The following is a 288358-nucleotide window of genomic DNA, read 5'->3' on the forward strand; positions in this document are numbered from 1 at the left end:
GCTTCTTCCTGTAGTTTTGGAGGTTTCCCTTGCTGATCAGAGAGTCAGCCATACTGCAGTGCTCAGGCAAAAGGGACAGACAGACTGAATGCCTTGAACTGTGTGTCGAGCTTCTGGGAACAGTGTCTTAGCTCCCTAGGACCTCCCTGGGAAAAGTTCCAGGGCTTGGTCAGCAGAGGAGACACATGCTTTAAAGCAGGATTCTTTCCAAAACTACCTGGTTGTATGACTCCAGACAGGTGCTGTCCAAGAGAACTTCCTGTGATGATGGAAATGTTTTGCATCCACACTGTTCAACACAGTTGTGACTAGCTACATATGGCTACTGAGCACTTAAAATGTGGTAAGTGAGACTGAGGAACTAAAATTTCAATTTTGGTTAATTTAAATTTAAATAGCCACATGTTATGGGGAGAAAGGATGAAATATTCAACTTCCCCATTTGGAGAATTTGTGATATTCTCACAAGCGGAATGAGAGAACCAAATCAATAGGCCGAGCCCTCCATCTTGGGGTTTGCCCCTATGAAACATTCCTGCAAAGGACAGGTTAAGCCTACTTAAAATTAAGCCTATGAGTCAGCCCCGAGAACCTCTTATTGCTCAGATGTGGCCTCTCTCTTTAAGACGACATAGCAAGTGAACTCACTGCCCTCCCACTCTCTACGTGGGACATGACTCCCAGGGGTATAATTCTCACTGGGAACGTGGGACAGAAATCCCAGGATGAGACAGGACCCCACGTCAAAGGATTGAGAAAATCTTCTTGATCAAAAGGGGGAAGAGAGAAATGAGAAAAAATAAGTGTCAGTGGCTAAAAAATTTCATACAGAATCAAGAGGTTATCCTGGAGGTTATTCTTACGCATTATATAGATATCCTCTTTTTAGTTTATGGTGTATTGGAGTGGCTAGAGGGAAGTACCTGAAACTGCAGAACTGTGTTCCAGTAGCCTTGTTTCTTGAAGATGATTGTATAATGATATAGCTTTTACAATGTGACTGTGTGATTGTAAAAACCTTGTGTCTGGCGCTTTTTTTATCTAGGGTATGATCAGGTGAGTTAAAAAATATAGGATAAAAAATAAATAATAGGGGGGAAAAGTTTAAAATAAACTGTGTAGATGGAAATACTGGTGGTCAATGAGAGGGAGGGGCAAGGGGTATGGTATGTATGAGCTTTTTCTTTTTTATTTCTTTTTCTGGTGATGCAAATGTTCAAAAAAATTATCATGGTGATGAATGTACAACTATGTGATGATATTGTGAGCTACTGATTGCACACCACATATGGAGTGTCTGCATGTTAAAAATATTTGTATGCTTGCATGTTGTTTTAGTAATAAAAATATTTTAAAAAAATAAAAAATAAACAGCCACATGTGGCTTTTGGCTACCAAATTGGACAGCGTATCAGGACAAGCCCTCTCTCCTCTTTGGACTTTATTTGTAGAATGAAACTGTGAAATGAGAGTTGGATTAAGTGAGCTGATTTCTAATCTGAATTACATTTAAGGTGGCAGAACTCTCTCACTGGTGGGTGTCATCTACCTGCTCTTCTCATCTGCTGTCTCTCCCAGTGCACCACAATAGTGACCGTCAGCCAAATAAATATACAAATTTTTCCATCTGAATCATTTAAATTAATGCTAAATAATTTAAAGAGAAAGAAACAAAACAATATGAAAAGAGTTTCACTTAGGTTGATGGAAAAGTCCTGTAAATGGATGGTGCTGATGGTGGCGCAACACTGTGAACATAACGAACGCCAATGAATTACATATTTGAAAGTGGTTAAAATAAGACATATTATGTGGTATATATGTTATTACAATAAAAATTTTAAAAAAACGTAATAGAACTGTACAACACCAAGAGTGAACGCTAATGAAAACTATAGACTTTAATTAGTAATATAATAATACTGGTATATCAATTATAACAAATGTACCATATTGATGCAAAATCTTAACCATAGAGAAAACTCTGTGTATGTGGGGATGCACTGTATGGGAACTTTGTGCTTTCTGCTGAGTTTTCTGTAAACGTGCAAACTGCTCTAAAAATAAACTAAATAACAAAAACAAAACAATATAGCATGTACTTTCCCCGTGGTATATGTCAGGATCTGAAGTGTTCAAATTCAGGTAAGTATTTGCTTATCTGACACAAAATTTTAGCATATATGCTGGTTTTAAAACATGGCTATGAATTTTTTGATAGTCCCCTATTGAAAGGTGGAGTCCATGTCTCTCCCCTTAAATATGTGCAGGCTTATAGTATTTCTACCAACAGAGTATGACAGAAATGATGCGAGGTGATGTTCAGGCTATGGCTGTAAAAGGCCCTGTGTCTCTACCTCATTCCCTGGTGCTCTCACTTTTGGAGCACTGAATCTCCATAAATGAATTGTGACTATGCTGCAATCATAATGCAAAAGAGGTCACAAATAGATTGTTCCAGATGACAGTCATCCCATCCCAGGCCCAGACATATGAATGAAGAAGTGATCTTGGAAATGAATCCTCCATCCTCGATATTCCACCCTCCAGCCATTCAAATTATCTCAGTTGAGACCCAAGATATCATGGAATAGAGAGGAGCCAGTCTCATCCTTTCCAAATTTCTGAATCATGGAATTTTAGACTATAATAAAATAGTCATTTTATATTATCTTTTATGTTGATTTGCTCTGTAGCAATAAATAACAGAACAGGAGATAACTAGCTAGGACCCATCATGCATGATTTGGGTTCTCCAGAGGAGGCTCTCTCCATCAGTAAGGTCATAGAGCTGGATGCTTGGGTTTGCCCTCCAGCTCTGCTTTTTGGTGTTTCTCTGGGCTTGAAAAGATCATTTAACTTCTTTAGCCTTTTATACAAAAATGGGATTTTTGTTGTGACGGGATAATGATTATAAAGGCGTGAGCACCAATGGACCACACCGAGGCAGTGACTGAGCTAATGTAGTCAACTATGCAAGTCTCGGTACATGGCCATGGGCAAAGGTCTTCTATTAGGCAACTGCTAAGCAATCTTCATTTTGGAGGTTCATTATGTAAATTTAAAAGATTAAAAAAGCATTTTAGCCAGTAGCTTTGCTCAGGAATTAGTTATATTCTATATGATTTTGCCTTTCTGGTCCTGAAGCTGAGATAGTTCACCTGTTTAGAAGATAGTGAGGCAATAAGGAAGAGGCTTCAAGACTGGAACAGATCCAGGTGCTGTCCTGGGGTCCAGGATCCTAGCTGTGGCCCTGCCTCCTATATGATCTCACATTAGGCCACAGGGTCCAAAGCAATCATCTGAGTGCAGCCTCTTCCTCTGAGCTCACACCTGGACTGAGATGTCTATTAGAAATGACCCCCTATTTTTCTTTCATCACTGATCCTAGCATCTGTTACATCTTCCCAGTTGGAAGTTCTTCAAATCTGATTTCAGTGACTCCTCTCTCTCTTTCTCTCCTTACCCTCTCTCTTTCTCTCTTTTTCTCGAATACACATGCCTACACATCCTACATCTCTCATTCCAATTCAACCCCCATAGAAACCAGAACAGAGACTATCAATTTCTTACAATTCAAGTGGCCTTCTCTCTGTTCAGCACTGGTTCTTGGTTTTCCATTTCTCATCACATTGCATGGGTGTGGGGATGTCATGGGTGGCAGATAAAGAAGGAGCAAAAATGAGAAAGAGGTGTTTCCCAGAACTGAGCACAGTGAGTATAGCTTCTAAGATGCCCTGCAGAGAATGAGGACGCAACACCCACAGCACTGATGTCCTGTGGTCTCCTCCCACTCATCAAAGACTGAAATCAGCAGACTTCATCAGCAAGGAACATCCAATAGTGGAAGGAGGGAGGGAGTTTTATCTGTGGAATTCCTTCTTTTCAGTGGCCCAGAAAACTCAAGATGGGCAGCACCCTCTGTTTATTTTCCCAGATAGGTCTCTGGTATCTAACATGGCCTATCAATCAATGTTCCTCTCTGACTTCCCTGTCACCATGAGCTTGACGACTCTAGGAACCAGGGATAGGCTCTGGGTGAGACAGAGGAAGAGAGGTGGGAGGAATGTTCTCCAGCTCTGGAGCAGATAGTCAAGCGGTCATCTCTTCCAACAGCTTCAGGATGGAGGAAAGAAAGCAAGTACTAGGATCAGAAATTTAGGGGAAATTTGGGAAAACTCAGCTCTACCAGTTTGCCATTGAATTTCTCATCCAAATCCTTCACCCATCTCCCTCTCCTGGTATTTGCAGGGTGGACACAAGTTAAGGGTTAGAATGTGAGAGGAATGGAATAAGAAAGGAAAGGGCAGAAATTACTATTATGGCTTCATTCCCTTCCCAGCTTTTGAAACACTCTTTCCCTTATTTTTCTACTTATGAGGAGGTCTTGAAGAGTGGAAAAAGCATAGCCTCCGAGTCCCATTGACATGAGGCTTTGTCTCCATGACCTTGGGCATGTCATTTATGCCACGTTGTGATCCTCATCATCTCCATTTGTAAAATAAGAGTATCAATGCCTCCCTCTGAGAGTTGTAATGAGGATTAAAAAAGAGAACACAGATGTAGCACCATGGCAACATACCAGAGCAGTGCAGATGCTCTCTGAACATTTAGTTACCACTCCTCCCTCCCCTTTTCACCATCCACCTTCATGAGAGAAAACAGCCTCTTAAAAGAAAAACTACTAGAGAAAAAGCCACAGACAAAGAAGCAGGTTGCTGCAACACTGATTCAAGGCATGTAATCATCATAAAGTCAACCTTAATGGTTTATATTTATTTTGCACCTGTCCTTGAAATGTTCTAACGTTTTCAAGTGGATGAGCTCCATAATGTCCATAAACAGCCATGGGAGTCAAAAGAATGGGCACATGTTATATCCAACTCAGGTTGGGAAACTGCAACCTAGGAAGTTAAATGATTTGCCCATCACTGTTCAGGTAGAGCAGAAACCAAACTGAGGTTGGCATATTATCAGTTATATATTTATAATAATAAATATATATATATAAATAATATATATATGATAATAATATATATTATTATCAATAATATATTCTTCTGTCCCCAGAGAGAGAACTGGGCCATGTCCATTCTTTCTTACTCTCTTAGGCCACCCCACATGTGTGAACCAAGGATTCTACAGGCTTTAGAGAAAGTGTCTAATTCTCAAAACTACATACAGCTGGTGAGTCATAAGTTTGAGGAGAATGTGCCCCAAGGCAGAAGCTCTCCAGGGATGCATTTTTCATCCACCCAAGAACCATTTCTCTCTGGCCTAGGCATCAGACAACGGCATACATATGGAATGCCCAAATGCCTGTAAAAGGATTATTACTAAGTAAGAGTGGATGATGATAATTACTTACCCTCCATTAATGAGAAAGTCCCTGGAGCAAAAGCATCAAAGGCAATATTTTACTGAGTAAGCAATTCCCTTGGCTCTGGAATAAAATGACTCCTTGGTCTACATCTTGGGACCGTTCTCTTCTCTCTCATTCTGACTTAAGGAGTATACATTTTGACTTTGGACATCATCTTCTAATTCCCACCTTACTCCCCATCCCTGATCCAGTAATCATTATTATTAAGATTTCTCACCAGGACCATAGACATATTTTATAGCACCACTTTGATGGATTAATTCATGGTTACTCTCTTTCTTTACTCAAGCATAAATCAAAGGAAATGGGCTTAGAATAGAGATAAAAATCTCCTGGCCAGCTAAGAAGGGAAGACCATGGAAAATAAACATCCAAAGAGATATTAGTATTTATCTCCTCCTCAAAAAATACACTAAAAGGGAAAGGTAGGCAGAGCAGGGAGATATACCATAGTCACAGAAGAAGTCAAGAGGCTGGACTAGATTTTCTCCAAATCCTATGGCAGAAATTCTACAGGGTGCATACCCATGTCTCTTGGAAACAAACACTTTGGAATTCTTGGGAAACAACTTCTACTCTTTTATAGACTAAATCAGCAGACCTTGTGGCCAGTGAGGAAGGTCTCTGCTTACCTAGCAAAGTTTACCATAAGAGAACATCATCAGAATCTCATTGTGATTTATTTGGGTAAGAATCTTGGAATGTCCATGTATTGTAAAAAGAGCTCAGAGACTAGAATCAGGTTGCTGAAAAGGCTCTGCTCTATCATAGGCCCTTCAGATCATAGGCCCATTATGATCTGAAGGGCCTCTGAAAGTCAATTTCCTTATCCGCGAAAGCAAGCAGAGAAAGAATCCTTACCTAATGGGATTCATGGGAAGTTGGGAGGATCATTGATAAACGTCAGCACATAGTTCAGTGCCTGGGGCTTGATGTCTTCCATCATGTTATATAATTCCCATATTGTAGTGATAGAGGCAAGGGCAGGCCAAAAGCCCTTGCATCCCAGAACCCAAAAGAGTATCTGGACCTCTGGAGGCACAAATAAATATTTGTTGAATGAATCAATGATATAAGACTATATTTCTGTGGCTGTTATAGCTATAATGTTAGTAGACTGTCTTCAGCTAGCTGGGTAGATTGGAGACCTGAGAATGCTTTCCAGCTGTCAATCCATAAGGATCTCAGAGATCCAGAGATGTCCTTTTGGATTGGTTAATACTCAAGGTGTCCACACACACAAAAAAAAAAAACTTGAAAAAAAACTGGTAACTTTGCAAGACTAGACAGAAACAGGCCTCCATCAACCTGTTCCAGAGAAGCACTTGCATGCTGGAAGACTCTCCCTGGAAACAACCAGCCCAACACCATCCAATTAGTCAGAATAATTAGCAATAATGGTTGGCACGGGCAAACTTCTAATCTTAGTGTTTTAACACAACAAGCATTTAATTCCCATTCACTCCTTGTTCAACATGATTTGATACAGTTCTGCTCCAACAAATGATTTGGGGTCCAGTTGAGTTTCCATTTCACCATATGCTTTTCAAGGTTGCCACAGCAGAGGAAAGAGAAATGAAGGTGGTACATTGGCTCTTCACTTGACCCAAAAGTGGTGCAGTTCATTTCCCCTCACAGCTATTGGCCAGAAGTAATCACAGGGACCCAGTCCACAGCAAAGGGAGCACATGAACATTAAGTGAACACTAAATGTCCTCTCTACCACAGCCACCACTGTGGACTCAATGGATAGGCATTCTAGTGTCTCATCACTCTGAGAGCAGGAAGCTGGGGGAAAGTGGCAGGCAGCTACAAAGGGAGGCTTATAGACCAAACACTCAAACACAGGGTTCCTGGCTCTGGGACCATTTCTACCTTGTAATCACTTATCTTTTATCCTCTGATGCTGATGGAAAATAGCTTTCAGAGGGGATTGCTGAGGCTTTGTTGTAAGAATCTTCATGGTATCTTTGTTGCTGGTTCTCTTCCCAGCAACTCAGCTGAGAGTCAAAGATCACAGAAACCCTGGCACCCTCTCATCTCACTATCTCTCTGGAGAATGTGGACCCTCCCTCTCTAGAATGTATGAAGGCTGCCAGTCACAACGTACATACCTCTGCCAGCTTCAGTGCTGTCGGCAAGGATTGGGGGCCACTTCCAACAGGTTGACAACCTAAGAAGCCTTCACTGTGCAGAGGGGCTAGGTGAGAGTTCAATTCATCTTGGCAAGCCTGATTCTCTGAGAGAGATTAAAGCTAGCTTGAGGCTTTCAGCGGAAGGAAACACATGCATTTTGAAGCCCTACTGGCTCAAAAACTAGGTCTATATTTCAGGCTGCAGCTTTGCCAAATGTTTTTCCATTAGCATGAGGCTGCAAAAACTCTGAATCATTGGATCACTGGCTGTGGCCCAAACCACACTTCCCTTTACCTTCCCAATGCACTAACCATCCCCAACTCCCTGACTGCCCTCTGTCTCATTGACTTCTGAAAGCTCTAGCATTTTTCTGCATCTAATTTTTCTGCATTGAGAGTCCTATAAAAATTGAATCCAAGAAGAAGAAAAAGGAAGACCAGGATTATTACATTCCCTTCAGCTGCTGCTTGAATTTTTTTAAGTCCACCATTGGATTTCTTTGAGGTCCCCAGTACGTGCTGATTTGCATGGCTGGTTTGGCGGCTGGGGAAAGGAGGTAAGAAAAGCTTTCCACTAGATAAATAAAAACCTCTTTGTTAATTAAAAAGCCAATGACAAGGCCATGGCCCATGTCAGGCAGCCTACACAGAAGGTTTGATTCTTTTAGAACTGAAAACAAGGAAATAGAGAAACTCCCCCACCACACTGCATAACTTTGTTCTAGGACTGCTAAATTATTCCCTGCTACTATATCAGCTTCCAGAACCCTGTGAAACACACTGCAGTTAAAATAAAACTCAAACCCCAAAGCATGTGTGTATGTTGTCTGTGTGTATATATACATATATACATATATATATTTGGAGAGAGAGAGAGAATGTGAGGGTTATCTAAAACATTTAATCTCCCATTTTCTCTCTGAAAAAGAGCCTAAATCATTAATTTTCTATCCAGTCTTTTTGTGGTCTCTTATCCTGTCCTATACCAAACAGCCTAATCCAAACAAAAGATTTGAACAATCCTCCTACGATTGCTTGAGAGCACTGATTGGAAAAGAACTCAATGAATTCACTCAACATCCTAATATCCATAGTATCTTACCAATGGCTCCCTCTGGGTGTCTTCTAGCCCTGCTTTGCAGAGTCTCCTTATATTGCCAAAGGTAATACCAATGACCAAAGCACTTGGCCACACTCATAGCCCCCTTTCTTGCAGGATCATCCTCCCTGGGCTTCCAAATCAGACAGGCTAGGGTCAGAGTTCCAAGACCGCCCTTAGCAAACACTGCTCTTGGACAGTACACTGAACCTGTTTGAGCCTCAGTTTTCTCATCAGTACAATGCAGGTGCTTTTCTTACAAAAAAATCATGAGGGTTAAAGGGGATTGTGTGTAAAGTACCTAAAACATACTAGGTATGTGTAGTAGATTGAATTATGCACCTCAACTAACACGTGTTCTTAATCTGCATTCCTGTGAGTATAAATCCATTTTAAATACAACCTTTGGAAGATGTTCTTTTCAGTTATAGTATGGCCAACAGAATTAGGATGGGCCTTCACCCAGATTAGTGGAGGCCTTATAAACAGAACCCAGAAGTCACAGAAGTAGAAGAGGGAGAGAGAGATTGTCATGTAACAGAAGGCAGAAATACAAGCCAAGGAACCCCAAGGATTGCTGGCAGCTAGCACCAGAACACAGTCTTCAGGGAGAAAACAAGCCTTGCCAAGCTCTTGATTTTGAACTTCTTCTAGTATCAAAACCATGAGCCAATAAATTCCTGTTCTTAAAGCCAAAACTAACTCGTGGTATTTGTGATAGCAGCTCTGGCAATCTAAGACAATATTTAATAAACACTATGTTAAAAAAAGCATCATACAATCAAATTGTTTTTATTATTGAAACCTCCTCCTGATCTTTCTTCACTTCCCTTAAGCAGAACCAATCTATCCCAGAGTGATTGTTAGATTCTGATGTCAATTTGGTCAAGTAATTATGCCCAGTTGTCCAGTCAGGCAAGCACTGGCCTGACTATTGCTGCAAAGATATTTTGTGGCTGCTTGATAAATGGAAGGCTGATAATATCTGAGATCAACTAAGATGTGTCTCCTACAATGAGATAATCCAATCAGTTGAAGGCTTTTAAGGGAGAAGCAAGACTCTTTCACTGCTTCTTCAGCCAGCAAGCCTCTCCTTAGTTCATCCAGAACTCTCACCAGAGCCACTAGCTTCGGATTTTAGACTCTTTATTCCCATGGTTGTGTGAGACACCTTTATAAATCTCATAGTTACAGATCTCTCCTGTTGATTCTTTTTCTCTAGAGAACCCTGACTAAAACAAGTAGTAATCGGGGAAACAATTAAGAGAAATAAGAGGCCACAGATGAACATCCATGGCAAGAGAAATCAAACTCACCCATATAAATAGGATTGAGTAATTATAAAAAGAAACAAAGTTAATGAATGGTCACATCTCTTCCCTTCGTCCTCTGATTCTAACATTTGCCCAACTTCTCTCCCTAAATTTCTTCCTACACCTATACTTCTCTATTTAATTATGCAGATGATAGGAATGATGAGAAACCCACAGCATAGTTTTTGTTTACACATAAAAGGGAAAGAATAATTATGAGAGAAAAGAATTATCTAGGGGGGAGAGAGAGAGAGAAAGAGGGAGGGAGAGAGAGAGAGAGATGGGGTGGTAGGGATGGAGGTTATGCCTGGATGCAGCAACATGTACTTCCACTCACCAAGGCCTACTTGGCTGTGGCCACTGCTGAGTGCCCAATCTTCCAGCAGAGACCCACATTTAATTCCTGATATGGTACCATTCCCTGAGGTGATCAGCCTGCTACCTTGTGGCAGGTTGACTACATTGGACCACTTCCATCATGAAAGGGGCAGTGATTTGCTCTAACTGGAATAGACACATACTCTAGATATGGTTTGCATTCTCTGTACACAATGTTTCCACAAAAACTACTACATGTGGATTTACAGAATACCTTTCCACCATCATGGTATTCCACACAGCATTGCTTCTGATCAAGGAACCCACTTTAAACCAAATGAAGTGTGGGAATGGGTACATGCTCATGGAATTCTCTGGTCCTACCATGTTCCCCATCATCCAGAGGCAGCTGGGTTGATAGAACGGTGGAATTGCCTTTTGAAGACCCAATTATGTTGCCAACTAGGTGGTAATACCTTGTAAGGCAATGTTCTCCAGAAGGTCGTGCATGCTCTAAATCAGTATCCACTCTATGGTGCTGTTTTTCCCATAGCCAGGATTCAAGGGGTGGAAATGGGAGCGGCACCATTCACTATCACCCCTAGTGATCCACTAGGAAAATTTTTGCTCCTTGTTCCTGAAACCTTAAGCTCTGCTAGTCTATAGATCTTAGTTTCAAAAGGAGGAATACTCCTACCAGGAGACACAGCAATGATTCCACTGAAGTTAAGACTACCACCTGGCCACTTTGGGCTTCTCATGCCACTGAGTCATCAGGCACAAAAGGGGATTATTGTTTGGTCTTGAGTGATTGATCCTGACTATCAAGGGGAAATAGGATTTCAGCTACATGATGGAGATAAAGAAGACTTTTCCTGGAATATAAGAGATCCCTTAGGGCATCACTTAGTACTACCACGCCCTCTGATTAAAGTCCCAATCCAGGCAGGACTACCAACGGCCCAGAAACTTCAGGGATGAAAGTCTGGGTCACCTCATTTGGCAAACCACCATGGCCAGCTAAAGTGCTTACTGAGGGTAAAGAGGACATCGAATGGGTAGTAGCAGAAGATAGTGATAAAGCTGTATTGTTCATGTTATAGAATTTAAGTCATAGGATATGAAGTTTAAGAATGAATGTTATCTAAGGATTTACAATATATTCTGGAGAGATGTAGTACATTCCCAGTTGTACACAGGACAGTTGAGTATTATTAGGCGAAACGTATGTCTGTTATTGTGTTCTATTTGAAAATTAAGCATGTTTCAAGGTGATGTGTATAGCTGTCAAGTTGACAAGGTGTGGACAATGATGGTTAGGTTCTGGTGTCATCCTGCTCAAGTAATTATGCCCAGTTGTCTGGTCAGGCTAGCACTGGCCTGACCATTGCTGCAAGGATATGTCGTGGCTGGCTGATATTAAATCTAATACACCAGAAGGCTGGTGTATTAAATCATCAGTCAGTTGATTGCATCTGTGGCTGATTACATGTGATAAACTAAAGCATGTCTCCCACAATGAGATAATCCCATCAGTTGATGGTTTTTAAGGAAGAAGAGAGATTCTTACTGTTTCTTCAGCCAGTGAGCCTCTCCTTAAGAGTTCATCCAGACCTTCATTGGAGCCACCAGCTTCACAGCCTGACCTACAGATTTTGGACTCTTCAATTACCACAATTGAGAGAAAACTTTGTAAATCTCATATTTATGTATCTCTCCTGTTGATTCTGTTTCTCTAGAGAACCCTGATTAACACACCTAGACAGGGAAATTAGCCACTTTCCAGGTAACCTAAGAGAGTACTGGGCAAACTGAACTTTTCCAGGAGATATGAATAGGGAAGAAAGGAATACAATTGCCTGATGCCACTTCAAGCTCAAATTAATGCTCTGACTTCCTGAGAATGCCTCCTCCCTCCTCCTCTTCCCTTCTCTTCTCCTCCTATCATCACAACAGCTAACATTGATTAGGAACTCATATATGGCCAGCCCTGTGCTAAGCACTTTGTTTCAGTGACTTCATCTGATCATCACAACAACTCTGCTGTTTTTAGGAGGCTCCTCCCAAGCCCTGTGATCCTGGTTGCCAGGATTCTTATTGTCTCTCATCTCAAATTCAGCCATCATCCTAGTGTAAATGTGTCTTATAGCATCAAAAACAGATCACAGAGCTTTTTAACTTTGATTGCTCTTTTATAGTATTACAGAAGGCAATCCCATGGATTGTTTGGCTATGGAGTGTCACCAATATGCAAATCCTTCTTGAACAACTCTCCCACTCCCACCCATGGAACGCTGTCTGACTTATTCCCAAGATTTCTCCATCTAGGCAGAAAATGTCGCACAGGAAGGTTGGCCTGAATACCCAAACTGCTTTCCCAAAACCCATATACTATTGCTTCCCCTTGCTATATCTGATGTTTCTCCAATGGCTGTCCTGAAGTTAACCTCGAGGTCTTCTTCTCCCCATATCTCCCCATTAGGGGAATGAGGCAAAGATTCAGCCAGCTGAGGGCTTATGTGAGGCTCAGAATATCTGAGTTTAAGGTTCATGGATTTTAAGCATGCATTCCTGAGTAAATGTTAGCACTCATGTCTGATCTTTCTAGTCTGATAAGCTGCCTGCACATTTTCCTAGAACTACAGGAAAGTAAACTGAGGCCTTGAGAGGTTATCTGATCTCAAGCCAGTCTCCTGTTTGGCCATTTGGTTGTCTAAAGCAAGCAGGATATATGACCCTATGTTCTCCCATTAAGTAGCCTGTGAGACTCCATCTCTCCCCTCCCACTCCACTAACATTTTCTCCCATGACACTGGCCTGGGGAACTTGACCACTGCATAAGCCCAATACTAGTGGAGACACTGAAGTTTTCGATCTTTGCTTCCATTCTGACTGGTCCATCTCTATCAAATTGCTTTTAAGGTTGAGGTCTACTGGCCCCTGAGAACTGTAAGTTAGAACTACCACACTTGTTAGAACTACCAAGTGTGGCAGAGAGAAAGCACTGGAGTAAGAGTCACACAGAGGGATTTGAATCCTGATTCTACCATCTAGTAGTGATTATGCCACTAATACTTAACCACACAGCTTCTACAACTAGAAAATGGAAACAATAATGTCATTCTCACGGGGAAGTTTCAAAGTCTGTCTAAACATCACCCATCAGAGATAGTAATAATTACATTTATTCAGGGTCTGCTAAGTTCTACATATTTCAATACGAGTAGTCAGATGAAGCTATTCAGAAGCAAATGACATCTTAGTCTGTTAGAACAGATGTAAAATGTATCTCGAAGGAAGTGCTAGTCTTGCCTTCGCAGCTTTTCATTTTAAGAAGTTATCAACAAAGAAGAGAGCATAAAAGAGGATGAGGTCCAGAAGATTAGGGCCTGGAATATGCTCATCCATTTAAGAAAAATTTACTGAGCCATTGATACTATTCTATAAGATAAAGGTCTAGCCAAATACCTGCCCTCTCGGAGGCTCCAAATTTATCCCAAGCTGCTTCTCATATGTGGCTCCCAACATCCTCCCAAGTTTGTACTTTGATCTGCAAAGCCTCTGGCACTCTCTGACCTCATCTTCTACCATTCCTCTCTCTGACAGTTCTGACACATTGTCTTTCTTGCTTGTTCTTGAAAACACCAAGACTTTAAAACCTTAGTTGTATGAGTCTGTTATTCCATTTCAAGATTCTTCAAATATTATACTGCCTACCAATCTTTTATTTTTTGGCTTTTATCTACCTTCCTCAAATAGGTTTATATCAGTGTTTCTAATCTCGCTTGAAAATACCTAAGCGGCAGAGATTGTGACTAGCAAGATTTGTTTGAGAGGATTTGATATTTACTTTAAAGAAATGATAATCGTGATGAGGTCTTTCTTGCCATTGCTGTACTCTTGGTGCCTAGGACAGTCCCTGTGTCATAGTGGGCAATCATTGTGGGATAACTGAATATGGGAAGTTACTAGGACAAGAATACAAAATTATGATGCCTTCCATATCTTTTTTTGTTGTTGTTTCTACTCTATGATTTACTCAAGTCACATCTAAATGTATTTTCCTTTAAGTGAATTATTTGAAGGTAAATATAAATAGGGCCAGGAACTTTTCACTGACTAGTGGTTCTAACCACACTGATTGGAATACAATATTACCTTCTTAAAAACCAGCATCTACCCCAGCTGTGCAGACTGCTCCAGATGGTTCTGCCTTCGAATTTCCTGATGCTGATGATGCTTTGGCCCCAGGAGAGGTCATCCCCTATCTGGTGGCTTTACTCCAATTTATGGATATTTTATGAAAAGCTACATCCTGTAGGCCTTCCAACATGTCCAGCAAAAATTTCTTGCACTAAAGGTAAGGAAATGAATAACAGTATTAAAGTCTCAGAGGGGTTATTAAATGCAGAGAGAAGACCAGCTGTTCACCATTCCTTCTGAATCTGTAACAAGAAGAAAAATTACTGAAATCACAACAGGCAAGATGGAAGTTGAACAGGTAGAAAAGATGCTTCAGATAAAGGATTATGGGGTCATGGAAGAAAAAAGTTGAAGAATGTCTTCCTCTGGAGAATTTGAAATTGAGTGTAGACATACATTGGTCTAGGTTGATTTAGTCATAGGTCACTTTGAAGATAGACTGTATACTATCCTCACTAACCCAAAATGATCTTGAATATTTCAAAGCTTCCATCAAAATTTAAGGATAATTTTGCACATGAAAATGAACTTTGTCTTTAATTATAATGAATGATCCATTTTGCTTCAGGGAGAGGAATAAAGGATAAGTAGGAGTGGAAACTCAACAATTATGGCAACTTAATATGTAACTATCAAAAACTGATTTTCTCACGTCAATTACATCTATAAGCAAATGACAAAAAAACTCCTTACTTGAAAAGACTCAAAATTCTCCAAAATATTAAAGATCTTTTACAGTTGACATCATAAATGCAATGCAAGTAATTTGGCACACCCAATGGTGCCTTGTACCCTAAATAAAGGGTGTTTTAGGGGAATAATTCTTTTAGTCAAATTTTTAGCAATGACAGACAGATCCATAACAATGTGGGGAAAAAAGTCCTGGTCTTTGAGGCCTGAGACTCATGTTCTCTCCCAGCATTGGCAAGTTGATACATTTTTCAGTATCTAAATTTTTTGTAATAGTAAGTCCATTCACTTTCTCAATCTTCATTTCTTTTCTGGTAACTGGACAATCGTGATATTGCTGTCTTCCTTTCAATGTGTTATAAGGATCAAATAAGATAGCATAGTCAAAACCATCATACATAGTAAAGTTTCAGTATTAGTATTATTTTTCCAAGGAAGCATTTTTCCCTCCTCCCTAAATACAAGCAACATTTTAGGTCTTAATATTTCTTCCCTTAGTGACTTATCCAAAAAATTAAAGAAGCTTACTTTCAGCAGGTTTGGCCTACCTCCCAACAAAGCCTAAATGATTAAACAGATTACTCTAGCTCCTACCATGAGTGAGAGCTCATGCCCCGTTGCTTGGCAGAACTATTTTGGAGCATGGTGAAAAAACTCAGAGGGGATACTATGTGTGTGTCATATGAAAATGGGTGTGTCTAGCCAGCTTTAAAGTCCTCATATCCTCAGCATGGCACAAATAAGCCAAGCCACTGGGCTTGAAGTAACCCCACAGTGGGACGACAGACAACCTTAACCAGAGTGGATCATTGCCATGACCAGAAGGGCCTCCCCAAAGTTCTGGTGCTCTTAAGACCAGGGAACCCCAGAATGTCAAATTTACTTTCCAACCACTCTAGAGGGTCAGGGCATCAGAGCTGCACTTATGCTGATTTAAAGAAAACAAGCGCAGTATTTCTTGCACACCTGAGATTTGGGGCTAATAGTCAGACCTCTAATCAACAGCATACCCAGGATTAAAGATCAGCCCTACACATGAACTGGGAATTTCCTAAAATAAACTGAAGAGGTAAAGTTATTTCTGGAAGTCTGAGGAGGTTTCAGGGAGACAGAATTCTGCAAGGAGAATGATCACAGAGAAAAGAAATCTCTCAGATCACAGAGCAAATGAGACATGAGCTAGGTATGAGGCAAAATAAACTAGGCACTGAGCTAGGGGGTACTGAGCTAGTGGCATATATTTGTCCTTTCTGGATGTAGCCATGAAGCAGTGAATTGTGAGCAAGTCTCATCCATAGTGTGACACTCTGTCTCTATCAAACCCTGGACATGGGGTTTTTGATTTTCCCCACCATTCTAGATCCTTACCCTGTGTTTTATGCTGCCCTCTCCTGCCGCCCTTTTTTATGCTGTCCTCCCTTCTACTGTAAAGGATCAGGATAGTCAAAGATGTAATTCATATTAAGGTGTTAAAGGAGAGTTATGTTTGAAAAAATCAAGAAAAGGATAAATAAATCCATCTGGAAATATTTCATCCATTAGAATATTGATAAGATATAATTTTGTTTCTTATCAATGAGCTCCAGAAGGAGCTACTTGTACAAACTATTCCTAGACCACTGTTTGTCAAAGTTGTCTGAAGACCCCCTCGTAAGAATGACTTGGGGCAAAAACAAATACAAAAAAATAAATTTAAATAAATTTAAAAATTAAAAAAAAGAAAAAATTAAAGGACAAATATAAAAATAAATATTAACAGAAAGAATGACTTGGGGCATTTGTTAAAATGTAGATATCTTGTTCCCACCTTATAAACACTTAATCACAGTCTCTGAGGTTGGAGCCCAGTAATCAACATAAACAAGCATCCCACAATAAAATGTGAGGACTCTTACCTACTTAAACAGTAAACACTCTCTCTTTTCTGACTTAATATCTTGACCATACCTTTATTTAGCACATATTATCCTGCATGATAACTGTTTGCATATCTTTGAATTTTGTCATGGATAAAGATGGTGAGAAAGGAAACAAGTGGGGAACTAGAAAGCCCTGATATAATAGCATCGATTATACCTCATAGGATGATTGGGAGAATTTAATGAGTTTAATACACCATACAAAGCAAATAGCACAGTGTTAATTCTCTTCCCCCTTCATTCCTTTACACTTCCCATGAACATACTAGCTATGAGTTCTTAAGGGCAGGGCAGGGAGTTTGTTCTAACTTGTTCATCCTTGCTGTGGAACTTACAGTAGAGTCTGGCACATAAATGGTGCTCAGTCATTATTTGCTGAATGGTTGAATTCATGAATGAGTTCATGGTGGTGACTACATGGCCACAACATTGGTGACTTGAATACGTTAGTTGCCCTGAAAATGGCTTTTGAATGAAAAAATAAATGACTCAAGATTATCAATGCATGATGTATGCTTCTTCCCTGCTTTGTCAATGTTGAGAGAGAAAGAGAGAGATATTAAATGAGTGCATGAGGGCAGGCCACGGTGGCTCAGCAGGTAAGAATGCTTGCCTGCCATGCCCAAGGACCCGGGTTTGATTCCCGGTGCCTGCCCATGTAAAAAAAAAAATTTTTAAATGAGTGCATGAACATATGTACAAACACATTTACACTTTAAGGAACTCATAATAGTTGTTTTAACGGGCCACTCATTGCTTTGTGGGTGAATGAAAGAAAACCAAAAATGTAGACGAATAGTTCACACATCAATTGGATTTTATGGGCTACAAGAAGTCAAAATAATGAATTTGAACCTTACTTGAGATTCAGTGGAATGGCTAGAAGCATTGCAAAGGATATAAACTGTTCAGGTAAATGACTCTGAAATTCCGTTCCACCATATCCAGTTCCACATTTTACCTAAAATCAACAAAATGGAGTAAGGAAAGCTCTGGAGACTGAGGGCAGGTGGCTGTTCCAGAAGCAGAAGTGGCCTCATTTCTTTCCTGTTTGAGTCCAAATGCTGTCATTTATAGAAAAAGGCAGCTGGTGAGGAGAGGATGCTGGATACAATGAAAAAGCCCAACATGTACATGTATATGAACAAAGAGACTGTGCCTAAATAAACTTAGAGTGGAAAAAAAAACATATGTCAGAGGAATGGAGAGTTGAATTAGGGCCTCAAAGAACTGGGGAGGAAATGGAAAGGACTTTAGGAAGGCTGTGAGGCAGAAGGGTAATGCCTCCATAGAATGAATGGAATCATTCAAAAGCCCAGATTGTCCTGCCTTGTCCCCTCCCACTCCATAAATTTATAGCTGGTAAAGATGTCCAAAGGCAAATAGTTGATGCCAAAAGCACTGTTCAATTCAGCTAGGTTAGTGAAAATACCAGACAACTTAATAAAGAACTTCGCCAAATTAGTTATATTAAATTCAGATAGGCAATGTCACCACATGATAGACTAGGTTTATCACTATTCTCATTAGTTTCCCAGGATCTGGATGGCATTGCTGGAGACAGGTATCCAGAAGCTAGTTAGGTTAGAGAACTTGCCCATAGTTCAATTAAGATAAAGGCCACCCATGAAAATTTGTGATATACGTTAGTGTTCTGGTTTGCTAGCTACCAGAATGCAACACACCAGAGATGGATTGGCTTTTAATAAAAGGGGATTTATTTAGTTAAAACTGTAAAGTTCTTCAGAGGAAAGGCAGCTAACTTTCAACTAAAGTTCTTTCTTATATGGGAGGGCACAGGGGCAATCTCTGCTGGCCTCCTTTCCAGGCCCATAGGTTCCAACAACTTTCCCCAGGGTGATTCTTTTCCACATCTCCAAAAGCCTGGGCTGAGCTGTGAGTGCTGAGATGAGGTATGCTGAGCTGCTTGGGCTGTGCTATGTTGAATTCTCTCATTTAAGCTTCCAGCCAATTAAATCAAACCTCATTCGTTGCAGCAGGCATGTCTCCTAGCTGACTGCAGATGTAATCAGCAAAAGATGAGCTTCACATACCATTGGCTCATGTCTATAGCAATAGAACTAGGCACCTTCACCTGGCCAAGTTGACACTTGAACCTAACTGCCACAGTTAGTGAGGTAGAGTGGTGTCAAATCGTAGGAGGGTCTATGGTATCAAATGGTAGGAGGGTCTATATGTCAGGCTGAATCACCCTTCTTTTGTTTCTTCTCTACTTGATTTTAACAGGGACTGGAAAAACACTGAGGTTCCTCATCCAATCAAAAGGCTATCTACTACCAGTAATTTCAGTTATATATGTGTATATTATATATCAGCTGATCCACTGTGTCAGGATAAATCTTTCTCTACCAACTGCCTTCAAACTTAACCACCATCCCCAAAAAGCACAATGAACATCAGTCAACTTCTGAACTTTGTGTCAAAATGGAACAGAGACAGAATACCAATCCTGTGGAAATTGTTGAGATGGGAGCATGAGAGTGCCCTTGGGAACCTGGAGTAGAAGTAGTAGTGAAGAATGTGGTCTGTGTTCACTTATATGTATAAGGAAAAATGGGACAGCCAATTCATTTCCCAAGAATAATTTATTTTCAAGGCCCAATCTCTCATGCCAATCTATTTTAGAGATATATGAAATGTTAATGTGAGTCACATTGTCTGGTATAAAAAGTGTCTAAGGAAAGTATCTGAATAAAATGTGGGTTCTGTAAAGAACATTGTACAGGGCTCTCAAAAATCAGCTTGAGGGGCGGGCCACGGTGGCTCAACAGGCAGAGGTCTTGTCTGCCATGCTGGAGAGACCCTGGTTCGATTCCCGGTGCCTTGCCATGCAAAAAAAAAAAAAAAAATCAACTTGTGGAGGGCTTATCCAAAGGATGTGGGAACCTACCTGAAGAAACTCCCAATGACCAAAGCTGAAAAAAAAATAAGTAATTATAGTATTGGGTCATAACCCAAAGAATAAAATAGATATACATGAGTCCAAACTGACATATATAAATGATTGAATAAATAAATGAGAGAAGACAAATCTTCCTAAGAGAAAAATTCCAAAACATAGATGTAGAAGGAATCATGGAAATAAGAAATCACCATTAGAACACTGCAGTAATAGGGGTGACAGGCTGGATTTATAGATGAATGGTAAAATTAGTAAATGAAACATTGAGAAGAAATAGGAAATTTACATAGCCTGAAAGGATCTCCCCCAAAATCTTTATTAATTACCATGGTGGTTTTAACATACATCCATAAATTCTCTAGTACTCCTCTCTCCAGGAGGTAAAGCTTAATTCCCTTCATTTGAGAGCTATTTGGACTTAGTGACTCACTTCTAACCAATACAGTATGGAAAGGGACAAACAGTAACCCGGCAGACCCCACTTTAACCAAGGTTAACATCTCCAGCAATAAGTCATGTTGATATCATGTAAACCCTAATATGATGCGATGAAAAGAGCATTTCACCTCTGTGATATTCTTCCCAAATATATACAACCTTAGTTTAATCATGAAAAACATCAGACAAACCCAAATTCAGGGACTGTCTACCAAGATACCTGGCTAGTACTCTTTAAAAGTGTCAAAGTGATGATAATCAAGGAAAGACTGAGAAGCACAAAGATTGGAAGACACTAAAAAAACATTATGACTAACTGGATCACGGTATCCTGGATTGGATTGTGGAACAGATAAGGGATATTAAGAGAAAAACTGATGAAATTCCAATGAAGTTAGTAATTTAGTTAATATTGCTGTACCAATGTTAATTTCCTAGTTTTAACAAGTATGCCACAGTTATATAAAATTTAAGCATTAGGAGAAGCTTAGAGAAGCATATAGAGGAACTGAATGTGCCATCCTTACAACTCCTGTGTGGCAAAAATATGAAATATAAAATAATAATAGGGCGGGCCACAGTGGCTCAGCAGGCAGAGTTCTCCTGCCACGCCAGAGACCCGGGTTTAATTCCCGGTGCCTGCCCATGCAAATAAATAAATAAATAAATAAATAAATAAATAAATAAATAAATAAATAAAATAATAATAAATCAGCATGTAGAAACTGTTGTAATCTCTGCCCTCATACTCCTAATCCAGCAAAGAAGAAAGGCACAGCACACAAAAAAACTGTAAGAGCAAAACCTACTCAGTAATACATGAGTGCATGAGTGTATTGCACTTAAGTCTTGTGCATACAGTGCCTAAGGTTATCCCCTCTATACCCCTATAAGGTGGCAAAGCTTCAGAAACCCCCTTAAAATATGAAGAAACTTCATAAAAAATTAGATGACTTGTTTAAACTCATACAACTGGCTATGGATGAGTGACCCCTAGAAACCAGGATTCTTAAATCTTTGACCTTTCAAGCTTCCAATATAACATGACACTTCTGAAAAAATATTTTATTAAATTCAAGTATAAATTATACATAGTAAAATTTATCCTTTTTTATTGTACCATTCTAAGAGTTTTGATAAGAATATTCAGTCATATAAAACCGCCACAGTCAAGATAAAGAATAGTCAGATTTCCAATTCTGGACAAGATGAAGTAACAATAGCAGATTTACTCTCTAACCTGAAACAACCAAGAAAATACAGACAAAATACATGAAACAACAGGTTTCAAGACAGTGGACATCAGGCAAAAAAGGATCAAGATCCCTGAGAAATGGGAACGAATGAGGTGAGCCCTAAAATTGCCCGTTTATTGAATTCAGAGTTTATAGGCTTTAGAACAGAGTAGAAAAAACCAGGTAGAGCCCAGGAGATTCCTGAGTTGAGGAGATGGAGCTGGGAGTCAAGAGACTAAGGAGGCTAGAGTTCATAGGGCAGAGTACTAGAGACGAGAGCTGCGCAAAGGAAACCTACCGAGGGTTCCCACAAAGACTCAGCACAGTATCAACACCTGTATGTGAGGAAACTAGCTGATGCCAGACAAAAAATCACCTGAAAGGATCAGAAGGAACAATACTGGAAGTTTACACAGTGCTGGGAATAATGTCTATTCCCTCCAGCCAGACTGGAAACCTCATAATTCACAGAGCATCTAGTAGAGCACTTGGAAGGGTCTTAACTCAGGAGCGGAGAATAATCAGACCTAGGATAAATGCTGCTCTGGTCCCACCCAACAAATTCAAAAAGCAAAACTTGAAAGGATCAAATTGCTTACAAATAACTTAGCCTACCATAACAATGCACAAGAATATTTATAGAAGTACAAAAATATTCAGCATCCAACATAATAAAATTCACAAACTTTAAAATGCAATCAAATATTATTTGCTTACAAAGAAACAGGAACATATGACCCATAAAGAGGGGAAAAAGTCAATGGACATCAACCCAGAGCTGACACAGATGTTTGAATTAATAAATTCACTAAAAAGTTGTTTTTACATTGTATTCCATATGTTCAAAAGCTTAAGTAAAGACATGGGTGATAAATAAACCTAAATCACATTTATATATATGGAAAGCTCAATATCTGAAATGAAAAATACAGAGTATGGGATAAATGGGAGACTGGATTTTACAAAAGAAAAGATTAGTAAACTTGAAGACAGAGTGATAGCAACTATCCAAATGAAATACAGAGTGAAATCATAATTTTTTAATAAATGAAAATGTGCCATGGGAAAAATCCAAATGGTAGTTATAGTACCTAAAGGAGAGGGCCAGGAGAGATAGGGAAAAAATCTGAAAAAAAAACAATGGTCAAAATTTTCACAAATTTGATGAAACTTTTAAATACAAAGAACCAGAATCTCACCAACATCAAGCACAAGAAACGTGAAAAAAAAAACACCCAACCAAACCAAAACCACTCATAATCAAATTGCTCAAAACCAATGACAAAGAGAAAAATATAAAAGCAAAAGGAGAAAAAAAATACATGTTTTGTGCAGGAGAAAAAAAGATGGGGATGACAGCAGGTTTCTCATCAGAAGCAATGTAATGAGAAGACCTTGGAGTAAAATCTTTAAAGTATTGAAAGAAAAACAATAATCCCTAAAAATTCTATATCTAGTGAAAAAAATCTTTCAAAAACAAAGTGAAATGATGGAAACCCATGCAAGAAATGTTAAAAGAAGTCCTTCAAGCAAAAGGAAAATTATGTCATATGGTAATATGGCTCTACAAAAAGGAATGAAAAGCACTGAAAATGGTAATGGCATGGGTAAACTTTTCTTTTAAAGATAACTGTCATTTTAAACAAAATAATACAAATGTAACATAGGGTTTATAATATATGCAAAAGTAAAATGTTGACAATGAAGGCAAAAAGCCCAGAAAAGGAGAAGTGGACATCCACTGCTAAAAAGGTTTTACTCAGAATCAGGATTTCTTAATGACAACCTACTGACATTTGGGATGGATATTTCTTTGTTCTGTGGGAGCTGTTCTATAGATCATAGAATGTTTAGCCCAATTTATGGCAACCAAAAAATGTCTCCAGGCATTACCAAATGTCTCCTGAGGCGGGGGCCAAAATTTCCCCCATTAACAACCACTCCTATAAGTGAAGGAGAATTATACTACTTGAAGGTAAACTGTGATAAGTTAGAGATGTATACCAAAAACCCTAGAGCAACCACTAAAATAAAGGAACAAAGCACTAATATAAGTCAAAAAAGGGGGGAAATGGGATAATAAAAATTACTCTATTAATTCAAAAGAAGACAGAAAAAAACAGGAAAGAGGGAGAAAAAACAAATAGAACAAAAAGAAAAATGGCAAGATGATAGACCTAACCTAACCATAGTAATTCTCAATTAAATATAAATGGTCAAAACACTACAATTACAGGCAAATATTTTTAGACAGGATAAACAATCAAGCCTCAACTATTTGCTGCCAACAAGACACATATTTTAAATAGAAAGACACAATAGGCTAAAAGGAAAAAGATGGAATGAGTAACTCCATATTAAAAGTAAAAAGAAAGCTGGGGAGAAGATGGCGGCTTAGTAAGATGCGCGGATCTTAGTTCCTCCTCCACAACAGCTACTAGGGGAGTAGAAACAATACAGAACAGCTCCCAGAGCCACGACAGAGATAAAAAAGACAACGTACCCCATCCTGGAACGGCTGACTGGCTGAGAGAACCCACTCCGGTGAGATCGCCGAGGGGCGCGGGCTTCCCTGGGCTGGGGTGGAAAGCGTCCGGAGTATCCTCCCTTCCTCCTTCCCGGGCCAGCTGGGACAATTGAACAGGCGGTCCTGTCAAGCCACGGAGGCTGGCGCCACCCCCACACATGGCCCCCCGGACCAACTGGGAGAATTGGATTGGAGATCCCCAAGCCGCGGAGAACGGTGACCGGGGTCCCTTCCAAACACGTGACTTCCCGGTCCGGCTGGGAACGGTGCACTCTCCCAGGCCGTGGCGGCAGGCGCCCTCCCGCCATGCTTGGCGCCCCGGGCCGACTAGGAGATTCGGCCGGGTGCTCTCCTGGGCTGCAGCGGCCAGCGAACCTCCCCGCGTTCGGATCCCCTGGCCAGCTGGCACTCTTCCAAGCCGCTTCGGATGGTGAACCTCCCCCAGGGCGAGAGTTTTCCAAAGTTAAAGGACCCACAGCACCTTTTCTGGTGGGACCCGCAGACAAACGTGTGCCACGAGCGCCACCTACTGGGCAGGATAAGAAAAACAGAATCCTGAGGTTTCACAGAAAAATCTTTCAACCTGTTGGGTCCAACACCCAGGGAAATCTGACTAAAAATGCCCAGACGCCAGCAGAAGATAACGGATCACGCTCAGAAAATTGAAAATATGGCCCAGTCAAAAGAACAAACCAATAGTTCAAATGAGATACAGGAGCTGAGACAACTAATGTTGAATATACAAACAGAAATGGAAAACCTCTTAAAAAATGAAATCAATAAATTGAGGGAGGACATGAAGAAGACATGGGCTGAACAAAAAGAAGAAATAGAAAAACTGAAAGAACAAATTACAGTGCTTATGGAAGTGAAGGATAAAGTAGAAAAGATGAAAAAAACAATGGATACATACAACGATAGATTTAAAGAGACTGAAGATAGAATTAGTGATTTGGAGGATGGAACATTTCAATTCCAAAAAGAAACAGAAACTATAGGGAAAAGAATGGAAAAATTTGAACAAGGGATCAGGGAACTGAAGGACAATTTGAACCGCACAAATATACGTGTTGTGGGTGTCCCAGAAGGAGAAGAGAAGGGAAAAGGAGGAGAAAAACTAATGGAAGAAATTATCACTGAAAATTTCCCAACTCTTATGAAAGACCTAAAATTACAGATCCAAGAACTGCAGTGCACCCCAAAGAGAATAGACCCAAATAGGCGTTCTCCAAGACATTACTAGTTAGAATGTCAGAGGTTAAAGAGAAAGAGAGGATCTTGAAAGCAGCGAGAGAGAAGCAATCCATCACATACAAGGGAAACCCAATAAGACTATGTGTAGATTTCTCAGCAGAAACCATGGAAGCTAGAAGACAGTGGGATGATATATTTAAGTTACTAAAAGAGAAAAACTGCCAACGAAGACTCCTATATCCAGCAAAATTGTCCTTCAAAAATGAGGGAGAAATTAAAACACTCTCAGACAAAAAATCACTGACAGAATTTGTGACCAAGAGATCAGCTTTGCAAGAAATACTAAAGGGAGCACTAAAGTCAGATACAAAAAGACAGAAGAGAGAGGTATGGAGAAGAGTGTAGAAAGAAGGAAAGTCAGATATGATATATATAATACAAAGGGCAAAATGGTAGAGGAAAATATTATCCAAACAGTTATAACACTAAATGTTAATGGACTGAATTCCCCAATCAAAAGACATAGATTGGCAGAATGGATTAAAAAACAGGATCCTTCTATATGCTGTCTACAGGAAACACATCTTAGACCCAAAGATAAACATAGGTTGAAAGTGAAAGGTTGGGAAAAGATATTTCATGCAAATAACAACCAGAAAAGAGCGGGAGTAGCTATACTAATATCCAACAAATTAGACTTAAAATGTAAAACAGTTAAAAGAGACAAAGAAGGATACTATCTACTAATAAAAGGAACAATTAAACAAGAAGACATCACAATCATAAATATTTATGCACTGAACCAGAATGCCCCAAAATACGTGAGGAATACACTGCAAACACTGAAAAGGGAAATAGACACATATACCATAATAGTTGGAGACTTCAATTCACCACTCTCATCAATGGACAGAACATCTAGACAGAGGATCAATAAAGAAATAGAGAATCTGAATATTACTATAAATGAGCTAGACTTAACAGACATTTATAGGACATTAAATCCCACAACAGCAGGATGCACCTTTTTCTCAACTGCTCATGGATCATTCTCAAAGGTAGACCATATGCTGGGTCACAAAGCAAGTCTTAACAAATTTAAAAAGATTGAAATCATACACAACACTTTCTCAGATCATAAAGGAATGAAGTTGGAAATCAATAATAGGCAGAGTGCCAGAAAATTCACAAATATGTGGAGGCTCAACAACACACTCTTAAACAACGAGTAGGTCAAAAAGAAATTGCAAGAGAAATTAGCAAATACCTCGAGGCGAATGAAAATGAAAACACAACATATCAAAACTTATGGGACGCAGCAAAGGCAGTGCTAAGAGGGAAATTTATTGCCCTAAATGCCTATATCAGAAAAGAAGAAAAGGTAAAAATGCAGGAATTAACTGTCCACTTGGAAGAACTGGAGAAAGAACAGCAAACTAATCCCAAAGCAAGCAAAAGGAAAGAAATAACAAAGATCAGAGCAGAAATAAATGAAATTGAGAACACAAAAACAATAGAGAAAATCAGTAAGACCAGAAGTTGGTTCTATGAGAAAATCAATAAGATTCATGGGCCCTTAGCAAGATTGACAAAAAGAAGAAGAGAGAGGATGCAAATAAATAAGATCAGAAATGGAAGAGGAGACATAACTACTGACCTCACAGAAATAAAGGAGGTAATAACAGGATACTATGAACAACTTTACGCTAATAAATACAACAATTTAGATGAAATGGACGGGTTCCTGGAAAGACATGAACAACCAACTTTGACTCAAGAAGACATAGATGAACTCAACAAACCAATCACAAGTAAAGAAATTGAATCAGTCATTCAAAAGCTTCCTAAAAAGAAAACTCCAGGACCAGACGGCTTCACATGTGAATTCTATCAAACATTCCAGAAAGAATTAGTACCAACTCTCCTCAATCTCTTCAAAAAAATCAAAGTGGAGGGAAAACTACCTAATTCATTCTATGACGCCAACATCAACCTCATATCAAAACCAGGCAAAGATATTACAAAAAAAGAAAACTACAGACCAATCTCTCTAATGAACATAGACGCAAAAATCCTCAATAAAATTCTAGCAAATCGTATCCAACAACACATTAAAAGAATTATACATCATGACCAAGTAGGATTCATCCCAGGTATGCAAGGATGGTTCAACATAAGAAAATCAATTAATGTAATACACCATATCAACAAATCAAAGCAGAAAAATCACATGATCATCTCAATTGATGCAGAGAAGGCATTTGACAAGATTCAACATCCTTTCCTGTTGAAAACACTTCAAAAGATAGGAATACAAGGGAACTTCCTTAAAATGATAGAGGGAATATATGAAAAACCCACAGCTAATATCATCCTCAATAGGGAAAAATTGAAAACTTTCCCCCTAAGATCAGGAACAAGACAAGGATGTCCACTATCACCACTATTATTCAACATTGTGTTGGAGGTTCTAGCCAGAGCAATTAGACAAGAAAAAGAAATACAAGGCATCAAAATTGGAAAAGAAGAAGTAAAACTATCACTATTTGCAGACGATATGATACTATACGTCGAAAACCCGGAAAAATCCACAACAAAACTACAAGAGCTAATAAATGAGTACAGCAAAGTAGCAGGTTACAAGATCAACATTCAAAAATCTGTAGCATTTCTATACACTAGTAATGAACAAGCTGAGGCGGAAATCAAGAAACAAATCCCATTTACAATTGCAACTAAACGAATAAAATACCTAGGAATAAATTTAACTAAAGAGACAAAAAACCTATATAAAGAAAACTACAAAAAACTGCTAAAAGAAATCACAGAAGACCTAAATAGATGGAAGGGCATACCTGTTCATGGATTGGAAGACTAAATATAGTTAAGATGTCAATCCTACCTAAATTGATCTACAGATTCAATGTAATACCAATCAAAATCCCAACAACTTATTTTTCAGAAATAGAAAAACCAATAAGCAAATTTATCTGGAAGGGCAGGGTGCCCCGAATTGCTAAAAACATCTTGAGGAAAAAAAATGAAGCTGGAGGTCTTGCGCTGCCAGACTTTAAGGCATATTATGAAGCCACAGTGGTCAAAACAGCATGGTATTGGCATAAATATAGATATATCGACCAACGGAATCGAATAGAGTGCTCAGATACAGACCCTCTCATCTATGGACATCTGATCTTTGATAAGGCAGTCAAGCCAACTCACCTGGGACAGAACAGTCTCTTCAATAAATCATGCCTAGAGAACTGGATATTCATATCCAAAAGAATGAAAGAAGACCTGTATCTCACACCCTATACAAAAGTTAACTCAAAATGGATCAAAGATCTAAACATTAGGTCTAAGACCATAAAACAGTTAGAGGAAAATGTAGGGAGATATCTTATGAAACTTACAATTGGAGGCGGTTTTATGGACCTTAAACCTAAAGCAAGAGCACTAAAGAAGGAAATAAATAAATGGGAGCTCCTCAAAATTAAACACTTTTGTGCATCAAAGAACTTCATCAAGAAAGTAGAAAGACAGCCTACACAATGGGAGACAATATTTGGAAATGACATATCAGATAAAGGTCTAGTATCCAGAATTTATAAAGAGATTGTTCAATTCAACAACAACAAAAAGACAGCCAACCCAATTACAAAATGGGAAAAAGACTTGAACAGACACCTCTCAGAAGAGGAAATACAAATGGCCAAAAGGCACATGAAGAGATGCTCAATGTCCCTGGCCATTAGAGAAATGCAAATCAAAACCACAATGAGATATCATCTCACACCCACCAGAATGGCCATTATCAACAAAACAGAAAATGACAAGTGTTGGAGAGGATGCGGAGAAAGAGGCACACTTATCCACTGTTGGTGGGAACGTCAAATGGTGCAACCACTGTGGAAGGCAGTTTGGCGGTTCCTCAAAAAACTGAATATAGAATTGCCATACGACCCAGCAATGGTATTGCTGGGTATCTACTCAAAGGACTTAAGGGCAAAGACACAAACGGACATTTGCACACCAATGTTTATAGCAGCGTTATTTACAATTGCAAAGAGATGGAAACAGCCAAAATGTCCATCAACAGACGAGTGGCTAAACAAACTGTGGTATATACATACGATGGAATATTATAGAGCTTTAAGACAGGATAAACTTATGAAGCATGTAATAACATGGATGGACCTAGAGAACATTATGCTGAGTGAGTCTAGCCAAAAAGTAAAGGACAAATACTGTATGGTCCCACTGATGTGAACCGACATTCGAGAATAAACTTGGAATATGTCATTGGTAACAGAGTCCAGCAGGAGTTAGAAACAGGGTAAGATAATGGGTGATTGGAGCTGAAGGGATACAGACTGTGCAACAGGACTAGATACAAAAACTCAAAAATGGACAGCACAATAATACCTAATTTTAAAGTAATCATGTTAAAACACTGAATGAAGCTGCATCTGAGCTATTGGTTTTTTGGGTTTTTTTTACTATTATTATTACTCTTATTTTTTTCTCTATATTAACATTCTATATCTTTTTCTGTTGTGTTGCTAGTTCTTCTAAACCGATGCAAATGTACTAAGAAACGATGATCATGCATCTATGTGATGATGTTAAGAATTACTGATTGCATATGTAGAATGGTATGATTTCTAAATGTTGGGTTAATTTCTTTTTTCTGTTAATTAATAAAAAAAAATTCTATATTGGAAAAAAAAATTTATGGGACTTCCATGGATAGTATCAAATATCCATATTAGAAATAAAGTCCTCAAATCAATGACTTTCACATTCATTTAAAGTAACTAGAAAAAGAAGAGGAAATTAAACCCAAGGTAAGCATAAGAAAGGAAGTAACAAAGAACAGAATAGAAATCAATGAAATGTAAAACAGAAAAACAATGAAACCGAAGCTGCTGCTTTGAGAAAGTGACTAAAATATATGAACTCTGAGGCAGACTGATCCAGAAAAATAGATGGAAAACACAATCACCTATATCAAAAGTGAGGAAGGTGACATTATTTGAGATTCTATTGATATCAAAAGGATAATAAAGGAATGTTACGGGCAACTTTATTCCAATGATTTTGACAAAATAGGTGAAATGCTCAAATTATTTGATAAAAATTCAGTGCAAAGGCCACTTCTGTGAGCATCAGGTTGAGGCAAATTGGCTCTCAATCACTCTCAGTGCCAGCTTCAATGCTGCTGTCACTGCAGCCTTATGACCAGTGTCTCCCACTGTCAGTTTTGGGACCTCCACTAAACACCATGTCACAACTGGCTCCCAAGACAGCTCGTTAAAGGTATCCACCGGCAGACCACCTGATCTCAGGCAGCTGGACTTTAGAGACTCTGGTGTGCTCCACCTTTAAATGTGTTTGTGTCCTTGACCTGGCTATTGTGCCAAGTTGTATTGGCTGCTTACATTGAACCTTCAAACTAGATTCCTGTGGGATCTGCTTTCAAGTGCTAAATTTACTTTTGATTTCAATCTGCTTCTGGTTTATTACAACAACTACATTTACTTGGCAATCGGCATAGTAGGCAGAATGCCAATTTCAATGCAAATTCCTTGCCGGGGTGCTATGGCTGATTTAAATTCTAAATTCTAAAAAAAGAAAAAAGAACAAAACCTTATGGGAAGCGAGAATTACTTGGTCTCTACTAGACATATTCTCACGGCTTATTTGGAATTTGTATGATTTAATTTTAATTGGCATTTATGTTTGGGGAAAAATACTGAGAAAAAGTTTAGAGAATACTCAAGGTATGGACAAATAGTTTAAAAACAACTTTAAAGCGAAAACGATGGGTTAAAAAAGGAAGACCACTAGAGGCCAATAAGGGCCTCATAAAACAAAACATAAGATTAGAGACTCCAGATGTTGGCTTGACCACTCTACCAGTTAAATCCTATCATTAAAAGATCTAGGAAGGACAAAATACTTTATTACTGCGAGCCGTAAGCAACATAGACAAAAGCAGAAATAAAGGGAAAGCTCTATCCAAAAGGATTGCATCTTAAAAAACAATTGCAAATCCCAAAGCATTTGCTCCAGAGAATGACCCAAATCCCTTGCTAGGTGATAATGACTATCTGGATGAGTCACAGAATTCGGATGCATAGGTAGTGAGACCCATGACTATTGTGAAAACTACTAAGTACAGTAATGACGGTGACTCGCAGTAACAGAGTAAAGAGCATTTACCAGAAAAAAGTCATACAAGTAAGGCAAAAATTCTCATAAAATTGAAAAACAACTGAAACACAGTAGCTATTAGATCTATATAGTCTAACATAGATCTGGAAGGACTTAATTTGCCACTAACAGGCAGCAAATTACTATAATTAGAAAACATATCTAATGATGCTAAACTAAATTAAATACTTAGAGATTCGGGAGAAAAACATCCTGAAGTAGAAAACTCACTGTTTGAATGGCTATCTAGGGCTTGGGTATTAAGGTGGCCCTTATCAAATTTAAGAACAGTAAATACAGGGACTTAGTCCTCTTCTGGATGCCACTAATATCATAATGAAGCTAGGGCTAATGACTGTGATTTATGACAAACATACTAATAGAAGCAAAGGTAACAGCCCAAAATAAGAAAAGTATACTAAGATCAGCATCAAGTCATGAAAGAATAGCCCTAGGTACAATTTCACAGGTGCTGAGACAATTGACAAAGTAACTGATGCAATTAAAACTGCTGAAGAATGAAGTCAGGATAAAAATTTTGCCTTCAGAGCATTGTCCAGGTTTGAAAAACTAAAGAGACCATCCATGTTGAATCCAGAATGGGAAAAACCTATACTAATAGGGAAAATGCAAAAATAAAATGGATACAAAATTTATGGGAACCCCATCAATAATAGAACACAGGATTTAGGAAGCCCAATAAGGTAAAAACACCATGTAGAAACAAAGGCAATGGCAGGCAGAACTTTAGACCACGTTATTACATAAACATTTAATGTAATAAGTCCTGGATCCCAGATCACAATGATTGAAAACCAGATGAACAAAGATGAAGAAAATAACAAAAAATTGTATTGAAGATCTGGGAATCAAAATTAGTATAAGAATTTGGGTTAATAGATATATTATAATAGAATAAAAGGAACCTATAAAAGCCAAATGCCTAACAGGGCCTGAATTAGAAATCTTATTGGAAATGGACAATATGGCACCATATATAAATAGAAATAAAGAATATATGACAGTTCCATTAGCAAAGGCTAAGTGAACTCGTGTTACCAGCTGTAGATAAAAATAAAATAAAAAATTTATGTAGATAAATTTAAATATAATTCAAAAGGAGGTTTCCAAGATATTACTACAAAGATACAAGGGCTGTTGGAAGAAGGCATGATAATCCTACCATCTCACTTCCATCCCATTTGGCCAGTTAAAAAAAAAATGGACGGATCTTATAGATTCACTGGAGATTTTAGAAATCTCAGTAAGGCTGCTCCTTCTAAGTAAGCTAGGATTGAGAAAGGACATAAGACAACTATATCTAAGGTAAAAATAAAGAAAGAAAAAGGAGAACAGAAAGATGACATAAAGCCATGGAGGAAATAAATAAATGGGTGCATGAACAGACAGGACACAAAGGATTACATGGTACAATTAAACAAAAGAGGAATTTGCTCATATAGACACACATTGCAAGAGACATTGTTTCACAAATGTGAGATTCATAAAAAAATTAAAGCATGGAAACAAAGAAAACACCATATCTGACAAACAAAAAACAAATACAGCATTTCAAATAATACAAATTAGTTATATAGGTCCAATACTATCAGCAGTAAATAAATCTTAATCTTGCAATATAGTAGACACATGGTCAGGAATTGTAATGCCTTTTCCATGTATATAAAAAAAAAAGGTACTTGTTGAAGAGTGCTTTGAAAACAATTGCTTTTTTCTTTCTTTGCTTTGTATATATGTTATATCATTTTTAAAATGTTTAAAAAGATAAGAAATCACTTCAAAAGTTCTTGAAACATGGGTAGCAAGTTCTGGAACTCTCTAATCATACAATCAGATGAAGGTAATTATCATTTTATAGGAAAATAAGTGAAAAATGGGCAAAGAATGAAGGAATATGCTGGAATTTTCATTTACCATACAATCCCAAAGCAAAAGAAAACACAGAAAGATGTGTGTGGACTATTAAAAGAGAAATTGAGAAAACTAACAAATAATGTAGGCCAAGAATTTGGTCTAAACAAGTTTGGAAGTCCATTAGAGTCTTGAATCCTAGGAAAAGGTTGAAATTACCTAGCCCTAAAGATATGATTAGAATACATCTACTGAAATTAAAATTAGAGGTAACACAGAAAGGGAGTTTCAGGAAAATGGCGGAATAAGATAGACGGAGTGCAGCCCTGCTCCAAGGAAGAGTTACAGAAGGGATGGAAGGGCAAATGAGATGGTGATTCCAGAATGTAAGTGACCTGGGAGAGTCTTCTGCACCCTGTTTGCAAAAGCTGAGGGACAGAGAAGCAGAGAACCAGAGACCATCCAGCTGGTGCAAATAGCCTAACACGGAAGCCCAGAGCACTCAGAAGTGCACAGATGGGGAGACCGGGACTAGGACGTAAGCCAAGCCAGGTTCCTTGAAGGTGCTACCCTCACCGATGCAGCCCCATGACCCATGACTCAACCCGCAACCCAGGCACTTGAACCTCTTCACCCCACCAAACACTCGCGGGCATACTCATCCCACATGCTCACCCCAAGTGTGGCCCAACCCATTGCTCCTGAACCCCTTCCCAGCACTACCTCCCCCTCCCTGCTCTCTGTGGATGTCGCCGGCACATAAAGTCTGCGGGAGCATACCTCCATACCCAGGCTACACCCCCTCCCCCCGAGCTCAAACAGTGGCAAAGCTCCACTCTGCTCACCCTGAGCTCTGCACACTGGGGCATCAGTTTATGGCACACCTAGACCTGTGCATGCACTCAGCCCCCCGGTGATGCCCCCACCTCTGGGAAAGGGCTGGCCTGCACAGCCAGGTCCAGTCTGTCCCCAGTCCACACAGGCATAATGCCACCATAGCTCTGCACATGCACACAAAAGGCCCTGTGCCCAAGAACAGCGCACACTAGGGGCACACCCCCCCTGACCCATACACTGCACAGCCACATCCTACCCTGCTGCTGGGCACCCACATTCACAGGCACCAGTGTGGCATCCCCAATCTGCACCTATATCTGTGCTGCAATGCATCACCACACTGTTGTGCCCTGCCCCATGCCCTGTATCCTGCTACACATCCATCCTACAAACACAAGACTTTAGACAACTTTAGATTTACTTCCAAAGTAAATCAATCAAGATTTTTACATGCCACAAAAACAACAGAAGATCACTAGGCATATCACAATGCAGACAGATATAGGCCAGCCTAATGCCCAAATTAAAACACCAGAGGAGACATTGGAACAACTAATCAAAGATGTTCACATAACTCTATTAAATAAAATAAATGAGATGGCTAATGACATAAAGGAGATCAAGAAGACACCAGAACAGTATAAAGAGGACATTGAAAGAATAAATAGAAAAACAGCAGATATCACAGAGATGAAAGATTCTGTGGACCAAGTAAAAAACATACTAGAGACACACAACAGCAGATTGGAAGAGGCAGAAGAAAGAAGAAGCTAACTGAAGGAAAGGACAACTGATTTTTGAACACTCAAAACAGCAAATGGCAAAAGAGATAGAAAAATTTGAATTGGATTTCAGGGAAATGATGAACAAAACAAAGTACACAAATAAAAAAATTATTGGTGTCCCAGAAGGAGGGGAGAAGAGTAAAGTGCTAGGAAGATTAGTTGAGAATATAATGAGGGAAAACTTCCCAACCCTTATAAAGGACATAAATACATGAATCAACAAAGCTTAACAAACTCCAAATAGAATAAATCCAAATAGGCCTTCCTCAAGACACATACTAATCAGTCTTTCAAATGTTGAAGAGAAGTAGAAAATTCTGAAAGAGGCAAGAGAAAAATAATCTATGACATATAAGGGAAACCACATAAGACTGAGTTCAGATTACTTGATTGGCACCATGGAGGCAAGAAGGCAGAGGTATGATATATTTAAGATCCTGAAAGAGAAAGACTTCCAGCCAAGAATTCTGCACCCAGGCAAACTTTCCTTCAAAACTGAGGGAGAGATTGAAATTTTCACCAACGAACAAATCCTGAAAGTATTCATCAACAAGAGACTGGCCCTACTAGAAATACTAAAAGGAGTTCTGTCAGTTGAAAAAAAAAAAGACAGGAAAGGGATGTTGGGAGGAGGGAACAGACTTGGACAGTACCAGTAAGGGTAACTTAAAGGATACAAAGAGAAAGAGGGAAAATAATATATAGATCTGACAAATAAAATCCAAAAGATAAGATGGTGGATTAAAAAAAAATGCCTTTTCAGTAATAACTTTGAATGTTAATGACTAAATATACCAATGAAAAGATATAAATTGGGACATAAAGGACTTGTACACAGAAGTCTACATAACATTGCTAAAATAAATCAAAGGAGATCTAAATAGGTGGACACACATTCCCAGTTCATGGATAAGAAGGTTAAATATAGTTAAGATGTCAGTTCTACCCAAATTGATCTATAGATTTAAGACAGTACCAATAAAAATTCCAACAATCTACTTTGAAGATTTGGAAAAGCTAACTACCAAGTTCATCTGGAAGGGAAAGAGACCCAAATAGCTAAAAGCATCCTAAAAAAGAACGAAGTGGGAGGATTAGCACTCCCTGACTTTAAAACCTATTACAAAGCCACCATGGTCAAAACAGCATGGTGCTGGCACAAAGATAGAAGTATTGACCAAAGGAATTGATCAAGAGTGCAGAAATAGAGCCAAATCTATGGTCAACTAATTTTTGACAAGGCCCCAAATCCACTGAACTGGGACAAAATAGTCTTTTCAATAAATGAGCATGGGAGAACTGGATATCAATAGCCAAAAGAATGAAAGAGGACCCTTACCTTACCTCCTATACAAGAATTAACTCAAAGTGGATCAAACACCTAAATATAAGCACTAGCACCATAAAGCTTCTAGAAGAAAATGTAGGGAAACATCTTCAAGACCTAGTAATAGGAGGTAGCTTCTTAAACTACATACCCAAAGTACAAGCAACAAAAGAAAAAATAGATAAATGGGAACTCCTCAAAATCAAATGCTTTTGCACCTCAAAAGACTTTGAAAAAAAGGTGAGGAGGTAGTCAACGCAATGGGAGAAAATATTTGGAAATCACATATCGGACAAAGGTTTGATTTCCTGTATACATAAAGAAATCATACAACTCAACAACAAAAGAACAAACAATCCAATTATAAAATGTGCTAAAAAATATGAATAGGCATTTTCCTGAAGAGCAAATACAGATGGCTCAAAAGCACATGAAGAATTGTTCATTTTCATTGGCTATAAGGGAAATGCAGATCAAGATTACAATGAGATACCACTTCACACCTATAAGAATGGCTGCTGTTAAACAAACAGGAAACTATAAATGTTGGAGAGGATGTGGAGAAATTGGGACACTTATGCACTGCTGGTGGGAATGTATAATGGTGCAGCCACTATGTTAGACAGTTTGGTAATTCCTTTGGAAACTAAATATTGAGTTGCCCTATGACCCAGCAATAGCACTACTTGGTATATATACACAGAAGAGCTGAAAGCAATGACACAAACAGACATTTGCACACTGATACTCACAGCAGTATTATTCACAATCGCCAAAAGATGGAAACAAACCAAATGCCCATCAAGAGATGAGTGGATCAACAAAACGTGGTATATACATACGATGGAACATTATGCAGCAGTAAGACAAAATGATGTCCTGAAGCACATGACAAGATGGAAGACCCTTGAGGTCATAATGCTGAGCGAAATTAGCTAGACACAAAAGGATAAATACTGTATGATTCCACTTTTATGACCAGCACAAAGGTATAATCAGAGAGGCTTATAATACAGAATATAGGAGACTTAGAGATACATAGAAGCTAGAGATGGGTGAACCGTTAGTTAATGAGGTTGAACTCAAATGTAAGGGAATAGATTGAAGTGAAGGTGGTTCTCTAGAGGGTCTATAAGTAATATTACCATATTGAAGGTGAACAAGATTGAAAGGGGTTGCATAGACTTATGTGTCCCACTGATTAGCACTAGAAATATAAGTTGGTTCTTGCAAGAACTACTTCAAAGTTACGATTCATGTACAAAGAGTGTTTAAATCCAGGGTACAGGGGGAAAACTGTTATTGCATGTTATGGGCTATGTTTAACAGAAAAATATCAGCCGTACCAAAGCAATAGCAGAGATAAATAATGGGAGGAGAAACGAGAGTTAAGAGGAGGTTTAGATTTCTTATTTGGTGAGGTTGTGTTTATGGGTTATCTTTCTCTTGGGAACAATGAAATTATCTAAAATTGAGAGGGTTGATGGGCTTTGGACTTTAGGCATTACACATGATGCCTGATGAATGCAGGTGGCTGAAGGATGCACTGATAGAAGTAGATTGGCAAATGATGGTGGATACATATGATCGAATATTGTGCTGCTACGAAAAGGAATGAAGAGCAGGCCATGGTGGCTCAGTAGCAGAACTCTTGCCACTGAGTTCAATTCCCAGTGCCTGCCCACGCGAAAAAAAGGAATGAAGTTGTAAGACACGCAATGATGTGAATGAACCAGTGGACATTTGGTAAGGCAAAATAAGTCAGAAACAAAAGAACAATTATTGTATGATCTCCTTTAGAAAATGCTTATAAGAAAACATGGGCCTAGATTGTAAGCTCTTGTAGCAGACATATTAGTCTGGAATAGTAATTATTATTTCTGGATTTTGAGAGGTTGTCTTATATATATATATATAATCTGGCATTTAGAGATAAGAATGAAGCTGATCAGGTTAGGGTTAAAGTAATTCAGAACACAGAGGTAAGGAAGACATTGTCTATAATTTAGAACCACACATACTCTGGCACCGTGGGATCAACAATCCCATCCTGACCAAACGGGGGGGGGGAAAAGCGCAACTAATAAAGTATCAGTGGCAGAGAGAGTTCAAATAGAGTTGAGAGACTACTCAGGAGGTTGCTCTTAGGCAAGCTTCAGTTATATCTTGCTACCGATCATAACCCGCCAACCTCCAACCAGGACCATTCCAGCCAATCTTAAAGAACACCCAAGGAAATATATAAGATTCCACAAAGGTTCAATGCACTAGAGTAAGTTTGCAGAAACCTACAACCTCCAGATGTGTCCCTGGTCCCGATGAGTCCTGAAACCTAGCCCAGCCTCTCCAGAACATCAGATAGTTCCATCTCCCTCCCCCATATTAGTGGCAGACCCTTCCAATATAAAAAATTTAGAATTGCCATGGCCCAAACACCCCTAAAGAGAGGGATGGAAAGATCAAAGGTGATTGTGGAGTTATACAGAAAAGATAGGATTTGACAAATGAAAATATCTCTTTTAGTCTCCAGTATCTTAGAGCAGCTAGAAGTAAAAGCCTAAAATTGTGGAATTGTAACCCATTCCAAACTCTGAAATCTTTCCTGCAACTAATTGTGGTATTGTGCTTTGAAATGTATTGCTTTCTTATGTATACATATATGTCATTTTCACACAAAAAATGTGAAAAAATGTCAATTGTGAAGATAAAAAATATTTATTCCCTCTAGTCTCCTATATTCTGCAGCAGCTAGATGGAAAAATCTGAGAGGATTGTATGATATAGCTCATGACAAACTCTGGGATCTGTCCTGTAAGTACTTGTTGAAGAGTGCTTTGAAAACTATTGCTTTTTCTTTCTTTGCTTTGTATATACATTATATTATACAATAAAAATAAAACTTTAAAAAAAGAGAGATAATACAGAAAGACAGACCAGAAAAGGAAGAGAGGGAAAAGTGTTAGTGTACAGATGTAACTGGAGATCAAAGAAGTTATAGCACCAGCCTTACACAAGCTTTACTGGCTAACCCTATGAAAGGACATGTAGCACAGGTTAATTAATATCATGCATATCTAGCTCGCACATGTGTCACGGGGGTACTGATTGAAGTCCTGGTTAGATTATTTATCTTTTCAATCTGCATCCTGATTGGAAGCCAAAGTCACTGTAAGCATGGAGGAGAAACCAGTAGCTAAATAGTTCCACTCTCTCCCCACTTCTACATCACCGCAATCACTCCAAACAGCTTTACTTCTATTGAATAAGAAGTTACACCCATACCTCCTACTGCACCAGCCCTACACCACAGTAACTTCAGCACTTTCGAAGAATGGAGAAAGGCAATGGAGCAAAGCATCAGTGCCCAGTGCTAACATGGGACCGCAAGGACTTTGATCATTCCACTATTGAAGGGACTAAGACTGACTTTCTTGAACAATTTCTCACTGAGCTAAATGCAGTTTTAGGTACTATTAAAAGCTTGAGCAAACAACACCCAAATTTGATATCCTAATTTGTTTCTGTGATCACATATTGTGCCAATGGGTTGTTGGTATTCTAAAACTGACAAAACTGCCAAGAGAGGCAGCCCAAAGGGTTTTAAGAAGGCTGCTGCCAGGGTTGCTTCCATTTAGGGAAACTAATAATACATATATGGTGAATTGCAGTTAACTGCTCTAAAGGGCTATATATCTTGTTGTTATTGTTTAGTGTTATGCTTATGTTTTTGGCAAGTAACAGGGCCAATAATATAGGAGACATAGGAGAAGGGTAACTGGTACTCTGGTAATGAAACTACAACCATGGTCACAGTTACCAAGGACCCAATTATACAAATTAAAGGAAAATTAATTTCTGACCGGTTCTACTGGTTAGCAGTAACAATAGCCTTCACGCCTTAGGATCCCTACATGAGTATATGAATGGATCAGAATTATAACATTTATTCTTTTATGCACTCATAGATTACATTAACAAAAATTTCCAGTAGAAATGTCATGATATCATTGAGATATTTAAGTAGATATGGAGATCATCACCATAAGCACATTAGAATCCATTACCAACCACATGGGCAAAGTACAAGTCGTACCATTGCTCCATCAGTACTAAGCAATGGAAAATTGCCAAACAATTCTAGGATGTGCTATGAATAGTTACTATAATCCTGTAGGCAGAAATATGGCAAGTCTTAGACATGTTCCCACATGACCCACAAAAATAGGAACAATTGTGAACGGTACTTAGAATTGTCAGCAATAGGTTTATACTATTTGGTTATGACACAATGGATATCTGAGGAAATTAGTGATCATGACTATGATAATGTTTGTAATGGTGATTATAATAATGAGGAAATGGCATTATACCCAGTATTCGCCCACATCCACCCATACCTATAACTCTCAACTGTGGCCACAATTGCTAAATTCTACAAAAGAATGGCCTAAAGTCACTCTCTCTAAGCCCAACTCTGCAAGTGAAATCATTGCCCTCCCCACTAGGTGGGACATGACATCCAGGGGTGAAAGTCTCCCTGGCGATGTGGGAGATGACTCTCAGGGATGAATCTGGCCCTGGCACCGTGGGATCAACAATTACATCCTGACCAAAATGGGGAAAAGAAGTGTAATTAATAAAGTATCAGTGGCAGAGAGAGTTCAAATGGAGTTGAGAGGCTACTCTGAAAGTTGTTCTTACGCAAGCTTCAGTTAAACGTTGCTACCTATCATAACCTGCCAACCCCCAACCAGGACCATTCCAGCCAATCCTAAAGAACACCTAGGGCAATATATAAGATTCCACAAGGGTTCGATGCACTAGAGTAACTTTCCAGAAACCTACAAACTCCAGATGGGTCCCTGAGCCAGATAAGTCCTGAAACCTAGAGGGCCTAGCCTCTCCAGAACATCAGATAGTCCCATACTACTTCATATTAGTGACAGCCCCTTCCAACATGAAAAAGTTAGAATGGCCATAGCCCAATCACCCCTAAAGAGAGGGATAGAAAGATCAAAGGTGATTGTGGAGTTATACAGAGAAGATAGGATTTAACAAATGAATATGACTGCTACATCATTAAATTGATATCTTTTTTAGTCTCTTAGAGACAGCTAGCAGTAAAAACCTAAAATTACAGAATTGTAACCCATGTCAAACTCTGAAATACGTTCTATAACTCATGGTGCTGTGCTTTGAAATTTATTGCTTTTTTGTCTATATGTTATTATTCACAAAAAAATTGAAAAAAAAATGTCGATTGTGGTGATAAAAAAAATATTTAAGCCTTCCAACCTCCTATATTCTGGAGTAGCTAGAAGGAAAAATCTGAGAAGATCGTATGGTGGCCCATGACAAACTCTGGGATCTGTCCTAACTACTTGTTGAAGGTCGCTTTGAAAACTATTGCTTTTTTATTTCTTTGCTTTGTATATATGTTATATGATACAATAAAAAAGTTAAAAAAAAAAAAAAAAAGAATGGTCTAAGTTTAATGTGAAATTACCTCCATCACAGACCAATGATATAATGAGAATAGTGGTGCCATGGAGTTATGATACCACAAATAATAATCATATAACTCTAAGGTCACAGAATGGTCAAATATGTTCCATTATGAATATATGACTGTACATGAAACTAAATTAGCCACACTGAAAGCTGAATTCTTGAAATCAGAAGTATTCTGGGAGCAGTTTGATAATGAGCTTGCTCATGCAGAATTAGATGGAGGACATAAGATATTTTCTTTACTGTTAATCTCACTTAATTTTGCATGTTATAAGAATTCTCTAAATTCAGATCAGAATTCAGACAGACCACACCCACCAGACTTTCACATTAAAAGATGATTTTAAAAAATTCTTTCCATTAATGCAGACAAATGCGAAACAGATACTTACACATTAAGAGATTATAAACTAAGCACAGGAAGAAGAGCATTCCACAGGAAATGTACCATGGGCAAAAACTGGCCATTAGGATATGAAATAATGACTGTATGTGAAACCACACACTGGGAAAAAGCAACAGCTAATCTCTCTGCAGGACCAGACTTGATAGGACCCTTCATACCATATTTGAACGACCATAAATATACAGTTATGCCATATAATAAGACTAACATAATATCACAATCCTGGTAAATCAAACAATTTATGAACAAATATACAATAAAAAGTCCAATTAGACCTGTAATCCAAATATTGGGATATACCACTCTTAAACACAACCATAGAGCATTGATCATTATAAGGAGGAGAGTTACTTAAAGACGTTGCAAAAATAATACAATGGATCATTTAGGAAAAAATTCAAAAATGATAAACAATAATACATGATATTCCTAATATAGCATACAATAAGTAGTATCATCAAACTAATTGAACAGAACTAGACAATGGGGAGAATGCTACTTTATATTATTGGGCATCTCATATTGAATAGTAGAACTTGGAGAACAAAAAAAATAATGCCTAATATAGCTAAAATAGTAATATCAAGATTGGTGACAGCCATAGAAAGCCCCATGTCTTTCAGGGGTGGGTTTACAAACTAGACTGTTGTTCTAGTTAGCTAGCTACCAGAATGCAATATACCAGAAACAAAATGGCTTTTAAAAAGGGGAATTTAATAAGTTGCTAGTTTATAGTTCTAAAGCTGAGAAAATGTCCCAATTAGAATAAGTCAATAGAAATGTTCAATCAAAGGTATCCAGGAAAAGATACCTTGGTTCAAGGAGGCCGATGAAGTTAGGGTTTCTCTCTCAAGTGAGAAGGCACATGGTGAATACAGTCACAGTTTCTCTCTTGGCTGGAAGGGCACATGGTGAGCATGGCATCACCTGCTAGCTTTCTCTCCTGGCTTCCTGTTTCATGAAGCTCCCCAGGAGGCGTTTTCTTTCTTCATCTCCAAGGCATTGGCTGATGGACTTTCTGTTTGTCATGGCTGGCATTCTTCTCTGCTCTCTCTGAATCTCTCATTTCCCAAAATGTTTCCTCTTTTATAGGACTACAGAAACTTATCAAGACCCACCCAAATGGGAGGAGACACATTTCCCCCTATCCAGCTTAACAACCACTCTTGATTAAATCACATCTCCAGGGAGATGAACTAATTACAGATTCAAACACACGTATTGAATAGGGATTATTCTGCCTTTACAAAATTAGATTTTGATCAAAACATGGCTTTTCTAGGGACAAACAGTCTTTCAAACCAGCACAACTGTTAAGGAAAAGAGTTTGAAAAATGCTATAGCTGAAAATTCCAAACTTTATTTGACCTGACAATTTTACACTCTCACCCAAAAGATACACATACATAGGCATGTGTGTTCAAAATGAGGATACATAGAACAAAATTAGATCACTGGAAGCGTGATATGATGTTATATTATAACCTTTATAGCCCTGTAAAAATTCTGCAAAAGGATCCATAGACTTTATGTCCTAATTTTGTTACAACAGGTGAGCCATGTAAGGTATATAGAGGAACAATAAAGAATAGGGACTATTATACAGAACAATACTCATGTGGTACACTGCAAGTTATCAGATACACCAATTATTTCAACTCCTAGAATTTGAGAGCCTAATTACTTACAAGAGATACCTCTCATAGTTGACCCTACCATAGTAGTATGTACCTTACAATTTAATGAAAGAGAATTTTTATAGCTAGTGTGAGAGCACCAACATGCAGTAAATACTTTCAAGAACTATACAGCCTATCATTTATGGATTTATTATTTAAGTAGAACTATAAAAGCAGGAAAACTTTGAAATTTCTATGGGGATTAGTAGAAGGATTGGTAGGAATTTTGATATCATAGTACCAAATGGAGGAAATGGATATAAAACTGGATGATTTTAAAAGAACACAAGAAAATTTCAATTTTGCCTGTGGCATGGTAGCTTTTTCACATTTAGGACTTAAAATAAAAAATTATTAAATTTTGGATCACATTCAAGAACACAGGAGAAAGGGAGAGCAATCATTGGGCACTTAAAAAACAGCAATAGGTCAGATGGATTTTAACACTCAAAATATTAGGAAAACTATCAACAAAATATAGCTAGAAAACCAGTGTCACACTGCAGCAGAAGCTAAAAAATATCTGGTATATTTTAAGACTAGCACTTTTAACTGGTAGATATTGGGCACCAGGTAGTGTCTATAATCTGACTAGATACAAATCATATGTGACTTATGATAATGGATGTAATTACTTAGGAGCATGTGAAATGCAAATATTAGCCTTAAAAGAAGAAGTACAAGGTTGTGTCAAATTTAAACAAATTACAAACATTATTAGTGATGAGAAAATTCATTATACCCAGTCCATAAAAGATAAAGGAACTCTGAAGTGGAACAATGAGGAATAAAATATTGCTAAGAAGGAATTCTAATTAATGTAAATAAAGCATTGGCAAAATATGATTAGGTGAAACAACACTTGGAGGAAGAGAAGAAATAGGTCCAATCCTTATTACAGAAAGCAGAAAAGAGTCATGAGATGTGTTTTCAAAAAATAATGGTTATGGTTACACTAAATACTGCCTATAAGGCAACTAGAAAAACTCTGCAGAATGCTATGAGCCCTGTTCTAGTTTGCTAGCTGCCGGAATGCAACACACCAGAGACGGATTGGCTTTTAATAAAAGGGGATTTATTTTGTTGGTTCTTCAGAGGAAAGGCAGCTAGCTTTCCACTGAGGTTCTTTCTTACGTGGAAGGCACAGGATGGTCTCTGCTGGTCTTCTCTCCAGGCCCCTGGGTTCCAACAACTTTCCCCGGGGTGATTTCTTTCTCCATCTCCAAGGGCCCGGGCTGAGCTGCAAGTGCTGAGATGAGGAATGCCAAGCTGCTAGACTGTGGTACATTGCGTTCTCTCATTTAAGCACAAGCCAATTAAGTTAAACGTCACTCATTACAGCAGACACGCCTCCTAGCCGACTGCGGATGTAATTAGCAACAGATGAGATTCACCTACCATTGGCTCATGTCCACAGCAACAGAACTAGGTGCTTTCACCTGGCCAAGTTGACAACTGAATCTAACTACCACAAGCCCTTTCATGACTATTAGTGGTATCAAAATGATATTTATTTGAGAAAAACTGCCAAGGTAACATATTTGCTTGGTTTGGAAAATTAAACTTTTAGAAATTTGGAAAATGGATATTTGAACATGTTAAAGAAATTATAGCAGCTTTTATATTGATTGTATTATGAATTATAGTGTTGAAAATGCTTATAAAAAGAGTATATGCAAAAATATTGTGATCCTATATCATAAAGTGGATTGTGAGTATTGAAATGATATTAATGACCACGAATCCCAGAAAACCTTGTAAACAAATTGAGAAAAAACCCAAAATACTGTAAACATGTTGACCACTAATAGAATGTAAAAAAAAATTTGAGAAAAACATGTCTTTTTAATCAATGACAACCAGACATTTGTACAAAGAAATGATATAGACTGGTTTGATGCCAGCCAGATGGGCACTTCTTAGAAAAACTCAATGTAGAAGTCACATAGGCAAACACCAGGTTAAGGCAGAATGATACCTGGTCACAGTGACTCCCATCTGTGCTGTGCTGTGCTGTGCTGTGCTGTGCTGTGAAGAAGCTTGCTGCCACTCTCACTGCAGCACTGTGACTGGTGCCTCCCACCATCAACTTTGAAACCCCCACCATATGCCACATCAGACTTGACTCCTGAGTCTACTTGTTCAAGGTATCCGCCTGTAGTCCAATACCTCTAAGGCTGATAAACTTTAAAGACTCTGGTGTCTTCCACCTTTAAATACATTGTGTGCCCTTGACCTGGCTATGTACACTGGTTGTATTGGCTGCTTACAATTAAGCAAGCAAATAAATTGCGTTAAACCTTCCAACTAGAGTCCTATGGGATCTGCTTTTAAGTGCTAAATTTACTTTTGATGTCAATCAGTTTTTGGTTTGTCACAACTACACTTACATGACAGAGTCATATCTGCTCTTCCATTTATATTTCCTTTGCTCCTTGCTCTGCCCACAGTAGGCAGCAGTGCTCATGGCTCTCCACCTGGTGCCTGCCCCAATGTGAGATGGTGAGATGAAAAGTATTGAAGGGTGTGCACCCTGGGCATTATGGATTATTCCAGAGGTATGATGCTGCTAAGATAGCACACCAACCATTAGTTGTCTACTGTAAGTTAGTAAGAGGATTAACACCAATCCAGAAGTCTGACCGTACTAAGAATGTACTAGAAAACAGCTGCTGAATCATGTCTCAGACCTAGCCATGATAAGAGATCAACAAATTCCAGCCAATACTCCACAGCATCTGCTGCTGGATAAACTTAGCACGGCTGTGGCAGTAGTTACCCATGTTGGTATTCTGACCCATGGAAACATTCTAAGAATCTGGGCAGAGTTGTCTGTAAATTAAAACCCTGATGAATTGAAATGTGACAGGAATGAAGGACCCACACCAGCTCATGATCTGCAGCCAGAAAGCCTTTCCAACTTACAGTAACCTCCACATCTTTGAACTCTCAGCATACTCATCAGACAATGCATCAGGCATTGCCTAGTGCCTGGTATTGTTGTCTGATATGATAAGTTGGCTCTTGCAGCGAAATGCAACTTCTCATAATCATTCATTCATACAAAAAATGCCATTAAGTACCTACCAGGGGCAAAGCACTTTCTTGCATATGGGATTATCAGAATAAGATAGGCACTACCCTCATGGAGGTGAAGTTCAGGAAGAGGAGATGGATATCAAAAAATTGATTACCTGGTGAGGGATCAAATCATAAATGAGGTATGCACTAAATGTTGAGTTGGCAATGAAAGCCTGTAGGAAGTCTTGGTGGAACCTGAGATGGTCTGAAGGATTGGAGAAAACATTCAGGATGAAGGGACATCTAAGTTGAGATCTGATGGGCAAAAAAAGAGTTATTTAAGGAAATCAGAGGAAGGCATTCCAGGCTGTGGGAAGGAGAGAGAAACACTTGAAGAATTAAAAGGAAGCCAGTGGGGTTGGAGCAGAAAGAGAGAGGAAGGCAGGTAAGGTAGGCAGAAGTCAGCTGACAAGGGTGTTGCAGGTTATGTTAAGGATAGGAGGTAATGGGAAGCCATTGAAGGTTTGTGGTTTAGCTTCCTTATTATAGTGCAAACTCCTTGGTTGAGGGATATTTTTTAATTAATACAAAATATCCTAGTCACCCAGAAAATTCTGCCAGCAACAAATAATCATAAGCCATTGTGCAGGGTCCTCTAGGATGGTAAACTGGGGTTAACTCTGTAAAAAGTACATTCTCAAAATGCCTGATTCCAATTTCTGATTTAATTTACTACAGTAAATTAAACTCCACAACATTTTTCTTGGTTGATTAAGTAGCTTGCAGGGAACTCTGCAAACTACTTAATCACCCTGCAAGCAACTTAATCACACACTGTCTAAAACTTAGAATGAGGGAATCACAGAACTGGAAAGGAAAGACCATCTAAGCCTACACATGAGAAGGGGCTTACCTGGAACCAGTTGGGGTAGAGAAAAGGGTCAGGGGCAGAACCTAGGCATGTCAAACCCTTACCCAAATTCTCATAAATCTAGAGCAGTCTTTACAAGTTGTGGTTAGATTTTGCTTTCTTTTTATTCATCACTCTACTAAAAGTCAAAGAAATCAAAGTTACTAAGAAGTTTGAGTTTGCAGTATTTCAGTTAATTTTGGTTATTTTAGGGGTGGATTAGGTAGAAGAATTGAAGTGGAATTGGGTGGGAGGAGGAGCATTAAGGAAGTGAAAACTGAATTTTTCTGAGTTCCTGTTGTGAGCCAGCATCATTCCAGATATTACAATCCCACTTGTTCCTCTCAGTAGCCCTATGAGATCAGTAATATTAGCCCAATCTTATAGATGAGGAAATATGAGCCTTGTAGTAACTTGTCAACACCACAAAGATTATAAGAGAAATATGGGATTCCAATGTAGGTAAGTATGGCTCCAAAGTAATGTCCTTGTTATATTGTGCAGACTACTGTTAAGTAAAGAGAAATGGTTTGCACGGGGTGTCAGGAAGGTACCCCTGTCCAAGAAAGGATTTTCCAAAAGACAAAAACAATTGGCCTCCAAGGGTTTTCCAAGAAAATGAAACAGTGGAACATACCCTATAGAATTGGAGATAAGGAACACCTGGTGCTATAACAGTTTTGTCCAGGAAAAAAAAACCTATCTGAATGGACAGATGAATATCTGCTCCCCACTTTGTAAGACTCCCCCATGCAAAATGGAAATTTAAAGTCAGCCAATCAAAATATTTCCTTGTTTCCTTCTGCGTTTGTCCTATATAAGCCTTCCCTTTCTATGTCCCAAGTGGAGCTCCTTACCACTGTTGGTTTGGCACTGCCCAAGGAACCATTTGTTGCCCAAATAAATTTTAACAAAACTTTTTAAATACCTCAGTTTATCTTTGACACTTCCAAGGGGTCCCACACACTGATTACTTAACATGGGGAACTTTGTCTGCTGACTGGTGTTGCTTTAAAATGCAGGACCCTCAAATGCTCACCACATTTCCAGAAAATACTGCTCTCCAAAGGGGTTGTCAGGACCCTGTTCCTAGAGGATGCAGCATAAAGTGAGACATGACAAAGACCCAGGAAATCCCAAAGCAATTTTTCCCTCTGAGAAGGTTGTTTGATCACACTGCAGCCTTCTGACCTGGCTGGGAGTTTATCTCCATCTTACCTAAAGGACCATTAAAAGTGAACCCTCTGTAGCACTCAGCTAACCTGCCATTCCTCCACATCTTCAGGAAATAATATGTCTTTCCATCTCTCTATCCTATTTCCCTTAACTCTGTCAGCTTCAGTTTCGCCCAAGAGGAACACAAATCACAAATCAAGCTGCAGAGCAGTACACAGAACTTAGAAGACATTTCTGGGGAGGAAAGTGGGAGGGACCAGGCATGTGTCATTCATAGAGAGAAAATGAATCATGACTCCTCTGTTTACTTGAAAATCTCTGATTTGCCACCCCCACTCCATCTTCCCATCCAAGAGAAAGGATTCCATTGAAGTGTTCCTTGGAGGGCTTAGAAAGGAACAAAATATTTGTTCTCTCCTTTATCTAGAGAATATTTCTCAAGATTTTTCCATTCATGCTTCAAGCAGAGAAGTTTCCACCTTCATTACTTCCCAAATGTTAAAGGCAGCACAGACCTGTAGCATTTCATATCAGAAACATAACTTAGCTTTGTAACTAAACTCAGAACCCAAAAACCTCAGTAGTCAAGGCAAAGCCTCCCTTCTTGGATCTTGGGATTCTTCTATTCCCTCCCACTTTGAGCTTCACAAGAGTTAGAAGATGAGGAGCACCAAGGCAGAAGTTTGAGCAAAAAGCAACAATTAAAGATGGATTCCTGAAAGCAAAAGGAAAAGAGAAGCAATGTGTGTCATAGAAAGAGTATTGGTTGGGGAGTGAGGACTTGTGGGATTTATTTGTATCTTTGATATCCACTACCTGGATGGCATTAGGCAAGATACCGCTTCCCTCTGGGCTTCAGATTCATCTCTGGTGAGATGGAAAAGTCTGACATGACCTTTAATGTAACTTCCAGGAATAACAGTCTGTTACACCTCTTGTTCTGTGAGCTGGAGAGATTGAAGGGAAAAGTAGAGAATGGGAGAGAAGGAGGGAGAATATAGGGAAGTACATGGGGCTTAAGAATACATAGAAAGTGATAAGGAAAACAAGTTTGAAAGATAGCACAAAGAATAACACCTGGAAAAGAAGGGCGATGAAGGACATCTAGAGAAATTGTATCGGAGTCAGAGAAATATATTGGGTTGGTTGAACTTACAAGTAGACAAGACCAGAGCCAACCTCAAAGGGGGTCCAGTGCTGGCAGAATAAAAGAGGATAGAAAGAAAGACATAGCTGCCTTCCTGTCCTTCCAGCTACTCTGGGCCCTAGAACTCCCATCTCTCTGGGAGGTGGTCAGGGACACTCAGCTATCTATGATGGAAATATCTGTTCAAGTCTTGTGGCTGCCTAAGACAAGCTTTCATCTCTCAATGTTAAGTATTATGATTTGAGTGAGGCATGAGTCCTGCTGAGACTTATGAACCAGTGATTAGAAAGAGCTTGCATTTAATGTGAAATTAAAATGACAAAACCGGGTGGATAGTGGGTGAGTAGGGAGGGAGAGAAAGAGAATGAATATAAATTATCCCTGCAGATAATAGTTGACAGCCTTCAAGGGTATTATGACTCCAAGTTCAAAGGGCAGGAAGGACAAGGAGACATGAACTCCCAAAGGTACAGAGTGGTTCTACTGATGGCCTTGGACCAGTCCATTACTGTCTCCTCTTCTGCCACAGGCTTGGCAGACTGGCTGTGACTTACTGCTGAAGGGAAGCCTGGCAGGATTTATGAGATGAGCTAGTGGGATGTTCTTGGCAAGCCAAAGCTATAAATGTAAAATGCTTTATCTCCTGTAGGGATGTTTTGAGAAATGGAAAGATGGGAAATGTCTACATAAAGTAGAACCCAGCCACTGGTCAAGGAGAGTTGGCCTCTTGCTGGAGCTACATCAAAGGCCCAGCTCTGTCTGTTCCCAGCAGCCTCCAAAGACCTTGCTCTTGGAGCTGAGCAATTTACATGGAGCAGGGAGGGGGAGTAAGAATACACTCTGCCAGTGGCTCTCTTGGAATTGTCAAGAGTAATATATGCCAGATCTGTTGGGGAAACTGTCATTGTCCCCAACTCCCAGTTTCCTTTTCTGGAAAATTCTTCACTATCCAGATAAGACACATGTGCTTTAACAGAGTCAAAGCCTGATGGGGATTTTTATCAGGATTACTGGACTGGAAGTCAGGAAATGTGACCTGCAGTATGCAGCTAAAAAGTAACAGGGCCTGAAGGAAGTCACATCTTTCTCGAAGCTCTTGTCCTCAGAAAAATGGAGGGGTCAAAGATGATGTAAAATAGTGTTCTTAGAGATCCTCTCTAGTGATCATGAAAAGGCAGAATTGGATTTTAGATTTCAGAAAAAACAAAAAGTCTCTTGAGCAAAAGAATTCTATTTAGAAGCAGATGAGAATACCACCTCTTCTCTAGGTCACTCTTTAACTGGCCACACTGACTCTGATGAATAGACCAGCTGGATGCAATAAGAAACATAAGCTAAACACTTAGGGTTGATTGAGGAGGTGATCTCACCCTCAATGACATCTTCTTAGAGTCTATAATAAGAGATATCCTGTTCTTAATTTTCTAAAGGATGTTGCATGTTCATCCCAGACATTTTGTTTCCCTTTTCTGTCCCATCCTCGGGGACACATCTTTGAAAATAAAGTGTCTAAAGCTAGGGATGCAGGAGCTCATATAGAAATCTTGTGTAAATTAGAGAAAGGCAACCCCATGCCATGGCAAACAGCTTAGGGAATGGAGGGCAAAATCTATCTCAGCCCTCTTTTGACTCCCTGGCTGGATGTCCCTGCAACCTTGTACAACTTGCACAACTCCAGGGTTGGGCTTGTAGCAGTCTCTCAAAATTCACATGTTAATAATAATGCTGTGCATCACAGGGCAAGTTGCCCAGGGAGCAGACTCAGAAATGAAGACATGCATTCAGGAGAACACTCAGGATCAATACCTAAGCAGGGAGGAAGGAAGCAGTATCAAGCAAAGGAGAAGTTGAACCATGATGTAATTGCTTCAAAGCCTCAGCCCATCCTATAAGGAGCTCTGCAACTAGGACAGCCCTTCAGTGAAGAGACGGCTGGATTTCTATACCCTGTATAGACAAGTCATTAGATGCTGGGGTCCTTGAGAATGAGTTATGATCTAGGGGAAAAGGCTCTGTTCAGGCAAGGACAAGTCCTGGAAAGAGATTCTGCTGCAAGCAGTCAGCCAGCAACACTGCCAGCATCTGGGAGAACACAAGCCTCAGCTGTGGTGGTTCTGGATGGCATAGCACAGAATTAACTATAGCATGTTAAGGACTTCCTAGTTTAGCAGGCATGTACTGGGCCAGATATCTAGAGTTTGCACTTTCAGATCTACTCTCTACCTTTCTCCACCCGGCCCTTTGCACCAGGTGGCTGACCTAAAACGATTGCATCAGCAGGGTCCTGTGGCCTCCTACTTCCACTTGGGTTTGGCCAATATAGCCCTGTAGAAGGTTAGGGGAAGGGACAAGAGCCAAGTCAGGGTACTTATTCCTCTGACTACCTCTCTGCAAGACCCCTTGGAGTGTTTGCCTCCCAGCAGCTGAAAGTCAACTGTTCCTATCCAAGCCCCACCCCCACAGACAGTTCTCCCCTTTCAGGTTCTGGTAACTCCTCCCACTCCTCACCCTTTAAGCCTAGGGATGATAGCAGCCCTCCTCCATTCCCACCCCTCCACATTACTAATGGTGGGCTAAAGTTATTTTGTTTCTCCAAACTCCGCCCATACCTTTATAAATAGTCTTTTGGTTAACTCTGTTAGATTTATCCTAGTTTGAATGTACTTTATCAAATTATCCTAATTTAGCTTCTCCCCTAAGGTCCTAGCTGATACTTTTGGAGATACACAATTTCACCTTTTTCTTTCTACCACCCTCTGAATCAGATATTTTAACCTTATCTTTAGACATAAGGAAACCAATGATCAGAAAAATTATGTGAATTACCCCAATTCCCATGTTAGTCCATCTTATTGTCCATCTCACTACAACACACTAGCATTTTTCTCACATCAATCTCCATTCCCATTACAGCTCTGAAAAAAACCAGGAGGAAGAGGAACAGCTGTAGTATTCAAGATCACAGAACATTCTAAAATTTAGCATGGAGATGAAGGGGGTGTAGGGGGGAAGGCACAGAAGAGTATATGTTCCATTCTAGTCATGGGAGTAGGGAAAAAGGAAAGATGATGGCTCACTTTCTGATTCTTGTCCTAACCAGCCTTCTAGAAAACTTAAACTTATTTTCCAAATTTCCTTTCTCAATTAGAAAATAAGATTTTTCAGAATCCAAATCTTCCCCAATCAGCTGTCTAACCCTGGAAAAATCACATGACTTTTACATCTTTGGTTTCTTCATCTGCATAAATAGGATGGGTTAACTATATGAATCCCAAGTTTCCATACATCCTGTGTTTCTATGACCTCCTTGTTCTTTTTGCTTCTCTTATCCTAAAAACAGACAATGGTCATGCAGATAAACCTTCATACTGACAATTGTTAGTCTCTTCCCTGGGAAAAAGAGGAAGGAGCTCATATGGTGCTGTGCACAAAGACTTACTTGTTAGTCTTAAAGGGCCTCTCTAAAGGTCTTGTTCAGCCTTTGCTTTTAACCAGGATAGTAGTTAAGCCCAAATGAGAAAGTGAAGGTACCATTTCATTTTGCATTGCTTCTGAAGACTCTGATTGGCAGATTCCTATACTTCTGTTACCATCTTCCATGGTGTTTCTGTTTTCCTGATCAAAACCTAATTGCACAAACTACCTTTATCCTGGTTCCTCCATATTGCCCTTCATTATTGACAAATTGTTTGTACCAGGGACCAGCTAAGAATGAGAAGATCTACTCTAATATTGTCACAGCTCCAAAGAGGTTTCACCTCAAGTCAGGAAAAACAAAATTCTTGTTTCTCCCTTTCTGTGTTCCTTTTCTTAGATTCTAGAGTAAGAATTGGGGATGCTGTGTTCTAGTGCTCATCCAGTCACTAGATTTGGGCAGTTCACTTCTTTTCTCTAGTCTCCATTTCAATATCAGTAAAATGAGTAATTGGACAGCATTGCACTTTCCAGTTCTCACTCTACATGAACCTATAAGGATGAAAAGGATTTGGATAGATTGATTTGTATAGATGGCATCTTAACTTGGGTTCTTCAGAAAACAGGATCCGAGGAAAGACTTAAGTGTAAGTGGGAGGTGCAATCTTAAGGGAGCATGAGTAAGGAGACAAGAAAGGATGAGAAACAAAGATGATGGTTTATCAAGTTTACCACAGCTTTACAAGCTTCAAAGAAGCACAGAGGGTCACCTCATCACAGTAGGCATCTCCATAAGAAAAAAACCCACTGAGACAAGAAAAAGAAGGAATTTATCTGCAGATACCCTTCTGCTTCCTCTCTTCCATGGTCAAAGTTCACCCCTTGGGGAGTTTTCTTTCCTGCTCTTCTGCATTAAATCAGTGACTTCAAAAGTTTCTGAAGAAGCCAGGTTCTCCAACCTGTATCCTCAGACATCCAATCTGGAAGAAATGGGAAGAATCAACGAGTTCGGCATTTAGTTGCTCTGCTTTCTACAGTCCAACTGTGTAAGATTACATGTAGCCTGGAGCCCTGGCAGAGGCAGGCAGCTCAGTGATTGGGATAGAGTGAAGCCGAGGGATAGTGAAGCTGAAGCCACATCTGGCATAGATGGATAAACACTGATAGAATGAAAGGGTATACCAGATTCATAGAGAGTTAGAGCTGGAGGAAATCTCAGGATGTTTCATTCAACAGTGTTTTCCAAAAAACTTGGATAAAGACATGGAAAAACTTTCCCTCCCCTCAAGGAAGGGAAATCTTCCCGGGAAGACAGATTTAGAAGCAGGGAACTGCATTACAATGATAGGTCACTGGGAATGGTTATATATTTTCCTCCCTCATTTTATTACTGGGAAATGAAGTCCAGACTTGGCCAAATTCACAAAGGGAAATCGTGGCAAAGCCAGGACTAGAAAACCCAGGCAATTCTTAATTTACTGCCCCATTCCCAAAGATGAAGAATGGTTTAGTGCTGGATATATTCTAAGACAAGAGTGGATTAAGGAATTGTGAAAAGATGTCAGAGTAGGAAGCTCCAAGAATCAGAACCACCACCAGAACAACTATTAAACAGGCAGGAATTGTCTGAATCAAATATCTTGAAACTCTGGGGTCCAGTAGAACACAGTACAGGATCCAGGGAACAATGGAAGGAAGAGGCTGATAAATTATGGTAAATACCAGTAAACTGCTATCTCTATGCAGCAATGGACATCACCTATCCCCCATAGCTATGGCAGTTCAGCCCCTGGCATAATAGTAGGTGCCAGAAAGGGAAATTTAAAAATCCAGTTCTCTGATATCCAGAGGGCACAGAATGCTTTTGATAGCTACTTCAGAACACTGGGAGCCCAGCTCTGAGGGCAGCTATTGTTCCAACCTACCCCAGACAAAAGCATCAGAGAAGACCTAAAGAAGCTAGGGTTCCTCAAAGCTGTAGAGGATAGATAAATGGGTTGTATCAGCTGGGCATGTGCCCAGTTAAGAAAGCACAGCTTTGGGGTGCTCTGGAAAAGCTCCTGGAGCCTTTCCTGACCCTCCTTCAAACCCTCTCCAGGGCAGTTTGAGCCTGTGGTTCCTGCTCTCTTTGAGGGTCTCTGGTCTTGTTCTGGTTGAGAAAGACTGACCTGGGAACCACCTCTCTGGCGTGCCCCATCTCCCAGAATTTGCCCTCCAGGCAAATACTGCTTGAGACAACAAAAGCAGTATAAGAAACAATAGAAGTGGGCAACCTGGGGAAAGGTTTACCTGTTCTAAGTCCTGCAGTGAAACACCCTGGAGAGGGAGAAGTTCTGTGTCCTGGAAAGGAGAAGGGAGCATTCAAACTCTTGTAAATATGAGAACACTTAAGGCCACTAGCAAGCACAAACCCAGGACAAGATACAAGCCCAGAAAAGACAGGGAGGATCCTGTACTTTGTATTAGCCTTGCCTGATAAGAGGGCTGAACTCCAATGGAGAGCACCAGCCAACGTGAAGCTAATTTGCAAAGGTGGTGAAAGATGTTTTTGCTTAGATTTGTTTGGTTTTGTTAGCTCCTGACACTCAAGAAATTCTTTCACCCATCCCCCATAGCTATGGCAGTTCAGCTCCTGGCATAAATAGCAGGTGCCAGAAAGGGAAATTAAAAAATCCCAGAGTTAGGATTTTAAAATATTAAAATGTACAGTGCAGCAAGTTTACAAGACAAACAAAGAAACAGGAAATGATGGCCCATTCAAAGGAAGAAGATAACAATCCAGAAAACATCAACAAATAGGACCAGACTATGGATATACCAGACAAAGTCCTTAAAAATGATTTCTGATATGCTCAAGGAGATGAAGGAAAATACAAAGAAAGAGCTCAGAGATATTAGGAAAATAATGAATGAACAATGAGAATCTCACTAAAGAAACAGACATTTTAAAAAGGAACCAAATAAAATTACTGGAGTTGAAGACTACAATAACAGAAATGAAAAATTTCCAAGAGGGTTTCAATGGCAGATAGGGGTTGGCTGAAGAAAGATCAATGAAGTCAAAGAAAAGACAATTGAAATGAATCAGGCTGTGGAGAAAAAAAGATTTAGAAAAAATGAAAATAGTCTAAAATATCTCTGAAACACCATCAAGTATACCAATATACTCAATATGGGAGTCCCAGAAGGAAAAGAAAGAAAGAAAAGGGCAGAGAAATATTCAAATAAATGACAGAAAAAAAAAAAAACAGATAAATGGGGCCTCATCAAAATTTTGCATATCAAAGAATTTTATCATTAAAATAAAACCACCACCTTCATCATGGGAAAAAAATTTTGGAAACCATATAACAAATAAGGGTTTAATATTCAGAAAAGGGTTTAATATTCAGAACATATAAAGAAATCCATCAAATGAACAAAAAGACAAATAGTCCAATCTAAAGATGGGCAAAAGAATTCGACTAGATATTTCTTCAAAGAAGATATACAAATGGCCAATAAGCCCATGAAAAGATTCTCCACATCATTAGCCATTAGGGAAATACAAATCAAAACCACAATGAGATATCATTTCACACCCCCAGATTGGCCACTTATATAAAAATTGAAAATTAATTTTTCAATTTATCCTCATCCTGTTGGAGAGGATGTGAAGAATGTAAAATGGTACAGCTGATGTGGAAGACAGTTTGGCACCTCCTCAGAAAGCTAAGTATAGAATTACCACATGATCTGGCAATCTCACTTCTAGGTATACACCCAAAACAATTGAAAGCTGGGACTCAAAGAGATATCTGCACAGGGACATTCATTGCAGCATTATTCACAATTGCCACAAGGTGTAAACAACGCCAGTATCCATCAACCGATGAATGGATAAACAAAGAAACAGGAAATGTTTCAGTAATAATACTCAGTGGAATATTATTCAGATTAAAAGAGAATGAATTTCTGATACAAGTAACAACATGTATGAATCTGAATACATCATGTTGAGTGAAATAATCTAGACACAAAAGGACAAATATTGTATGATCTCACTGATACGAAATAATTATAATAAGCAGACTCAGACTCAGAATATAGAAAATAGGTTACCAATGGATGGGTTAGGGATAGGGATTAGGGAGTTAAAGCTTAAAATGTACAGTTTCTATTTGAGATGATGGAAAGGTTTTTGGTAATAGATGGTGCTGATGGTAGCACAACACTGGGAATGTTATCAAAAGCACTGAATTATATAAATGAACGTGGTTAAAAGGGGAAATTGCAGGTTGTATTCATAACTAGAATAGAATTTTTTTAAAAAGATATAAAATATGAACTACAACAGGAAAAGAACAACAACAACAAAAGAGTAGAATAGAAAGGTACAGTAGCATCAGGGCCTGGCCAGAGCCACATTGCTCAACTCTGCACTAATTCGCCTGCAGATCAGAATCATGTGGGGGTGGGGGTGGGGGCAGAGAGGAAGGGAAGGGAAGTGTCAGGTAACTCTGAAGACAGCCCATTTGCTAAAAGGAGCCAAGAGGGACTGGTTTAATTGAAGTTAAAGATATTTTTAAGTAAAGTAAGAGCTTATCTGGGGGTTCAGCCAAGGGATTTCATTCTGCCTTTGAAAATGAGAAGAGTTGAACAGCATTGTATGCATGAGCTGATAAAAAGTCCTTTGAAGTGGACAGGGATCTTTTTTATAGCCTCAGAGTAACAGCCTAGGGTGAGGGAAGAAAGCTGTTCTCATTTACAAGAAAGGAGGGTGGTGAGCTATCTCCCTCCAATTCAATTTCTCCTGGTTTATCCATGAAGAGAGAGACTGGCCTACAGTCCTTGTCTATCTGAGAGATATCTGGCAGTCCTTCACAGGACATATTACAGACAAATGACCCAGGGAAAGGCCCTGGACTGCTGCTGGTGAATAGATCTTAAAAGGAAAGGCACAGAGCACAGACCACGAACCCCACAAACCACTTCCACCCCACATGCCGACAAGTCCACTAGATAGATCTTGGATTAATTCTTGAAAAGAACTAAGGATATTTATTTCAGACTTTTTTATCAGTAAATAATATTTGTATTATTATTAATAATTTGCATCAATAACATAATAACAATTATATTAATAATAACATAAAATTATCATTGTCTACATGCCAAGTGCTGTACATACAATAACTCATTTATTCCTCTTAACAACCCGAAGAAGTAGGAATTATTTCCATTCCATATTTGAGAAAAGTGAGGCTTATTTAGGTATAAGCAAGTTTAAGCAAGTTGTTCAAGGTTAGTAGATCACAAGCTAGAACCTATGATAAAGTTGTACTAAATGTTAAGGTGGCATGAGGTTACATATGGTTACAAATCTCATGAATATAGTCATGCTCCCATATTATCAGCAGTCAGTTTTTGTTTTGTTTTGTTTTGTTTTTTTGCATAGGTAGCACCTGGAAATGAACCCAGGTCTCCAGCATGGCAGGCGAGAACTCTGCCTGTTGAGCCACTGTGGCCCACCCAGCAGTCAGTTTTTATTGTTCTTGTTGTTGTTTTGGCTGTATAGAACAATTTGGTCTGATCTCCCAGTTTTCCTAATGAAAAATAGTTCAAAATATCTTTTTTGGACACAGAAACATTTTGCCAAAGGCTCAAGATTCAGTTTCCTCCGACTCCTGAGTTCTATACTGTCCTATGTTATTAAGGAGAAAGAGAAAACATGGAGAAAAGGAACAACAGTGATAAAAGAATATGCCCCCAAAAAGTGTGAGCTCAGTTCACTCTAACTGGAAAGACATTGACAATAGTCCTTTATTTCTATTTAAGGTAAAAATAGGGCATTGGGTCCAAATTATAGTACAGTTTAATTTAGTCTTCAATATAAGTTCTTTGCCAAGATCATGGGCATTCTAACTTCAAAACTTAGCCCATGTTCCTATAAATACATTGAAATCTTGATATCTGAAGCTATGAAATGGAAAAGTCAAAGTGAAGTAAATTAGAAGCTCAGACTTCTAGTACAGACTTAATATCAGTTATGTCAAATCCATTGGTCTGGCCTCTTAAAGATACTCTACCTCTCTAGACCTCAGTTTCATTCAGTAAAATGAGATTTGATTGAATTGATCTGTAAGATGTCTTTAATTGCTCTCATTCTGAATCTTTGATGCTGATCCTTGCCTTGCAAACCTCATAGAAGCTGGAGTGAGAATCAAAATGGGCAGAAAGTATGAGCACTAAGATGGGCTGTGAAAAGGAAAAGAAATGAAGTTTTTACTGTACCAGTGCAAGGGACCATATATCGTCAATTCAGCCACCCACCCCTCCCAACAGTCATGGATATCATAAAGACAAAGGGAACATTTTGAAATTCCTTGATAAAGAAATTTCTTCCATTCTCTTTGTTGATGGAGTCTTGATTTAGGAAGCCTACAAATGTTTCTCCTGCCTGCTAGATGGATGGGAGCTCAAAGCACACTAGACCCCTGAGCCACCCTCTCTGCAGGGTCTCTATATTTGATGCAATGTCTACTCTCCCACCCAAATAAGAACCCTTCTCTACTATGAAGTCTCCAAATAAAGGGCATTAGAAGGAAAAGATCTTGTGATGGAAATTCAGGGTTTTGTTTTTCTTGCTGTTGTTGTTATTGTTTTTGTTTTTTAAGTTCTGGGCAGGGCTCTGTTAATTGACCTCAGTTATGAAATAAATCGCTATCTTCGTTATTTTATTCTCTGAAGGAGACAACCCCAGGTTAGTATTTCAAAGAAGAATGAGTCACTGGATAAGTTTAAAACTACCTGCTAATTATTTCTTTAAAGAAAACCTTAACTCTGGTAGAAAGGAGTTATATGCAGCCTCAACTGCCCATTAAGATGAAAGCACCAAGTTACCTGGGCTGTTCCAGGAGGCCCAGAAATAACAAGGGTGCCCCTTGTCTTCGCTGAGCAGATTTCCCTGCAGAGGCACTTCCACAGACATTATCTCACTGACCCTGGATCCCTGGGAGAGGAGTAGCTGCAGCTTTTGGCTTCATTTTCCTGTTCTTTCTGCTTTGCCTTGATGTGAGGAGGCTAAGGAAAGACAAATCAGTATTAAGAAGGGATATGGATCTTTTAGTTGTTTATGGAGTCAACATGTAGAAAAATGCTTAGAATCCTAAACTGTCCAAACTAGGAACTATCAACCACTTTCTCCGTGGCTTCCAAACATGTCTGCATTCTATGTAAATAAAATCCTGTGAAGAATCCCAATACTTAAAATCAAAGGTCATTTATACCATAATTTCAGATTTTTAACATCTACTAAATGTCAAGTCCATTAGTGAGAAAAATGAGGGTCATTTGATGAATATAAAAAAATAAAAATTTGCAACCAGTCATGAGAAACTCAGTGATCATGAAAATGAGACATAGTTTGGTGGGCACCCTAAAATTTTTAAAAAGAACTAGTAAGTTTCCTCCCAGCCAATGCTTCCTAGGACCTTGAAGGGAGAAAATAGATTCACTAGCCCAAGAACTTAGGTACATTAGTAATATAAATTAATGAATCCAGCAGGGAAAAAGAATAAAAAGGAGCATTCCTTTCTGCTTTTCCTCCCTTGCCACTCCACTGAATTCAGCCTCTCTCTACAATAATGGAGGCTGCAGATCTACAACTGTCATTCAATTGTCTTTTTATAGGAAACTTCCATGTAGCTAGCATAACAGGGTAAGATATAGAGATGTTGACTGGTATCTGGTCTTTCATCCTTTTGCTGATGTGTTCCCCTCAAAATATTAATTTCTCCATTGCTCTTCAAGGAAGGGTACAGGTACTTGGGTTTGTAAATTTTGGGTAAGTTTAAAACTTTCTCATGCATTTCAAGGTGAAGTAGAAGAAAAAGAAAAAGAAGGAAGAAGAGGAAAGAAGATGGAGAAAGAGGCAAAGAAAACAGAGGAGAAGACAGAGAAGTGGAGGAAGGAGTGAGGGAAGATGTTCTAGTTTGCTAGCTGCTGGAATGCAATATACCAGAAACAGAATGGCTTTTAAAAAGGGAAATTTAATAAGTTGCTATTTTATAGTTCTAAGGCTGAGAAAATGTCCCAATTAAAACAAGTCTATAGAAATGTCCAATCAAAGGCATCCAGGGAAAGATATGTTGGTTCAAGAAGGCCGATGAAGTTCAGGGTTTCTTTCTCAAGTGGAAGAGCACATGACGAACACAGAGTTTCTCTCTCATCTGGAAAGGCACATGGTGAACCTGGTTAGGGTTCCTCTCTCATCTGGAAGGGTACATGGTGAACACAGTGTCATCTGCTAGCTTCTTCTCCTGGCTTCCTGTTTCATGAATCTCCCCGAGAGGCATTTTTCTTCTTCATCTCCAAAGATCGCTGGATGATGGACTCTGCTTCACGGTGCTACAGCACTCTCTGCTCTCTCCGAATCTCTCTCATTCTCCAAAATGTTTCTTCTTTTATAAGACTTCAGAAACTAATGAAGACCCACCCAAACAGGTGGAGACATGCCTCCAGCTAATCCATTTTAACAACTACTCTTGATTAAATCACATCTCCAGGGAGATGACCTAATTACAGTTTCAAACATACAATACTGAATAGGGATTAGAAGAAATGACTGCCTTTACAAAATGGGATTAGGTATAAAATATGGCTTTTCTAGGGTACATACATCATTTCAAACCAGCACAGAAGATAAAGAAGAAAAGGAAGACAGGGAAGAGGAGGAGGAAAGAGAAGAAGTTTTGAGATTTCTGGGTGTCACACCAAAGAAGTCTGGTTTTTAGAGGTACAGGCCAACTGAAATATTTCTAGACTGTCCACGAGGAGAAGGAAATGGAAGCTGCTATCAAGAAGGAAGAGGGGAGTTGTACAGTACAACTGTATGGTACAACATATGCATTGAATTTCCCATAACTGGGAGGACAAGGGAATAGCAATTCCAAGAGAATTAGGCTCTTTACTCAGAGGCTACATCCCGAAGAACTGATAGGGTCCCCAAATAATTTTTCAAGAGAATTTGCTCTGAGAGAAGATCTAATGGCCAAACTTGACCCCTGGAAAACTGATTTTCAATTGACCACTCAGGCCAATCCAGTGGGTATCTTCAGAATCAAACCTGAAAGACTGTTGACCAGAAGCATTTCCCATATTTCCTGGTGTAATCTAAAAGAAGTACAACATACAAAAGGAAAGGAGGTAAAAAAATAAAAAGGAACTTTTATCTACATTGGGAGCTGGGGCTCAAAATGGATTTTGTTGGACTTATAAGAATAAAGGCAATTCTCATTCCATACCTGAAGTGTTACAGAGCAATTCATACCTATTGCAACAGCACTCTCTGTCCTTTTCCCTTTGGCCTCTGCCTTCCTTCCACTAGGCATCATCTGTTCACTTTCAGGTTTTTCTTTCCCCAAATTATTTTGCTTCCTGACAAAGGACACCACTGACAGAGAGGTGGTTTATTTACAGTGGTGATCAACATAGTGCTGAGTAGCATATGAGTGGGTAGATAACTTTCAAAATGAAGTTGCCCTCTAAATTATATCTCACTCCCATAAGGGCATATTTTAATGGAAACTGCCCTCTTATCTGATTGGTAAAGCTGGCTCAGACTCTTTGGCCACTTTTATTTCTATGATACCAGTCTCCTCACTAAAACCAGCCTCCTCAAAGTAGAGGCTGCAGTTTCTGCCTGGGTTGCCCACCCTAGGAGCTTGGGTAATGCTGACTAACCCAATGAGGCAGGCAGTAGATAAGTAACTGAGACACAGGAGAAGCCCCTGTCCTCACATTCTTTCTTCCTTTCTTCTACATGTAAGTACTGGCCACTTGGGTACTAGCAAATCCATACATCTCAGAACTTCTGCATGGGAATCAATGACTTCAATTTTCTGCTAAAGGAGTAAAGTGCCAAAAGCTTAATCTCACATATGGTTCTCTTACACTTACTTCCTATCATTTCATGCATGTCTTGTTATGCCCCTAAAGAAAAAAGTACCTTTCCAGGGTTAGAATGCCTGAATTCCAGCTCTGTCAATTAACTGGATGTGTGGTCTCCATTTCCTTGTCTATATGATGAAGAAATGAGCTTCAGCTACCCATGGCATCACCCAACTCTTCCATGATCTGAGACCCTCAGCCATGTGCACAGCCATCGGGACAACCCATATTAAGACAGCCATTAACAGACCCTGGAGGGTGGCAAAGAGAAGGCAAAGAAAAGCCAAAGGAAACAAGTATGAAGTTCAACTGAGCTTCAAACAGGAAGAAGCTATCAGTTCTCAAAGATGAAAAGCATTCCACAGTGCTGAGGCAGTGCTGGGACAGAGTCCATGTCTTCTGAGAGTTCTGAGCCATGAGGAAGGGATCCTGAAAAGACAGGGAGCCCTCCATTTGGTCTTTCATCAAAACCTGGCCCAGCAGGAGCTGGGGACAAATGGGAAGTGCTTCCCCTTAGGGGACCTGGCTAAGAGAGCAAGCCTGCCAGATATCCTACTTTTAAAGGAAGGAATAAATGCAGGATGGGGTAAGGGATTAACGCTGACCTCTGAAATGAGACTTGAGATGCCTAGAAGCAAAGATCTTACCTTAACTTCTTGGTCTAGCAAAGCCAAAGAGTGAACACGTTCCAGATAGCAACAGTCTAGGCTAGCAATGGGGCTTAATAGCTAAGACTGAGCTGTGTTTTATAAATCAAGCTGAATAAGTGACCCTCTCATTAATTTTCTCCCCACCTCACCCTGCACATGTGCACACATGCACACATACACAAACACACAGCACTGCCACAATGGCTGACATAACTAACTCTAAAAATCCTTCCCTCTTCTTCTACCTGAAAACTCAGCTGGGGAATCCTGAAGGAGAATGCAAGAAAACAGATGTAGAATGTAAGCTGAGTTTCTCATGAATAAAAATAGATCCCACAACAGAAAAAGATATAGAATGTTAATATAGAGAAAAGAAATAAAAGTAATAATAATAGTAAAAAAAAAAAAAAAAAAAAAAACAAACAAAAAAAACCCTATAGCTCAGATGCAGCTTCATTCAGTGTTTTAACATGATTACTTTACACTTAGGTATTATTGTGCTGTCCATTTTTGAGTTTTTGTATCTAGTCCTGTTGCACAGTCTGTATCCCTTCAGCTCCAATTACCCATTATCTTACCCTGTTTCTAACTCCTTGCTGGAGTCTAGTTCCTCTAAACCGATGCAAATGTACTAAGAAACGATGATCATGCATCTATGTGATGATGTTAAGAATTACTGATTGCATATGTAGAATGGTATGATTTCTAAATGTTGGGTTAATTTCTTTTTTTTTCTGTTAATTAATAAAAAAAAATAGATTCCATACAAGAAGAGAAAGGTCAAGGAGAAAGAGATTTTTATGAGGACCAAAGAGAAGGGAATAAGTGTGTGGAGACTTTCATCTCATCAGGAGGGGCAGCCATTCCAAGCTATGGTGTGCCAGGTCTGGGCCAATATTTTTCGAACCCTTAGTGGTGTAGGTTCAGAGGGTATGGATTATGGATCCAGTTACTCCTGGGTGACTGATTCCCAAGGGTAATGAGAACCTGAAGTAAGGATGGCACATGTCACAGGCAAATAGAATCAGGATATTCTCTCCCTAAATCCTGGCTTGGTTGCAAAAGAATGAGGATCTCGAAGTTCTTTTCAAAAGAGCTATACCTACCATTTGAAAATCTTTCAGTTCAATGACATCCAAGACAAATTCACTTCAGTAGCAATGCATGTGGAAAATCATCTTTGTTCAAGTCACTGGGCTAGATGCTGGGGAGGGTAGAGGGAAAGCAGAAGTTGAGATGACTAAGACACTGAGACATGAGACCCTGTCCTCCACATAATGGGGAAGACAAATTCTTATACTGTGACCAAAACCTGGTCTGTGCTAAGTGTAATCTCATAAATATAAACAAAATGCAATAAGAACCCAGGCAGGAGTCATTAGTTCTAAACTGAGGGAACAGCGAAGGCTTTACACAGGAGGCTCCATCTGAATTGGGTCCTGACAACTAAGAAGGATTTTTATTTTCAGGGAAGGGGAAGATGTATTCTAAGCAGAGTAAACAGTAAGAACAAAGCTTTGGAAGCAGGAAAGTGACATTCTGTTCAAAGAATAAGTTGATGGTTCAGGATTTCAGTCTTTATTCAATGCAAAATCATGAAATGTCTTTGAACAAGAGTGGTAGAATTGGTTCTGCTCTTAGATAGAGCTTTCTGGCCAGAACATGAAGTAAGGATGAGAGAGTGGAGGGACTGAGGGAGAATATCTCTCGAAAGACACCCAGAGAAGAAATTAGCAGAACCTTAAAGACTTAAAAAGCATTGAGACAGACAAAGTCAAAGATTATTTCAAAGTTCCCTAGAATATGCCAATAAAAAACACAGAAGGGACCAGATTAGGAGAGTGAAGTACAGATAAAATTATTTGAGGGCAAGCTGAGTCTGTCACAGTTGGATATAGGTTCTGTAGTCCAGAATAAAAAGGGTCAAGAGGTGGGTCAGGAATCCATGTTGGACATCAGTGCAATGAAACTTACATAGAGGTTAGGTTCTGAAGACTGCACTTAAGGTAAATGTAAAGCAGAAGCAAAATGACCCCTAAGAATCTCTTAATAAAGTGCAACCTTTGAGGATAACATCCAGGGGCTCCATAGGTCCAGTAGGGTTAGTGATTCTAAAAGATGTGGAAGTGTCATCTGAGCACCAAAGGAAGTAGTGGGTTTGTGTTTCTGGGCCTGTAGTTGTTTTTTGTTTGTTGCTTGTTTTTGCTTTCCATTTTAAAAAAATTAGAAGTTAATTGTCTGTTGCCTGTTCACTGAGTAGAATGGGATCAGACCAACTGGGATCAGACCAATTGCATTATCTAAATTTTCTCAATTGTGCTCTCTCTCTCTCTCTTTCTCTTCCCCACCTCCTCTCCTTTTATTTCTTTTACTCCCTCACACAAACACACACATTCACCTATTCAACATTTAGTTGATGCAATTACACTGTCTAGAGCTGGGCATCACCATCCCTCTGTGCAGTGATCCATACTTGGAGCACTTGGTGTGAAATCCCCGTGCGGAGAGAAGAGATCAAAAGCTGTAGAAGCTGAAAAGAGCACCTTGGGGAGGGCCAAGAACTAACAGAAGGAGTTTGGTTAAAGGATGAGGAGACAGAGAAGAAGGAAAACTGGGGCACAGAAGATTTATAAATCAGGGATGGAGAGGACTTCAATAAAGACAGGCATTCTGTTCAAAGAATAAGTTGATGGTTTGGGATTTCAGTCTTTATTCAATGCAAAATCATGAAATGTCTTTGAACAAGAGTGGTAGAATTGGCTCTGCTCTTAGATAGAGCTCTCTGGCCAGAACATGAAGTAAGGATGAGAGAGTGGAGGGACTGAGAGAGAATATCTCTCGAAAGACACCCAGAGAAGAAATTACCAGAACCTTAAAGACTTAAAAAGCATTGAGACAGACAAAGTCAAAGATTATCACAAGGTTCCCTAGAATATGCCAAAATTCTGTAAGGAGAAAGAGGCCTGAGAAAAGGCTGATGATTTAGAAGATTGGAATGCTATCAAATATGCTAAAATATAAAGCCTGCATGATGATGAAAGTGGAAGCCAGATTATAAATGTAAGGATTTATGATGAAAGAAAATGGAGGTATTGCTATAGACTCATTCTCCCAAAGTTTGGCCATGAAGGAAAAGAGAAAAACTGAGGGACAGCCTGAAGCAAGAGAATAAGGAAATATTTTTAAGGATATGGACTTGTTTATTAAGTAAGAAAAGGGTCCAATTATTTAGTAAAAGTAATAACTAAGAGTTATTGAGCATTTACTGTGTTTACTAATGTAGATGAGCTTACCCCTTGAGATAAACACTACTATCCCCACTCTATAGATGAAGAAACTAAGGCTTCGAGATGTCAAGCAAATACCTCAAAATCATATAGCTGTTAAGTGGCAGAGCTAGAATTGGAAAATAATCACTCTAGCTATGGAGCTTCACTCTCCTGTGTAGAGTAGGGAAAGATTAGGTGTCACATCCCAGAGAAAAAGAAGAGTAAATGTTTTGGTCTTGGCTGGGGCTTTGCTATACTCTGCTCCACTCATTTCCATGATTTCAAACATCACTTCTATGTAGAATTATGACTTCCTCGTGAATGACTCACAAGTTAGCATCCCCTAGGCCCTTGTGCTCAGACATCACTAACTTCTTTCTACCACACAGAATACTAGGATATCTGAATTCATAGCGGGTAGAAGGCCAATAAGCCCAAGGAAGACAGAGGAGAAAATTTCCCCCAAGTAAACCTGAGATGAGCTGAGGTTCTAGGCTTTAGAGCTGTACAGGGAAAGAGGAGCAGTTAGGGTGCCCACTTTCCTTGTCTATAGCACAGTGTGAAATTACCAGTCAGAACTGAAAAACACACATGGCATGCAATAAACAATCACTGACAAATAGTGTGAAAGGAGTCATGGCCCTCTAGTTTGTGGTATTGCAATGTGATTAACATAGTTTGTGTTAAGTAGGTGCTGTAGGTTTACCACTATGCTAGGCAGTTGGATAGTTCAGTTCAGATGGGTAGACCGCAAAATGGAAGACAACAATGTAGTACAGGGGCTACACTTCAGAGGAGAGGGATACACTGAGGACTGAAATGGCCATGGTTACATTGATAGTGGGACATGGAACCCGATGTCAGAGTAGGATTGGTTTAAGGGAGGAGCCAAGGGGGCAAGGAATTCCAGAGAGGGCACAGGAGCATCAGAATGGAGCTGGTAAGAAAATAGCCACTTTCTGTAAACCTATAAATTCTCTAATAAAAGAAAAGAGACAAGCACAGAGAATGTTGGAGAAGGTGGATAGTATAATAGACTATCCAATCCCCACTCTAAGGGCATATTGGTATTGCAGGTCACAGTTTACAAAACAGTGATACTCATCTTCTCATTTCATTTCATTTTTACATCAATCCTTTGAACTTCATTTTTTTCAGACAAAGATAAAATCAAAAAGGATTTTGACTCTTCTAAAATCTCTGAACCAAGTGAGTGGCTAACCTGTCTCATAACCCAAAGTTCTTTCCTATGGTACTTATCTCGACCTTTGAAATGTGAGGAAAAATGGGTTTACCCCTGATTGCTCTTGTTCTCTCTCATATTTGTGATGTGTCAGCTCTTGTTTAGATTATAGTCATTCCTTCACCTTCCCTACACTCAAACACATGGTCATATATGAGCGAGGTAATCAACCTTTTTATACAGGTATAAGGGAAGTCACCTGAATTCAAATATTTGGACTGTGCAGGTAAGAGTGATTTGGAGGGGATATGAAGTTACCCCAGATAGTTACCTGGGTTGATATATGCTTTTTCTTTAGTCACAAGCTCTTGCCACAGGGGAATGACTAGGCAAACAATTTCAAGGTTTCCCAGGACCTAGTAACTGCACCCTCCTCTAGGTGACTCAGACATGAGATAGGGTCTAGCCAAAGCATCTAATTACACAGCCAGGTCAGGCTCTGGAATCAAAGGCCCACTCATTGCCTGGCTACTGCCCTCAGAGTGTCAAAGAAGACAGCCGCAGGCAAAGGGCTGGGGACCCATGTCGGAACCTCCTTCAACAGTCTTTGGTGCAAGGCAAGCCTACTCTCTGGACTGGGAAATATAATAAAGGGTTTTAATGGAGGTTTTATTATGGGCTGGGAGGATGACACTTGGTTATCCAATTGGCAACCTGATCTGAGAAACAAGCAGCTTTCTTTCATGTGGCAACTCTGACATGCTTAGATCATGCCGAAGGTGGGGGAGGCAGAGCTCTGATTTTTTGCAACTCAGCATAGCCTTTGTGGAAGATGCCCAGGCAGCTTCCAAGTCAGGTCTACAGGAGGGCGAGACTGATGCTGAGGAGGAAGACTTGGTCAAGGTCCTCAGGCCAGCCTGTGGAGCAGGCCACACCTCCTTCTGTCATCCAGATGTGGTAACCAGCACTGCTGGTAGGTCTAAGGGGTTCCTGCACCTGCCATGATGCTTGGAAGTACAGCTGGGGACTGCAGGTCCCAAGATCTTCTAGTTGCATATTTTTTTATCTTAAAAGAAAAAGTACATTAGGACAGCAGCAGCCAAATCATCTTGGAAACATGTTAAAAACACAGATACTTGGTTCATACTACAAGGACTTTGGTTCTGATAATCAACCAGATTTGGAAATGAATTTATTTAGATATATAGAGGAAGATGAAACAATATGTTTAAGAAAGAGCCATTAAATGTGTAGCATTGGGTGGAACAGTTATTGGAGAAAAACCCTGTTAATATTAAAATACATATAACAGCAATGTACATAAACCCTGTATTCATTCTAGCTGGTAAGGCTTTCAAGGGGACATGAGTTAACAATTCTGAAACTGTTGTACATGTATACTAGAATTGAATAAATAAGTAAATTGATAGTGAATGGTATGAGTAATGTTTCGCAGTGTTGTAGTGGAAGGTTACAGATAAGCAGAAGGGTTAGGCTAGAATTAACCATGTGGTATTGGATTAATTATGGATAGCAATATTGTGGTATTGGATTAGAATCATGGATATCAATATTATGAACTCAAGTTTAGTGCAATATAGAGACCAGTGTATATACATAAAATAACAATATATGTGCATAAACACAGGTGAGGATACAATTATACTTCCTAGCTCTGTCCACTGAGAAGGTCCAGAAATAAAGATACTCTTACAGCAATGAGCACACCTAGCACTCAGATCTTTATTTCTAATACCACTATCTGGTTAAAGGAACCAGGCTTCTTGGAGAAATGGCTGATTCTAGGGCTGGGTAGGGAAAGTAAAAGATGAGCCTGGAGTATCTTGTACATCCAGAAAGTCAGGAAGTTCTCAAAAAATAAAACAGTAGCAGTATGCCAAAATGCCATAGAAGCCAACTGAAAGAACTACCAATGGCCAAAGCTGGAATAAGCTGGGCAACAAAATAAATAATGTAGTATTGGATTCTAACCCAAGGTGTAAAATAAATATCCATGGATCCATACAGATATAAATAAATGACAGGATAAATAAATAAATAAGAAAGAGTTGGTAAATCTCCCATGCAGAAGAATTCTAAATAATTTATGCAGATACTCCCCTCTCAAGAAATGGAGCATTTGCTTAGTGACTTGCTTCCAAAGATTGCAGTCTGCAATTTATTTATTCAACATATACTGAACCTCTGCACATTTTCCAACACTATGCCAAGTTGTCTAATCTTGGCAATGGCTTGAGTTTGGGATCTCAAGTCAGACATCCTGGGTTCAACTGGCCCTACCACCTTCAGATGCATGATCTTGAGGCAGTAACAACTCGCCTCAGAGTCCTCATCTGTAAGATGGGAGAAACAATGAAACTTACAGAGTTTTCAAGGGGATTAAATAAAAAATACACATGAAGTGAGGCATATAGCAAGATATTTATTATCAATTATTATCCTTATCAGGTGGTGGTGATACAGAAGTGAATAAAGCTAACATAGCTGTATATCTGAGTAGAAAATGAAATCTAGTTAATTCCATCCAATGGCCACTAACTATTCCTCTAACCCAGTTGCACTTAGACACAAGAAGGAGACTGGCAGAGAAAATGCCAACCTACTATGAATAACATTGTTTATGAAAATTTCAATCACATACCAAAATGTCCTCTAATGCAAAATGTTAATAACAGGGTAAACTGTGTGTGTTGGGGGTGGGGAGTTAATATGGGAACTCTGTACTCTCTGCATGATTTTTCTGTAAACTATGCTCTAAAAAAAAATTACATCATTAAGAAAATAACACAAAAGAGTGTCCTTATACAGCATATTTTGTGGCCATCTTATCCCCCAGATCAAAATCAAGACATGCAATATAAATTAAATTCATTTAATTTTAATTATTTAAATTTAAAATTTAAAACATTATGAGTTTGTTATTTCATATTCATATTAAAATCTTACATTATAATGCTTAAAATCATTCAGTCAATTGCATTCAATAAAATACCCATATTGCTGACTATCCTGATAATTAAAGGAATTCCAGAGAGAATTCTCAAAGCCAGCACTGCTATAAAAAATCAATATGTATTTCCACTTTAAATAGGTGCTATTGAATAAAGTACTATTATCTTTTGTAGGTTAAAAGCCTCTTCCCGTTTGGTCCCCAAGTGACAGAAAGACTGTTCTTTGATTTCCAGCTCTTGCTAGCAAACTCACAATTCCTGATACTCAACCTTCCCCACCCCACCACCCAAAAAAGAAAACACTTTGCTTTAAGACTAACTCATTCTGTATAACCTGTGGATTGGCATCATTATGTGCCCTAAGAACACTCTCCCTACTTCTCTTCCAGGCAGAGTATAGATTCCTACCAAAGAAAAACGCAAACTTCACTGAAGGCCCCAGTCTTATAAATTTAGGTTATTTCTTTCGAAGGCAGATTCTTAAGGATCCAAACTATGCCTTCTTATAGGCTGTGCTGCCTCTGTAATAGTCCACCCTTCTCCTGGCCACAGGGTGGACAGTGGCTTGGTCAGCATCAATCACAGGACCACATCTCCCTGACCACAGTGACTGTTCTAGTTATGAATATGCAACTCAACTCAGGTTAAATTAGATCCACCACGGGAGTGTAGGTGGGGTGGGAATGATGGTGAGTGTGGAGTAGAGTGAGGGTGGGGGGTTCATTTGATGCTGGAAGAGATTGTCTTTGGAAGATATAGCAGGAGGGACATGAATCCTGGAAGAACTGAAAGTCATAAACCTGTCCCTTGGAGGAGAGAAGAAAGATCAATACAAGAAGAAAACTGGCATTAAGAAGTGAGCAGAAATGAAAGGAAAAAGAGATAATCTTGTTTGATCCCTGGATTTGGTGTTACCAAAACCCCTCCTATCCATGGACTTTCTGTTTCACCTTTCAAAATGTCCCCTAATTTTTTTAAATTTAAGCTAGTAGAGTTGGGTTCATTTTACCTCACAATAAAACCACCATTCATTTATTGGTGGTGGGGGGGCGGGTATTAAAAAAAGAAATGAATGAGTAGCCTTGATTAATATAACTCATTCATTCCTTTGATAAATAATAACTGTGGAATGTTCTGTGACAAGAATGGGTGTTATAACAGTAAATGTGAGAGATCCTATGTTTAAACAATGAATTATAATGAGTGAGTCTACCAAGAACTGAAAAAAAGTTCAGAGAGGCTGAAATGCAGATTATGAAATCTAATGTAGTTCAAAATGAGATGAGGGAGAAAGCAGGGGCCAGGTAATGCAGAAAATGGTAAGTCATATTAGAAATTTTAATTTACCCTGAGGTCAATGGTAGGGGTGAAGGTTAGGAAGGAGCTTGGGCACAGAAATGTCTCAAGTAAGAACAACATATTCAGATTTATGGTTAAGACAATTCCACCTTCAGTGTAGACAGTGTAAGGTCTCAGTGGTCCAGTAAAAGATACCAGTTGCCTGGCCTAGGATGAGAGCAGAGAGGTCCAGAGATATTTAGGAGATAAAAATGTAAGTCACAACACCCCAGGCTACTAAAGCCAGAGAATTAGAGGTCACCTCAAGACCACTTATCTAATTTTGTAGATAAATACACTGAAACTCCAGAGTATCTTCTGGTGCCGATAGAGTTTAACCAGAACCTGGGTCTCTTGACTTCCAGTGCAGCTTTCTTTCCTCCAATGCATATGCTTGCCTCTTTTTCTGCATCACATCACTCTTTGTCAAGAAATAATTGATACAATCCTGTTCCCTTCAGTTTCAACTCATGGACAGACATTTATAAAGAACTATAACAACAACAAAAAAAAACATGTCATATCTTGGTACAAGCAGATTATGGTACAGGGCAGTCCAGAGGGTCAAGGCCTGTAAACTAGATACTTCTATGGATGAGGAGAGGACCATCCAGAAGTATGTGAATCAAGTCCAAACTAGCAAGAAGAATTTGGTATCCAAAAGAAACAGGAATAGGAGAAGGGTCGTCCTTCATGGAAGCATGAGGGGTGAAGGTTGAAGACCAATTTGCAGGCTGGGTAATGGTGACCAGGAATTCAGGAGCAAGGAAGACTAAATAATACAGGTCAGCAGGCAGGGAATAGTGTGGGCTCAGCATCCCTCAAGGCTGGTGTTAGAATCAGGCTCCATAGCAGCAAAGAAAAGCATTAACACAATTCCAAAGGCATTTTAACACAAAGCAAATGGCAAAAACTGTAACCAAATGCTAGATATATGCTTATCAGGATGGAGACATGTTGTGCACTTGCTTGGATTCAAGACAGAAACTCACTTATCAGAACCAGGGCACAAGCTCCAAGTTAGGTGAGCAGAACAAGTTAGGTGGTGAAGTCTCTTGAAATCACTTCCATTTCAGGTGAATATTAGTTTTAAAGTCTGGGATAAGGCTGACCCTGAGAATGGGGCTTGGGGATCCCAGATATGGGGAGAGAAGGGGGCAAGGATTGAAAGCCAGACAAAACCTAATAACCTGCTTTAAAGGACTCTAGTAAATTAATCAAGACCAACCTTGAATGGTCACATCTCTATCTAATCAAAAGGTCACACCCACAATTGGGCACACCACATCTCAATAGAGATAATCTAATCAAGAGTTTCCACCCTACCGTATTGAATCAGGATTAAAAGAAACAGCTGCCCCCACAAGATTGCATCAGGATTAAAACATGGCTTTTCTGGGGTATATAATATTTTCAAACCGGCACAATAACTATTTCAAATAAAAAGCTTAAAAAAAAAATTAACCCAAAACCAATTTCAACGTATGATCCTATTTAGATCCTGATAAATCAAGGAAGATGTATTTGTGACACAACTGAGAATTTGAACACTGATGATATTAAGGGCTTAATTTTAATTTTTATGTAGTAATGGTATTGAGGGTTTTTTTTGAGCCCTTTTCTTTTTTTAGATACAGATGAAATATTTACAGGTGAAATGCTCTAATGTCTCAGATTTGCTTCAAATAATATATAGAGGGAGATGAAGGGATATAGAAGAAACGATAACTGATGGTCATGAATTGCTCAAGCCATGTGATGGGGTCTATGGGAGCTCATTATATTATTCTCTCGACTTTTGCATATGTTTGAAAAATTTTAGAATAAAAAAGTTAAAAATCATAAAACACACTTCTGTCCAAAAAATACATTGAACCCCATTTGAGAACTTTCATTAGATGCCTCTATTGTTTTTTACTGGCAGGTTCCTAACATGGAACTTAATATGCATATTGGTGGTATACAATCCTTATTATTATACCACATTTGGACAAATTCAAGCAACTTCTCCACAATTAATCACGAAAGAAATAGTCATATGGACAAACATAAAAAGCAAAATAGTCCATCTGAAATTTAAAAAAATCACCCACTCTTTTCTGATCACTATTTCTGGAGATACAAAAACAGTTGACCTGCTTATCACTTTTCCTCTCTGACTTGAGTGAATTTTCTCTAGTAGATCTTCTTTTATCAGTCTTTCTGGTCATTTCTACCCCCCCTTTACTTCAGTCTTGACCTCTAATTCACTGTTTTAAAAAAATGCAAGTGACGGTGAGCTTGTTCCAAAGAAGCTTGCTATTTCCTTCCTTGTATTTTTCTCATGTCCATCTCCCTAGAGAGATCCTGACACAAAAACTGATTAGCACACTTTCTTGTTCTGTAAACACTGACCTTCTGTTGTTGTTTTTTTTTTAATTCTCCTTAACAACAACCAGTGCAATAAAAATATTAGCCCCACTTGACAGATGAGGAATCTGAAGTTTAGAGGTTACCAGCTGAGGACTGCAAAGCTTGCACTCAATAAAGAGAAACAGAAAATTCTGTTAAAGAATAAATTGCCTCAGAACTAATGTTTCCTAACTTAATTACTGTAAAATTCATTTTGAGAGCCCTAAGCCATCATGTACAAAATGCACAGTGGACTTCCAGGAAGATGGCCAACTAGAATTGCTCGAGATTAGCCCTGCTCCACGGAAAAGATAAGAGAAGAGACAGGAGGGCAATTGAGGTGGCAACTCGGGAGTGCAGCTGACCTGGGCAAGCCTTCTACACTGCATGCAGCAGCCCTGGTTGCAGAGGCCAAGGAACTGAGAGGCAAAAGGCTGGAGCCTGGCACAGAGCCTGCTTGGGACTAGGAAGTAAGCCAGGCCACATTCCTTGAGCACGCTACCCTCACCAGCACAGCCCCATGACCAGCGACTCACCCCACACCTCACGCACCTGAACCCTGCCACCCACTCCCATTCCCCGGGTTCCAGGCACCCCCACACCACCAGGCCCCAGTGCACGTACCTGTCTCACACCCTCACCCCAAGTGCAGCCCAACCCACCTCTACTGCACCTCTCCCAAGCACTACCTCCCCATCATTGTTCCCTGCAGGCTGTTGCCGGCACATAAAGGTTGCAGGCACTAACCTCCATACCTAGGCTACCCCCGCCTACCCCACCCCCCACCCATAGTGTCGCACAGCCTCACGCCACCCTCCCTGAACTCAGAGCATCCATTTACGGCACTCCCAGACCCACACATGTGCATGGGCACCCAATCATGTCATTCAGCTCTGGGAACCGCATTTTACAGCAGTCCTAGAACTGCACATGCACACATCCCTCAGCCTCACTTCCCAGCTCTGAGAAAGCACTGAACTGTGCAGCCAGGTCACATCTGCCCCCAATTTACGAAGGTATAACGCCAACCTGCTGCCACAGCTCCACACATGTGCACAAAGGGCCCCGTGCCTTAAACCAGCACACCCGAGGGTTATACCCCCTCGACCAGTACACCCGCATAGCTACATCTTTCCTGGCCACGGGGCTCCCACGTTCACAACATCAGCTTAACATCCCCAACCTGCGTCCATACCTGCCCTGAAACAAATCACCGTACTGAGTGCTCCACCCCATGCCCTGCTACCTGCTATACAACCATCCTGCAAATGCAAGGCCTTAGACTATTGAAAAAAAATCAATTCCCAAAGGAAATCAATCAAGATATTTGCATGCAACAAAGGCAGCAGAAGATCATGAAGCAAATCACAATGCAAACAGATATAGCCCTGCCTAATGACCAAATTAAAACACCAGAGGAGACAGACATTGGAACAACTAATCAGAGATGTTCATACCACTCTACTTAATAAAATAAATGAGATACCAAATTATATAAAAATTAAGAAGACAGTAGAAGAGGAATTTCAAAGAATAAATAGAAAAATAGCGGAAGTCACAGAGATTAAAGACTCCGTTAGCCAAATAAAAAACACACCAGAGGCACACAACACCAGATTTGAAGAAACAGAAGAAAGAATAAGTAATATAGAGGACAGGATAAAAGATGCAAAACAGCAAATGGCAAAAAAAGATGGAAAAAATTGAATGGGAACTCAGGGAATTGATAGACAAAACAAAGCGCACAAATATAAGAATCATTGGTATCCCAAAAGAAGAGAGGTTTAAAGGGCTAGGAAGAATAGCTGAGAATATAATGGGGGAAAACTTCCCAATCCTCATAAAGGACATAAATATACAAGTCAAAGAGGCCCAAAGAACTCCAAAGCCCAAAGAATAAATCCAAATAGGCCTTTCCCAAGGCACATACTAATCAGTCTGTCAAATGATGAAGAGAAGCAGAAAATCCTGAATGTGGAAGAGAAAAACAATCTACTACACACAAGGGAAACCAAATAAGACTGAGTTCAGACTACTCAACTAGTACCCTGGAGGCAAGAAGGCAGTGGTATAATATATTCAAGATCCTGAAAGAGAAAGATTTCCAGCTAAGAGTTTTGTACCCAGCCAAATTGTCCTTCAAAATTGAGGGAGAGATTAAAGTTTTCACAGACAAAGTCCTGAAAGAATTTGTCAACAAGATACTAGTCCTACAAGAAATACTAAAAGGAGTTCTGCCAGCTGAAAAAAAAAAAAAAAAAGACAGTAGAGGGAGGTCTGAAGGAGGGCACAGAATTGAAGAGTGCCACTAAGGGTAATTTAAAGAATACAAAGAGAAAGAGGGGAAAGAATATATAGATCTGACAAACAAAATTAAAAAGATAAGATGGTGGAATCAAGAAACGCCTTTTCAGTAATAACTTTGAATGTTAACAGACTAAACTTACCAATTAAAAGATACAGATTCTCAGAATGGATTAAGAAGTATAATTAAGCTATATGTTGCTTACAAGATACTCATCTCAGACACAAGGATACAAATAGATTGAAAGTGAAAGGATGGAAAAAGATTTTCCATGCAAGCTGTAACCAAAAGAAAGTAGGAGTAGCTATACTAATATCAGACAAAATAGACTTTAAATGTAAAGACATCATCAGAGACAAAGAGGACACTATATACTAATTAAAGGGTCAATTCACCAAGTAGATGTATCAATCATAAATGTTTATGCTCCCAATCAAGGAGCAATAGATGTTTCAACAATAATAGTAGGAGACTTCAATATACCACTTTCCTCTATAGATAGAACAAGAAGACAGAAGACAACAAGGATATAGAGAAGTTAAACCTAACTCATTGCATGAAGCTAATATCATTTTTTTTAAATCACATGATCATACTGATTGATGATTAAAAAGCATTCAACAAAATTCTGCATCCTTTTCTGATAAGAACATTCCAAAAGAGAGGAATCAAAGTTAACTACTTCAATATGACAAAAAGAATATATGAAAAACCAATAGCCAGCATCATACTCAGGGAGAGAGACTGAAAGCCTTTTCACTAAGTTCAGGTACAAGACAAGGATGCCCACGGTCACCACTATTATTCAACATTGGGCTAGAAGTTCTAGCTAGAGCAATCAGGCAGGACAAAGAAACAAAAGGCATCCAAATTGGAAAGGAAGAGGTAAAATTCTCATTATTTGCAGATGATATGATACTAGCAAGATCTTGAGAAATCTACAGCAAAGTTACTTGAGCTAATAAACAAATTCAGCAAGGTGATGGGATGTAAAATTAATGTGCAAAAATCAGTAACATTTCTACACACAAGCAATGACCTACCTGAGGAGTCAGTTAAGGAGAAAACTCCATTCAACACAGCAACTAAAAGAATTAAATACTTAGGAATAAACTTAACTAGGGACATAAAGGATTTATATACAGAAAACTACATAACATTGCTAAAAGAAATCAAAGGAGACCTAAATAGGTGGAAAGACATTCTGTGTTCATGGATAGGAAGGCTAAATATAGTTAAGATGTCAATTCTACACAATTGATCTACAGATTCATCACAGTACCAATCACAATTCCAACAATCTAATTTGAAGATTTGAAAAAGCTAACTAAGAAACTCATCTGGAAGGAAAGAGACCCTGAATAGATAAAAGCATCTTAAAAATGAAGAATGAAGTGGGAGGATTAACACTCCCTGACTTAAAAACCTAATATAAAGCCACAGTGGTCAAAACAGTATGGTACTGGCACAAAGACAGAAGCATTAACCAATGGAATTGAATTGAGAGTGCAACTGATTTTTGACCAGGCTCCCAAATCCTCTGAACTGGGACAAAATAGTCTTTTCAATAATTGGGCATGGAAGAACTGGATATAAATAGTCAAGCGATTGAAATAGGACCCCTCTCTTATACCCTACACAAAAATTAACTCAAAGTGGATCAAATACCTAAATATAAGAACTAGCACCATAAAGCTTCTAGAAGAAAATGTAGGGAAGCAACTTCAAGACTTAGAAATAGGAGGTAGCTTCTTAAACTTTACACCCAAGCACACGCAACAAAAGAAAAAATAGATAAATAGGAACTCCTCAAAATCAAATGCTTCTGTAATTCAAAAGACTTTGCCAAAAACGTGAAAAGGCAGCCAACTCAATGGGAGAAAATATTTGGAAATCACATATTGGACAAAGGTTTGATTTCCTGTATATACAAAGAAATCACACAACTCAACAACAAAAGAATAAACAATCCAATTGTAAAATGGGCTAAAGATATGAATAGGCATTTTTTTAAGAGCAAATACAGAGCTCAAAAGCACATGAAGAGATGCTCATTTTCACTGGCTGTAAGGGAAATGCAAATCAAGACTACAATGAGATACCACCTCACACCTATGAGAATGGCTGCTATTAAACAAACAGGAAACTATGAATGTTGGAGAAGATGTGGAGAAATTGGGACACTTATACACTGCTGGTGGGAATGTATAATGGTACAGCCACTATGGAAGACTGTTTGGCGGTTCCTTAGGAAATACTGAGTTGCCCTATGACCCAGTAATAGCACTACCTGGTATATACCAAGAAGTGCTGAAAGCAATGACACAAACAGACATTTGCACACCCATGTTCATAGCCACATTATGCACAATCATCAAAAGATGGAAACAAACCAAATGCCCATTAACAGACAAGTGGATCAACAATATGTGGTATATACATTCGATGGAATATTATGCAGCAGTATGACAAAATGATGTCCTGAAGCACATGATGTCAAGATGGATGAGCCTTGAGGACATAATGCCGAGCGAAATCAGCCAGACACAAAAATACTGTATGATTCCATATTTACGACCAGCATAAAGGTATAATCAGGGCTTATTATACAGAATATAGGGGACTTAGAGATACATAGAAGCTAGAGATGGTTGAACCATTAGCTAATGAGGTTGAACTCCAATGTAAGGGAATAGATAGGAGCGAAGGTGATTCTCTAGTGGATCTAGAAGTAACATTACCATATTGAAGATGAACAAGATTGAAAGGGGTTGTATTGACCTATGTGTCCCAGTGACTCACACTAGAAATATGAATGAGTTCTTATAAGAATTTACTTCAAAGATATGATTCTTGTATAAAGAGTGTTGAAGTCCAGGGTACAGGGGGAAAACTGCTATTGCATGTTATGAGCTGTGTTCAAAAGGAAGCCATCAACAATACCACAGTAACAGCAGAGGTAAATAATTGGGGGTAGAGACAAGGGTTAAGAGGAGTTTAGATTTCCTGTTTGGTGAGGGTGTGTTTATTGGTTTTCTGTCTCTTGGGAACAATGAAATTATCTAAAATTGAGAATGTTGATGGACTGTGGACTTTGAGCCCTCTACATGATGCCCAATGAATGCAGGTGGCTGAAGAATGTACTGACAGAGAAGTAGATTAGCAAACGATGGTGTATACTTACGAACAAAGGTTGTGCTCCTACAAAAAGGAACAATGTTGTGAGGTATACAACGATGTGAATGAACATGTGTGACATTTGGTAAGACAAAATAAGCCAGAAACAAAATAACAACAATGGTATGGTCACCTTTAGAAAATGCTTTTAAGAAAACAGGGGCTTAGATCTAAGCTTTTAGAAAAGACACATTAAGTCCAGAGTGGTGATTATTATTTCTGGATTTTGAGAAGCTGTTTTATATATATAACCTGATATTTAGAGATAAGAATGAAGCCAAACAGGTTGGGGTTAAAGTAATTCAGAACATGGGGGTAAGGAAGACAGTGTCTATATTTTATTTTATTTTTTGTAAGCTTTTTATTTTGAAATATTTGCAAATGACAGGATAGTTACAAAAATAATACAAACTCCAGAGAATTCCAATATACCCTTATCCCTTTAGATACAGAGAGCCACCAATTTTAACATTTTGCCACATTTGCCCCCTCATTCTATTTATCCATCAGTTTATCAGTCCATTTATCCATCTATCCTCCTATCTAGCGATGAATTTTCTGGACACTTGTGTGTAGGCTGTATACATCATGTTCCTTGAACACTTAATACTGCCATGTACATTTCCTAAAAATAAGCACATATCAAGTTCAAGAAATTTAACATTTATATAAAGCTTACATAGACTAATAAGATTTTATGAGGATTTCATATTAGTTATGAGAGGAAGAGAGGCATCAAGTTGCAGTTACCTGAGATGACAAAGATTTCAGGAGCAAAGGTTGGAGGGGTAAGGTTCAGTTTTGGGCATTTGGGTTTGAGATACCTATTAAATTTCTCACTAGAGACACCACACTGATGACTGGATTTATGGATTGGAAGTTAGGTAAGAGGTGGTGCTAGAGTTACAGATCAGTGTCTATATTTTAGAACCACACATACTCTTTGAGACCAATGGAAGAAAGGTTTATCTGATCTGGAACTGAAATTTTCTGTAGTGAATAATCTAATTCAACCTATCTGTATAGTTCATTTGAACAACTGAAACACAGGAAGCACAGAATAAGAAAAAGGTCCTTTGATCTTGTATAGATTATTGTAATACCTGGAAACATCCTAGAGTATATTAAGCAGATAATCAAGAAGTATTACAAAGTTCCCTGAGGGAGGGGAGAAAGACTATGAAACTATTAAACCTTACCATCAGGGAATCTCCTGATGCTGTGTCAAACTCTAGGCATACCCAAATCAACAGGCCATGCCCACAATCAGTAGGCTTATTCTTGTGAAGCTTAGTAGGTAGAGGAGAGGCTTAAACTATGTATAGGCATACCTAAGAGTTACTTCTGGAGGACCTCTGTTGTTGCTCAGATGTGGCCTCAGTCTCTCTAAGCCCAACTCTGTAAGTGAAATCATTGCCCTCCCCTCTATGTGGAACATGACATCCAGGGGTGAAAGTCTCCCTGGCGATGTGGGAGATGACTCCCAGGGACAAATCCAGACCTGGCGCCGTGGGATCAACAATTACATCCTGACCAAAATGGGGAGAAGAAGTGTAATTAACAAAGTATCAGTGGCAGAGAGAGTTCAAATAGAGTCAAGAGGCTACTCTGGAGGTTGCTCTTATGCAAGCTTCAGTTATACCTTGCTACCTATCATAACCTGCCAACCCCCAACCAGGACCATTCCAGCCAATCCTAAAGAACACCTAGGGCAATATATAAGATTCCACAAAGGTTCCAGGCACTAGAGTAACTTTCCAGAAACCTACAACCTCCAGATGGGTCCCTGGTCCAGAGGAGTCCTGAAACCTAGCCCAGCCTCCCTAGAACATCAGATAGTTCCATTTCCCTACCTCATATTAGTGACAGATACTTCCAATATCAAAAATTTAGAATTGCCATAATCCAAACAACCCTAAAGAGAGAGATGGAAAGATCAAAGGTAATGGTGCAATTATATATATAGAAGATAGGACTTAACAAATGAATATGAATGCTGAGTCATTAAATTGATATCTCTTCTAGAACTCCAGTATTTTAGTGCAGCTAGAAGTAAAAACCTGAAGTTGTGAAATTGTAGCCCATGTCAAAGTTTGGAATATGTTCTACAACTAATTGTGGTGCTGTGCTTTGATATTTATAGCTTTTTTGTATATATGTTATTTTTTCACCAATAAAAAAAAGAAGGAAAAGTAGTCAATTGTGATGATAAAAATGTAGTTAAGCCCTCTAGCCTCCTATATTCTGGAGCAGCTAGAAGGAAAAATATGAGAGGCTCGTTTGGTAGCTCATGACAAAGTCTGGGATCTGTCTTGTAACCACTTGTTGAAGAGTGCTTTGAAAACTATTGCTTTTTTATTTCTTTGCTTTGTATATATGTTATACTATACAATAAAAAAAAGAAAGAAAGAAAAAGAAATGCACACTTGGATTTGGGATTTCTTACAGACTGGCTATCAGCACCTCACCTCCACATTACACTCTTACTCTTTTGTAGTAAGATGCAAGAATAAATAAAGAAGAAATCTTTCTACTCATTCTTGACACACACCAGCTCAGCTCACCAAGACCCAGCAGATAATCTCTCTTCTAGAACATCCTAATGCAATCCCAAAGGATTGTTGCAAAATGAGATTTTCTAACCAGAACTAACGTTGGAAGAATTAAAACTATTTTTTTCAGTTTAAAAATTAAAAGAGGGATATTTGTGTCTATGCACATAATTTTGTTGACAGCCAACTGCCAACAGAGCACCCCAAAATCCTCTATTGGCTATCCACAAGCTCCAAGATCCACTTCCCTTACAGGAAAACCATCCATTTGCTTTTCCTCGAGGTAGAGGCAGTCTTGGAGAGTCTCCCATTCTCTTTCCGTTTTCTGTTCTTGGTCCCTTCCTGCCTTTCCTCATGGGGTACTGAGCCTCCCTTCCCTTCCTCCATGACTAGTATAGCCTGCTGGACACCAGACCCAGGGAAAGGTGGACTGTGTGAGTTCTGCAGTGTGTCCTGACACTCCCAGGATGATGTCTAGCATCAGAGGGTCCCTGGATACCTGCCAGAGTGTCTCTCCACACTGCCTAAGAGCCAGCTGCCAAGGATGTCTCTCCTTAATCTGAAGCACCACCTTTTGAGGAGACACTGTACTTGGAAGGGATGTCAGGCAAAAACTTACCAACCAAACATCTTTTTAGGAACAGGGTTGTCCATGAAGCCCGTAGATGTCTGGGTGGACGGCAACTTCTGCAAGTCATCCTTTCCATGTTTTTATATCTGAGCAGAACTGCCTATGTCTCCAAAATCTCATTCTTTTGAAGAGCTCCAGTCCTCATAGGCAAACCTGTCTAAGGCATTGGAGAATAAATCCAAAGCTGTTTTTTTAGCTAATCTTAGCTATATTCTTCTCAAAGACTCCTTGCATAGGAAAGCAACCAGAGTAGAAGAAAGCCCATGTCTAATTTTTAAGATTCGAATGGGGGCTCACCACTTAGTAGCTCTGTGTTTCTTGGGAAAAACCTTTATTTTACTGAGCTTCAAGTTTCTCATCTGTTAATAAGTGCAGATACCTATTTCACTGGTTGTGGCAAGGAGTAAATTAATGAGTAAATAGTATCTAGTATGGTGCTTACACTCAATAATGACTAGACTCTTTCTCCCTTCTAGAACAGGAAACATAACTCCTACCTAACCACCCAGATGTAAGTGGTGCCATTAACATCCAGTTAAAGGTGGTGTCCATGTACCAAGGGCAGGGTGGCCTTGACTCCTGAAGATTACAGCCCCAAGTACATGTTTGTGTTTTATTCAATTAATGAAAACTCACATAGCTCAAAAGTGACTACATTGATTGTTATGACCTTGGATTTCTCCTTAGAGTTTATCCAGATCCCTTATCAAATAATCTTGAGTCATGCCACCTAGAGAAAGAAACAGTAAGACTATCTGTCCCTCTGAAGGACAAATCCAGGTTAGGCAATTGTTTTGGCTATTTCTATTTATTTATTTTTAGCTATAAAAATATGAAAAAACAAATAAATTTTAAATTACCTGTAATCCTTCCACTTGAAAACATTCCACAAGAAGTTTCTGGTTCTGGGTAAGATGGAGTGAGAACATTCTACCCTTCATCAAAATTAAAAACCTCTACTCTTTCAAAGATACTGTTAAGAGAATAAAAAGTCAATCCAGAGCTGATGGTCATTAATGCTGGGGATCAATATTTTTTTGCCTGAATTAAGAACAGGCTCTCCATAACAACAACAACCAGGACTTGCAAGGAGCTTACTCTGAGCCAGAAACAGGGCTAGGTATACACATGAATTATTCATGCAATCCTAAAAAATTTTTCTAGACAGATCTTACTACTAAAATCATGACATGGGAGGTGAAGGCAGGCCACACCTCCTTAGTCTGTGGCTAAGACTAGTTTTGAACCCAAGCTTCTGTGACACCAAAACAATGCTCATTCTACACCATCACACTTTCTCAGACCCTCCTAGAAACTGCCGAGGGAAAAAGAGGAATGATTGTTATACATGAGCTCTGCCTGGTGTTAGCTTACCACCTTTAAAATTAGAAAGAAATATGGTTGGTCATAAAAAAAAAAAAAAAAAAAAACAACTCTGACAATGAGCCCAAGGGAAGTTGTGGACTCTTCCATTAGGTGTCTTTAAAACAAAGAATTCAATAGCTTAGCTTCATCCTTCCTGAAGGCAGAGAAATGGATAAGATGACCCCTCCAAGTCTTTTTCAGGCCAAGAACAACATTAAATGTTGACCCCAACTAAATACCTATCTCTGTACTGACGGACTTGCTAAAGTCAGCTTTGCCTGCCCATAGGTGAAAACATCTGGAAGGCAGGTGTTTGATTTTGCAAGTGCCAAAGGACACACAAAGGCTGCACAGCTGAGGCAGCAGGAAAGGAAATGTATTACACTGATGTAACCCCCTTAAACTCTCCCCAAGCCCCCTTCAGCAGGAAAGCGTTTGAGGGTGGGAGGTGGTGGTGACTGGAGGGCCACCAGCTGTGAAACAGCTGCACAGGGGAGCGATGAAGACCAAGACAGGAAGTGAAACACAGAAGGGCAAGAGGTCTCAGGGAGCAATCTGAGGGAAGTGGAGGGGAATGGGGCTAAATCTTTCTGCCTGACTGCTGCTCTGGGGAGGTCCTGGTTAAACTCAGAGACCAAGGAACGTATGCTTCTATTTCTCCTAGGGGAGGGGAAAGAGCATTTTTCTTTCGTTAAAAAACAAAAAAGTCAGACAGGCAACATCTGTTTGTTCCTTCAATCCTTGCGCCTACCTGAAACCAGCCTGTGGGTACATATCCAAGAAGTGGGTCATCTTTTCATTTTCTTTAAAGCAATTCATGTCTCATTCCAAGACCCCAATCTATCAGAAGGGGGTAAATGTCAGCCTCCATTGTCAGAGGATGCTTCTCCCTCTGAGTTGTGCCAGAGCTTTGGAGAGACCGCTCTAATCATGGACAAAGGGTCTCTCTAGTACCACCTCTGATGTGCCCAGCAGTCAGCCTCCCAGGCCCCTACCTTCCCCTCCAAGACCAGCCTCCTCTCCACATCCAGGACTCCCTCCCAACCCAGACCTTGGAATGTCCACTCTTGGCCTGGCTGTTCTCTAAGCCTCCTTCTCTCCTCTTACTCTAGGACACCTAGAATAGTGTCCTAGTGGGTTTGAGATTTAAGAAAAAACAGAGAAAGGCTTTGATGTCCATATGGTTTCTGTACTCCTTCCTATGAGGCAAGGAATATAGTTTAAAATATCTATAGCCTTTATGTGCTAGATACTGTTCTAAGCACTTCATACACGGCTAGCTCATTTAATTCTCACAACATCTTTATGAAGTAGGTGCCATTGTTATCCCATTTTACAGACAAGGAAAGTAAGGCACAAAGAAACTAAGTCACACAGTTTCAAGTGGTAGTACTGGGATCTGAACGCAAGCAATCTGATTCCAACATCTGTAATCCCTGAGATAAGCTCTACTTTTTCTTACTCATGAATTACCTCCTTGAAACAAAAACAGAAAAGTACAGACTACCCCAAAATAACACTTACAAATTCATTTTTCCACAATAGGAGATAAATGAATAAGTTTCCTAGGCATCATTAGATACCCTCCCTACCAGCCTGATACTATATAAGCTTATTTATCTCTGGTCAGAAGCCACCAGAGAAGAAGAGGACAAGACCAGGAAAAAAAAGGAAAGAACAACTGAGTTCTGTTTCAAAAAGATTAACCAAAAATAGACCAAGCTTTAAACCAGAAGTGACTAAGCTACTTTGAGGAGCAGAATTAAAAGCCTTATATCATTAACAAAAATGATGGCTGAGCTCAATTTTGAGAAATGTGTTTACCTGCTACATAAGTTCTCTATAGCTGGTAAAGTAAAAGTATATCATTTTTTAAAGCCAACTTCTCCAAATTGAGAGTGGGATAGGGTAAAGTTGGAATCCACAAAAATTTCAAGTGAAATTTCAAGCAAAAATTATTCTCCATAATAAGACATAAATCTTGTTTATATGTCACCATCCCTGATCTCTCTGTCATGTCCTCTACTCACATTTCTTGGCCCTTAAAATGCAACATGCTTCAATCCAAATTCTTTATTTTTTCCCCTAAAACTACTCCCACTACTAAATTTCCTATCTTAACCTCAGATTTACTACCTTTTCCGTCTTCTAAGTTTGAGGACTAAGAGTCAGCCTGTGGTTTTCTCTATCAGCCCTAGTATCAATTTGGTCTCCAAGAACTATTGATCTTTCTTTTTAAGTATTTCTCAATTATTTCTCATCCATCTTCAAAGCCACTTTGGTCAGTTCAGGTTCTCATTATTCTTATGTAGGTTTTTTTCTAACCTCAGCTTAAAGTTAACCTCCTGGGCTCCTTTCTCTGTTGTCTTCTAATCTCACCTTTTTCCTTACTGACAGCCCTCATCCTGTGGCTCTGTCCATCCCTCCTATGGTCCCCCCAATACCTACAGGGTAAGCTAAAATGCCCTAGTCTACTCTCAAGGTCATCACACTTTGGCCCCAAGCCCATCCCAACAATCTCACTTCCCACCCCCTCAACACCACAGTCTCTCTGTTATAACTCACCAAACAGCTACAGTTCACTTAAACTGTGTAATTTCCTCTCCCTGAAATTCCCTTTTCAGGGAGCCACCTGAGCTCTCCCTGAAATTTCCTTTTCCCTTTTCTCTCTCCTAAGTATTCTATCTCCTTCAAGAGCCCACTGCAATGTTATTTCCAACCGAATACCTACCTCCACTCACCTAAGCAAATTTGGCCACCCCTGTTGTGTTCACAAAGCATTGTGTATAGAATCCCAAAATCTGTATTTAAATGCAAAAAAAGAAATACAATCAAGTCAGATATCCTCGCCTCCAGACGACTCCCAAGAACTGAAGTTTGTTAATTTTGACATCCTACTAACATAATGATAACAGGGCCTAGCACAAAGAAGGCAACTCAGCACTCCATCAATGAATACAGGGTGTAACAGTATGAGAACACGTAAACCATGGAGCTTATATAGGCACAGTGTATGTATAGGAAGGTGGATTGCCTTGCTTTGGATCCTGGCAGCAGCTGCCAGGTTTCTAATCTTGAACAATTTACTTAGCTTCTCCATGGCCATTTCCCCATCTGCAAAATGGAGGTACTGTTTGTAAAATCTTCCTGGGGTTGTAGTGAGCATTAAATGAATTTTGTGTATGTAAGGTGCTTAGAAGAATATCAGAAAATTGCAAGCACTCGAAAAACAGTGATCACTATTATCTGCTTTTTAAAGGTTATGTACATGATTTTATTATTGAAAATTTCTCTCATATACATCTCTTTCTTTTAAATGACTTGGAGTCTCCGACCAAGCAATACTAAGCACAGCTTTCTAAAACATATAATGTTCCATTCATCAGTGCCTTCAAACAAAGGTAGGCAGTATTTCTTCATAAAATCTTTCTTGCTTGCTTCTCCCTGTGAGTAGACTAACAGATTCAGGAAAGCAGATTTGTTTATACCATGCCTGTACCTACTCATTTCCCCTTTCCATTCTATGGGTTTCTCGAAGCAGGATTTCTCAAATATTTTGGACCTAGGAACCTCCAAGGGAACTCGTTAAACTACAGAGCCTCAGGACACACTCAAATTCTGAGTAAGAAGGTCTGAGTGCAGCCCCAGAATCTGCATTTTGAAGCCCCCAAACTGGTTCTAATGTAAGTGGTCCACGCTCTTTTTCACTTAGGGAAAAACTGCCCTATTAACCCCTATCGAGACCTAACAGAGGAAGGAGATGCTTTATAGAGTCTTCCAGAACAAAATGAAGAGGTGGCAGCAGTTGTGACATCTGAAGGACACACACTGCCATGTCACCAGGCCCTTTCTCAGCACTCCACAAATCATCATCACCATCATAATAGCTGGAATAAATGGGCTGAAGTGAAACAAAGGTAAAGCAGAGCCACATCTGGAATGTGGAGTAGTATAACGACATGGGACAGGGAGTCTGGCTCACATTAAGAAGAGTCCTGAAAAGGCCCTACATCCTCACTTGTCAGAGAGCAAGTAACTCTCTCAATGGTAATGTAAGGAGTCTGATACAGAACCAACCCTGCCTGAAATTCTCTACTCCTGAAGCTATTGCAAGGAACCCTGACAGGACTGATACTCCTGGGGCCCACTTCAAACCACACTCCTTAGCTCAGGTATCCAAGAGTGCCTGACATCCCATAAGTCACCCACCTCTTCTATCCAACGGCCTTCAGCTCCCACTGCCCTCAACTAAACAACCTATATTTAAGTTTCCAATATGTGTAAGGCACTATACTAGAGAAAAGAAGATCACAAAATAGGACCTAGCCCCAACCTCCCAGGACTTTAAAATTCCTTTATGGAAACAGGAATAAATACATGATTAGTTGAACAGGAGGGAGGGAAATAAAGGAATCTGTGCTGGATCTTGTCTTCTTGCTCCTTCTGTCCACTCTCCACCTTGACTCTGCTTTCTGCCCTAGGTGATCTCTTCCTTCCCTGAAGGAACTCAGATCCCTTCCCTCTGGCTTCCCTGGGTTCAGCTAACAGGAGTCAATAACAGGATATCTGAGGGCAGGAAAAGGGAGATATTTAGATATTTATTCCCCCATCTCCTGCTGCTCCAATGTAAGGGTTGGCAGTGGCTACATATTTACTACCTGAGGCCAGAACAGCTCTTCTTGTTTTGTTTTTTTTTATTAGAGAAGTTGTAGATTTACAGAAAAATCATGCATGAAATACAGAATTCCCATACACTACCCTACTTTTAACACACTCCATTGCTGTGGTGCATTTGTTGCAACTGATGAAAACACATTACAATTGTACTATTAACTTCAGTCCACGGTTTGCTTCAGTTTATTGATTGTGTAGTACAATCCTACGAATTTTTTAAAAATTTTTATCCTAGTAACCTGTATACAACCTAAAAAGTCCCTCCATTAACCACATTCCAATATATATATTTCAGTGCTGCCAATTGTGTTCACAGTGCTGTGCTACCATCAACCACCATGTGATACCCAAACTTTCTTATTATCCAAAATAGAAATTTTATATAATTTAAGCATTAACTCTCATTCCCTACACTTACCCAGGCTCATGGTAACCTATATTCTAGTTTCTTACTCTACGAATTTGCTTACTGTAATATTTCATATCAGTGAGATCATACAATATATGTCCTTTTGTGTCTGGCTTATCTCATCCAACATGTTATCTTCAGGATCTATCCATGTTGTCATAAAGGATCCTTCTCCTTTCTATGACTGAAAAATGTTCCATTGTGTGCAAATACATTTTGTTTATCCAGTCATCAGTTGATGAGCACTTGGGTTTCTTCCATTTTTTGGTAATTGTGAATAATGCCACTACTAACATTAGTGTACAAATATCTTTTTCAGTCTCTACTTTCAATTATTTTGGGAATATACCTAGAAGTGGGTTTCTCCAGTCACATAGTAATTCTAATACTTAACTTTCAGGAGAATCATCTAATTGTCTTCCACATCAGCTACACCATTTTACATTTCCAGCAACAAAGAATGTTCCTATTTCTCCACTTCTCTGCTACTTGTAATTTTCTGTTTATATAATAGCAGCCATTCTCTAGGTGTGAAATGGTATCTCATTGTGATTTTCAATTCACTGATGACTAATGATGTTGAGCATCTTTTCACATGATTTTTGGCCATTTGTACATCTTTTTTGAAGAAATGTCTAGTCAAGTCTTTTGCCCATTTTTTAATTAGATCATTTGTCTTTTTGTTGTTCAGTTGTAGAATTTATATATTCTGGATATTAAACTCTTGTTGGATATTTTGCTTTCAAATATTTCCTCTCATTGTGTAGGTTGTCATTTTACTTTCATGATAAAGATACTGAGAAACAAAAGTTTTTAATATTGGTGAGGTCCCATTTATCTAACTGTTTTCTATTGCTACATGTGCTTTGGGTATAAAGTCCAAGAAACTGTTGCCTAAAACAAGATCCTGAAGATGCTTCCCTATGTTTTTTTTCTAGGAGTTGTATTGTTCTGGTTCTATATTTAAGTTTTGATGTGGTGTGAGGTAGGGGTCCTCCTTCACTCTTTTGCATATATCATCTGGTTTCCCCAGAACCATTTGTTGAAGAGAAAATTCTTTCCTATATCAGTCTTACCCAGTCAGAAGGAGGTCAAGGAGTCACAAAAGGAGTGCCAGACAGCTCCACGACACCCTAAGGAGGAACAGAAGAGACCAGCAAAGTTGCCAGGAGGTTCCTCTATAGCTCTTTGAAGTTGCATTCTCTTGACTCAGAACTTGCCCAGTAAATGCAACCCTTTAACTATTTTCTATGGTTCTGGAGAAAAGTACTGTCCTTAAAACTCCTTTGCTGCTTTTGCCTGAGATGGTTTGGAACAATGGCCATCAGAGCCAGGTCCCAAGAGATTTGAAGTAGCTGATCAAAAACAGTGATCAGTGATCAGACTACACACCCCCCAGTTCTTAGGGAACCAAGTCCTTATATCCCACACTAGCACCAACTAGCTATACCATGGGTTGGGGGTGTGTGTGAAAGCCACCAGTAGATGTTGCAGGTTCAGCTTCAGACTGCTGCAATAAAGCAAATATCGCAATAAAGAGAATCACACAATTTGGGGGGTTTCTCACCCATATAAAAGTTACATTTACACTATAGTCAAGTATGCAGTAGCGTTACATCTAAAACAAACAAACAAAAAAGTATGCACCTTAACTGAAAAATACTTTACTGCTAAAAAAAAATGCTAACCATTATCTGAGCCTTCAGGGAGTCAATCTTTTTTCCAGTAGAGGGTCTTGCCTCGATATCGATGATTGCTAACTGATCGGAGTAGTAAGTGCTGAAGTTTGGGGTGGCTGCGGCAATTTCTTAAAATAAGACAACAATGAAATTCACCATATCAATTCACTCTTCCTTTCACAAAAGATTTATCTGTAGCATACAATACTATTTGATAGCATTTTACCCACAGTAGAACTTCTTTCAAAATTAGAGTCAGTCTTCTCAAACCCTGCCATGGCTTTAGCAACTACCCTTACATAGTATTCTAAATTCTTTGTTGTCACTGCAACAATGTTCACAGCATCTTCAACAGTAGACTCCATCTCAAGAAACTACTTTCTTTGCTCATCCATAAGAAACAATTCCTCATCCTTTAAAGTTTTATCACGAGATTGTAGCAATTCAGTCATATCTTTATGCTCCACTTCTAATTCTAATTCTTTGCTATTTCTACCACATCTGCAGTTACTTCCTACACTGAAGTCTTGAATTCCTCAAAGTCATCCATGAGGAATGGAATCAACTTCTTCCAAACTCCTATTAATGTTGATATTTTGAGCACCTCCCATGAAGCATGAATGTTCTTAATAGCATCTAGAGGTGAGTCATTTCCAGAAGGTTTTCGATTTACTTTGCCCAGACTCATCAGAGGAATCACTATCCATGGCAGCTATAGCCTTACAAAATGTATTTCTTAAATAATATGACTTGAAGCTCAAATTCACTCCTTGATCTATGGGCTGCAGAATATGTTACCAGGAAAGAAACAATATTAATCTAGTTAAATAGCTCCATCAGAGCTCTTGGGTAACCAGGTGCATTGTCAACGACCAGTAATATTTCAAAAATAATCTTTTTTTCTGAGCAGTAGTTCTCAATAGCGAACTTAAAATATTCATTAAACCATGTTATAAACAGATGTGCTATCATCCAGGCTTTGTTTTCCCATTTATAGAGCACAGGAAGAGTAGATTTAGCATAATTCTTAAGGGCCTTAGGATTTTCAGAATGGTAAATAGCATTGGCTTCACTTAAAGTTACCAAGAGAGTCATCCTGTCCTTTGAAGCTTTTAGACCAGAAATTGACTTCTCCTCTTGCGCTATGAAAGTCCTACATAGCATCTTCTTCCAACAGAAGGCTGTTTCATCTACACTGAAAATCTATTGTTTACTGTAACTACTTTCATCAGTTATCTTAGCTAGATCTTCTGGATAACTTGCTTCTACATCAGCACTTGTTGCATCACCTTGCACTTTTATGTTATAGAGAGGACTTCTTTCCTTAAACTTCATGAAGCAACCTCTGCTAGCTTCAAACTTTTCTCCTGCAGCTTCCTCACCTTTTTCAGCCTTCAATGAATTGAATAGAGTTAGGGTCTTGCTCTGGGTTAGGCTTTGGCTAGAGGGTATGTTATATCCAGTTTGATCTTCTATCCAGACCACGAAGACTTTCTCCATATTAGCAATAAGATTGTTTCACTTTCTTATCATTCGTGTGTTCAATGGAGTGGCACTTTAAATTCCCTTCAAGAACTTTTTTTTTTGCATTCACAATCGGGCTAACTGGCGCAAGAGGCCTAACTTCCACCCTATCTGGGCTTTAGGTATGCCTTCTACACTAAATTCAATCATCTCTAGCTTTTGATGTAATGTGAAAGATATACAACTCTTTCTTTCACTCAAACACTTAGAGGTCATTGTAGGATTATTAATTGCCCTCATTTCAATATTGTGTGTCTAAGGGAATAGGAAGGCATGAGAGGAAGGTGAGAGACAGGGAATAGCCAGTCAGTGGAGCAGTGAGAACTTACACTTATTAAGTTCACCATTTTAAATGGGCATGGTTCGTGGGTCCCCAAAACAATTAACAATCATAAGATTAAAGATCACCGACCACAGATCATCATAACAGATATAATAATAATGAAAGTTATGAAATATTGTGAGAATTACCAAAATGTGACAAAGAGACACAAAGTGGGTACATGCTCTTGGAAAAATAGCACTGATAGACTTCCTCAATGCAGGACTGCCACAAACCTTCAATTTATTAAAACAAAACAAATACAAATCAGTATCTGTTAAGTACAATAAAGCAACGTATGATAAAATGAGATATGCCTGTACTTACTATGATTTACCAATCTCTTCTGCCAGCTCTTTCCTGGAGGCTACACAGTGCTCTATTAAACTCTGGAGTTTCAAAATAGTTGATTCAGATAGTTCCTGCCTGTTGAATAGTTGTTCTGGTGGAGATACTGATTCCTGGACCTTTTTACTCCACCATCTTCCCCAGAGCTACCCTTTGGAGGCCCTTATCCCACAGCTACCACCTCCCCAAGGCTCAGAAATTATATACCTTAAGGACCTTAAGACTGCTCCTCGCATTGTAACCCTAGGTGCTTCAGCATCCTCATTTTTCCCTTAAACCTTCTCACACTGATGTAAATAGACTCTTCATTAAAACTCTCTTCGGTTATCCATTTTGAGTATGCTGTCAATAGCAGACACTGCCGGCACTCTGCTCACACACCATAGGCACACACCATTCCCAATGGTGTCTTCTTTTGGTAGGAAGTATCAGGGATTATCTGCCTCAATGCTCTCTTTAGTTACAGGGGCATGCTTGACATGCACAAGGATCATAACCCCCTGAGTAGTCTTCAACAGACTTAGTGGGTAAACAGAAGTTGGTTGGTAAGTAGCCGAGCTTTCTAGCTCCCCAGGATAACTCTGAGGTGTGTTCTACACCATCTCCCTGAGGCTCCCGGTAGGGTTGAGCCCCAGTTGCCCACTGTGGTAACTCATTCACTGACATATATACTACTGGCTTCCTTCTTCTCCCTATCTCAATTGCTCACTCCCCTACCTGCGATCATCCCCCACCACCACCCCAACAAACCACTTGTATTCAAAAGTGCTTCTGGAGGAGCCCAACCTAAGAACCATGTTTCCTGCTAGGATCTAATAGGTATTAAATAACTACTACATATTAGGATTATATTGGTCACTTCCATAAGTTTTCTCATTATTCCTCACAAAAATTCTGTCAGGAAGGTTTTATTGATAATTACATTGAACAGGTGATAAAACTGAGGCTCAAAGAGGGTTGGCTGCCAAAGGTCACACAGTTAGGAAATAGGTGGCAGAGGAGGGATATTAATCTAGAATTAATTAGCCATAAAACATCTTGAGTGATCTCTCATACCCTTGTTTTATTGTATGTTTAACAGTTTACAGAAGGGTTGAATAGTTTAACCCTATTTAAATGAATAGTTTACAGAAGGGTTGAAAGAAAATCCAAGAGTCTGAAGCCAGCATGGTCAGAAAATCCCCTAGAAAAATATGGAAAGCTCAGTAGTTACTGGCAAACCATTCTGGTACTGACTGGCTACCATCATGCCACCCCACTAAACCTGGTATGATTCAGCCCCCAGCAATTCCTTCAGCTATTATTTTCTCTTTCCACAGTTATGTGTCAAACTTTCAGAACTCTTTGAAGATGGCCTGGAAGGGCATAGAAAGGATGTAACGGGAGATGCAAGGAGAATGGAGGGGAAGTCCCACTGCACTCAGTTCCTCCTTCCTCTCCCCTACCTATTCTCTTGCTTACTTATTTCACTCAGCATTATGTTCTCAAGGTTCATCCATGTTTGTCCTATGTTTCAGGCATCATTTTGTCTAAATGCTGCATAACACTCCATCAAATGTATATACCACATTTTATTTATCCACTCATCTGTTGACGGACACCTGAATTGTTTCCATCTCCTGGCAATTTTGAATAGTGTTGCTATGAATATCAGTGTGCAGATATCTATTCGTGTCACTGCACTCAACTCTTCTGGATATATACCAAGTATTGATATTGCTGGGTCATAGGGCAACTCAATATTTATTTCTCTGAGAAATCCTCAAACTGATTTCCACAAAGGCTGAATCATTTTACATTCCTACCAACAGTGAATACGTATTCCAATTTCTGTGCATGCTCTCCAACATTTATAATTTCCTGTTTAATAGCAGGCATTCTTATAGGTGTGAGTTGATGTGTCACTGTCGTCTTAATTTGCATTTCTCTAGTAGCCAATGAAGATGAGCAGCTCTTCATATGCTTTTCAGCCATCTGCATTGGCTCTTCACAGAAGCGCCTATTCATTTCCTCTGCCCATTTTATACTTGGATTGTTTGTTCTTCTGTTGCTGAGCTGCACAATTTCTTTATGTACACAGGATATCAAGCCTTTATCCAATATGTGGTTTCCAAATATTTTCTCCCATTGAGATGTTTGCCTCTTCACCTTTTTAACACAGTCCTTTGAGGCACAGAAGCTCTTGATCTGAAGGTGTTCCCTTTTGTCTATTTTATCTTTCACAGCTTGTGCTTTCAGTGTAAAGTTTAAGAAGCTACCTCCTATTACTAGATCTTGAAGATGTTTCCCTACATTTTTTTCTAGACGTCTTATGGTACTGGCTCTTACATTTAGGTCTTTGGTCCATTTTGAATTAATTTTTGCATAAGGTGTAAGGTAGAGGTCCTCTTTCATTCTTTCGGCTATTGAAATCCAGTTCTCCCATGCCCATTTATTGAAAAGACTATTCTGTTCCAAATCAGTGGGTTTGGGGGCCTTATCAAAGATCAAATGTCCATAAATTTGGTGGTCAATCTCTGCACTCTCGATTCTATGCCATTAGTCAGTCCTTCTCTTTTGCCAGTACCATGCTCTTTTGAGCACTGTGGCTTTATAGTAAGCTTTAAAGTCAGGAAGTGATAGACCTCCCAGTTTGCTCTTCTATTTTTAGGACATCTTTAGCGTCTGAGGTCTCTTTCCCGTCCTATTCAGTTTGAATAGAATTGACATCTTGAAGGTATTCAACATTTCTATTCATGACGGTGGAATAACTTTCCATCTATTCAGGTCATTTTTTATTTCTTTTAGCAATTTTTTGTAATTTTCCATGTATAAGTCCTTGACATCACTGCTTAGGCTTATTCCTAGATACCTAATTCTTCTGGTTGCCATTCTGAATCGAATTTTTTTCCTTAGTTGTCACCTCAGATAGGTTATTACTTGTGTATAGAAACATTACTGATTTTTGTACATTAATCTTGCATCCTGACATGTTGCTAAATTTTGATTATTAGCTCAAATAGTTTTACTGTAGATTTTTCATGATTTTCTAAGTATAGGATCATGCCATCTGCAAATAATGAAAGTTTTACTTCTTTCCTTCCTATCTGGATACCTTTTATTTCTTTCTTCTGTCTAATTGCTCCAGCTAGTACTTCTAATATAATGCTGAATAATACTGGTGACAATGGGCATCCTTGTCCCCTATCTCAAGGGGAATGCTGTCAATTTCTCACCATTAAGTATGACGCTGGCTATGGGTTTTTCATACATGCCCTTTAAAATACTGAGAAAGTTTGCTTCAATGCCTAACTTTTGAAGTGTTTTTATCAGGAAAGGATGCTGTGTTTTGTCAAATGCTTTTTCAGCATCAATCAATATGATCATGTGATTTTTCCCTTTTGATTTGTTAATGTGCTGCATTACGTTGATTGATTTTCTTATGTTGAATCACCCTTGTAATTCCTGGTATGAATCCCACTTGATCATGATGTGTAATTCTTTTAATGTGGCGTTGGATATGATTTTCTAGTATTTTGTTAAGAATTCTCGCATCTATGTTCATTAGGGAGATTTGTCTATAATTTTCTTTTCTTGTACCATCTTTATCTGATTTTGGTATTAGAGTGATGTTAGCTTCATAAAATGAGTTAAGTAGCATTCCTTTTTTTTCAGTTTTTTTGAAGACTTTGAGCGGGATTGGTGTCAGTTCTTTTTGAAAAGTTTGATAAAATTCTCCTGTGAAGCTATCAGGTCCTGGCTTTTTTGTGGGAAGATTTTTGAGGCCTGCTTGGATCTCTTTACTTGTAATCAGTTTGTTGAGATCTTCTATTTCTTCTGGAGTCAGTATAGGTAATTCATGTGTTTCTAGGAATTTGTACATTTCGTCTAAGCTATCTAGTTTGTTGGCATATAGTTGTTCATAATATTCTCTTATGATTTTTTTGAATTTCTTCATGATCTTTGGTAACAACCCCCTTTCATTTCTGGTTTTATTTATTTCTGTCCTCCCTCTTTTCTTCTTTGTTAATCTAGCTAGGGGACCATCAATTTTATTAATTTTCTCAAAGAACCAACTTTTATTTTTGTTGTTTCTTTCTATTGTTTTATTCTCCAGTTTATTTATTTCTGCTTTAGCCTTTATTATTTCTCTTTTTTTATTTGCTTTGTGGTTACCTTGCAGTTATTTCTCTAAATTCTCCAGGTGAGCAGTCAAATCCTCAAGTTTTACTTGTTCTTGTTTTTGCTTATTTTGTTTGTTTTTCATCAATTTTTAAATTCTTTAAAAAATATAACAAACTCAAACATTCTTTTTTAATTAAATTTTTTATTTTTTAAAAAAATATAACAAGCCAATGCAAACATTCTTAACTTTTGATCATTCCATTCTACATATATAATCAGTAATTCACAATATATCACATAGTTGCATATTCATCATCAAGATCATTTCTTAGAACATTTGCATCAATTCAGAAAAAGAAATAAAAAGAAAACAAAAAAAATTCATACATAGTATACTCCTTACCCCTCCCTTTCATTGATCACTAGCATTTCAATCTACCAAATTTATTTTAACATTTGTTCCCCCTATTATTTATCTTTATTCCATATATTTTACTTATCTGTTGATAAGTAGATAAAAGGAGCATCAGACACAAGGTTTTTACAATCACACAGTCACACTGCAAAAGCTATATCATTATACAGTCATCTTCAAGAAACATGGCTAGTGGAACACAGCTCTACATTTTCAGGCAGTTCCCTCCAGCCTCTCCATTAACTCTTAACTAAAAAGATGTTATCTATTTAATGCGTAAGAATAACCTCCAGGATAACCTCTCGCTCTGTTTGGAATTTCTCAGCCATGGATACTTTATTTTGTCTCATTTCACTCTTCCCCTTTTTGGTCGAGAAGGTTTTCTCAATCCCTTGATGCTGAGTCCTAGCTCATTCTCGGATTTCTGTTCCATGTTGCCAGGAAGGTCCACACCCCTGGGAGTCATGTCCTATGTACAGAGTGGGTGTATGGTGAGTTTGCTTGTTGTGTTGGCTGGAAAAGAGATGCCACATCTGAGCAACAAAAGAGGTTCTCTTGGGGGTGACTCTTAGGCCTAATTTTAAGTAGGCTTAACCTATTCTTTGTGGGGTTAAGTTTCATATGAACAAACCTTAGGGTTGGGGGCTCAGCCCATCGCTTTGGTTGTTCCCACTGCTTGCGAGACTATCAAGAATTCTCCACTTGGGGAAGCTGAATTTTCCCCCTTTCTCACCATTCCCCCAAGGGGACTTTGCAAATACTTCTTTACTCAGTGTTCAAATTACTCTGGAATTTATTAGGGCCTCACTCTGGAAAACCTACAAAATCTTATGCCCTACTCAAGGTTCCATGTACTTATGGTGTTCCGTTAAGCTGTCCACATAAGTTATATTAGGAACTGCACAAGTCAAAATATAAATTTTGTACCAAATAAACATTTTTTGCTTTAGTCTCACACATTAGTTAAAATTTTTAAATATTAATTATCATCTATTTTGAACACCCTGCAGTAATGACATTCCTGTGTTCTTCCTCATGCAAAAACATTTTTAAATTTGTACATTTAGTCACTATCATTATACACTCTAGGCATTCCTAGATTATACCATCTCAGTCTTTATCATCTATCTTTCTTTCTGATTTCATTTCTGCCCCCAGCCCTCCTCCCTCTATCATTCTCACATTCAGCTTCATTCAGTATTCTAACATTATTCTATTACAGTTAGGTAGTCTTGTGCTATCCATTTCTGATTTTTACAATCAGTCCTGTTGCACAATCAGTATCCCTTCAACTCCAATTACATAATATCTTATCCTATTTCTATCTCCTGATAGTCTCTGTTACCAATGAAATTCTCCAAGTTTATTCACTAATGTCAGTTCATATCAGTGAGACCATACAGTAGTTGTCCTTTTGTTTCTGGCTAATCTCACTTGGCATAATTCCTTAAGGTCCATCCATATTGTTACATACTTCATAATTTTATTCTGTCTTACAGCTGCATAATATTCCATCATATGCATACAGCACAGCTTGTTTAGCCATTTATCTATTGATGGATATTTTGCCTGTTTCCATCTCTTCACAACTGTAAATAATGCTGCTATAAACATTGGTGTGCAAATATCTGTTTGTGTCCTTGCCCTCATGTCCTCTGAGTAGATACCCGGCAATGGTATTGCCGGGTCTTATGGCAATTCTATACTTAGCTTCCTGAGAACTTGCCAAACTGCCTTCCACAGCGTTGTACCATTTGACATTTCCACCAACAGTGGATAAGTGTGCCTCTTTCTCCACATCCTCTCTAGCACTTGTCATTTTCTGTTTTATTGATAATGGCCCTTCTGGTGGGTGTGAGATGATCTCTCATCATGGTTTTGATTTGCATTTCCCTAATAGCCAGGGAAGTTGAGCATTGTTTCATGTGCTTTTGGTCATTTGTATTACCTCTTCTGAGAAGTGTCTGGTCAAGTTTTTTGCCCATTTTGTAATTGGGTTGCCTGTCTTTTTGTTGTTGAGTTGAACAATCTCCTTATATACTCTGGATATAGACCTTTATCTGATATATCGTTTCCAAATATTGTCTCCCATTGTGTAAGCTGCCTTTTTACTTTCTTGACAAAATTCTTTGATGCACAAAAGTGTGTAATTTTGAGGCATTTCCATTTATTTATTTATTTCTTCAATGTTCGTGATTTGGGTGTAAGGTCTTGGAAACTGCCTCCTATTATATGATTTATAAGATATTTCCCTACATTTTCTTCTAACAGTTTTATGGCCTTAGATCTACTGTTTAGGTCTTTGATCCATTTTGAGTTAATTTTTGTATAGGGTATGAGATATAGATCCTCTTTCATTCTTTTGTATATGGATATCCAGTTCTCTAGGCACCATTTATTGAAGACCCCAATCTGTCCCCGGTGAGTTGGTTTAATTGCTTTATCAAAGATCAATTGTCCATAGATGAGAGGGTCTATATCTGAACACTCTGTTCGATTCCATTGGTCAGTATATCTATCTTTATGCCAGTACCATGCTGTTTTGATGACTCTAGCTTCATAATATGCCTTAAAGTCAGGTAACGTGAGACTCCTGACTTCATTTTTCTTTCTCAGAATATTTTATTTGGGGCACCCTGCCTTTTCAGATAAATTTGGTTATTGGTTTTCTATTTATGAAAAGTAAGTTTTGGGGATTTTAATTGATATTGCATTGAATCTGTAAATCAATTTAGGTAGGTTTGACATCTTAACTATATTTAATCTTCCAATCCATGAACACAGTATGCCCTTTCATTTATTTAGGTCTTCTGTGATTTCTTTTAAGAATTTCCTGTAGGTTTCTTTGCATAGGTCTTTTGTCTCTTTAGTTAAATATATTCCTGAATATTTTATTCTTTTGGTTGTAATTGTAAATGGAATTTTTTTACTGATTTCCCCCTCAGATTGTTCATTACTAGTATATAGACACACTACAGATTTTTGAGTGTTGATCTTGTAACCTGCCACTTTGCTGCACTCATTTATTAGCTCTGGTAGTTTTGCTGTGGATTTTTCAGGGTTGTTGACATATAGTATCATATCATCTGCAACAGTGAGAGTTTTACTTCTTCCTTTCCAATTTTGATGCCTTGTATTTCTTTTTCTTGTCTAATTGCTCTGGCTAGAACTTCCAACACGATGTTGAATAACAGCGGTGATGGTGGACATCCATGTCTTGTTCCTGATCTTAGTTTTCCATTTTTCCCCACTGAGGATGATGTTAACTGTGGGTTTTTCATATATTCCCTTTATCATGCTGACAAAGTTCCCTTCTATTCCTATCCTTTGAAGTGTTTTCAACAGAAAGGATGTTGAATTTTGTCAAATGCCTTTTCTGCATCAATCGAGATGATCATGTGGTTTTTCTGCTTTGATTTGTTAATATGGTGTATTACATTAATTGATTTTCTTATGTTGAACCATCCTTGCATACCTGGGATGAATCCTACTTGGTCATGGTGTGTAATTCTTTTAATATGCTGTTGGACTCAATTTTCAGGAATTTTATTGAGGATTTTTGCATCTATATTCATGAGAGAGATTGGTCTGTAGTTTTCTTTTTTTGTAATATCTTTGTCTGGCTTTGGAATGAAGGTGATGTTGGCTTCATACAATGAGTTAGGCAGCATTCCCACTTCAATTTTTTTTAAGGGTTTGAGTAGGATTGGTACTAATTCTTTCTTGAGTGTTTGGTAGAATTCACTGTGAAGCCATCTGGTCCAGGACTTTTCTTTTGGGGGAGCTTCTTAATGACTGGTTCAATTTCCGTACTTGTGATTGGTTTTTTTGAGGCTGTCTATTTCTTCTCGAGTCAATGTTGGTTGTTCATGCCTTTCTAGGAAGTTGTCCATTGCATCTACATTGCCGAGTTTATTAGTAGAAAGTTGTTCACAGTATCTACTCATTACATCCTTTATTTCTGTGGGGTCTGTGGTTATGCCTCCTCTTTCATTTCTGATTTCATTTATTTGCATCCTCTCTCTTCTTTTTCTCAACTTCGCTAAGGGTCCATCAATCTTATTGATTTTCTCAAAAAACCACCTTCTGGTTTTGCTGATTTTCTCAATTGTTTTCACGTTCTCAATTTCATTTATTTCTGCTATAATCTTCATTATTTCTTTCCTTTTGCTTGTTTTGGGGTTAGTTTGCTGTACTTTCTCTAGTTCTTCCAAGTGAACAGCTAATTCCTCGATTTTTGCCCTTTCTTCTTTTTTGATATAGGCATTTAGGGCAATAAATTTCCCTCTTAGCACTGCCTTTGCTGCATCCCATAAATTTTGATATGTTGTGTTTTCATTTTCATTTGCCTCGAGATATTTACAGATTTCTCTTGTAATTTCTTCCTTAACTCACTGCTTGTTTAAGAGTGTATTGTTGAACCTCCATATATTTGTGAATTTTCTGGCACTCTGCCTATTATTGATTTCCAACTTCATTTCTTTATGATCTCAGAAAGTGTTTTGCATGATTTCGATCTTTTTAAATTTTTTGAAACTTGTTTTGTGACCCAGCATATGGTCTATCCTTGCGAATGATCCATGAGCACTTGAGAGAAAGGTGTATCCTGCTGTTTGGGGGTGTAATATTCTATAAATGTCTGTTTAGTCTTGCTCATTTATTGTATTATTCAAATTCTCTGTTTCTTTATTGATCCCCTGTCTGGATGTTCTGTCCATTGATGAGAGTGGGGAATTGAAGTCTCCAACTATTATGGTAGATGTGTCTATTTCACTTTTCAGTGTTTTCAGTGTTTGCCCCATGTATTCTGGAGCATTCTGGCTCAGTACATAAATATTTATGACTGTTACGTCTTCTTGTTGAATTGTTCCTTTTATTAATACATAGTATCCTTCTTTGTCTCTTTTGACTGTTTTACATTTGAAGCCTAATTTATTGGCTATTAGTCTAGCTACTCCTGCTCCCTTCTAATTGTTATTTGCATGAAATATCTTTTCCCAACCTTTCATTTTCAACCTATGTTTATCCTTGGGTCTGGGATGTGTTTCCTGTAGACAGCATATAAATGGGTCCTGGTTTTTAACCCATTCTGCCAGTCTATGTCTTTTAATTGGGGAGTTTAATTCACTAACATTTAGTGTTATTACTGTATGCATAGTACTTTCTTCTATCATTTTGTCTTTTGTATTTTATATGCCATATCTCATTTTTCTTCTTTTTACCCTTACTGATAGTCTTCATTTCTACACTCTTCTTCACACCTCTCTCTCCTGTCTTTTTGTATCTGCCTCTAGTGCTCCCTTTAGCATTTCTTGAAGAGCTGGTCTCTTGGTCACAAATTCTCTAAGTGATTTTTTGCCTGAAAACATTTTAATTTCTCCCTCATTTTTAAAGGACAATTTTGCTGGATATAGAATTCTTGGTTGTCTGTTTTTCTCCTTTAGTAATTTAAATATATCATCCCACTGTCTTCTCACCTCCATGGCTTCTGCTGAGAAATCTACACATAGTCTTATTGGGCTTCCCTTGTATGTGATGGATTGCTTTTCTCTTGCTACTTTCCAGATTCTCTCTTTCTCTTTGACCTCTGACATTCTGATTAGTAAGTGTCTTGGAGTACGTCTATTTGGATTCTGTTTGGGGTACACTGCACTTCTTGGATCTGTAATTTTAAGTCTTTCATAAGAGTTGGGAAATTTTCAGTGATAATTTCCTCCATTAGTTTTTCTCCTCCTTTTCCCTTCTCTTCTCCTTCTGGGACACCCACAACATATATATTTGTACACTTCATACTGTCATCAATTCCCTGAGTCCCTGCTCATATTTTTCCATTCTTTTCCCTTTATTTTCTTTTGCTTGTTGGATTTCAGATGCTCCATCCGCCAGTTCACTAATCCTGTCTTCTGCCTCTTGAAATCTGACATTGTAGGTTTCCACTGTTTTTTTATCTCTTCTACTGTGACATTCATTCCCATAAATTCTGTGATTTGTTTTTTCAGACTTTCAATTTCTTCTATTTGTTCATTCCTTGCCGTCTTTATATCCTCCCTCAACTCATTGATTTGATTTTTGATGAGGTTTTCCATGTCTGTTCACATATTCTGAATTAATTGGTTTCAACTCCTGTATCTCATTTGAATCGTTGGTTTGTCCCTTTGACTGGGCCATATGTTCAATTATCCTAGTGTGTTTCATTATTTTTTGCTGCTGTCTAGGCATTTAATAACCTTAATTAGTTTATTCTGCAGATTGTTTCCACTTCTTTACCCTAGGATTTTCTTGCTGGATGAGTTTGTTGTCTATGTGTTCTTTGACATTCAGTTCAGCTTATTCTGGACCACTAGCTTAGGTTTTGTTTAACAGAGCAGAATTTTTCAGTTCTTGTTTTCTTGTTTCTTGCCCTGCCTGTATGATGCCTCTTCCCCACCCCCCTTAGGAGGGACTACTTAGGTATTATAGACCCCAGCCAGATTTTCCCAGACCAAACTGGCCTCCTCACAAGAGGAAAGAGTCACCTGTGTCACTTTTCCCTGACGGTGAGACCCAGCAGGTTGAAAGACTTTCCTATGAAGCCTCTGGACTCTGTGTTTTTCCTATCCTGCCCAGTATGTGGTGCTTTTCTGCCATCGGCACCCACCAGCATAAAGTGATGCTGTACCTTTAACTTCAGCAGACTCTTCCTGTTGGGGGTGTGGTGGAGACAGAGGAGAGGTTGTAGGCTGTAGGTTGTAGGTTTAATCACTTCAATTTTCCAAACCCTGGGTCTGAATTCCTTGAGGGAGGGCATTCACCTGAGCTGGGCCCCACCCCTCTCCTGGGAAGGCACAGGCTCTAGACAAACTCTCAAACAAGCTTAATTCTGCCTATGCCTGGGGCAGTTGCAGCCTGAGAAGCCCTGGCACTGTATCCAAAGGCAGTCAAGCTGTAGAAACACAGCCACAAAAAAGAAAGAGAAAAATCCTTCTCAGATCAGGACCCCCATTCCTCAGGTTTGCCAATTAAGAGCATATGCTGGTAGGTTGCTTTGTGTACCTTCAGACCCTATATGCCCTCTCCTTTCCTTGAGGGCCCAGACCCTTTCAAGTATTATGTGCTATCTGATCCAAAAAACCTGTGTTTCTGTTTTTGTTTTTTCTTTTTCTGTGAGCCCTGATCCCTCGGCACCTGGGCAAAAATCAGCAACCTCCGTTTTGATGAGGTTCAGCTGAATTGGGGGCCTATTTTTAGTAGTCAGAATTTGTAAATTAATTCCACAATTGGAGCTTAGTTGTGCTCAGCCCCTACTGCTGGTAAACTCTCTTTCCTACCCTTCTGGGAAACAGCCTGTGTGGGAGGAGTCCCGGCCGCTGTGGTTTGGGGAACTCACAGTTCTGGGGGGCTCACAGCCAGTCCAGCTGGTCCAGACTGGGGTACGCCATTTGTCCAGTCACTGACATGGTCCCAGCAGTTGTTATGTACTGTTCCTGGCTATTTAGCACCTGCTCTGGAGGACAAACTAAATCCTAAACCTTGCTAAGCCGCCATCTTGGCACTGTCCCCCTCGTTCTTGTTTTTCAATATAGGCATTTAGAGCAATAAATTTCCCTCTCAGCACTGCCTTTGCCACATCCCATAAGTTTTTTTTTTTCATGGACAGTCACCAGGAATCGAACCTGGGTCTCCGGCATGGAAGGCGAGAATTCTGACACGAGCCACCGTCACACCACCCGTCCCATAAATTTTGATTTCCTGTATTCTCATTTTCATCTCCAGATATGTACTGATTTCTCTAGCAATTTCTTCCTTGACCCATTGATTATTTAAGAGTGTGTTGTTTAATCTCATATATTTGTGCAAGCTGTGGTTCTTTGATGATTATTAATTACCAACTTTATTCCATTGTGATTAAAGAAAGTGCTTTGGATAATTTCAATCTTATTAAGTTTATAGAGACTCAATTTATGTTCCAGTGTATGATCTATCCTGCAGAACGTTCCATGTGCACTAGAAAAGAATGTGTATCCTGGCATTTTGGGAGCCAAGGATCTATATGTCTATTAGATCTAATTCATTTATCTTATTGTTTAGGTTCTCTATTTCCTTGCTGATCCTCTGTATGGTTGTTCTATCTATAGCAGAGAGTGGTGCATTGAAGTCTCCCACTATTACTGTTGATATATCTATAGCTTCCTTCAGTTTTTCCAATATGTGCCTCACTTAATTTGGAGCTCCTTATTGGGAGCATACACATTTATGATTGCTATTTCTTCCTGGTGAATTGTCCCTTCTATTCATATGTAGTGTCCTTCTTTGTCTCTTATGACATCTTTATATTTAAAGTCCATTTTGTCTGCTATTAGTATAGCTACTCCTGCTTTTTTTTGGTTACAGCTTGCATAGAAAATCTTTTTCCACCCTTTCACTTTCAATCTAACTGTGTCCATAAGTCTAAGATGTGTCTCTTGTAAACAGCATATAGATGGATTATGTTTTTTTGATCCATTCTGTCAGTCTGTATCTTCTAATTGTGAGTGTAGTCCATTAACATTCAAAGTAATTACTGTAAGAGCAGTTCTTGATTCTACCATCTTGTCCTTTAGTTTTTATTTGTCAGATCTGTATATTATTTTTCTCCTTTTTCTCTTTTCCTTTAAATTATCTTTACTCATATTCTTCAACTCTGTGCCCTCCTCCAGACCTCCCTCTACTGTCTTTTTTATCAGCTGACAAGGCACTCTAGTATTTCTTATGGGGTTGGTCTCTTGTTGACTAGATCTCTCAATCTTTATCTTTGAAGATTTTAACTTCTCCCTCAATCTTGAAGAATAACTTGGTTGGATAAAGAATTCTTGGTTGAAAGCCTTTTTCATTCAGGATCCTAAAAAAATAAATACCATACCACTGCCTTCTTGCTTCCATGGTGCCTGAGTAGTCTGAGTAGTCTGAAGTCTGTCTTATGTGTTTTCCCTTGTATGCAGTAGATTGCTTTTCTTGTGCAGCTTTCAGGACTTTCTGTTTCTTTTCAACACCTGACAGTCTGATTAGTATGTGCCACGAAGTGGGCTTGTTCAGATTTATTCTATTTGGCGCTCGCTGGGCCTCTTTGATGTACATATTTGTGTCTTTTATAAGGGTTCAGAAGTTTTCTCCATTTATATCTTCAACTAACTTTCCCAACCATTTGCTCTTCTCTTCTCCTTCTGGGACACCTATAATTTTTATATTTTTGTGCCTCTTGTCCATCATTTCCCTAAGATCCGGTTGCATTTTTTCCATCTTTCTGGCTGTTGTTCTTTTTGTGCTCTAGTTCTATTGTTCTGTTTTCTAGCTCACTTATTCTTCCTTCTGCTTCTTCGAATCTTCTTTCTTGTGTCTCCAGTATATATTTTTATTTGGTGTACTGTATCTTCATTTCTCTGATATCTGCCGTTTTTCTATTTAACCTCCTGAATTCTTCTTTATGCTCTTCTAGTGTCTTCCTGATATTCTTTATTTCTTAATAAATATCCTTGAGTAGTTGTTCCATATTCTGTGCCCCTCTGGAATTTTGATTTGGTTGATTGGTTGGGCCATTTCTGCTTGGATCTTCATGTGTGGTGGTTTGGAAAGATTCATGTACCCTAGAAAAGTCATGGTTTAACCCTAATCCAATCTTGTGGGAGCAACTGTTCCTCTTAAACCCTATTTAGCACTGTAGTTTGGAAACTTGATTAGATTATCTCCATGTAAATGTGACTCGCTCAAGAGTGGGTGTTAAATTGAATTAGGTGGAGACATTTCTCCACCTATTCCAGGTGGGTCTTGATTACTTTACTGGAATCCTATAAAAGAGGAAACATTTTGGAGAAAGCATGGAGATTCAGAGAGGGCAGAGAAGGACGACAGAATACTACAGAACCACAAAGCAGAGAGTTCACTGGCCAGTGACTTTTGGAGATGAAGAAGGAAAACACCTCCCAGGGAGCTGGAGAGGAAGCTAGCAGATGACACTGTGTTGGCCATGTGTCCTTCCAGCCAAGAGAGAGAAACCCTGACCGTGTTCACCGTGTGCTTTTCCACTTGAGAGAGAAACCCTGAACTTCATCAGCCTTCTTGAATCAAGGTATCTTGCCCTGGATACCTTAGATTGGACATGTCTATAAACTTGCTTTAATTGGGACATTTTCTCGGCCTCAGAACTGTAAACTAGCAACTTATTAAATTCCCCTTTTTAAAAGCCATTCCGTTGCTAGTATATTGCATTCCAGCAGCTAGCAAACTAGAACAGTGCACTTTGCGATTTTCTGTTGTGTTCTGGGTATTTGTTTATCGTGATATGGTTCTTATGCAAGTTGGTTTCCTTCACTCTTCTAAAGTTTTGTATTTACTTAGTTTTTGCTGAATGTTTCCTTTTACACTTTGTTATTCTTTACCAGATCACATCTGGCCAGCAGATGGCGCCTGAGTCTCCTCCCTCAGCCTCGCCCCTTCTGGCCAGAGAGACTGGAGGTCCGCATGCTCAGCAGGGGAACTGCTCCTTTGGGGGGTTGCCCTGCCAGTGGGGCTTCTCCACCAGGGGGGCTCTCCAGCAAGGGGACTGCTCTGCCAGGGGCAGCTGACTGGCGGGTCTCTGCCGGGGGGCTGGGGTGTTGACCAGAGCATGGGGGATCAGCTAATCAGCTGATCTGCAGCTGGCCTGCCAGATACCACGACTGTGAGCGGCTTTTCATGCACCCGATGGGGTGCTCAATCACCCCACACTGAGGCCTGCCCTGCGGTGGAAAATCACCAGCCTCTGGGTTCCCTGCAGGCGCTGCCCACTGCAACCACTGAAGTATATACTTTTATTACTCCTCTTTTAGATGCAGAAATGAGAACTCTGAGAGATTAGACAACAGGGATCTGAATTAGTAGCACAACTACTGAGTTACTGGGGTAGGTTCAACCCAGTAAGTCTTACTCCAAAACCTATACTCTTAACCACTACCTCATCTCTGTTATCCTTTGCATAAAAGGATGCAAGAAAGAAGCCTCGACATCTTTGAACAATTAACCACTACCCTCATCACCTTACCTGTATCCAATTGCCCACTTTTGCATGTCTGTTTCTCATCTACCTAAAGCCAGTACTAAGTGGCCTCCCAACAATATATTCTCTCTCTCTTAACCATCCTGAATTTCTTCTTATTTCTTCAACCATCCTGGAGTCAAATTTCATAAAGGAAGAAACCTAGTTACCATAAACAGAGTTCAGAAGAAACATTAGAGGTCAAGTTCCCCTGATCTATTCTCCCATCCAATACTTTAAATCCCTGGAAATGGTCTTCCAAGCTCTGTCTTTGTGCCTGAGTGAGGAGGAATGCTACCCCCCTGATGTTCTCATTCAATTAGTACAATTCTGGCCATGAAATATTCTATCATAGGATGGTATGCTTTAAGATTTTACTTTCATTTACTGATGTTATTTCTGCCCTCTGAAACTATGTAGTATAAATCAGATCTTTCTTTCACATGAAAGTCCTTTAAATATTGATCCATCACCACTAAGCAGTCACCATTCTATTCCTTTCTCCTTTTGACCCCACTCCTTGGTTGTTACCCCTCCTAAAGTATGTCACTAAGAACTGAACTAAATGCTTCTGAAACTTGAACAGACTTAAGACTTAGATCCAAAGTAGTTAAGCAAGATTTCATGAAAGTCATGTGCACAAGTACAGAACAAAGGTCATCTCTTTGGCCCGCAGGACTCAAGGCAGCCACAGAATACCCTGGTGCATCATTTCAGCTCCTCTGCCCCACCAGTGGCATCCACGTCCCATCTGCCTCATCTTTGCACTTGGCTTTGAGGGGGCAGGCAGAAGAGATGAAATATGGGCTCCCATGAGGGGTAGCCACAGTGGAAACCAGAGAGAATGCTATTTACAGACGCCTCATTTGCACAATCAGGAGGTCTGGATGCCTGCTCCACTCCTCCAGGATGTGGGGTTCTGTGGAGATGCCAGATTGTTATCATTGTCAGATACAATTTCCTCCCACTGCCTCTGTCCCTCTGCTAGGCCCGTGGTGTCCATCTGTTTATGGAAATGGAGAGGTCCTAGCTGGGTATTTTTAGACAGGGCCTTTGTTGGGCAGGAGTGACTTCCCTTCCGAGGCCTGTTTGTCAACCGTGATCTGACCTCTCCTTTCATTTATTTGTTGTAAAATCTCTAATAATATATAAAAGCAGGAGCTGAAAGGTCCTTGGAATGTGGTGGGGGCTGACCCTTCTGTTCACCTCCTCCTGCAAGGGTGGATTTTTCCTGTTTTGATTTGCTTCAGCCTTTTTGTTTCTTTTTCTTCTCCTGTCATTATTTTGAAAAAGATTAATTTGCAACTCCTCCCAACACACTAAAAAATAAGCTTTATTTGAGGACTTCCTGGGGAATGGTAAATTGTACTGCATGCTTGTGACAGCTGGGTTTGGGAGGAGAGGAAATAAACTGAGGGACAGTGGGGAGAGTGGTATATGGATAAAGAACACTTCAAAATGTTAGCATTACAGGTCAATAATAGACTATTAGTGGTCATCAAACCCAATCATCGTTTTACAGATGAAGAAACTGAGGCCCAGCAAAGGGAAGGGAGGCTATTGCTCAGGAAGGAATTACAAAGCATAAAGCATCAAATAAATATATAAACAAATATAAATAAATAAGATATTAATTCCAGCTCTCTACCAGTCAAGGCATAGTAGGAGGCTGTAGGCATATCAGAGTTTCTGAGATGGAAGATCTTCGGAAAGAGGTGATAACTACAAGACAAAGGAGATGCAAGTGGCAGCCTGGCAGCCTGCATTTAACAGTGCTGGGTGTTGTGCAGAGGCAGGTAAATGGGAGCAGCCTCTCTGTGGAAAAGAGCTCTTAAGAAGGAGAGATACAGGGCAGGACAAAAAACATTGGTAATATTTAAAGATAACTACATCTCATGGCACTTTATAAATAAATCATGTCTGGACTGAGACATTTTCATGGGATGGCTTAAATGGAACTCCATCAGATTCTGAATTGTGTCATTGGCTAAACAGCTTTGAGAAATTGATTTTAAAATTTTCTCATGGAAAACAAACCATGGTGCATGCCTGGTTCCAAACTTAAACTATTTGTGTAAACTTTAAAAGATTTCAATTATGAAAGACTTGACTTCAATCGGATCCATGTCTATCAATATTCAGGGAAAAAGCAATGGACAAGGAGCTGGCATTAGGAGAAGCAGAGTCCAGCTTTCTTCAGCTTAGTCATGATCCCATGCCAGGACATTAAGGAGGCAGAGGAGGGAGTCATTTCAGCTCTCTGCCCTTCAGTTTTCTTATTTGGAAAGTACAGAATTGCTTGAAAATTTTCTCAAGCTTCTCTCTTTTTAAAAGTTTTCCTCATCCAAAATTCAATGGCAAATAGCAGCTGGAATACATACCCCTCAATTGACTTTTTAAAAAATATATTTTTATTGAGAAATCTTCACACACATACATTCTAGACATGGTGTACAATCAATGGCTCACAATATCAACGCATAGTTGTGTATTCATCACCATGATCATTTTTTAGAACATTTGCAATTGACTTTTAAATATATTTGTTAATTTCTAATACACATTTAAATAAAAACCTAACTAGAATATTGAATAGCAGATAAATGCACAGACTTTGGATTCAGACAGTCTGAATTTAAAACTGAAGGGCCTACCACAAATCAGCTGCCTGACCTTGGGCAAAGCTACTTAACAGCCCTGTGCCTCAGTTTCTTCATTATAATGAATATAATTATATGAAGATAATATTTCCACCTTTATGAGAGAGCTGGGGGAAGTTAACGAGTTAATACAACAAGAGTTCTTATAGCCAGACACATAGTAAACACTTAATATAGGTCAATTATTAAAATAATATTATTTCTGTTTGCCCTATAGAATCACATCACATACCACCAAACTTCAAAAAACAATGAACCTCAGGATGGGTCTACTCCATTAATAGGAAAGAGGGCAGAGAGGTATAAATCAGTTAGTGTGGAGTCTGGAGAGAGGTGGTAGGACCAGTTTTTACTTTTGATATACCAAGGGGCATTATCCTGTTGTACTTTGAGGACCTAGGAACTGGGGTGTGCTAAGGGTCCTTTTAAAACCCCAGAGGTCTTCACTGGTCAGGCCCAGCATATATTCAGAGAGAGCTGGTAGGCCTGCATGGTCTACACTAAACTGAGCATAGGGGCAACACATATCTATAGGCACCAAGAGAAGAGGGAGCACAGGCTGACCTGGGATTCAGGAGACCTGACTTCCAGAACTAGCTCAGAAACTTACTAGTCATGTGATCAGGAACTATAACTTCTACTCTCCAGCACCAGTTATCCATAGGCCAAACAAGGGAACTGGATGAAAGAAAATCTCTGAGGTTTCTATCACTTAAGGTAGTACATTTTTGGAGCAGGTTCAAGTTTGCCCACATTTCTCTGAGGGATTATACAGGCTTTTTTTTAATTACTGTTATTTTCACTTTATTTCTCTGATTTCACACCACTTAGTATAATTAATCTCTATTTTAAACACCAGAGAACAAGCAAGCTTCAAAGCCCATGGGACACCATCTGAAGAGTGAAAAAGTCACCAAAAACCTCATCAGATTTTTTGAGAGTTTTGTTTGTTTTTTCTTGATTTTTTAAAATTTATTAATTTGTTAATTTTTTAAAAATATAACAACAAACACAAGCATTCTTAACATATGATCATTCTGTTCTACATATATGTGCTGGTTTGGAAGGATGTATGTCCCCTAGAAAAGCCATGTTTTAATCTAAATCCCATTTCAAAAAGGCAGAATAATCCCTATTCAATACTGTATGTTTGAAACTGTAATCAGATCATCTCCCTGGAGACATGATTTAATCAAGAGTGGTGGTTAAGCTGGATTAGGTGACGACATATCTCCACCCAATTGGGGGGATCTTGATAAATTTCTGGAGTCCTATAAGAGAGGAAGCATTCTGAAGAATGAAAGAGATTCAGAGAGAGCCAGAGAAGAACGACATAGCAACGAGAAGCAGAGAGCCCACTAGCCAGCAACCTTTGGAGATGAAGAAGGAAAACAAACACCTCCTGGGGAGTTTCATGAAAAAGGAAGCCAGAAGAGGAAGCTAGTAGATGACGCCTTGCTCACCGTGTGCCCTTTCAGCCAAGAGAGAAACAATGACTGTGTTCACCATGTGCCTTCTCACTTGAAAGAGAAACCCTGAACTTTATCGGCCTTCTTGAACCAAGGTATCTTTACCTGGAAGCCTTTGATTGGACATTTCTATAGATTTGTTGTAATTGGGACATTTTCTGGACCTTAGAACTGTAAACTAACAACTTATTAAATTTCCCTTTTAAAAGCCATTCCATTTCCGGTATATTGCATTCCAGCAGCTAGCAAACTAGAACAACATATATTCAGTAATTCACAATATCATCACATAGTTGCATATTCATCACCATGATCATTTCTTAGAACATTTGCATCAATTCAGAAAAAGAAATAAAAAAGAAAACATAAAAAAATTAATACATACCATTCCCCTTACCACTCCCTTTCATTAATCACTAGCACTTCAATCTACTAAATTTATTTTAACATTTGTTCCCCCTATTATTTATTTTTATTCTGTATGTTTTACTCATCTGTCAATAAGGAAGATAAAAGGAGCATCAGACACAAGGTTTTCACAATGACACTGTCACATTACAAAAGCTTTATCATTATACAATCATCTTCAAGAAATATGGCTACTGGAACCCAGCTCCACATTTTCAGGCAGTTTCCTCCAGCCTCTCCATTACATCTTAACTAACAATGTGATTTAAATTTAATACGCAAGAATAACCTTCAGGATAACCTCTTGACTCTGCTTGGAATTTCTCAGCCATGGATACTTTATTTTGTCTCATTTTGTTCTTCCCCCTTTTGGTCAAGAAGGTTTTCTCAAGCCCTTGATGCTGAGTCCCAGCTCTTTCTAGGATTTCTGTTCCACGTTGCCAGGAAGGTCAACACCCCTGGGAGTCATGTCCCATGTACGGGGCCGGGGGGAAAGGGGCGGTGAGTTTGTTTGTCATGTTGCCTAAGAGAGAGAGGTCACATCTGAGCAACAAAAGAGGTTCTCTTGGGGGTGACTCTTAGGCCTAATTTTAAGTAGGCTTAACCTATCCTTTGAGGGGTTAAGTTTCATATGAACAAACCTTAGGGTTGGGGGCTCAGCCTATTGCTTTGGTTGACCCCACTGCTTGTGAGAATATCAAGAATTCTCACTTGGGGAAGTTGAATTTTCCCCCTTTCTCACCATTCCCTCAAGGGGACTTTGCAAATACCTTTTTATTCACCATTCAAATAACTCTGGGATTTATTGGGGCATCACTCTGGACAAACGTACAAAATCTTATGCCCTACTCAAGGTTCCATGTACTTAGGTGTTCCATTAAGCTATCCACATAAGTTATATTAGGAACTGCACAAGTCAAAATATAAATTTTGTACCAAATAAACATTTTTTGCTTTAGTCTCACAAATAAGTTAAAATTTTAAAATATTAATTACCATCTATTTTCAACACCCTGCAGTATTGACATTCCTGTGTTCTTCCTCATGCAAAAACATTTTTAAATTTGTACATTTAGTCACTATCATTATACACTCTAGGCATTCCTAGATTATACCATCTCAGTCTTTATCATCTATCTTTCTTTCTGATTTCATTTCTGCCCCCAGCCCTCCTCCCTCTATCATTCTCACATTCAGCTTCATTCAGTATTCTAACATTATTCTATTACAGTTAGGTAGTCTTGTGCTATCCATTTCTGAATTTTTACAATCAGTCCTGTTGCACAATCAGTATCCCTTCAGCTCCAATTATGCAATATCTTACCCCATTTCTATCTCCTGATGGTCTTTGTTACCAATGAAATTCTCCAAGTTTATTCACTAATGTCAGTTCATATCAGTGAGACCATACAGTAGTTGTCCTTTTGTTTCTGGCTAATCTCACTCAGCATAATATCCTTAAGTTCCATCCATGTTGTTACATACTTCATAATTTTATTCTGTCTTACAGCTGCATAATATTCCATCGTATGTATATACCACAGCTTGTTTAGCCACTTATCTATATCGTATGTATATACTATAGCTTGTTTAGCCACTTTTCTATTGATGGACATTTTGTCTGTTTCCATCTCTTCACAACTGTAAATAATGCTCTATAAACATTGGTGTGCAAATGTCCATTTGTGTCCTTGCCCTCCTGTCCTCTGAGCATTGCCAGGTCATATGGCAATTCTATACTTAGCTTCCTGAGAACCCACCTAACTGCCTTCCACAGCGGTTGTACCATTTACACTCCCACCAACAGTGGATACGTGTGCTCTTTCTCCACATCCTCTCTAGCACTTGTCATTTTCTGTTTTATTGATAATGGCCATTCTGGTGGGTGTGAGATAATATCTCATCATGGTTTTGATTTGCATTTCCCTAATAGCCTGGGAAGTTGAGCATCGTTTCATGTGCCTTTTGGCCGTTTGTATTTCCTCTTCTGAGAAGTGTCTGGTCAAGTCTTTTGCCAATTTTGTAATTGGGTTGTCTCTTCTTATTGTTGAGTTAAACAAACTCTTTATATATTCTGGATACTAGCTGTTTATCTGATATATCATTTCCAGATACCGTCTCCCATTGTATAGGCTGCCTTTTTACTTTCTTAACGAAGTTCTTTGTTACACAAAAGTGTTTAATTTGGAGAAGCTCCCATTTATTTCTTTCTTTCTTCAATGCTCGTGCTTTGGGTGTAAGGTCTATGAAACCGCCTCCCATTATAAGATATAAGATATTTCCCTACATTTTCTTCTAACAGTTTTATGGTCTTAGATCTAATGTTTAGGTCTTTGATCCATTTTGAGTTAATTGTTGTATAGAATATGAGATATAGATCCTCTTTCATCCTTTTGTATATGGATATCCAGTTCTCTAGGCACCATTTATGGAAGAGACTGTTTTGTCCCAGGTGAGTTGAACTGCCTTATCAAAGATCCATTGTTCATAGATGAGAAGGTCTATATCTGAACACTCTATTCGATTCCATTGGTCAATATATCTATCTTTATGCCAATACCATGCTGTTGACCACTGTAGCTTCATAATACGCCTTAAAGTCAGGTAACATGAGACTTCCAACTTCATTTTTCTTTCTCAGGATATTTTTAGCTATTCCTAAAAATAGGAATATAACCTCTTGACTCTGCTTGAAATTTCTCAGCCATGGATACTTTATTTTGTCTCATTTTGCTCTTCCCCCTTTTGGTCAATAAGGTTTTCTCAAGCACTTCCAGATAACCCTGCCCTTCCAGATAAATTTGGTTATTGGGTTTCCTATTTCTGAAAAGTAAGTTTTTGGAATTTTAATTGGTATTGCATTGAATCTGTAAATTTAGGTAGATTTGACATTTTAACTATATTTAGTTTCCCAATCCATGAGCACAGTATGCCCTTCCATTTATTTAGGTCTTCTGTGACTTCTTTTAAGAATTTCTTGTAGGTTTCTTTGTATAGGTCTTTTGTTTTTTTTAGTTAAATTTATTCTAAATATTTTATTTTTTTGGTTGCAATTTTAAATGGAATTCTCTTATTCATTTCCCACTCAGATTGTTCATTACAAGTATATAGAAACACTACAGATTTTTGAGTGTTGATCTTGTAACCTGCCACTTTGCTGTACTCACTTATTATCTAGTAGTTTTGCTGTGGATTTTTCAGGGTTTTCGACATATAGTATCATATCATCTGCAAACAGTGAGAGTTTTACTTCTTCCTTTCCAATTTTGATGCCTTGTATTTCTTTTTCTTGTCTAATTTCTCTGGCTAGAACTTCCAACAAGATGTTGAATAACAGTGGTGATGGTGGAAATCCTTGTTTTGTTCCTGATCTTAGGGGGAAACCTTTCAGGTTATCCCCATTGAGGATGATGTTAACTGTGGGTTTTTCATATACTCCCTTTATCATTTTGACAAAGTTCCCTTCTATTCCTATCCTTTGAAGTGTTTTCAACAGACAGGATATGAATTTTTTCAAATGCCTTTTCTGCATCAATCAAGATGATCATGTGGTTTTTCTGCTTTGATTTGTTGTTATGGTGTATTACATTAATTGAATTTCTTATGTTGAACCATCCTTGCAAATCTGGGATGAATACTACTTGGTCATGGTGTGTAATTCTTTTAATGTGCTGCTGGATTAAATTTGCTAGAATTTTGTTGAGGATTTTTGCATCTATATTCATGAGAGAGATTGGTCTGTAGTTTTCTTTTTTTGTAATATCTTTGTCTGGCTTTGGAATGAGGGTGATGTTGGCTTCATAGAATGAATTAGTTAGTTAGTGTTCCCTCCTCTTCAATTTTTTTGAAGAATTTGAGCAGGATTGTACAAATTCTTTCTGGAATGTTTGGTAGAATTCATATGTGAAGTCATCTGATCTTTGAATTTTCTTTTGAGGGAGCTCTTAATGACTGGTTCAATTTCTGTACTTGTGATTGGTTTGTTGAGGTTGTCTATTTCTTCTCGAGTCAATGTTGGTTGTTCATGCCTTTCTAGGAAGTTGTCCATTGCATCTACATTGCCGAGTTTATTAGTAGAAAGTTGTTCACAGTATCCACTCATTACTTCCTTTATTTCTGTGGGGTCAGTGGTTATGTCTCCTCTTTCATTTCTGATTTCATTTATTTGAACCCTCTTCTTCTTCTTTTTGTCAAACCTTGCTAAGGGTCCATCAATCTTATTGATTTTCTCAAAAATCAACTTCTGATTTTGTTGATTTTCTCAATTGTTTTCACGTTCTCAATTTCATTTATTTCTGCTATAATCTTCATTATTTCTTTCCTTTTGCTTGTTTTGAGGTTAGTTTGATGTACTTTCTCTAGTTCTTCCAAGTGAACAGCTAATTCCTCGATTTTTGCCCTTTCTTCTTTTTTGATATAGGCATTTAGGGCAATAAATTTCCCTCTTAGCACTGCCTTTGCTGCATCCCATAAATTTTGATATGTTGTGTTTTCATTTTCATTTGCCTCGAGATATTTACAGATTTCTCTTGTAATTTCTTCCTTAACTCACTGCTTGTTTAAGAGTGTATTGTTGAACCTCCATATATTTGTGAATTTTCTGGCACTCTGCCTATTATTGATTTCCAACTTCATTTCTTTATGATCTCAGAAAGTGTTTTGCATGATTTCGATCTTTTTAAATTTTTTGAAACTTGTTTTGTGACCCAGCATATGGTCTATCCTTGCGAATGATCCATGAGCACTTGAGAGAAAGGTGTATCCTGCTGTTTGGGGGTGTAATATTCTATAAATGTCTGTTTAGTCTTGCTCATTTATTGTATTATTCAAATTCTCTGTTTCTTTATTGATCCCCTGTCTGGATGTTCTGTCCATTGATGAGAGTGGGGAATTGAAGTCTCCAACTATTATGGTAGATGTGTCTATTTCACTTTTCAGTGTTTTCAGTGTTTGCCCCATGTATTCTGGAGCATTCTGGCTCAGTACATAAATATTTATGACTGTTACGTCTTCTTGTTGAATTGTTCCTTTTATTAATACATAGTATCCTTCTTTGTCTCTTTTGACTGTTTTACATTTGAAGCCTAATTTATTGGCTATTAGTCTAGCTACTCCTGCTCCCTTCTAATTGTTATTTGCATGAAATATCTTTTCCCAACCTTTCATTTTCAACCTATGTTTATCCTTGGGTCTGGGATGTGTTTCCTGTAGACAGCATATAAATGGGTCCTGGTTTTTAACCCATTCTGCCAGTCTATGTCTTTTAATTGGGGAGTTTAATTCACTAACATTTAGTGTTATTACTGTATGCATAGTACTTTCTTCTATCATTTTGTCTTTTGTATTTTATATGCCATATCTCATTTTTCTTCTTTTTACCCTTACTGATAGTCTTCATTTCTACACTCTTCTTCACACCTCTCTCTCCTGTCTTTTTGTATCTGCCTCTAGTGCTCCCTTTAGCATTTCTTGAAGAGCTGGTCTCTTGGTCACAAATTCTCTAAGTGATTTTTTGCCTGAAAACATTTTAATTTCTCCCTCATTTTTAAAGGACAATTTTGCTGGATATAGAATTCTTGGTTGTCTGTTTTTCTCCTTTAGTAATTTAAATATATCATCCCACTGTCTTCTCACCTCCATGGCTTCTGCTGAGAAATCTACACATAGTCTTATTGGGCTTCCCTTGTATGTGATGGATTGCTTTTCTCTTGCTACTTTCCAGATTCTCTCTTTCTCTTTGACCTCTGACATTCTGATTAGTAAGTGTCTTGGAGTACGTCTATTTGGATTCTGTTTGGGGTACACTGCACTTCTTGGATCTGTAATTTTAAGTCTTTCATAAGAGTTGGGAAATTTTCAGTGATAATTTCCTCCATTAGTTTTTCTCCTCCTTTTCCCTTCTCTTCTCCTTCTGGGACACCCACAACATATATATTTGTACACTTCATACTGTCATCAATTCCCTGAGTCCCTGCTCATATTTTTCCATTCTTTTCCCTTTATTTTCTTTTGCTTGTTGGATTTCAGATGCTCCATCCGCCAGTTCACTAATCCTGTCTTCTGCCTCTTGAAATCTGACATTGTAGGTTTCCACTGTTTTTTTATCTCTTCTACTGTGACATTCATTCCCATAAATTCTGTGATTTGTTTTTTCAGACTTTCAATTTCTTCTATTTGTTCATTCCTTGCTGTCTTTATATCCTCCCTCAACTCATTGATTTGATTTTTGATGAGGTTTTCCATGTCTGTTCACATATTCTGAATTAATTGGTTTCAACTCCTGTATCTCATTTGAATCGTTGGTTTGTCCCTTTGACTGGGCCATATGTTCAATTATCCTAGTGTGTTTCATTATTTTTTGCTGCTGTCTAGGCATTTAATAACCTTAATTAGTTTATTCTGCAGATTGTTTCCACTTCTTTACCCTAGGATTTTCTTGCTGGATGAGTTTGTTGTCTATGTGTTCTTTGACATTCAGTTCAGCTTATTCTGGACCACTAGCTTAGGTTTTGTTTAACAGAGCAGAATTTTTCAGTTCTTGTTTTCTTGTTTCTTGCCCTGCCTGTATGATGCCTCTTCCCCACCCCCCTTAGGAGGGACTACTTAGGTATTATAGACCCCAGCCAGATTTTCCCAGACCAAACTGGCCTCCTCACAAGAGGAAAGAGTCACCTGTGTCACTTTTCCCTGACGGTGAGACCCAGCAGGTTGAAAGACTTTCCTATGAAGCCTCTGGACTCTGTGTTTTTCCTATCCTGCCCAGTATGTGGCGCTTTTCTGCCATCGGCACCCACCAGCATAAAGTGATGCTGTACCTTTAACTTCAGCAGACTCTTCCTGTTGGGGGTGTGGTGGAGACAGAGGAGAGGTTGTAGGCTGGTTAACCATTTAACTTTTCCAGACCCTGGGGTCTGAATTCCTTGAGTGAGGGAATCCACCTCAGCTGGGCCCCACCTCTCTCCTGGGGAATGCACAGGCTCCAAACAAGCTCTCAAATAAGCTTAATTCTGCCTATGCCTGGGGCAGTTGGAGCCTGAGAAGCCTTGCAGCTGTGTTCAAAACAGTCAAGCTGTAGAAACACAGCCACAAAAAAAGAGAAAAATCGTTTTCAGAGCAGGACCCCTGTTCCTCAGGTTTGCCAATCAAGAGCTTAAGTTGGTATGTTGCTCTGTGTACCTTCAGATCCTATGTGCGCCCTCCTTTCCTTCAAGGCCCTGACCCTCTCAAGTATTATGTGCTATCTGATCCAAAAAGCCTCTGTTTCTTTTTTTCCTTTTTCTGTGAACCCTGCCCCCTCTGCGCAGGGCCAAAAATCAGCAACCTCTGCTTTGACTTGAGGTTCATTGGTAGCCAGAATTTGTGAATTAATTCCACAATTGAAGCTTAGTTGTGCTCGACCCCTGCTGCTAGTAAAGTCCTTTTCCTTTCCCCTCTGAGAAGCAACCTGTCGGGGGAAGGGTGCCAGCTACCATGGCTTGGGGTCTCACAGTTCTGGGTTGGTTTGCAGCTGGTCCAGCTGGTCCAGACTGGGGCACGCTGTGTGTCTAGTCACTGACATGGCCCCAACAGTTGTTCTGTACTGTTCCTTGCTATTTAGTAGCTACTCTGGAGGACGAACTAAACACCACACCTCGCTAAGCCGCCGCCTTGGCACTCCCTCTACAGAGGCTTTTTGAGCAGGAAAAAGAAGACTGACCACATAAATGAAGAGCCCTCTAGATCTCCCAATTCCCCTCTGCCTCAACCCAGGTCCTTGTCCTCTGATTAGAACTGGGGAGGGACAAATAGGTATTTCCTGGGGACTAATAGAGGTCCTGCTCCTTGGCCCTTTTCCCAAGGACAAGAGGAGGCACAGGGGCCATCTCTTTTAGGAGTGAAACAAATAGAATGTTACCCAGCCTGATGGTCCCCTACCCTAGATAAATGCCCCCACCAACTAGTGGTGCTTATTGAAATGAAGATTCTTGGGCCTACTTTGATCTTGCAAATCAGAATTTCCAATGGTATGATCTAGGAATCTGTACTTTAACAACCTCTCCTCAGTGATACTGAGATAGAGTCCTATATTATGGACTCTATCATAGCTCCAGAGAATTACCAAAACATAGCCATACATCTTCCAGTTGGAAGGTAGAAGCAGCTGTTTGAGTGTGGCTTGGTCATCCATTATGCAGCTTGAAAGCATCTTGCAGCCAGGCCCCTTATGCATGCTATGGATCAAGCAGAGAAAAAAATGGCCAACCTGTTCCTCTCAGAGGCATAGAGTGTGTAGTCAAGGAATGAGGGATTGAGGGGCACAGAGTCTCAAACAAGTAACTGAAATACAACCCAGTGTCAGAGTTACTAGAGAGAAGAGACTGAATATGATGGGGCACTGGGAAAGCAGTGGAGTAACAAGCATGACAAAAGAGCATGGCCTTTGGAAACACACAGACTGATTTGACTTCCAGCTCTATCACTCACCAACTGTGGAGTCCTTTGCACCTCAGTTTCCTATTTTCGTCAAGGGAATTGAACACTCACATACTCATGAGGATCAGTAAGGTAGAACCGCTGGCCCAGAGGCTGGCATACATAGATATTTGGGGACTGCCAACCCCTCCTTTCTGGCCCATGGGTTTTACGAATAAATCTCTGTCAACCCGGATGCCACAGAGACAAAAAACCGTCTCTTATCAGGACCTACTGTTAACTCCAGTTGTCAGGGAGAATAACATATTTGTCTAGTTGTCTGAGAAAAGAGGATTTTGTTTTATATCCCATTGTTGGGCTGAAAATAAGACTCCATCCCCTAGGGACTTTGGGAGCTATTTGTTTCAGCCCTTCAGACATGGGAGCAGCATGCCCTGAAAACAGAATATCTTGCTTTTCCAACTGATGTGTGGTCCTCCAGGCTGCTCTTCCCCTGCAGAGGGTCTGACATGGTCTGGGATAGACACATGCAACCCAAAGAAGGCAGAACAAAAGGCCTCATTATTTGTTTATTCTGTCAGATAAGTCTACATAATTTGCAAAGTGATTTTTCATGCATTCATTCATGTCAAATCCACAACTATTCTGGAAGGATGAAGGCACAATGATGACAAGCACAATGATGGCACTGGCATCTGAACAACACTCTCCCTCACCTCCTCCAAATCTTTGCTCACAAATCATGTTCTCAAAGAGGCCTACCCTGGCTACATATTAATATTGGAATCCGTCCCCTTCCAGAATTCTCTGTCCTCCTTATCCTGTTCCATTTTTAAAATGTTTTTCCCCACATGCAGCAGCCATGAGAGGGCACCTCACGGACCTCCAGATCCACAGAGCATTATTGGCTAAGGGTGCCAGCTGCTCTGCTTTGAAATCCCTCGCTGCATTTGACCTGAGACCACGCCTTCCCCAGGATGTTCCTAGACAATGTGGCAGGGGACATGGAATACCGTGGATATCCAGCTTGGCCTTAATGACTCCCTGGCAGCTTTGCCATACCAGAATGCCTGGGCCCAACCTCCTCTCCTTCTTCCCTTCACTCAGGGACAGACTAATACTACAGTCTGTTGGCTCCCCTAGCCTTTGCCAGCAGCCTCCCTATTTTCTTTCACACAGATATTCCTCTAATGAACTCCTCTCATGTCTAATCCTTCTCAGAAGACCCACGCTAACACCTCACAGCACTTAGATCTCTAATATACCAATCACTTTAATTATTATATTTATTTTTATTTTCATTTCCACCCACAAGAAGACAGGATTTTTTTTAACTGCTCTTCCCACTAACGTATCTCAGGTACCTGGAAGGCAGATAGGACATAGGTGGAAATTCAATGCCATAATAAAAGTACAGAATTGTAGAAGACCCAGAGAAGACATAGAAAGATGGCAGAGGGAAATGAGAAAGAGACACAAGAGTAAATACCACTGGACAGGAGTTACATGACCAGGATCCAACCTGCTACTCATAGGTTTAGTGACTTTGGCTCAGTCCCCTCACCCATGGAGGGATCAGTTCCTTCGCTGAATTATGATCTCCAACTTAGTAATTCCAATTCACTAACTCCTCACAGTAATACAGACCAAATAAGATGGTGGATGGGAGAATGCTTTGTCAATGGAAACAAATATAAGTACCATTAAGAGGAGACAAGGAGGAGATGGGTGACTGAGAACTATAACCAGGTGTTTAGCTCTCTCCCACTCTGCTTTGGACCTCAGATGCTGCTGCCCATTCGAGTAGTTAGAAAGAGGATCTGGTGGAGAGAGAGAAATAACTTCAGCCTTTGGATTTGGGTAGCAACAAAAAATTTCCAGGAAGTGGAATAGGAAAAGCAGATGGAATAGATGCCCAGGGATGGCTAGAGAGTCTCCTTGCTGAAGTGTGGGATAGATTTCCATGTGTCTAGGGAGATTCACACAAGCTCTTAAGTACACACCTGGAAAAGGGGGCAGACAAGTGGGTTCAGCGCTACCTGTATGAAGAGACTGGACATCAGCATAAAGCACTCATTGTAAAGCCACAACTGTGCCATATACTGTGCCAGGGTCCTGAGGGTTAAGACAGCTCCTGCCCAGAGCCCTGACAGCCCTGATATTCTTTAACTCCTTGGCTCCAAGAAGACATAAGTGGAATAACATGGGGACCTGGTATCCTGATTGTCCCTTTATAATTACACAGGGTGATAAAACACAAAGTGGAGGGTACATTTCCACCTTGTTCTCTCTACCTGCCCAGCCTGTCAAGTGTCACAGGACATCCTCAAGGGGATCTACAGCTGCTTGGTAGCAGGAACCTCATGACTCCACAGAAAATGCTCTCTGGACCTCACTGATTTTCATATTGGGTGACCCACATTTTTCCAAGATTGGGGAGCCTGAAGTCAGGGAGATGGTTAGAAAACTCTGACGAAAGTAACTTGGTAAGTCACACGAAAGTAAACAACCAAGTTCTCTCCTAAAAGGGGCATGAGGAAGTGGCCCTGAGATGGCAGTGATGCCCCAGACTATGGTAGAGGTGCCCTCCTGCCTGTCACATGTTGGATCCTCAAGGCTTGTGTAGGTGGAGTTCTGTAAGAAGAATCTATAATTACTGTTATGGCCTTTGCATACCAAGAGGGCTAACGCGAGAATGAAATAAGATGGAGCATGTAAAAGTACTTTGAAAAAGAAAGGGTTAGTCAGTTTCAGCATTATTTGAGTCTGATGCCTTCGGCTTCTAATAAGGCTGTCTTCCAAGCTAGAATATAGGAAGATAATCCCAGGAAGGGGCCAGATGAACCAAGCCTGGCTTTAACATTGTATGGCTATGAAGCCAGTCAATTCACTTCTTTGAACATTTTATTTCTTTGAGTCTCAGTTTCCTCATCTGTATATGGGGAGAGAATAAATCATTTGGGGTGTCCCCTCCAGCTTGGACCTTTTGGGATACTATCCATTTAGCCCAGGTAAAAGCAGGAGCTTCTTGCCAGCTTGTCAGGGTAGAAAGAGCATGTGATTGCAAGAAGAAACTTGGAAGCCTGTTCTGCCTCTGCCACCAGCTCCCTTTGAGACTCTCTGGACCTTATTTCCCTCCTCTCACACCATAAAGTATGGGCAACACAGCACCAAGGTGCAACCATACAGGAGCTCTATTCCATACTTTCTCCTATACAGTGGCTTTCTGGATGCCTGGGGAGTAGCCCATGACTTTGTCCACTCTGGACTCGGCTAAAGACTGAGATTGAGATAGCCAGGAGTGAGATAACTAAACCCCTGCCCACCCTGTCCTCTGGCTCTCTCTGCCCAAGGTTTACTCTGATAGGCCAATAACAGAAAAGAGATGAAAAATTTCTCTCTCCGGCTTTACCACTCACAAGCACACTCCCCATGGGGCCCTCAGGAGAATGCCAAAACCTATTTCTCCTCACATTTCTCTGAGGGTAAAAAATAAAATCAGGACTTGGCTGGGGGTGGTGGGGGAATTGGCACAGAGAGCTGGGTAGAGAAGAGAAGGGAAAAGCTCTGGAGTTTTGCCCAAAGCAGCCATCAGTGGAGCTCTAGGGAGGATGACCCGCAGGTTCTCGCACTCTACAAGGGACTTCCTGGCCTGGCCTGGTGCCTGCATTTCTTTGACCACAGTTAGAACATCCAAGCCAGACTGGTACCAGGGAGAAAGGACAGCAATGTAGCTCGTAGTTGGGCCTGGTGGGGCTCATCTTGCCAAGTCACAGAAGCATGGAATTACAAGAGCCCACCCTTTCCCAGGATTTTCTTAGTTTCTGTCTGGTGTTCCTTGATACTCTGCATGACCACTTTCATGGACAGAGTGCTCACTTTACTTCACAAAACAGCCAGTTTCATGATGGGACACTGAATTATAAACATCCTTCCATGTACCATATCAAAATTGTCTCCAGGAGGAGCCTGAACATGTCTTCTGGAATTTTATAGAACAAAATGTTTGCATTGTCAGGGCTACCTCCTTCTCGGCCGCCTTTAGCTCCATGGCCGGGGCATGAGTATAACCTGGGATACCCCTTCCAAAAAATACAAAGAGAAACGAAACCAGGAGAACCCTAAGGTGCCCTCAGGCTCTGGAATTCTAACTCTATGAATAATGAAGAAACATGAAGATTTACATTTATTTAATCTGAAACGTGGGCGCTGCCTGAAGCCCTCTCCATGTCTTGTTTTTGCCCTCTTACTTCACTCAGAGAGAGTCATCAAAAAGCTGGAGACATAGAAGAAAACAATCATGAGATATGGAAGATTTGGGCTCTGGTCCTTCCAATCTGCTGATAATTTAAGGAACAAACCAAATAATCTAATGACCTTTGTAAGTAAGTTAATGCTCCCCCCTCTGTCACCCTTTACCCATCCTTGGGTTTTGACTCAGGATCATGGTGTCCGACAGACCTTCTTATCTTCTACTTGGGAGGAGATAAGAGTCACTGATTACCTCCCTGGAAATTAAAGCGTTGGACAAGATTATCTCTGCCCTCCATCTACATGAGGCCAGGGATGGGGTGATTTCAGATCTCTCTGAGGAGGTCTCCACATGTCCACAGAGCAAAGCTGGGACTTTGGTGACATCTAAGGGTCCCTGCACTATGAATCCAGTAGCAGGGGGGACAGGCAGCCATGTTATTGAGAGGGCTCAGAAGGAGGACAGCCTCTATAGGTATCTTGGAGACCTGCTGGGGAACATTATCATCCTCAGTGGGCCAACATATGCCATGGTAAAGCAGACAGCAGGGGCTGGCAAATCCCAAGACCCAGAATGACCCTGATGACAGCACGTCCACCACACCACACTGTCTCATTAAGATGCCACAAGGACTTGATTCACCTGATGGTGACTTTATTTACAAATCCTGCCCCCTGCTAGGCCCCCCTCTGCCTTACTGAGCTGTAGATGCAGTAATGACTCAGATTGCAGCAGGTGTTTCAATCTAAGCAGTCTAAATTAAATTCTGCACAGATATTACCAGACCAACTCTGTTACCAGTCTTGTCATGGACAATGTCAGAGGTCTCCATCTTTGTATGGGGAGCTTGAAAAGTGGGACATTCTCAGACTTGGCGTTTCAGGAGAGAAGCCAGCTTCTGGGGCCTTGATGTGGTTTGCCTTCCCTTGCAGCTCAAATCTAGAGGCATTTTGGGTGAATTGGCAGAGCAACAAGCTGGACCCGCATGAGCAGTTTCTGATAGAAACTTTCTCCTCACTGGACTCATAGTGGGATAGTCACCTCCCTAATTTATAGGTACACTTTGGGGAACCATACCTTCCCAGACCTGCTCAGTACTGTGGCTGGGCATGGCTGACTCTACCGTCTTTCTTGCCCCATGATGTGGGCCTGGCCAATCAAAGTCACATTAAGAGGCCCAGGACCCAATACTGGCCAAGGAGACTCAGACAAAAACTTCTGGTTGAAAACATTACGAAAGACATTCTGCTGGGGAAGTGCAGCTGCCATTACCTCAGCTAGGAGCATCTGGCATCCATTTCACCAGTGTAAAGAGAAACCTTCCCTGAGGATGAAGCCAGTGCAAGGGACAGCAAAACCAGGGAGAAAGAAGCATTCTTAATGGCTTGAGTATCTGGATTCAGCCACACCTTATGCATGATCTCCCTTTAAACTTTATAGATCTCTGGACTAGAAAGAAAAAGGGCAAATAATGTGAGAAGAGTGAGACCTGTACCCTTCCTTCCCAACAGGATCACTGCACAGTCCAAGTCACTAACAAAGGCCCCCAGAATATGAGAGGAAATTCTCACAAGGAACAGAGACTGTGAAGGGTCTCAAAAAATGAACTGAAGAGTGAAACAGAGTGCATATTTTAGAGCAAGATTTCCCTTGCTTTGAAACAAAAGGCAAGTTATGCGTATTGAGGGACCTTTGATTTAATAGGTAATTAAACACGGAACTGGTAATTCATAAATTCACAGTTGTAAAGGGTTTTAATTCAATAGCAAAAAATGTTAAATTATGAAGGCTCCTTTTACCCTAACTTATCTCACCAACTCAATCTCACTTCCTTCCCTGGAGATAATGTTGGTACATAGCCTTCCAGGCTTTTTCCAATGCATTGTGTACCCACTCACCACCATCCCCAAACACAAACATGTGGGGTTTTTTCTTACATAAATAACATAGCAGAAATCGCACTATGTGTTCACCACATCATTAGCCAACCCTGGGCATAGGTAAGAAAATATTTCCCAGTTTCCCTTGTAATTACGTTGGGACCATGTGACTGAGTTGTGGCCAATGGATGTATGAGCAGAAGCCTTGTGTCACTTCTGGTCCAAGACAGTTAAGACTGGGAATGCCTTCTCCATGTTCTCACATCTCCAAGGCTAGAAACAAAGGTTTCTGAGATTATAGGATTGCAAGAAGGAGGCAATCAGTGTTCACAGCCGCTGCCTAGAAGAAAGTCACACCAGAGAGCTACCTGACTCACAAAGGAATATGACATGAGTAAGAAATAATCTTTGTACCGTTAAGTCACTGAGGTTTTTATGTTTATATGTTACTGAGGACTAATACATATAAAATAACAGTCTACCTATTGTTCTGCATTTTTTCCTCTTAACGATATGTCTGTGGAAGACATTTCACTTCTCATCAGAATAGCAAAGGACCATTGTAGGGATTAAATGGGAGTACTGAACATAAATTCTCTGAAACTCATAAAATCCTTTCCTCATCCTCTCCTGCATAGCCTCTTCATAGCATCAGCTAATGTTTCTGAAAAAGAACTGAAATGTACAGATTTGTGTTTACAAACAGAATAGACATTATGCTTTGAGATGCTGCAAGAAGACACCTTTGTTTCCCAAATATCTCTTATGCTGCACCATCTCAGGACCTGAAATTTAACCATTAGCTTTGTATTCCTCTGATTCTGGAGGCTTTAACATTTACTAAAAATATTTTTAATATTTAATAAAAATAACACTCTAATTCTCAACTACTAAAGTTGCTATTAGTGGTCCATACCTAAGAACTTGGTTGTACTGGGGTGTAGGTTTGGTAATAAGAACACCTGGATGAAAAGGTGGTGAAAAGAAGAACATGGACAGTTTTCTTTGATTCTTCACTGTTCTATTTCGCCAAATAAAAGCATATTTTCTCCAGTAGAACTCTAGTGTTCATTACAGTCTGTTGTTTTCTAATTCTTGGAAAAGTGGTCACCCATGTAGGGAATCCCTGACAACACTCCATTAGCCACAGCATCCAAGTAACCAGAAGGCCCCAGGGATGTTCAGTTGGGAAGCATGATGATTAGAATCCTGTCCATATTGTTTATGATTTAACAACTGGTTTATTATGTAGGATGTGCTGGGTCACTCCTGGGAAACTATTTAAACAAATAATCTGCAGTGAAATGATCTAATAGAACAAGTGTTGTCAGGTTCTTGGAAGACACTCATGATCTAAAGCTATTCATAGATTCTCAGAATTGGAAGGTACTTCTAATGTTTTCTAGTAAGATCCCTTTACTATATTAGTAAGTAAACTGTGGCCCCAGAGAAGTTAATGGACTTTCCAAAGGTCAAAATTTATGTTCTTTACACATACCATTACTGCCAAAGGATTGATGTCATCTTCATACTCTATCTCCCTGATGTAGTGAACAAAGCACTAGAATATGAACCACAAGACCTGTTTCTACTACAGGTCAGCAGTTCATGATCTTTCTGAACCAGTTTCACCATAACAGTACAAGAAACCTGCCATTTATAAGGCCCCCTTCTGAGGAAAATAGCTTCATGCAGTTATTTCCTACACAAATTGCCACAGCTTGTGTCTCAGGTATTGAGCAGAATCAGCCCTACCATCTAGTCACAAATGATTGGCCAGGGAGAGGGTAGCAGTTAAAGGCAACCATACATATCTGCTCAGCTTGGGAAAGACTAAAGATCTCCAAGACGGACAGTGTGAAATCTACGCAGTAAGCATATTGGCTGTAATTCTTACCAACTGGCAACTCTCTTTTGGGATGCTTAAATGCTAGTGTGGTAGACTCTCTTGGGTATCTATCCAGCATCTTTCACCCCTTTCTCTTTCCTAGGTGACTCCAATTTTGTTCAAGTATCCACCCCTCCCTTCGCCTGTGTGCCTTCTGATATGGGTTATGAACATACTAAATAATCATGGTGATCTCATCACCCTGACCAGTATTTGGTTCAAGAACACAGTTTAAGCCAATCAACACATGGTATTCCCCTGGCAACTGCTATATGTCCAGAGGCAGTCACATGACCTAAGTTTGCCAATCAGGTTAAAGGGAAAGACACTTATTCTATGCTAGGGAGAGGCTCTCTTCCTGTCTGATTACATGAATAAGGAAATGTATTACCCTAGCTGCTGCTGGCCATCATCTTGAAACCACAAGGGAAGGCAGCCTGAGCCACAGTCAATCCTCAGAGTGGAAAGGAACCCAGCAAATCACCAAGAGATGAATTCAAATGAAAATATCTTGCCTGGAGTCCATCTTACCTCTAGCTTTTCTTTATGTGAAATTTCAAATGTCTCTGACACTTAAACTTAAGTTTGAGGCTGTTTCCTGTAATTGGGAACATCCTAACAGATAGAGTAGGCAAATTAAAAATATAAGAAGGAAAGTCTCTAAAAATCGTGGTTTATACCAAAAAAGGCTGAGGGATTGTCCAAATGCTGTTCATCCCAGTCTTGGAAGCGCAGGGAGCCATAAACTGTGCTGCTAAGACCATTCCAGGGTACTCCAGGAACTGGTGTGTTTCTACATATTTCCTTTAGAAAACTTGATCAACGTATTCTCTAATCTTCACTTTCTACTTGCAATTGAGGATTGTTAATGTTTATCCAGTCTGCCATCACAGCCCGCCAGGTAAATTTATTGGTCATTTTCAAAATCTCATCCATTTCTCATCTATCCATCAACAAAGAGTGGGGTCAAGTTTGGAAGCGAGAGGTGGAATGAAAAATGGCAATTCTACAGCCATCCCCTAATCAAGAATAATTTTGCTCTATAAATGAAGCAGAGGCGCTAAAGACACTAGAATATTCATTAAGATAGAAATACATCTCCCTCTGCCTCCAGACCATTGCCTGGCAACAATGTACAGAATGTATTGAGGGCTCCAGTTTTTATTGTTTGTCTTCTACCAGTCCGATTTGCCTTTGGAACTCCATGTATTCTATTCTAGGAGGTTCTGGAACCTAGCAAGTCACTTCTACACCTGGCCAGAACTTCTGACACTTACAGACTAGGCGATGTTCTCAAAATGGGACCATTCCTTAGGGGAAGGGACATGAGCCTACTGCTTACACACACACGCCATCTCATGAACATTTCAACTGCGAGCCCCTGGTTAACCATGAACACAAGGGGGACAAACATGCAGGGAATAAGAAATTAAACGAAATAGCATGATGGAGCCGAAGAGACACCTACAGGTCTCCTCCTCTTCACCAAGAAAATGCTAAACAATCACTTTTCTTTGACACCAGGACTCTATCCCAAAAAATATTTTTCTTTTCCCTAGAGACAAAGTATGTCAGCATTTGGATGCTTCATTTGAAAAATAAGGAGGCTGGAATAGAGAATCACCAAAGTCACTTCAGGGCACATATTCATTGGTTATAACATCTCATAGAAAGGAATTCCTGAGACTCCCAGAATTTAACATGTCAGCCAAGTGCCTTCTCTCTGGCCTCAATCTCCTCAGCTGTTCCACGGAGCTCTACCTATCTGTCTCCTGAGGTTTAACCAAAAGTCAGAGGAAATAAGTGACTGTGGAAAAATGAAACAGTTGTCACATATGTCTCATTTACATATATTCAAATAATATGGAAATATTTCCTCATGTTTCTCTTTCTTTGTGTCCTTATATAGGGGACTGGGTGACCTTCCAATTTATTTCCAGTCCCAATGTTCTCAGCAATTTGTGGGGCCTCCTTCCACAGATCTCCCCAGATGAGAAAGTCAACTCAGCACTTCAGAAGTTATCCTCTCTACAAAGAGCCATCTCAGCCCTGGCTACTTTGAGATTGCTTCTTTCGCAGGGTACTTTCCTCCACTCAGGACCCTGCCCAAAGAGCAGATGCTTGGTATTAAGACTGGGACTCAGCAGATCAGCTGTGGGTTACCACAGGGCCTCTCACACACACCACAAGCTACAAAGGACCCCACGAGGCCTTCCTCTGTGTCAGTCAGGGATTGGAAGTGTTGGGGAGCCATCTCCACCAGGCTCAAATCTGCCTTGGAATGCTTGGAGGGGCAGAGGGGTGAGGGGCTAAGAAAGCATCTGTTCCTCTTCTCATTCTACTTTTTTCTCTCTTTTCAGCTTTGCAGACCAAAAAGTTCAAGTTAGGGTCAGGGAAAGTGGGTCATTAATGGGGTTTGGATTTCAGATAGAGAAGGAGATAGGAGGAAATTTCTGGGCCTTTGTTTGAAAGTATCAACTAGGACATTTTTTTCCTTCCCCCAGGAACCACTTGCTGGACACCTACTGTATGTTAGGCACTGTGTCAAGGGCTGGGGATTTACGAGGATGGACCTTGCAGAACCACAGCAAGGGAACAGACATACTAAAAATGATCAGAAACTACTAAGAGTGGTGCCTTTGAAGGGTTGTGAGGCTCAGAGAGGTGTCAGCAGGTACAAAACCTTGCAGGGCAGTACACCATCCTAAGGCAGGAAAAAATGTAATGCTCTCTTCCATCTGAAAGCAGAGCAGCTTATGCATCAGGCACAATTTCCAAAACAATCCCCTGCCATGCCTTCATAAGGGCCAGTAAATATTCATTAAATGCCCACTATATACCAGAGACTGTGCAGCTTGGCCAATTGCATATTTTATTTTATTGCAGTCCCTGTCAGACTGCAAGTTTCAGAAGGATACAAGAAAAAGTCTGATTTACTCATCCCTTTATCCCTAACCCTAGCACAGTGCTCAATACACACAGGTTCTCAATAAATGTTTGTTGAATGAATGAATGAAATTATGTGACAGCTATGGAGACATACAGTAGTGGTAAAATTATGAAATAGCCATTATTTGTCTCTGATTTTTTTCTACTTTCTATAACAATACCATAACCAAACAAAAATCCAATACATGATGGACATGGATAGGGAAAACAGCATATTTTTAATTGGAAAGTTCCTATAAAAAATTCTAGGACATACAATCATACCATATACTTAATTCTTTTCTTTCTACCTAGCTTTCCCTCCTCCCTTTATGTCTACCCTGGAGTCCATTTTTTCACCAACTCTTGCCAAATTTTATAAAAGGGTTAATGAAGTGTCTACAGGTAAGGACTTATGGGATAACCCCATTACTAGGGTGTTTGCTTATGTGTGAGACTAAAGCAAAAAATGTTTATTTGGTACAAAATTTATATTTTGACTAGTGCGTTTCCTAATATAACTTATGTAGACAGCTTAATTGAACACCATAAATATATGGAACCTTGAGTAGGACATGAGATTTTGTTGGCTTGCCCAGAGTGATGCCCTGATAAATCCCAGAGTGATTTGAACAATGAATAAAAAAGTATTTGTAAAGTCCCCTTCGGGGAATGGTGAGAAAGGGGGAAAATTCAACTTCCCCAAGTTGAATTCTTAACATTCTCACAAGCAGTGTGGACAACCAAAGCTGTAGGCTGAGCCCCTGATCTTGGGGGTTGTTCATGTGGAACTTGACCCCATGGGGGATGGGTCGGGCCTACTTGGGGTTGGGCGTGGGAGTCGCCCCCAGGGGAACCTCTTTTGTTGCTCAGGTATGGCCTCTTTCTCCAGCCAGCATGGCAAGCGGGCTTGGCACCCTCCCCCTGTCTGAGTGGGATGTGGCTTCTGGGGATGTGGACCTTCCTGGCAGCTTGGGGTAGAAATCCTAGAGTGAGCTGGGACTCAGCATCAGGGGATTGAGAAAAACCCTAGAATGAGCTGATACTCAGCATCAAGGGATTGAGAGGGCCTTCTCGACTGGGGTGGGGGGTAGGGTGTCAGTGGCTGGGAGAATCCAGGCAGAGTTGAGAGGTTGTCCTGGAGGTTATTCTTGCACATTGAATGATATCACCTTGTTAGTTGGAATGTAGTGGAGAGACTGGGGGAACTGCCTGGGGGTGTGGAGCTGTGTTCCAGTGGCCATGTTTCTTAAAGGTGATTGTGTGGTGGTGTGGCTTTCACGGTGTGACTGTGTGATTGGGGGGCCTTGTGTCTGGTGCTCCTTTTGTCTGCCTTGTCAGCAGACAAGTGGAACGTATGGAATGGAAGTGAGTGGTAGGGGGAACAAATGTTGAATTAAATTTAGATTGAAATGCTGGCGGTCGGTGAGGGAGGGTGGGGGGTATGGTATGTATGAATTTTTTTTCTGCTTTCTTTTTATTTCTTTTTCTGAATGGATGCAAATGTTCCGAGAGATGATTATGATGATGAATGTGTGGCTATGTGATGATATTGTGAATTGCTGGTTGTGTATATGGAACAGAGCGATCAAAAGTTGAGAATGTTTGCGTTTGTTTGATGTTTTTTGGTATTTTTAAAAAAATTTAAAAACTAATAAAAAAGATTTGTAAAAATACACAACAGCACCAAATTAATACCATTTTGAAAAATACTGTAAGTTTTCATTAAGATTGTTATTTTTGTTAACATGTAAAAAAAAAGTATGTGTGGTTCTAAAATATAGACACTGTCTCCCTTAAAAAAAAAAAAGGGTGTTTGTACCTTGAAAGATGGCTCTGAAATTTAACAGCTCAGCCAATGTTTAGCGAAGACTTACTTGATGAAGGCACCATAGCAGGTACCAGGAAAGCAAATAAGACATCTCTCCAAGGACAAAATAAACACACAAAAATACAAAACAGAATGTTTAAGCATTAAAAAACCTACAGAGTGGTTTTGGAGATATAGATGAGGGAAAGTTAGGAGAATTCAAGAAATTTTCATGGAGCAAGTAGCCTTTGAGATGTATCTTTCAATTGTTTGCGCAGGCAGAGATGGGGATAGGCAAGGCATCCTAGAGGAAACAGCACGAGCAAGGATGGAGAAGTACACTGAGAGTTTTCCCCTTCAGCTGGAGTTCAGAGTATGAATAGGGTACCAGGGTCAGATGTTTATAGTGGTAATAATAATAATAATAATCATTAAGCTCCTACTACATGGCAGATGTTATTTAATCGTTATGCCTTAGTAAGTAGGTGATATTCCCATTCCTATGTTATGGATGATGAAACTGAGGCAAAGAGTTGTTAATTTGCTCAAGCTCTTATCTGTTTTAAGAGGTGAAGCTAGGCTTGAATTCAGACAATCTGACTTCAGAGTCCCATTCTTAACTACCATGTCATATTGTAGGGCCAAAAGGTGGAGGGCTCTCTGTACCAAACTGGAAAGCTTGAACTTAATTTCATGTGTATTGGGATGTGAAATGATCAGAGGTATATGAAGATTAATCAAACAGCAGTGAACCCTATGGATGGAAGTGGGTAAGACCAGAGGCAGGGCCTTCTAATGCAGGGTGGGAAGACTGGGCATTGCCCAATACCTGCCTCCTACACACAATCCCAAGAAACCTTGGAATCTTGGCAGACCTTAAGGATGAAATGGACTTAAATGGCCAATTCAAAATGCTTTCTTATTAAATCCCCATTCTTATTAATTGCAATGGAACTAAGTATTCCTCTGGAAACCAATAACTCCCTACCCCCTCTTAATTAGCAATCTATTGTCCTGCTTTTCTAAAGCTTCAAGCATGTTAGTATCAAAAGCTCCAAAAACCATGACTCTTGATTAGGGCTCTGTTTCTCAAACTATGTTCCAGGGGATAGTGATTTCATGATATGCCATGCTCTGCCCCAACCCCCACCCCTCACCCCCCGAAAAGAAAACTTTATAACGTCAAATAAGTTTAGGAAACCTTCTATAGTATACTGTTCATTCTCTGGAAGAATTACCATGCACAACTATATATGAAAAGCTCTGATAACTCTAATGGCTTAAAAAAAAAAAACTGTTTAACTTTGTTTAACCTAACGCTTTCCAAATGCATTTAACCAGAAAAAAATCTGCATTCATGTAACACCTATTGAGCACTCAAAGAGCTGTGATTTGCAGAACACTCGGGAAATGCTGCCTTAGGAAATTATTCCTCTCACACTCTTTTTTCATTGTAGATGAATTACTTGGAGGAATATAATAATACCTTCTATTCATTTAACTCCAGGTTTTTTCCAAGAAGCTTTACAAATATCTCATCTTGTAATGTTTGAAGTTTCAGCTCAACAGATTTTTCAAATTCTTTTGTTATCCTTCTTTGAAGCTGAAGCCCAAGTGATTAGTTACCTAGGTATATCTCAGAAAGTTAACACCCATGACTATCTTTTTTTTTTTTTCAGATGAGAGGGTGAAACTTTCTACTTCTTAAAAAAAAAAAAAGGAGCAAAATCCTTTTCTCCTAACAGATTTTATCAGTTTCTAAGGAATTACTTAGAATGTGCTTATGATGGTAAATGTCAAAGATTAACACTTCCCAACTCCTTTAAAAGGTCCCCTTCCAGATATTTATTCTGATACAAACTACTTTCTGTTAAGAATTACTTTACAAGGAACACAATTGATTGAAAATAAAGCATTCTAAAAGAAAATGGAAATTTTTCTCTCAGAAAAATTCCATGCTCTACTCCTTAAAAGAATACAAAGTTTTGGTCCCAAATCGTGACAGTGAATGCACTGGAAAGAGAGTGGGTTGCTGTGACCGGGTTAAAATTCTGCCCCTAATACCCCTCTTTAATAGCTTGATACCAAGGCAATGAGGCCCATCATTTCCTCATTTTCTCTCAGAAAAATTTGTATTAAAAAATAGAACAAAGTAGAGGATAATGCTTACCTGAATGATTCTGTAATATGGGATTTCAAACAGTAAGAGGAATACTTTTGGGAGGTAAGGGATTTTATTTTTGACCCTCAAATCACTTCATATGGGCGACGGTCATCTCTGCCTACTTAGAAAGTACATTCTGATCATTCCTAACCCCTCTATCTCCTTCTGAATTCTTAGAATGCATGGACTTTGAAATTGGACCTGGTGCAAATCTGGGCTTCACCATTAATTCACTGGATAATGTTTCTTTAACTACCTGGGGCTCAGCTTCTTCATCATTAATGATAAAAAAAAAAAAAAAAGCAGTTTAATAGCCCTGTGTTGTTGTGAGGATTAAGTCAGAATTAATGCAGAGCACCTATCTGCCAGAACTGACACCCAGCAGGTACCCCATAAACATAAGGATGTACATCTTTTCCTTCCGCAAATCACAGGCTAGAGAAGCAACCAGTAACCAAATGTTACTTCCATGGCCTCAAGAACATGGCCTCTCAGAATTCTACTTAACATGGAAAAGTATGTGAAGATTTCCCTTGGAAAACCCAAGAAGAGACTCAGGAAGACTGCTAGCTCACCACCCATCCCATTTCTCCAGCCCTGAATCCCATTCATTCCACAGCAACAACGATTCTCCCCATTCTGGGGTGCCTGAGCCATGGAAAGGGAACATTCATTACTTCTCCTGCTTTGCAGCTGTGCCAGAAAATCAGGCAAGAGAGTGAGGCATTGAGAGAAGTTTATAGAACTAGGATGGGGGCAGGGAGATCAGGAAGCACGCACACTCTAAGCCAAAATGCCAAGTTTAGTAACTTGAATTAAAGCTATCCAGCCTCTGAGGCCAAGAGTTCACCATCTGGAAATGGAAAATCACCACCAATAAATTATTTTGGGCTGCAGTACCACTGGATTTCAAAAGAACCTGACCTGAATTTGCCTGAGTTCAGACTTGATTTCTCCCTTTAGCTGCCTCCATGCTCTACTCCTTAAAAGAATACAAGGTTTTGGTCCCAAATAGTGACAGTGAATGCATTGGAAAGAGAGTGGATTGCTGTGACCGGGTTAAAATTCTGCCCCTAATACCCCCTCTTTAATAGCTTGATACCAAGACAATGAGGCCTATCATTTCTTTTTTTTTTTTTTTCTGTTCAAGAATTTTACAGTATAATTTTCTCTACCATTATTGCTGTTTCATTCCACCTTGGTTTCCTAGAGGCTGGCAGTATGGGCAAAGCCGGTATAACAGTGAGAACCTGCATTTATTAGGGACCCTTTTTGTCCCTCCAACCTCCATTCTGCATCCCCCACCTTAGAAGGGAGAAACCCTCCTCCCCTCTCTGCCTTCCTCTAGGAGTGTTCCACCTGTGGTTTCAGGTGTCTCCTGCAAGGAATGTGCTGTGCTGACTGGCCTGGGGGTTTGCACAGTCCCTGAGTCTGGTCACCCTGGGCCCCAACCAGAAAGCCGAAAGGTCTGGTGTTGCAGACAGGAGGACAATGAGGTTGCTGGCTGAAAGCATTCCAGTCTCCCATATTCAGTAGGAAGGGGATGTGTTGCCGAGAGGAAAGGTCATTAATGCAGACGGTTTATATTTTTCCAAGCCAGCATTCCTCACAAACAGCTGTGTTTATACAAAACTAGAGGAGAGGGAGAAAGACAAGAGAAAGGACAGTGTCCTAGGGATGACATCATTCTGTCTTGTCTGCTTCAACTCCCACCACTGGATGTGTGGGGACCAGGAGGTGGGAGGGCAGTGCAGTGAAAGTTGTAGCAGGCTGTTGAACGTGCTTGATATAAGTACACACAGTATTTGCATGCAAGTTTGCTTTTAGATAAAAAATTTTCATACTGTCTACTCTATTCCCTCCCCACTCTCCTCCAGAGTGTCCTAACACATTTTGCAGAACACGATTTTCCCTGTAACAGCACCTTCCAAAGCAGGCTAGGTTTGGGGGGCTCATGTTCACTCCTTCTAATCTCTTTAATAAACCCCCCTCACAGAAGAAAAGCCTGACAGGAGGCAGAGTCATTAAAGTGAATTAAAATGCATTCAAGGAGAGATTAACCCCCAAAGCCATTCCCATATCAGACAAAGGCCCCTTTCATGCAGACTCAGCTGCTTGAAATAACTGCAAACAGAGATTAGGGAATAAATTCTAGGAACCAAAGCACTGGTTCTTTGGGAGACAGGCCAACACTTCACCTACTCTGGCCAGACCTTAAGAACTCAGCTTTTGCTTAAACTACACTTGGCTTCTTACGATTCAGACTGCAAGGAAAAGGGACTGTACAGGGGCAAATTTATCCATCCCCCTTCTTTCATCCAGGTCTGTTCCTAACACTATCCTGATGCAAAGGAGCCTCACTTGTTCTTAAACTTTTCCAGAGGATGTAATATGATAATTCCCCAGTCTCCTGTGTCAATATCTCAGGTGAGAGGTCCTTCCATCAGCAATCTAACCATCCTCCCTTCTGAACCTCATCCACAACTATTCTACTGAGAGTCTATTTTGTGTCAGGCTCAGCATTAGTGGTGGGTGCAAAGAGATGATCAGGATAGGGCCCCTGACGTTAAGGCACTTACTGTTTGGTTGATGAAGACAGATATGTTAACAATGACTGCAATAAAATATTAGATGGACCCAATGAAAGTTGTCCATAAAGATAGAGCAAGGGCACTAAAGATGGTGTGGTCAATTCTATATCTGAAAGGCTCAGGAAAAGTTTCATAGAAAAGATGATAGAGGAGCCAAGTCTTGAAAGAGGAGTAGATGGTCACCAGATAAACCTGGAGTAAATGTGGAGGAATAAGGAGGAGGGAGAACATTCTGGGAAGAGGATGCAGCATGACCAAAGGCATCCAAGCATGAAAGAACATGTTGCTCACAGTAGCCTCCAAGGATTCTTCCCCAGAGGAGCACAGCAGCCAATGGACAATGTGATAAGAGATGAAATGAGAGGTAGACAGAAGTTAAATTAGAACAGGCCTTTTGTGCTACATTAGGAGTGGAGTTGGAGGGCATTCTTCAGACTTCAGAGCTGTTGAAGGGTTTTAAGCAAGGAAAATTGCTTTGTCAGGCATGTAGTTTATAAAACTCACTGTGGGAGTAGTTCAAGGCTAGAAGCAGGAATGTTGAGAAGCAGGAAGGCTGGTTAAAAAATTATTTCAGGAACCCAAACAAGAGTTAATAAGGGTTTGAAGAAATTGGTGGTAGCACAGAGTTTGGAGAAGAAAAACATATGCGACAAACCAAGAAAGAAGCAATGGAAGTAACCGGCCTTAACTGGATGTGAGGAAGAGGAAAGTGGAGAAATCTAGAATGACTCCAAGGCTTGGTGGCTAACTGAGGTAGTGCCAGTATTTCCAGGGAAAAAGGTTGTTGGAGAAAAGGCACCTGTCATCTCTTGAGCATCTTCTCAAGCTTTTTAGCCTTACTTTTCTCCATTCATGGATCCAGCTAGCACTGTGAAGCTTCAACCAGTTTTGAACAGATGTCAGCAAGCTATGCCTTACCTCAGCATGTGGCCTTCTGAAGTGGCTTCTAGGTCCAAGGCTTCTCTGCCCCTGCAATGGCTTGCATGCCCAAGCAAACCACTGGACACTCATGTATGTACAATCCAGGAGTGCAGAAGAGCTTGGCCATAGGCAACCAGTAGAGGGTGATAGTAGATGGAAACAGGCTTCCCCTTATCAGAAGATCCCATGGGCTGGATCATCCACTTATTCATGGCCCTCTTGGTAATTCATCTTATATTAGATCTCGCTCCTTCCTTGCTTCATTCCCCTTCCCCCTAAGTCCTCCCTGGGATCACTGTCCCAAATAAACTATTCACACATAAGTCTTTGTCTCAGCCTTTATTTCTAGAGAACTCAGGCTAAGATAGGGGAAATGATGAGTACAGTTCCAGAATGCTGAGTTTGATATTACTGTGGGACAAGGAGGTGAAGCTGGATATCCAATATGGATTACTCATAACAGAGATCTAGACTTGGGAGTCACCAGCATATAAATGGCACTGGAAGCCAAGGGAATGGATAGAAAAGGTAAAGAGGCATGGCACAGATACTTCAAAGGCTAAAAAAAAAAACCATTATGTTAGATCTTTGCCATTGCCCCAAATAAATTAACCCAGCTCCTTTGTACAAACTTACTCAAACATTTGAAGAAGAAAGAAAGAAAAAAAGAGGAAATCTCATTAAAATAAATAAAAATATTGTTGCACCTACAAAGTATAGGTAAATATATATGGGTCTCAGAAGGGTCACAATTTCAACCTGGGGTGTTTATATACAATGGCACTCTTTGACCCAGCTTCCATTTGGTCTTGTATTGTGTGCAGCTATGAGGCCACAGCAGTCATATCGGGCTCTGTTTTGAGTCCCCATCCCTTTTCCATATTATTCATATCATTCAGCCCTCAAAGGAGGTAAAAGGTAGGGATTTCTCTTTGGAATAGAATTCTTTTTTTATATTTTAGACTAACCCCTAATCCATGGCCTCTCAATGGTCTTGTGGAGGTCTTGTGGAGACCTGGAAGTGAACTGGTATGGGAATGGGAACTCTAAGGTTCTAGTGTTGGCTCCAGTCACTGACTTGTTGTGCAACCTGAAAACACTGCTTCCCTTCTCTCATCTCAGTGTACTCATATGTAAAATGTGAGGAGCTGAACCAATTGCTCATAAGGCCCCTTCCATAAGTAACATCCTAGTATTCTAAGATGTTGCAGGCTTATTCCCAGCATATGATTCCATTTTTTGAGAACCTTATGGTAACTACAACTGTGTCCTTTCAGCCACTGGTTTGCAGGCCCCTTTACACTGATCCACTACACACACGTGTGTGCACACACACTTTTCATTAGTCCACAGACCGAGTCTACTTCAGTACCAGCCCTTTCATGAATTTGTCTCCTTTGTTTCATTTTCACCTGCATAGGAAGGTTCTGGAACAGGTCACAGATGTAAAAACTCATGGAAAAGGAAAAGGCAACAAGCATGCCAGAGCATAATTTTGAATAAAATTTTCCACAGCCTAGCCCTCCCTAAAAAAAACAGAAATGCTATTCATCTTTGATACTGAATTTAGCTACTTCATCAGCCATCAAGGAAAGTCTATTTTCTTATTTAGTTCTTGAGGAATCTTAATTCACTTTCATCTTTTAATTATTTGTACTTATTTTAACATCTGTGCACATTCTGCAGCCTCCCACAGTTTTATGTTGCTTATGTTATACAAAACACCGAGAAGCTCCGTTCCCAGGCCAAGAATCTCAATGTTAATGTTCAGAGGGGAAGGAAGTCATCCCTTTCAGGACCATGATCCATTCACAGGGCCAAGTCTGGAATGTGTCCAGGAATGTGGTCAAGGAACGCACTGGCCCCTGCTTACTATCTGAAATAGCTCTCTTCACCCAGTCTTTCTCTGAGCCCCTTGTTTGTTTCCTTCAGAGTATCTTTTGCAAATAGCATTTATTCTTTTGTTCCCTCATTTATTATCTAGCTCCTCATCTAGACCGCAAGATCCTTATGGGACAGTGTCTGTTGCACCACGGCAATCTCACCATTACATCCTCATCCCCCAGCACAATGGATGGCAGACAACCAATGTGCAATAAATGCTTATTGAATGTTGATTCATGAAGCAGCTGGGCCAAAAACTTGAGGCATTAAATCTTGTGACAGAATTAACAACCCTGAAGTCTCAGCTGTTCTCTCATTTGAATACCAAGAAAAAGAAAATGGGCTGAAAAATATCCAAGTGATGAAGATCAGGAAGCCTTGGAACAAGCTGAATAGAAGAAAAAGCCAGGAAGTCTGGGTTCAAATACCAGCTCTGTTTCTTAACATTATGATATTGAGCATTATCATATTCTCTCTGGAACTTTATTTCCTATAAAATGGGGAAATTGCACCTTATCAGCTTTATCAAAATTTTTAATAGCAGCACATATTTTATAGAGCACATTAAAAGTAGAATTCATTGAATTAGCACAAAAATTTTCATAAGTTCAAATGTATAATATTTACTTATAAAGATGAACAATGAGACAAATCAGGCTGCTTCAATCAATAACAAAAATACTAAAATCAGAGTTATGGATAAAGCTGATACCTTATGTTAAACTTAACTACACAGTTTCAAAACCCATATTCACACAGATAAGTGGTTTTAAATGACGACTCCTCAAATAAACAGATATAATCTCCAAGCATATGCCTAAAAGAATTAACCTGGGAAGATTGAGAATAACTGCTCACCCTGCCCAATTCTTCTTCTTTCTGGAAAGGTAAACTCTATTTATCAGATTCTCCACACTCCACAGTGATCACATGACTGATTTCTAGCCAAGAGCATACAAACAGAAGGATGTGCACTACTTCTAGCCCTGACCCCAAAGACCCTCCAACATACAGTCTGCTATGTTCTCTGCCCTTCTGCTGGCTCAATACAGAGGAACACAAAACACTTGGAAGTCACAAGTAGAAGAAGGCAGAATCACAAGAGAGAAGCAGCCTGGTCTCCACATCTTTGCTCGAAGGAGACCACCAGTTTTAGGCATTTTTCCACTATATTTGAGCCACTGTGACTGAGCCATTTTTCACAGCTATTAGCAGTACCTTGACCTAGCAGCACAAGTTAGCTTTTTGACATTCACAAATGAATTAAAATGTGGTTTTTTATATGTGTTGTTTTTATTAGAGCTTTTAAAATATTTTACATAGTTTTCAGAATACAAGGTGAATAAAATAAATGTTTGTGGTATCCCTGAAAGTCTTTCATGAGGCCTGAGGTTTTCATGAAACACCTTTGAAAACAACTTGACTAGATGCTGTAAAAGATCTTTCCAAGCTCTGATATTTTATTCTTGAGTATTTTCCTAATTTTCCAAAAGAAAGTTGTATTGATCTTTATCAATAGGAAACAAGCAAACCCTAAGAGCAACCTCTCCTACCTTTGAAATATGACAGAATCTAAGAAACAACAATGAACTATTGGGAATTTAGGGGTAAGGGCCTTCTTTAGAAAACATTGGTTCTAGAATCTTATTTTTTTAGCTGCAATAACAATTATGATAAAAATGACCCACATTAACAAGCAATGACATAAAAAGTCAAAGAAAGGTCTAAATGAAAGCAATTCTTTCATGTGTTCCACTTATATCCAAATGCATTAGTGGGGGGCATTTTCAGAAATATCAATATTACTTACCAGTACATAATGAGGCAAGACCATTTTCTTCTCCTATGGCCTTTCTTAAGGAACAAGCATGTTTGCAACCTGGGGGTGTGTGGCCACACTGAACTCTGCAGGGGGCAGTCACAATAGTAGAGGATACCATGCCCAGGTATAGATCAGAAACTTCCCCAAGGCACAAGGAAACCCAGCACTAACCTAGAGGTCAGTACTACTACTAGAGGTTTTTCTAGGAGCAAAGGAGGAACAGTCCTGAGATGGCCAAGGAGAAAACAGCAAGGTGGAAAATCTTCATCTATATGCCAAGTTTCCAGATTCTAAGTTCATCTTCATTCAGTAGTATTCAGTATTCACCTCTGGGGAGAATACCGTGCAGATAATTTAAGACCCTTTAGGAGTCTCCTATAATCAATGACTGCCAAGCTTGGATCCAAGAGAGGCATTAGCCTATAGGGTAAGGAAGAGATTCAAATAGACTTGAATTCAGGCATCCTTCAGTTTGAATCTAATGTCTTGCACACTGCAGCATGACTGTAGGCAAACTGTGTAATCACCCTGAGCCTTTAGCCACTTACAACATGAAAATGGCAACTTGAGATGAACACAGTTTCTAACTTGATCTGGCCCTGAAACCTTATGCCCAGGCACATATCTCTGATCCCCACTTAGCCTTGCTTTGCCCCATGGGTCTACAGCACACTGCTAAGGGCTGAACCTCTCAGAAGGAAAGAATGCTCTGACCCAGCAGACCAGAAACTCAGAAACTACCTGGAGTCCTTGCTCAAGTTATGTGATAGAAGAGGAAGGGATGTTTTCTTTCTTTTTTTTTCCTTTTATTTTTTTCTTTTGCAAAACACTCGAGATGCTTGGGGTAAACAATCTTTGTGAGCTCCTGTAAAGATGTAACTCTAGATGGCCTCCCAGCTGGACCAGACCTGCCAAGTGTGAGACCATAATGAGAAGGAAAATTTCCACACAAAGGAGGCATGGGTCTCTGGAAGTAGATAATCCAAGGTTGAACCAAAATAAACTCATCATAGTTTGAACACTAGGACAGGCAAAACCAACTCCTAGTACACAAGGCCTCCCATCTCCTGGGCCAGACTGAAGATGGCTCCCAGATGGAGACTGCTGCTTGGGGAGAGAGTGTGAACCAGCTCATGTGCATCCTTCAGTGGACATATATGGCCTCTGCCCAAAATGCCAGAGGACAATGTGGAATGGTTGACTAACTCTTTGCAGGTTGCCTTTTTGACTGTCTTGTCCATCCTATATAATCTTGCTTAGGTCCCAAGGCCTGGCATTGGAAGAATTGTATTGGAAGAAAGTAACTTACTGCATTCTTCTTCTAGAGGGATTATATCCATTTCTATTTCTGAAGACAGTCCTTGTACCATGCCCAGTTTATTCTCAGATGTGCTTGGCCCTACCTGTCCTCAGACCATGGTTACTTGCTCAGCAGAGAATCTCAGCTGCAATACTACCATCACTTCATCTTCTAAAATGGCCAGCTATCTCAGTCTCCACATAAGGCAAAAGCTGGGTTTTAGTCTGGCCTCTATCATTCCTGCTGTGGTGTGAGCCTCAGAAATTCCAGCACCCAGGTCTGACACAATAGTACTCATGGAGGCTCTGGCTCTCCTAGTGGCTGCCTAGACAAGTGAACTTTGAACAATAAAAGGCAAAAGACAGAAAAGATGTACCAGGTAAATTCTTCTTCCTTGCTCCCTACTCTCCTAAAGGGCTGTTCCAAGATATTCCAAGACTCTTCCTTACATCCTTTCCAAAGATATCCCATGTAACCAAACACAGAGGCTGTGACCAACTCAATGACATGTCACTTTGTGTCTTCTTTCCCTCTTTCCCTACCTCATCTTGTTTGTCCCTTACTCTTGCTGTCTTAGGATTTGATTCCTCCAATAAAATATTATCATGTACTCTTGGCCTCAGGCTCTATTTTCCATAGAGTCTGGGCTAAGAAAGCTTTCATTATGGTTTCTCTCTCTCCAACTAGAAGAATTAATTTAATCAGATGCACTCACTTCTACCCACTTAGCTACTCTATTTCCTCACTCTTCAAAATATATATATCTCAAATGCAAGTAGTGTAGCATACCTCTCCATCTGTTACACCAAGGAATTATATTCACTTTACTCTCATTTTGTTTATTTTTTAACCATGTATCTTGGGCTTGGAACTGCAAGATTCCCTTGGTCAATTTACCAATAATAAAATACTAATCAATGAGCATACCTTTCCCAGGATCTAAAGAGAAATAAAATCCCATTCGCATAGACCCTGAGCAGAGTTTACATCTGCACAGCAAAGCAGACCAAACCAATGGTTTCTACTCATAGAGTTCACCCTGGGGTAGTATTTCCCAAAGTTTGACTCACAAACAATAGATGTTGCAAAAGTTAAATGATTCTATTTTGAAATACACATGGTTAAAAAGAGGTTAAACAAAATTAAATAGTTCTCCTCACCCTGTAGGATTTCAGAGACTTCACTCTAGTATTGTATAGTGTTACTCTTCAAGAGAAAGAGTGCAGCATTTTCAGAAATTATTGAGGCACACTCTTTTCTTCAGAACATCTCACAGGATTTGTGCTATACAAAATACTTAGTTCCTAGGGTAAGCTTCTGCTAAGAAGTCTCTCTACTCTTCAGATTTCAAATTACCGAATTTTAGGGTCCCTGTTGAAAATACCACATCTCTATAAAGCCAGCCTGACTCTTCTACCCACCTTGAGAAAATATTAAAAGTTCACTATCTTCAGGCCTATAAAACTAATATATATAGCTGGAAGTTACGCATCAAGAACTAACTCTCAGCAAAGCCTACTTTCTTCTTTCAATTCTCCTCTATCTACAAAATGATTTTCATTCATGTTTCTCCCCCTTTCTTCCCACATAATGCTACTGCTACTTGCCCCACCCTCAATAATAACCACTGTCAATCTGACTACGCAAGTCCCAGCAGAAAAAAAGGACCTGAGACATGCTTCACTTCCTCAGCTTGTATATTCCCACCCCACCCCAACTCAACTGAGATCAGCCTTACTGAAGGTTGGAGGAGTCCTGCTCTCCCAACCGACCAGTGCTTCCTGAACCAGTTTTTCAGTTACAGGATTAATAAAGTACAGCCAGAAATTTTGCTGCTGTTAGCCCTGGGGGTTAAAATTGCCATCACTACATAAAATTCGGGAGTGAAGGCTGTAAACAAAGCACGCTAATGATTTCCATTTCTCTGGTAATAAGCAGCAGAAATGGGCTGGAGAGGAAGTCATTGTCCACATAAATCCACATGTTAACACACTTGCCTGCTGGAATAGCAGCAGCATGCTGAGAGGTGGGTAAAGATGGGCCAGGTCAGAGCATGGAGTATGAAGACCACCTAACCCAGGCCCTTTGTTTTATACAAGAAGTGACAGAGGTTCAGAGAAGATAACTTGCTTGCCCAAGGTCACAGCAACTAGGAATAGAACTCAGGGCAAATCTTCCCGGAGTAAAATCCAGGGCAGCTCAGCCAAGCTATTTGCAACAAAAGCCCCTCTCTAATATCTGTTAATATGTGCCACCCAAGTTTAGAGGACCAGTGATGTCAGCAATGGAGTGAAAACTAGGACAAAGAAATTTAAAAACAAACAAACAATAACTCAACTCTGTGGTTCTCTAAAGGCAAAGAGTGAGCAATATTGAAATGGAAAAATAATACCAACATCCTTAGAAGGAAATCTGAAAGACAATCTGCATTCTGGATTCTCCCATTACAATCAGATAACTAAACCTGATTTCACAGTTTATTTAGGGGGAATAATATTGGAATATAGAACAAAAAGCAAGGAGGAGATATAAGGGGAATTCTGAACTAAATTCTTCCTGGTCAAACTAAGCAGAGCACTCTTTCCTTTCAACACTTGCAGACCTGTAAGTGGAAACCAGGCCAGAGCTCTCTTCTGGGCAACTACCAAAACCCAGACTGAGGAAAGAAAATCTATTATGTGGTCTCTATATTTTAACGTAAATTCTCACATAGCCAGGCAGAACATGGGGAAGACAATGAGCTCTTTGCATGTAACCCAAATCCCAGTTGCCGGGAAAGTTCTATGGGCTCCAAAGGAGTCCCTCAGATCCCAGCCATCTGGAAACTCAGCCCTGTCTTCTGACAGCTTTCCCAACAAAGACAAGCTGAGGGGAAGGAGCTTCCGAGCAGGGTAAGTGATAGCTGGCAGCAAAGGAGTGTTTCAGAAGAAGGTCATTCCCAACATCAGTTCTTATTTCCTCTCCTCCTGAAGAATTGGCAGTCATATGATCCTCTCATCTCATAATTCCTGAAAAATACAGCCAGAAAAAAAATGCTTTCTGCCAATCCTTTCAGCATAGCCTCAGACCCCTGGGGTGGGGAGTGGGTCTGGGACTCCTACAGTGCCACTTTGAGAAGGCCCTGCTACTCAGGGCCACATTTACTCCATAGCCTGACCAAAAGAGAGCAAGGCAAACTCTGCTTGAGGTGCCTTCTTAGTTCCACCATTCTGGGACTATTTGTGATTTGATGGCAAAAAAAGACTGAGCAGACCCACATCTCCCAGGGCATTTCATCAACCAAAACCAATGCATGCCATAAAACAGTCCCTCTAAGTGTCTCTGTTTTAATCCCAGGGGACATGAACTCTGCAAGGCTGATGAAATACTAATGATGAGTCCTCATCAAGCATGTTGTGCCACTGTGTCCCCCACTCTCAGGCACCAGGGATAGTCCAAAAGAATAAGTCTCCTACCAACCACTTAGACCCCTTCGCTGATTGTCAGAGTGATCCAAACACATATCAACTTTTGAAAGAGAAGAATAAGGAAGAAAGCCCATCTAGACTCTCTCAGACCCTGCTGCTTCATCTTTTACTGCTGAACAGGGACAGGTGACTTCAACCTTCAGCTCTCCTCTCCAATGTTCCCAAAACTCCTCTTGGCCTGCCTGATTCTATAGCTTCACTCTCACTGTAAACCAGCAAATTATCCTCTCTCAACCAAATCCTGACAATCAACCCCTGGGTCTTATTTGCTGCTTGGGAAGGGAAGCTGGCAAGAATTGGAAGAAGACTAAGAAACTTCTCTCATTTTATGACTCAAGGTCTGGGCTACCATACAACCCTAGGCCAGAAAACTAAGATAAGGAGGACTCGGAGGTGGGGTTTTGGCCCAGGTTCCCAAGATTGAGATACCACTTCTCCAGCAAGAATCCTTCCAATGGCAAGTCAGGGAGAGAAAACCCCAAGCCACACAACAGTTTCTTAGCATACTTCCTAGCAGCTGTCTAGAACATATTGTGAATTACCCTCGGGTAATGTCATAAAGGACAGAAAGCTTTCACCCCTGAGCCAAACGGTAATTTACAGCATACACCTCAGGTGAAAAATTCATCATCTCTTGGACCTAAGAGGCAGGATGGGAAAGGATAATTAATATCCCCAGAAGATCTAAAGACTTCCAGTTGATTCTGAAAGAGAGACCTGGGTGCCAGAACCTTTTCCAAGGCATAACTTCCATACAAGCTTTTTCTCCTAAGATGAAAAAGTCACAAACTAGAGTTTCTAAGGACTGGAGACAATTCAGAAGTTGTATAGATTCTCTATCGATCCCCAACCAGGGCCATGCCTAAAGGATCCCTAGGAAGGTTATTTATAGCCATTTGCAGTGCCTAAGGGTTTGGTAACTGAGACTCACTAACCTTGGGAAAACCTACAAAATGTTTAAACTAAACTCCCTAAAATACCACCCAAACTCACTTTCTCATAGTTTCAAAGCCTCCCTTGACTTTCCATTGACCAGAGAATTAGTTCCAAACTCTTGGCCCTTCATGTAAGCCCTCTGTCAATCTATGATTCTAAATTCAATTCCCATTACATCTGTCCACACACCTTGTACCCCAGCCTAATCTTTATTTACCAAACAAACTCTCCAATTTGGCCCATGCTGTTCTTCTCACCTTCTACACCACCACTACTATCCATCTGTTCTACTCTCTTCAAGACACCAGCTCAGTTTCCATATATTCTATGAAGATTCTATTCTAAATCAGAATCCATAACTCCTAACTTCTTATTCCCACAGAAGGAGGTACCAACCTAGAGAACAAGTCAGAGCAAAGGCTTATTCATTAATTCATTCATAAACACCTACTAAACTGCTAAAGTAGCCCAAAGTTCCAGCACTTTGCTACAGACTGTACCTCTACATAGTTGAGTGAGACATGATTGGGCCCTCAGGATGCTCACAGTTTAGCAGGACAGTTAGATAAGATAATACAAACTGCAATGATTCCTCTATCAGAAGTGCAAATAGAATGCTGAGGCAGAAGGGATCCTGCACAGATGACATATGTGCTCAAGAAATGTTAATTCAGACCCAGCTGTTGCTGAAGAAACCTCAGCAAGCCTAGGAAAAGATCTTGGGAGTTACATGATTAATGTGTGGAAGGAAGAGGCTTAGCCAGAGATAAATTAAACAGCAATGCCTACTCTGCTCCCTGGGAAGGTCTTGGGGAAAATGCACAATACCTCCATTAACAAAGCCTTTCCAGGTGAAATCAGAACTTATCCAGGGTGTAGGGAAAAGTCATAACAAATTAAGAGCCTGGTTCCCCAACTTCTACTCAACTAAATTTCATTCATTTAGTTGAATGAAATTATGAACATTTGTTGGGCCCTACTGAGTGGCCCTGAGTCATTTCCTGCATCACCTTCAAGATGAAGCCCCAATTTTAGAAGGCCATAGTTTTTCCCAAGAGGGTTAGGAAAGCTGATCCTGAAGAACTTTCGTGGTAGCCCATCCAATGTGCCTTTCTGCATTCTCAATTGCCCCACCAGACTGTCAACTCTTAAGAAACAAGGACTGCATTGGCCTAGTTCTTTGACTATTAAATTCTCAGCCCTGGAGCTCCAGGTTTAAATGAACTCCAACCTGGAAGTATGTTTGAATGAATTAGAGCACAACAATGCTTTGGGGGTGGGCCAAAGCCTGTATTAATTTTCTATTGTTGCTGTAACAAATTACCATAAATTTGAGGTTTAAAACAACACAAATTTATTATTTTATACTTCTATAGGTTAGAAGTCCAACACAGATTTAACTGGCTAAAATCAAGGTGTCAAACAGGGCTGTATTTCTTTCTGGAGGCCCTAGGGGAGATTCTATTTCCTTGCCACTTCCAGCTTTCTAGAGGCTGTCCATGTTACCTAGCTACTTCCTCCAACTTCAAGACCAGTAACAGTGGTTCTCTCTGGTCATTCTTCCATAGTCATATCTCCCTCTCTGACTCTCCACTTCTGCCTTCCTCCTACACTTTTAAGGACCTGTAGAATCACAGACATTGGAATCACCTGTATAATCTACATTAATCTCTCTGAAATAGAGCGACTAATAAAGTCAGTTGATTAGCAACCTTAATTCCATCTTTAGTCTTAATTCTTCTTTGCCGTATGACATGACGAATTCACAGGTTCCAGGGATTAGGAAGTGGACATCTTTGGGGGGCCATTATTCTGCCTACCCCAGAGTCTAATCCACCTCTGCCCCAGGATTCTGCAGATTGTGAAACAATTGGAATTGTGATCATGAAGAATAACCCCACTGTATGCAGTCTGCACAGGAATCAAACCTGGCTCTTCTCTCTGCCCACCAAACTCAGCAAGACACAGCAACCAGATGCCTCCAGTTACCACTCTTTTTTTTTTTTTTTTTTTTTTTTTTTGGTATGGGCAGGCACTGGGAATCGAACCCAGGTCTCTGGTATGGCAGGCGAGAACTCTGCTTGCTGAGCTACCATGGCCCAACCTCCAGTTACCACTCTTAAGTAGCTATCCCCTAGCCACATCCCAGATAGGACTGGAAGATTCATGATGAACTGAGAACTCCAGAGAATAAAGGGGCATGGGAGAAGAAACATTCCAGGGAGGATGTCCACACAACTATGACTGCTTTCTCATTACATCCAAGCTAAGGGCTGTTTGAAGGGTCTGTTTCATATTCATTTCTGGAGTCTTTCTTTTCTCTCTCACACCATAGAAGCTTGCTTGCCTCAGGACAGAGAAGGCCAGAAATGTCAAAGAATTAGCACCTTTGAGAGTAGCCTTCAACCAATGCCCAAAAGGAGTTGATGCATAAATATCTTTCATCTTTGTCTCTCAATGGGACAGTTCTAAGACATGGTCTACATGTTATCCCCATAGACTGAGTTCTGGTTGCTTGCCTGCCAAGAATAACTAATTCACTAACACAACTAGGGTGACCAATAAGTCCCAGTTTGTCTGAAACTTTCCTGGTTTTAGCATTGAAAGTCCCACATGAAAGTCCCAAGTCCCAGGAAACCCTTCAGTGCTAGGCAAAGAAAAATGATTGGTCACCCTGAACACAACCCACTTTTTTTCTACTTGCCATACTGGTGCTTCCTGGAATCACCTCTCATATTAACTACTTGTACTCAAATCTTTGTCTTAGGTCTGCTTCTGGGAACAGACAAACTAAGAAAAGCTCTGTGGTCCAATTTGGGTCTGTGTCACTGGTAAGGCTAATACTGTCATGGCCACACAGATTGTGTACTCCTAAACTCCAGGGGGCGCCATTCACATTGATTATGATGTAAATGACATTCTAGTGTAGTGCACTGCAGATCCTAAGAACAGCTGGTATCTCTGGTTGGGCTCTGTCAGGTTGCTCTAGGATTAAACTTGCCTTTCCCTCCCTCCCCCCACATGGGAAAAAAAAAGCACACATTTCAGAAGAAAATCCTCCCATAAAGATGAAGCAGGTTTAATCCTCCCCCACCCTTCTCCTCACCCCAGCCCTGCCTTGCCCTTTTCCAGATGTTTCCATTTAGTCACAGTGGGAGCTGAGCAGTGGACAAGCTGCATGGCCCTGGCTAAACATCCTTCACAATCAATTGAGCTGTGGCAGCTGGGCTTGCCCCCATTTGGGGAGAACTCTGTGCAGATGGCAACTCTGAAGGAGAAACCAGAGAGCCTAAGGGTCTAGAGGTGGATGGCTGGGGTCTCTGCCACTCTCACTCAACTTCAATTAGCAGTCCTGAAAATTAGGAAAGGCTCTCTGAACTTGACATGCCTCCCACAAGCACCAGTTTGGCCTCACCTGGGGAGCAGTTCCACCCCCCAGGGATGGGAGACAGCTACAGCAATGGACATCTGGACACCTCTAATGAGGCCAGCCCAGGATAGGAGCTCAGCTTAATGCTCAAATCTGCCATGATGTCTGGCTTCCAGCTGCCACATCTGGCAGCACTGTTTGGATGTCTTGAAGTTACTCTGAAGTTGGACCAAGAGACCCTAGGAATGGGGTATGTCAGCCAGGGTTCATGCTGAAGCAATTAAGGGGACATTTGTTGTAGGTGAAGAACTGCACGATAGTAAAATACAAATGTCACAGCTTGCTGACATCTCACAAGGAAATCCATAGTTTCCAGCCAAGATGGAACATTCCAAGAATACTGAACATGTGGTATATAGGATTAGAGTGTAGGGAGAAAGGCTAGAAGATTTGCTGAGTCCCAACTCTTGTTCTCAAGATACAAATCAGCCAGATCATTGCCCGTCTCAAATGTCTCATCTCAGCCTTCCTCAAAAACAGGCAGACTCTACTTACCTACCCCATGCCCAGACAAGATTTACCCTGCAGCTAAGGAAATTTAAGCTTCAGGGCCTCACTGGCACAGGCCAATTTCAAAGCTCTGGAAATAGTCCTACAGATGTTTCACATGTGGTATATTTTTGAAAAATTTGCAAAGGAAGGATATTTTAACCATAATCAGTTAAGACCACTGTCTGTTTCCACTCTGACTTCCCCGAGGTAACACGTCCCCTCCTGCCTGGTGGTGTTGGCAATTTGGGGGATTTAGCTACAAGAGGATTAAATTTAGGAGACATTTAGTTTTAGTTTAGTGACATATACTTATGTGCTTCAAAAATTTCTTCTATTTATTAGCGCAACTGTCCCAATAAAGGAATGGCTTCCAGAAATACCCCTACAGGCCACTGTACAGATTCACCTGGCATCATGGCACAGAGGTGCAGGGCATAAGGGTCTATTGTAAAATAAATATATTCTATGGTACTCAGAATAAAAGCTCTGCAAAATATAGAAGACTCAAGGTTTGAACTTGAGCTAGTTTGTGGGAAATTATTCAGTCATCAGAAGCATAAGATTGTACGTGGAGAATTCAGTTCTTGTCAGTGCCAAGGCAAAATGGAAATGCCCTCTTACTAGGAGTATACTTGACAGCTCAACATATGCAATTATAAACATAATTAACAATGAAATTAGTTTTCATACATTTCTATATGAAACCAAAAGAAATTATTCTGACATCAAGAAAGGAACTGCAACAAAACTTATCAGATTACTCCAAAATCAGTAATTCACTAAAAGAGGTATATTTAAATCAGAGTAATGAATCGACTCTTGGTAGTTGAGTTTAAAAAGAGAAGAAAACCACATAAATATATTGGTAAAAGTGTATAGTTTCTAGCTGATTTTATTGGCACTGGCAAAATAAAAAAGCTGGCAATATGCTACTATAACAAGGTCATCAAAGGAAATATGAGTTAGTGCAATTAATTCAAAGAGCATTTAAAATTACTGCTCAAGAAGGATCACAATACCTTAAATCTCATTGTTCATATTTGAGAAAAAATTTATGGAGATGTTCCCAAATTTGGGATTTAACAATCCTAAAAGTTCATCTGGCATTACCAATAATTTTATAACCAATAAGTTTTAAAATGGATAGAAAATTTACTAAAGCTAATTTTGATCAATATAAATATTGAATAATCTTTGTATTTACACTGTGAAAAATATCACATGATTTTTGACATATGAAAAAGCAATCAGAGAATGCAGCCAAAAATGTAAAAATAAATTAATAAACAAATAAAGCATTATAGATCTGGCCTGCTAATTAATAAAAATATGTAAATTTTTTTTCTGGAGTCTGTGATACACACGGTATTTTGTCAGAATTTTTAAAGTTGGAATTTGGTGTGATTTAAAATATTATTCTAACTAAATATTCATTTTGTTTGGAATTTTGTATTCTTTTGTTTTTAATAGGGCCCTCGAACTATATAAGTTTAAGGCCCCAACTGGGTATGTCTTTCCTTATGCTCATCCCCCAAGCCAGAAGTACTCTTGGGGGATACTCATGCTTTGGTCTGTATCTATACCTCATGGAAATGGGGCCAGAGTAAACACATGGCTCTGTCACTCTGCCTGTATAGTCCAGAATCTTGGCCTTAGTTTTTATATCTTAAAATGGAGAAAAATTCCTAGAAACTCCTTACTTCTCATAAATGACCTGAGGTACAGAGGAAATCACCATAAAACCAAAAGCACCCTAGAATTACAAAGTCATAAAGTAAAGAAAGAATAAACCAATATCTCTTGAAGCATTTACCTCATTTCACTGTGTTCCCAAGGTGCCCTATTCCATTTAACCTCCCATCTCTGTGTGGCAGAGAGAGGGCCAGTGTGGAATGGCAAAGCCCACAGGACAATGATTAAGCATGAGGAAAATCTGAAGGGACTGGGGAGCTAACTTAGATCCACTGAAGGAGAAACCCACTTATGATCTATTGGACAGGGAAAACACAGTGGGGTAGGGGGCTGAGGACTTGGTGATCTGCTGGTCTGGAAAAGGGTCAGAAGAAAATTGGATTAAGAATAAATAAGCTAAAACCCCTCCCCTATGTCATTCTTCCTGGTAGGGCAAAGCAGTAGAATATGGACCCAGTAGATTGTTGCAAAGATTAAGTGTAATATAAGATAATGACTTTCAGGGGATAAAAGGGGAAAGTAGAGTGAAACTCATTCACACAACTTTGATAGATTAAAACTGGGAGAAAAAGACAAAGGTAGAATCAAGAATGATTCCTAGACTTCAGGCTTGGGAAACTGGATGGAAAGAAATGCTTTTTACTGAGATAAGGAAGTCTGGGGAAGAAATAGGTTGTAGGACATGAGGAACATCAAGCTTCTGCATACATAAATTTAAAGCTGAGAAATTCATGAGACATCCAGATGGAGGTGCCAAGTAGGCTGTTGATTACATAAGCCTGAAGCTCAAAGAAAATTTGAGAGTTATCAGAATAACAGTTGTATTGAAATCCATTAGAATGAATTAGATCATCTGGGGGGAAAGGAAAGGAGAGGAGGGAAGGAGAGAAGAGAAGAAAGAAGAAGACAAGACAGGAAAAGAGAGAAGAAAGGGCAGAAACCAGGACCACAGAATCCAAATATTCAGATACCAAGTGAAGAGGTCAGCAAAGCACAAGCGGCCAAAGAGGTAAAAGGAGAAACTGGAAAAAAATGGTAACTTGAAATCCAAAAGAGAATGATTCAAAAGGAAGAAAGTAGTCCACTAAGCCAAACACTGCTGAAATATATATCAAGAAGACACTATAAAAGCATAAAGAGGAATTTCAAAGATAAATAGAAAAATAGCAGATATCACAGATATTAAAGATGCTGTAAATCAAATACAAAATATATTAGAGGCATATAACAGCAGATCTGAAGAGGCAGAAGAAAGAAGAAGTGAACTAGAGGACAGGACAACAGAATTTGAATACACAAAAGAGCAAATGACAAAAAAAATGGAAAAATTTGAATTGGACCTCAGGGGAATGATGGACAAAACGAAGCAGACAAGTGTAAGAATCATCAGTGTCCCAGAAGGAGAAGAGAAGAGTAAAGGGCTAGGAAGATTAGTGGAGGATATTGTACTAGTTAGGGTTCTCTAGAGAAACAGATTCAACAGGAAACACATGTATAAAATTTATAAAAGTGTCTCAATAACCATGGGAACACTGAGTTCAAAATCTGCAGGGCAGGCTGTGAAGCCAACGATTCCAATGGAGGGTCTGCACCAACTCCACAGGAGAGGCTCACCAGCCAAAGCAGGAAGAGAGTCTGCCTCTTCTGAATCCTCCTTAAAAGGCTTCCAGTGATTAGATTAAGCATCACTCTTTGCAGAAGACACTCCCCTTGGCTGATTACAAATGGAATCAGCTGTGGATGCAACTGACATGATCATGATTTCATTCTGTGGAATGTCCTCAATTGCAACAGACAGGCCAGCACTTGCCCAACCAAACAGGCACCACCACTTGGCCAAGTTGACACATGAACCTGACCATGACAGATATAATGGGGGAAAACTTCCCAAATTTTAAAAAAGACATAAATATGCAAATCAAAGAAGCTCAAAGAAGGCCAAATAGATTAAATTCAAATAGGCTTTCCCAAGACATATAACTTATCAGTCTTTCTAAAAGCAGCAAGAGAAAAACAATCTACTACATACATGACAAACCACATAAGACTGAGCTCGGACTACTCAACTGGCACTATGGAGGTGAGGAGGCAGTGGTATGATATATTTAAGATTCTGAAAGAGAAAGATGTCCAGCCAAGAATTCTGTACCCAGCTAAACTGTCCTTCAAAACTGAGGGAGAGATGAAACTTTTCAAACAAACAAAGGCTGAGGGAATATGTCAACAAGAGATTAGCTCTACAAGAAAAACTAAAGGGAGTTCTTCTGGATGAAAAAAAAAAAAAAGACAGGAGAGGGAGGTCTGGAGGATGGCACAGAATTGAAGAGTACCAGTAAGTGTAACCTAAAGGATAAAAAGAGAAAGAAGGAAAAGAACATATAGATCTGAATAATAAAATCAAAGGTTACAATGGTGGATTCAAGAAATGCCTTTACAGTAATAACTTTGAAAGTTAACAGACTAAACTTATCAACAAAAAGATACAAATTAGAAGAATGGATTAAGAAATATAATCCAGCTATATGCTGTTTACAAGAGACTCATCTTAGACACAAATGTACAAATAGATTGAAGGTGAAAGAATGGAAAAAGATGTTCCACACAAGCTGTAACCAAAAGAATGCAGGAGTAGCTACACTAATAAGAGATAAAATAGACTTAATGTAAAGACATCATAAGAGACAAAGAAGGATACTATATACTAGTAAAAGGGACAATTAACCAAGAAAAAATACCAATCATAAATGTCTATGCTTTCAGTCAAGGAACTCCAAAGTACATGAGACAGACATTGGCAAAACTGAAGGCAGTGATGGACATTTCAACAATAATAGTAGGAGACTTCAATACACCACTCTCCTCTATAGACAGAATAACCAGACAGAGGATCAACAAGGAAATAGAGAACTTGCACAATATTATAAGTAAATTAGACCAAACAGACATATGTAGGTGGTTGCACTTCAAAACACCAGGATATTCTTTCTTCTCTAGTGCTCATGGAACATTCTCCAGGATAGATCATAAGCTGGGGCACAAAACAGGTCTCCATAAATTTAAAAACATTGAAATTACTCAAACCATTTTCTATGGTCACAATGGAGTGAAACTACAAATCAACAACCACCAAAGAACCAGAACTTTCACGAATATATGGAGATTGAACAACACATCCTTAAACAATGAGTGGGTCAAAGTAGAAATTGCTTGCGAAATCAGTAGCTATCTGGAGATGAATGAAAATGAGAATACAACATATCAGAACTTATGGGATGTGGCAAAGACTGTGTTAAGAGGGAAATTTATTGCCCTAAATGCCTATATCAAAAAATAAGCGAGTGGGCCACAGTGGCTCAGCAGGCAGAGTTCTTGCCTGCCATGCCAGAAACCTGGGTTCAATTCCCAGTGCCTGCCCATGCAAAAAAAGAAGAAGAAAGAGCAAAAATTGAGAACTTAACTGCTCACATGGAGGAACTGGAGAAAGAACAACAAACAAACCTCAGAGCAAATAAAAAGAAGATAAATATAAGATTAAAGCAGAGATAAATGAATGGGAGAACAAAAGAACAACAGAAAAGAACCAAAATGAAGCCAGAAGTTCATTCTTGGCAAAATCAATAAAACTGATAGGCCACTAGCAAGGCTGACAAAGAAAGAGAGAGAGGATGCAAATAAAGAAAATCAGAAATGAGAGGGGGGTCATTAACGCAGACCCTGAAGAAATACAAAAATCATAAGAGGATACTATGAACAAGTATACACCAACAAACTAGGCAACTTAGATGAAATGGAGAAATTCCTGGAAACACATGAATAAGCTACACTGACTCAGAAGAAACAGAAGAGCTCAACAAATGCCTCACAGGTACAGAGATTCAAACAGTCATCAAAAATCTTCCTACAAAGAAAAGCCCAGGGCCAGATGGTTTCACAGGGGAATTTTATCAAATATTCCAAAAGAACTAACACCAATCCTGCTCAAACTTTTCCAAAAAGTTGAGGAAAAAGGACTACACCTAATTCATTTTACAAAGCTAACATTATTTTAATACCAAAACTGAGTAAATATGCTATAAGAAAAGAAAACTACAGGCTAATCTCCTAATGAACAGATGCAAAAATTCTCAACAAAATATTAGCAAATCGAATCCAACTGCACATTAAAAGAATTATACACCATGACCAAATGGGTCTTATACCAGGAATGCAAGGATGGTTCAACACAAGAAAATCAATTGCATGGTAACAAATTGAAAGGGAAAAATCATATGATCATCTCAATTGATGGTGATAAAAGCATTTGACAAAATTCAACATCCTTTTCTGATAAAAACACTTCAAAAGATAGGAATCAAAGATAACTTTCTCAATACGATAAAGGTCATATATTAAAAACCTATAGCCAGCATGTTACTCAATAGACAGACACTGAAAGCTTTCCCCCTAAGATTGGGAATAAGAGAAGGATGCCCTCTGTCACCACTATTCTTCAACATTATACTAGAAGTTCTAGCAAGAGCAATCAGGCAGGATACAGAAATAAAAGGCATTAAAATTGGAAAGGAGGAAGTAAAACTTTCATTATTTGCAGATGACATGATATTACCCTTAGAAAATTCTGAGAAATCTACAGCAAAGTTACCTGAGCTAATAAACAAATTCAGCAAGGAGGGATACAAAATTAATGTGCAAAAATTAGTAACATTTCTATACATAAGGTCATTACCTAACAGAAGAGTCGGTTAAGGAAAAAATTCCATTCAAAATAGCAGCTAAAAGAATCAAGTGATGCAAACGTTCTAAGAAATGATCATGATGATGAATATGCAACGATGTGATGATATTGTGAATGACTGATTATATATGTAGAATGGAATGATCATATGTTAAGAATGTTTGTGTTTCTTTGTTGTCATATTTTTTTAATTTTAAAAATTAATTTAAAAAAAAATTTTTTTAAATATGTGATAGAGAGACTGGAGGGAACTGCCTGAAAATGTAGAGCTGTGTTTCAGTAGCCATGTTTCCTGAAGATGATTGTATAATGATATAGCTTTCACAGTGTGACTGTGTAATTGTGAAAACCTTGTGTCTGATGCTCCTTTTATCTACCTTATCAACAGATGAGTAAAACATATGGAATAAAATTAAATAATAGGGGGAACAAATGTTAAAATAAATTTAGACTGAAATACTAGTGATCAATGAAAGGGAGAGGTAAGGGGTATGGTATGTATGAATTTTTTTTCTGTTTTCTTCCTATTTCTTTTTCTGAATTGATGCAAATGTTCTAAGAAATGATCATGATGATGAATATGCAACTATGTAATGATATTGTGAATGACTGATTATATATGTAGAATGGAATGATCATAAGTTAAGAACGTCTCTGTGTGTTTGTTGTTACATTTTTTTCAAAAATTAATTTAAAAAAAAAAAAGAATCAAGTACCTAGGAATGAACTTAACTAGGGATGTAAAGGATTTGTATGAAGAAAACTAAATAACATTGCCAAAAGAAATAAAAGGAGATCTAAATAGGTGGAAAGACATTCCCAGTTCATGGACAGGAAGGTTAAATAAAGTTAAGATATCAATTCTACCCAAATTGAATTACAAATTAAATGTGGTACCTATCAAAATTTCAACAACCTACTTTGAAAATTTGGAAAAGCTAACTACCAAGTTCATCTGGAAGGGAAAGAGCCCCAAAAAGCTGAAAGCATCCTAAAAAAGAATAACAAAGTGGGAAGTTTAACACTCCCTGACTTTAAAACCTATAATAAAGCCACAGGGGTCAAAACAGCATGGTACTAGCACAAAGACCATTCACAAATGGAATCAAATTGAGAGTGCAGAAATAAACCACCAAATCTATGGTCAACTGATTTTTGACAAAGCCCCCAAATCCTCTGAACTGGGACAAAATAGTCTTCTCAATAATTGGGCATGGAAGAACTGGATATCAATAGCCAAGAGAATGAAAACGGATCCCTACTTACACCCTACACAAAAATTAACTAAAAATGGATCAAATACCTAAATTTAAGAACTACCACCATAAAGCTTCTAGAAGAAAATGTAGGGAAACACTTTCAAGACCTAGTAATAGGAGGTAGCTTCCTAAACTACATACCCAAAGCACAAGCAACAAAAGAAAAAATAGATAAATGGGAACTCCTCAAAATCAAATGCTTCTGCACCTCAAAAGACTTAGTCCAAAAGGTGAAGAGGCAGCCAACTCAATGGGAGAAAAAAATTGGAAACCACATATCAGACAAAGGTTTGATTGCCGATATAAACAAAGAAATCATACAACTCAACAACAAAAGAATAAAAAACCCAATTATAAAATGAGCTAAAGATATGAATAGGCATTTTTCCGAAGAGCAAATACAGATGGTTCAAAAGCACATGAAGAGATGCTCATTTTCACTGGCTATAAGGGAAATGCAGATCAAGACTACAATGAGATAACACCTCACACCTAGAGAATGGCTGCTATTAAACAAACAGGAAACTATAAATGTTGGAGAGGATGTGGAGAAATTGGGACACTTATGCACTGCTGGTGGGAATGTATAACGGTGCAGCCACTATGTTAGATTGTTTCGCAGTTCTTTAGGAAACTAAATATTGAATAGTTGCCTTATAACCCAGCAATAGCACTACTTGGTATATACCCAGAAGAGCTGAAAGCAATGACACAAACAGATATTTGAACACCAGTGTTCACGGCAGCATTATTTACAATCGCCAAAAGATGGAAACAAACCAAATGCCCATCAACAGACAAGTGGATCAACAAAATATGGTATATACATATGATGGAATATTATGCAGCAGTAAGACAAAATGATATCCTGTAGCACAAGACAAGATGGATGAGCCTTGAGGACATAATGCTGAGTGAAATTAGCCAGACACAAAAGTATAAATACTGTATGACTGCTCTTTTATGACCAGCATAAAGGTATAATCAGAGGCTTATAGTACCGATTTAGGGGACTTAGAGATATATCGAAGCTAGAGATGGGTGAACTAATAGCTAATAAGGTTGAAATCCAATGTAAGGGAATAGATAGGAGCAAAGGTGATTCTCTAGTGGGTCTAGAAGTAATATTACCGTATAGAAGATGAACAAGATTGAAAGGGGTTGTATAAATCTACACGTTCCACTGACTTACACTAGAAATATGAATGAGCTCTTGTAAGAATTACTTCAAAGATATGATTCTTGTATGAAGAGTGTTTAATTCAGGGTACATGGGGAAAACTGCTATTGCATGTTATGCGCTATGTTCAAAAGGAAACCAAATCAGAATAAACCTATGAAGCATGTAATAACATGGATGGACCTAGAGAACATTATGCTGAGTGAGTCTAGCCAAAAACTAAAGGACAAACACTGTATGGTCCCACTGATGTGAACCGACATTCGAGAATAAACTTGAAATATGTCATTGGTAACAGAGTCCAGCAGGAGTTAGAAACAGGGTAAGATAATGGGTGATTGGAGCTGAAGGGATACAGACTGTGCAACAGGACTAGATACAAAAACTCAAAAATGGACAACACAATAATACCTAATTGTAAAGTAATCATGTTAAAACACTGAATGAAGCTGCATATGAGCTACTGGTTTTTTTTTTTTGTCTGTCTGTTTGTTTGTTTGTCTTTTTTTTTGTACTATTATTATTATTTTTATTTTTTTCTCTATATTAACATTCTATATCTTTTTCTGTATTTTGCTAGTTCTTCTTCTAAATCGATGCAAATGTACTAAGAAATGATGATCATGCATCTATGTGATGATATTAAGAATTACTGATTGCATATGTAGAATGGAATGATTTCTAAATGCTGGGTTAATTTCTTTTTTTTCTTTAATTAATAAAAATAAAAAAAGGAAACCAAATGTACTACAACAGCAACAGCAGAGGTAAATAACGGGGTGAGGGACAAGAGTTAAAAAGGAGGTTTAGATTTCCTATTTGGTGAGGGTGTGTTTATTAGTTTTCTCTCTCGGGAACAATGAAATTATCTAAAATTGAGAATGTTGATGGACGGTGGACTTTGGGCCTTCTACATGATGCCCAATGAATGTAGTTGGCTAAAGGATGCACTGACAGAGAAGTAGATTGGTGAATGATGATGTATACTTCTGAATGAAGGTTGTGCTGCTACAAAAAGGAACAATGTTGTAAGGCATGCAAAGATGTGAATGAACATGTGGGACATTTGGTGAGACAAGATAAACCAGAAACAAAAAGCAACAATGGTATGGTCACCTTTAGAAAATGCTTATAAGAAAACAGGGGCCTAGATTGCAAGCTTTTAGAGCAGATACATTAAGTCCGGAGTGGAGATTATTATTTCTGGATTTTGAGAGGCTGTTTTATATATATAACCTAATATTTAGAGATAAGAACGAAGCCGAACAGGTTGGGGCTAAAGTAATTCAGATCATGGGGTAAGAAAGACAGTGTCTATATTTTAGAACCACACATACTCTTTGAGACCAATGGAAGAAAGGTTTATTTGATCTGGAACTGAAATTTTCTATAGTGCATAATCTAATTCAACCTATCTGTATAGCTCATTTGAACAACTGAAACAGAGGAAGCACAGAATAAGAAAGAAGTCCTTTAATCTTGTATAGATTATTGTAATACCTGGAGACATCATAGAGCATATTAAGCAAATAATCAAAAAGTATTGGCAAAGTCCCCTGAGGGAGGGGAGAAAGACAATGGAACTATTGAACTTTACCGTCAGGGAATCCCCTGACACTGTGTCAAACTTTAGGGATACCCAAATCAATAGGCCATGCCCTCGATCATGAGGTTTACTCTTGTGAAGCTTATGTAGGTAGCAGAGAGGCTTTGACCACCTAGAGGCATGCCTAAGAGTTACTTCTGAAGGACCTCTATTGTTGCTCAGATGTAGCCTCAGTCTCTCTATATCCAACTCAGAAAGTGAAACCACTGTCTTCTGCCTATCTGGGACATGACATCCAGGGATGAAAGTCTCTCTGGTGGCAGGGGAGATGACTCCCAGGGATAAGCCTGGCCCTGGCACCATGGGATCAACAATTGTGTCCTGACAAAAAGAGGGAAAAGATGTGTACAAAATAAGCTATTAGTGGCTGAGAGAGTTCAAATAGAGTCAAGAGGCTACAGCAGAGATCACTCTTACTATGCTTCAGTTAAACATTGCTATCTATCATAACTTGCCAAACCCCAACCGAAAGTATTCCTGCCAATCCTAAAGAATACCTAGGGTATTATATAAGATTCTTGCACTAGGCTAAGTTTTCAAAACCTACAACCTCCATATGGGTCCCTGGACCATATAAATTCTGACATGCAGAGAGTCCAGTATATCCAGAACATCAACTAGTTCCATCTCCCTATCCCACATTATCAACAGCCCCTTCCAATATGAAAAAATTAGAATGGGTATAGCCCAAATACTCCTAAATAGTGGGAGAAAGAGCAAAGGTGATGGTGGAGTTATATGGAGAAAGTCAAGTTTAACAAATGAGTATGAGTGCTGAATCATTATACTGATATTTCTTTTAGCCTCCAGTACCTTAGAGCAACTAGAAATAAGAACCTAAAATTATGGAATTGTAACCCATACCAAACTCTGAAAATTGTTCTACAACCAATTGTTGCAATGTACTTTGAAATTTATTGTATTTATGTATATATGTTATTTAAAGAGAAGGAGGAGTATAACAGAGAACATAGGATTTAACGAATGAGTATGATTGCTGAATCATTATATTGATATTTCTGTTGATCTCCAGTGTCTTGGAGCAACTAGAAGAAAAAATGAAATATCATGGAACTGTAATTCATACCATACTTAAATTTGTTCTATAACTACTTGTTAAAATGTACTTGGAAATTTATTGCTTTTTTGTATACATGTTATTTTTCACAAAAAGTCTATTGCGGGGCAGGCCACAGTGGCTCAGCAGGCAAAGTTCTCCCCTGCCATGCTAGAGACCCAGGTTCAATTCCCTGTGCCTGCCCATGCAAAAAAAAAAAAAAAAAGAAAAGTCTATTGTGATGATAAATGCACAGCTATATGATGAAAAATAAGGGTCCCTTTCAATGTAAAAAAAAAAAAAAGAAGTCTTTGAATGTTTCCACTCCTAACACCGGGTTCAGTATTCTTCTCTAAGCTTTCATAGCAGCATCCTTTGAATCTCTGTTAGTGCCTTAAATCTTTTCTGGAATAGCATGATGGTGTGTGTATGGGAGGGGGTGGAACGGGAGGGATTATGGGAACAGTAGGGAATTATAAATAAAATATATAAATTTTTTTAAATGTCAATACTAACCAAAATGATTTACAGATTCAATGCAATTCCAAACAAAATTCCAACAGTCCACTTTTTCAGAAATGGAAAAACCAATTAATAAATTTATTTGGAAGGATAAGGGGCCCCAAATAGCCAAAAAATATTGTAAAAGAAGAATGAAGTCAGAGGATTCACCCTCTGTGACCTTAAAACATTTTACAAAGCCACAGTAGTCAAAACAGCATTGTACTGCACAAGGACAGATATACTGACCAGTAGAATTGAACTGAGAGTTCAGAACTAGATCTTCACATCTATGGCCAATTAATTTTTAACAAACCTGCCAAGTTCACTCAACTGGGACTGAACAGTCTCTTCAACAAATGGTGCTGGGAAAACTGGATATCCAAATCCAAACAAATGAAACAGGGCCCTATCTCACACCATAAGCAAAAACTAACTCAAAATGCATTAAAGACCTAAATACAAGCACCAGGACTATTAAACTTCTAGAAGAAAACATAAGGAAGCATCTTCAAGAGCTCGTGTTCAGCAATGATTTCTTAGACTTTACACCCAAAGTACAGGCAATGAAGGAAAAAAATAGATAATGGGGCAGCCTCAAAATTAAAAACTTTTGTTCCTCAAAAGACTTTGTAACAAAAATGAAAAGACAACCTATTCAATGGAAGAAAATATCTGGAAACCACATACCTTACGAGGATTTAATATAGAGAATATAAAGAAATCCTACAACTCAACAATAAAAAGACAGCCCAATTAAAAATGGGCAAAAGACTTGAATAGACATTCCTCCAAAAGGAAATACAAGTGTCTAAGAAGCACATGAAAAGATGCTCAACATTACTAACTGTGCCAGTTTGAAAGTATTCTGTACCCCAGAAAAGCTATGTTTTAATCCTGATCCAGTTTTGTAGAGGCAGCTGTTTCTTTTAATCCTAATCCAAAACTGAAGGTTGGAAACTTTTGATTAGGTTATTTCCACAGATACATGACACACCCAATTGTGGGTGTGACATTTGATTAGACGGAGTATAACTCTACCCATTCCAGGTAGGTCTTGATTAGTTTACTAGAATTCTTTAAAAGGAAACATTTTGGAGAGAGCCAGAAACAACAGAAATCTCAGAGGTGGCAGAGAGAGAGCCTACAGAAACGACAGAGCCAACAGAGAGAGAGAGTTGACACAGGTGCTTGGAGGCTAGCAGACATCACCATAAGATGTTAAGCAAGCCAGAACCTGGAGAGAGCCAAGGGAAGCCAAGACATGAAATCCAGATATGGAGATGCAAAGTGAGAAACTCTCAGGAACAGAGGCTGAAAGCAATGGAGTCCAGGAGTAAGGAACCAGTATGTGCCAGCCACATGACTTCCCAGCTGACATAGGTGTTGCAGGCCCATTTCCTTCTTTGAATTAAGGTATCTTTCCTTGGATGCCTTAATTTGGACATTTTTATAGGATTTGAACCAGAAACTTGCAACTTATGAAATCCCCTTTTTAAAAGCCATTGCAGTTCTGGTGTATCGCATTCCAGCAGCTTGCAAACTAACACACAAACCACTATGGAAATGCAAATTGAAACCAAAATGAGCTATCATTTCACACCCACTACAATGGTTACTATTAAAACAAATGGAAAATTACACATATTGGGAAAGATGTGGAGAAAAAGAAACACTTGTTCTTTGTTGGTAGTAATGTAAGATGGCACAGTTGCTATGGAAGATAGTTTGGCAATTCCTCAAGAAGCTAAGTATAGAATTACCACATGGCCTGGCCATCCCCCTACTAGGTAAATACCCAGAAAAACTGAAAGCAGGGACTCAAATAGATATTTATACATCGATGTTCATAATAACATGATTCACAATTGTCAAAAGATGGAAGCAACCCAAAATCCATCAGCTGATAAATGGTTAAACAAAATGTGGTATAAACATATGTGGTAGTTTGATTCAGGTGTCAACTTGGCTAGGTAAAGGTGCCTAGTTCTACCACTGTGGACATTAGTCAATGGCATGTGAACCTCATCTGTTCCTGATTACATCTGCAGTTGGCTAAGAGGCGTGCCTGCTGCAATGAATGAGGTTTGATTTAATTGGCTAGTGCTTAAACGAGAGAGCTCAACGTAGCATAGCCCAAGCAGCTCAGCATACCTCATCTCAGCACTCGCAGCTCAGCCCAGGCCTTTGGAGATGCAGAAAGGAATCACCCCGGGGAAAGTTGTCAGTACCCAGAGCCTGGAGAGAAGACCAGCAGAGATCACCCTGTGCCTTCGTGTGTAAGAAAGAACCTCAGTCAAAAGTTAGCTGCCTTTCCTCTGAAGAACTATATATTTTTAACTAAATAAATCCCCTTTTATTGAAAGCCAATCCATCTCTGGTGTGTTGCATTCCAGCAGCTAGCAAACTAGAACAACATACAATGAAGTATTATTGAATGGTAAAAAGGAATGAAGCTCTGATGTATGCAACAACATGGATGAACCTTGAGACTTTATCATGAGTGAAATAAGCCAGACACAAAAAGACAAATATTGTGCACTCTCACTGATTTGAACTAATTATAATAAGCAAACTCATAGAGTTATAATCTAGAATATAGGTTACCAGGAAATAGATTGGGGTTAGAGAATGGGGAGTTGACACTTGGTTTGTGCAAAATTTCTATTTGGGTTGGTTGTGAGAGCTTAAAAATGGATGGTGGTGACAGTAGCACATTATTGTAAGTATGGTTAGCAACACTGAATTATATGGCTGGACATGGTGGTGGTGGGGACTTTGGGTTGCATTTGTTACGAGAATGGAAATTAAAGGATAGAACATGGGACTGTATAATACAGTAAGCCCTATTGTGGATCATGGACTCTAGGCAATGGAAAAAGTATAAGAATGTTCTTTCATGAATTATAATAATGTATGACACTAATAACACAGTGATATCTGGGGAAAAATATACCTAGTGTAAACTATGGATGATAGTTAATAATAGTATTTAAATAATCTTTCATCAATTTTAACTGTCAAAAAATAGTACTATTGTAAAAAAGTGCTATCATCGATTGCAACAAATGTTCCATACCAACACAAAGTGTCGGCGATGGGATGGCGTAAGGAAATCTTGTATTTTGTGCATGATTGTTCTGTAAACCCACAGCTTCTCTAAAAAAAATTTTTAAGTGGTTAGTATTGAAATAGTAATCAAAATTAGCCATAATAGTTCTTCTGTCCATTCCCAGAGCTATTTCAAGAGGTGCATAGATGATGAATGTTCACAGCCATTGCTGTGACTGCTGAAAGACACATTATTTATGACCTGAGTTCTGGGTGGTGATTGCTGCCATTAATAATGATGGCTTAGCCCTAAGGCTGGGAAGATGGTGGCTCTGGAATCTCTCTCACTTAGTCTGACGTTCCTGTGATACAGGAGTTGGGGCTGTAAAGCTCAAAGCACTTAGCATCAGCATGGGGAGTGCTAGATTTCAAATTCTTTCCTCATTCAAGACCAGTCACTTGGGGGCCAAGGGCAAGGGTCTTTCTCTGACTGTGGAAGCCACCCCTGGCTAATAGATTGAAAGGGGACGCTCCTGGGGACCTGGTGGAGCAGAACAACTGTGTTCATTAAGAGAGCCAGGAAGCAGCCATGGGAATCTTGTCCATCGACAACTTGGCAGGACACAAAGTATTTTACCAAAAGGAATCTCACAGCTGGAAGGAGCAGGTGTGGGCAGAGCAGAGGCTGTACAAATGCTGGAGAGAGATTAAGGCAGGAAGGAAATTGGCTTTTCCCAAGTTCCAAAGGGGTGGGGGGAGATGCACTAGGAAGAGAGAAGGGAGAAAGAGGGGGAGAGAGAGAGAGAGAGATTGAAATTGATTTAGGGTTTGAAGTAAATATCTTTAACCAGCAAAGGGGGTGTCATTTTGCATTTTAACAACTTAACAGACAAAAGTCCCAGCATTAACTGAACCCATGCCTTGAACAGAGGGAAAGATTATCAGTTGCTGAACAGGAAAAACTAAACAGAAATTTTCACATCTTTCATTCCCCCAGGAGCAGGACACTGTGCCAAGAAAAATGTGTCCCCTGTTTACCCTTTGCCCTTGTCTCTCCAATGTTCTTAGCTCTCTGGTCATCAGGACACCTTCCTGGCCTTGGTCCTAGTGTTTGCCCCATTTTGCAGCCTGAGGCTGATGGTATGGAGAAAGGCAGGTTTTCCCCAGGCCAAAGAGTAAGGGCGGTTCCAGAGACTGACAAGCAGCATGGCTTGCCTTCCTGAGAAAGGCAAAGTGGAGAGTGGCCACCACATTTCCAGAAGACTATACAGTTCTGCCCCTAATCTCATAAAGTTCAATCTGGGGCCATGCCTCCACCCTCATTCCCTCCATCTCCATCCTTTTGGAAATAGTGGTTTACTTTTCCAAATTTGATACATAGAAACAAATCTGAGAAGGTCAACAAGATATGCAGCACAATTAGTTATATTTAATTCCAATACAGAGTCATGAATCTAAAAACAGTATCTATCTGCATTCCTAGAAAGGCAGTGTGTTTCACTCATATGTTCATGGGTTCACCCTGTGGCAGAGATCTTTGCTGGTAAATGATGACAGATCCAGGTAGTCTTTCTCTCTCCTGGACAGTAGCTTCTCCAGATGCAACACTGAGGAAGAATCTGGAAGGGAACGGATATGCTTGCATTCAAAGACAATGGAAATTACATTGGTGAAATTCATATTCAATCTTTAAACAATGGTTAACATTCTACAAATGTTATTGTATTTGGTCCTCAAAATAATCCTGGAAGTCAGGTGATATTATTATCCTCATTTTCTAGTTGAAGAAACTGAGGCTCAGAGAAGTTGAGAGCAGGTCCCAAGTTACAAAGCTGATAAGCAGACCTAAATCCTTGCTTCTTCCCATACCCCTTGCCACACTCCTCTGGAAGATAGGAAACCCAGAAATGTACTTTGCAGGTCCCTAACACAAGGATCTATGCAGGCAATTGCTTAAGCAGAGATAGAGGGGGCAACTTTTATGCCCCTTATGTTGACTCAGTGCTTATTTCCCAGCAGACCACTACTGCTCTGGTCACTTGTCTCAACCCACAGACTCAGTCCACATGCCAGATTGCTAAATTCACTGGTGTGGCTAGATATTTGCAAAGAATACAGCCCCAATGTCTGGCCATAGCCAATTTTTCGCTAATGGTCCCACCAGAAAAAGGACTCCCTTGGGCTAGAAAGTAGAAGGAAAATGACAGGGAGAATTAAGAAGAGAGTGCCCAGCAAATGTTTGTTGAACTGATTATTCTCAAGACAAGTCCACTAAACATATCACATCAAATATCTTGTTCTCTCAGGCTTTTAGCCAATGCTTACATCATTCTCATTTTTGTCTAACCCATTTCCAGCCAGGGCCAGACAGCTCAGTACTCCAACAAGAAAAGAGATACTTTAAAAATTGTGAGAAGATCCCATCTCAGATTTATCTTTATGTGCACTCACTCTCCTGAATCACTTCTTGAATCTTGTCATTCCCTTATCCAAGAACCTTCGATGTTTTCTCACTGGCTCTAGAATAATCTCCAAATTTCTCAGAAAGGTATTTACCAATTCCATATCATTCAGACTACTCATTCAGTGCATACATGAATATCTTAATGGATGGATGAATAAATGAACAAATAGATCTAATATTCGATATGCTTTTAGAACATTTCCTCTCTGTCCATTGGGGAGCAACAGTCTTCCATCTACCTCTGGGGAAAAAATGAAGGATTTCATCCCTTTTTCCTACACATCCCTTCCCCCCACTACCACTAATACATACACACATTACACACTTATACAGGCATGTGCACATGCGTGCACTACACTACTGACATATAGGGCTATTTTTTTTTATACAACCTGTTAGCCCATGGGGCTAAGGGAAGGGCCACACTATCAAATGTAAACTATCCTAGCACCCCAGCTCCAAGACCTTTCAAGTCAGTGAATAGTGCTGACTCAAGTAAGGATATTTCTTTCTTAAGTCTCCATTTCCTGGTTTGTAAAATTGGGGCTTCAGATTCAGTGCAGATTTGGGCGTTCAAAATCCCCTTTTCATTTGGGAGTCAGCAATGTTCCTCAGCTTCTTAGGTACATGCTATTTAAAGAGTGCAGCTGCTGAAATAGATTTGGAAACGCCACCAAGTATTTGGCAAATGGAGTATCTGTGGGTGTAACAAATGGATTGTGACTCTACCCAAAGCTGTGTGAAATGCTAGGAAGGAGCCCAAAAAGGGCAGTTATTAAGAGGTGCCCCAGGGTGCCCAGACAGACTGTCAAGACCAACTCTTCCTTGTTACCACTCCTGCTCCTGCCCCTGAAGCTATATAAGGAGGTGTTATAGTTTGCTAGCTGTCGGAATGCAATATAGCAGAAACCGAATGGGTCTTAAAAAGGGGAATTTAATCAAATTGCTAGTTTACAGTTCTAAGGCTGTGAAATTGTCCAAATTAAAACAAGTCTATAGAAATGTCAAATCTAAGGCATCCAGGGAAAGATATCTTGGTTCAAGAAGACTGATGACATTCAGCATTACTCTCTCAGCTGGAAGGGCACAAGAAAACTGCATCTGCTAGTTTTCTCTCCAGGCCTCTTGCTTCATGGAGCTCCCCGGGAGGCATTTTCCTTCTTCAGCTCCAAAGGTTGCTGGCTGGTGGATTCTGCTTCTCGTGGCTATGTCGCTCTGAAGCTTTCTCCAAAATGCCTCCTCTTTTAAAGGATCCCAGTAAACTAATCAAGACCCACATAGAATGGATGGAGATACATCTCCATCTAATTAAGTTTAATACCCACAATTGATTGAGTCACATCTCCCAGGAGATGACCTAATCAAGTCTCCAACCTATAGTGCTGAACAGGGATTAGAAAAAACTGTTGCTCCCACAAGGCTGATTAGGAATAAAATATGACTTTTCTAGGGAACATAGTCCTTTCAAGCCAGCACAGGAGGCAATCTGAGCAGCCCCATGAAGGACTCCTATGACTCGCCACTATATTCCCTGACCCCTGATATGTTTGGGCCAGAGTACACATTCTCTTCCATAGTCAAATTAGTTTCACATCTCTCTTTTATCATTATTAATCTTTTTAGTCATCTTAATGAAGAGTCCTGGGGCCTCTTTACTACTCCCTAGTGAATGAGGCTGGACTTTTATTTATTGTGAATTGTGAACAAGAGCTAGATGATAGGTGCTAATGGGCCTGGTTCAGGGTTAAGGAAGAGTGAGTCTACAGATGTTCCATGTTTGTTCTCCAAATCTTTCCTCATCCACCCCCTACCCTGTGGGGCTTCCAGCAGTGAAATAGGAGGGAGCCCTACAGGACCTCTTGGCTAGCTAGGGCTCCAGCATAGCCTGCCCCTAGGCCTGGGCCAGCATTGCTCTAAAGGATACACAAGCATCAGCTAAAAGAGAACATCACACTTTGGATCTAATTGAAGCTGGCCTAGAGGCCTAGAGCCTAGAAGCTCTACATGGTCAGTGGTAGAGAATGGGACTAGGAATCACAGGCCTGTGTTGGTCTAAGCACCTGCTCCTTGATTCTGTAACTATGCCAGTTTGAAACTATTCTGTACCCTAGAAAAGCCATGTTTTAATCCTGATCCAATCTTTTGGGGCCAGACCTATTGTTTAGGGTAGGACCTGGTGATTAGGTGGTTGCCATGGAGATGTATCTCCATCCATTCAAGGTGGTTCACTTACTGGAGTCTTTGAAAGTGGAAACATTTTGGAGAAAGCCCAGAACTGAAAGAAGCAACAGAGCTGGCAGAGCCAACACCAGAACCAGACATTTGGAGATACAGAAAGAAAACACCACTGGAAAAGGTGTTTAAAACCAGAAGCCAAAGATTCTATCAGACACCAGCCACTTGCCTTCCCAGCTGAGGTGTTTTGGACCCATTGCCCTTTCTTAAGCCAAGGTATTTTTCTCTGGATGTCTTAGTTTGAATATTATTATGTCCTTAAAACTGTAAATTTTCAACTTAATAAGTTCCCTTTATAAAAGCCATTCCATTTTGGATATATTGCATTCCATCAGCTTTAACAAACCAAAGCAGTATCCTATTCACAACACCAACAAAAATTATAAAACACCTGGGGAAAAAAACTACCAGCCAATGTGAAAGAGCATTATGAAGAAAGGCATACAGAGAGGTGATTAAAGGAAAAAATATTGTATTCACATAATTTGTTAATTTTCCCTGATTGCATTGTAAATTTAATGTGATCACAATTTTCAGAAAACTTGACAAGATGATTCTAAAGTTGTTATGGGAGAGCAAGTGTATAAGAATAATCAAGACAATTTCAGGTATATGAAAAAAAGAAGATGGGAATTTACCCTATTAGATAAAATAATTATAAGACCCTTGTTTTATTAGTGATTTTTTAATGTGTGCCATTAGCTATGGAATAAATGAATGGAAAACTATAACAGAACAGAAAAAAAACTAGAAATCAACTCATGTGTAGTAGACAGAATAATCACTCCCACCCCAAAGATGGTGTCCCATGTCTTATCCCCAGAACCTGTGAATAAGGGGGAAATAAGGTTGCTAATTAGATGACCATGATTTTGGGGGGATTATCCAAATGGACTCAACGTAAATCACAAGGATCCTTACAAGTGAAAGAGGGAGGTACGAAAGTTAGCCTCAGAGTGAGGAAGATTGAGACTCAACAGGCTATTGCTAGCTCTAAGATGGAAGTGGGCCATAAGCCAAGGAATGCAAGCAGCCTCTAGAAGCAGGAGAAAGCAAGGGAATGGCTTCGCCTCTACAGCCTCCAGAAGGAACACCGCCCTGCCGACACCTTAATTTAGCCCAGTAAGACATTTCACACTCTGGCTTCCAAAACCATAAGATAACAAATTTGTGGCTGTTAGCTTGCATGTAATTTGTTTCAGGAGCAACAGGAAACTAAAATATCTTGTATATGAAGGAATTAAAATACATAAAATTAAGACTTTAAATAACTGGAAAGAGACACTAAGCAACAAATAGTAAGACAGCTATTAATCGGATTTTTGTTAAATCCAGATTTCTATGTCATACCATTCATGAAAATAAAGCCCAAATGGCTTTATTTATAATCTTAAAAAGATATACAAAATCACTGGAAGAAAACATGGTAGAATATGTTTATGACTTTAAAGAAGGGAAGAAATTAATAACATTTGGAATATTAAAATGCAAAATAGTTGTGTGTAAAGGACACCATAAAAATGGGAGAAACATATTTGCAACATACAAATCTTTAATTTTTGTTTTTTCTCTTTGACAGTGAATATATACTTTATTAATTAAAAATAACAAAGGAAAAAAATGTGGAAGCATCTTCTCTACCATACTCCTTCCTTCCCAGCAGTAAAGGGGAAAGGCTCTGAAACTGAAAGCACCATAGGAACACAAGGCTGTGTTTTACTGAAGTAAAAACAAATTATGATTTTGGGGGGCATTACTCCATCTTTCCCACTTTCCCCAGCAGCTATTCCTTCCTCATCTGTGGAACAAGCTAAACTCAGCCAGTGTTCATAGGAAAGGACTGATGCAAGGCTATTAAGGACACACTGAACATGGGACAGAACGGGCTGATTTTTAACTCTTGCTTCTCTTCTTCCTGGGCACACAATTAGACTACATTTCAAGCCTTCTTGCAGAGATGCAAGTCCATGTGTCTGAGTTCTGGCCCCTGGAATGTGGGCTGGAACTGCCATTCTAGTCCTGGCACATGAAACTCTCACATACTCCATGTTTTTTCTTCTTTTCCCTGCTTGAAACAGATGAGTATGCAAACTTGGAAGCCATGTGTTAAAGTTGCAAAGCCATCAAATGAAAGGAACTTGGGTCCCCAAATTATTGTATGGAGGAGAATCACCCAGGGATCAGAACATCCATATGAGGCTTTTTCAGGGTTGGAAAAACTTGTATTTGAGTTAATATACATGTGGAGATTTTGTTTGTTTCAGCAGCTAATATTAGCCTCACTAATTCAGAAGCCAATCTGACTTCTTCCATGAATAATTTATTGATCTGACATCTCAGCAGCTCACTGATGAGGGAGACTGCAAAGATGAAAAAAAGGAGAAAGGCCTGCTCCTGCCTGTTCCTGTTCTTCGCTTCCTGTTTTTGGAAATATCATCAGGTCATGCTTTGTCTTCACCCTGGCAGAGGGACTTCATTCCAGTACCAGCCTCATCATCTTCCTCAGGGAAACCAACACTAGCTGACCAGCATCCACTCTCAGAGTTTCAATTGTGCAGAGCCCCTTCTCTAAGTTTTTAAGTTTTAATAATTCCAAGCTCACTGTATTATTTCCCCAGCCCTAGGAGGGGATAGCTGTTTTCTGCAGTTGCTGCTCTATGACACTCCTTTTACGTGCAGTACTTTCACGGGGTCTTTTTGTTAAATTCTCTCCATTAGAAGCCACACCACTTCTTTTATCTCATGACTGGGCTCTGACAGATGCACCAACACTCTCCTGGAGCTGCCTGGAGTTCCTCAATTATTGTAGCCATACCTATAATATAGGTTGAACAAAAGAGAACACTTCTGTCTTCTTCAATCCAGCACCTCTGCCTACTCTACATCTTGTTGAGGCAGGTTAGAAGTAAGAAAAACATCCTGCAGGCCCTGAGGCACCTTCGAACCCTGTGCAGGTGGAGGGCTTCTGGAGAAAACAATCAAGGTCCTGAAACCCAAAGCACTTGAGTAAAATAGGATGTTGCTTTCAACCACAGGGCACGAACCAATCACAATAACCCATTTACAATTCTAAATTTGAATATTTAACCAGCTATCACTATAACCTACCTGCAACCCTTAATTTGAATGTTTACTAACCAATTGCAATGTACCAACATCTCAAGCCCCACCTCCCTTTGTTAATCTGATAAAAACCCATGTGCCAAACAAGCTGCACTGTCTCTCCCTTGAGCATGCCCACACTCACCCCTTAAGAATGTACTTTTTTTTCTCTCTGATAAACTTTCCTTACTTGCTTATACCTGCTCCTCTCATCCTTGAATTCCTTCTTGCAATGAGATATGGAGCCTGGAAATGGGCTCCGGTGACAAAGGAACTCTGGTAACATTGTTGCACCTTGACAAGAAGCAGTCACAAAACATATCCCTGTCACCTAGACCACACCTAGGGCTGTTGGCGGTGTTATGTCCCCTGTGTCTACTGTGTCACCATGTGGACAGCCACATATCAGAGTAGCACTTCCACTCTAAGGAAAGAAGTCCCTATTGCTGCCCATTGACACTCTGCTTCCAAATTCTACCCTATTTACTCACCCTCTCTGACCCAGATTCTATACAGAGGGGAAACACAGCCAGGAAAGAGGGGCTGCTGTACAACTGGAAGCTCCTTAAAGACAAGGTTTTGCTCATGTGTGTATCTCCCTACCCTCCACCCCCATTCCAAGGCACACAACTTTTAAGGACACAAATATGAACTTGCATCTGAATAGTTCTTCAGAGGACGCATATTTGAATCCATTGTCTGCACCCACTCTCTGCCTTGCACAGGGTAGTAATTCAGTGAGTCTATATGGGTTGGGACTGGAATGGATCTGGATTGAGAGAGGGCTACCAATTAGAAAGTAGCCTCTTCTAGAAACCTTTCCCAATTCCCCTAGGAAGAGATGCTTTTTATTCCCTTCTCTGTGCTTCAACACTTGATGAGCTGTTCTATTTTGGCCCTCTCCAAGCAGAGTTACAATGTATCTTTTTTCATGTCTGCCTTCCCAATAAGTAAGAACTCCCTAAATACAAAGTTACTAGGTCTTTTTCATTTTTGAATCTCCAGGCCTGGCACACAGGAGATATTCAAAGGACAACAAGGTAAATAAATTAATGAACAAATCCTGGTGGACTGGAGCAAACTTTTCACCACAAAGAATTATAGCTCTAAGTATGTTAACTTTTAGAGACAGAGAAAAATGAGAAATGTCATATCTTAGCACTGTAAGGGCACTTCAGAAGACATCAGTTCTATCAATTCAACGCAAGAAATCCATCCAGAGGATACAGTATCTTAATATTTGACTTGAATACACCCAGTAATTGGGAATTTACTGCCTTACCAAAACAGCCTATTCCACTGTTAGGCAGCTTTGATTGCTCCTTTCAGTCAGCCAAAACCTTCCATCTGATAACTTTCTCTGTTGACTCTAGTTGTACCCTCTGAAGAAGACATCTCTAAAATACTCCTACAATTCACAACAGAGAGTCTAGATCCATGTCACAGTCATAAGCCTTGGGCCATTTCAGATTGTCATTTCTACTAAGTTATCTAGCATATTTGTAGAATTCATCTCTCTGCCTCCAACTAGGATTCTCAAACACATACCCTAATCCATTCTGAAAAGTATCCACAGAAAAGCAAGCCAGTCTGTTATTCCAGTTTCAGTCCAGATGCTAAAACGCCCTAGTGCCTAATTCTAAATTAAATTCTTACTGCATTCTCTGTCTCTTGCTTCAGTGAAGAAAGCGAACTTTGGGACCTCTCTACTACATGAAGAGTAATTTCTCTCCTTTCCTCCTCCTCCAACTCATGCTTTTGACAACGCTGCTTTCTCTTTTCTGAGCTGATTCACAGATTCTGAGTGACAAAGCCCTTCCTTAAGCCCCCTCTCCTGCCACGTGTGGCTACTTCTGCAGCATCCCAGTGACCAATGGAGCCGGGATGTTGTGGCTCCATGTATTGTGCCAGCATGACCCAAGAGACCTCCGGAGCCCTCTGTGCCCACAATGTCACCCTTGGGACAGCCACGTGTGGGAGCACCACCTCCACGGTGGAATGGAAGAACGTGAGGACCAGCAGGTCCCTCCTGGCAGGCCTATTATGGGCTCCATCCCTCCCCCAGCTGGCCAGCTCTGAGGAGCACCAGCCCCCACACCGTGAGCTTAATTACTTTCCAAGAGGATGGTTTGTAGCCGGACTTCCTCTTTTTCACAGAGAAAGCTGGGAGTGGGCAATGTAACAAAGGCAGGTTTTTGCAGAACTCAGGCAGGGGAGAAGCCATGCTGTGTTTCTGGTTCTGCGCCCATATGGGGAAGGGGTGTGGGAATTGGGGGCTGGGAAGCATGAGGGGTGGGAAGCTTGTGGACGGGTGTCAGAGAGAAACAAATCTCCATCTGAGTAATTCAAACATCCCCTAACAGGGCTCCCATTTAGACCCAGACATCTGAATTGATTTCTGAAAAATTAGAGGGGAAAAAGTGCCTCAAGGACTTTTCTACATGCACACACAGCCCTCTCTCCCCACTACCCACCCTGCCCATCCCCTGTCCCATCCACCTGACCCTGGAAGGACCTTCTCTGAAAAGATTCTCCTTTTCCAGTTTTGTAAAATATACTGGTTGGGAGGGGGTGTGAAATTTCTGTTGCTCACCCGATCCAAGGCTTTAATCCTTATTATCAGAATGTTCTTCTTCATGTCTAGCCTAAATCCCCGAAGCCATCTCCTCTACAGAAACTCACAAAAGTCTATCAGGCGCATCCTTTAATGTGATGGAATGAGATCTGGGTCCCCTCACTCCTTTGACTCCCCCTCCTTACCTCTCTGGGAAGATATCCCTTTGGTGTAAATGTGAGATGCACAGCAAGGGCTGTGTGACTGCTCAGGGCTCCTTTCTGAGAATCCTGAAAGGGCAAAGCCTGCTTTATGGAAGACTGTAGAGCTCCACTGGCTCACAGTGGCCAAAAGGGCTGGGCGTAGGAAAGGGTGAAGCCCAGAAGTGGGAGAAAGAAGAGAAAAGGGGTCAAGGGCAAGAAGGGACACCTGGGTGCCCATCCAAGACTGACAGTCTATAGGGAGCCTAGAGAAATGTTCTTTGTCACTGCCCTCCCACACTCGGAGCTGTGTGTCTATGGTTCCCTGAAATCATTTTCTTCCTGTAATGGACTTCAGTTGCTCTTTTCTGTAGTGCATAACGTGCCTACATGCGGATCACATTTATAAAAACCCTTCCTATATATTCAGGTAATTTCCAAATCATGCTTTCATCTTCTTTTCTTCAGAATGGCTCACTCTCCTCCTTTCACTTTCTTCCCCAACTGCAGGAGGAAGAAAGGAAACTCATAAATTGAGTATCTAACTTGAACTAGGAAATGAATAAAAGAAACATCCAGAAAATTTCCAGAAATTTTCTTATTTCATCCTCTCATCTACCCTTAGAGGTCAATATAATTTTATCACCCTTTTCTCAGATAAGGAAACTGAGTCTTGGGAGATAAGATGAGCTGCCATAAGTCCTAGAGCTGATAAATGGTAGTTGTTAGATGGAGCCCTAGATCTGTCAGACTCCTGAAGCCAGCATGTCCCCTGATTCCTTTAGCTCTGTGACTTAGCTAGGTATCTGACTCACAGCTGAACATAAAGAGAAAACAGCTTCATGTAGCCAATTTAGAAGGCTAGAGATACCCCTAGCTCTAGGGTCTGACTTATAACATGAGTCTACATAAGTGGAAGATGCCATGCAAAGGTGAGGGACTGCACAGAAACTTTAGCCATAGCACAGAACTCAAAAGCCTGGAAGGGCCCTGTTCTAGTTTGCTAGCTGCCAGAATGCAACACACCAGAGATGGATTGGCTTTTAATAAAAGGGGATTTATTTTGTTGGTTCTTCAGAGGAAAGGCAGCTAACTTTCCACTGAGGTTCTTTCTTACGTGGAAGGCACAGGATGGTCTCTGCTGGTCTTCTCTCCAGGCCCCTGGGTTCCAACAACTTTCCCCGGGTGACTTCTTTCCGCATCTCCAAAGGCCTGGGCTGAGCTGCAAGTGCTGAGATGAGGAATGCCGAGCTGCTTAGCTGTGCTACGTTGCGATCTCTCATTTAAGCACCAGCCAATTAAGTCAAACATCACTCATTGCAGCAGACACTCCTCCTAGCCAACTGCAGATGTAATTAGCAACAGATGAGGTTCATGTACCATTGGCTTATGTCCTCAGCAACAAGACTAGGTATGCTCACCTGGCCAAGTTGACAACTGAATCTAACTAACACAGGCCCCAATTCACCTAATAGTAGAACTTCCCTGGAAATTACAGTATGCACTGCCCAGGGCCCACAGTGGTATTGGGGATATATATTGTCAAAGGTGGTAGATTCCTTGATCTCTGCTTCCATCTTGAAAACCTAGCTGAATCCTGGAGAGATCTCTAAACTACATGAAACAGTATGGAGGCAATAACAGGCCATAGAATCACAGAAAATCAAGGCTAAACAGGATCTCAGAGTTCATTCATCTAGCTAGACGTTCTGATTCCAGCTCTGGAAAATTAGCAATCCAAAGAGGGAAAGTCTCCCAAAAGTTGAACTGTGACAGCAGGTGAACTCAACCTTCAGGTTCCTTGAACACCCATCCAGCACTCCTTCTACTCCACCAGCTGTCCCAGATCAGATGACCTCTTGAGGCAGTAAAGTGGCTGTCACAGGAAGCTCTAAAAAGCCCCAACACTCAACCCTATCTAGGAAAGCAATCCTTTCGACCCCTAATGTTACCAGCCTTCCTCCCACTTCAGCATCTTCTCGCTTGTGAAACACAGCCAGAGATGATTTCTGTTCCCTTCCACATCTCACCATCACAAATACACAGCCTAAGCATGAATTCTTCCCAATTGCCTCTTTGTTGTCTGAGTCAAAAAAGAGATGGAAAGAAGACTGCTATGTCAAAATGGCTAAGGGATAGTTTAAGAATAAAGTTAAGGATTTACAGAATGAGAAGGGTGAAGCCAACATCTCCATACAGAGCTTTAGAAGAATGAATAAAGCACAGAGGGAAGCCTAGCTGCCCATTAAATTTTGGGGAGTCCATTTCTCTGTCTCCAGCCAGGGCTCCATGACACTAATTCACCAGGGGCTCCTTTTCCAAGTCTCAGAAGTCCCTTGACAGACTCTGACTTCAGTTTTTGTTTGGGTTTTTCTTTTGTCCTCAAGAAGAAAAGAAACTAGAAGCTCAACTGATTGCTCTAGAGAGAACCTAAAACATTTTATCAGACCACTCTTTGCCTCGAAAACCCTCCAGAGAACCAAAAATTCCCTCCCAGCCCAGAGGAAGGTGAATATTCCTCATTCTGATAGTGCAAGAGCCTCCTCCAAGTTTGTCTGCTGCCCAGTGGTTTCCAAGTCAAGAAGTAACATCTGGTCAGCACAGTTTCCCTGCAAATGCTCAAGTATTGTCTTACCATGAAGGAGGTTATCTGACACAAAGATCTTGCTGCATGGGTCAGGAAAATATCCTGACAACCACAAAAAAGGTAAACAGAGACACCAAGCCCACATGAGTCAGGGCCAGCAGCAACACACAGCCTTTCTCCTGGCAACTTTGGGGTAGTTCTCAAATGTAAACACCTCTCGTTTCCCTCCCATTTTCCCCTTTTCTCTTTGTTTTCTTTTCTAAGGATTAAAATATTTCATTTTCATTGTTCCATAGATGGAAAGGGAGGCCCTTCTGAGCCAAAGCCAAGCTCTGTATGTTACTCATGGTTTGGAAATTACTTGAGATGCCCTGTCCCCACCTCCATCACCCTTCCCATACTGTTCCCCCAACCTCTCAGAGTTCTCCTGTCAGAGCCCAGGGAAGGCTGCTCCAGAAATAGTGAGGTTTTTTTTCCAATCCCACCTTGACCATCTGGAAGACAGAGAATGTTGGTGAATATATTGCCATCCTGTTTGAGACTAGGAGTGGGAGTTTCTGGGGGATGAGAACTGAGAAGAAGAGTCAGAGCTCCCCTAGGAGACTCTCTACAAGTTCTGATGTCTCCACATACCTTTGAGGCAGGGTCAGGATCCTATTTACTGAGTGGAGGTGAGGAAGACTACAAGCATCAGGGAGCCCTTCTTCCCTCTTAGACCATTTGGCCTCTAATAAGCTTCTGGAGGAAGCACAGGTAGCCAAAGAGAGATGGGGTGAAGTAAGAAGAAGGGACAGAGGGTTTTGCCCAGTGTGCTGGTTATTCTTCATTTCCTCCACTCTCTGTTTCCCATCCCATCCCAGATCCATTCTTTGCTTTGTTCTCTACCCTGGGAACCTGACCTCTGCATATGGCTTCACCCTGGCCACCTTGCCTCTGGCAGTTGGGTAAGTTCAGCCAGTGGGACAAGCAAGTAGGCAGCTGAAGAGTGAAAGGCAAAAGAGGTCAGGATTTCTCCCAGCTTCCCCCTTGTAATGCTGCATTTCTGGTAATAGCTACTTCCCTCCACAATTCCAGCTCCCCTTAGACAGCCTATCCTCCATAAGTCTAGCTCTCACCAAGCTCTGTAACACTTTTTCCTCCACCCCCTAGGAGTATTAAGAGCTTTCTGATGTTGCTGAACTCTGGGTGCCTCAACCTCACCTCTTTGCTTCACTAACATCCTGCCACACCTCTGTTAGCAGACCCTTCATTAAAGTCCTTTCATTTGAACCATCTTGGATAAATGTTATTTCCCACTATGTCCCTGATGGTCCCTCAGGTTCCCAGGGCAGAGAACAGAGCAGAGCATGGACTTGGGATGGGATGGGGGGTAATGGAGGAAGAAATGGAGAATAATGAGCACACTGGGCAAGACCCTGTGCCCCTTCTTCTTACTACACCCCATATCTCTATGTCTACCTGTGCTTCCTCCAAGGCAAGCATGGAGCCCCAAGGAGTTCTTATGGTGTTCAGAAGAGAAGTAGGTATAGCTGGGTTGACCACTTCCATACCAGGTAACTATGGGTAATGATTCCAGAACAATGGTTCTCAAAGTTTGGTCCCTGAACCAGCAGCATCAGCATCACCTAAGACTTGTCAGAAATGCAAATTCTTTGGCCTTAACCCAGATCTAAGGAACCAGAAACCCTGCTTTTGGTCCAGCAATTAGTTTTAACAAGCCCTGGTTGATCCTGAAACACAGTAAAGTTTGAGAAGTCTTGCTCTAGAACCTCAGGAGCTGCGGCTTCAATGTGAAGCCTCTCTCTCTCTTCCTTCCCCTATTTCCTCATATTCCCAAGGGAGATAGATGAGGAGCACCCATATTTTCCAAAATGACTAAAATTGGGCTCTTGCCCCATCTCCACTCTTCTAAAGACAACCCTTCAGGTGGCATTTACCATATGGGGTGGTGGCTTAGGCTAAAACAGATTATTGTAAGTGGACAGTCCTTTGCCACACTGTACAAAGGGGAGAGATGCTTTTTTGATGCCGTTTGGGTAGTTTGTGCTTGCTATGCCTGCTACTCTCTCAAATTCTTTGCACATAAACATAGACAATGAGCCCAGACTTGATCCTGAATCATATGAATCCAACAGCACCTTGGCTGCAGACACTAACTCTGCTGTCTTCTCGTTCTCTGCCCAGCTGTGTCACATGGACTGAAAAGCTGTACTTTTTAAATGTCTGCAAAGTTTTCTTAGGCTATCTCTGCGCACATATATCTCATTCTCACTCTCCTTATGCCAGCTGCTTGGGACCTATTTCATATTTGTAGTGGAAACACATGGACTCTGGGGAAAAACAGACTTCAGTTGAAATTCTACCTAGCTATCATACTAGCTGTGTGCCCATAACCAGTTACTTCATTTAGCATCAGTTTCCTTCATTTGTAAAATGGGGTAATAATATGTGTCTTTCATGATGGGGGTAAGGATGAATTAAGATGACATATACCTTAGAGTATGGATCATCGTACATAGTAGGTGTCAATAAATACTTTTCCCTTCTTTCCAGTCCTCACCCTCCTTGAAAACCACAGACCTGTATTTTCTATTGTTAAATCATGGAGGGTAGTAATAGGGAAAAACATGGGAGTTAAATTGCCTGCACATGCCCCAACTCTGGCACTTACTATCCATAGTCTTTGGGCAATTTACTTAATCTTGAGGTACTGCAATGCTCTCATCTGTAAAATGCGTATGATAATAGTACCTACTTCATTGTATTGTCATGTTTAAATCATAGCATATATAAAACCTAGCATGCCTAGCAAACACTCTATAGATGTCAATTTCTAATATTCATGGTTAATATTATTTGTATTATATATTCCAATGAAAAACTGAGACACATAAAACAGTGAACAAACGGAGACTACGGGACAGAATACTCAAAACTGGAGCCACACTAATGTTTATTTGTACCTTGCTCATCCCCAGTGTTTCAAAAAAATTAATATATATCTTTAGTGGAAGTTTAGGAAGTCAGAGGCAAGAACACCAGAAAATAAGGCATGAAGGATCTGGAAATAAATGGAAGAGAACCTGGAATGGTTTGGTGGTAAGAAAAATGTCAAAGCCAGCACAGAAACAAGGATTGGATCTTTGAAAGATCCTTGCTACCACATATTTCTCATCAGTGAGCCTGGAGAAACACCAGCCTGTTTACCATCCCTAACTATCTGTACAGTTATTGTATATATATTTTTTTTACATGGGCAGGCAGTGGGAATTGAACATGGGTCTCCGGCATGGCAGGCGAGAACTCTACCTGCTGAGCCACCATGGCCCAGCCTGTACAGTTATTGTCACCACCATTAACTGTGTTCACATCCTTCCCTATCATGAAAAGCCTTACCTTCTTTCTTCCCTTTCAAATACTTCAGAATCCAGGTCCACTTCCACTTCTTCTGGGACACTCGCTAGTAAATTCATCCCTCTCCTACCTCCTCACTTGTAGACCACCAATGTGGACTTGTGGTCAGCTCCACACCACTTAGCACAAATTCAACTTCATTCCTAACAGTCAGTTTGCTGTGGTTTCATAAGTGTAAGCTTTCTTTCACAAGCCAGTCATATGCTCCTTTCTGAGGACAAGAATGCCTCTTCCCTGGCTTCTGGGCCCAAGAATCAAATAAATTAGAGTGAGCCCCAAAGGAAACATAAACGGTATGTATAGTGGGCATATAAAAGCTTGAAATTTGCATTGATCCAATCAAGATCCAGTGTCCTTAGCTACTAGATGTTCCTTGCCTCAGATCCCTGGACAAGTGAAAATGGAAAAGGAAAATGCAGAAAGTATTCTTTTTCCATTTTAGGGATTCTCTCTGCTAGCATATTAGCCTGGATCCTAACCCCACCCTAATAAAAGCCTGTGATTCTCCCCAATCCCAGGATAGTGTATTGCATCTCTTTCTCTACTAGTAGAACACTGGACAGAGTTGTGAAGGGAACTTTCTCTTCAATGTCCCTCCATTCTCTTCTTCAGTCAAAAATTAATAGAGATATGTTGGATGATGAGATAGAAACCAAAAATATCTTAACAGATTAGAATATGGATCACAATTAACAAAGTTATGCACTAAGAAGGATAATTATAATATACCCTGGTGAATTTTACCAAATTTTCCAAGAAGAATTACCAATTCTGCTCAAACTATTATAAAACATTGAAGAAGAGGGAATACTGCCTAACTCATTCTATGAGGCCAACATCACCCTAAAACCGAAGCCAGATAAAGATGTTATAAGAAAAGAAAATTACAGACCAATTTCTCATATGAATATAGATGCAAAAATCCTCAAGAAAATACTTACTAATCAAATCCAACACCACATTAAAAGAAGTATACACTATGATCAAGTGGAATTTATCCCACCTATGCAAGAGTGGTGCAACATAAGAAAATCAATTAATGTAATAAATCAAATTAACAAAATGAATAGAAAAAAAAATCATCTTGATTGACTTAGAAAAGGAATTTGACAAAATCCAGCACCTCTTCTTTTTTTTTCTTTTTTTTTTTTTTTCAGGTGCAGCTTCATTCAGTGTTCCAACCTAGTTACATTACACTTAGGTATTATTGTGCTGTCCATTTTTGAGTTTTTGTATCTAGTCCTGTTGCACAGTCTGTATCCCTTCAGCTCCAATTATCCATTATCTTACCCTGTTTCTAACTCCTGCTGGTCTCTGTTACCAATGATATATTCCAAGTTTATTCTCGAATGTCGGTTCACATCAGTGGGACCATACAGTATTTGTCCTTTAGTTTTTGGCTAGACTCACTCAGCATAATGTTCTCCAGGTCCATCCATGTTATTACATGCTTCATAAGTTTAGTCTGTCTTAAAGCTGCATAATATTCCATCATAGGTATATGCCACAGTTTGTTTAGCCACTCGTCTGTTGATGGACATTTTGGCTGTTTCCATCTCTTTGCAATTGTAGATAATGCTGTTATAAACACTGGTGTGCAAATGTCCGTCTGTGTCTTTGCCCTTAAGTCCTTTGAGTAGATACCTAGCAGTGGTATTGCTGGGTCATAATCCATTCTGCCATTCTATGTCTTTTGATTGGGAAATTCAGTCCATTAACTTTTAGTGTTATTACTGTTTGGATAATATTTTCCTCTACCATTTTGGCTTTTGTATTATATATATCATATCTGACTTTCCTTCTTTCTGCACTCTTCTCCATACCTCTCTCTTCTGTCTTTTCGTATCTGACTCTAGTGCTCCCTTTAGTATTTCTTGCAGAGCTGGTCTCTTGGTCACAAATTCTCTCAGTGACTTTTTGTCTATAAATGTTTTAATTTCTCCTTCATTTTTGAAGGACAATTTTGCTGGATATAGGAGTCTTGGTTGGCAGTTTTTCTCTTTTAGTAATTTAAATATATCATCCCACTGTCTTCTAGCTTCCATGGTTTCTGCTGAGAAATCTACACATAGTCTTATTGGGTTTCCCTTGTATGTGATGGATTGTTTTTCTCTTGCTGCTTTCAAGATCCTCTCTTTCTCTTTGACCTCTGACATTCTAACTAGTAAATGTCTTGGAGAACGCCTATTAGGGTCTATTCTCTTTGGGGTGCGCTGCACTTCTTGGATCTGTATATTTAGGTCTTTCATAAGAGTTGGGAAATTTTCAGTGATAATTTCTTCCATTAGTTTTTCTCGTCCTTTTCCCTTCTCTTCTCCTTCTGGGACACCCACAACACGTATATTTGTGTGCTTCATATTGTCATTCAGTTCCCTGATTCCCTGCTCAAGTTTTTTCATTCTTTTCCCTATAGTTTCTGTTTCTTTTTGGAATTCAGATGTTCCATCCTCCAGTTCACTAATTGTAGCTTCTGTCTCTTTAGATCTACCATTGTAGGTATCCATTGTTTTTTCCATTTTTTCTTCTTTGTCCTTCACTCCCATAAGTTCTGTGATTTGTTTTTTCAGATTTTCTATTTCTTCTTTTTGCTCAGCCCATGTCTTCTTCATGTCCTCCCTCAATTTATTGATTTGGTTTTTGAAGAGGTCTTCCATTTCTGTTTGTATATTCAGCATTAGTTGTCTCAGCTCCTATATCTCATTTGAACTATTGGTTTGTTCCTTTGACTGGGCCATATCTTCAATTTTCCGAGTGTCATCCATTATTTTCTGCTGGTATCTGGGCATTTGATCAGATTTCCCTGGGTGTGGGACCCAGCTGGTTGAAAGGTTTTTCTGTGGAATCTCTGGGCTCTGTTTTTCTTTTCCTGCCCAGTAGGTGGCGCTCGTGGCACTCATCTGTCTGCGGGGCAGTCAGCCCGGGAAACCGCACGTGGAGGCGGGGGTCGCTGGCCGCCGCGGCTTCGGGGAGTGCCGGTCCAAATTGCCCAGCTGGCCCGAGACGCCAAGCGTGACAGGAGGGCCCCGCTATCCAACGTTCCCAGTCAGACCGGGGAGCCACGTGCGTGGAGGGGACCCCAGTCGCCAGCCGCCCCGGCCGGGAAAACACGCGCCCCTCGGGTATCTCACCGCAGTGGATTCTTCCTGCCCGTTCAGCCATTCCAGAATGGGGTACGCTGTCTTTTTGGTCTCTGTCGTGACTCCGGGAGCTGTTTCGTATTGTTTCTGTTTCTTTAGTTGCTTTTCTGGAGGAGGAACTAAGACCCGCGTGTCTTACTAAGCCGCCATCTTCTCCGGAAGTCCCCCAGCACCTCTTCTTGATAAGAAAATATTTAGAAAAATAGGAATAGAGGGAAACTTCTTCAACATGATAAAGATCATCTAGGAAAAGCCAATACCTAACATCATACACAATGGTGAAAGAATGAAAGCTTTCCCTATAAAATCTCAAATAAGACAAGGATATCCAGTGTCACACTGTTATTCAACATTATATTGTAAGTTCTAGTCAGAGCAGATAGGCAAGAGAAAGAAATGGGAGGTATCCAAATGGGGAAGGAAGAAGTAAAACTTTCACTATTTGCAGATGACATGATCTTATATACAGAAAGTAATGAAAAAATCTACAACAAATCTGCTAGTGATAACAAATGTATTCAGCAAAATAGTGGAGTACAAGTCAACAAGCAAAAATCAGTAGTGTTTGTATACATTAGTAATGAGCAATTTGAGGAGGAAATCAAGAAAAAAATTAATTTACAATAGCAACGGAAAGAATCAAGTATCTAGGAATAAATTTAACCGAAGATGTAAAGGTCTTACACAGGGATAACTACAAAACATTGCTAAAAGTAATTAAAGAGGACCTAAATAAATGGAAGGACATGCTGTGTTCATGGATCAGAATACTGAATATCATTAAGATGTCAAATCAACTCAAAGAGATTTACAGATTCAATGCAGTCCCAGTGAAAATCCCAGTAGCCTCCATTGCAAAAATGGAAAAGTCAATCATCAAATTTATATGGAAGGGTGAGGGATCTTAAATGGGAAGGGTAAGAGGACCCAAATAGCCAAAAACATCTTGAAAGAGTTGGAGGACTTACACTTTCCAATTTTAAAACTTATTGCAAAGGGTCAATAATCAAAACACTATGGTGCTAGCACAAAGACAGACATACGGAATCACATTTAGAGTTAAGAAATAAACCATCACATCTATGGCTAATTGATTTTTGACAAGGGTGCCAAGTGCACATAATGGGAAAAGAATAGTCTTTCCAACAAAAGGGTGCTGGGAAAACTGGGTCTCCATATGTAACAGAATGATGTAGACCCCTACATCATGCTATATACAAAATCAAACTTACAATGAATCAAAAATCTAAATATAAGAAGCAAAACTATATAACTCCCATTAGGAAAACATCTTCAGGACCTTGTATTGGACAAAGGTTTCACCTACTTTATACCAAAAGAACAAACAATAAAAGAAAAAGTATAACTGGGACTTCATCAAAATTAAAGTATTTTGTTTATCATCTTCATCATGTAAGTCAAATGACAACCTACAGAATGGGAGAAAATATTGGGGGACCACATTTCTGATAGGCATTTAATATCCAGAATATACAACTCAACAACAACAACAAAAAAGAAAACAATCCAATTTAAAACTGGGAAAAATACTTAAATAGACAATTTTCCCAAAAGAATAGCCAAATGGCCAATAAGCACATGAAAAGATGTTCGAAATAACTAGCCATCAGGGAAATGCAAAACAAAACCATAATGAGAGACATCTCTGCTACGCTGGGCAGAGGGCGGAGGCGATCTCCGCTCGCGCATGAGCACTATAGTCTTCCCGCCTCCAACAATATGGCGGAGGGCAAGTAGCAAGGGGGGTGGGTTGAAGCCGCTGGAAGCCGGGCTGCTGCCAGAGAGGGCTGCAGGTGAAAGTTTGGGGGCAGCGGGCTGAGGCTGGCGCGAAGCTATTCCCGGGGAGCGTTGTTGGCTACCGGTGAAGAAGTTCCTCCTCCAGAACAGTTACTAGGGGAATAGAAACGATACAGAACAACTCCCGGAGCCACAACAGAGATCAAAAAGACAGTGTACCCCATCCTGGAACGGCTGACTGGCTGAGAGAACCCGCTCCGGTGAAATCGCTGAGGGGTGCAGGCTTCCCCGGGCAGGGCGGCAAGCAGCCGGAGTCCCTCCCTTCCTTCTTCCCGGGCCAGCTGGCAGAACTGGGCAGGCGGTCCCCTCAAGCCGCGGTGGCTGGCACCTCCATCGCGCGGCCCCCCAGACCAACTGGGAGAATGGGATCGGAAATCCCCAGGCCGCGGGGAATGGTGACCGGGGGGCTCCCTTCCAAACACGTAACTCCCCGGTCCGGCTGGGAACGGTGCACTCTCCCGGGCCGCAGTGGCTGGTGCCCTCCCGCCACACTTGGCGCCCCGCGCCGACTAGGAAATTCAGACGGGCATTCTCACGGGCTGCGGACACTGGCGACACTCCCCGCGTTCGGACCCCTGGGCCGGCTGGCACTCTTCCAAGCCGCTTCGGCTGGCAAACCTCCCCCAGGGCGAGAGTTTTCCAAAGTTAAAGGACCCACAGCACCTTTTACTGGTGGAACTGCAGACAAACGTGTGCCACGAGCGCCACCTACTGGGCAGGATAAGAAAAACAGAACCCTGAGGTTTCACAGAAAAATCTTTCAACCTGTTGGGTCCAACACCCAGGGAAGTCTGACTAAAGGCCCAGATGCCAGCAGAAGATAACGGATCATGCTTAGAAAATTGAAAATATGGCCCAGTCAAAGTAACAAACCAATAGTTCAAATGAGATACAGGAGCTGAGACAACTAATGCTGAATATACAAACAGAAATGGAAAACCTCTTCAAAAACGAAATCGATAAATTGAGGGAGGACATGAAGAAGACATGGGCTGAGCAAAAAGAAGAAATAGAAAAACTGAAAAAACAAATCACAGAACTTATGGAAGTGAAGGACAAAGTAGAAAAGATGGAAAAAACAATGGATACCTACAATGATAGATTTAAAGAGACAGAAGATAGAATTAGTGATTTGGAGGATGGAACATCTAAATTCCAAAAAGAAACAGAAACTATAGGGAAAAGAATGGAAAAATTTGAACAGGGTATCAGGGAACTCAAGGACAATATGAAGCGCACAAATATACGTGCTGTGGGTGTCCCAGAAGGAGAAGAGAAGGGAAAAGGACGAGAAAAACTAATGGAAGAAATTATCACTGAAAATTTCCCAACTCTTATGAAAGACCTAAAATTACAGATCCAAGAAGTGCAGCACACCCCAAAGAGAATAGACCCAAATAGGTGTTCTCCAAGACACTTACTAGTTAGAATGTCAGAGGTCAAAGAGAAAGAGAGGATCTTGAAAGCAGCAAGAGAAAAACAATCCATCACATACAAGGGAACCCAGTAAGACTATGTGTAAATTTCTCAGCAGAAACCATGGAGGCAAGAAGACAGTGGGATGATATATTTAAATTACTAAAAGAGAAAAACTGCCAACCAAGACTCCTATATCCAGCAAAATTGTCCTTCAAAAATGAGGGAGAAATTAAAACATTCTCAGACAAAAAGTCACTGAGAAAATTTGTGACCAAGAGACCAGCTCTGCAAGAAATACTAAAGGGAGCACTAGAGTCAGATATGAAAAGACAGAAGAGAGAGGTATGGAGAAGAGTGTAGAAAGAAGGAAAGTCAGATATGATATATATAATACAAAAGGCAAAATGGTAGAGGAAAATATTATTCAAACAGTAATAACACTAAAAGTTAATGGACTGAATTCCCCAATCAAAAGACATAGACTGGCAGAATGGATTAAAAAACAGGATCCTTCTATATGCTGTCTACAGGAAACACATCTTAGGCCCAAAGATAAACATAGGTTGAAAGTGAAAGGTTGGGAAAAGATATTTCATGCAAATAACAACCAGAAAAGAGCAGGAGTGGCTATACTAATATCCAACAAGTTAGACTTCAAACGTAAAACAGTTAAAAGAGACAGGAAGGACACTATATACTAATAAAAGGAACAATTAAACAAGAAGACATAACAATCATAAATATTTATGCACCGAACCAGAATGCCCCAAAATACGTGAGGAATACACTGCAAACACTGAAAAGGGAAATAGATACATATACCATAATAGTTGGAGACTTCAATTCCCCACTCTCATCAATGGACAGAACATCTAGACAGAGGATCAATAAAGAAATAGAGAATCTGAATATTACTATAAATGAACTAGACTTAACAGACATTTATAGGACATTAAATCCCACAACAGCAGGATACACCTTTTTCTCAAGTGCTCATGGATCATTCTCAAAGATAGACCATATGCTGGGTCATAAAGCAAGTATTAACAAATTTAAGAAGATTGAAATCATACACAACACTTTCTCGGATCATAAAGGAATGAGGTTGGAAATCAATAATAGACGGAGTGCCAGAAAATTCACAAATACGTGGAGGCTCAACAACACACTCTTAAACAACAAGTGGGTCAAAGAAGAAATTGCAAGAGAAATCAGTAAATACCTCGAGGCGAATGAAAATGAAAACACAACATATCAAAACTTATGGGATGCAGCAAAGGCAGTACTAAGAGGGAAATTTATTGCCCTAAATGCCTATATCAGAAAAGAAGAAAAGGTAAAAATTCAGGAATCAACTGTTCACTTGGAAGAACTGGAGAAAGAACAGCAAACTAATCCCAAAGCAAGCAAAAGGAAAGAAATAACAAAGATCAGAGCAGAAAGAAATGAAATTGAAAACATGAAAACAATAGAGAAAATCAGTAAGACCAGATGTTGGTTCTATGAGAAAATCAATAAGATTGATGGGCCCTTATCAAGATTGACAAAAAGAAGAAGAGAGAGGATGCAAATAAATAAGATCAGAAATGGAAGAGGAGACATAACTACTGACCTCACAGAAATAAAGGAGGTAATACCAGGATACTATGAACAACTTTACGCTAATAAATACAACAATTTAGATGAAATGGACGGGTTCCTGGAAAGACATGAACAACCAACTTTGACTCAAGAAGACATAGATGACCTCAACAAACCAATCACAAGTAAAGAAATTGAATTAGTCATTCAAAATCTTCCTAAAAAGAAAAGTCCAGGACCAGATGACTACACATGTGAATTCTACCAAACGTTCCAGAAAGAATTAGTACCAATTCTCCTCAAACTCTCCAAAAAAATCGACGTGGAGGGAAAACTACCTAATTCATTCTATGAAGCAAACATCACCCTCATACCAAAACCAGGCAAAGATATTACAAAAAAAGAAAACTACAGACCAATCTCTCTAATGAATATAGATGCAAAAATCCTCAATAAAATTCTAGCAAATCGTATCCAACAACACATTAAAAGAATTATACATCATGACCAAGTAGGATTCATCCCAGGTATGCAAGGATGGTTCAACATAAGAAAATCAATTAATGTAATACACCATATCAACAAATCAAAGCAGAAAAATCACATGATCATCTCAATTGATGCACAGAAGGCATTTGACAAGATTCAACATCCTTTCCTGTTGAAAACACTTCAAAAGATAGGAATACAAGGGAACTTCCTTAAAATGATAGAGGGAATATATGAAAAACCCACAGCTAATATCATCCTCAATGGGGAAAAATTGAAAACTTTCCCCCTAAGATCAGGAACAAGACAAGGATGTCCACTATCACCACTATTATTCAACATTGTGTTGGAGGTTCTAGCCAGAGCAATTAGACAAGAAAAAGAAATACAAGGCATCAAAATTGGAAAGGAAGAAGTAAAACTATCACTGTTTGCAGACGATATGATACTATACGTCGAAAACCCAGAAAAATCCACAACAAAACTACTAGAGCTAATAAATGAGTACAGCAAAGTAGCAGGTTACAAGATCAACATTCAAAAATCTGTAGCATTTCTATACACTAGTAATGAACAAGCTGAGGGGGAAATCAAGAAACGAATCCCATTTACAATTGCAACTAAAAGAATAAAATACCTAGGAATAAATTTAACTAAAGAGACAAAAAACCTATATAAAGAAAACTACAAAAAACTGTTAAAAGAAATCACAGAAGACCTAAATAGATGGAAGGGCATACCGTGTTCATGGATTGGAAGACTAAATATAGTTAAGATGTCAATCCTACCTAAATTGATTTACAGATTCAATGCAATACCAATCAAAATCCCAACAACTTATTTTTCAGAAATAGAAAAACCAATAAGCAAATTTATCTGGAAGGGCAGGGTGCCCCGAATTGCTAAAAACATCTTGAGGAAAAAAAAACGAAGCTGAAGGTCTCACGCTGCCTGACTTTAAGGCATATTATGAAGCCACAGTGGTCAAAACAGCATGGTATTGGCATAAAGATAGATATATCGACCAATGGAATCGAATAGAGTGCTCAGATATAGACCCTCTCATCTATGGACATTTGATCTTTGATAAGGCAGTCAAGCCAACTCACCTGGGACAGAACAGTCTCTTCAATAAATGGTGCCTAGAGAACTGGATATCCATATGCAAAAGAATGAAAGAAGACCCACCTCTCACACCCTATACAAAAGTTAACTCAAAATGGATCAAAGATCTAAACATTAGGCCTAAGACCATAAAACAGAGGAAAATGTTGGGAGATATCTTATGGATCTTACAACTGGAGGCGGTTTTATGGACCTTAAACCTAAAGCAAGAGAACTGAAGAAAGAAAGAAATAAATGGGAGCTCCTCAAAATTAAACACTTTTGTGCATCAAAGAACTTCATCAAGAAAGTAGAAAGACAGCCTACACAATGGGAGACAATATTTCGAAATGACATATCAGATAAAGGTCTAGTATCCAGAATTTATAAAGAGATTGTTCAATTCAACAACAACAAAAAGACAGCCAACCCAATTACAAAATGGGAAAAAGACTTGAACAGACACCTCTCAGAAGAGGAAATACAAATGGCCAAAAGGCACATGAAGAGATGCTCAATGTCCCTGGCCATTACAGAAATGTAAATCAAAACCACAATGAGATATCATCTCACACCCACCAGAATGGCCATTATCAACAAAACAGAAAATGACAAGTGCTGGAGAGGATGCGGAGAAAGAGGCACACTTATTCACTGTTGGTGGGAATGTCAAATGGTGCAACCACTGTGGAAGGCAGTTTGGCGGTTCCTCAAAAAGCTGAATATAGAATTGCCATACAACCCAGCAATACCATTGCTGGGAATCTACTCAAAGGACTTAAGGGCAAAGACACAAACGGACATTTGCACACCAACGTTTATAGCAGCGTTATTTACAATTGCAAAGAGATGGAAACAGCCAAAATCTCCATCAACAGAAGAGTGGCTAAACAAACTGTGGTACATACATACGATGGAATACTATGCAGCTTTAAGACAGGATAAACTTATGAAGCATGTAATAACATGGATGGACCTAGAGAACATTATGCTGAGTGAGTCTAGCCAAAAACTGAAGGACAAATACTGTATGGTCCCACTGATGTGAACGGACATTTGAGAATAAATTTGGAATATGTCATTGGTAACAGAGTCCAGCAGGAGGTAGAAACAGGGTAAGATAATGGGCAATTGGAGTTGAAGGGATACAGACGGTGTAACAGGACTAGATACAAAAACTCAAAAATGGACAGCACAATAATAACTAATTGTAAAGTAATCATGTTAAAACACTGAATGAAGCTGCATCTGAGCTATAGGTTTTTGTTTTGTTTTGTTTTGTTTTGATTTTACTATTATTACTTTTATTTTTTTCTCTATATTAACATTCTATATCTTTTTCGGTTATGTTGCTAGTTCTTCTAAACCGATGCAAATGTACTAAGTAATGATAATCATGCATCTATGTGATGATGTTAAGAATTACTGATTGCATATGTAGAATGGTATGATTTCTAAATGTTGGGTTAATTTCTTTTTTTCCGTTAATTAAAAAAAAAAAAAAGAGAGAAGGGGTAATTGGAGCTGAAGGGATACAGACTGTACAATGGGACTGGATATAAAGACTCAGAAATGGACAGCACAATACTACCCAATTGTAATGCAATTATGTTAAAACACTGAATGAAGCTGCATGTGAGGAATAGGTTTTTTGTTTTTTTTTTCTTTCTATTATTGTTTTAATTCTTATTCTGTTGTCTTTTTATTTCTTTTTCTAAATCGATGCAAATGTACTAAGAAATGATGAATATGCAACTATGTGATGTTATTAAGAATTACTGATTGTACATGTAGAATGGAATGATTTCTAATTGTTTTGTTAATTCTTTTTTTTAATTAATAAAAAAATAATAAAAAAAATAATAATAAACCACCAAATCTACGGTCAACTGATTTTTGACAAGGCCCCCAAATCCTATGAACTGGAACAAAATAGTCTTTTCAATAATTGAGCATGGAAGAACTGGATATCAATGGCCAAGAGAATGAAAGAGGACCCCTATCTTACACCCTACACAAAAATTAACTCAAAGTGGATCAAACACCTAAATATAAGAACTAGCACCATAAAGCTTCTAGAAGAAAATATAGGGAAACACTTTCAAGACCTAGTAATAGGAGGTAGCTTCCTAAATGTTAATCCAAAGCACAAGCAACAAAAGAAAAAATAAATAAATGGCAACCCCTCAAAATCAAATGCTTCTGTACCTCAAAAGACTTTGTCAAACAGGTAAAGAGGCAGCCATCTCAATGGGAGAAAATATTTGGAAATCATACATCAGACAATGGTTTGATTGCCTGTATATACAAAGAAATCATACAACTCAACAACAAAAGAACAAAAAATCCAATTATAAAATGGGCTAAAGAATTGAATAGGCACTTTTCTGAAGAGCAAATACAGATGGCTCAAAAGCACATGAAGAGATGCTCGTTTTCACTGGCTATAAGGGAAATGTAGATCATGACTACAATGAGATACCACCTCACACCTAGAAGAATGGCTGCTATTAAATGTTGTAAGAAATGAAAATGGTGACGATATACAACTATGTGATGATATTGTGAGTTATTGATTATATACCAAGAATGGAATGAAAAAAAAAAGAATGGCTGCTATTAAACAAACAGGAAACTATAAATGTTGGAGAGGATATGGAGAAGCTGGGACACTTATACACTGCTGATGGGAAGGTATAATGGTGCAACCACTATGGAAGACTGTTTGGCAGTTCCTTAGGAAAGTAAATATCGAGTTGCTCTCTAACCCATCAATAGTACTACTTGGTATATACCCAGAAGAGCTGAAAGCAATGACACAAAGAGACATTTGCACACCAATGTTCATAGCAGCATTATTCACAATTGCCAAAAGATGGAACAAACCAAATGCCCATCAACAGACAAGTGGATCAACAAAATGTGGTAAATACATATGATGGAATATTATGCAGCAGTAAGACAAAATGATGTCCTGAAGCAAATGACAAGATGGATGAGCCTTGAGGACATAATGCTGAGCGAAATTAGCCAGACACAAAAAGATACTGTATGATTACACTCTTATGACCAGCATAAAGGTATAATCAGAGGCTTATAATATAGAATATAGGAGACTTAGAGATATATCGAAGCTAGGGATGGGTGAATCGTTAGCTAATGTAAGGGAATAGATAGGAGCAAAGGTGATTCTCTAGTGGGTCTAGAAGTAATATTTCCATATTGAAGATGAACAAGATTGAAAGGGGTTGAATAGACCTATATATCCCACTGACTCACACTGGAAATATGAATAAGTTTTTGTAAGAATTTACTTCAAAGATATGATTCTTGTATAAAGAGTATTTCAGTCCAGGGTACACGGGGAAAACTGCTATTGCATGTTATGAGCTATGTTCAAAAGGAAACCAAATGCACTACAACAGCAACAGCAGAGGTAAATAACGGGGTGAGGACAAGAGTTAAGGGGAGGTTTAGATTTCCTGTTCAGTGAGAGTGTGTTTATTTTCTGTCTCTTGGGAACAATGAAATTATCTAAAATTGAGAATGTTGATGGACAGTGGACTTTGGGCCCTCTACATGATGCCTGATGAATGCAGGTGGCTGAAGGATGCACTGACAGAGAAGTAGATTGGCAGACAATGGTGTGTACTTATGAACGAAGGTTGTGGTGCAACAAAAAGGAACAATGTAGTAAGGCATGCAAAGATGTGAATGAACACATGGGACATTTGGTGAGACAAAATAAGCCAGAAACAAAATAACAACAATGGTATGGTCACCTTTAGAAAATGCTTTTAAGAAATCAGTGGCCTAGATTGTAAGCTTTTAGAGCAGACACATTAAGTCTGGAGTAGTGATTATTATTTCTGGATTTTGAGAGGCTGTTTTATATATATATATATATATAACCTGATATTTAGAGAAAAGAATGAAGCCAAACAGGTTGGGGCTAAAGTAATTCAGAACATAGGGGTAAGGAAGACAGTGTCTATATTTTAGAACCACACATACTCTTAGAGACCAATGGAAGAAAGGTTTATTTGATCTGGAACCGAAATTTTCTATAATGCATAATCTAATTCAACCTATCTGTATAGCTCATTTGAACAACTGAAACACAGGAAGCACAGAATAGAAAGAGGTCCTTTAATCCTGTATAGATTATTGTAATGCCTGGAAACATCCTAGAGTATATTAAGCAGATAATCAAAAAGTATTGGCAAAGTCCCCTGAGGGAGGGGGAAAAAGACTATGGAACTATTAAACCTTACCATCAGGGAATCCTCTGATACTGTATCAAACTTTAGGGATATTCAAATCAATAGACCATGCCCTCAATCATGAGGCTTACTCTTGTGAAGGTTATGTAGGTAGCAGAGAAGCTTAGACTACCTATAGGCATGCCTAAGAGTCACTTCTGGAGGACCTCTGTTCTTGCTCAGATGTGGCCTCAGTCTCTCTAAGCCCAACTCTGCAAGTAAAATCATTGCCCTCCCCACTATGTGGAACATGACATCCAGGGGTGAAAGTCTCCCTGGCGATGTGGGAGATGACTCCCAGGGACAAATACAGACCTTTTGCCATGGGATCAACAATTATATCCTGATCAAAAGGGGAAAAAGAAGTGTAATTAATAATGTATCAGTGGCAGAGAGAGTTCAAATAGAATCGAGAGTCTACTCTGGAGGTTGCTCTTACACAAGCTTCAGTTACACCTTGCTACCTATCATAACCTGCCAACCCCCAACCAGGACCATTCCAGCCAATCCTAAAGAACACCTAGAGCAATATAAAAGATTCTACAAGGGTTCCAGCCACTAGAGCAACTTTCCAGAAACCTACAACATCCAGATGAGTCCCTGGTCCAGAGGAGTCCTGAAACCTAACACAGCCTCTCCAGAACATCAGATAGTTCCATCTCCCTACCCCATATTAGTGACAGACCCTTCCAATATCAAAAATTTAGAATTACCATAGCCCAAACAACCTCAAAGAGAGGTATGGAAAGATCAAAGGTGCTGGTAGAATTATACATAGAAGATGGGACTTAACAAATGAATCTGATAGCTGAATCATTAAATTGATATCTCTTTTAGTCTCCACTATTTTAGTGCAGCTAGAAGTAAAAACCTAAAATTGTGAAATTATAACCCATGTCCGAAGTCTGAAATATGTTCTACAACTAATTGTGGTGCTGTGCTTTGAAATTTATAGCTTATTTATATATATATATTATTGTTCACAAAAAAAAAAAGAAGGAAAAAAGTCAATTGTGATGATAAAGTATTTAAGCCCTCTAGCCTCCTATATTCTGGAACAGTTAGAAGGAAAAATATCAGAGGATGGTATGGTAGCCCATGACAAACTCTGGGATCTGTCCTATCACCACTTGTTGCAGAGTTTGAAAACTATTGCTTTTTTATTTCTTTGCTTTGTATATATGTTATATTATACAATTAAAAAAAAAAAAACAAAAAACATCCAGCATCCACTGATTGTATTTCCCAAAAGACTCAGCTATGGCTGACCTTTCCAACTCCAAAACCAAAGCCCTTGACCAAACTCTGGGTACTTCACACCCTCATACCATAAACTCCTCCTCTTAGAATCCCTGCCTTTCTAGGCCTGACCTTTAGCTAAGTTAATTTGCTGCCTTGAAATGTGTGCCTACCCTTCTGGACAGAGCTCATGTCAAGCTTACCCCTGCCTTGAGACTTCTTTATTCACCTCAGCCACCACAGCCACTGATCCACCACCTACCCCGCTCTCACAGATTATTGCACAGTCAATTCTCTTTTAATATGTACCCATCACCTTTTCCGAACCACTTTACAAACTCCTTAAGGGCAGAGACCTATGAGTCTTGCCCCTTTCTCAGCATCCTGCGTAGTCCCAAACCAACTTAACTGACTGAATGATCAGTACCCTTGCAACTCCTTGCCATCATTAACTCCTCCATTTTCTCTTATCTGGGACCTGACTCACCATCACCTGGGGACCTTTTAAAGACCAAAGATTGTTGGGCTTCCCCCTAGACCTACTGAATCATGACTTTCAGGGAAGGGGTCTTGGAATGCGAATATTTTTGAAGGTGCTCATGTGATTCTAATGAGCTGCTGAGTTTGGGGACCACTGCTCTTAAAGATACAGAAATATTTTTCTATGGCCTAGGGCTGTCCTCCCTACCTGATTAAACTCATATTAGACCATGCTATTAAACCCCATCCTCCAATCCCATCAGCTAAGACTTCCTGTGGCATCACCTCCATTCTCCTGCCTCATGCCTTCTGCTGATCTGCCCTATCCACCAAACGAGGTACTTCTATTCATCTCTTTCCTTTTAGCCTCCCTTCCTTCCCATGAATTTGCACATCTTCCTCTTCCTAGCATCCCAGCTCTGGTCTCCTCCTGAATGGGCCTGTGTGTTTGCACTGTTTCTCAGCCTTCCTACCCAGCATGCTTTGGCAACAATGACTTGAGGTGAACTAAAAAAAGTTTTATTAGTATACATGTTAACTATTCAAGGACAGTTCTTCCATATATTTGCTCCAACGTAAATACTCAGGAATGTGGCTAATTAGGTAAACTATGCCTAAAATTATATCTGTGGTCTTTTATCTTGCAACATATGGGGGGAAAACCCTCATTTAAAAGACTTGGGTGTTTTTGACAGTATGGGAAGAGCTTCAAAATAATCTGATTTTCCTAAGCAAGACTGCCAATTCAAAGAAGCAGTAGCCTTTATCTATTGTTCATGACATGTTTGATGTTCTGAAATTTGAGAACACTGGATTGGAAGAAATCTTCACTTCAGAGCAAACCTTAGCATGAGTTACAAGTACAGTCAGTGGACGGAGAAGGGGACTGCATTAAGCTCAAGTCTTCAAGTTTCCATTCATCAGGTCCCTAAACCAAAGATGTTTTGGGCTATTGCTGTTTCTTTTCGGAAATAATACAGTGAATCGGAATGATGATCTGAAACACGATCACAGTGACCACCAGTCTCATGAAAAATGACCCCATTCAAATACACTTCTAGTTCTGCCAGAAGTAGGTAGTGAGAGACTGGTACAGACATCCACTGCTATCATCTCATATGGCTCAGGAGACATGTGGAGGCAATCTTAGCAAAGCAAGAAGGATGGCAACATATAAAGAAACCTTTCGACCAAGAGCCTAGCTCTGTCATTAACTGTCTGAATCACTAGACTTCTCCAGACCTCTGATTCAACATCTCTAAATGGAAATAATTAGAATAACTCTCTGTGAGACTTCAGTTAAGCCACATCACCTTCTTGGTCCTCAGTCCTCCAGATATTCAATGGAGAGGATCACGGAGTCCTTAGGAATGATGCAAACTCTGCCTTCTCTTCATGCCCCAGAAAAATGGACAAAATATGCTATTTTGTTTACATTTCAGGGCATTTGCAGGACTCACAGAAGCTCCAACTAAGACCTCTGGACTAGATCAATTCTAAGGTTCCTTCCAACTCTGGAATTCTGTGACCATAATTGCCATGGCTTCTGTCCCAAAGAGCTTGCATTCAGGTGTGCTTGGGTGGGTGGTTTCAGGAGAGAAGTTGCTTGATTGATAAAAGAATGAGTCTACCCTACCGAAGACACTAAAGGTCTTTGGAAAAAAGAGAAGCTCTCAGTGATTAACCATTGCTCTGGCCTTCCCATACATTTCAGTGCTACCTCTATCAAACTGGCTCTGCCTTTCATGGCTTCTTTCACCAGCCTTAGGAACTGGCTTCCATGTCTCATCTTCTTATTGCCTATTCATTCCCCTGGCCTTCTCTGCTTTACAATGCAATAGCTGCATATCTGTCTCCATATTTTTTTTCTCATATGTTTGACTTTCTGTAGAACAAAGGTCATGCCTTCTCTTTTCTTTGTTTCCTCTGTCCCTCGGACCCTACACAATTCAGGCTCAATGTAAGTGTGTGCAGGGGACAGAAAAGATGACCTTTGGAAGACCCCATCCAACTGACTTGTCTGATTCTGTATTACTGAGGAAACCAAAGAAAAGAAAATGTTTATTAAAATCAGTGAAGTCTAACAAGGAGGTGGGGACAAAGAGGAGTGCCTAAATTCCAGCATTCTCCCTACGGAGAGAGGGTGGAAAAATCCAGGCCCTCCTTCCTTGACATCATGATTCTGGCCTCCCAAGAGCCAGAAATCAGTGGAAATGTATATGCATTTTAATATACCCTCATTACAAATAAAAATAGTTTAACATCAACACAGGGACTGGTTGAAATGCATTCCAACTTTACTAAACAGGGAATGCATCAAAATGCCCATAATAATTCAAGCAAGACAGTCCTTCTGCCAAGATTGGATGGTAGCAAATTTGCACTGCCAGAGAAAATCTGTTCTTCATCAATGTTTCAATATTCGAAGAAGCTGGGACATTTTTCTATGATTGAAGCAATACTATGCCAATACTATGATTTAATTCCCTCTTTTACCCCTCTAATTTGAAATAATTGCCACAAACATTTGGTAAGCTATAATGGCCCTGTGGGTAACCAAGACTACACTGATATGGAAGGCAGGGAAGAGGAGAGAAGGAAGAGAAAGAGATATGAAGTAGAAACAGGAAGAAGGGAAAGAGGTAGGAGGAGAGAGGAATGGGGTGAGAAGAGTAATAGAAAAATGTGAAGAAACAGAATGAGGATAAGAAAAATTAAGAAAAAATAAAGGAAAGGACATAGAAAAATAGGGAGTATGTGAAAATGAGGAATCAGCTCTCTGATTCCATCATTTATGATCTGATGAAGAAGCAAATAATATCCTCTAGGTCTTAGCCCCCACATCAGATATATTGTATAAGAACTCCTGGGGTCTAAGATTCAGGAAGCTATGAAAATTAGATTAGCTATCAGAATATTAGATTATATTAGACAATATAGATGTTTGACAAAGCCAATGCTAAATGCACATATCATACACTGCATACACACACATTATCACATTTTCTTTCTAATTCTCCTCTTTCTTCATCTATTCTGTACCTCCTGAAAGGTGAAAAACATTGGACTGAAAGTCAGGAGGTCCTGGTTCTTACCCAGACTCTGCTCTGAACTTGGGGATGTTGGGCAAATAATTTCACACTTTGTCCTACTACTTAACACTTCGTAGAAGAAACTGATCTCTAAGATCTTGATGATCTCTTTCACCTCTGACTTTTGCATTCTCTCTTTTCTAATGCAAATGCAGACACCCTAACCTACTTGTCCAAATTCTGTCCACAACCCCCCAGACCCACAAATAGCCTCTCCTTGGCCACCCCTACAGCTTAGGGATGTGCACTCTGGCAGTGCAGTCCATCCCTGGAAGTAAAGAAACAGGAAAGGTTCAGGACCATTTGGGCATGGAATTTCAGGGCCTTGGGTACTAGCAGCATGGCCTAGAAGTGACAGGAAGGAACCACAGGCTCCAGGAAAGCATGTCCCTTTGGTGTCATTCCCTGAGAAGGGATACAGCAGGAGAACAGACAGAACAGGGTTTCCTAAGTATGAGACCTAGGGTAGCGTGTCACTTGCCCAGGCTAGAGGTATATGCATCTCCACTTTACTACCTATCTGCTGGTTATTCAAGACTCAAAACCCCTGCAGGCAACAAGAGAAGAGAAAGTCCCTTCTGGTTATACAACTGCTCTTGAATAACTTGAACCGAAATCTTGATTATGGTGTTTAACATATTTTGTAGTAGGGGTATCCAACATTTGCAATTCTAGACTCTAAGGGCGTCTTGGGCCATGATTTATTGACTTTGAATCCCTAGACTTAGAACAGTTTCTGGCATATAATTTGCAGTAAACAAAGGAAGAGGTTAACAAACAGATATTTTCAATACAATTAGTTAAGTTCTGTCATCAATAAGTTTAACAGTTGGTAGGATTCTATGGAAGCATAGAAAATAACAGGCATTCAGAATGGCCTGGAGGGGTCAGAGTGTGATTTTCAGAGAGTTGGATCTTGAAGAATGGATTGGAATTAGTCGCAGAATGACAAAAGGCATTCTAGGCAGAGGGGCATGAAATTACATGGTATATTAGAGTAACTTTAGTCAGTTTTCATGTCATGAAGGATTCCAATCCCTGAATGTGTTCCCAGCATCTTGCATATGCAGGCATCCAGAAGACCCTAAATTGACATGTTGTATGAATGAAAAAAAAAACACGAATTATCCCCTTTTAAAACTATAAGAAAATCAAAACTGAGAGGAAGTTTAACAATTCTCTAGTCCAGGGGTCAGCAAACCTTTTTCTGTAAAGGGCCAAATAGTAATTACGTACTTTAGTCTTTGAGGGCCAGTGTCTACCACAACTACTCAATTTAGCCATTGTCATATGAAAGTCATCATAAACAATAGGTAAACAAATGCACAGGCTAATTTCTAATAAAACTTCATTTATGGAAATAGGCAGCAGGCTAGAATTGACCCAAAAGCCTTAAAATATTGACATTTCTAGTCCAATATCCTCATATTACATTTGAGAACTGAGCATTACAGAAATGATATAGTTTAGCCAAAATTACACAGCTGGTTGGTGGCAGTTCCAAAAGTAAATATTAATATTTCAATACTAATATTTTCACAGATGGTAAGTATCACATCTGTTTAGGTATAGGAGAAAGAACTGCAGGCCTCAGAATTTAGGGACATCTTCACAGAAGAAATCAGATGCAAATTAGGTCCCAGGCCTCAACATATTAAAAATAATAACAATAATAATAATAATAAAAGGCAAGATCATACAAAAGAGAACCCAAAACTTGTAGTTGATCATCTTCTCACCAACGTGTTTAGATTCTAGTAGTGTTTCATTAAACTAAGATAAAGGAATAAGGACTGGGGTAAAAACAAAACCACATCCTAGGACAGCATGTCAAGCCAAGAATCAGATTTGACATTGTGCCTCCTAAATGGGAGATGGGGATTTTAAAAATACCACAGTGATCCAGAAAAAGCTAATTTGGGAGATGAAAGAACATAACCCAATCTACTGCTCAAGAGAGCAACCACTTTGGTTGGTATCCCCTTCTAGATTTCAACCCAGAGAGAACGCACAGTCTCCTGGGACCTCAGAATGTTAGGAGTCACCATTAAGATCATTCTGGCAAGATTTTTCATTTTACAAATTAAGAAACTGAGTTTCAGAGAGAAGACAAAACTTGCCTAAGGTCACAAAATCAGTAAATGGCCAAGTTAGTTATCAATCTTAAATCTAGATCTACCAATTCTCTACAGACTCTTCCCTGACATCCTGCCTGAACCTTCGCATGCTCACCCCACATCCCAAAGCCGACTCTAATCATTCCCTTATATTTGTGTATAAAGGTCTCTGGGCTTTGGACATAAAGTTCTATAAGTATATTGCACCAGCACTAACTCTATCTCCCATTAGATCCTAAGTACCTTGATATTTTATCTCTTTTCTCTGCCTCCAAGAAGGTGGAATCCCTGTGCTCAGAGTAAGGAGGCATGTCTTATACTCCTCAGATTCTGCTCAGACTTACCCCCTTCATGAAGCATCCCCAGTACACAGGGGTCTATCCCTTCTTGACTCCATGTCCACTCTATGAACTCCGACTAATGTTTAGATTGGAATTATTTGTGTTCAGTTCTGTCTGTCTCTCCCACTAGACAGAACTTCTCAAAGGCATGGATTATTTCTCATTCATTCCTGGACTCCCAGCCCAAAGGCTGACACATAGATAGGTGGTTATTAACTTCTGATTAAATTGTTAAATCCCCAGAGGCAGGGGAGCCTAGCAGAGAGCTTAGAAAACTATGTTGACTGGAATTAGGCAATCCTGTTGAATTCTGACTCACATACTTAATTGCAACACAACCGTGAAAAATGTACTTAATTTCTCTGGGGCTTAGCTTCCTCCTCTGAGCTGTTGTCAGAATTAAATGAGACAATGCTTTCGAAGCACTTGGCAGAACACCTGGCATTCAGTAAGCACTTAGTAAAAGTGGTGGAATGGGAAGATTATGCTGCTAATACGATAGGGTCCATGGTTGAGCTAGTGTGCTCACATCGCAGTAGCTATCTCACAGTTCTCTTTACTTAGGTACAGGGAACATCTAAGCAGAAGGCAGATGAGATAAATCCATCCATGCAACTGGAAAAATTAGAAAGTCAGCCCCACTTATCTCCTGGAAGAAACATCCCAGAGTACCAACGCAGCCCCAGCAGTTGGGCAGCCTCTGGAAACCCAGACCAGCTCAATGCTGCAGGGCCCCCATGGCTGCTGCTGACTAATGGAGCTCCAAGCACATTCTGGGAATTGCATGCCATAGTCTCCTGCTGAGGCCCTCATATCCTGGTCTGGCTGGTGACAATGGTCAGACACATTAGGGAGCTGATGAAGAACAGACTATTTCCAAGAGATCAACACATCAACACCTATTCCTGAACTCAAGCTGAATGCTGAAAAAGAAAACAGGTGTGAAAGATGGATCCCTGGATTGCAATAACAGAGAGGAGGTCTCAGAGCCAGTGGCCCTGTGTACTCACAGGATTGGGAGGGGGCTGAGGTGAGCAATCAATCTAGGGGGCCAGTAACAAGGTCAGAGAAGAAGGTTGCAGCAGATCAAAGCTCAAAATCAACGATTGTGATTTAAATGACAAAAAACAGAAGAAATATGAAAGGGAAAGGTAAAATCAAATCATGTTCAAACCCCAAAGCAAAAAATATGTGTTCTTAAGAGAAAAAAAAATCTAAACAAATTAAACTTACATATAAGAATTTAATTGGATAAAGCATATTTCTGAAATGCAAAGTTGAAAGGTTATAGACGTTACTAAGCATAGATGGACCTTCGGGATCTAGTTCTGGGGAAGTGAAGTAGTGATGTGCTAGAAAAGTTAATCTCCCCACCATCACCCACCAACCCCTCTCCACTCCAAAAATAAAAATTCCCTAAATGGCAGTATTGCTGATTTTTGTGGTATAAATATCTACCATGGCCTATTCCAAGCTACCAACATGACTATCACTGAACTCTGAGGTCAGAAGAAATTTACAATCAGCTCTCAAGCACCAGTGCAAACTGTCCTCGAGGAAAGGAAAGCCATGTTTGGAAATAGAAGGAAAAGTACGGGAGAACCTGCAGCCCCAAAGGGCCAATAAAAGTAAAAAGAAGGATTGAAAAAATAAAAAAATCTTTCAAGTCCTCCCTCAAAAGAAACAGGGAGACCTAGGCTCAGATCTGGACACTGCCACCCACTGGCTACATTCCTTATTTTCTCCCAGTCTCTATTTCCTCACATGCAAAAGTAGGCAAATAAGACTAACTGGGGGAAGGTTGTGAGGATTATAAGAGATAATGAATGTAAAGCTTTGAGCTGGGTGCCTGGCACTTAGGAAGCCCTGAGCAACATTTCCAGACCTCCTTCTTCTGGGTCCATTTGTTAAATGTCCTTGACTATTGGGACCCTACATTTTCTAGAACAAAGTTTTCATTTCAAATATTCTACCCCACTGTGCCCATGGGTACCAGTCATTTCATGAGATCTTGATATGGGAGTTCAGAAAATATGTTCAGAATAATATAATACTAATTACACTGTAGAGTTGACAATTATATCTATCTATCTCCTAAAAGAGACATATTATTCTTTTCTTTATTTCTGGTTCTTAGCCCACTACCCAACATACAGCAAGTTTTTTTTTGTTTGTTTTTTTAAACATGGGCAGGCACCGGGAATCGAACCCGGGTCCTCTGGCATGGCAGGCGAGCATTCTTGCCTGCTGAGCCACCGTGGCCCACCCACAGCAAGTTTTAAGTACTTTTATTTGAAGAGTGAATAAATTGTTTGGCCCCTGTCACATGATGGAAGTGGAAAGAGTAGATACTTGGGATCAGACAAACTTGGGTTTGAATTCTGATCCCGTCTGACACTGGGGAAGTTACGAAGTAAAATGAGATAGCTACAAGATGAGAATATAATTGTTGACTCACAGGATTGTCAAAACTGAAACAAGTATATAAAGCACTCTGCATAGTTTTAAAATTGAAGTATAATTTATACAGAGTAAAATGCACACAAACCCTAATTTATACAGCACAATGATTTTGTATATACTCATGTAACACCATCCAGTCAAAATATAGAATCTTTCCAGCAGTCCCAACCAAATTCTGACAGCAGTTTTAAAACATGAGTGCAAATTCTTCTACTCTCATCCCATTGAGAGATGGGCTATACATCCCCTCTTTCTGAATCTAGGCAGGCTTGTGACTGCTTTGACCACCAGAATACAGCAGAAGTGACACTGTGTGTCTACCAAGGCTAGGCCAGAACAGCTCATGCAGCATCTGCTATATTCTCTGGAACATTTACTCTTGATGACCTAAGACCTAGGGAAAAAGCCTGACTACCCTGAGGTCACCAAGCTGGAGAGATACTCCACTCAACAGTCTGAGCTGAGCCTAGCCTTCCAACCAGCCCTACCAAGATGCATGACATGTAAGGGAAGCTGACTCGGACCCTCCAGACCAGCATATCCATCAGCGCCACATGGAAAAGATGAATCAGTTAGTCAAGCCCTGTCTGAATTTTTGATCCGTAAAATTGTGGGATATTGTGGTGGGTTATATATGTACCCCAAAAAGATATGTATACAACCTAACCCCCCAGGACCTGTGAATGTGGTCTTATTTAAAAATAGGGTCTCCGCAGATAAAATCAAATCAAGTGAGGTCATTACTGGATTAGGGTGGGACCAAGATCTAAAAGACTAGTGTCTTGAAAGGAGAGGGAAATTTGGATATCAAGGCACCCATGGAAGAAGTCCATGTGATGATGGAGACAGAGATTGGAGTGATGCTGCTACAAACCAAGGAGCAGCAAGAATCAGAAGCTGAAAAAGTCTTTTTCCTACAGCCTTCAGAAAAAGCATGGCCCTATTGACACCTTGATTTAGGACTTCTAGACTCTAGAACAGTGAGGCAATAAATTTCTATTATTTTAAACCATCAAGTTTGTGGCAATTTGTTACAATAGCCCTAGAATACTAATACAGATTATAAAATGGTTGCTGCTTAAAGCCACTAAATTTTGGAGTAGTTTGTCACATAACAGATAACTGGAACAGTTCACAGTGTTCCTAGTCAATAGCATCCCCCCCAGAGGTGATCACATTTCTGACATCTATCACCATAAATTAACTTTGCCTGATCTTAAACTTCAAATAAATAGCATCTTCCATATGAACTCTTCGGTCCAACTTCTTTCACTCTATATAATGTTTCTGAGAATCATCTACATTGTTTGCATTAGTAATCTCTTTTTTTTTTTTTTTTTTTTGCATGAGCAAGCTCCAGGAATCGAAGCCTGGTCTCTAGCACAGCAGGTGAGAATTCTGCCACTGAGCCACCATTGCACCTCCCTGCATTAGTAATTTTTTAATTGCTGAATAGTATTCCACACTATTAATACATCAAATTTATACCAAATTTGTTTATCCAGTCTCCTGTTGGTAGATATTTGGTTGTTTCCTGTTTAGAGATTTATGAATGAACCTCCTATGAACGTTCCTGTGCAAATTCTTTTTTGTACATTTATTTTCATTTATCTTAAAATGAATGGAATGGAATTTTGGGTAGGTATATATGTTTTTTATCAGAAAATGCCAGACATTTTTCCAAACTGGTTATAGCATTTTACTGTCCCACTAGCAGCATATGAGAGTTCCAGATGTTCCACATCCTCACCAACACTTCATATTGTCAGTCTAATAATTTTAGCCATTCTAATGGGTGTGCAGTCATATCTTGTGAATTTGCTTTACCTTGATGATTAATAGTATGAAGCACTTTATTGGCCATTTGAATATCTTCTTTTATGAAGTTCCTATTCAATCTTGTACCTAATTTTATAATTGGGGCCTCTTCTTATAATTGAGTTGTAAGAGTTGTTTTTGTATACTCTGGCTTGTCCTTTGACAAATATTTTCTCCCATACCACAAGTTGCCTTTTCACTTTTTAATGGTATCTTCTGATGAACAGAAATTTGATTGTTTTTAATTTTGATGCAATCCAAATTATCAAATCTTCTTTTTGTGCTCATAGCCTGCCCAAGAAATCTTTGCCTACCCCAAGGTTATAAAGGTATTCTCCTATGTTTTCAACCACATATTTAATTGTTTTGGCTTTCACATTTAGGTCTATGATCTATTTAAAAGTAATCTGTATGTAGGATGTGAGGGAGGGGCCAAGGAGTTTCTCCTTCAGCCTTACCTTCCCCACCCTCAATACAGATATTCAGTTGCTCCAGAAAAGACCTTCCTTTCTCTATTGAACTGCATTAGTGGTTTTGTTGACTATCAAATGACCATAGATATATGAATCTACAAACTGTACCTCTCCAAAGCTGGTCCACCTGTCCAGGTGCCTGAACTTTCATCATTCGAAATTATTGTCTTATTTATTGGCAGGACTGTGGCCTTTAAAACCCCAGATATCTATCAATGGTATAACGATTAAGCCATGCTCTCAATTTATATACGTTGGGGTCCTGGAGTACATTAAACCCCAGATAGTAGAAATGTCCCAGATTAGAAGTCAGAAGATCTGGATTATGGATAATTCTACTCAGTTGAGCAAACATTCACTGAAGGCCTTCTTTTTTTCTGTATTTGGAAGAAAAATCTCCAGGTATTCTGTGATTAGCCAAGCTTAGAAACCACTGACTTCTAGTGCAACTGAAGAGGAATGAAGTGGGAAGATGCCTAAAACTGTCTGAGAAATGCTGCTACCATATAAATGTACTTGGTTAATCAGATAAAATGGTTATGTCAGATACTTTCCAAGAGAAATAGCTAGCACAGAGCAAATCCAGGAAAGGGAAAGACATGAGATAGAAGAGAACAGGAAAGGGAGGTGGGTGGGTGCCAGAGACACATTTCAACAATTTCACAATTTTACCTAAGGCCAGGCCCTGCTTAAGACCTAAAACAAATTTATATCAAATTGGGGATAGATTAAACCAACAGGTCTGTTAGCCAATTCAAAATCCAATATGAAAAAAAAAATTGGAGTAAAAACTAGAGTCAAGATAAGACAAGCTGATATGGCAAACTCCTACAAAATGATTTTAAGGAACAGTAGCAAATTTCAAATTCTGACTGAGACATTGCAACACAGCAGAACTGCTGAGGGTCAGGGCACCTCAAAAGTTGTGAAAATCCTACAAAAAATAAGCCAAGGAAAACAGATTTCAAGATTGATAATGGAACAAAGCAAGGAGAGGTTGGGATGGGTTTTGCCTGCAGTGAAATTTTCCATTGGTCACAGATTTCTTTTTCCTTTTCTGAGTTTCAGGGTGGATGAACAGATGGCTGGAATGTTGGAAGAGAGTTCAAGGGTCTCACTAAGAAGATCAAAATGGGGTGAGAGTTGTCCTGGGTCAGGATGGAGACCAGTAGCCAGAATAACCGTACCCCAAAAGCCCCAGAGAGGCCATTCTACAAGGGTGCAGCCCCATGCTACAGGAGCTGAAGCCCTGGCCTGGGATGCAGGAAGTATTGTTTCCACCACAAACAACCAGAATGACTCTGGGCAAGCCATTTTCATCACTTGGGCCTCAGTTTACATGTCATCACTGGTCACTTGTCACTATATCATATTACCATGACCCCTATGGTCCCTTGAATTCTGGATGACATTTTCTGCTGATGGTACACTATCTCTCACTAAGAGATTAAGGAAACACTGGGGACACCTCAAGGCTGTTTTGTCCACAAAATTTTACCCATTTTTCTTCATAGTCAATCATGACTTTCAAAATGGGCAGCTGGGATAAGATTCTCAAGTGGGATCAGTGTCATGAAGCTGGAGGAGAAGAGGATCAGGCCTCCACAGAGTTCCTGCCCAGCAGCCCCCTCTCTATGTCTGAGCAGCAGAGGACTTTGGAAGCACTGGTCAGGGCCCCAGTTCTCATCTGTGCTGGGGGGAAAAACTCCCTGTAGGTACACTTTATACCTTGAAAACATCCCTGTTCTTTCTCTGGATCAAGCTCTCTGTCAAATGTTGATTAGGACACAGTGTAGGGAAGTTTCAGACTTTGAGTCTTGGGGCTCTTTATTGGCAAGTCACCAATTTTCTTACCTAAGGAGACTGGAGGATTTTCTTCTATCCCTAATTCCAGTGTCTGACACAATGTAGGCATGTACATGTTTGTGGAATGGATTTTCAAGTTCAAGGCGATGATCAATTTACTGGGCACAAAACCTCAGCAGTCACGACATAATGGAATTTAACCTATAGACGCAACAAAACAAACTCAAGAATAGATTTCTAGTAGAGTCATATAGTACATTTATCCCTTCCTAAGGATAGAGTTAGGGTATTTTCCCTTGTTTTTAATTTGAACCTTCTGACTATCACATAAGCCTACTTCCCTCTTTTGGGAGAGAAAGTTTCCTATTAATCAGAGAACAACCTATCAAAATCCTTGACATAAAAACAATCCATAGCCAAGAAAGGAGAATCCCTCACATTAAATTGCCCATGACTTTAAAAATATCTGTAGGCCAAATCTTCCAAAAAAATTGCTCTCTTTTCCCATATTTTGAGAGATAAGTCTCCAAATTCCTTTTTATAGTCACATCTGTGTCCTATGTATTTCTGAGGTCTCAAAACCTGGAATTCACTGGTGTTGGTAATGAATCCAGAAGTTCTTTTTCCTTTACCATGAGAGGGGTCTACAAAGTAAGACTCCACAAAGTAAGCATTCTTACCCAGAAGGACAAGACTCATTTTCCATATACCAAGTATGACATTGTGTGTTTGAAACACTATTTTCCAGACAAGAATTCAACCAGCTGTTCCTTTTCATGCAAATACAACTAGATGCCTATATGGTAATCTAAATTGCTGGAGCTGGGTGCATGATGCCCCACCTATGTGGAATATGCTTTCAATGAAGATAGAGTACATGCATCGTGTGTGTGTGTGTGTGTGTGTGTGTGTGTGTGCGTGTGCGTGTGTGTGTGTGTGTGTGTGTGTAATTGTGGGCATGAGCATGGAAACTTTTCCATCCTTGACTTACTAGAAATGCCAAGATCTATTTTGTCCTCATCTTAGGGAAATATGTCAGTTCATTGAAATAGAAGCTGTACAAGGTACATTACCCCCAGGTCAAATTAAACAGTTTACTCCAAAGCTTTCCACTTTCAGCACACTGAGGCTCATCTGAGCTGCGCTGAAGTAAACCAGAACTTTGTTTATGGGGAAAAAACACCTTTTCCTAATGCCAAGCTCCTACTCTTCATTGTGTTAACTTCCACTGATAGTTTTATTCACTCTTACTATTGGGGAATTGTTAAAACTGATCTTTTTTCATTTTCTCCTGTTTCCTTTGATTTGTCCCTCACTCCACCTCTTTTCTAAACCATGAGGTAGAAATTATTCTCAAAGATCAGATAAACTAGGCAGACTGGGGAAAGTCCTCTTGATTTTAGAAGATATGTAAAGTTCTAGGAGAGTGATGGGAATTTTCACCACATAGTAAGACTCACACATGGCTAAACCTGGCTGGGTTTGCTTCACATTCCTTCACTCTTAGGTTCCCACAAGAGTATAGGAGACCTTTCCCAACCTCCTTGAAAACCAGTCATACTGAGGACTGGTGCTTTATGAGAACACTCCTAGAGAGCTGACCCAGGAAATGCAAACCAACTTGGCCAGATTTGATTGGTTCCATATTTGGGGTCTTATTGTAGTTTTAAAATCTGTCTCCAAACATCATTTCAGATTATTTGTTTCTGAAATTGTAAATCTCAACCCAGGCAATTCAATTAGCTTCAGCAAATAGTGCATATATAATCTAATCACCTAGAATCTGAGAACTTCTCTGCTAGACTAGGAATAACTTAAAGACTAAGAGAGCATGACTTTCATCTCTTCATCTCCAGAGTTCATCCCAATGAATGGCACATAGTAGGTGCTTACTGAAGATAGCTGAGTGAATGAATAAAACAATGAATGAAGTCTCATAGGCCCAGCACTAGCTAAACAGACCTTAAATGGAAGAAGGGAAGGGAGGGAAAAGGGAGGTGAAGGGAAGGAGAGGAAAGGAAGTGAGGGGAGGGGAGGGACAGGAAATAGCAGCATAATATTCAGCACTGGTTCTGCAAAAAGATAAGATTTTCCTGCATGAGATAATTAGGGAACAACAAAAGACAATGTATATAGTTCCCTGAACTAGAAAACAAATCAGATAAGAAAGTACAACTGTATCTTCATAGACAAAGATAACGAGGACATGTGTGTGTGTGCATGATGAGACGTGTACATGTCTGTGTCTGTGTGTAGCAGAGGGGTGGGCAGGCTCGGGAAGGAAGGTAAAAATCACATAGTCTACTGTTGAGGATAAAGGGGTTATGGGCCTGATTTTGCCAGGTCAGCTAGATCTAATCATCAGATTTAGTTAATTGCTATAGTTTCATCTCCGTTTTCTCTGAGTAAATGAAACCTACAAGACTTTTAGAGCTTATGCCCTTGTTTTCTTCACTCTTCTGAGTGTGCTGTCAGCCAAAAGCACAACCGCACCCCTCTCTTTCAACACCTTCCAGGAGTTTATTCTGTAAGCAAACAATTGGAGTGCAGAAAAGATGGTTTCCAGCTTTGGGGAAGCTATTCGGTTGACTTGCTAAACTGTTTGAGGAGCTGACAAAATCAACTTTCTCTGTAAAAATCCACAGAAGCCATGGAGGCTCCTCGAGCCTCCCAACTCCTTGCCTTCTTGAATAGATCAATCTATCCCCTCCCCAGGTGAAAGACATGACCAAAGAGGATCTCTTCTTGATTTCTTTGGCTGGCCTCTTCATTATCAGTGTCCACATTGTCAACTTAAGTCCATTGCTAGATTCTGCAAGTTTTGCCTACATGTTGATGGTAGCCCCATTAATTTGACTTCTTTTTCTTAGGTCATGCACTTGGCTTACCGGGCATTTCAGTTACACAGGTAGAAACTCCTAAAATATTGCATAAGTGTGTTGTGCATGCACACATACACACATATATACACACACACCTGCACAATCTCATTCTTCACAAGATTCTGAAGTCCTGCTTGTTTTGTGATGCACTTATACTGCATGGGATTTATGCCTCTTTATTTATCGATAGAAACTGCTTTGAAAGAAACTACGCTCATAACTGAACTAATCAAGAAGATGGTAGAGGGAAAGAATGTTGCCTTGTGTGGACTAAAAGAGAAGATTTGTTTCAATTAAATGCCTACATATTTTGTCATTGTCTAGATTGGCTGTGATATTTCAATAACAAACATTTTTTAGTTCTACTCAATGTATTTATAAATCTAACATATTTGTTCAACATTTTACTGTCATTATTTATAATGATTTGAGAATACTGTAGATATTAAATCAATGCTATCTGTTTTACATCAAAAACTTCTAGAAGCTAAGGACACTGGCCTTTATGCACAGTCAGTCCCCAGCCATACAGATTTCCAATCCTGAATACATATCAGATTCATCTGGAAAGGCTTTTAAAGATATTAATTGCAGGTTTCCCCCTGAATTTGTGAGTTAGGATCTCTGTAAGGGGCTCAATTTTCTATGCTTTTAGCCACATTCCCCAGTGATTTTCAGGTGAACTCAGCCCTTGGGCAGGTAATTGAGATAGGACTCCCCATCTAGCTTATGCCTCTGGGATAGTTAGCAGTGTCTTCTAGATCTAATCCCATCTGTTAGCCTCAAGATCTCTCTGAAAGCAATAATCTCCCAGTATATATGATAGTGAAGTGAGGAAAACCCCACATTTCCCAGTGAGTGGAAAAGATCTCCAAGAAGCTATTTCCTGAGTCAAGACCTCAAAAGATACTCATCAGCCTTCCCTACTCCTTTCAATAATGTCATTCTCTTCTCCCACCCAACCCCTCCCCAAACTGACCATCCACCTGTGTGCCCTTTGTGGACACTAGGAAATATCCAGTGACTCACTCAAGCACATCCCAAAGTACACCTTCTGTCACTTGCTCCAGTTCAACACTTACAGTGTGTGTTGGTTTGAAACCATTATGAACTCTCTCAATCCAATCTTGTAGGTGCAGACCTATCATAGATGGGACATTCTGATTAGATTGTTTCCATGGAGGTGTAACTCTGCCCATTCAAAGTGGGTCTTAATCCTTTACTGGAGTCCTTTAAGAGACCTCACGAAGAAAGAGAAAGCTAAGAAAGAAAATGCCCCAGGGAGAAGCAAAAGAACCCACAGGAGCTGAGATGCCAGGAGAAGACAGCAGATGTCACCATGTACCTTCCCATGTGACAGAGAAACCCCAGATGCCAGCTGCCTTTCCTCCAGGAAGATATCCTCTTACTGGTGCCTTAATTTAGACATTTCCATGGCCTTAGAATTGTAACTTGTAGCTGAATAAATCTCCTTTGTAAAAGCCAATCCATTTCTGGTATATTACATTCTGCTAGCTTCAGCAAACTGAAACACAGAGGCTCTAACTTTTAACCTTTTCTCCATTCCAAAAGAAACATTCATTAAGCTAATGCCATAAGCAGTGAGAACAACCTTGGATCTAACCTACAACTCCTCCCTTAATTCATTTTACATCATAAAATCCAAGAAAAGCATTAGACTAAAATCACTCCTTCCCCTCCCCCTCTAGCACCCTTACTTCTGAACATTGAAAGAGCAGACAAGAAGAGTTCTGAGAATTCTTCTAGTTCTTACTTCTTTATTCTTTACTCCAATAACGTTAGCCTCTCTTTGCCTTGCTTTATTCCTGCAGTTTTCTCTTTTAATACTGTGCAGATCATCAACAAAGTCTAAAATGCTATTCCTTCACAAAGTCGAAAGTCCTCAGCAGTAATGCTAAACCAAAACCATGTTGGGCCTTCAGACACTTTCCTCTTTGAACTTGCCCCAAAGTGAGTTACTTCAGGGACACAAACTCTTAAGCTTCTAAGTTCCTTACAGTTATGGTCTCATCCACATCTAAAAGAAGATCACAGGCTGTCCTTCCTTATGGCCTCTAGCCATATTTGTTTGGATCCCTAAATAGTACTGGCTTCTCCTAAACACTCACCTCCATGGACCTTTCTCCTCTACCTCCCAACCCCCTACCCCCACCCATCAGCCAGTTGTAAGTCACAGGGCAAATACAGAACAAATTTGCTGTTCTACCTCTGCTAATTTTTTCTTTCTGAGTGCTAATTTTTTCCAGCTTTCTCCCTACTACTCAGATACTTATATTTGAGATTCTTTTCTCACAGATGTATTTATTTGTGTGGTTCCAGGCTGGACTCTGTTAAGTTCCTGTCTCTTCCCACCAAGAAAGGATCTCCAAATCTGGAAAATTCTGTCCTAGAGTGTTTTGCTGCTGTCCACCAGCACTTCCTATTCTGGCATCCACACAAGGCTGGGAGGAGGTAGGGGAGGGGCGAAGCTCTGAGCTTCAGTGATTCAGGCTCAAAATGCCCAGCCACCTCTGCAGGATCCACATCAATATGGGCCACAAACACCAACGGCTGCGACCACACTTGTCCAGAGGCTCCCTCTGACCTCCTGGCCAGTACTCCGGCAGGGGACTGGCTATAATGCTTCCCAAAATAAACTGTGCACATCTCAAGTTGAAATTTACAAGGAGTCCTATCACATTCCAGATCCATAACATCTACAGAACTCCTTTCATCCAACTATTGTGTAATTCTGTGGATGGAAAAAGAGTAGTGGAATAGAGGACCAACCCATCCTCCACCCACTCATTAAAGTTTCAGTGTTTTCTTTTCTTTTTTTTTTTTTTTGTCTGCAGCACAGGCCTATTGGCTGGGCCTGCCTTTCTGCCTGCTGAGGTTTCTGAACTGCCCCCCCCCCCCCCCCCGTGATCGCATTTTGTTTTTCATAGGTGCCCTTCTTCTGAAGGGCCCATGTTTGGATTAAAGATCCAAACTATCATCCGCACTTTTGAAAATTAACATTCTCCAGGTTTCCATTTACCTCACCACCCAGGAACTTGGTACCAAATGTATTTATCAATTAATAGGTCTCAGAAATGTAGCTTTTGAGGCAAGGCCTATGGGTGTGGGACTTGTGAGAAGGTGCCTGCCTCTGCCATGACTTCCCAGCCCTCCCTTGTTCCAAGTTTTCTTTTATATCTTTTAATCTCTATAGCTAAAAAATGAAATCATGCCATACAGCAGTTTTAGAGGGGGAAAAAAAGCGTAATGAAGCCAGTTACTGCCATGTCATAGATTTTGAAAGTTGGAGGATTTCTGCTTTCTGGAATGTCAGTGGCCAAAGTAACAAGTGAATAGTTCTCTTCCATCTGGGTAGGTGGCACCATGGGATGTAACTGGAGTGTGATTCTACCGCCTTGAAAAATACCAAAACTATGCAGGGTAAATCCAACTGCAGCATCCTCCAAGAGACTGCCCATAGGTATCATGCTGAATTTCACTGTATCAAATGCTTTGTGAAAGAAGATGCCACCTGCTTAGAATTCTTGTTGTTGCCTACAGAATTTCTGTGAGAGCTGGGAGGGCCCAAGAAGCCAGACACCTGCTGCTATTTACCTTCACATGCAGGCCTCTGATGCCGAAGGTAGAACAATGCATTCCAGACAACTCTTTCCAGCCCATGATAGACAGATAGAAACAGAGACAGGGAGAAAGGAAGAGAGAGGAAAGTGCACAAGCTTAAGCCCAAGGTGCTCAGGCATCATTTCCCACCTGTCCTAGAGCACAGAACGTAATGTGCTGTTCCCACAAGTATACTGCATTCCAGGTATTCTGGTCTAAATTCCATGGCCTGCCTATTTTCTTATTTCTGACCAAAAATCCCAAACTCATCAAGAGCCAGAACTCTGGATTCTGGCCCTGAGTGGTCCCAGCTCTCCTAATTTGTTCCCTAAACCTTGCCATCCAACTGGATAAACTTCCAACTTGATAGACTTCTGCTTTGCCCTCAGGACTCATGGCAACCACACAAACACAGACTTTTCAGGCTCCTAGGTCTGAAGCTACCTGAGTTCAATGGCCTGGAACTTTGTGATGAAGGCCTAAACTGCCTCATACCTTCACATGTTCCAGCTTAAACTGTTGCTTTCAGATGGTCACTGATAACATACAATTGGTCAAAAATATCTCCTTTCTTTATGTTTTATAATTTCCAAATCAAAATATAGAAGTTTGATTAGAAGCTATGTCTTCTTTTTTACAGACATACACACACACAATTGTTCATTGTATAATGTAGTGGAAAAGCACAATCCCAGGAGTCTAGAAACTTAGGTTCTACTTCAGGCTGATACTATCTTGCAGGGTGACCTCAGGCAAATCATTTCACCTCTTTGGCCTAGGTTTTCTTTCAGCTTTAATACATATGCCTGTGAAATCCAAAAGGTCACAGTCTTGCCTTAGAATGCCAATCTGACCTTCACACTTAACCTAAAAGTATTATTATGATTTGCATAAAAGTATCCAAATAGTCCTCAGGTATTGAGCATCTGCCATGTATTCAGGCCTATGGTGGTCACTGGGACGAATGATTCTGCTACCAAGGAAAACACAATGTAGTTGGAAAATAAGGCCAACTCATATGAAACAATGCAGAGCAGTGCACACAAGTGGTAAAGAGCGTAGCCAGCTGCTAGTGTTGTGGGAGTAAAGAGGAGGATTCAAAGAAAACTTCAAAGACAAGGAAGTACTTGTTATGGGTTTTGAAGGCAATTGAAATTTCCCTAGGGGAAGAGAAAAGGAAGGATAGCCTTAAGATGGTGATGTGCTTGTTGTTTTTCCTCCCCATGACGTTTTCATTTCCATGAATGGCATCACCACCTACGCAGGTGCCCAATGGACCAAATGAACCTCATCCTTATCTCCACCCAGCTCTCACTAAACACTTCCTGACCCACACTTTCTCCTACAGTCAATCATCTATCTTTAGGCTCTGCCTCCCAAACACTGAGGAACCAGTTCCTTGTTCTCCATCCCCATGGCCACCTCTCTGGTCCAGGCCACCATCTTTGCTCACTTGGACCAACACAGTAACCTCTTACGTGGTTCCTCCTCCTTTAATCTTGCCCCCTCCCAATCCTTGCTCCCCACAAAGCACAGTGGTCTTTCAAAGAGAACATTTGATCATGTCTCTCCCTACTTGAAACTCTTCAGAACCTGTCCATTTCCTATGGAATCAAGTCCAAATTTAGTATGGACTTTATTTATTTAGTATGGACATATGCTCTAACCCTGCTGTATCTCCATCCTCATCTCTTGCTGCTTCCTCCTTTATCCTACTAAACAGATTTCAGATCCTCAGAGATGCCATCATCTTTCCTACCTCCAGGCCTTTGCCAATGCTATTCCCTCTGCTATAGTTCTTTTCCCTCTTTCTGTGGCTAATGTTTACTTTCTTCAGGTCTCAATTCTTAGATATTTCAGAAGAAAGCTTCCCCTAACTTCTGTAGATCTGCTCAGAAGCTTCTCTAGAAGTGCATTCTTCCTCTCTCTCAAAGCACTTACCAATTGTGCTAGGGATACATTTTCTGTCTTCCTAACAAGACTTCATATTTTAAGAAACTATGTCTAACTCACACCCCTAGAAATTACCAAAGTTCTGAAGTACACATGGTTGGGACTCCAATATTTTAGATATTTCTAGTCTGTCCTTGACCGTGAAAACACAGCAGTGAACAAGACAGATCTGCCCTCACAGAGAGCACACTCTAAAAGACAAAAACAAATGAATAACACAAAAATGCAATTAGAGTTGTGAAGAGGGCTATAAGCGAAGAAACCAGAAGGCTGCCACAGAGTATATGGGGGAGGAAGAAGGAACATCTACTTAAGACTTAGGGTGGACAGGGAAAGCCTCCCTAGAAGCTGACACTAATAGAGATAATGAGATAATGAATAATGAGAAAGAGCCAGTATGAAAAGACCTGGGAAGTGAAGGCTCTAGGCAGAAAAAAAGCCTATTCTAGGAATCCCTACTCTAGGGATATTCTAGGAATGTCAGAATGTTAGTATAGCTGAGCAAAGAGGGAAAACAGAATATTCTTCGTACTACCAAGTCCACTGTACAGGAACTTATACCACAGCCACTTTATCACCTCTGGGTGAGTCCTCTGATGAGGTGGTTTTATTCCCTTCAGTGGGAAGGACACTTGATAATAGAGGGAACCCCCACCCTCCACCCACCCACAAGGGCTTCAGTCTTTTGAGAAAACATTTCAAAGCCCCAGGGCTCTACCTTCTAAGCCCAAATTCCAATGCACTGAGGAGAACCTGTTCCTATTTAAAATGTTTCACAGTTTTCCTATTCTTAATTAACAACCAGCAGACAAACAGGAATAAGATTATTGGTGGTCTTTTTCCACATGGATGGGGTAAGATTGGGATGAAAAGAAGACAAGGACTTCTAATGTCCTTCCAACCTTCAAATCAGGACAGGCTTCTCTAAGGTGGGTTTTGAAAGCATCCCTAGGATGGGTAGTTCTCTTTCCAAAGATTAAGAGTAGGGAGCTCCCTTTAGATCACGGCACTGCCAGCATACCCACTTCATTCCAAGCCCAAGTTTATACCTATGCACACTAGATATGGAACTTGCTCTGCCATATGCTCCTGGTTGGAATTTACCCTTTCCCTGCCCGAGCACAATACCCAAGATATACTGACTGTAACTGCCTAAAAGCAGGGATGCTGGAGCCAAGGACCATTTACATGTCCTTCTGGACAACCTATTATCTTGTTCCACCATCAAAATCAGAACTCCTTCCTTCCATTGCCCTCCTCCTCCAGCCCTGAGAGACATTCCACATTCCTAGTTTAGGTAATGCATTCTTGCTGCCCTGACACATACCACCACAGTGAGCCAGGCAAGCCCTTGAGAGTGCCAAGCTACCCACCCATTACCTGACTTTGGCCAAGGGCATCAAGCCAGGTCATGGCATCATATAAACTAAGGTCCCATGATAAGCTGCATCAGCTCAGCTCTCAAAATTGATTGTGGCAGTGAGCATGGAGTTGATGAGGGTGACATCAGACAGTATTCCTCCAAAGTCCAGATTGAATGACTCTGCCAATTAGAACAGGCCTGATAGTTAACTCTCCCCTCACTGTGGAGGCAGCAGCTAGATCCAAATCTGGAGCAGGTTTGGGGGTTGATTACAGGCTGAGCCATAACATATTAAAATCCAATCTTAGTATGAGTTTAGAATGGTCTCTAAGACAGCTCATGAGTTCAGTTTCATCTCTAAGTCACCACTGATTTAAAGCGATTTTGAATTAATGCATAATGTCAATGCCTTCCATGAATAAGATGCATTCAAAACCTCTATTTAACGCCTCCTTTATGGTAGGCACTGTGCTAATTATGGGGGATAATGAGGTGAATAAGACTTGCTTCCTGTCTTCAAAGAGCTCCATAAAGAGTTATGCATATGTTTGTTTCTGACAGACCACAATATGAACCCTCAAAAGTCAATCACTGCCAAAAATTTCATCATGAGCTGTAAAGAGCACCCCATCTACAGGGACAGTGATGATGACACTGGAGGCCAATTACATTTGGGTCAATAAGTCATATCATATTGGGCCAAAGTTTTTACTCCTCCACAATGCCTTACAAAGGCAATTAACAGTTGACAAAAAGAAGTAAATCGTAAGATCCCTGAGGGATACACCACAGTAGCTAATAACACACTGGGCACAGTGCAAAGGCCCAACAAGATTTAGAATCTTAGAATTTCAGAGTGGGAAAAGCACTGGGGCTCATCTTAGCTGCGATCACTTATTAAATGCTTATTAAATACTAAGCGTCATGCTGAGCTTTTCCATACATCCTCCCTTTCAACTCAAGACCCCCCCTTTCACCACTAAGGTTCTGATTTCCCCCATGAGACCTATGTTTTGAAAAATGAAGTTTATCAAATGATTCACATGCATTAAATTGTCATTTATTTCCTCATGTCAATTAACAAAGGACAAATAAAATTCAACCAGAATATTTTGTCTGTATGAATTTGTGCTATTATAAGAAACACTGATAAAATTTCAGCCAAAAAATGAATTTTACTTACCTGCATGCTCTGAGTATACAGTCTCTATGAGACTTAATACTTTTATTGTGATTACTTATTATAATATTAATTCTCATAACTAAATTGGAGTGGTCACTATTTACCAGGAATGAGGTCTAAGTGTTCTATGTACATCATCTCATTTAATCCTAACAATACCAAAAAGTAAATACTGTCATTTTCCTATTTCCATCCTGACTTTACAGATGCAGAAATTAAAGCTTAGATTGACCCTGTACTTTATTTCCCACAAATATTTCCAGGAGGTGAGAAATGCCAACCTTGTACAAGCCCCTTATTTAATGAAGCCCAGTCATTCAGGCTTTCTCTGTTCAAGACAGTGGCTATATTACCTGTCAAGCAGTGGCCACAAATCCACAGGTCCCAAATTGTGAGGTCATTTATTCATTCACAAATATCTATTTAGAATTCCCATGTGATAAGAACACAGTGAAGAAACAAATACAAGTTCTGCCATCAGGTGACTTTCAGTAGAGTAGATAGGAAATGAACAGAAATAAAAACAAGATAGAAAACAAAAAATGGGTGTTGAAAGTGTCAGGCTGCAGGATGCTAGCACAGGGGCCATGCCACAGCTAGTACTGCTTCAGCATTCAGAAGTGGCCCCTGAGCACCCCACCTTGGGCTCCCATTGCCAGACCCCTGGGCTCCAGGCCTCACTCTAGTCCAGTACCCATATCATTGGCATCAAGGGCAAGAAAATGTCAAAAGTTTACTCTGTGGGGCTCAGGGGATGTAAAGACTTAAAGAAAACGGACAAAAGGATTGGCAAGGAGAAATACAGGGACCTGCAGAACAACTGCTTGGAATGCAAAAAGAATCACCAGAAAGAGGAACTAAGAAATAGCTTTATCTGAAAGAGCCCAATCTCAATAATAATGAGTTGGAAAAGAAATATGGTACAAACATTATATGGATTTCATCTTGTTCAACTTGTACAAGAGCTGCAGAGTTCCTAGTGCAGGACAACCCCAACATCTCAGCCTTCTCAAAAGAAAATACCAACAAATTATCAAAGATTATCAAGTTTCTTAAGCCAATGCTGGGGGAGTTCTCCATCCTTCTGTGGCTAGGAGCCACCCTATGCCATCTAAATTGACATTCTTTCCATTATCAGCACAGCAACTATGACATATCATGGCCTGCTGGGAGAGCCCATTGTAGCATCTGTCAACTCTCCCTACCAAGAGACAAGTTCCCAGAAATCTACAAATTTGACATAGATGCCATGACCTTTCCCACTTCCAACCTCAGTTGTGTGGGGCTGTTGCCAATGATCAATGCCCCTCGGTCCACTATGCCTGATGCAGTTACCAAATGTCAGAATGCTAGGAAGAAGTCTCTGATGATTACAAAGTGATCACACAATCACAACCAAAGCTATTACAAGGGTGTAGGTATCATTCTAGCACAGTGAGAGAGTGGAAAACATTGTAAAATGCCTCAACATTGTTGTGGAAAAAGTTAAAACGAACAGGACTATAATGACACTGTGGTCACAAGCATGGAGCTGAAGGACCTAAGTCAGAAACAACTGGATAAGCTCTTAACCCACCACTCAGAAATCAACTTTGTTCAGATGTCACCCCAGCAGAAGCTGATCATCATGGCGGGCTGTCAGAAATAAGATACATTTGTTGCAGTGACAGGAGATGGAGTTAATGATTCTCTGACTCTAAAAAAGATTGCCATGGGCATAGCAGGTTCTGATGCAACTAAAAATATAGCCCATATGGTATTACTGGATGGCTTTGCATTTACAGTCACTTGATAGAGGAAGGTTGCCTGATCTGTGACAACTTAAAGAAGGCCATTGCTTACCCACAGGCCAAGAACATTATTGAGCTTTGCCTTTATTTGATTTACATTATTGTTGGACTCATCCTGCCCACTGATATCTGTGATAGTTAAGTTCATGTATCAACTTGGACAGGTGATGGTGTCCAGTTGTTTGGCCAAGCAAGCACTGACCTGACTGATGCTATGAGGAGTATTTTGTGGATTTAAATTATCAGCAAATTGACTGCATCTATGTCTGATTATATCTACAATCAACAGAGGAGATGACCTTCAACAATGAGAGGATGTCTCATCCAATCAGTTGAAGGCCTTGAAAGAAGAAGTGACTGTTTCAGAAGTCAGAAGAGAGAATTTCAATGTTTACTTCAGTCATTCAGCTTCTCCTGGGGAATTCACTGAAAACTTGCATCGGAGTTCCCAGCTTGCAGCCTGCCCTTATGGAATCTGGACTTGTCCATCCACACAGTCACATGAGCCAATTCCTATTCTTAAAATCTCATAATATTTACATAATGTATATCTATCACCTTCTGGTTTTGTTTCCCTTACAGAACCCTGACTAATAGCAGTGCCATGACCATCTTGTTAATCAACTTGGGCACAGCCATAATTCCCTCCATTCCCTTAACTTATAAGAAAACTGCAAGTGAAATTATGACCCAAAGCTTCACCACAAGAAGATGGACAGATTAGTGAAGAAGCACCTTCCACATACCTGCTTGCACACTGGCCTCATGAAAGCCTTGGAAGCTTTTTTATTTATGCCAAAGTTTATGCACAGGAGCGATTTACACCTGGCATGCCCATTAGAGTCTAAGTCAAATGGGAAAAGATAATGTGAATGACTTGGAAGACAGGTATCCACAAGGATGAGCAAGGTGTCAGAGGAAATACTAAAGTGAACAGCCACCTTCGTTAGCATGATGACCCAGCAAATAGTATATCTGATCATAAGGAAAACCCAGAGCAATGTCATCTGCCAGCAGGGTCTTTACAGAACTAAAGTCACCTGGGTAGGATTGCCTCATAGATTATCATAACATTCATCTTTTCCTATGACCTTGGAACGTCATAGCCCTGAATTCCACTATACTCTAAGCACAGCCACAAACCATTCTTATATTTGGTTGTACAATAATATGTGAAGATTTGTTATCAGACTTTACCGTGGGAGCTGGTGGGATAAGAACATGTATTACCAAGACCATCTTTTCTCCCAATTCTCCCAACTTCAGGACAATTTGCTGAGGTTCTGCCTCACCTTCTGGCCACCAGCTAAAAGATCTCATGTGCAATAATGACATCATCAAAATTCACATAAGAGAACAACGAAAAGGATATGGAAGACAATTGATGTTTCACACTTTAAAGTTGAGGTATGACCATTTATGTAAGGCATTTATCTCTACTCCATCTTTTTTATTTAAAATAAGTGAATTTCAAGGTGGTAGTTTAGGGAAGGAAAACATGTTTATATAGACATAAATCTCCATGATTTTAAACAGGCGTACAACTTGGGTTAAACTCTAGGTATGATTGCTCAAACCTCTTCTACATCCTACTGAAAGTGTAATGCCTGCTTCAAAATTTATGGGAATTCCTGGGGAAACTGATCACTTTACTCAAAAAAAAAAAAAAAGACACAAATATTTTCAGGAGATGGAGAAAGAGTGAGATATATCATAAGAACATGGACAAACACTGTGACTCTCAGACATCACCATGATGATTTCCCTGGCCCCCTCACCCTTCACCCCAATCTCTAGCCATCTCCCCAGTTCTTTTTTACATTATCTCATGCCATCTCACCTCTTCTTCTCCCTCCTAGATTATCCTTCACCCCTACCATTACAACTCCAACTCTCTAATTCCTGCTCCAAAACTGAGCTCCAGTCCATTTTGCATATCCTAATTCAAGGTGCTCAGATGAACAAAGGGCTCTTCATTTACCTGGAAAAGCCACTGTGGTTTGAAATTGTAAAATTTATTTCTTGTAAAACATTTGCAAAGCACTTTCCAGCACTGATTTATGCCGTCATGTTTCATGCTTCTAACTTCGGTTTATTCATGTGTGGAACATACATCTATGTTGACAGGCCCAGAGTGGCCTCATTTTAAAGTAAAAGACATTTTATAAAACTAAAACCAAAGGAAAAAAAAAAAAAGAGGTAAAACCTGTTAAGTGACATAAGAAAGGTACAGGGACAAGACTATTTCTAAGTGACTTTAAGACCTCTCTTTTATTTTATTTGTCCATGATTCTAGATCATGTGCCATGATGCCCATGTAAAGGCCAGAGAGGCTTCATGGAGCAGGTGCATCTGGACTGGATTTGAAGAAGAGGTACTGCCAATGTAAGGGAGACAATGTTTACAGAACAGTTTTAATTGGTTCTACTCTCCTTTGAATAAATCAGAAGACTCTACAACAGAAATCAGTACTGAGACTCTGCTGTTTCTGAGGCATTCTCAGGTATCTTTATTACTTGCAAAATTAAAAGATTTTACTGCAAGGGCTATCTTTCCACTCTTTTTTCTTTTGAATAACATAAGCTGAAAGCCTTCTATGTTTCAGATAGTATGTCAGGCACTGAAAATACAAAGACAAGAAAGATACAGCCCCTGCCAAAGGAATGAGTTCAAGTACAATGGGAGATGTAAATGAGAAAACAAACGTAACTGCTGGGCTGTCTTGCTTTCCCAGTTCCTGCATCCCTGCTGGCAGTCTCCGATCTCTTCCATGCTAGCTCAGCCTCTTCTGTAGCACACTCACCCCAGGTCCATAGTGATTTTATTTACTTTATATTAAATCTTTCAGGAATCAAGATCACTTTGAACATCCCAAGGTCTCTTCTGTCTCCTGACTGCCCCTTACCTCTTTCTTATTTTGTTTCTCCCCAATCTCCTCTCTCAGGACCAGCACAAATCCCCCTCCTTGTCCTATGCCTAGCAGTTCCAAGGGCATCTTTTGTATCACCCCCCACCTATAATGACTCAAAATATTTCTTCTAGATAAATACAGAGCACTCCCCCAAAAAAGTTCTGGAGCAGGGAAGAAAGGTGGTCTCTGGCTATGCTCAGACAACACTGCTGTGCTTAGAATGGAGTGGGTCTTGTCCAGCAGAAGATAGAAGGGGCAGCCTGTGTTGTAAAGAATAAAGGGAATTCAGATTCATAAAATACACTTCTAAGACTCAGTGAGACCATTCCAGAAATGTAGGGAGTTGGCCCATGGGCTTGCCAATGTTTGAGTTATGTTTCAACCTTGAGTGAGCACCAGAATTGTACACAGTGCCAATTTCCATGTGCTTTGAGAAGGGCTGGGTACATTATGCTTCTCTGTCTTTGTGTCTTTCCCCATGTGTCTTGGATGTTTCCTCCATTGTGAGGACTTTTCCTTCCTCAGGGCCTCTATACAGAATCCAGCATAAGATGATACTCCTAAGAGAGGTTAAATCCATCCTGTGGCCAAAAACTAGAAATAATTTATTCAAAAAAGTCAATAACTCCCTGGAGAATTTTCATGGGCAGTATCACCTGATTCCAAATTGTCTCATGAGAAGGAATTATTTTGTTCAATATTGACACAGTAATGCTAGATTATTTCTTTAGATGTTTTTGCAGAGGAAGGAGACAGGTTTGGAAATGGCCTCTTCTTTCTACAACATGGTATAGGAGTCCCTGCTTGTTCTCCTCTGAGAGCAGCATTTCCTATCTCTTTCTTACATGAAGAGTCCACATCTCAATTCAGGACTCCAGATGTAATCTTCCCAAAAGGCCCAGCATTCTTGCTAAGGCAGTTTAGTTAGAAGATTCCAGTAGGACATGACCATTGTATCCAAATAGCTGAAGGCCTGTTACATAGAAGAGGCATTAGATTTGTTCAGCATGGTGCCAGAAGAAAGGACTATGAATAATAGATAGAAGCTGCTAGAGGGCAAAAAGTTATACAATTTAATAAATTTTCATAAACACACACAGTTGCAAAATCACCCCCACAATTAAGATATAGAACATTTCCATCACCCTAAAGCATTGCCTCATGCCTCTTAGTCAACACCTCTCCCCAATCCTAGTTCCTCACACCTCCAACATGTTTTCTGTCCCTATTGCTTTGCCTTTTTAAAGAATATCATATAAATCAAATTATAACTTATGTAGTTTTTTAAATCTGGTTTCTCATACTTAGTATAAAGCAGTTGAGATTCATCCATCATATTGCATGTATTTTCTTGCTGGACTGTTAGTAGTAGTCCATGGTATGGATATACCACAGTTTGTCTATGCATTCACCAGCAGTGGACAGTTAGGGTATTTCCAGATATTGATGATTATGAATGAAGCATTCCCTTATAGGTTTTAGTGTGGACATATGTTATCATTACTCTTGGGTAAATACCATGGAATGAACTTGCTGAGTTGTATGGTAAGTGCATATTTAACTTTATAAGAAATTCCCGAGCTGTTCTCCAAAGTGACTGGACCATTTTGTACTCCCACTGTATTTTACTATCAAGGTGACCTCACTTGCACTAAAAGGCCTCGATCTGAGAATACTGAAGTTCTACTTCATCTATCCATCATCTAGGAAGTCAGAAATGTCCCAGGGACAGAATCAGCTGCCTCTAGAAATAATAAGTTCCCTGTCCCTATGGGTATCACAGCAGGAACTAGACAACTACTTGCCAAAGGATGTGGTGGTGGACTAGCAATTTGACCTTCTTAAGTCTTCCAACTCTGCATTCTGTGAAGCTATGAACAGGAACATCACCCAAGCCAGCATTCTGATACCTCACCCACCCACATTTCTTCCCACTTGGCTCACTAGATAAATATGCTTCTTCATGTTTGACATCTTTATCAAGTTGACTGATGTGTTCCCCCTAAGTTTATATTTTTCACGCAATCACTTGGATATCTTAGCAGCTTTCACAAAGAGGTAGTGAATTAATAGACCACCCACATTCTGTGACCTGCTCTGTGACTGTAAATATTTCATTTAATTATACTTTATAGTATAGCTTCCCCATCTGGGAATAACACTCAGAACCCTGCTGAGCACAGCAAGAATAGGAGTAATTGGGCAGCGATGCTGGTAATCATAATTTGAAAGACTGCTTCAATGTCTTCCTCCCTATCCTGGGTTTTGGAGTCTGACAGGTCTGAATTTGGATTCTGATTGTTACTAGCTGTGTGACCCTAAGCAAGTCACTTCCTCTTTCTGAATCATGGTAAATAAAAAAGGCATACTCTGCAGAGGATTAGAGTGAACTGAGGAAAACCACCTCACATAGTGCCTGGTGCAGGATACACATCCGGGATCACTATTTTTGCTTTTACTTTCCCTGAATCTACTCTGTTTCTCTCTCTCTCTCACCACTATTTAAGGGGACTGTGGTCATGTTAGGCTGGTGCAGTGGGAACATCTGGTGCTGGCAAGTACCATTAGATACAGAGCAGAACCCTAGATTCAGAGCCTGAGATTGTGGTGATAAAGTGGCAGACAGAGCCAGATAGGGAATGGTCTATCATGGAGACTCAGGGGAAGTATGGCAAGCATTGAGGAGATTGTCTCCTCATGGTGAAGCTAACTCCAAGCTCTAGATTTGGAACCATCTCCAAAAATGTCTCTGAGCTCCTGGCCCAGGACATCTTTCTAGCTGAAGACTTCATATTTCTATGTTTCCCAAGACTCCTTGGCTCCTCCCAGCCCTGTTGAGCCTCAGGGCCTACAAAGGAGATTTGGGGGACACCAGGACCATTGGTGTTGGATAAAAGGGCAACTGAGCTGTTCTAAGTTGTTTTTCTCTTATAACCTAGCGATCATGGATAAATATGACTGGGCCATGTTGATCAGTGTTTTTCAGGGAAATCGGAAACTTTTAATAGCTGTAAATTTAATTTTTGAAGAGCTCCCTAGACCAGACATTCATTATCTCTAAGAACGTCAGAAAGACCAAGTTAATATGCCCCTCACTTTGAGAAATGTGTTTAAACATTTCTCTACAGATGCATAGCTCATTCTCATCTCCCATTTCTGCCCCTGGTTCTTACCATTTCATCCTTCTGCCCAGTCACTCTCAAGTTTCCTAAATTAAGGAGACAAGTTAATTAATTCCCCCTCCCAGCTATGTAGTAGACCAAGACAAAGGGTTACAGTCAAGAATTGTGCATTGGAGATGAGAGTCGGGTGAGTAGTTGATACCTCTCCTCCCAGGCCCTGGCCGGTCCTACATCTGGAAGAGGATGGAGAGCAAGAGTCTGCTGAGAGCAGTGTGGTGGAGTGTTCACTTGATATGGGGTGGAACACATAGGTTTGTATCCCATCTTCATCATTTCTAAATCATATAAACTTGGGCAAGTGACAGCTCAACCTAACCTCAGTGCCCAGGCTCTTTGTCCATAAAATGAGGGTAATGACACTTCCCTACAAGATTATTTTGGGGATAAGAGATTATATATATTAAGCATCTGACACATGGTAGACACTTAAACCATAGCTACTTTTGTTATTGCTGTCTTTCTTCCTGAAATAAGGATTATATAAGACAACCTACTTGAAATCCTAGCACGAATTTTACCAGTTCCTCAAATGCATGACGGAGAAGGAGGTAGGACTCATAAGTATGGGATCTCCTGTCTTTGTTCTGGCCTTAAAAGGAACATGAAAATGTCCTTTGTTTTTCAACTAACCAGTACATGCAGGGAAGTCCCAGCATAATTGACATGTTAGAACTCAAATCTTTCAAATTTCATTTTCAGAACACTTAACTTTAGAAAACTCTTAAGAGGGAAGTTCAAGCAGGTGTCTGATTTTGCATAATCATTATTAATTCTTGGTTATAGCAATCATTTCTCTGGGCTTTCCAAATGTTCCCTCTTCCTCCCACACCCACCCCAAACCGTGGAAAATCAGGAGTTGGCCATGAACATCATGTTCTGCCTCCACTTGCAACTCATAGGCAATACCTGTTTGTGGGACAAACAGAGGAGTCCAATTTCCAAGGCCATCAATCTGGAAGCCAATCCACTTGCTAAAAAGATTGGAAATGAAAGGGCATCTCAACAACTTGCAGCCAACAGTGAGGGCCTTGGCCTCCAGAGAGCCTCTCACATTACAACACTTGACAGAAATGACTGCGTAGGGGGCTTAGAGGGACCAGGCCCAGGTCTTTGGGCCTGCTGCAAAAATCTGGATGAGAGGCAAAGTTGTCTCCAGATCCCAGCCTCAGATACCACCCCAGCCAACAAGCTCACCCAGCAGGATGGGCTGTTTCTCCCCAGTCAGCCACCTCCCTCTCCCCTAACTCTCCACCCCACCTCTGTTTCCAATCACCACATTAGAAACCAACTCAGCTCTTCTGCCAATTCACTGGGAATCTGCCCACGTGAAAAAGAGTGCAAAAAAGGAAGAAAAAAAATGATTAAATGATACGAATGCCATCTGTCATTTTGCCCCATGCTTCTAGGATCAAGATCACAGGGACCGAGGCCCTTTGAGATCCCCTGATAGTCTCAAGATAGAAAAGAGATGAGCGCTGATAGCAAAGCGTAGGAGGACACTGAAAGAATATACAGGTGCCACATAAAAGGACAAGCTCTCAGACCACTGAGGTTGACCTTTTAGCAAAACCACCAAAACAAAAAGAACTGAAATAAGTAGCCTAATGGTAGTGTTGATCCACATAAATCTAATATGCCTGAAGGGAGTTCCGCCCCATCTTTCCCAGGAACATGATCCAATAAATTCCCTTTGGTGCTTAAGCCAGGTTGAGTTGGGAGTCTATCACTTGCAATCACAAACATTTCAGCTGTACACTTGCTGTATCACTTGCTCAAGATCATACTGTGAGTGAGAAGCAAATCTAGACTGTTAACCAAGGCCTGTCTGACTCCAAAGGCATGCTTTTTCCCACTCTCCATGTTGTATTCCATATCCCTAATTTCCCTTCCAAATTCATAACCTCCTCCATCAGGGTAGAAAGAAGGAAAATTAAGCCAACTATTTTGCTCAATAACAAGATGTACCAAGAACTATTCTAGGTTTTGGGGTTACAATAATGAGGAAGGCAGCAAAGGACACAATCAAGTGGGAACAGGTTTGTAAGCAGACAGATAGAGGGAGGAGAACAAGAAGATAGGAGAAAGCAGGAGCTACAGCTGTGCTATGGATCTACAGCTGTGCTATGGATCATTTATGGATACGCTTTCTTCCCCAGAGCCAGGATACTTGAGTTACTTCCTTCTGAGAAAGTGCCTCCATTTAATTTTGCACCATGTAATTTTCCTCAGATTTCCAGTATTCATTGTGTGTATGAGTATGTCTTAACCACATTCCAGTTCTGCAGTATAGGATGCCCCATGGTGGCTCAGCAGGCAGAGTTCTCACCTGCCATGCCGGAGATCCAGATTCAATTCCCAGTGCCTACCCATGCAAAAAAAAAAAGTTCTACAGGATAAGAGACAGAGCTTAATCAAAAGGTCTGGCTTCTCACACTTAGTCCCACTATATAGATGAGGCAAAAGAGGCTCAGAACAGTTCATTGCAACTACTGTTACACGTCTACCTCCCTTCCAGATCTGAAGAGAGGCCTGATTAAACAGAGGTATGAAAAGCTAAAGGCACATAAAATGGTATTATTCAGGGATATGGAAGCTGATGTCTGTCTTTGGTTGAATCATCTTTTTAGACACTCTAAGCAGAACCTGGGATTCTGAATTACATATTGCCAATTTCTATAAATTCCTGTTTGGTGAAGACTCAATAATAGCGACATGTTAGGATTAATTTATTTATATTATGAAGACATCACCACCACAAGGAAAACCCGAGAGATGCTAAAACTTATGGCTCATAACACCGAGACTCTCTGTCTACCTTATATCTGGGAACAAAGGATCAAAGCAGAGTCTCCAATTACAAGTCCCCCCCCCCCAGGAGAGAAAGGAAAGAAGGAAAAAAAAAGGTTAAAAACATTCTTACTTGGGAATGCAAGTTTGTGTTCCTGAAAAGATTAAGACCTTCAGGTGTGTATCAGTAAGTGTTCTTAGTGGCAAATGGCGGGAATGAACTAAAAGTCATTCTTTTCATTTCTTCCTCAGAAAATAAATTAAATGAGACAACATGAGGTACTCACAGAATCAGTAGGAGGGACGGAGAGTTCCACTCATCAAGGAAGAAGCACTGACTTCATACAACAAAAGCTATCTGCTTAGGGTGCCATTCCACTGCCACTTGTCCTGGGATACCACCACTGCTATCATTTGTATCATTATTGAGGGATCCTAGATTCTGGGTGTCACCAGAATCAGAATGAGTCCTACACAGGCCCTGATTCTTTCTGTCAAACCTCTAGAGACTCAAAGTCTGCTAGTGGGAGTATCCAATAAGCCTACGTTAAGTCACATGACTATGGTTTAGTCTCCAGGTTTTTGAGAGAATAGAGGCCTGGACTTAAGGGCTTGCTCTGTGAGGAATAGAGCGCTGTTTCCCTCCTAGGTCATACAATGGTAAATTCTCCTAAGTTGGAATGACAGGTAACCAACATGACAAGTGCCCCCTCATTTATCCCTCTAATTCTCTGTAGGCCTACAACTAAACCAGCTATGCCAGAAAGGAAAAATCTCTGGGAGAGAAAATTATATTGGACATTGACTGCAGTGTTTCACAGCTTCTAGAGACAGGGATTTTTCCTGATTCTTATTCTGTTCCCTTCAGCAGATGGAGCCTGATGGCCAGGAAATGTTTTCCCTCCTTCCCTTCTTCCCTCCTTCCCTCCTTCCCTCCAGTTTCACTGGAGTCCTATTCAAACTTCTTTGGCAGTTGAAAGATAGTAACTCAGTCTAGATGCCCCACCCCACCCCACCCCACCTTTATCTTAAACTCTCCTGTTCACTCGCCCAAATCCTTCAAATCCTTCACCTCATCTCCCCAGCTTGCTGCCCTATCTTGCTCTTTTATTCAACACAGTCAAGCTATAAAATGAAACCTTGGATTTTAACAAGTGTTCTGATAATGGCTTGCCTGGGGCCAGTGATTGTCCTGTTTTTAACAAGACAGCTCTGTCAAACATGCCTAGCCAAGCCAGAAGCCAAAATGCCTAATTCTGGGCCTTGCAACTTATCCCCACCCCCCACCACCACCCGACCAAAAATAAGTCTCTCTAGACCATCTAGAAGACTCCAGATGTCTGAATGGAAGTGTCTCATTGCTTTAGGCCCTGCTTGCTGACTCATTTCTCATGGACAAGTTAAACCCCCTTTGGGGGAGAGAGCTAAGCTACAGGTGCCCAAACCAAATTCCAAAAGCCCTCCAGGAACAGGGCTCAGAGGCAGCCAAGGCAAGTGGAGACCGGGTGGCAGGACTGGGAGAGTGCCAGAAGACAGGAAATAAGCCTCTGCCCTTCAGTTAGTTTCCAAGAGTGGTTCCTTCCAGCCAGACTGAACAGGATGCATACAGCTGCCTGATGGAGTTTCAATATTTGTTTCCTCTCCAAAGTTTCAGCTGGGAAAGACAGTCAAGCAAAAATGAAAACAAAACCAAGACTCCCTCTTCAACTTTCTTCGTCCTGGCCTCCACTCATCTGTCTCCATCCCTAGCTGTCCACTAACTTACACCCTGTTCAATTCCTTTGAACTGAGAAGTGGAAGAGTCTCTGGAGAGAGAGCTGTGAGGGAGTGGTGTGGTGTTCACAAGGTTACCACTACTCTGTAGATTCCCTCCTTCTACCTTTACTGTCCCAGGCACCAAGTCTCCCAAGGTGACATGCTCTCTGGTCACAGAAGCCCTGTCCTCCACAAGCTGAACCTTTCTGTGGGTCTGATCAGTTTTTAAGTGATTTGTAGTTCTGGAATCCATGGAGTTTATTTGATCTGCTTTCACCCTACTTGCAGGGGAAGAGACATGGTCCTTGTAACAAACTCCAAGATGCTGGAAAAGGAAAACTAATTGGAATTTAAAAGGAATGCAATATGCCCTTTTGTGGCATTCCCAATGCAAAGGCCCAATATGTCTGGGGTACTGAATTCTCAGTACCGACAGAAGGGCTGTGGTATGAGCAGGGAACAGGAAAATGCAGTGCAGCATTTAATCAATAGCTGTTTTTCATACTGATTGTCAGTAATATCCCTCCTCTCCCCCCATATATAGACAAATATTCCCATTCCCTAGAAAGACCTGGCTGGCCTAATGTCTAACTAGGAGGAGGATCTTAGGTACATCATCTCCTTTCTTTGACCTCCTTTGTCTCCATTTTAGGTAAAATATTTCAAAGACTTTATAGCACTTAAATTCCCATTTTCCAATGCTACTATAGGCAACCTGATTGGGAGACAGTTAGAGGTAATAAGGGAATCCTCTACAGAATACATTTCAAATATAAGCAGTCCTACACTCAAAAATAAGTTTGTCGGATATGACTCCCAGGGATGAGCCTGGCCCTGGCACCATGGAATGAATAATGCCTTCCTGACCAAAAGATCGAAAAGAATTGTAACAAACAAGGTGTGAGTGACTGAGAGAGTTCAAATAGCCAAGCGGCTACTCTGGAGGGTACTCTTATACAAGCTTCAGTTAGATATTGCTAGTTATCACGGTTCGCCAAACTCCAACCAAAACCATTCCTGACAACCCTAAAGAATACCTAAGGCTTTTCTGAAATCCTACAAAGGTTCCACGTATTATGATTACTTTCCAGAAACCTACAACCTCCAGATGGGTTCCTGGGCCAGATAAGTTCTGAAACCCTGAGGGGCTAGCCTCTCCAGAACATCAATTAGTTTCATTCCACTATCCATGTTATCGACATGAAAACGTTAGAATGGGCATAGCCCAATAACCCTGAAGATTGGGAGAAAAATCAAAGAAGGTGGAGTTATAGCAGAGAAGATAGAATTTAACAAAGGAATATGACTGCTGAATCATCATACTGATATTTCTTTTAGTCTCCAGTGTCTTGGAGCAGCTAGAAGGAAAAACCTAAAATTATGTTAACTATAACCCATACCAAACTCTGAAATCTATTCTATATCTAATTGTTGTGGTGTGCTTTGAAATTTATTGCTTTTTTGTATATATGTTATTCTTCACAATATAAATAAATCAATAAATAAAAATAGGTTTGGAAGGAACCTACTTTTTGGAAGTGTTTAGAAAGTGCACTTATAAGTGAATTGCTTTGGTGCTGAGAATGCATCAGTGCTGTAGAAGCACTGATGTAAATGGTGACTTGGTCCTGGGCAGTCCATAAAATAATGCCAAAATGAAGTACAAATGCAGTTAATGAAAAAGAGTAGAAATTAATATCATTGGCAATATAAGCAATTCAACACAAGATTAGTCCGTAATATTACTATAGAAACGTTTGTTTATATTTCACATTTCTAAAATCCTGAGAAGCAGTTCTAGTTTAAAGAGCAATTAAAGGAAGAGACTGAAATTCTTATGAAAATGTCAGCTGGGTACTTTTTAAGTCCACGTTAATGGTCTTGATTCTATTTAAAATATCTGTGACATCATTATTAAAGAAGCAATCTTTGTTTTAGAAAAACTAAGAACTCAATTAACTAGAGAAGCTTTTTTCAATCTCCCTTAATTCTTCTGCCCATAAAATGTGCATAATTCCAGATTCTTTTCTATGTACTTAATAATGTTTTGCTTTTATAAAAATGGAATCAAACATTTTGTAATCTTTTTTACCTCTTCTCAATTATATCAATAACATCTAATCCAGAAAACTAGATCATAATTTTTAATGGCTATGTAGTGTACCAACATATGTATATTTCATAATCTTTTCAACAAATCTCTATTATTGACTATTTACAGGGCTTCCAATTTGGGGTATTATAAACAATACTATAGTAAGTTTCATGTCTTGCATATATAACTATGTGAATTTACCTGGTCATTTCTTTAGGATAAATTCTTAAGCGTAAAATTACTAGATAAACTAATGATTAATTTTTGTATATTAAGTATATTAATATACTTTTAATTATATTTAAATTTAATATAATTTGGTATATTATGTATATTAATTTTTGATACAGATACCAAATTGCCTTCCAGTAGGGTTGGACCAAATTATACTTCCACTAAGTCATGTGTGATTGTCTCCCCACACTCCCACTACTACCGGCATTGTCATTCTTTTCTTCATTGATTAACTATAATCAATTTTACTTGATAACTGCTTTCATTTGTTTTATAAGATCATCATGAGGGTTCCTTTTCTTTTGGTTGCCTTTGTGTGATAACATCAACCACAATCACTGTCAGTTAATAAAAAAGAGAGAATGGAAAGGAAACATGGTAGAGTCTACTGGAGTAAATGAGTAAATATTGGAAGTAATATGGAAAGACCAAAAATTATATCATAAGTGATACTGGAGAAAAATATTTCACCAAACTATGAAAAGTGAAAAACAAGAAAAGAAGGGTCCATAACATGTGCACCATCCCCTGTGGGGAAAAAGAAGAGGTGTTAGCAACAGACTTTGGGTCAGGTAGTCTCCTGTGCCTGTGATAGTTAGCGCCTTAGACCAAGTACCCTTCTGATACCATCCAAAGGGGCAGGAGACCCTGTGCCACTGGCTGTCTTCTAACATCCATTTTTAAGTTGGATATTTCCAATTCAGAGAATGTGTATAATATTTAATTTGCAGGAGATGTACATTTGAGCAGAGTTCTATCTGTTTGGTGCAGTAGATTGAATGGTCACCACTAAAACAATTTGTTAAGATCTTAACAGTCCCCCCCCAAAAAAAAACCTAAGAATGTAATCATATTCAGAAAAGGGTCTTTGCACGTATAATTATATCAAGGATCTTGAGATGAGGTTATCATGGACTATTCAAATGTACCCTAAATCCAATGACAAGGGTCTTTATAAGAGAGAGAAATAAAGATATAGACACAGAAGAAAAGCCATGTGAAGAGTGAGGCAGAGATTAGAGTTCTGCAGCCAAGAACGAGAAACATCTGGGGCCACGAGAAACAGAGAAGCAAGGAAAGAGTCTCCCCTAGAGTCTTTGGAGGGAACGCTTTGGAGGGAACGCCGTCCTGCTGACATCTTGATTTTGGACTTTTGGCCTCCAGAGACATAAGAGGATAAATTTCTGTGGTTTTAAGGCATCAAGCTTGTGGTGATTTCGTACAGAAGCCACAGAAAATTAATACTTGGTCTATAGAAGAAGACCACCCAAGAAAAATGTTAGAGTTGCTCAGAAGGATGGAACAACAGTGGGTCCCAGGTTCTTCCACTGATTAGTAACTCTGTTAACACCACTGCTAGAACTCCCAGCCTAAAATATTAAAGACTTGTTGAGACCAAAATGAAAGAAATGAAGATAATTTTTAAGGTACCTCTTCTGTGCTTATGATTTCCCTTCCTTAACGTTTCACAAACACAAACTTTGAATTTTCACAACAAATTTTGAGGTAGATTTCATTATTTTTTTCCTTCTACGGATGAATCATCTGAGGCTTAAACTACTGTGATGAAGCCAGAACTTGAATCCAGGCCTTCAAATTCCAATATCACCACCCAACAAGGTTTGCAGTAACAATACACACTTCAAGTCAGTTAGAGCTAAGCCTCAAACAAGAGCCTGCTGTACTAGATGAAAAAGAAAACAATAGTGGGGTGATAATACTCAAAGTTCCTTTCAAGTTCTATTCTTGAGCATGAGAGAAATGCTAACACCCTTCATAAGGGGATAGACTCCATTGCTTACCAGACTTCTGAGAGGTGTTATGAATGCAATTTCTTGTAAACAAGTTAAACCTAAATGAATAATACCCAACCTGCTTTTCCCTGGAAAGTTTCATCCCAGGCCCAGATGGCTTAGGGTGACTTGCTTAGAAATCATGAAGATCACGCAGGAACACAGGAAGTCAATGCAAGACACCAATCATTTGCTCTTCTTTCCATAGCAGCTTTCCCCAAGAGGCTATGAGAAGGTCATGGTCACCAATTGTCACCAAGGGCAAGAAAGCTGATACCTGAACTATTTCAGAAACCTGCCCCTAACCCTGCCACACCCATGGGTGCTCTCTCTGACAATTCTCATAGTCTCACATCCAGAGCAGCTTCTCCAATGCTTCTGATTTCCCACTGGCCTGGACAGTGGAGCTCAGAGGGGACTCAATGTAAAGACATAGATCATCTGGTACTAAGTGTTTGTTAAGGCTGAGTTAAGTCTGGTATGTTGGTTTGAGGGCTGCTGTCTGAAACAACAAAGAAATGAAAAAATTAAACAAATAAGACACTTTGAGATATTCTCGGTGGTGAGTTGAGTTCTCATCAGCAAATCTGATGGAATTCTATCATCCCATCTACCTTCTCTCTTAGCCCATTTTCCCCATATTCAGCTGAATTCTTTGCCTTTAGCCAAAGGCTCTGTTAGCATATATTTAATCTTCTTCTGATGGACCTTTTAAGTACTCCATCTCCTGGTTTCCCCCACCTTCTCAGATGTCATTTAGGGACCATATAACACCATCTCTGCTTTCACAAAGTCAATGCCACATAACCTCATTCTCCAGCCTCCCAATGCTTTCTCTGCCCACCCCATATAATAGAGTAGCCCCAGAGCTTCCTGCTACCCTAGGTGCTTAAATCATTTGGAATCCCAGACCCTGGGGAATCCCAGATATCTCCTTTATCCCACAACTCACACCATCTGCTGGCACCACCGTGCACTCAAACTCACATTCCAGGACAGGCAATAACCACAAATGCCCCAAAGCCACATGTGCTAATCCTCAGATTCATGTGTCACATCACAGGAACTCAGTCACTTTGTCACTATAACTAAGATCAGCAATCTCATCTTATCCACATTCAGTAGATTCTCTCTTCCTCATTTACTAAATTGCCTCATTCCAGCAGATTCTGAAACCCTCTACCATTCTAAGAATTTATAGGTCCTCATTCATTATATCTCCATAACAACAAGGTGAGCTAGACAACATTATCCCCATCTCACAGAAGAATAAACTGAGGTTCAGAAAGATTAAGTAGTTTCCCTATGTTCACACAGCTAGCTACAGCATGCTTGTTGAGATTAAAATACATATTTGTGTGATGCCCCAATAAATCCCAGAGTAATATGAACAGTAAATAAAAAAGTATTTGCAAAGTCCCCTTGGGAGAACAGTGAGAAAGGGGGAAAATTCAACTTTCCCAAATGGAAAACTCTTGATATTCTCACAAGCATTGGGGATAACCAAAGCAATAGGCTGAGCCTCCAATCTTGGGGGTTGTAAATATGAAACTTAACCCCACAAAGGATACGCTAAGTTTATTTAAAATTAGGCCTAAGAGTCACCCACAACAGAACCTCTTTTGTTGCTCAGGGGTGACCTCTCTCTCTCAGCCAACATGACAAGCAAACTCACTGCCCTCCCCCTCTCTACACAGGACATGACTCCCAGGAGTGCAAACTTCCTGGCAACGTGGAACAGAACTCCTAGAATGAGCTGGGACTCAGCATCAAGGGATTGAGAAAACCTTCTCGACCAAAAGGGGAAAGAGCAAAATGAGACAAAATAAAGTAAGTGTCAATGGCTGAGAGATTCCAAACAGAGTCCAGAGGTTATCCTGGAGGTTATTCTTACACATTAAATAGATATCACCTTTTTAGTTAAGGTGTAATGGAGAGGCTAGAGGAAACTGCCTGAAAATGTACAGCTGTGTTCCAGTGGCCGTGTTTCTTGAAGATGATTGTATAATGATATAGCCTACACAATGTGACTGTGTGATTGTGGGGAAAAAAAAAAAACATATCTGTCAACAACCCACCAAAACTCTACAGCCTACAATGCAAGCCACTTACCCAAGGTCACACAATTAGTCATTGGGGTTTGAAAAATAAAAATGAGAGGAAGGACAGGGCCAGAGGAAAGGAGTAGCAGAGAAGAGCTAAAAAGGTAAAACCTGGTTGTCAAGATAAACAGTTGAAGTTTTACATTATAGGCATTTAACCATGGCAGTCTTTTAGACAAAAAAAGCAAAACTAGGGGAAGGAGAGAATAATTTAAGACAAAAAAAATTATTATATCTATTCCTCTGCCTCCAGACAAGACTTTGCTGAAGTCATCTAGACCTGGTGAAATCGTTTCTTAGAAATCTAAGCCACTCCACGCCTATGTGGCTAGAAAACTCATGTGAATGCCATTAAATCCTCACACAGGGCTCCCTCCCAGGGGCTCCCCCTGTCTCCACATGCCTCAGGATTCCCAGACTTCAACAACAGCTTGGTGGGCCTACCTCTCAGACCCGAGATAGCTCATGGCTGTGGTTTCTATAGGACAACCACGCCTCTCAACACCAGGCCTTAAATGCACAGTAAATCCCACAAATCTGACTTTGAACCTGCATGAGGAATGAAACCATGGGTGTGGGCCCCCTCGGCAGAGATTTGCATGGAACTTCAGGAGCACAAAGGATGGGCCCGCAGCCTACACCCCTGTGGTTGGGAAGCCAGCACCCCTGGATCCTACTGCCCAAGTCAGTGCTTTCTTTCCAGGAGGTCTTCTCTGCTGAAGAGGACATTATGACACAGTCAAGAGACCCAGTTTCTTATCCTAGGCCAGTCACCAACCAGCTGTGGGGCCTTGAGCAAGTCACTGGCCTTTGCCAGGTCTCAGTTCCTTCATCTCAGGGGCATTACCACAAGCCCACTTTACTCTGCAGGGCTACTGTAGTATCAAGTGAGAAAACAGATGAGGAAATCAATGAGACCAACTTCAAATCTCATTACATTTCCTGATTGGTGGTATACTAGGGAGATGTATACATAGATTCTTCCAGATTTCTGGGAATAGTCTGTATAGCAGATATTCTTCCTCAGTTTCCTCACAAGTACATTCATACTTTTAGGACAGCATATCCTAATTTCTGGTCCAGATACTAGGAAAAGCAATCCAACCCCAGGGAGATAGGCAAAGCTTCCAGGAGTTGTTAAGGGAGAGTGCTCTGTAGTCCCAACTCTTCCTTTGTTGAGCTGTGTAAATTTGCACTAGTTATTCAACCTCTCTGGATCTCAATTTCTTCATCAGCAAAAAGAAATAATAACATCATCCTGTTGGCCTATGTACCTAGCATATAGTTCATCCTCAGTTAATGATGACTGGTAACCTCAAAAAGGAAGTTTGACCTCCAGGCTTTTTCTATGTTCTGTCTTCACCCCTCCCTGACCTACACACCCCAAGTATATCTTTGTAGGTTTGATCCTGGGTGTGCCTTGGAGGATTTGCCTCCTCTTTCTCCAATATCCATCTCCTGGGAGATGAGCTGTTCTCCACAGATGGCCTATCAAACACAGAAACTGCTTGTGCTACCTTAAAGTTCCTGGGGCTATAAATGTGGGCTAGAAAGACTGTGTAGAAAGGAGCAGAATGGAACGAAACCACTAAAGGACATGCCACCTTCCAAGCATCTGACTGTGAGATTCTGAGCTCTGGGTCTCACTGCTGAGACAGTTACTGACTATTATATACATTCACTGGCACAGTTTTCTATATCATTGGTCAACATGAGGGAAGCTCTTCTGCAGTTTAATGTGACTCTCATAAGCCCCAGGTATTCTGGCGAGCAAAGGCTGCATCTACCACTTAGGAACAGTCAGTTAATATGTTAGAGAGTTTGGTCAGACTCAGAATTCACTTCCAGTCAACATCCCACCACCCTTCAAAGTTTTCATTCTTCAATTTGACCTGTTAACTTTTAACTGGGAATACAACCCAAACAGGACCATGAAAGGTCAAGGTTCCCAATCACCTTAGACACCATTAGATTCAACAGCTTCATTTTCCTGCCAGGGAAAGCAAATCTCAGAGGGGAAATGACTTATCCCCCAAGATAAGTCATTGACCAGAGAGTAGCAAAGGAATCTAGTAGAGGAACAAAGGCATTTTCACACCTCTCACTTGGAAGAAAACAGAACCACAAAGAGAAGGTCTGTTTGGGTGGGGACTAGTGTTGGTAGAACTTCAGGGGCACCACAGAGGGGTGGAATGAGACTGGACCAGGAGTGAGAATGCCATGGTCCCCTACTTGCCTGTACCTCCCACTAGCAAAGTCACCTTGGGCTCCCACTTCAACTGTTTCTGGGGCTTGTTGTGAGGGCGTGATGAGAACATGCTGAGAAAACTGTAAGCCTCTAGATGTCTACAAATGAATTCTGCCTAGTCTACGCAACTATCTTCAGTCTTTGCTCCCAAGGATTTGGGTCAGTTGTAGGCACTAGGGAACAGGCAGAGGTGAGAGTTTGGTATGCTCTCTAAACAGATCCAAAGCTGGGGGCTTCTTTCAGCAAAGGGAGCCCAGAGCACCAGATTGAATACATGCCATTCAAAAAGGGCTCAGGTTTGTCTAAGCAGCTTTGGTTTTAAAAGATTAGGAGGGCCGTAGAGTGGAAAGATAAGTTGATGGGGTAGCAGTCCTGCTTGCAGTGACACACTGCCCTCTGCAGGAAACCAGGGAGAAAGCACCTAGGCTGGGCTAGGTCTGGCTAATTCAGACTGCCCCTGGTCACTGGATACATATTTCCCTGTCTCCATGCAGTGCAGGCCCTCTACAAGTGGAAGCAGAGGCAGGGGAATTTTTCCACTCTCTGCTATCTGTCCTGTCTTCAGTTGGCCCAAATTATTCTAGGGTCCTGATGCCCACCACTCTCATCCTGCTTCTGTGGAGACTGCAGGCAGGCCCTTCTCACTCTGAAGCCAGGAATTAGAAGACTCTGAAAAATGGGGCAGCCCAGGCTCCTGCCCAACTCTCTGTACTCTTATCTGTCCCAGAACAGTGATTTCTCCATACCCTAGACATTTTCCAGCCCAAGAGGAAAGCCCCCTGAGCTCAGAAAGTTGTGCCATAGCTGAACCCAGGGCTGAGCTGGGGGCCTGCTGGTCTCAGGGACAAACAGAAATTCTGTGACTCTCAAGAACATCAAACACAGACCCAATAAATGACCTGAGATAAGGAGACAGACGTCCAGGGCCCTGTGGCCTAAGTCCTGTCAAGGCTTTCACCATGCCAACTCCTTCCCCCACCTCCACACCCTTTGCTGCCCTTTCCACAGCTGTGCTGTTCAGAGTAGGGCACCCAGCAGCTGGCTGACCAGCCTGCAGGCATGGGCTCAGGCCACACTCCCCGTATGCCCTGCAGCCAGCCCTGCCATGTGACGGGAGTGATTCACACAAGCAGCCGCCCAGACCAGCTTCTCCTTTCTTCCTCTCCCAGGCCATCACAAAAGGCACAGTCTCGGCTGCTCCGGCTGGAAACCTTTCAGCACAGAGCTGCATTGTTCTCAGGGTCAGGAGGGGCTGGAGGCTGCTGGGAATTAGGAAGACAAGGAGCCCCGGTGGAGGGTGGTTTTCCATTGAGCAAATGTACCCTCGTGCAGGCCAAGCCCACTTCCTGCCCTGGCTCCAGCTCCGAAGCTCAAGTTAACATCTCCCTCCTTTAGAACCGACTTTGGTTGGGGTTGTTGGCTTCTTTTCGTCCTGCTCTCTGCACGTGTACGTTGCTTTGGAAAAAAAAAACAAAGGCACATGCTATTTCTTTTTTCTTCTCCCACACACATCAATCTTTATAGACCATAATATAAATTCGGAGTCCAGCAATCTTTGTCTTTTCAGGCATTCTTTATCCTTTCTTTTTTGCTCCTATACAAACAGAGCCCAGGGAACAAAGGTAGAAGTGGGCAAGGCCAGGGCTGGGGGAAGTAAATGTGGGTAAAAGGAAAAGAAAGGAACCTGGTCAGTGTTAGGGGCATGGGATAGGGCAGGAACACCAAAATGACTCTTGAAGAGTTCACCCAGACTAGCACCGCCTTAGTGGAAAACCACACTCCAAAGCATCCTCTGCCAAAATTGAGGCAATCAGAGATCTGGGAAACAATTCCAGTTCTTCTGATTCTCAAATTGTGAAAGTCTTCAACTCTGGATTGTGGAAAATCAGTTCCTAGTAAACAAACTCTTGGTACTAGAAGGGCCTTGGGAGGTCAGGGGCTCCCACCCTGATTATCTGAGAGGTCATGCTTCCTCCAGAGCAAGTACACAATTCTGAATATTGGGTCAAAATCTGCCTGCTGTGTGGTCAATTCTAGAATTGGCCACAAGAATACAGCCAAAGTGATACCATGCCATTACTGAGCCTAGGCTTCAAAGGTCTTTGCAGATATCCCCTCTCTCTCAGAACCCTGCCACTACCATGAGAGTAAGATCAAGTAGCCTGCTGGAAGATGAACATACAGATGGAAAAGAGCTGAGTCATCCCAGCTTGCCAGAACATCCAGGCCACAGCCCACCTGCCAGCTGAATAAAGGTCAGCCTGAAAATGGGCCTGAGAAAAGATCAGCCAGACCCAGCCCAGATCAGCAGAGCCATCCAGCTGAGCCCAGTCTATACTGCCAGCCCTGAGAATTCTGAGCTAAACAAATGGTTCTCTATTTGGGGGTACTTTATAATACAGAAAAAATAAACAGATATACCTCATCACAGTCCTCTGGAGCCATATAAAATAATTCTGATTTCTTGTCCATGGAGACAGCCCTTCAAATATTGACATATCCAGTTATCTTTGTCTCTCAGCACCAGAATGACTCTTGGGGAGGTCAACCAGACTAGCACTCTCTCAGTGGAAAACCACACTTCAAGGCATCCCTCTGCCACTTCTTTCCCACTTAGCCTAAGCCCCAGGAGCTGCAGAAAAAAACTTGCAGTTGGTATTGGTATCTTTCAGTAACACCATGTCCATTCTCCAGGGTGCTATGATAGCCCCAAGCCTTCAAATATTCACTTCGTCTCTGCACTTTGATTGGAAATTAAGAAAAATGGAAAAATTGAGGTGGACAGGGCTTTAAAAGTACAATGAAAATACTTAAGTTAATTAGGCTTCTTGAAGCTACTTCTGACCCAAATCTAAACTGCCAAAAAGCCTCCAAAACAAATGTCCTTGGCTGGCTTCAGACTGAGGCCTGGCTCAGTGGGCTGCAGCAGTGGGAGTGTAGTCACAGACTGCTGGCTTCCAGAATCTGCCACGTGGAGCAAACAGCAAATGCACTGAACTTGGCCTTCGGGTCTGATGGAGAAGGTCACCCTCCCAGCTGTAGGAGACAGATCAGATCAGACCAATCACAGCCCTCACTCTACACCCAACTTGGAGGGAAGTGGTGTTCTGGGAACTGGCTATCATCTGGGGATTTGCTGGCCAAAGATTTTGCTAACAGTTTGCCAGGTCCAAACAAGCCCTTGAAGCTTGGCTTCCTGTTTCCCCTTTGCATTTCCGGTGTGTCAGGGCAAAATTATTCTGGGAGAGGATCTCAAAATGAACATGGTCTCCAATTTTCTTTCCCTAATAATAGTGTGGGAAATAGGGGTGAGGGAGGCAGAGTGAGAAAAAATACCCAAACCTCAGAAAAGAATGAAAACACTTTTAAACTTAATTTCAAAACTGAGAAAATCAAAATCATCAAGTCACAATACTCATTCTGTCCTATCCTCTATCACTGGCCAGTTTACGTAAGAGGAAAAACTTCATGAAAGTGAGGTGTGTGAGCTCTGGTTTCAAGGGATTAAGAATATTTTGAAATTTCTTTCCCAGTATCTGAAAAATCATCAGCTTAAGATGGCAACAGGGTCAAGTGGCTGGTGTCAAGGCATGGAAAGATGCCGTCCACTAGCAATTACTTTTCAACCACCTAAATGGTTTTGGCCCTGACTCAGAGCAGAACAAAGAAAAGGCACTGTCTTCCAACTTTGTCTTCTCTTCTACTAGACAGATTCATCAGCACAATACCCCTCCCCTCCAAACCTATTTTTATTCACAGCCAAGAGGGAAATTTGAAGTCTAGAGTATACACATTTCACAGGTCTTTGGAGCAGTCTTGCATTTTCATTTGGGATTAAAAGCTTAGAACATGGGTTACTGTGTGTGTGAGTCTGAGCTTTCCCATGCTTTTATATGTCTGTGTGTATATATATATATACACACACACATTTGTATCTGTGAGAATGCCTATCCATGTGCGTGTGGGTTTGCGTATATAAATACATCCATTACACGTCAAACACAAATGCCTGTGTGAGCCCATGAATGTGGCCACACGTTGGCGGGTGTGTGATGAAGGTGTGCCTGTTTATGTGCCTGTGGGCATGGGTGTGCTCTACGCATATTCTACCCCAGCAGGTCTGCAGCTCTGCGGAAAAGGTGTGGCCACATGCGCATGCATGCGAGTATAGGCCTGCCTGGGTGAAGGTGTGCCTGTGCATGTGTGCACTTGTGTGTGCATGCAAGCAGGGTCCCAGTTCTGCCCCATCTCCTCCCCACTTTCCTTGAGCCCACAGAAGCCTCTGTTGGCCTTCCTTTCGGACCTGCCAGCTAATGGCAGGGGTCCTCTCCCAGGAAACAACACTCCTCCCCAACTCATTTGTGCCTCATCAGAGGGCTGACTGGCCTGGAGGGGCTCCAGGAATCAACCCCTAAATGGCAGCCACAATTGCAATGGACGACTTTCTTAATTGCCCGTGATGCTTGTGGGTGCAGCACAAACACAAAGGTAGCTATTAGGCTGCTGGAGTTGAAGCAGGGCTGCATTTTGCGCCTGTGTGAATTTAGTGTTCCTGGGAGTTGAGAGGCCAGAGCGGGTTAGAGCCATCATGGGGCTGTTATTATGGCCTGGCAAGGGCCTGCTATCAGCTTCTTGAAACCCTGAAGCAATTTCACCAGAATTGCAATACCCCTAGAATTTCCTAACCAGGGCACCCGCTCAGCCCCAGTGCTCTTCACCCTCACGCAAACACTTTCTCTTTCTCTTTCCCTTGTCTTTCTTTCGCTTTTCTCCTTTCTCTCTTGTTCTTTCTTTTTCCTGATTTCTTTCTTTCTGTGTACCCCCCTCACCCCATCCCCTCTCTCTTTACCTCTTCCTTTCCTCTGTTTCTTGTTCTATCCTCTCTCATTCCCGACCCCTCTTCTTCTCTTTTTCTCTTCTCTTCTCCTCTCTTTCTTGCTCTCTCCCTTCTCTCTGCCACCCTCTCTCCCCTCTATTTCCTTCTCCCTCTCTTTCTTGCTCCCTCCTGCCTTTCTTCCTCCCTCTCTAGCCTCTCTCTTTTCCTCCACCTCACCTCCTTAGCTCACAGCTGCAGACTCAGAACTGTGCAAAGACCAGAGCATCAACCCCCAGCCCTACCCTTAGGTCCAACTCCAGCCCAGCCCCTCAGTGCTCTGGACCTCAAAAGAGAAATGTGTTATCTACACTCATCTCCAATACTTTGGGGAGGTTGTAGTGGCCTAGCAACAGCCTTTTTTGTTTCTGTATTTCCCTGTGTTCGCCTTTTCCTTGGTCCCCCTGAGAGTGCTCAGTCCCTGCTTTCCTGCCCTCATAGCTTCAGCTCACATGGGGGGACCTGAAGATCTTGAAATAGAAGGAGGACTCAGAAAGACCCAGTGAGTCAGAGGAAAGTCTTGGGATGCACTGAACTCAGAGCTCCCAAACCCACAGCTCAAGGCACAAAGCTGCTCCTCCTTAGGCACAGACTGGAAGGACCTGAGTGTGAATCCCCCAGTGTGGTTTCTGAAGGTATCTGGAGGAACCAACAACAGATTGTCTGATTTCCATCTCTGAGAGTTGAGAGAAATGGACCATGGAAGAGAGTTAGATATTCCTGTACAAATGGCTCAAAGTGTCTGAATTCAAATGGTTTTCTAAAACATGTTGCTTGGTTCAATAAATGTTTATGGGTGAATGAAAAGATGAGTGAATGAATCCATGTGCAAATAAAAGACTATTGGGCGGGCCACAGTGGCTCAGCAGGTAAGAGTGCTTGCCTGCCATGCCTGAGGACCTGGGTTCGATTCCTGGTGCCTGCCCATGTAAAAAAAAATAATAAAAAAATAAAAATAAAAATAAAAATAAATAAAAGACTATTAGATCTCCCTCCCAAGAGATTCCTGGAGACTAAAACAATACTAAATCTGTATGTACTTTCCTCAAAATAAGGAAATGCATGAGGCAACATTAATAAGGCTTTCTGTTCTAGTTTGCAAGGTGCTGGAATGCAATATATCAGAAACAGAATAGCTTTTACAAGGGGGAATTTAATAAGTTGCAAGTTTACAGTTTTAAGGCCATGAAAATGTCCAAAGTAAAGAAAGTCTACAGAAATGTCCAATCTAAGGCATCCTGGGAAAGATACCTTGGTTCAAGAAGGCCAACGATGTTCAGGGTTTCTCTTTCCATTGGAAAGGTACATGGCGGACATGGTAAAGTCTGCTAGCTTTCTCTCCAGGCTTATTTCATGAAGCGCCCCCAGGGGCATTTTACTTCTTCCTTTCCAAAGGTCTCTGCATGGACACTCGTAGCTTCGTGGAACTCAAGCCTTTTCCAAAATGTTTCCCCTTTTAAAGGATTCTATTAAACTAATCAAGACACACCTGGAACGGGTGCAGTCACATCTCCCTCTAATCAAAGGTCAATACCCACAATTGGGCATGTCACATCTCTGTGGAGATACTCTGATCAAGTTCCAAACTACGGTGCTGGATAGGGATTAAAAGAAACAGCTGCCTCCACAAGATGGATCAGGATTAAAACATGGCTTTTCTACAGTACATAATCCTTTCAAACCAGCACAATTTCCAACAGGAGGAAATACCTATCCTTGGGTAACTGTCCTTCTCTTCCTGAACCCAAATTTCCTTGTCTGTACAACAGTTCACTAATGATCTCCTCTAATGATCTCAAATGATCTTCCTACTAATAAAACCTTCGAGTTCTGTGACATCGTCAGGATGAAGGTGTTTCGGATTCTTTCACAATTTTAATCCATGTGTACAATGTCCTCTCTGGGCCTTCATCCCAGCCAGGACCTTGGCGATTCCCAGGTATCCCTGCATAGCCTTCTTGGATAGAGCTGAAGAAGCATGGAACCAGCAACACAGGTGCCCTTTCCATTTTGCCAACCTTGCCAAAATCCTCAGTATCACAGGCAGAGAGGGCTCTATCTGAATGACTGGGTGCAGAATATTAAAGTTCAGCTCCTTCACCTTCAATTGGGACAAACTCTGATGCATAACTTGCACTCCATCATTCCTTCCCAGAATGAAACTAAAGCTATCCTCTATGGGTATTTACCTGAAATTCCATGCTTGCTTGGAATTCTCTGTCCTGCATGCTTCACTCCCTTTTAAATTTCTTCTGGGAATACTTCCTTAATAAATCACTTACATGTCAACACTCATCACAGGGTCTGCTACACAGAAACTGATCTAAGACAATAGGACATTCAAACTCAAATACTTCCCAGAGCCAGTTAGGAGATGTAAATATGAGAAGGGGAAACATTGGAGAGCTCATACACCATTGAAAGGCACACCATCTAAAGAGGGTGGCCACCATCATCTCCAGCTAACATTCTCACCGCAGTCATGCAGTTGTACTACATGATATTCTGATTTTTTTTAAAAGCAAGAGAACCCATGTTCTCACATTTTTAAGTGTTGAAATCTTTTTTTAAGCATCATTTAGGTCAAAGAAAATACATCCACAGGCTGGATTCAACACTGACCACTAGATTCCAACCTCTGATGCATTGGTTCAAATGCAGGAAAGAAATACAATATATGGACTTTACTTCTAGCCAAAATGGCATCCAATCAAGAATAACCAAGCATTTAATAGAGCAGAAAATATGACCCATAATGAGAAGATAAATCAATCCATCAAAACCAACCTGTAATTGACCCAGATGGTAGAACCAGCACACAAGGAAATTGAACACAGTTATACTGTATTTTATATGTTCAAAAAGTTAAGAAGATAGAGACATGGAAGATGTTTTAAAAGACCCAAATCAAACTTCTAAAGATGAAAACTAAATAGTCCGAAATTAAAAAAAAAAAAAAAATACACTGGTTAGAATAAAAGGTAGATCAGCAATTGCAGAAGAAAAGATCAGTAGATTTGAATATATAGCAATAGAAACTATCTTTGGTGATCTGGAGTTATTACTCCAGAAAAACATGTTCTTAATTTTAACCCATTCCTGTGGGTCTGAACCCATTGTAAATAGGACCTTTTGATGAGGTTACTTCAGTTAAATTGTGGCCCAAATGAATTAGGATGGATTTTAATCCTATTACCGGAAGCCTTATAACAAAGGGCACAGGGAAAAAGTCATAGGGAGTAGCCAAAAGCTGGAAGTCAAAAGAACCCAAAAGAGAAAGAAGAAGTCACCATGTTCATTGCCATGAGACAGAAAAGTCAAGGACCACCCGCAGCAAGCCCCAGAACACCACAGTCTTCAGGGAGAAAGCATCAACTTGCTGATACCTTAACTTTTGGAATTCTCCTAGCCTCAAAACCGTGAGCCAATAAATTCCTGTTGCTTAAGCCATTCATTGTATGGTTTTTGTTTTAACAGCTAGGAAACTAAAACACTATCCAAAATGGCACACATTTCCAAACTCATTCTATGAGATCAGACCAAAAAAGAAAAGGACCACAAAAGGCATTACGAGAAAAGAAGATATGTTCATATTCTTTATGAACATATATAAAAATTCTAGGGCGGTGCAATGGTGACTCAGTGGTAGAATTCTCACCTGCCATGCTGGAGACTGGGTTCGATTCCCGGTGCCTGCCCATGCAAAAAAAAAAAATCTAAAGAAAACGCCAGCAAAATAAATCCAACAATATATAAAAAGGGCAATGCCCCATGACCAAGTAAAATTTATCTCAGAAATATAATGTTGGTTTAACAAATCAATCAACAAAATCCATCATATTAACAAACTAAAAAATAAAGTCATGTGATCATTTCAATAGACATAGAGAAAAGCATTTAACAAAATCCAGCATCCCTACCTGATAAAAACTCAACAAAGTTCCAGGAATACAAGAGAACATCTTTAATCACCTACAGAAAACCTACAGTTAAAATTCATACCTAACAGTGAAAGACTGAATAGTTTCCCCCTAAGATCAGGAACAAGTTAAAACTGCTCTCAACACTTGTAGTCAACATTATACTAGGCATTGTAGTCAGCACAATAAGGCAGTAAAGAAATAAAAGGCATCAAGGTTGGAGAAAAAAAAGTAAAAGTATACTTACAGATGAAATTATCATCACTATGGAAAATCCAATGGTATTTACAAAAAACTACTATAACTCATAAATGAGTTTAGCAAGGTTGTAGGATACAAGATTAAGAACAATTCTATTTCCATATACTGTCAATGAACAATCAGAAATTGAATTTTAAAATGTTAAGTATGAAATACTTAGGGATATATCTGACAAGAGGTGAGAAAGGCCTGGACACTAAAGAGTAACATTACTGAGAGACACTTAAAAAGACTTAAATAAATGTAGATATATACCTTAATGATGGGTCAGAAAGCACAATATTATTAAAATATTAATTCTTCCTAAATTGGCTTTGATATAATCCCTATCAAAATCCCAGCAGGATTTGTTTATATAAATTGACGAGCTGATTTTAAAATACATACGGAACACAAAGGCCCTAGAAGAGCTAAAGCTAGTGGGACAACTATCTGATTTCAAGATGTATTATAGTCAACAAGACTGTGTGAAATTGGCATAAAGATAAGTAGATAAATCAATGGACTAGAACACAGTGCAGAAATAGACCACTCGCAACAACTGATCATTTAAAAAGATGCAGTTAATTTATCCAGTTAAGAAAAAAGACTCTTAAACAAATGACGATAGAACAATTGGATATTCATGTGTAAAAACAATGAACTTTAGTCCATAACTTGCACCATATAGAAAAATTAACCCAAAACATTCCAAAGAGTTAAATGTAAACTTATTAAATTTATCGAGGCAAATACAGGAGAAAATTTTTTGACCTTGGATTAGGCAAAGATTTCTTAGATATGACACCAAAAGTACAATCAGTAAAAGAACAAATTGTTAATTGGAGTTCACCACAATTAAAAACATCTATTCTTGAAAAGCAAAATGAAAAGACAGGTCACAGAATGGGGGAAAATATTAACATATAATATACCCAATAACGGACTTGTAGCCCAATTACATAGAGAACTCTCAAAATTCAATAATATAATAAACAATCCAATAAGGAAAATAGGTAAATGATTTGAACACATACTTCCCAAAAATGGTACATGGATGGTAAATAAGCAAACAAAAAGATGTTAGACATCATTAGTCATTAGAGAGATGCAAATTAAAATGACAGTGAGAGCACTAAGCAACTATTACAATGACTAAAATTAAAAGGAATGGCCGTACCAAGTGTCGGTGAGGATTGTAGAGGAAGTAGAACCCTCATCCACTACTGGTGGGAATGTAAAATATTACAAGTACTTTGGTAAGCCATTTGGCAGCTTCATATATACCACGTGATCCACGCCTAGATATTTGCCCAATGAAAGCATATGTCCATACAATGATTCATACATGAATTTCCAAAGCAGCTTTATTTCTAATAGCCAAAAACTGGAAATAAACCAAATGCCCATCACCAGGTGAATAAATAAACAAACCATGATACATCCATACAACGAAATTCTAATCAGCAATGAAAAGGAATTAACTATTGACATATGCTATAACATAGATGAATCGCAAATTCACTATGCTGAGTGAAAGAAGCCAGACAAGAGTGTACACAATGGATTATTTCATTTATGTAAAATGTTAAGAATTTTTCTATAGAAATTTGTCTGTAGAGACAGAAAGCAGATCAGTAGTTACCAGGGGAGGAGAACAAGAGAGAAGGATTACAAAGAAACTTTTGGGGATAGTGGATATGTTCTTTATCTTACCTGTGGTGATGGTGTCAGGTATATACATGTGTCAAAACTTATCTCATCTTATCTTACACTTTAAATATGGACAGTTCATTGAATACCAAATATTCCTCAATAAAGCTGTTTTTAAAAACAGTGTCTGGCAGACAGAAGGCACTCAAAAATACTTGTTAAATTTTATAAAAAAGAAGAAGAAAGAAAAGAAATGGTTAGAAAAACTTAAGGGCCCACCATGTTTCCAGGTTTCGTTCATTCCCTCTCTCATGCCTTTATAGGGCCTCCAGTAGACTGCACGTTCATTATTTAATTAAAATCTAAGAAGAAACGAGAATGTATGTGAATTTCACGGCAGGAACCAGAGCTCTTAATTTTGTATAATCTATATAAAAGCATTTCTTTCATCAAGGCATAAGACCTTACTTAGGCTAAAAACTGTGCTTATAATAGAAGTATCAGTATATTATAGATCAAATATGATACACGAATGAGTCATTTGTTCTTACCCATTGTGTACCATGAACCAATCAGTATCTACTAATAACCTCATTATGATTTTTTACTATATTTGTATTAAACTGTCTTTTCCCTCTAGGAAGGAACCCTCAAATGACCATTTCATTCCGAGTCTAATTCATGACTTTGTATCCAATAGCTACTTCATTTCTCCTCATTTGTAATTAAAGCATTTTTCATTCACCAACCCATATTTCTTCTCTCCCAATTATTTTCATAGTACCCCTGTGGGAGTAAGGAAATCAGACACATTATGTCCTTCTTACAAAGGAGAAAACCCAGGCATAGAGAAGTGAAAAGAGCTGCCCATGGTCATAGCCAGCCTCCCAGATGAAAATGCAGAACCTCAGATGGAACTGTTGTCGTTCCCAAGAAAATGGGAAGCACTGTCTCCGGTAAGTGCCTCACAGAAGCCATGACCTTCACCAGCTCTCTGGTGTTCTGTGAGGTCATCCATAGGCTTTCCAAGGCCTGAGCATCCTGAGCCCTATCAGCCAAAGACACGCTGGCTTTCGGACCTCAACTGGAAGACTATCTCAATCCAACGACTGAAAGGCCAGAAGATTCCAAGGGTAGAAAGCCAATGTGGATGCCTTTCACCTAAATCTGCTCTGACCTCAGAGCCAGCAGACAGTTTAAAGAGATCTCAGGCAGCACCCCTGCTGGGAGCCCAAGGCCAGGAAAAGCAGTGTGCCACATACATTCAACCGCCGTAAGACCACTGGAAGACCACCATAAGACCACTGTAAAACTACTGTTAAGACCTTCTGCCTGGAGTTGCAGTCCTTAGAGACGGGAGGCAGAGATGGTAAGGCTGTTCCAAAGAGAAAAGATAGAGAATGACAGAGCTGGTCTCACAGCCTGAATTCCAGGAGCAGATCTTACAGCACTTATTCCACCACATAAGATGTTATCCCATTACAGGGCCCCCTACAGTAAGGCCTCAATCCCTAAAGGTTGTTAAAATGCCAAAGGCCAGCACTCTAAGCCCCAGACTCCTTAGAGCCAAATGATTTCATAATCAATTTATTCAGTCACCAATAGGATTTACATAGAATTCAAGATGGGGATATAACTCAAGATGCCAGGGGAGTGTGGTGCTGAAGGTCATAAACCTTAGTGTCAAACTTGCTTTCAGACCTAGCTCAGTAGCTTCCTGGCTGTGTAACATCAGGCAAGTTACTTTACCTCTCTGAGCCTCCTTTATAGAATGGGTTACCATGAGGATTAAATGAGTAAATGTATGTAAAGAGCTTCAATGGAACACAGAGTACACAATAAGTGCCCACTAGATAATAATTATAGTTATTGGGAAAAAAGGGGGGGACAGAAGAAGGAAAGAGGAAGGATCTAGACTGTGGAAGGTTTGGTGGATAGGTCCCTGAGGAGTAGAGGGGGTAGGAAAGAGTATTCAGGAGATCTGAGCCAAATGGAGCCAGGAAAGGGCAGGTGGATGCTAAAAGGAGACATGAGAGGCCAACAAACCCTTTTCATCTTCTGTTTTCTAATGATTGTTCTCATTTTACAGTTGATAAAATTGGGACTCAGATGGCTGCAAGGCAGAACTCCACACCATCTCTAGTTTCATCATGGGTTCCTGTCCTTGTGGTCTCTTCTCCTTTCTTTGTTGGGACTGGAACCCTTCCCATCTGGAGATACACTGCAGACAGGATGTGCCTTTGAACAACCTCCTTCCAGCACAGCTCAGGGAATGGCTGAACTGCTCAAGAGCCCTCCTGGCCTTTACTCTATGCTACCTATGGACATACTTTGGTATGCCCACATTGTGGGACCCTGATGAATGGAATCCTGCCCTAGGAAAAGCCCCTCAAAGTCCTGCAGCTCACCCCCCGCCCCTGTTAGAAGTCAAAGAAGCAGATCTTCCAGCACTCATTCCACCACATAAGCTGCAGCACCTATTATGGGCAGCTCTGTGCTAAATAAGCACTTGGAGTGGGAGTGTAGAAAGGAACATAGAGATAAATCATCCTGGCCCTACTTACAGGGAGAAAAGACACCACCCAAGTCACAAGGTTGGCTGCGACAAGTGCCTTAGAGGCAGATGCACAGATAAAGGACTCTGGGAGTTCCAAGAAGGGAGTAAAGCCTTCCAGTTGAAGATCAGGGAGCAGGCATTTGACCCAGGTGGCATTTCTGTGCCCCAGACAGCCAAATCCATGGGGCTTTATCTCCTGACTTTCCCTGGTGAGATGTGGGAACAGGTGATGGAGGCAAGTGCACCTTCATCCTCAAACCCTGTCACACCCTCAGGCTCTAAGATCCCCCACTCCACCCACCTCAGGCACTTTGAGAGCTCCCAAATAGAGCCTTGCTGGATTTATATGCAGACAGGAGACTCTGGACCTGAGGATGACTTGGGAGCCAGCCAACTAAGAAGACAGTTTTGATCCCTCAAGAGGCAGTGGGGGAGTCAGATTTCATCCTTTCTCTGCCTTCAGTTCAGCATGTGTCTTTGGTTACAGGGGTCTGTCTTGTACCTCAGTCATTCAACAAGCATGAACTGAGCCCTCTCTGCAGTCCAGCCCTAGACTAAATGCTGGAAACTATAAAAAAAAAAAGGGGGGGGGGGAGGGTATGGGGCACACAGAACAGAAGGAAGCCCAAACTTCACCTCTTCCTAAAACCTCTTCCTGATTATTCCAGGCTTCTCAGATACCCATTCCTTCTTTAATTTGATCATCCATTTATTTTAATTTGACTACTCATTCATTCATGCAAGAAATATTTATTGAGCCCCAGCTCTCTGCTAGGTCTTCCTTCCTCCTGGAAAAGTTTATTTTCCTTGCACAAGTGCTTCTCAAACTGAGTTACATCGAACTTCTGCAGGAGAAATACGAGGGGCTTGTAAAAATAAGGATTTCTGACGGTTTCCTTCAGCCCCATCATCATTGGTAAAATCAGGATTTCACCAGTAAATCCAGGTGTTTTTTTTAGCCAATGCCCAGGGGAGGTTCCAGTAAATCTCTAAGTCTGAGAACCACTGACTCACAGCCAACTTAGCTCTTCCTTGTTGTGTCTTGTGTTATTGATTCTCATTTTCACACAAGATAACTTTGCCAACCCAATTAAGTTCATGTTTCCCTAGACCAGGACCAGGGGTCCTGCTCATCTTCTCTCCCAGAATACTCACACTGGGCCCAACACATTGGACATGAGTAACCAAGAATGAGGAGTGAGGGTATATTTCGAAAAGTATTATGGATCTCCAAAAGGAAAAATTCCTGGACAAGGCTAAGGTAAAAAATTATTTAACGAGTAGTAGATAAAGCACAAGCAATTATCAATCAGAGTAGACTCCAATCCTAAATGATGCTACACCCAGGGCCGACTTCCTGGGCACATGACCTATGCAGGTGCACAGGACCCCAGGCTTAGAAGGTTCCCATGTTGAGTTCAATGCTGTTGTCACCATCTGGAAAGTCTTAATAATTTTACTTGGTGTTTGTAAGGGAACCTCTATGAGACAACGGAGCATGCTCAAGAGCAGAGGAGACACAGACAATATGTATGTCCTTCATTCTTTGCCACTCTATTTGCATATAGCATTTGCAATGCCCTGTGATCACAGGATTCTAGTGTCCTCACAGAATCCTGTGAGGCAGTGCAGCAAGACTCAAAGGGAGTACAAGGTAAGCATGTTAAGTTTACAACTGAATAAACTGCAATACTGATAGCCCCAAGAGGCCACATTTTCCCTTAGAACCAGAATTTACTTCACATGCAGAAAAAAGGCAATGTCTTCTAAGAAACATGAATAATCAAGGAGCCCTATCATAACCTTTTTTTTCTTGTGTTGATTCCCTGTATTAGCCAAACATTTATGTTAAAAATGACAGAGAAGGGCGGGCCACGGGGGCTCAGCAGGCAAGGACGCTTGCCTGCCATGCCAGAGGACCCGGGTTTGATTCCCAGTGCCTGCCCATGTAAAAAAAAAAAAATGACAGAGAAGGAAATGGAAAGATTGAGCAACCCATAAATCCTTTTTCTTTCGGTTACTCTTCATTCATCAAGAAGCTGAAGGTATAGAGTGTTGGTAGAATATTTGCATATCAAAATTTGAAATAAAAACAATATAGTTATTTCTGTACAGCATTCCCACTATATCATATGAAATGATCAGGTAATTTCAGTGATTCCACAAGTTAAATGCTCTTATATTTGCTTTAAAATTGGTATTGCACAATGTAAAAATAAACAGTAAAAGTTATGCTAAATTTAATTTTTATTTACTTGGAACTACATTAAATAGCAAATTAAAAACACCATGAGAACCCAGGTTTGATTCTCAGATGCACTCAAAAAAAAAAACATCATGGGAGAAAGGAAAATGCTTTATATTTTAATACCTTTAATGGCACTTTTTTCCCCTGCTTTTTGAACAAGGAACTCAACATTTTCATTTTTCCCTTGGGTCTGCAAAATATGTAGCCATCACTGGATACACCAATACAGGTACATAGCAGATGAATACTGAATAACACTGAAAGAAATTCAGGCATGCCGGAGCTGACTCTTATGGCTCATCCCAGCTCCACAACAGTCAACTGTGTGTGTTTCTTCCCAAGCGCAGGTTCGGCAACATCACACTGTAGCTAGCAATCAGCCTTGGTAGGAACAGTAAAGCCATTGATATCGGCAGACATTGCAATCAGGTTTTTCTCCAGAGAACTGATGTTAAACTTTTATCAGTGCATGCCAAATCAGAAATCATCTGGTCCAGCCTCCTCAGGACATGGAACCTAAAGGAGGAAGTGATTATCCAAGGCCCTAGCAGGGAGCCTGTCATACCCTGTTTCTAGGTCCAAACATGGAAAGGAGTGACCCTGGAGAGTCCATTGGAAACCAAGGCCCAGAGTGAGTGATATCAGAATCCTGCCCCTGGGGATGATGGAGGTCCTCCTGGGATCCTACAGGGGTTAACTGGGACTGACTATGTCCTCCCTGGTTTGTCCTGACACCAAGCAAGAAGGGTAACCTTTGCTTATAAACAGAGTCTCCCTCCTAGAACATGCCTCTTGGCCCATAATTACTTTCAGAGCATGCTGTTTCCACTTAGAGAAACCTGAGCTTCCTTCCAAATGGCACCGGACATGACCTGAAATTATATGTTTGTCTTCCGAAATGGACAAGCAAGTCATGCCTGCTGCCTTCGAGTCATAATACACTAGGGTGTAGGAGGGGCTGGAGGGGAGTTGGCTGAAGCACAAGAAGCTGTGCCACAGGGTGAAGCTGAGCTGGAAGCAGGGCTCCTGCTGGGTTCAGCTGCAATAAGAATCCTGCGTTTGAACTCTCTACCCATGCCTGGACCCACTCAGGGTACAGCTCCACAGCCCAGGCCACTAAGCACTGTTCAGTGCCATGTCTCAAGCCTTTGCTTGTTAATGCAAAACACACTTGCCAGTCACTCACTATGTGACACAGCCCAGAATGAAATGTTTATCCTGTCCTTATAGGACTCCCAGTCTAGTGAGAGAAACAGATGCGAAGGCAAAAAATCACAATTTAAAGGAGACTACGATGTGATCCTTGAGAGAAGGAGGAAATATGATTATTTCTGGCCTAGAGGGAAGGGTAGGATCCAAGGAGGTAAAGACAGAAGAGACAACATCTGATCTTGGCCTTGAAGGATGGTTAGGGCTGCAAAGGCATCTGGGTAACCTTTATAATTTCAAAGCACTTGCATGAACTGAACATCAATTTCTTATAACCAGGCTAGCAAATAAATTAAGACAGATTGTATTAGTTCCACTTTCCAGATGTAGAAAATAAGATTCAAGGTGATTTACCCATGCTCACATAATTAAGAAAGAAAGGGCCAAAAATACAACAGACGGAAAAGGAGGTAAGACATTAATTATCATCTAACCAGAAGTGGAGCTTGTCCTAGAAATTCATGAGAGGGGTGATTTTCTTTTCTCCCTTGATCCTGATACCAGGAGCTCTCCCATACTGTTTACTCTGACCTGACTCTACCACTGGCTTTCCTTCTCCATAAATGTACACCCAGCTTCTGGCCAGCAGCAACCCCGATTCTTGAACCCCCTCAGTCCCAAATGCCCCCATGACCCTACCGCACTTTCATAGGCCAGTGCCAACAGGCCAAGGGTGTCACAGTGCTTCTTAGATTGAAGGACAGGCAAGTGCCAGACAGTCGAATGTGAGGAGCTGAATCCTGGATGCAAAGTCTAGGACTCTCAGAATCTCATCCCAGCAGCTCTATTGACTCATCCACAGAACCATTCTATTGCTTGGCTACAGAAATTCTCCAAGAGAACTTGTGAAATACAGATTCCCAGGCCACACCTTTGAGAATTCTAGTTTAGAAGGTCTGTGTCAGGGCTGGAAAGTTTATATTTTAAATGTCCAAGATGATAACAGGAAGCATTCACAGGGTCTCTTCATTCTATTTGGACTATTTTATTTAAGCAATACTTGTAGGTACAGGGGCATTCGTTGTATTATTCTGCAAAATTCATTAACATAAAATAGAAAACTGAAAAGTTTTGAAGGCTCTCCAGGTGATCTGAAATACCCAGTTTAGGAAACTAGTCCTCAAGGCTCTTGGGGTTCCCTTCATCCATCAGCTCTGTCTTCAGGTAGAAGTGTCCTTCACTCAACCCTCAGAGATTGTGGCCCACATTCCCTCAAGATTTCTGGGGAAGAAGCAGTAACTATCTCCCTCTCTCACTGGTCCTTTGTCTCACCTCCCTCCCTGACAAACAGCCCTTCCCATAGGCTAGCCTTCATCCCACCTGCTGCACTCGCAGCCCCTATTTTCAACTAACCCTTGATACCAATGAAGAACCATTTCCTTTCATACTTGAGGAGGATAGAAGCATACATAATTGAGGGCATACAAGAGACAATTTTTTTAGATGAAAATAATACAAAGCTTTGAACCAAGCTTTTTAGGATGAAATAGGAGTAGGTGTGGGAAAAGAAGAAGGGGGAGGAATAGGATCTTTCTGACACTTCCATAGCAAGAAAAGGGCACAAAGACAGAGCTAGGTTTAACGTATACTCACAGCACTCAATGACCCCTGCCTCTCCGCCTGTTTCACAGAGGGGCAAAACTGAGGCCAGGCATGGCAGGCTGCCTGTCCACTGGAGGTACAGTGAATCATCAGTGGGCGCCAGAAGCTGACCCAGCAACTGGTCTTCCAGCCCGAAGTGGTCACCACAACTCCTATAAAGCCAGAACACAGAGGCTTCAGAACTGGAGGCAGAATCCATCCAATATCATGTGGTTTGCTCAGAGAGCCTTTTATTTACTTTAAAACATAGACATATAGAGAGCTGCATGCACTCCGACATATGTGAAGCAAACTCGGCAACAATGATCTACAAAACCCCAAATTGTCCCCATTAGGTTCCCAGCAAGCTCTTTGCTGAGCATGACTGGACCTCAAACCCCATTGCCTGGACAACCTCCAGCTAGTCTTTCCCACTCACTCTGGAGTCTGAAAATCCCTCATATGATCCATTGTCCCTGTTCTTCCTCCTCTGCCACATCATCAGAATTCACTAAGTCTACATTCAGTTCAAATTTTTTTAAGTTTTTCCTTTTTTCAAGATTCTGAATTACATTTTAGATAACAGAGCAATCATATCCTAGGCTTCCCAAGGGTGACCTGTCAATAGAGGAAAGGGAATCTAGATTGGACACTAGAAAGAAGTTCTAAATGTACCCAATACAGCGTAGCACCATTGTGATGGTCCCTCAGACAGCGAGGAGTAGCCTCTGTTAGTATTCAGTAGCAGTTCTTGGAGATTATTGGCTTTGAAAATTTTGAGGCTACACCAGTTTTTGTTCTCTGTGTGGCTCAACTGAGTCCCTAAGCAAAAAACTCAACTCCCTGTGGATTCTCCCTGTGGGCATAAAGTCATTAAAACACATACTGGGAAAATTCAGCCCACACCTTCAAGGGAACAGAGACCTATATTCTCAGGGATGGTCAGCATAATGGTCATCATCTCCAAAGATGATGAGCTCTGGAGATGATGAGCTCTTGAGGTATGGCCAGTGCCCTTCCTGCAGACAGACATTCAGGCTGACAGTCTTTGCTCTCTGGGATTTACAGTCAAAAGCAGATGCAGTAGAATAAACAGACTCCTGGGCACAAATGTGTTGGTCATTTGCCTGTTTGCTCTGCACTCTCTGGCTCATTTTTGCCCTGCTCTCAGAAAACTGTCATTTCCTCAACTTCCTTGGCCCTCTGGCTTCATGATATGTCTGGACAATGGGAAACAAAATAGAAAGCTGGAGGGCAGAAGAGAGAGACCAAAGTATTTCTTCTCTTTCCTTTCTGTTACAGGCAACATCTCAGGCAATGGCAGCCTCTACTGCCGGACTCAAGATCTCACCAAATAGGCCTGTGGTGGTTTCAGCTTCTGCCTCATAACCACGGTCCTGGTGGCTGGTAATGCCACCTTTCCCCTTATTTATCCTCCAGGCCTAGGGGTAGTAGAAACTTTCTGATATCATTAATTACTGGCTTTTCTTATCATGCAGTGTGATTTTTCGGCTCTTCCATCCTCAGGTAAACCATTCCCAGTGTTCAGCTCTTTGTAAAATACTTAGAGTGGTTTCTGCTTTTTGTCTGGACTCTAACTAATAGAGCAAATGACAGAAACTCAATTCAAACTATGAATCGGTTGCCTCACTGAAGGAAACTTTGCTCCAATTCTTCAGCCAGATGGGGTCTGGGAACTCCCAGAGGTGTCAGTAGCTGAAGCCCAATCCTCTGCATTTCTAAAGAAGTTCAAGAACCATACAAGACCTTGGACCAGCAAATGGGTCTGAAAGAAAGAGGCCACACTTCATCTGGCGCAGGACAGCACAAGATGAGCATCAAGATGGCACCCATTGAAGTCTATGCTTAAAATACTGATTATTTTGTATTTTTAAAATGTTTACTACAGAATGTCAGAGTTGAAAGAGGGGGACTGAGAATGATCTGGGTCAACTCTTCTGCTATATTGAAAGGGGAATTGAGTCTCAGAGTAAGTAAATGACTTCTCCAAGAGGCACAGCAAGATGATGGCGAAGCCCATTCCCTTGACTGCAATTTGTTTAGACACTGCTTGGCCTTTCAATTGCTTAAAGAATTTGGTCCTAGGGACACTTCTCTTAGCAGACTCTGGGAAACATTTATACCAGTATTGCTAAGGGGAAACTTGGTTACTAAAAGAAGTTGTATTTACATTTAAAGTGATAAAGTGGTATGTCAGGAGATTGAGGATTCTCCTGATCCATTAAAGAAAAATATAGGGATTGAAAATATCACGAGGGCAAAGACTACACCAGATTCACCACTTTGTTCTAAGTGCTCCCTGACACATAGTTGGTCCTCAGTAATTAGGGTGAATTAATCAATGAGATTGGAAAATAATTCCCCTAGAGTAAAGAAGCAGAGCACAAAGTCTAATATTCTCTCACTTTTGCATTCATAGGGAGAGAGCAGAGCACTGAGATTTAGTTTTAGGTTGCTGATGGAAGTGTTAGAATGACAAACTAAGGGATAAACTAAATCATTCAAATAATTTAGTTATATTTAAAAAAAAACAAAACAAAAGAATCATTTCACCACTCAGAATGCTTTTCTCAATTTAAAGATCAAGAACAGTTAGTGTGAAACATGGAAGTCATGCTTACCCTTGTGGGGTCTCATTTAAATAGGTGTCATAAGAAACATCCTAATGAAGTTTTAGTTATAAAATTATTATCAACATCTTCCAACTGCAATCAGCATTAGGAAAAAAGCTACCTTACCGTACTTAGGGGTTTGTTTCTTTTTTAATTTTCTTTTTAAGGTTTCCATTTACTAAGAAATGGTTTTAATAAAGAGTCTTCTTCAGTTTCAACATGTGGGAATAACTCATGCGTAACAAAGGGCCACCACCGCTGCCTGCTCTAATGGCAGCTCACTTCTTTTGAGACATGAACAAACCCTGTACAATCTGAGTCAGCAAATCTACATATGTAGCCACAGAGCAAGAAGTTAGCGGAAGCTAACTGCCCTGGGCCCATTCTTTAGGAACCCCACTTCAGCCTTCCTCTGGCCTCCATGTTAAAGGGTCCACAGGGCTATGGGGAAAAGTGCTGCTACTGAACCAAACTCTGGGTACCTGCACAGTCCTCTGTCCAGGATTCACCCTCCCAAAACTAAACTGTATCACTCCATGAACAGGGACATGTAGGGGGTGGCCAAGTTAGGATGCATGAGCTGGCAACCACTTATACGCAAACAGGAAGCTCCAGGTTCAGGTGGGAGCTGGAGGCACAGAAAGCAGAGGGGTGGGTGGGAATCCAAGGCAGTTCTCCCTACCCCAGGGCATTCCTCACAGAACTCTAAGGGGTCTGAAATTCTAAATGAAAACCTGATCTCCCTGGTTGTTAGAAATCCTCTTGTTTTTGTTTTGATTTGTGAGGAAAGAGAAAAGAACACATAAGCTTGTAGCTTTGTTGATAACTTTTGAGCACTTAGCCATACATTCTATGGACCTCTTCTTCTACTCCTTCCCAGGGCCCCAACAGTGTCAGGGTTGGGCCTGGCTAGAAAGGAACTTCTCCCTATTAAGCCCTTGGGGACCCTCTGCTATGTGGTCCAAAATCTGCAGGGAAAATTGGAGGACCCATGTGGTAGTTAGATTCAGGTGTCAACTTGGCTAGGTGAAGGTGCCTAGTTCTATTGCTGTGGACATGATCCAACGGCAAGTGAACCTCATCTGTTCCTTATTACATCTGCAGTCAGCTAGGAGGCGTGCCTGCTGTAATTAATGATGTTTGATTTAATTGGTTGGTGCTTAAATGAGAGAGCTCAACGTAGCACAGCCCAAGCAGATCGGCATACCTCATCTCAGCACTCGCAGCTCAGCCCAGGCCTTTGGAGATGCAGAAAGGAATCACCCCGGGGAAAGTTGTTGGAACCCAGAGGCCTGGAGAGAAAGCCAGCAGAGATCACCTCATGCCTTCCCATGTAAGGAAAAAACCTCAATCGAAAGTTAGCTGCCTTTCCTCTGAAGAACTACACATTAATTAAATAAATCCCCTTTAAATGAAAGCCAATCTGTCTCTGGTGTGTCGCATTCTGGCAGCTAGCAAACTACAACAACCCATATCCCAGAGAAGAAATCCCCTCTCAGGTACTTCCCTAGGACTCATTAATTCAAGCCTCCAGCCCTTCTCAGACAGAAGGGGAAAAAAGCGTTTCCAGAGCAGTGGAGTGTGCTGCTTGACAAGCTCAATGCAGTTGCTAAGTCAGCAATTCCTAAAAAGAAGACATTGCACTGAAAGACCTTATGGTAGGGAAAGGGGAGGGATATTAAAGGGAGTTTAGAAGGGCAAAGGGAGGTGACTTTCTTTGGAGTCTTGATTCTCTGCAAGGCTTGGAAGGATTTCAGGGGGGTGTGAAAGGGGTGGAGGAAGTGAGCAGAGGCATTCCTGGTTTTGCCAAATCTTGGAGCAGGGTGCATGCAGGAGTAGGGTTTGGCTCTAAACAAGGTAACATTTGGGGTAGCTGGGTCCAGGGAGTTCTCAGAACTCTGGAGCCTCAGGACAAAGCTCTCAGGGCTTCCATCACTTATAAACAGAGCCACCTCCCCACTAAGTACAGTAAGCACATTGCCTAAGACTGCCCTATTTTTAGAGGCCCACAGAAATGTCCTTATTTTAATTTCTTTTTAAAATCTGAATAAAAAATAAATACAATGAAAATGAGCACATAATCAGGAATCCAACCTGGATTGCATTTGTCTTTTTACCAATGTAGTCATAAAGTATAATTTGTAATATTTTTCCATGGAGGAAAGGTCTCAGTCCACAGAAGTCAGACAGCAGTTCTGAGAGCAAGAGGCCCTGTGGGGGGGTAGGGAGGAGTCTGTTGCTCCAAGGGGAGGACATGGCTCAGGTCTGAGGACCTCCTCAGTGTCCATCAACTCCACCAAAGTTGTGAGTGCAGCAGTAGCAGAGTGAAGGCAGGAATTCAGGTAAAGGTCTAGTAAGCATCAATAAACACTGGGAATTACTAAGAACTGTTAAAGTCCACTGGCCACCAAGAGATGGTTTAGCATAGCATGTTGGTTAAGAGTAGAGGCTTTAGAGACAGACAAACCTAGGTTCCAATCCCAGCTTTGCATCTTACCAAAGGGGAGACTTTGGGCAAGAAGCTCAGTTTCTCTAATAATAAAATGCAGACAGAACCTTCATAGGGTGGTACTGAGCCCAACATGAATAGCTGTTCAATTAATGGTAATGGCAATAGGTATATAATAAGACAGAGGCAGGTATCCACAGAGTGAATGAGAGGTACCTCCTATCACAAAATATCTCCCCTTTCTAGCCTATCTCTGATATCTTCAAATCCCTCATTCAAATGTTTGATCTTTGTGTGTCATCCATGAAAATGTAGACAGGAATTTCTAAGCCTAGTAAGATAGTGGGTTTAGGTAAAAATGGTGGAAGAACAGGAGTTTGAACTTCATAGTGTTTACCAGTTCAGCATCCAGAAGGCAGAAAAAGCACTGAGTAAGGGTATCTGGGATAATCTGAACAACAGATTTCTAATTGAGGATGAAGCTGGGGCACTACCCAGGGAGAGACAATCTAGAACGGTCCCCACTCCAGGGGGATGGGGGCTTTGTAATCTAATATACTTAGCTAGATGGGTTGGTTCATCTCACCGTTTGCATTAATATGCCCTGAAGACATCATTTCATCTATACCTCTGCCTCCAAGCAGGCCTATTTCTAAAAACTCCAAAAGCTAAGGGATGCCAGGGGACCTCTCTGTTTCTAGAATGTGCAGCCCATTCCCTCTCCCCCTATACATCTTAGCCAGTCTACAAGCATGTTTCAAAAATGGCATTGAAGCCACAAGAACTTTCTAAGGATGTGAAAATCCCACTTGACCTCTGCCACTCCCCTCACTCATCTGACTTAGACCTCAGAGCTCCTACCTACAGAAGATACTTTTGACAGAGCAGAAACTTAATTCACAGAGCCCATTTTGCAAACCTTTTTTGTTCTTATGGCTGACTTTTTTGGTAATCGAACCTGGGTCTCTCACATGGATGGCAAGCATTCTTTCACTGAACCACCTGCACACCTTTTTCTTTGTTTGTTTGGGTTTTTGTTTGTTTGTTAACTTTTTTTTTTACGTCTTTATGTTCTGGTAAAGGAAAACACCAGCTAACTCCAGACCAACATCTGTCTTTCTAAAAAATTACTTTATTGGACTAAAATCAACCAAAAGATTTTGGTTTTAGTTTCCCAAACCAAACAACATGCATGGCTCCAGGTTCCAAGTTTCAAACCTTTCTCCCAACCAGCTCACTCCTGATGCAGAAGCAGAATACTAGTCAAATCAAACAAACAGAAGAGGAAAGGCGGGTAGAGCTGGGCTCATTCCTTCTGGGCCAGCTGCCTGATTTCCATGAGGCTGAGCCTTAGCCTTTTGCGGTCCTGCCACATGGTTGGTTATGATTTGAGGCTGACAGCTGCACAGGCAACTGCAGAAGCTAGAGCCTTCTGATAGCTGCCCACACATGGAAGGCAACAAGACTCACTTGAGACAAAAAACATACCATGAAATTAAGGCATGGATCAGAGAACATCAGGGCCATGAGTAAAGGACATTAGAAATAATTTATTCAAAAGCTCCTGGCTCAGAAATCAGCAAATAGACTTGAAGAGATAAAGCAACTTAACTAGCAGCATTAAAGTAACTTAACTACCAGCATCCCGGGCCAGTATTCATCATAACCACTTGCTTCCTTATACCAAGTGACACTGCAAGGAGCCAAGTGGAAAATTCTGGATCTCACCATGCTTGCATTTGAAGTGTCAAAAATAAGCAGAATCTAGGTTGTCTCCTCCCAATCCACCTTCTCCCACTCAACAATAGCTAAATGAACTCAGCTGAAAGTTTCCAAAGAATTTCAGTTTGGGGCCAAGCCCAGAGATGGAAACTTTTAGCCTGGTAAGAGAATTTAGCAGGAAGCAGAGCAAGTGAAAACAGAAGGATGGAATTAGGAGGTAATGAGAGGGTCATCACAGCTTCCGCACACCCATCTGCAGAGGCCCAGCTCCAGGCCCCCGCCAGCCTACAATCTCCCCTCCAACAAGCACCCAGCTGCCCCATCACCAGCACCCTGGCAAGTGAGCACTTGCTTCCTATCCCTAGGGCCTGATTAAGGGAGAATGCATCTCTGGCCTTTGTCCTCTGTACCTGGGCAGTTCATTGTCTAACTGTGCCTTTCTTTTGGAGACATCCCAGAGAGCACTGAGCTGGGCTTCCTCTGGGGGCTTACAATGCCTGGCCTAAGGGGGGAGTTGTTGGGAGCTATAGACCTCTGCAGAGCCTCTTGTTCCTGAAGGAGGCTTGGAAGTGATACAAACTCTTTCAGGCAAGAAGCCTCTGTCTAAGTGTAAAAGCTGGTAACTAAGGGGAACCTCTCATTACCAGGATGTCCAAACTTGCCATTTGCATCTCCAAATAGACTTAACCATTTCCCTATCATGAGAATTCTTCGCTAGAGAAGGGTGAGAACTGGTCACACCTACTAAGGCTGCTGTCAGAGTTAAATGAAGTAATGTGTGTGACGCTCTAAGCTTGGGACCTGGTGCTCAGAAATGACCACTAGAGTGAAAGCTCCTTGAAGGCAGGGTACCAACGGGCTCTATATCCCTAGGGCCTGGCACACAGTGATGGCAGATGTGCCATCACACATTGAGAGCAAGTGAAATGAAAGGGGATTCAAGCCAAGGCCCCCACCCCACATCTCCAGCAGCCAGGCTTTGGGAAGGTAGAGAAGAGTACGCATTTCTGTGACATGGGGGTTGTGGGACCTAGTACAAGGCTGCCCAGGGAAGCACTTCCCTCCAGGGTTAAAAGAAGCAAGATCAGTGTGTTGGGAGTTCCCTGCCAACCCAGTTCGAGAAACCAACCTGGAATCAGGGGTTCCCCTTCTAGCCACACCTCTGTTTTGAATCAAGCCCAACAGCATTGACCTCAGGAAACTCAGAAATACCCTGCAGGGAGATCTCTCACAAAGCACAAAACAATGGACATAAGTATAACGAGCAGATATGATTATAATCCCTCCCCATTTCACATATAAGAAAACTGAGGCAGAGGAGTTTAGTCACCTATTCAAGTTCACATAGCTGGGAAAATAGCACAGCTGGGATTTGAGCCAATCCAGACCCTCAGGTCCCAGAGTTTAGGCCCCTCATGACCACAGTCTCCTGCCCCAAGGGGCTAAGAATTCATCTGATGGGAGTTAGATGGAATTAGGTTGTCTGCCATTGGCTTAACCCAGGGCATCCTGAAGGAAACAGATCCTGAAAGTTTTGAGAAAACAGGGGGAGGTAGCACTAAGGGACCCAGGAGGATCAGGCTGCCTGGAATAAGACCCTCCGGGATGATGCCAAGTAGGGCTTGAGGAGCCCATGACCACCTTTGGAGTGCAAAATAAAGAAAGGCATGGATATACCCCCAAATTACCCCCCACAAGCTTGTTCTGTTGCAGTGAATTTTCCCATTTAAAAAAAAAAAGATACACTTCTTTAGGCTCAAGACAACAATGTCTTTGGATTTGAGGAGAGAGGAGGCTTATACTTCAGCCATCTATCTGGTCCACACACCTCTACAGGTATCCACTGCCCCACCATGTCACCCAGAGGACTTACCACCTGACTCAGTCTCCTTTTCCAGTCTCATTTCCTTTACCTCTTCCATCTTCCCACAATCCAGCCACACTAGATGAGCTGATACCCCCCCATCTCTGTTTAACATCACCCTCCCACACCTATCCTCATTCTGTCCTATCAGCCTGAATTGCCTTTCTTTTCCTACTCTGTTGGGTAGACTCTTACTAACCCTTCAAAACCCAGCTCAAAGGTCACCATCTTGACCCAGACAGATTTTGATGCTTCCCCTGGTCTCCCCAAAAATGAGATCTAGGGCTGGAATGAGTCCTAATGCTTTGCACTATAGTTACTGTGTCTAACTCTTGCCTTGAAGTCCTTCCAGAAGAACTAATTCACCTTTGTAACCCTCACATAGCAAAGCCTCCTGGCTTGACCTGTTGATTTAAACCCACTGAACATCTATTTTGAGTGTCCCTCTCAGAGTGTTTCAAAAGACAGTTTCTGAGGAGATGAGAAGGGGCTTTGGGCCAGAAGGCCAAGACAAGGGAAGCTGAATGATGAGAGGTAGCTATACCCACCCCCTGTTGTCTCAATCTTCCTTAGCCCTTTTGGAGGAATGGGCTGTGATCATAGCTAGGAGGAGAGTAGTAAGTACAAGAACAAAAGCAGCATTATATGATGTTTGTTCCAGATACTATCCTAACTGCCTCACACAGATTAACACCCTGAATTCTCACAACAACTTCCCATGCAAATACCATGAACATCCCCATTTTACAGGAAGGAACATTGTTCTAGCTTGCTAGCTGCCGGAATGCCAGAAACGGAGTGGCTTATAAAAGGGGGAATTTAATAAGTTGCTAATTTACAGTTCTAAGACCAAGAAAATATCCCAGTTACCACAAGTATATAGAAATGTCCAATCAAAGGCATCCAGAGAAAGATACCCTGGTTCAAGAAGGCCAATGCAGTTCAGGGTTTCTCTCTCAGGTGGAAGGGTTCATGGCAAACACAGAGTTTCTCCCTCATCTGGAAAGGCACATGGTGAACATGGTCAGGGTTTCTCTCTCATCTAGAGGGGACATGGTGAACACGGAGTCATCTGCTAGCTTCCTCTCCTGGCTTCCTGTTTCATGAAGCTCACCAGGAGGCATTTTCCTTTCTCTTCTCTAAAGGTCGCTGGCTTGTGGGCTCTCTGCTTCTCTTGGCTATGTCGTTCTTCTTTGCTATGTCATTCTTCTTTGCTCTCTCTGAATCTCTGATTCTCCAAAATGTTTTATAGGATTCCAGTAAACCAATCAAGACCTACCCAAATCTGTGGAGACATATCTCCCCTAATCCAGCTTAACAACCACTCCTGATTGGGTTACATCTCCAGGGAGATGATCTAATTACAGATTCAAACATACAGTATTGAATAGGGATTATTCTGCCTTTATGAAATGGGATTTTGATTAAAACATGGCTTTTCTAGGGTACATACATCCTTTCAAACTGGCACAAATATCAAGGCACAAAAAGCTGATACCGTAACCTGCTCACATCACTAGCTGGCAAGAGGCAGAGACAGAATTAGAACTCAGAAAATTAGGCTTCTGAATCAACACTCAAGGCCATTATACAGACCTCCACCTGTCCCAGGTGGAAAAGGGGAAAATGTTCTAATGTCCTGATTTGCCTCAGCATCTTCCCAAAAGAGAAAGAAAGGAGAATTAGAGGTAAGGAACCAGGGAGAATCTGGTGGAGAGATGTCTGCCCACCCAGACTAAAGTCTCATGGAGCTTGAGAAACCAAGGAGCCCAGAGCAGGGCTAGAGAGAGATGGCTAGTTCCCAGAGGAGAATAGATAGGAAGCCTTTTGGCAGCCTCCATTTCTGTGGGCCCCACCAGCCTTTACCACAAAGCCAAAATGTAAAGGAGTCTATTTTTTAAGGAAAACACATACTTACATATTCCGAGTAATTTCCAGTGGAACAAGGGAAAAATAAACACAACACCCGAAACATATTTTCACTTACAAATGGGTTCAAGCAGAGAGAAGTGGGAGAAGAAAATAGAGAGTCAAGGGAAAACTCTCTGCTGATTCCAAACCTCAGAAACAGCCTGGAAGTTGGAAGGGGCAGGAAAGGATGGGGCGCCAGGGGTGGGACTGAAGTGGCCAGTTACCCTCACTCAGAGGACTGATGGAGGCAGACCTCACATACAGAAGGGGCTTATGTTTCCGGTACCAAGAGTCAGGAGCTAACCAGAGGCCCTAACATCTCAAGAGGGGAAAATATACAAACACATGTTATAAGCTTCACGCTAGCCCCCATGGCCAATAGGAGGGTGCAAATTAGCCAACCAATGGTAATATAGGCAGGATAAAAGTGAAAGCATGGTCACATTGCCATAGACTGGATGGTCAAGGACAACAGTTCTTTGCAACAACATTGCAAAGAAACCATGACAGAGAAAACAGATGAGTAAACGTCTCAATCACAGACACATCACTTCACTTTTCTGGGCCTTATTTAGTCTCCCCTATTAAAAAAAAAAAAGCGAATTAGATTTCTAACACCCCTTCCTTCCAGTCCCAAATTAGACAGGGATATTACCGGGGGTGAGGGGAATAGGGGGAGATTATGGAATAGGGGATAGGGTAATGGGCCTGGAGGACAGTACCTGAGAGCCAAGAGAACTGAGAAGAGCTCAAAGTCAATTTGCACTGCAGTTGAGACCCAGGAGGAACATCCTGATTGGCAGAGGTCCTGAGTTATTTAAAGTTTGGCAGCTTCAGCATTCAGAGCAGCTGGCCTAGATTTGCCCTGGCAGAAGATTCATACCACGTAGGGGTTTCAGGGTGTTCAGGGCCCTTAGGAGCCTGTTCAGCCCCAGAGCAGCCTGAAGAGGTTGAGTTTCCCCAGCCAGCAGTATCAACCCACTCCATCAACACAGCAGGCACATCACTGGTTGTCAAGCCCTCTGCCTCTATCACTGCACTAGACCCTCACAGCATCTCAGCAAAGAATGACGAAGGAGGATTCCTCATTCTCACTTTACTGATGGGGAAACTGAGGCTCACAGGAGCAGCTTATACTGGGTAAGCCACATGCCCAGTGGAGGTAGGAACAAGCTTATATCTCCTGTCTCCTTCCAAGAGGAGGTACCATACAAGCTCTTGGAGGGGTGTCACTGTCCTCAGCATGCACTTGGTTGAGAGAACAGAAAATACCACCCCATCTTGTCCTTTGTTTCTCCCAAGTCTTCTCCCCTGGGGTCCATGGGAAGATGCTTTAGCAAGAATCCTAGATAGGAGCCCAGACACACCTGTGTCCAAGGCATAGATTAGCTTCCGCCCTGGAGTAAGTCACTTCTCCTCTCAGAGGCTCAATTTCCTCATCTATAAAAATAGGGACTGCACCAGATTAGCGAGTTGCAATAGTTTAGAATCAGATCCTTATTTTTCCCCAAATGAACCTTACTCTAAACTCCAACCTAAAAACAGAGAAAGCAAGACTACACAAAATTAATCAGAATGGAGATTTGGCAGGGCAAGCAACTCATCGAACCTCCATCCATTTCCTGAGGCTTCACCATAAGACCAAAGACTCCACAGAGCACCATTCAAAAACTCCTGAACTTCTCAGTCTCCTTTAAAAGCAACATCGTTTTCCACAGAATCACCAAGGGACAGAACATCCCAAGATGCAGTCTGGGCCTCTTCTCTTTTCTCATCTCATCCTAAGGGCTCAATCACCACACAAATGCCATTAACTCCCAAATCTTAACTCTAAGTCACAACAACTGCCTACTCAAAGCTTACCCATGGCTGTCTGTACTAGTTATCAATTGCTGTGTAACAAATTATCCCAAAACTTAGTGGCTTAAAATCAACAAACATTTATTATCTCACAGTTTCCAAGGGTCAGAAATCCAGGAGCAGCTTAGCTGGGTGATTCTGGCTCAAGGTATCTCAAGGTGGGGCAGTCAAAATGATAGCTAGGGTTGCAACCATCTCAAGGCTCCCAGTAGGGCTCCCTCACATGGCTACTGACTAGAGATGCCAATTCCTTACCACACAGACCTCCCTCATGACACAGCAGGTGAATTGCCCCAGAGCAAGTGATCCAAGATAGAGGAACCAAGGTGGAAGCCATATGATTTTAAGGACCTGGTCTTGGAAGTCATACACCATCGCTTTTATGCGTTCTATTCATTAGAAAACAGTTACTGAGTCTAATCCATAATAAAAGAGAGGTGAATCAAGCTCTACTTCTTAAAAAGTGGAATATTAAAGAATATGTGGACCTATTAAAGAATATGTGGACCCCTACACTCTCCAAGGCCAGCTTGCAAAATTCTCCCCTTTAACTTGTGCCTATTTGAATAAATGGTCCACAAGAAGAAAGGCAGGAACCCAGGACACCTCCCTCTCCCACGCTGACACCTAACATATCAATCCAGCACTAAGTCCTTTCGCTTTCCCCTCTTTCCTAGCTTAGCCACTAGGTAGCACAGCAGGATGAATAAAAGTGTAGATTCCTAGTCTGAACCCTGACTACACCAGTTACAAACTTGAGAAAGTTATTAATCCTCTCAGTACCTGTGTCCTTGTCTTTTCAATGGAGATAATACTACCTGCCATATTGGGAGGATTAAATAATCTATATAAAGCTCCATAACAGTGTCTGCTACATAGTAAATATTAAATAAATATTTGCTATTATGTTTCTGAAATCCGTTATCTTTCCATCCACACTGTTATTGTTCAGTCTGAGCTCTTGTCATTTCTTGCTTTTGGAATCGCCATTGCCTCCTAACTGGGCCCCTTAAATCCACTCTGTTCTCTTCAAATCTGGTGTCCACAGAGCAGCCAACAGGAGCTTTTGCAAAGAGTACATTTGTAGATCATGTTTATCCATGACCCTTGACCACCAGTGCTTAAAAAACCTTAGAGGCTTCCCACTGCTCTTAAAAAGAAGACAAAATCCTTACTCTCTCCTTCATGGCCATGCATGGTCTGGCCCCTTGCCTACATCTCCAGCCTCATCCCTAACAACATTCCTCAGATATCCCCTAGATGTACATGCTCCTACCCACCACAGGGCCTTTGCCCATGAAGTTCCTCCAGCAGGAAAACACATCTTCAATCACACCACCTCCCCTCACCTAGACAAAGTCTACTCATCCTCAACTCACATATCTTCTTCCAAGGAAACCCTCCTTGACCTACTCATTTCCTTAGAACACACATCCCAGTCTGTTATTTCTTGACTAACCCTCTCTTCCCCTTGACATTAAGCTCCATGCAAGCAAACACCCCATCTGCCTTTGTTCACCATTGTTTACTCAGCTCCTAACACAGTGCCTGGCACAGGGTCAGTTTTCAGCGTTTGTTTGTGGAATGAATAACTGAAATGGTCCCTTAGGTACCTCTAAGCAAGGGTTCCAAGACTGGCAGGAAAGGCACTGCCCTTCACATCTTGCTCATCCTTCGTCCTCCACCCTAATTCATCAAGTTGTCCACTTAGGTGGACTATCCCTCATACTCACAGACCTGTACAAGTATAAACAGATACTGCGCCCCTTTTGGAAAGATCAGAGGGCGACTTCCTGCTTCACTCTGGGTCTGACTGGGGCTCTCCACACCACCAGGAAAATGGTGAATGGACTTCGCCTGTGGCTTCCTTGGATGCCTGGGAAATGTTCATAGTTGTCTGGCTTCCACACACTAAAGTTCCTGGCAGTCGAAACCCCTGGCCTTCTTTTTAACTGCCCTCACTGAAATTGGGGTCAGGAAACACATTCAGTCTTTACTTAGTTTCCTTCTTTACCCAACTACAGCCACAACCTAGGGACTCTATCCTCCCAGCTCTCTGCCCGGACACTTGGAAGGGCAGTGTGGGGTGGCAGAAAGAACATGCCACCTAGGTTTCCGACCGTGCCAAATTGCTCATGGCCTCAAGAAATTTACTCTTTCTCTGAGAACATACTATGACTCCTGCCTGCTTCCTCCACAGATTCAGGTACTCCCCCTGCAAGCTTTCACTACTCAATGTCTGCAATTATCCCCAAGTGATTATTGTATCTCTTTCTCCAGCAATCCTTTGATATTAGTGACACTCCCTGGCATGCAGAAAGGCCTGCACCTCCCTGGAAAGGCTGTGCCATGGTTCTGAGCTGAGTACAGAAAGCCGAGTCTAACCCACAGAGGAAAAAGGGCCAGGTCACACAAAGACCCTCAGCTTTGCCTATGATTCCCACAATTGCCTTCTTTGGCCTTTCTCATCAACACAGCTACCTTCTTTATTTTGGGTCTCTTCACCCCCGAGACTGCTGCTGGTGCCCCCCTGCGTGGTTTCTAATGTCTGAGGTGCTCCTGCTCCTACCACTAGAGTCACATGACCCTCACCTGCAGCTTACCCTATTGCAAATCCTAGAATGAATAATAACAAGAGACCAAGAGGAGGAAAGAGTTCAAGTTCCTCTCTTTGAGACACAGCTTCCTTCACCTTTGCAGCCCCTCCAGCCCTGAATCTCATGCCCAGGCCCAGTAGAGGGCCTCCCTCCTGCCTTGGAACCAGCCTGGGTCCCCACCTTGATAACCTGCTCTGAAACCCCACCCCAAGAATCCCTGTCTTACTCTTGCTCTGAAGTCCTGCTGCCAGCTGGCAGACATTTCCAGCCTGCCTGAACTTCTGAAGATCCCTTGTACCAGAGCCCCAGGAGGTGGGCTGCATGCACCTCATGTGATACCTGACTTGGTAAACTGGTCCTCTACCACTCACCCAGAACACAACCTCAATAATCTGTCTTCCAGCCTCCCTGCCACCTACATTTTTGTCTCTGCCTTCTTCTCTAGTTAGAGGCCTCCCTCAATTTGTTCCCTATGAGGGATAACCCATAATATCCCCAAAATGCCCCTCCTCTAGCATTTCTAAGATTACAGAGTAGATATGGAAGAAAGTTTTAATAACGTTCCATTCCTTATATCCCTGTGCCCCAATTTTTTATTTACTCAGCAAACATTTATTTCAGAACCTAGTCTGCACTTGCCTTTATCTCATTCACCAGGTTGAAATCATGAAAACAGCAAGAAACCTGCCCTCGTGGGGTTTGCACTAACATGAAATCTCTCCAGTGACTGAGCCAAAGTCCAAGCAGAGAAATTCCTCTGCTTGATCCCGAGTCCTCTCCACTCTTCAAATGGAGTCAACATTTCTGGTGCCACCATCTTTAATCCCAAGACATTGAGCCCATTACTGTCCCCTTTCAAGGTCAATTCCTGTCCAGCTTTTGCTCTCCATGGTTTCCCCTTCAAAGGAGGAACACTATGGCCCTTGGGATCCTCCAACACCTCCACTGGCTTTTCTTCCCCCTTCCTGTTGCCTCCTCCTCTTCCTGGGTCAGATTCATTAGTCAGCACTTTGCACCCCAGAAGATTGTCTATCCATCCCCTCTCCAGTAATTCACCTCCCTTTGTTTTGTCTCATCAGCATGGCTAGCCTCTGCTGCCATCCACTACGATTTTATACTCCCCAGAGGCTGTTGTTGGAGTCCACAATGACAGGGGAGCCAAGCATTTCCCAGTCAGTTGCCAGCCCTCCACAGAGCTTGGCCTGGAGCCTGTGCAAGCATCTCAGGAGATGAAAATCAACTTTCCTGGACCCAGCCCCTGGCTTTCCAATGAGAGCCCACAGCCTCCACAAGATGCTGGCATACTCTCTGGAAAGGCCATATGGGATGGTAAACAGGACTTTGTATGCCCTGTAGCCTGCAGACTCCACAAGACAAAGCCATGGTACTTCCCATAGGAAAGGACCTGACACATGTATTCTAGTTCTTGTTCCCACATGAACTTGGTACATTATTCACCCGGGCCAAGGTATTTGACCTTTGGGACCCAGACTCTCAAGGCAACCAAGGACACCTGAGGCCTTTATTTTTGTCTGAGGTTGTGACAAAAATATAATGCCATAGGCCTATAATGCCACAGACCACTGATGCCATGTTCCATTGCTTCTTCTTGGGAGTCTCCTATTGTACCTGGCTGCTCAAAGTTAGTCATATGGTTCTGATACAGAGAATTAAAAATTGTAGATTTCTCTCTTTTCTCCCCTCAAAACACTCAAACTAAGAGTTATCCATCCTCACAGGCCAAGCAGCTTGCCAGAAACCAGCTCCCAGGTGACTAGACAGTGGTGCCAGCCTGCCCTTCTGGCAGTTTCTACAGAGTCTGGACATTCTTACGCCACTTACACTCCTTTCCTCCCTTCACTATGCCTGGAGACCTCTTGACCATTTCTATCATCCATCTGCTCTTTCCAAATGGCCAAGAGCCACATGGGTGGAGAGGACAGAGAAACTAGGCAGAGAACACCATTAAAGTGAACAAATTGGGTCAAGATGAAAAAGGGCAACTAAAGAAAATTTCAGTGGATCCAAGACTGAGTGGTAAAACTGGACTCCTGAGGAAGAAAAACTTAGGATGATGGGGTCCTCCCATACCAGGTATTTTGGTTTACTAAAGCTGCTGGAATGCAATACACCAGAAATAGAACAGCTTTTAAAAAGGGAATGTATTAAATTGCAAGTTTACAGTTCTAAGGCCATGAAAATGTCCAAATTAAGGCACCAACAAGAAGTTACCTTCACTCAAGAAAGGCTGATGTCTGTCACATGGGAAGGCACGTGGTTGGCATCTGCTTGTCCTTGTTTCTGGTTCCATTGTTTCCAGCTTCTTATACCAGTGGTTTCCTCACTAGGCATCCGTGGGCCTTCACTTAGTTCCTCCAGGACACAACTCTGGGTTTTGGCTTGCTTAGTATCTCATGGGAAAGCACATGGTGACATCTGCTGGGCTCTGCCCATGTCTAGGCATTCACTCTCTCTGTCGGCACTCTAAGCATCTCCAAACATCTGTCTCTGTCAGCTCTGAAGAAACTGTTCTCCACATATCTGCATCTGAGGTTTCTCCAAAATGTTTATCCTTTTAAAGGACTCCAGTAAACTAATCAAGACCAGCTTGAATGGGCAATCACATCTCCATCTAATCAAAAGGTCACATCCATGGGTCATACCTCCATGGAAATAATCCAATCAAAATTTCCCACCCTAAACAATAGGTCTGGCCCCATAAGATTGATTCAGGATTAAAACATGGCTTTTCTGGGGTACATAATAGTTTCAAATGGGCATATCAGGCTTCTCTTTCTCCCATTAGAGGAGTTGCACTAAAGGACATGAGTTAGCTCTGGTGCAAACCAACTTGGGGCTCTGGCCCAGGGTGATTCAGAAACTGAAGCTTAGGAGACAGGAGCAGCTGCAAGGGACAAGCTATACTGAAAGGAGAAAGGAGGCCAAAGTGATGATGACTCCAGTGACCTTGGGAACCAAGTAAGACTCAAACCAGGTTGAAGCTGACAGGGCAGGGTGCAATGGTATTCAGAGTTATGACTGAAATGATGGGGATGATTATTGGAATTTGCCACTTCTGAAAGGGGCAGAAGAGGAACATAAGAGGGGTCAGTTTGTAGGCATTATTTTTCCTGGAACTCAATGCCAGAGGGATCACTCCTCAGCTGCTTGGGAGCCAGGTACCGTACATGACTCTGAGAGTCCTGTCAGTTCCCACCTTGAGAGGAGAAGGTTCTACCATGGAACCCTAGGAAGGAGTGAGGGCCAGCTCAGGAGAAGAGAGCCCAGCCAGCCCTTTGCTTTTGCTTTTATAGCTGAGGACTTGGACCTTCAGCAGTCCCTAGCAGACAGACTTCCACTGGCACGTTCCCAGAATAGGAGCCATAACAAAAGGCAAGTGAAAAGGGACTGGATCCTGACTCCAAATGACCTTTCGCATTGGAAACAGTAAGGGTGGGAAGAGACAAGCATTCTTTGGGCCTCCTCACAATTATTTCAGCCAGAACACTTTTTACTTCAACCTTTTTTTTTTTGTCTAGTGGCATTTCATTTAAAGAAAAAGTTATACTGCCAAAGCAAATCTCTGAACCAGACGATGCCCAAGCATCCTTCTAGCTCTAGGTGTCATTTTAACTCTGCTGGTCACCTCTCCTCACATCTCCAGCCCTCGGGAGGAAGAGTTGACCCACCAAGCCCTGGTCCTCCCCCTAATATCCACTTTCACTGACTGCCACCAAATCACGGCTCCAGCATCCACAGCAGGGTCATTTTTTACCAACGGACAATCACACCCTTAAATCTCTCATAGTTTTTCAATATACCACAGAGGGATACAGGCTGCCAAGGCTCCTGGGAACACAAAAGGCTGCCCTTGGCATGAGCCTGAGACCAAGGTCTCCTTGCTTTCCCCGGCTGGAGCAGATGCCTCCTGATCATGAGCCCCAACTGGTCCCTAGTGACGCAGGCTCTCCACTTCTCTTTGGACTGTAAAAGCCAGAAGCTTGAATTGGCAGCATTTCCCAGAACATGGCTGAGGAGCTCTAATCCCATTAGATGCTCCACAGAACAAGGTTTCTCTGAACACTCATTCTGGGAAACACTGCAACTCTAAACTATACCACCCCTGCTGGCTTCCCAATTCCCTCACATATTAAGGCTTTGAGGATCCTACAATGAGGAAGTAGGTTATATAATGGGTTCTGTTCTAAATGCTTTATCTCAAATCTTTTGATATAGGTGCTATCATTAACCCATGTTATAAAAGAGGAAACAGAAACACAGAAGGTTAGGTAATTTGTCCAGGGATTTTCAGCTAATAAGTGGCAGAGGCAAGAGTAGGCCCTGGCAGTCTGATTCCTGCATGGGAATTCCCAACATCCACACCCATGCATCTAAGGTCACTGACAGCAGGAACACAGGGTTCCAAGCAAAACTGTGAAGCAAAATAAACGTGACCAATGCCCTATCCCCTGGGGCCTCTCTTCCCCAACCTGGAGGGATGGAGGCTTCAGGTAGAAGGTTAGGCTCTTTCACCTCTCCAAACTGGAACATTCTCTGGTCCTATCCCAATGGCCATGCTCTAGGGCAGGCTGTGCAGGAAGGAGCTTGGGGATAGGAGGCTCTGGTCAGCACTTCTCAAATTAAGTCTGAGCAAGTGGCTATGCTTCCCCTTGCTTCCCATGCTGCTCTCACCAAGGCTGCATAGAATGGAGAGAGGACAAAAACCTCCTTTGAAGATGAATAGACTATATGGTGGGGTGGGGGTGGAGTAGCCACCAAAGTGGGTAGAAAATTCCAACTGCAGGGACTTCGTGTTTGCCTATTTCTTAGTTCTGGGTTTTATGGAGCCAGGGTTGGGATGCTTAAGGCTTGGAAGGGTGGACACAGGAATGGTGTAGGGCAAAGATGCTGGTGGAGGGGAGTGGATACTTTTATACTCAGTCTGAGTCTACTCAGGTGAGCACGTGGCTCCTTCTCTTCCACACATGCTAGCCCTGCTTCTCCTGCCTTTCCTTACTCTCAACACCTTGAAGCTTGTCCCCCAAAGCAGGTGGCAGAGATTTCCCAGGCTGCTATTCAGTCTTCCTCCCCACTCAGGCTAAGCTGTTCACATTAATTAAGAGGGAGAGGAGGCTTTATGTCCATTTCCTGTGTGAAAATTCCTTTCTTTCTAGGAAAGCTGCTGCCATCTTCAGTTGGTGAATCAAAACACTCATTCAAAGGGGGATCCCAGCCTGCCCTTAGCCAGTTTTGAGAGCCCTCACTTATATGACCTCCATCTTCCCTTCCAAAGTACTCACTTAGTAATGAAATTTATGTCAGCTGATTCTCCTTATTAGCAGCCTCCCTTAGTCTGTTAACAACCCCCCCTCCCCTTCTCACCTGTCTCTCCCTCTCACTCTTCTTCTCTCCCTCTCTACCCACCTCTTCCTGTCTTCCTCCCTCTCCCTCTCCCCGCCCCCCACCCCAGCACCACCTCTCCTCTTTACTGGGGCAGTCTCATAGTGAGACAAACAAGTAACTAGTCTTGGAAACCCTCCTACCCAGGCTTTCTAAAACCATTTTCTAGAATACGAATAAGTGTTTCATGACAAGTGTTCCAGGAGCAAATCCAGTGTCTTGGAGTCTCTGGGCAGAGGAGCAAGGCAGAGCCAAACAGTCATGATGTGTGTGGGCTCCACAGTTATAGCGCTGTGCAACCCTGGGCTCCTCCCATACCCGTTCTGTGCTTTAGGTTCTTAATCTTGTCAAATGAAATGATAATAACACCTTTCTTGAAAGTTTGTTGTGAGCATTGAATGAGATATAGGGGAAGTTACTGGGCACATAGCACTCAATATGAGCTATTATCATCCTTCTGAATGGGGATAGATGGAGGCCTCTAAGTTCCCCCAGAAAAAAGACAGTAGCCATTGGTAGATATCGCCTGCCTTTTGGTCTGGCCCAAGGACAACCATGAATGGTGGATACTTCAGGTGGATGAGAGAGGGGTGTGGCCTCATCACCGGGCTAAAGGAAGACTTTTGGGGGCAGACAGGGCATTGCCTTTCCAATCATACCACCAATTGCTGCTCCGCTGCAGCAGTTACTAAACACAGCCACATACCTTCTCACCACTGATCCTTCCACAATCCTATTTTGCAGCTGAAGAAACAAGGGTGAGGAATTGGGACCCCAGGCTCTTGACATCAAGCATAGGGAGTCTGCCACTTCAGCAAACTAACCTGGAGCTCAGCAAAACCAGCAGGGGCATGCAGGAGAGCAGTAACTGCAGAAGGGAGGAAGGAGAGATTAGACAGAGGGTCTCTGCCCAGTACCAGGTCACGTCACTAACCATCCTTACACTCCCCTGGCTTCAGTTTTTTCCAAATTCTGCCTCTCTTTCTCCCTCCCCCTGGAAAGCCATTGCAGAGAGGCCTCTCCCAGGCCTCTGTTTACAAAATCATAAGCTTCCTTTGTCCCCCGTCTCCTCCAGTTACAATAATCTCATCAACTCTCCAGAGCTTTTGGGGGCATTGAAAATATGACTTCACGCCTCAAGAATTTTCTGCTCTCACAAGATAGCATCAGGGAAAGAAAAAAAGAGAGAAAGTCTCTGTCCATCCTTGGTAGAAAGGCCACAGGTTCCTGCCTCCCAGCCCAGAACCAGGATGAGGAGCCCAAGGGTCCTCAGAGACAAACTAGGGACCGTCATTCACCCTGTACCACAGACTGGGAGCAGGAGGGAAAAAGTCACTGAGGAGAGGTGTCAGAGACAAGAAATAAATTCACCCTGTCTTGCCATTCTCTGATTTGACTAATTTATTATATGAGTGCTTAATTATTCATTCCGTCAATGACTCACTTGGCTCAAAGTGCTTAAAGTGAGGGCTAGAGCAGACCGTCTGGTGAGTATCTGCTCTGTCACTTGCTAGCCTCCTAACTTGGGTAATGGACTCAACCTCTCCAAGCTTCAGGTAACTCATCTGTAAAATGGAGATAATAGGTACTGACTTTGTAGGGGTATTACAAGGACTAATGAGATAATGTATGCAATGGGCTTAGAACCATACCAAGCAGATTGTAAGCACTTGACAAATTATAGCTGTCATTCATTCCAGCTAACCTTTGCCAAGCAGAGCAACATCCAATGCCAGAGTGTTGGAATACTAATTTTCAAGGCACCTGGAGTCTAGACACCCAACCCTGGTATCTTCTAGCCAAGGCCCATTTGCTTTAGGCCTTGAACAGCAGGAGAGTTGGACAGGTCTTCCTGTGGTGGGGAGAAAGGCTCAGAAAGCATTTGCTGAGTAGACTCTGTGTGGGTACTATAAGAGATTCAGAAATAACAAACTGTAAATCTTATGCCACAATTTCAGGTGTATAAGAAATATTTTTAAAAATGTATTTAAGTCAAATTAAATCTGTCTCTGAACCCCCATTCCACCTAGAAGCAAGAAATTCAGTCTCAGTCATTAATAGGATTTATACCCAATTTCTCTCTCACCAGAGTCATGCAAAGGGAAACATGTGTCGCCATTGCCAACTTGTTCCCACTGGTTACTGCTGAGATACCCAGTCCGAGGGGGCTCAGAGTCTAGACACCCAGAGGCTCTGCTGAGTGCCAGAGAAACAGGTCCTAGACACCACCACTTCCTCCAGGCTGACCATTTTGAGGTCCTGTCCACCCTGGGGTGCTGCCAGGGAAGAGGGTATGAATCTCAGGAACTGTTCCCCCACTCCCTTCCCTAAAGCCACCTGCTTTTCAAAGAACTCAGGCATCCAGAAAACAAAAGCCAGAAAAGACTGGTCTGTAAACAATTGCTACTCTCCACCTAGCAGTGCCAGCAGCCCCCGAAGTAGGGACTTCCAAGGTAATAAACAGTCTACCTGGAAGTTAGGGGCAATGAAGGGAAAAATGCAGGGAGAGCAGGAAATGAATCTTCCTCTCTTGCAAAAATAGGTGACATGATACCTCCAAAGAAGTAACTTCAGGAGGGCCTGACAAGACATCCATGTCTCCTTCAAAGGTAGAAGCAAAGAACCATGAGGTGATATTCCAAAGTGTCAGAAAGCCCTCCAGGAAGCAAGTCAACCACCACCCCCACCCCACCCCCAACCTTCCTGAATGCCTGTACTCATGTCCTAGAAAGGTCTCTGCCAAGTGGGATCATTTGACTTATTGCCATCACTTTGCTGAGGTCAGGGCAATAGGAAAGATTAGGTTTTGATCAAGAATCAGCACTGATCCAGGAAAGGAAAATGAATTTATTTAGTCCCTACTAAGTACCAAGTGGTTTCACAAACATTCTACCTCTTCACCCCAACAACTCTGCAAAATGAGTGTTCTTAGTCCATACATTACTGAGGAGGAAAGAAAGTCCCCACTAAGGGAAAAGTCACATTATAACAGAGCTGAGACTAAAATATTCAACCAATAGTTAATAATAAATAATGATACCGTAAACTATGTTACTATTACTAGTCTCATTTTACAGATGAGAATCCGAGGCCAGCAGTTAAATGATCTGTGAGAAGCAAGAAGGCTGACTCTGAAGCCTTCCTCTTCACCACTTCATTATTCTCCCTCTCCTTAAGGGGTAATTGTTTGGAAAGCCCCAACAGTTTTGAGAATTAGCAGTCTACCCAGCTTCCTGCAAGTGAATAGAGAAACACTGCCCAAGGCGTTTTAAGTTTTAAAATAAAACTTTCATGAAAACGAAAATACATTTTTTTTTAACAATTAAAGCATTGCTTTTGGGAGAAGACAAAAACCTCTCCATTCTTTTCTCTCCTCCCCACTCTGTCTCTCCATCTCAAATCAAAGGCCTGGAATCCTTAAAGGTGCTGCACTCCAAATTTTGCACTAAGGAACACAGCTCCCTCAGGGCTGCAAAGAGCCCTTATCTGGGTGGATGAGGAATCAGTGGCCCAGAGGATAAAAGCAAGTTGCCCAGGGTCAGGGACATGAGTACACACCTGGGCACATGCACGTGTGCACACATGCACGGCTATGCATGATCCACCTATGGAGTGCATGTCCTGCACATGCCCTTCGGCACGTACACACCTCAGCCTGTGTTTCGGGCAAGCAGTGAGCCCACCCTTTACATGCCCTGGTTCTTCTCACACGCAGGTCAAGACTGCCCCCTGGTGGGTATGGAAGCCATCTCTAGGCCTGCAGCACCCTGAGTTCTCATTCCCTTTTAGGTTCTTCTAAAATTCCAATAC

General features: G+C 40.6%; 2 long non-coding RNA genes and 2 pseudogenes across 6 annotated transcripts in view; 2 read left to right on the forward strand and 2 right to left on the reverse strand.

Moving 5' to 3' along the window:
- Positions 1–11237: 11237 nt before the first annotated feature.
- Positions 11238–132719, reverse strand: LOC143678079 (uncharacterized). 2 transcript variants are annotated; one of them, XR_013173045.1, is made up of 4 exons: positions 129940–132719; positions 127076–127167; positions 60561–60740; positions 11238–18021 (listed from the first exon to the last, which is right to left on the reverse strand). It is a non-coding gene; the product is annotated as an uncharacterized LOC143678079 (long non-coding RNA). The 2 variants fall into 2 exon arrangements; XR_013173046.1 differs by lacking the exon at positions 11238–18021 and adding an exon at positions 58842–59915.
- Positions 132720–179450: 46731 nt separating this feature from the next.
- LOC143675866 (potassium-transporting ATPase alpha chain 2 pseudogene) lies at positions 179451–226866 on the forward strand (annotated as a pseudogene).
- A 462-nt stretch (positions 226867–227328) lies between these two features.
- Positions 227329–227830, forward strand: LOC143675867 (potassium-transporting ATPase alpha chain 2 pseudogene; annotated as a pseudogene).
- A 22868-nt stretch (positions 227831–250698) lies between these two features.
- Positions 250699–288358, reverse strand: part of LOC143678080 (uncharacterized) — an 86177-nt gene continuing 48517 nt past the window's right edge. The window contains exons 2-4 of one of the 4 annotated variants that reach the window (XR_013173048.1): positions 285255–286455; positions 264125–264285; positions 250699–256879 (exon numbers count right to left, since the gene is read on the reverse strand). This is a non-coding gene — a long non-coding RNA (uncharacterized LOC143678080). Of the gene's footprint in view, positions 256880–260702; positions 264286–285254; positions 286456–288358 lie in introns of those variants that run through there. The other 3 variants (XR_013173050.1, XR_013173049.1, XR_013173047.1) reach the window with 3 other exon arrangements.

This window comes from Tamandua tetradactyla, chromosome 3 (genome assembly GCF_023851605.1).
Source record: "Tamandua tetradactyla isolate mTamTet1 chromosome 3, mTamTet1.pri, whole genome shotgun sequence".
Taxonomy (NCBI): domain Eukaryota; kingdom Metazoa; phylum Chordata; class Mammalia; order Pilosa; family Myrmecophagidae; genus Tamandua; species Tamandua tetradactyla.